Raw genomic sequence first — 286,181 nt, 5'->3', positions numbered from 1 at the left:
GAACAGAAAAGTGACTCCCTCCTTCCGGGGCGTGGGGAGGCCCTGCCCCGCCTTCAGACCTCGGAGCAGGGCCGGCTCTGCGCCTGTCCTAGCCTCCAAGAGGGTGCGCTGGTCCAGGCGGCCGCGGTCAGCACCCTGCTCAGGCCCGGGCGTCTGGGAGCCCCGCTCATCCACGTGCACGGGGGGTCGGCCAGGAGGCCAGACGCTGGGCCGGGGCTGGGGTAGCGGGACGCGGTGCATGACGCAGGGCCCGTCCTCAAGGAGAGAGCAGGCCCGTCTGAATGCAGAGCCGCGGGAAGCCAGCGCTGTGATGGGCGCATTGGGGGCACACCTGCGGGCCCCAGAGGCTGAATGGAGAGAGCAGCGTGAGCTGGGCTGGCGCTCTGACCAGTAGAACTGGCAGGACGCTCTGGGGCGGGGCGGGGCGGAAGCGACCAAAAAACAAGGCGGGCGGTAGCTGGTGGTGCCCCGCGGGGCCGCAGGTGCGTGCAGCCTTGTGGGCGGGACCCAGGCCTGGTGGGCCGGCCGCCCTCACTCAGGGCCCAGCTGGCCCGCGGACCCTTAAAGGGCTCAGGCCACGTCCCCAAACAGCAGGTAAAGGTGGGGCTGGGTTCTGGAGGTGGCCACCAAGCCAGCAGAGCACAGTGGAGCCAAGAAGTCTTCATTCAGAGACGGCACCGACGGGACGCTGTCAGTGTCTCATGTGCAGGGCTTCCGCAGCCGGTCAGCGCCGGGTACAGGCAGAAATGCCCTTTCCATGCTGTGTGGCTCCCATTTAAATTCGTAGTTTAATTTTCTCCCGCGAAGGGGGCCGTCTCTCGGCAGAACTGCACTTCAGAACGCTTCATTATTTACAAAGCATTTTCTCATACGTGCTTGTAGTTGATTCCGTGGTGCACAGCTGGGAGGGTGGGTATTTTAGCTGTTCTCTGACCAGGAGAGAATGGAATCAGGAATCAGCAGACCAGGAATCAGCAAGTGGGGCGGCTGTGGGCGAGCCCGGAGCTGGTGGAGGAAGAGAATGTCCGCACTTCAGGGCTGAGTAAGCTGAGGCAGGTCAAGGTTAAGGTGCCCCGGGCCACCCCGCCCCTCACCCTGCAGGCTCCGCTCTGAGGTCCGCTTCAGGACCCTTGGGACTGTGTGACTGTCCCACCTCTCTCTTTACTCCTTCCGGCCTCCCTGAGGAATTTAGCCAAAATCTTTACCAGCTTGTGGAGGAAGGTGTGATGGGCCGTAAGATCGTTTATACTTTATTGAAACTTTAAAATAGGAGGATTTATTGAGTGAAAGAACCCGGCATCTAGAAATCACATTTCCTCCAAATTTCAGGGGGCTGAGGCCGTTCCTTTTGTTTTCTAAATGCTGTCACATGGCGGCCGATTGCTTCTCCTGTCTGGATGGTAATTTCGGGTTCGGAATCTATGGGAAGCCATACCTCTTGGTGAAAATGTCCTAAGAAGGCGTTTCGTTGATTCTGGTTATAATAACCATCTGCGTAGACTTTTAGGGTGAAACTTGACTGGCCGAGCCAACCATATGAAGCTTAATTGACCATTAGGGGTTGAATTGTGTCCCCCGATGGCGTTGAAGTTCTAACCTCCCAGTGCCTGTGAGTGCGAGCTTACCTGGAAACGGGGTCTGGGAGGATGAGCCAGTGAATATGCAGTATTAGGGTGGCCCTGGTCCCCTAGGACTGGCGTCCGCATCAAGAAGGAAATCTGAACAGAGACAGACACTCACAGAAGGCAGACGATGTGAAGACACAGGCAGAAAGATGGCCGCCTAAGAGCCAAGGCGTGTCCGGGGCCACCAGGAGCTGGGGAGGGGCCCGGAGCAGTCTCCGTCACAGCCTCCGGGGAGCCCACCCTGCTGACACGCCGGTCCTGGCCTCCTGGCCTCCAGACCGTGAGAAAATGCACTTCTGTGGTTTAAAGCTAACAGTTTTAGTACAGCCCTAGGGAACTAATTCACTGACCACTAGACTCAGTGACACAAACCAGGTTGGCCCCGAGCCAGCTGACTCCTGGGCCACTGGGAATGCTTCACAGACCCTTTGTCGAGAGGGCTCAGGAACGCTTACTTTTAAGAAGTCTCTGATGGAAAGAAACGTGCTGTGTTAGGAAAGTGCGGCCTGTCTCTGGGAGAAACGGCCGTGTTTAACTGTGAAGGCTTCGTGGTCCCGCGAGTGTCTCTGGGAAATTCAGGCGTTTTGTCATCAGCGGGAGCACGAGGCAGGTCCCGGGAGCTTCCTGTTAGCGATGACGGAGCTGGTTGCCTTCCCTCGTCTCTAAATTTCTGGTCTTCCACCGGTTTAGATGCATCCTGTGGAAGCTTTTCATCAAACCCGGCTATTTTTCTGCCCTTTCTTCTGGCTCTGTTACGGTGCTCGCCTAGGATCACTTTCAGTTTCATCGCTTGGAAAACCCTGATAATTAGATTTAAATCATAAAATATGCTAACGCATGCAGATAGGAGCAGGATAGAGATTTCAAAGGCAACTTAATGGATTCTTCCCCCTTGGCAGAAACAATGCTGAGCCGTGTGGATAATAGCTTATCTGTTCTTAGAGATCCAGGGAGGTTACGTAAGAGCAGCCCCAGACCACCTGGGGCCGAGCTGAAGAGCCTGAGGGCTGGATCACGGCTGCAGTTAACAAGTAATTATCCTGCATTCCAGAAAATGCTCTCTGGACATGCCCCACGCCATGTGCAGGAGCCAAGTCTCATTCCTGCACACGTGAGTGTCTGCTCCCTGGAGGGCACAAGCCCCGTGCTATGGGGGTCTTGGGGTCTCAGCAGGGTCCTGCCCTCGGGGGGCTACTCCCAGGGAACAAAGACAATGGATGTAGAAATGCCAGCCGTTGGGTTACATACGCGCGACCCCTGCCCACCCTGAGCAAAGGGGCGTGTTGGTGGGGGGAGACACAGGACCCACAGAGCAGGCAGTCTTCACCCAGGCGAGCGGACACCAGCCCTGCTGGGGAGCCAGCGGCAAAGCACGGCCTCATGGGAGGCGCCTCTGCCCAAGTGTCCCGACCCTAGAAATACGACGGCCTTGGAGGGGAGAGGATGTGCTTCTGAAAAGGCACAGCTAGGAAGGGTCTCTGGAAGGTGCGGCTGGACGGCAGGGCTGGGAAGGGCGCCGGGCGCGCTCTCTGCGTCTTGTGCAAGGCTGGGAAGGGCCTAGAACCTTTGTGGGGGGCAGCGGGGGTTTCAGGCCACCAGTACTTCACGTCTTCTGAAGGTGGGGCTTTATGGAAGCTCGTGCATGGGGCTGAAGCTGAGGAGACGCGGCCCCGTCAGGAGGGCAGCGGCCCCAGTGGACGCACGGCCGGCGCAGGATGGGCCAACACTTGGGGTCCTGGGAAGCTCGCTGGTCTAGATCGGCCTCCTGCCCAGAGGGGAGAGGGGGAGCCAGGTGGGCTTTCCAGCCCTGAGAATGGGCCAGTCTCTACACAAAGGGGCTCTGGGGTATAAACAAGTCTAACACCTGTTAGACAAGGAAGGGTATTTGTGAAATTGAAGTTTAAGCTCAAACACCTAACAAAAGTGTGAAGCCTTCCCTGACCCCCATATAAGATCTCATCCCCCTGCAGCCAACCACCCACAGGCCCCTCCGCCGGTGACGCTCTCTAGCAGACGCTTGGTCTACATCCAACATAGAATATAAAATATTAGAGAATATAGAGTACAGAGAAGGACGCTTTGCTCAGGGCTGGCTCTCTAGTCCTTCCAGTTAGAGCATAGCATCCATGAAGGACGGAGGCTTTGCTTTGCACTCGCGGGGCCCAAGTGCTCAGAACAGAGCCTGCCACGCAGTTCAGGCCCAGTGTATTTGTGGAAGGAAGGGAGGGAGGGAGGGAGGGAGGGAGGGAGGAAGGAAGGAAGGAAAGAAGGAAGGAAGGAAAGAAGGAAGGAAGGAAGGAAGGAAGGAAGGAAGGAAGGAAGGAAGGAGTGGATGGAGAGAGATTTGGGTTCTGTTGCAGGCAGAGTGCGCATTAGGTAGGGGCCCGCCCAGAGAGAACCACACGGTGGCCGGCCTCTGCTCACATCAAATGGGGTTTCAAGGTCACAGGAACCAGTGCGGGTTGTCTTGTTTCCTGTTTCTTTCTTGCGTGGCTCTGTTTGTGGAGCAGCTCAGCACGTGTATGAGAACCATCAGCTGGCTACGAGAGTCCTTTAACGCATCCACATTTAAATCAGCAAATAGAGCCTTAGGGCAGCGAACCTGAGCCCCAGCCTTCGGGGGTTCTGTCCAGACCCCTTTGCTGACCTGTGTTCAGAGTGTCTGACTCCCTACTGTTCAAGACAGAAAAACTTCAGAAAGTCGCTTGCGCTAATGCAGGGACAGGGGCCTTGTCATTGTTTTTCTTGCTTTAAATCGAGAACTGCTAACAGCATTTTGATGCTCACGTTCTTATTTCTTCTAACTAGACTTTTCTTCTCCTTTCGTGAAGATGATCTGACTTTACCACGTCCTGCGCTCAGCAGGCAGGCGGTGACCGCGAGCTGAACGCGCGCCGACCGAGCGCAAGCCTCCGCCCACCCGCTCCTCGGACACTTGGACGGGGGGAGGGGCGAGTGGAAGGACGTGCGCACATAACCGCGTCCTGGAGCTTAAACCGTTGCCCATGGCGTCTGTGAAACGCAGCCCCTCATCCTTCTGTTCTGCCCCTTGATCAGTTCACAGTCCCCCAGATCACTTTGCATCCTGCGATAAAACAGAAAAAGGTTTCATGTTCAAGCATCCCTGTGATTGTTTTGAAAGGGCCATTCTGTCTCTCTGTTAAGATTTAATTATCTGTTGCAAATAGCATCTGTGAATGAATGTTGCCCAACTCATTTTGGAATAGAAATGATCAAATATTTGGTAGCCAGAAGCCAAGTGGGGATGGCGACACCAAACACACAGCTTTCTGCTCTGGCTCGTGGCAAACAAAACAAGATGGTAAATCAGAGGAAGGAAGGGGACGTGCCAGCTGAGACACACCGCGGCAACCGCTCGGGTGCCCTCACGCACTTTCTGTACGCTTCAGCAGCTCTGTCTCGTGGGACACGTGTACACACGCACACGCAGGCTGGCCCCTGCAGTCCGACTTCAGTGTCACTTGCTGCTGGAGCTGCGTCTCTCGAGGTTTGCTGCCGCCTCGTCAGGCTTCCCAAACCCAAGTGCACTTGTCTCCATTCTGAGGAAATATTTAAATGTCTCCCCAGCCCTTTGGCACATCTCCTTTGAAAGGATGTCTTTGAACCGCGAGGCTCTGCATCATCTGGAAGTTCCGTGCAAAGTTTGGTGCCTCTTCCCAGCGGTCCTGCGCGTTTGGAGCTCTCTGGCGTTGTTCTCTGGGTGCCGTCTCAGTAAGAGCAGCGACCCTCCTGGCAGGGGCATTCCACCCCCGTGGTTCCGCCTCCAAGTATGTTTTCTTCCCACATCCACGTCCACATCTGCATGAGCAGCTTGTCTGAAGCTAGAAAATGACGGTCAAGAGAATTGAGTTGCTCACCGTTTCAACACCCACATTTAACTATTCACGGTTCGGAGTGACTGCAGCGTGAATAGTGGTACTCAAACGGGGCCACGTCGCAAAGGCGAGTCTCCACATTGTTCCAGCGTCTTCTCCTTCAAAGTTCAGGAAACGTTTAGATGAAGTCAGTTTTTCTCGAGTGAGTTGAAACCCAAGGTTTTCTGCCAAAGGCCTTGCTGGCCCAGCAAGCAAACGTCATCCTTAGTTTTACTTTCTTAAGCTCCCGTTCACTGTGGTGTTGAACAGTCGGGCTTTCCCTGGCCTGTGGCCCCAGAGCAGACCGTCAGCGGTTTGCACGTGTAGGGTCGAGGTGGAGGGAGGGCTGGGGAGCAGAGGGTCACCAGCTGCCCACGCGGTGGGCATCCCTCAGCTGCTTCCTTTTGTCTTGCATGGCTCCGAGCGGCAGAGACCGGCGTGTTATCCTGGTCCCAGGAGGCTCCTGGAAGGCGGGGCTCCGGCACTGGCTGGGCACCTTGGAGCGTCCGGGGCTGATTGCAGTTGGAGGAACAGGCTTGAGGGTCTGGGGGCGAGCGGCCCTTCATGGAGCGACGGGCGGCAAGTCCGGCGGCAGACGGTGCCCCCACTCAGTGTCTGCACGGCGCGTCGTGACGGTCCAGGTGGGACATGGGGGCGGAGAGGCCGTTGTCCCTCGGTGAGCAGGGCCCCTCTGGGGTCCTGGGCAGGGACAAGCAAGGCCGTGTGGTGATGGGACGAGGCCACAGCGCCGGGTGGGCGGGGCTCCGGGCTCTGCATGTGGGAGGTGGGAGCCGATGGATCCCACAGGACCCCTGAGCGTCGAGACTCCGGAGTCATGGGTCTCGGGATGAAACACGGGAAGGTCCTGGGGGGCCTCCCCCATGGTCCGGCCTCCCAGACCCCTCAGCCTGTGAGGCAGGCAAGGGCCAGCACACAGACGCCAGGATAGCACCAGGCTCAGAGGCTGGGCTTCAAGAGGGAGGGTGGACGACCTGCCCCGGGAAGGATGCTGGTCTCCCGACTCGCGGGTCACCGTGGAGGGCGGGGGCCGTCAGGGGGCGGGGAGATGAGACGGAGGCCTTTGGCCCAGCCCGTGGTCCTGCGGCCACGCCAGTTACCTGAGGCCGGTCCAGCTCGCGCTTTCCCCTCCCAGCAGGAGATGAAAGCACCTGGTCCCCCAGCCCTGCTCCCCTGAGTGTAGGAAAGCTTCCCCCAGAGACGGGAACCAGGGCCCGGCTGCCCGGGGAGGAGGGCCTGGGCTCTGTAGGCACCGATTCCCCAAGCTCGTGAACCCCTCCAGTACTTGGTGTCTGACCTCCACCGCCGCCCCCCCCCCGGTCCTGGACCACCTGTTGCAAGCCTGAATCGGGACCTCATTCTGTGTCCTACCCCCGTGGGGTGTGACTGAGCTGTACCCTGGCTCTGGGGAGTTCTCGTCGGGGCCGCGCAGGCCCCGAGTCCTCCGGGGGGGGCCTGACAACCTCCCCTCCCCCCTCTCTGTGACGGGGCTCGGCCACCACCCGGCTGGGGGTGTCTCCTCACAGGTCTCCCGACCATGGGCTGGGCCCCTCTGGGACTACACCAGGTGAGGGTGACCTGCATATGTAGGACGAGGCGTAGCCAGAAGTTTCCAGCAGCAGATTAGCTCTTACACTTACCCTTGCCCGTTTCAGGTTTTTTTCCCAGGTCAGGACAGAGCGGGGCTGTGCCGGGGAAGGCACCATAGGTCTCACCCCTGAAACACCCCGTAAACATCATTCGAAGCAGAGGACTGGACCTTTGGGTGAATTACTTGGCAAAATCTATTTCACAGTGATTAGTTGCACTGGGGAGCATGAATATGGTGGGTTTTCACTTCGGATATGTACAGATCTTAAAAGAAGGAACTAGCAGTAGATAAGTAAGTGGGAAGGAAAGGAAGGGAGGGAGGGAGGAAGGGAGGGAGGGGCGCCCAGGAGGATGGAAACAGTGACAACTGAGAAATGACAAAGCTGACAGAAAGAAAACGATAAACTGGCAAAAACAAAACGACAGAGCGTCAGAAGCAGATCCAGTTTGGCAACGGTTATGCCGACAGGATGGGCTCCCAGACCGGTGTAAACGCGGTGGATCCTTTCTGAGGAAGGAGCCAGTTCCCAGGAGCCGTGTGGCTGTGACCGGGCTTCTGGGTTATAGGTTCCTTCGTGGGCCTGCAGGAGACTTAGTTGTCCTGCTCTCAGGTTTCTGCTGCAGCGGAGTCGCGGATCCCAGGCGGCCGGCCAGCCCCGCCCTTCTCTGAAGGAGCCACGCACAGGAGGCTCGCTTCCCACTCCCCTTGGGCGTCCGTGGGTGTCCGTGCCCCTGCCCGCTCCCCTCTGGGGGAGCCCGGGCCCCTCCAGTGGGGGGGCCGGGACACGGACGCAAATGCCACACCACCAGAGACAAATGGGACGAAGATGGCCGCCCCGTCTCTCTGGCACGGGCAGCAGGACCCTCTGCTGCTAAGGATGAGTACCCCGAAAAGGGCAGGATTTGTGTACAAACTAAATACAGATCAAAGTGCCTCAGTTTCCCAGTGGGGATCTCTCTCAACCTTCTCCTTTCCTCAGCGCTCGGGCTCCTGGCCCCGACCCTCTGCCTGCCGACCTGCTCACCCTCTGTTTCCCTTCCTTCATTTCCATGATATGCCGTTGAGAACAGAGGGGTGTGAGCTGAGTGCACGGTGTCCACTGTGGTACCGGCTGGAGTCACGTGTCCTCCAGTATTTTTAGTTACTGATCCCCCTGCTGCTGGATCTGGTGTCTTTAAACCACTGATAACAGTTCTGATCATTATCTCCCACCTCCGGTCCCATTCAAGGCCACCGCATGCCTGTCATTATTTTGGCCACATGCCCTTTCACAACTTATACCCTCATCTCATTCCCTTTCATTTTTCTCTCCTTAATTGCGTTCCCCGCTTCCCCGACTCGGAACCATCCCCTCGAGTGACGCTGACTTTTCACCTCCGTCTTTGTCCGCCGGCCCCATCCAGTGAGTTTCATTACGCGTGTTCTCACCATCCTGCACATCTTTCTCCCTTTGGACTAGACCAGTCCCGCCCGCCCTTCGGTCACCGTGGCCCTGGGGCGTCCAGTGAGTCTGTTTGTCCTTCCGCTTGGACCCTGCGTCTGCCCCGCATCATCTGCCTCGAGCGCACAGAGCGACTCTACGTGAACGTTTTATAATGCGAAGGGCGGGCATCCCAAGTCTAGTCTCTTCTGTTTTCCTCTCTTGCGTGTCTTCAAAACAAACCAACAAAAAAGTTTATTAAGCCCTATTCTGTGTGATAAAGCACTAAACAAGGTGTCCTAGGAACATCCCAATTGCCCTTTGTTTCCTGCTAGCAGGTGAAGATGGTCAGTTTCCCTAAGACAGCTCTTAGCTTCAGCAAGAATATCATTGAGCAGATGCCCCAGAGCTTGGCTCCAGTGTGTTGCTGTGTGTGTGCCTGTGCCTGTGTGTGTGTGTTTCTGTTTCTCGGAGTGCACCATCTTTACGGGATAGAATACCCCAAGCATTTCTATCTACTAGGAAATAAAAAGGGTCCATGTTCCTTATCTTTCTCATGAAGCCCTAAGTATAAAGTAGATTTTCTGATGATTTCTGAGAGCATCACGTTTCAATCCCCCTGGTCTTTCCCTGCAGGATCTGGGGATGGGCGTTGCTTTGGCCCCTCGCAGGCACTCGTTTCCCCATCTTCCGTGTTGACGCGATTCTGATTTTCACACTCTCCTTGCTCCTCCTTGGGGAAATGTGTGCATTACCCTCCTCTGCTCCAGCCCCCTTTGTGGATGATGAGAGAAAATATTAATTGTTTTCTTTAGGAATTAATTATCATTGCCATGTTTCAGAGGCCCTATTGTCTCTTGGTGACCTCTGGCTCTATCAGGTTTCATTAAATTGCATAATTTATCTTAATACTTCCTGGAGCCTTCCTCTCATTTCTGAGCCTGGCTTTCTCACCTAATTTTTTTCTTTTTCTGACTTTTTAAACTTCAGTATGAGATACTGTTCTCATTCTGCTCTGCCCTGGTACTTTATATCTTGCAGGGATTTCTCTCCAAGCGTTCATCATTTTTATCCTTCCCTCTTCTATGTAATAATAATACTTAGCATCTATATAGTGCTTTTCTTCCTCAAAGTGCTCCCTAAACTTATGGAGGTTTAACTGTCCTGCCCTTTCAGGCAGTGCTGGCTCGGCTGTCAGAGGCCTGGATGCCACATCCGAGGCTCAGGCAGGGCACCCGAGGGCCCCGCAGGCTTCCCCCCGACCTCACCGTTAGTTCCGCATGCAGGGCCCTTCTCCGTGAAGGAATGAGGAGAGCCGTGTCCTTCAGAGGCAGCCCTGGAACTTGCTTACACGGTTCACCCCATTAAAGCTGTAATGGATTTCTAAAACCCTCACCCCAGGGCCACCCCTGGGAAACATGACACATCTGATTACATAGAGGAGGATGGGAAACGGGGCCAAACACTTAAACATCCAGCTTGGTTACTGCAGCAGTCAGGCCCACGGGGAAACGAGCTTCCTGGGGGCCCTGCCATGAAGTTCGGGGGGCAAGATGCTGGGCGCAGTGATGGCCAACCAACAGTCAGTGGAAAGCAGCCTTTTCGGGCCCAGCACTACAGATTGATCACCTACGAGCATCTCCTGAGACTTTTTAGAGTCATGATTGCAGATAAAGATGCACTAATAACTTGTCTTAGAAGAAGCAGCAAGGCGACGTCATAGTGAGAAAGGAGGCACGAACCTCATTATCTGGGGCTCCTTCCGCTTTCTCTAGAGAAACTTCAGTTAAAGAAACGGCGCGACGTCTTAGTGGAATCTTACGACATTTTCCACCTAAAGACTGTCTCACCCAGCCCCCAAAGACCATATTCTCTTCACATTCTGTCTTCAACTCTGTTTCTGTCATTTTTAAGCCTTGAAAATAAGTGTAAGTATGTCACCAAGCTGTGGAGTAAACAACTTCTAGTGGCTGCTCTCACTAACACTTCTTGAGCTACGTTAGGAAAACAAAACCAACGGCGGATTGAGTAATCCGTTAGCTGAAACTCCGATTCGCTGGGAGTTTTATTCCTACGTCGAGTATAATTATATTGATGAGCACATTGATGACTCTAGGGGTGGCAGGTTCTGAAGAGCCTCTGAATCATTAAAGAAATATTAAATTATATTGAGATTAATTTTATTGGTGAACTGTACCTTCATTCTAACAACTTGGAAAGTAACACTCCAGTTACGGTGCACAAATAACAAGTTTATGAACCGGACTTCTTGTACGCCTGGGGCATACTACATATGTTTCCGTGTATATTAGAACAAATAAACGACAGGGTAACGCTTTTCTAAGTTAAATATCTAGTTTTTAAAGGCATGTGGCTCTTCCAGGGAAACAGTGATAAAATGGTAACATACGGTGCTCTGGAGTGACTCTTTGTCAGGATAATCATGTCTGGGTGTCGTAATGGTTTTGCAGCCTGGACAGTCACAGAGTTTGTAGGACCCAAGAACCAGATGAATCAATGCATGTGACCCGCGATTAAATTGCTTATAAAGGTTGTAAATGCACAGCGAAGTTTATTGATTTCCCAGAAAATAATCATGTCTTGACCTTGCCACTGTTCAAATGGGATAAAATCATTATCCCCAGCCGAGGCCATGAGAAAAGCAAGCAGGCTTCCCTCCCTGTCGTGAATTTGCCGAGACTTTACCCCAAGATGCTGAGTGACCCTATGACTTGTTGGACACACGAGGATGATGTTGAGATGTTCTTTTCCACCCGAGTCCCGCCCGGTGGTGACCCCGAGTCCCTCCCGGTGGTGACCCTGATCCCGCCCGGTGGTGGCCCCGAGTCCCGCCCGGTGGTGACCCCGAGTTCCGCCCAGTGGTGGCCCAAGTTCCTTGGCTCCTGGAGCCTCACCCTGTCTGTCTCCACACGGGACATCTCCTCCCAGCATCTGCGTCCCTGTGTCTCTTCTTTGAGGACACCAGTCACATCAGATGAGGGCCCGCCCAGCTCCAGAGTGACCCCATCTTAACTTGTGACATCTGCAAAGACCCTCTTTCCAAACAGGCTGTGTTCTGAGGTCCGGGCTCAGGACTCCACCTGTCTTTTGGGGACACAGTTCAGCCTGCAGTAGCTGTCGCTCCAGTTTCCAGTTGCTAGAATTCGAGGACCCAGATCCAGAATGAGGACGCTTTCTTGTATGACCTTCCTGAGACTCTCTGGCCAACAAGAGAGAGACAAGCTCACTTGCCCTTGACTTGCTTAGAGTTAAAGTTCAGACTCGCTTTTCTTCCCTCCACTGGGAGACCCTGATTCCAGGTGACTGGACACCTGCATCTGAACACAGCTTTACTGCTGCAGCCCTTAGACGGCTTAATAGAACAATACGACCATGGAGACCCTCACGTGGGACCCAGCTAACGCGAGGGTTCCTCCTACAGAGCCGGCGTCCTCAGGGGCGACTCCCTGATACCCCGAGGTCGAGTTGCATCCGCTTAACTGACGTGTGCCTGACTGTCGGGATTTTAAAAATAAGCGCTTGACACTCCTCGCTGAGCCTGTTGTGGTCCCGGCTACACCGCTCACATGACAGATCCAGGGGGTCTAAATTCTCCGTTTTTGGTCTGCGACCAGCTCCGGCCAAGACTTCATGGCTTGACTTTCCGTGTTTCCCCTCTGTGAACTTGCACCTTGCCACCATGTGCCAGGGTCTCCGTAACACTTCCACCATCAGCACAGTGGTCAAGGGAGCTCGCTGTGAGGGCCATGAAGCGAACCAGGCTCCTCGGAACAGGGTCTGAGTCACCGTGTCTGTGGTCCCTTAGCCCAGGGGCTTCTCAGAGTGCCATCAGTTACTCCTTGTCACCCTGACTCTCCCGTGTCACATTTATCGAGCAGAATATACATCAGTTCGTACGAGGCTCGTCACTGTCTGCCTGGGGAAGCGACCCCACTCTCTGTGCCTCAGCTCTACAGCCCCTGAGTGGAAGGAACTGGAACACCACCGAGCTTTCCAGCCCAGGTGACGGGGCCACAGAAGGTTGCAGGTGCACAGAAGGAGTCCCCAGCCCCTGCAGCGGCCAGGCGGGCCTCAAGCAGCTGCAGTGGTGGCTGGGAATCTCAGCTCTTCACCCCAGCCTGCCATCCAAATATTGTCATTTTTATGTGCCAGGGACATGCCAGGGGAGCTCTGGGGCGGAGGCTGTCGGGGTCCCTTTGAGAGGAATGCTTTTCATTTAATTCCAAGCCCGGTTCTTCGAGGCCTGTTCCAGGTTCTGTGCAGTATTGGGTCGCCTTCGTACTTGATCTCTGGGCATCCAGTAAGCATCTGTCTGCAGACCCAGTCCGTGCCAGGTCCTGCTCTAGACAAGGCGACACTGGGGTGTCCAGGACGCTGCCGAGCCCTGCCCTCAGGACAGACAAGGGCCCAGAGAGAGGGGGTTGGAGATGGGGCAGCTCGGGGCCGCTGAGAAGGCTGGGGACGCGGCCCAGAGTCGCCCAGCAGGAGCGGGACGTAGTGCTCTCAGTGGGACAGGCAGGAAGGGCTGCAAGGGCAGCCTTTGACGTGGGACTTGGGGGGTGGAAGAAGCCAGCACGGAAGACAGCAGGGCAGCGGAGGGCCTCCTCCCGGGCTTTGTAAGCCTCTCAACACCCTCCTGGTTGGAGAAGGACTTGGGGAAACGTATTGAACAGGTTTTCCCTGCGTCGGAGCAAGAAGAGCTGGGGCAGCGAGACCTCTGACACGCACGAAACGCACTGCTCACGCACCTTGGGAAATCCAGGAGCCGCCACGATGCCCCACGCGGTGTATAATCTGCCCGTTTCCTTGGGTCAGGTGCTCATTTCCAACGTTCCGTCCAAAAGGAAAGCCTTGCTACGTGACTGAGTAAAGGATGTACTCAGAAGTAGGATTTTGAAATACGGAATTGAGATCGACAGTGATAATTCGTATTTGTGGACTGCTTTTCCTCTTTGCCCTTGGAATATTTCTCAGCAGGGTACGAAAACACGTGTGTGTTTCACATATCCTCACGGGAACCCTGTACAGGAGGCAAAGTGGCTAATGATAGTAATAGTAAGAACAGCAGCTAAGACTTACTGCATGCTGACAGCGCCAGCCTCGCACATGCGTGAGACCGCGCACACCTATATGCTTATTAGTATATTCCAGGTACGATAACCATAATGTATATACCGTACTGATTAATATGCTATTTATTGACCTCCTACTATGTGCCAGGCCCTGCCTGAGTGCCTGGGGATACAGTACTGAACAAAATAGACAAAACCTCTGCCCTCAGCGTTTACTTAATGGCCTTGAACCCTTACAAGACCCTGGCAAATACTTGCTGTTATTATTGCCGTCACAAGATGAGAATTCAGAGGTGTGGACACATTAGGCAGCTCGTCAAAGCCACACAGGCAGTTAAATGGCAAGGCCAGCGCTGCCCACAGGGGTAACACGGAGTGAGCACCTCCACACGGCAAGGTGAGGAGACGGCTGAACTTCAGTTTCTTCATGATGGCAACACAGGGACAGCTCCTGAGGACACCGGGCCCTGCTTGACCACACATAGCAGACTAAGATGCTTCCCAGGGGCACAGGGAGTGCAGGTGAAACACCCAGGGGTCCTGTTGCAGGGACACGGGAGATGCAGGTGAAACACCCAGGGGTCCTGCTGCAGGGACACGGGAGGTGCAGGTGAAACACCCAGGGGTCCTGCTGCAGGGACACGGGAGGTGCAGGTGAAACACCCAGGGGTCCTGCTGCAGGGACACGGGAAGTGGAGGTGACCTCCCCCCAGCCTTAGCCTGGACCTTTGTCTTAGCAGTAGCGCTAGGTGGCCCAGGTGTCCAGAACAAGCCTCTGGAGGGACACAGCCTTGTTCTCCCTAATGCGCTGTCTTGTGTGAAACTGCACCCCAGGCTGCAATGCGAGGCGAAGGGAAGGTTTCCTGGGGACCAACCATTTCAGGCCCCAGACAGAAGAGTCAGAGAGGAAACAAAGCCGTGTGTGTCTGTCCAAGCGACGGGCTATCTACCTCCCCTGGGACCGGCGGCCCCTGGCCTGGGAATGTCTTCTTGTGCGACAGTTTACAGCCGTTCAGTTTTTCTGTCCTGATTAAACCTGGTAATCAGATACACAGAGAAAACCCCAGCCTCATGTCTCTCAGAGGAACCTCAAGGAATTCTACTCCAGTGAACGGACAGCCGTTCCAGCCACAGACGAGGAGGTGACGTCCTGGGATCCTGACAAGCATGGCGCGCTCTGCCGTCAGAAGTGGGTGGGACCCGGGAGGCCAGCGCAGGTGTTTTCGTCCCTTAGGTGGAAGGTGTCCTTGCTGGGGTGGCGCTGATGGCGCCCTGGCAGAGTCTTCTCTTTGGCTGCCCCTTGCCTATCCCCCGTACCGTTAGCACCTACTGGGCACCCGCAAGCTTAGTAGCTGCGCCCAGCGTATTTATGTCGCTTGCAGTCCCGCAGTCTGGAGGGTTTGGTGGGGTGGGGGAAGGTCCCTGGTTGTGACTCCCTCTCTCGTGGGCTGTGGTCAGCTGTGGCCTGACCTGCTCTCTCCCACGCCTGGAACCTTGGCTGGGACACACGGGCTGACACGGCCTCTCAGCCACCAGCCAGCTGGTCTGGCAGTTCACAGGGATTTGGGCGGAAGGTCAAGGGTGAGGGGAGAAGCACACCAGGGCCTGGGGTCGTTGCCCGGGGGACTGGCTCAGGGTCACTTCTGCCCGGGTCAGAGCTGAGGCCAGTCCACACTCCAGGAGGGGGCCGTGGTTTCAGCCTCTCACTGGGAAGAGCTGCCCCGTCACCCAGCCAAGAGGGGAGCTTTCAGGGAGGAGCCGGACTGCGGTGGCTTCTGCAAAGCTTCCAGCAGCCTTGCCCCTCCCACCCAGCCATAGTGTGTGCAAATGCAGTCCCTCAGGTGACACCCCTCTCAGACAAGCGCACTCCTGTTACCCTCTTCCTGTTACCTTGACTCTCCTGGGGATGTCTCACCCCTGTCACACTCTGGTGTCCCTCATAGATGTCCCCCAAACAGGACTCAACTCCAGGTCTACCAGCCTTTTTGCTAAAACCCCTGGAGGCAGCTGTGTTTTAGAGTTCAGAATTTTTAGATTTCAGAATAATACATCCGTATACTATACACATACATGTACACATACATAGCACAGCACCTGGGCAGCATTTTGTAATCAAACACATTAGTCTTTCTACATTAAAATGTATCACTGTTGGGGACTTCCCTGGTGGTCCAGTGGTTAGGACTCCCAGCTTCCACTGCAGGGAGCACGGGTTCGATCCTTGGTCAGGGAAGGAACTGAGATCCCGCATGCCCTGTGGTGTAGCCAAAAATTTTTAAAAAAGGATCACTATTCACACTCAGTGGGTAAAGACCGTAAATAGCCCCATGAGCTCGGAGCCCGTCACCTGCCACCCAACGAGCCACAAACAACTGTGACAAAACTTCAGTTTTCAGAATGTCTTGGACCCAGAAGTGCAGACGAGGGATTAGGGAACTATGTACATTTTTCAATGTACATAGTTTAAATTGGAATTAATTACATTTCAACTAGGTTAAGAATCCATCCCTCATTTTCCCTCATAGTGGTTTCTGTAAGGCAGGAGCCGGGCCGCCTCCTGGCTCCGTCGTCTCCCCTGGACTAAGCAAAGGGCCTGAAACCTAGATACTCAGTAAAGGCTTGAAGAGAAATAAGTCCGCAAACAGCCCGTGTGCAAACTTGTCCCTCGAGGCAGGTTCCCTCCGCATGTGGTTAATTCTTCCTGTTTGATGCCAGTTCTTATTAATTTCATTGTCAGCAGTTGACAAATTCTGACCTGGTCCCACGTTCTGTTCCCTGCGGGGGGCTTGAAGACCTCTCTGCATGTCCCTGGAAGCGTACAGGTATCTAGGTAATGACCGTGTTTTATGGGATGTCGCATCTGGAAAGCTAGGCAGGCAGCACAGGGCGCTGTGAGATGCTGGAGACAGGAGCTGGACAGGTCGTTTAATATTCAGATTGCTTACAAAATCAGAAGGTGTGTCAGGGAGAGGCTGGAAGGCTTTGGGCCTTTCCTAGGCTGACTGACTTCCTCACAGTATCAGCAACGGGCTACTCTGCCGTGCTTGCTCTGAGCTTTGCTTTTCCAGATCAGTCGTGCAGAACATTTCCTAGGTGTCCGCTGTGGCATCCACACTGTTCTTGCTTCAGGGGTTCCCAGTCGAGACGAATAAATGCATGTAAATTGGTATGATCTGCACGTGATCTGCACGTGGTTTGTGGTGAAAAAGCAGCTTGCACGCATTCTGGAACATTTCAGAAGGAGCTCTCCCATCTGCATGAGCTCCTCAGAGATCATTTCACCAAGGAAGTCCCCTCAGAACTGGGTTTTAAGGCAGGGAAGGCTTGGGAAGTCTTCCCAGGCCGAGAGAAAAGCCTGTGTCGGTGTTTGAACCTGCAGTTTGGCATGTCTGAAACATGGCGTGGTAGTACGTGGAGACAGGAGCTGGACAGGTCGTTTAATATTCAGATTGCATACGAAATCCGAAAAACTAGGTAACGTGCTGAAAGCTGGATAAAAATAATTGGAAAGCAAAATGATATAAATTCAGTGCAACTGCTAAGCAACCTTAATGCTATAAAAAATGTAAGGTCGAGCCTCCATCCTAACTCATAGTAACAGGCATCCTTGTTGCACCATTAGTGGGCCAAGAACCCATCTCTAGCTTCACATCTGTTAGTTCACGTCATCCTCGCCACAAGTCTGGGAAACCTGCATCACCATCATCGCTGTTCAACAGGCAAGGAAGCTGAGGTCCCAAGGGGCTAAGTCGTTTTCCGAAGGTCACACAGAGAGGAACGACAAGGTCAGGATCTGAACCAGCGTCCTCTGGCTCCAGGACAGACACAGTTCCCCAGCGTGGTGTTAGTGTCTGCACCACATGTGGCCCCCGTAGGAGGACGAGACGTGTGCGCAGTCTTAGGTGCAAACGTGATTTAACACCGAAGCAAGAGGGACCAGCGACATATGCTGAGGGCGAAGAGGGAGAAGAAAACTGCAGGAAGCATTCGGGAGTGTGTGTGCCGTCTTTTCCCAGGATTGCTATTTTAGAATCATTATCTGTTCTGTTAATGCAGATAAGTTTTCCCAGGGCCACATCTGAGGCATAAAAGCAATGAATAGATGACATTATGTGAATGAAACTGTACTTTTTCCCATGGCAACATGTGTGTCTGGGTGCATGTGCCCATGTGTGGATTTTGGGGGTGGGGGCGGGTGCTTGTATGTGTGTGTTTCGTTGGAACTTAACAAGAAAATGATCACAGAAAATGGCTCGCCTGGGGGCCGGGGGTGAAAACCATTTGCAGAGCGTGGCGATTTCTCTGATTGTTCTCCGCGTTGCCGAAAGTTGAGCTGTCGTCGGTGAACTGCCACCTGGCAGGTAGGACAGACAGCTGTGTCCCAGCCTCCTGGTTCAGTGGCTTGTGCGGCGTCTGTAGTAGATTAATTAGTGAGAATCTGATAAAACAAGAGGCAGCGTGTTTCTTGTTTTGGAGGTGTCACAATTATGTTGTTACTTTAGATCCCAGAATAAGCAGTAAGACGCAGAACTGCACCAGCGTTGCTTAACCCTGCAAGACAAGGAAGCGGCTGTGAACCCAGGGAGCTTGTCCGAGCCCCTGGCCGAGGCCGGGCTGGGTTCACTCAGGGTCACGATGACAGGCGATGTTGGAGGGCGTTACCTAGGAGAAGGGTCCTTCACCTGGCACGTGCGAACCCAAATCTGAGAGTCCGGCGCCCGGCCGAGGGGCTTTTTCCCTATGCATCCCAGTGTCTGCAGTGACATTGGCGCCTAGAAGTCATCCAGGCATGATATGACTGTCTGGGAAATACAGTGAGCCCGGCTGCACCTTCTAAATCCTCACTTCCTGGCGCTCACATGATGAGGGCAGTGATGGGGGCAGGGGGCAGACCCCTGCCTTTGTAGCTAAATTACATTCCTGCTTTCCATCCCTCGAAAGACGGCATGTTTTTCTTTCTTCTCGCTGCTCAGCCCAGGTCACAGATAAGCTTGTCAACCACTTTTCTGCTTTTCCTCAGACACTCATCAACACACATACACGCGCACAGACATGCACAGTACACAACACACATCACACCTACACCTGCACACACGCATACACTCAGCGCCGTCTGGGAGGACTTCCTGTGATTACAGAAGTGCTTTCTCTCGTGTGCCGTTCGCTGTGTTACCCACTGGCAAGTGAGCACTTAGAGTGAGCTAGTGAAGCTGAGGGATGGGTTCGTAACCTAGTTGAATGTAATTAATTCCAATTTAAGCTGCTGGCTTACGGCTGCCAAGTCGACTGGCCCGGCTCTGGGACAGAAGCCCCGTGAGGATGGACTTTGTTTCCCTCACCTCCTGCCGTCCAGCTTGGGAGCTTGGAGACGTGTTTGTCCACTGAGTGACGGAGGCAGTCAGAGGACATGGGCTGGGCGACTTTGAAGGTGCCACTGGAACTGCTACCCTAGCTCCCACCATCCGTGCATAGACGTCCCAGGGAGACTCTTCCCAAGTGCTGAGCACTGACCGCCTAGAAGAGGGGCCGCCTCCACGGAAGGAATGTTTTAGTTGTTGCTCCAGTTGTGTGGGTAGCGGGTTATAACTCCATCACTCATGAACTTCCCAAAGCCTTTCAGAATCCATAAGTATTTCTCACCCTTTCAAGCCTTGGGGGAGATGATTTCCTTCATGTGTTCACCCAGAGAAAACGGAGAACGTGGTGTGTCTCGTCTTGCTTGTCATAGGTCCTCCTCCCATTGTCAGTGTCCGGGAGCCGGGCCGGGCTCCGCGGTGACCTCCGTGCCTCCCCCATGCTTCCTCCATCCCATCAGGTCGCAGCTTCCGCTTGTCCTGAACACCCTCCCACAGCCGTTCTGCTCGGAGCTGGGGGGTGCCCACACCATTCACCCTCTCCAGCCTCCCCAGATTCTTCTTCTGGTTTCAGGGTACCTACTCGGGGTGGCAGCTCAGATGACAGATGTCATTTCCGGTAGAGAGTGACCGCCAGCGTTGCCAGTGTTGTCACAGGGAAGGAAGGAATTCTGATCTCCTTTGGGGTCAGACGCCATGTGTGTTTGCGGTGGATGCCGTCCCCCAAACGGCCCAGTGGGGACAGCGGGACACGGTGTGCACCTCACAGCCGTGTGCTGCGGTTACTAAATTTGTGTGAATTTAGTGACTGATCTGGAAAAGCAAAGCTCAGATGCCCCGCACACAGGGGCCGGCACGTTGTTGTCACTGACCGGCTGCCCCTGCCTCACAGCCCTGCCAGTTCCTTTGAAGTGAAGTTGGGCAGCCCCAGGTTCCGAACGAAAACTGCCAGGGGAGCTGGACCGACAGTGCCTCTGTGGATGCAACAGAGAACAAACGGCCGGCCTCCCTGCACCAGCCTCGGCCCGCGCACTGCTGGCCGCTCAGACAAGAGCACTGAACCCACGTGGCCCGCACACAAGCAGGCCTGTCCCTGGGCCGACCCCCCAGGGCGCACCTGCCAGCCTTGGGCTGCCCTGTTTGCCAGGGCCCCAGGGAGCCTCGTCCCCGGCAGACGCCCGGGAGGTGATACAAGGGAACAGCACCTGCTGCGGGGGCTGCAGGCCTCCAGAGGCCTCCCCGCGGCCTGGGCCTCCAGCGCCACCTCTGCTCCGTGTTTGCGTTCCAGCCCCCCCACCCCCACCCACACTTGCTCCAAGCCCAGCCGAACAAGGAGAGCGATGGGGACCCCGTCCGGGTGTTGTTAGCACTGTCTGGGCTCACAATGGCCCGGGCCCGGTGATTGGCAGCCACTTACACGCAGCCTCCCACTGAGCTATTGGTGAGCGTGCTCGCTCTGTGCGATTTTCAACCGTTGCTGGCCTGAATAGCAATACGGAAGGTCCGGTACATGGAAGAAATAACGGTATTTAAAGCCCTTTGCCATCGAAGCTGCACATGGCAGAAGGATTCTGAAGTCGCCTGGAAAGGTCTTCGTTTAAGGTTAGCGAGGCAGGGAGGTGAGGACGGGCTGCCGGTCGTCTCCTCAGTGCACGTTCGGATTTCTTTATGGGCTTGTGTTGGGCCCCTTTTGAATGAAGAAGCTGGAGAGGACCCCGCCCCCGGTCAGACAACACGTGATCATTGGTTAGTCTTTTCCTTCCTACCCTGAGCACATTCAGGCAGTTTCTAAAAACTTGTCACGGGAGGGATGATTTGGGGGCAGCTGTGTGACGGCTCGTTCTGCACGTCTTCATCGGAGTGTAAGGCAACCCTGGCTTTTAACATCATCTCAGTGTATAGTTTTTTGAAGGTGAATTATCCAGAATGTAAGAAAACATTTTTTTTTCTCATTTAAATAGATTAGGTCTCATCTTTCCGCCTTCAAAATCAACAGGCTTAAACTTCCGAGGGATAGGCATGAGCGGTCAGGGTTGGAATGCTGAGCCGGACTCTACGAAGGCCACCCAAGGCCCCAGAGCTGGGCGGGGGGCCTGGGGACACACAGGGCCTGTCTTCCTACCCTGACCCTCCCCAGCACTACCTTTGGTTTATCCTTTAAAAGGTGAATCCTCCAGTCCGTTTACCACGTGCCTCTGATTCTCAACCATCACATGGGGTGGAGTCTGGCAACCTGACCTGGTTCTGTGGGTGTTGGCCTTGCTCACCTGGCTGAGGTGTGTGGGCCAGGTTTTCCTACTCAAGTGACTTCTTCCGTGTTGCCATCTGTCCTCTTGGGAAGGAAGCCGTCTGCCTGGCCCAGGCTAAGGGAGGGGAGTGACGCTCTGGTCCGTGAGGGTGAAGCAGCTGCATGAATTACACAAATTGTTCCACATTCCTCTGCATGGGAGATCTGTCTCTTCTCCCTAATTTAATAATGTATTTAATTATTTATTCATCCTTTTAAAGAACTACCTCTCATGAATAGTGCTTATGAGGTACACACCACACGCTCTGAAATGATCTTTCGTTCGCTAAAAACAGGCCGGAGTCTAGGGAATGGTCCTTAACTATAAATAAATACACATTGATTTCACTGAGTACCTCCTAGAAGGAAGTGATGGGCATTTAATACCACATGCTCCTGTCCGTAATCTCGTTGTACGGGGCTCATCATTTCTTCACACACACCATAGAGCTAGTCTTCAGAATATTTTCCTGATATTCACTTTTTACTCTGACGTGTAGTTCACTCACTCATGTTGGGGCTTTACAGTTATGCCAATTAAACATAAATCTGCAGAACGTTGTGCCATTCCACTTGGCAACCCATTTATCCCACCTATTTTAACGAGTTTTCAGTGCTGGGAATGAGGAATGAACGCAACCAACAAGGTGTGTCTCCCCGGGGAGCTCCCACCACAGTCCAGGTGGACCGGCAACCCAGGTACCTGCGGGCAAAGAAAGAGACGAGGTCATTTCCACAGGAACAGTGAAAAGACAGCGCTGTGGGTGGGACTTGCGTGCTGATGAGTGTGGGGGCGGGGGGGGGGGGGGGCGGTTTCCAAGACGTGTGTGCCGTCGTGTTCGGTTCAAAGTCATCTCACTCTTGAATCACAGTGGCAGGTATCAATATACAATTTCTTCCTAACGGCAGTTGTATTGTTGCACATAATTTGTGGGTGGAAACAGAGTACAAGTGCTGTAGATATCTCCTGCTTATATATAATTAGCAGCTTTCTGGAGTTTACAGACCTACTCCCGACCTTGTAACATGTTATCACATCTCCTCCGCCAACAATCCTGGGGAGGAGAGACGGGACGATTAAGGAGCACAGGGACCATGGTCAGCTTCACTCCAGAGAGGAGATATTTCCAGACGACAGGCATCGAGTAGCCTGTTCGATGCTCTGAACTCGTAAGCGGTACAAAGCGAAGGAGTCTGAATCTAGATTCCACTGTTGCAAACCCCCTCAGTGGCCAGTACATATTACGATTAGAGAGAGCTGACCTGGTGTTAATGTGGGAAGAGGGCGCCTTTCCCTGTATGAGGCGCCTCTCGATCCCTCACAGGGAAGCAGATCTAAAAACCCAAATGCAGGGACTTCCCTGGAGGTCCAGTGGTTAAGAATCCGCCTTCCAATGCAGGGGACACGGGTTCGATCCCTGGTTGGGGAACTAAGGTCCCACATGCCGCAGGGCAACTAAGCCCGTGCGCCACAACTGCTGAGCCCAAGCACCACAACTACCGAGGCCGAGCACCACAACTACTGAGCCAGAGCGCCACAGAGAGAAGCCCATGCGCCACAACAAAAAGATCCCACGTGCCACCACTAAGACCCGATGCAGCCAAAAAATAAATAAACAAATAAATAAAATATTTTAAAAACGCCAAATGCACCCACCCACTCTTTTCCAATCCAGATGACCAGTACCCTACGCGAGGCTCTTCAGGTGTTGAGTCCACCGTCAACCAACATGGGTTGATCAGTCAACACATGTCAGCACCACCTGATTTCCATCCTGAACCCCCTGAACCCCCAGTTCTGGAGGGACAGAGGTGGATGGGGCAGACCCTCCCTCTGTAGAGCTTAAGGTCTAGCGAGGAAGACGGACGTTACACAAAGTATCACATTCATGCACTAGTCCAGCCATTCATCCAGCAAGTGCGGATGGACCAGGGCCTGAGAAGGAGGTGCACGGGGCCCAACCTCAGTGAGGTGAGTGTAGGAAAGGCCGTCCTGAGGAAGTGACACTGAGCGTGAGCCACAGGAGGGCTAGAAAGTTCCAGAAAGAGAGAACCATTTGTGGAAGGCTGCTGAGGACTGCAAGTCCAGGCTGGTGGAAGGAGGGAGAAGGACAGTGGCAGGAGACGAGGGGACTGTCCCCCACCCTGATGTGAAGCCAAAGCGCTCTGCTCCTCTGGGCCCTGTGGACTGCAACTCCCGTCACCGCTGCGCCCCCCGCTCCATTCCCGCTCCTCCAGGGTTGAGTGGGCTCCACCTTTGCTTTGCACCTGCCGTCCCAGTGCCCCGAGCATCCCTGCAGACCCCCCCGCTCACTCCTCTGCCCTTGCTCAAAGGCATCGCTCAGTGAGAGCCCGCCACCCCGCTTGTCAGGCAACTTGCCCAGGACTCCTGCAGCCTGAGCCGCCTTTCCCCGAATATTTCTCCTCTATCTGATTTCCTTAGTTTTTATTCAGTGTTCGACTTCCCTCTGAATGTTGTCTCTATTAGGCAGGAGTTTCTCTGTTTTGTTCACAGATGCCACCCTAGTGGCTGGAACAGTGCATGTTTCTCCATAAATGCTTATGGAAAGTGCAGTGGAGACCCGGTGAGGGGCCTCAGTCAGGAGAGCGACCTGGCAGCGTGCGCCTTATCAAAAGGTCACCGTCTGCAACGTGGTGGATGCCTTGGAGGGGAGCGAGGACTGGGGGCGACCGGGGAGGATGTGACCGGAATCCTGCTGGCTGCTGTCCCTGGAGCCGGCAGAGGGATATGCGGCCATAGTGGGGATACTGGCCGTAGAATGATTTTTCAGGCTTCCGGTGAAAATAGCCCTTGTTTAAAAATTAGGCGAGCTCCGGAGAAGCCCCAGAATCACATTTGAAGGTTCAGCCCCATTACCTACATCAGTACCTAAACCACACTTACGTGAGTAGAAGCAGGGGGCACTCGAGTGCTGGCTGTGCCCCCTGCCAGCTTCGAGTGAGCCAGAGAAAGGTTAGAAACTCAGCAAGTTGAGTCCACGCTGTATCGCTGAATGTGGCCTTCAAGGACAAAGCCTGAGAACTCCGCGTGCACCAGAGTCACCCAAAGGATCCAAGCGTCGCTCCAGAAATCAAGCTCCCTCCACTGGAAGATGAGAAGGCCCTCGGCATAAAGGAGAGGGGGGCTCGGGCTTCCAGGAAGGGACTGACCCCGCTACTCAGAGGTCTGGGGTTCTGGGGGGCAGAGTCGACTTCTGGTTCTGAAGGCTTTCTCAGAAGATGGAATGACTTCCTTCACAGGAGTCATGTGGATTTCCTAAGTCCGTTTCACATAAAAATCCCCCCCAGCCCAGCAGTTATGGTCACGCTCTGTCCCTGGGGTCACGGGGAACTGCAGGCCCAGTGAGTTAGTTGTCCTAGAAGGGCAGGTGCTGGCACAGTGGCAGGTTTCTGGAATCTGTGGGTGGGAGACATAAGCCTGGACGGCCTGTGTGATGGAATCACTGGAGTGTGCGCGCGCGCGCGTGTGTGTGTATGTGTGTGTGTGTGTGTGTGTGTCGTCTCTAGGGAAACTTCTGAGCTGTACAAAAAATAAGAAGGGGCTTGTGGAAACACTTCTGCTGGAAAATTCTTAGATTGTCTGCATGACTAGGGGCAGACAAATTTCCCCATAGGCAGTGGTTGAGAGGCTCGTACTCAGTGGGACTCCAGTACGGTCTGCGGATGCCTGGGGGGCTCCCAGAGCTAGCAGAGTGTCCACAGATCAGAACCATTTGCACAACAGATCAGGGCCAGCTTCCCGGGGCTGTGCTGAGAAGGGCTCCACCCTGGTCCAATGACTTGCCCTTGGAGTCTTCAAACTCGTAATGATTTGTAAACAAGGGGCCGCACATTTTCATTTCACAGTTGTGCAGCTGGCCCTGACATTAGCACTGAGACAAGGGCGGTAGGTAGAGTTCTAGGATGGGGGTCGCTCCCCCTCTCTGATGTACGCACCTTGTGCTCGAGGGTGGGGAAGGAGGAACCAAGGAATGTGATGAGATTATGTCACAGTATAAGGCAAAAGGGATGTGACAGACATGATCAAGGCCCCAAGTGAGTTGACACTGAGTTAATTAAAGAGATTATCTTGCGTGGGCCTGGCCTAATCTTGTGAGCCCTTTTTGAAAGCAGATTTTCTCAGCTGCTCTCAGAGAGAGAAAGCGAACAGCCGTGACGGGAATGGTCTACAGAGGCGCGGCCTCTGGGAGCTGGGAGTGGTCCCTGGCTGGGAGCAGGCAAGAAGACCAGGACCGTCGCCTTACATCCACGAGAAGCTGAGCTCACCTACAACCTGAGTGACTTGGAAGAGCCCCAACTGACACCTGGACCGCAGCTGCGCAGAGGGTGCTCTCAGCCCTGCCGACTCCCGGCCGTGGGCTCCCTGAGATGGCACACGTGCTCTGATGAGGATGCTCAGCCTGGTAACTTGCTGTGAGCGACAGAAAAGGCGGATGACGTCAGGTCATCCTTGCTCACGTCCGCAGTTTCGCCAACAGCGGGTGAAACCACTGGGCTGCGGCTGGGAGCAAAGGCAGCGGCGCCCAGCGGTAACCTTGGCTCCTTGAGCACCGTGCACGTGCAGGGAAGGAAGCCAGTTCCACTCAAGAACGTTCTGGATAAAGCAGTAAAGAGCTTGCCTCCTATTAGATCTTGACCCTTCGTCCAGGTCTTTTCGGTACCCTGCGACGAAGCGCGGGGCGGGCGCGAAGCCTGTCTGAAGGGCCACGTCGTCTCCAGGAAGAGCTCAGCTTGCACCCCGAGGCAACCCCTTCTGTTGTGGAGCCTCATCTTTGCCTCAAGGAATGTTTAGTGGAAAAACAATACTTACTCAGACGTGGGCATTAGGCGGACACTTTCTCAAAACATCACTTCAAAGAAAAGAACTGGCAGTATTTATTGTCAATAAGAAAAATTGAATGTTCAAGTGAAATCAGAATTTTGAAAAACTAATACCCACCACTGTGAGCTTGAAGTGTTCCCGTACTTAAAGACTTTTCTGCTGAGAACCGTGGTGGTATTAACAAACGTGAGTTTTTAAAATATTGTCTAATAAAATTTGCCAGCACTTGGAAGATCTGCAGAACTCCAGTGCACCAGTAATATCCAAAAGGCAGTGCTCGAGGCAGAAAATCACGCGTTCACAGGACAAAAGAGGCCCACAGATGTTAAAGGAATAGAGCGGAAAGTTTACTGATGCGGCTTCAGATTCCATAACTAACCGTTAAGACACGACCGTGGTGGAATCTGGGTGGAGTAGCGAAGGAGCACATCCACAACTCTCTTAAAAGGCTATTCAGACACTTCTCACTTCTCCAGCAACGCATCTGCTCGAGGCTGAATTTTCTCCACATATTTCAACAAAACAACACACAGCGACAGACCGAATACAGAGATATGAGAGCCCAGCTGTCCTCTTCAGCCAGGACATCAAAGAATTTGCAAGAATGTAGAGCAGTGCTACTCTTCTCACGGACTTTTTGGGGAAAATACACTATTTTCATAAAAATGTGTTATATGTATGAATGTGTATTGGGTTTATTATAGTTATTTTTAAATGGGTTAAAGTAATTAATTAAAGTAAACACTTTCCTGTTTTTAATCTCTAGCGTGGTAAATATCAATACATATATCCCACAGAAACAAGAGGTCTTTTTGTTTTTCAGTAATTTTTAATAGCGTAAAGGGGTACGAGGCCCAAAAGTTTGAGAACAGCTGATGTAATCTGACGTCAGTGGGGCTGGGGAGGGAGAATGTCATCAATGTGGGTCAGGAAGCCAACTGCCACGGACTGAACTGTGTCCCCGAAAGGTACGCCCCAGTTCTAACTCCAGTACCTGTGAATGTGACCTTGTTTGGCAGTAGGGTCGTTACAGAGGTGGTCATGACCAGTGTCTTTATAGAAAGGGGAAATTTGGACACAGAGACAGACACACGGAGAAGGAAGATGACGTGAAGACACGGAGAAGATGACCCCTGGCTGCTGAGGAGGCGCCCTCACCTGCGGGCGGAAGAGGCAGGAAACCATCTCCTCCGGAGCCTCGGGGGGCGGGGGGGGAAGGTGACACCTTGACTGGACTCTGGCCTCCAGGCTGTGAGACAATAAATTTCCATGGTGTGGAGCCACCCAGTTTGTGGTGCTGTGTCACGGCCGCCCCAGGACACTCGGGACACTGCGTGTCCGCTCCCCGCGCGGGACCCACGCGCGTGACCTCACCCTGGCCTCCCGGGAGCCGTGGAATAGGTGGCCTCCGGCATTTTACACATGAGGAAACGGGAGATGAACGGAGTCAATGTTGCGAAGTCCGCGCTTTTCCTCTTCCCCTGCTCTGCCTCCCAGGCTGGACGGCTCTGTTACTCTGCCCCAAACCCACTCCTGCGACACCGCAGTGAGTCCACTCAGGGTTGTCATAGCCCTAAAACCGACTGGGGCTGAAAACATTCCATGTGCTGATGCGGAGTTTATCCTTTCATGGTGGTAATCGTACAAACGCGGTAATTATTATTTAATTCTGGTGGCCGAGCACCTCACGGTAAAGTTGCTAATTACTATTTTGACTGCCGCACGTTGTAAGCGTTTCCAGCCGTTGGTTTTATCAACCAGCTAAGGATGTGAGTCGACAAACACCCGAGGCTGTGCTCCACAGCAGTGGGTGCTGGACGGGGCGCAAGGTGAGCGGAACTGATCTCGTCCAGACTCGAATAAACGCAGGAGAGGCACAGGCACGGTGCCCTGCGGGACTCGGCGGACGTGGGGTCCCGTTGGAGAGAACAGGAACAGCGGAGCAGAGGAGGTGACTTCAGCTGTGCCCAAGGCAGCATCTGAAGGTTGCCCAGGACGTTGGCAGAAGCATGGAGGGCGTTCCCCCTGCAGATGCTTGTTCAGGAAAGGGGTGCATCCTGGCTGAGGCCTGCGTACCCGGGGTGAGGGCGATTCTCTTAGTTACCACGGCCCCTCCTCCTAACCTCCACTCCCCAGTCTTAGGAACCTAGACTTCTTGTTTTTTCTTTCTTTCCCCCCCCCGCCCCGAGATAGTCTATCTTCCAGGAAGATTCTGGAAATCTTTCACATTCATGTGTCAATGATTCTTCTCAGGAGAAAGGAAGCTTCATTTTTAACAGGGATGAAGATCTCACGTAAGTCAAAGTGTGGCTCTTTGATGACAGGATCTCAATAATCCGGAAGGAGGTGGGACGGGTCCCTTTTCGTGAAAAGGACCTTCCCGTTGCCCCTGAAATCACACAGTCTGCCCACGGCGGACACGGCTGGACAGAGTCAAGCTCTCCGAGCAGGGCAGCGTCCTCTGCCCCAGTCCGCCTCAGACATGCTTCCTGGGAAACTCGGCCTTTTCAACTTTTATTCTCTACAGTGTAGCCTCAAATAGGCAACTCCCCAAACTCAGGTCTTTGGCACAGGGTGGTAGAAAGCTTAGCCCGGGAGCAGACCCCAGGGGTGTGTGTGCCCTGCCAGGCGGCAGCCACGGCCCTCCAGCTGGTCGCCCAAGTGTCGGGCTCACGTGAGGCTGGGAAGCAGGAGGAGCGGCGGCCTGGTCAGGGAGGTGTGTCACCTTCCACTTCCATTTCAAAACACGTGACCAGATGAAGCCTCCAGAAGTCAAACCTTTGTCCACCCGGCTGACAATTTTCAGGTGACTTGATCGGGATGCTGCTTTTAATTGAGCTCCAACAGTCACCTGCACCTCGGGTACTGTTGGGCCCGGGTCCAGGCTCTGGGGACCCCGATACCGCAGAGGCTACCACCAGCCTGTCTACACAGGCTCAGGGGTGAGCCTCCATTTCCCACCAGGCCACACTTCAGTGAGTGTGTCGTGATTATTTCACACGGCAGAAATCGTGGAAATAGGTTGGGGTGGGGGGAATCGTAAGCGGTTGGTGGGAATTGGCGAAGCCAGTGGATGAGGTGCATTTTCCCTGGTGATCTGTGTTACGTGCACAAAGTCAAGCCGTCCTTTTGTGTGGTAACTGAGCTACGCTCCTCGCAGACCAAATATTTCCTCCCGAACAAGTAACTTGCCAGAGATTCGTCTACCTCGGTCACCTGGAGAGCAGGGTGGCCAGCCGGGGGGTTTTCCCAGCCCCTCAGCCCTCTTCATCACCTCACCTTCGGTAACGGGAACCAGTCTCCACGGTCTGAGCTGAAAAGGCACTTTTGTAGCACGTTGTTCAGCTTCAGACCTAAAAATTCCTTCCCTGCTCGCCGGCGCCGGGTGGTCCCTTATCTGAAGTCTAGAGGAGTTAAATCCTCTAAGTTTACACCCCTGGTGCAGGGCTGTCCCCGCAGATGACAACAGCCTCCTCATCTGGGAGGTGACGCTGGACTTTTTCTCTTGGGCATCTTCTTTGTCCTAAAGACAAGAAAGTGAAACTCAGTCTTCTCCGTCTGGACACTCGGGACGTTTTCCTTGGAAGGCACTGATAGTTTCTTAAAGTTCGGATTCTTAGATGACCTGTCACTTTCAGTGATTTGTTCCAGTTTTGCTGGACACATAATCAGGAATTGGCTCCACGTTTGGCGATTATGTTGTCATCTTCAATTGAGGAGAACATTTGTGACAGGTGTGAAAAGGACGCTGATGGTGCTGTGTTGATCTGTTTGGTCATCTGAGTGAATGGTTTCTTCCCAGATGAGCCCGTCACCATAGACTTGATTCAAGCCTATTCCTCCCATGCTCTGGTCATCTTTAAAGCTGCCCTTCCACCAGCCGATGCGTGGCGTGAGCATTGGAAGGTAAGGCGGGGCCTCTCCAGCCCTTGGAATGCCTCTTATTACCAAGGTCAACGTTCAAACTGAGAAATGAAAATAAACAGGACTTAGAACTTGTCCCACTGCTTTATTTTCTCAACAACCTGGAAGAAGAATGATGACGTCACCATTTGGAATCCAAGTTAAAATCTAAATTCAAGTTTATCACCAGCCTGCGCGTGTGGTTGCCTTTTCCCCTAGGTCTGTGGATCTCAGTTAAAGCTATCACACTGTTGATGGTTGACTTTATCAACGAGTGGCTTGGATTCAGTTCGTCTGGTGTAAGTTGAAAAGCTTGCATTCCTTCACATTTGGCCCAAATAGGCCGTGATGCTGGGTACACCTTGTCTCATAGAATGAGACAAAATTTTCCTATGTGCTTTCAGTATAATCTGATAATCCGGTAAATTCTCCCTCCAATGAGGAATCTGATTTCAGTTGGTATAAAAGAAAACGAAGTGATAAGTGGGTATTCCGAGGCTGTTCTAGGACAGAACAGTGTTTCTTCTCAGACTGACACCGTGGTCCTGCCTAATTTTATCTCCTGAGTCAGGGGTGTCGTTAGAGATTTCAGCCTAGACGCCTTCTCCTTCTAGAGACTCAGAATAAACAAAGATCACCTCATCCTAACGAAGGCTTTTACCGGATGGAAGAACGTAACATCCAGAAAGAATTGGAAAGCTACTCCTTGGACTTTCCAGATGCATATTTCATGGAGGAGGATGTTTAATTTGCATCAGTTATGCAAAGGGCATAATTCCATTCTCTCTGAAATGGGAGGCTTTCAGACTGTTGGGAACAGCACGAGAAAATGCTGGAATAGGGCAGAGTGCTGTGGGCAGGAATGGGGGAAGGAAAAATGTAGGCAAAGGAGCTTGGGCTTTGCATCAGAGGAGCCGCCAATGAGAAAGTGAGGAGAGAGAGTTATTTACAGGAAAAACCAGATGCGGAACTAGTGTGTAGGGCTGTACCGTGTTAGGGGAAGCTTTATAGGATGGACGTGCATGGCCAGAGGGCTGAGCGGCACCAGGAACACGGCGGGGATCGTGCCCCCAGCCTGTTGAGCTGTGAAGTGAGAGGTTTCTTGATGGAAGAAGAAGGATCAGTGGGTAACTGTAAGAAATAAAGTGGGGAACCCTCTAGGGTACAAGGGGAAAATGATGCTCTGTCGGGGCCTAGGGCCGAAAAGGAAAGGTGAAGCCACTGGAAAACACGGAGAGATGTGTGTTTACAGGTAAACCGGAGGACATCGGGAGGCAAGCAGTGGCCGAAGGTGAATGCATGGGCTAGGAGAGAAGGCGTTTCCGTTTGCTGGTTCTGATGCTAACGAACTACTCCCCCTCTTCAGGACACCGAGGGGAACACCAGCTGTCGCATCCAGAGGCCTGGAATGTCGGTTCATTTCTGGTGGGGGTCGGCCCACCCCTTTGCTGCTGAGATCCAGCCCGTCCTCAGAGCCTGACACCGGCCCCTCTTCCCGCTGCGCCTTGGAGCGGGGACCCGGCCCCACCCCTCTGGTTCTGGGCACAGGAGGGGCTGCAGAGACCAGCTGGGGGCTCACGAGCCCTGCCTCTCCCCCAGGGACGCTTGAGACCCTCATGCCCGGACAACGAACGGGCACACGGCGGAAGGGAGGCGCCTACCCTGGCTGCCCGCGTGACCTCTGCTCCGCGAGCTCCCGGGAAACGTCTGATTTAAATGCGGGGTCGGCGTCCGTGCTGCTTGCGCTCACGCTGGCCCTTCCCTCCTGGACACACAGGACAACCGCGTCTCTCTGCCAGGTGAGGCTTGTTTCAGTAGGAACTCCCAGCAAACATCTCGACCGAAGGATGATGAGAACCAGTCATTTGTCTTAGGAAAGGTTCGGTGCTGTGCTGTGACATCCAGCATCGAAAGCCGCAGTGAGTTGAGACCGTTCACCTCACTTTGCAGCATCTCTCGGCCCGGCCGAGGGTAGGGATCGTCTGCAGGGCTGCCCTCCCTGTGCTGGCTCAGCATTCTGGAAGCGTCTACCCTGTGCTACCTGTCTGTCAGCTGATATGTACGTCCTCAGTTACAGGGGAAAGGGAGCTGGAGACCCTCCCTGCTCCTCCGTGGGCTTTGGGGAGCGAGGGTCACCAGGGCTGGCTCCGGGGCTGCCCTCTCTGCGGAATGACCATGTCAGGGCGTCCCTCCCCAGCTATCGCCTCGGCCACGAAACAGACGGAGGTGCTCTCGTAGCTCCCAAGATCCGTGCATGGAAGGATGAGTGTCCACGAGCTGGAAGGAACCAGAATCTATGATCTTAGTGCTCTGAGCTCTGCAGGCGGGCTGGGGGCTTCTTCAGGGCGCTGATGGGGGCTCTGCAGGCCCTGCGTGGGGTCAGTGGCCTGGGCTGGGCAGCCGTGTCCCTCGCTCTGTCCTCCCGCCAGGTCCGGGCGCTCTGCTCGGGGCCTTCTCGCCCCGTGGCTTTTCAGACAGCCTCACTCTGCCAAGCATCCTCTGGGGTCTCTGCATCTTCCATCCAGAAGATGGACAGAGAGGACAGCGGTGCCGTAACCAGAGCAGGGAAAGGGCTGGGTGCCCGGAGAGGGGATTTACCCCAGGAAACCCCAGGGCCAGCCCGCCCCTGTCTGGTCCTTTCCTCTCCACCCTCCCCCTCGGCCGGAGACCCCGCAGGGATGGGCACCCGGGCCCAGCCGCTGCCCCCAGGCGCCCCTGTGATTCCTTTGTTCCAGGTGCCTCACCGCTGACTCCCGAAAGGGCTGTTTTTCCTCTCCTCTCATTTCTGTTGAAACGTGACACTCAAATTTGAGACGGGAGCAGAGATCAACAAACCCTGTCAGCCCTTGTCAACCCAGGTGTGACAGTACCATCTCGCTAAATTGCCGCTAATCTACCAGGGGCCTCTCCATCCACAGCCTCCATCGCGCTGTTTGCTCACACTTGGTTAATGCCTTAAATTTCCCTTTCCGAGGCGTCACTGTTTGCCACTTAGTAAGTAAGGAGAGCCGTGAGCACAGCTTCGAGCACACGGTTTTGGGAAGCTGGGAAAAGCTGATTAGCTATTCAGGGAGAATAATCTTATTGAGAGTAGTAAGAGCTGTATAAAGAATGCTCTTCCCTTCCCGGGAACAATCTTCTAATTATGTTGTCAAGCTTGCTGTTGAGTTCTTTTCCCTGTGCCATTAAGAAACCGTTTTCTATGTTAAGAAAGAGATTTCCAGATTGTGATGCTGTTTGCTGATTTATTTTTATTGTTTAAAGAATCTGTATGTATTAAACCAAACATTAAAAAATGATTCATGTGCAGCATAATTACTGGAGATGAGGTTCGGGGCCACGGGCGGGAGGTGAGAGAGGAGGGGTGAGGGGGGCCGGTATGGCTGGCGGGGCGGGGGTCAGGGTCCCACGTCGGTGTGACAAGCACAGTTACGGATCGCCGGCAGCTAGAAGGGTCAGGAGCCGGCGGCAGGAGGTGCAGCTGTAGATTTCCGAGCGAAACAAACATTTCCAGGCAATAGATGTTGCTTATTAAGAAGGAGACACGAAACGAGATATCTGAATTGTGCCAAACACCCTCCTGGATGCCAGCTGTCCCTCCTTGAAGGCGGTGAGGAGAGGGTGCCCGTCCTGAGCCGCTCCCTCTGATGTGGCCTGCAGACCACCCCCCCTTGAGGTCCCCCTCTGATCTCAGACCCCCTTTTGGCAGGAGATTTGGGGACCCGGGGAGCCAGCTGCAAACTCTCTGCTTGTCCTTCGCTTGCGGGCGACAGTCTGCACACTGTCTACTACCTGCTAATGTAAATAATAAACAGCGAGGAGCTTTGTTCCAGTCTCCACGTGAACGGGGGCACAAAGAGTAGGTACCAGAAGATTTGCTTGTAACAAGCCCTGTCAAAGGAACAAACTCTGGAGCCGAGGCTGTGTGCGCCCCGGGGGCCGCATGTCTGGGGCGTCCTCGCCTCTGGGCCCACACTCACTCCTCAGCGCCTGAGCTCCGTCCGCGTCACCACAGCAGGAGTTTGGATTAATTCTGGCAAATCAGGCAGTTAGATAACTTGGGATTAATACGTTTGGGAGCTTTGTTATAACCCCTCCTGGTGTGTTTACAAGAGCAGGAGGTGACTGAAGGGACCTCTCTTAGAGTTGGCAAACTACACGACGAGAGGGCTCCGTCAACCTGATGATCACTGCGCAGCCATTAGGGCCAGAGTCTGCCGTAGGCATTAGGGAACACATGCAAATAACACTTGCTCTGTATTTTCAAGATGTTTGAAGCTGAACTTCCTAGTCAGCCTCTCCTGCCCAGGCCACCTTGGACAAACGTGCTACCTTTCTGAACCTGGGCCCCACAACCATAAACGAGCAACATTTATTTCAGGGTTGTTGGAAGGCTTAAAAGAAATTGCCTGGCATACGTATGTGCTCAATAAATCGTACATTTTCTTTCATTTACTAGCTCACAACGAATGAACTATTTCCATGCTAGTTTCCATTGTGTTTCTTTCTTTCTCTCCTTTTTTTCTTTCTTCTTCTTTTTTTTTTTCTGAATGCACAAAATTTAAAAGACACACAAAAAATACCTCCTGAAAAGTAAGTTCTCTGGTTTGTCAGTCTGTGAAGCCCAGCCCCTTCCTCTTTTATGGTTTCAGGGTGGAGCTCAGGAATGGAGCTCACCCCACAATGAACGATGAACCCAGGAAAAAGGGAGGACTCTCCAACAATATGCCATCGTTTGATTGTATAGATTACTTAATCAATTTGCTGTTGATTGGTTATTTTCAATATTTTACATCGTATCTGATGCTGCAATAGATGTCTTTGAGCATACGTATTTTACACGTGACTCAATACATATAAAAGATAAATTTCTTGTAGTGCAATTTGTGGGTCAAAAACCATATGTATTTTTGATAGGAAGTTAACAAATTGCTCTCCGTAGGGTTTGTCCCACTTTTTGATCTTTGCCAACCCGAGAGGGAAACAGTGGTATCTCACTCTAGTTTTAATTTGCATTTCTCTTTTTACGAGCAGTTGGGAGTTTTATGTGCAAGAGGCGTTTGTATTTCATTCTCTATGTCTGTCTGCCTGTATCTGTGCCATTTATTCTACTAGATTGCTGGTCTTCTGCTTATTGATTTGTAGAAGTTCTTTATCTACTAGACAAATTAGCGCCTTATGAGTTCAAATATTTTGATCCACTCAGTCATTTGTCTTTTCTCTTTGTTCTTATTCCTTTTTGTGATTCAAAATTTTTTTCAAATTTTTTGTGTAAGGTGAGGCAAAGATTTCTTAAGCATGACACCAAAAGCATGATCGATAAAAGAAAAAAGTGATAAATTGAACGTAATCAAAATTAAGAACTTCTGCTCCGGGCACTGTTAAGATGATGGAAAGTCAAGTCCCAGACTGGGAGGACATATTTGCAAATCATATAAAGGATAAAGGATTTGCATCCAGAATATATAAGAAACTTTTAGAACTCAATTATAAAAAGACAATAACTCAGTTTTAAAAAATGGGCAAAAGATGTGAATAGACATTTCACCAAAGAAGAGATATAAATGGCCAATGAGCTTGTGAAAAGACATACAACACCATTAATCACAGGGAGGTGCAACTCAAAGCCACAGTGAGATACCACTGCACACCCCTGAGGATGCTGTTGTCAGTGACAGGTGTTGGTAAGGTTGTGGAGAAATTGAAATCCCCCCCCCCCAGTTGCTGGTGGGAATGTGAAATGGGGCAGCCACTGTGGAAGACACTTGGGCAGTTGCCTTCAAACGTCAAACAACTTACGTCAAACCCAGCCATCCCAGTCCTAGGCGTCCTCTAGGAGGAATGGAAACACCTGTCCTCACAACAACTTGCGCACCATGTGCACAGCAGCTCTGTTTTCTAGCCCAAGTGGAGAAGGACCCAAACGCCCGTCAACAGATAAATGGATAAGCGTATTCTGGTGCAGCCGTACGGGAGGGTACTCTTCAGGAATACAAAGGAACAAACCAACAATACGCACAACGATATGGATACGTCTCAGAATAATTCTAGGAGTGAGAGAAACCAGACGAGTATTTACACTGTATGGTTCTGATTACACAGCATTCTGGAAAATGCAGACCACCCTTCGGTGACAGACAGCAGGTCAGCGGTTGCCGGGAGAGGTTGGAGGGGTGGGTGATGAGGGCAGGTGGAGACTCTGGGCGTGACTGGGATCGGTGGACGTGAATTGTCTTCACCGTGGCGATGGTTTCACAGGTGCACACGCATGTTAAGCTGTCAGATCGTACACTTGTTGTATGTGGGTTTATTGCACATAAAATACACTCAACAAACTGTTCAAAAAGTGTTCGTATGTAGCAGCAATCTTGTCCTTTATGGATTCTGGGTCTCATGACATTTTTTTTCTCGCTCTGATTTTGAAAAAAGTTCTATGACATTTTCCTCCTAGTCTTTTTTGTAAGACTGGGCAAAGGGATCTTAGGAACGGAATCTCTTATAGTGTCATTTTTCACGTATATAGAATTCCATCTGGCATTTGTTTGGAATAGTGTGAAGTAGAAATCCAGCTTTTTTTTTTTTTTCCCAATTAGGCCAACATTATTCATTGTCAAAATTCATCTTTCTACACTTACTTGAAATGCTGTCTTTATCACATAATAAATCCCGTATACATTTGGTTCTGTTTCTGGACTTTTCTTTTTTGATCCTTTTGTCTATTTTCATACCAATGCCACACTGTTTGATTACTGTAGCTTTCAAAATATGTTTTAATGTTTAACATGGAGAACCTTATGATTTCTTTATTACTTTTAATTTTTAAAAACTCTGACTATTCTTGATAGTTTACTTTTCCATGTGAAATTCAGAATCAATATATTTAGTTCAGAAAATCCTGCATGGGCTTTGTTGAAAGGTGGTATTGCATTAAGTGCATTAAATGGTACAGATTATCTCATGGAGAACTGACCACCTTATGCGCTCAGTTTTCCTGTCATCGAATCTACTTACCCTAGAATGCTTTCTGTTTGTCTTATTTTAGGTCCTTCAGTAGTATTTTAATTTTCTTCATATAAATCTTGTACAGTTTTCTTTTTCAACTATATATATATATATATATATATATATATATATATATATATATATATAATTTGAAGACCTAAGCTGCCTTGTGGAAATTTAAAGATACGATGGTTCTATTGGAGAAGTGGCAAAATATTCGCATCAGTTTTTTCTTTTTTATTATTGAAGTATAGGTGATTTACAATATTATATTAGTTTCAGGTTTACAGCATAGTGATTCAGTTTACAGATTATAGTCCATTAAAAGTTATTATGATAAAATAGAGTTATTACAAGATAATGGCTATAATTCCCTGTGCTGTACAATATATCCTTGTTTCTTATCTATTTTATACATAGTAGTTTGTATCTCTTAATCCCATACCCCTAATTTGGCCCTCCCCCTTCCTTCTTCCACTTGGTAACCATTGGTTTGTTTTCTGTATCTGTATTTTGTTTTGCATATACAGTTGCTTGTATTATTTTTTAGATTCCACATATAAGTGATATCATACTGTATTTGTCTGACTTACTTCACTAAGTATAATATCCTCTAGGTCCATGCATATTGCTGCAGATGACAATATTTCATTCTTTCTTATGGCTGAGTAATATTCCATTGTATATATGTACCACATCTCCTTTATCCATTAATCTGTTGATGGGCACTTAGGTTGCTTCCATATCTTGGCTATTGTGAATAGAGCTGCTGTGAACATTAGGGTGCATGTATCTTTTAAAATTAGTGTTTTTGTTTTTTCCAGATGTATGCCCAGTAGTGGGATTGCTGGGTCGTACGGTATTTCTATTTTTAGTTTTTTAAGGAGCCTCCATACTGTTCTCCACAGTGGCTGTAGCAATTTACATTCCCACCAACAGTGCAAGAAGGTTCCCTTTTCTCCACACCCTCTCCAGCATTTATTGTTTGTAGATGTTTTGATGTTGGCCATACTGACTGGTGTGAGGTGGTACCTCATTGTAGTTTAGATTTGCGTTTCTCTAATGATTAGTGACGTTGAGCAGCTTTTCATGTGCTCTTGGCCGTCTGTCTGTCTTCTTTGGAGAAGCGTCTATCCAGGTCTTCTGTCCACTTTTTGGTTGGTTGTTGGTTTAACACGAATCAGTCTTGGTCTGGATATCCAGCCCGTGCTAACTAGCCGTGTCACTGAGCCTGTTACTGACCCTCCCTGAGACTCGGCTGCTGTGTGGCCCCAGACCTCACACAGCTCTCTCCAGGCAGAGCCGGCGGGAGGCCTGGGCAGCAGGGGTGCACAGACCCCCGCCAGGGACCAGGAAAGATGGGCTTGGGCACCAGGACCCAGGAGCTCCAGGAAGCCGGCAGGCCTCCTCCACGACAGGGCCCCGCCTCCTGCCCCTCCCAGAGTCCTGCTGTGCTCCGATTCTTGATTCTGAGTCCCTGGGTGGCTGTCTGTCCCCAGTGTCCGTCTGAAACCTCAGAGCAGGGCTGTTGGGTGATAAAACTCACACCGGGCCCAAAGGACAGACCCCAGGCCCTTCCCCTGGGCCCCGTTCGCCCCGTTTATTTACGTGCAGGTGAGGACGCTGGGGGGAGCGCGGGTGCCTGAAGGCTTCGTGGCGCGTGGCGGGGTCGGGATGCAGCCCAGGCGCTCTCCCCGCAGGGTCCACACCCTCAGGCGCTCCTCATCCGTCGCTGCTACGCGTTTAGAGCAGCGAGTGCAAGCCTGAGGCTGCAGGGGCGCCTTGGGGGTCTGACCTCGGAGACGGGGCTTCTAGGGGGGCGTGGCAGAGGGGCAGGCAGCGAGGAGGAAAGGTCGGGGGTATGCTCCCCGCGTCCGCACAGCAAATGCAAAGCTCCCTCGCAACCTTGATGTCACGGCCTGACCAAGGAGGTTTCTCCTGCCGCACTTGTGGTCACGCTGGTTTGGAAGCTATAGGCCGCCCAGTGAAGCGGGCCTTCGCGGTGCTCCAGCCGTCCCCATCCTCCGTGCCTCCCTCTCTGCCCGCCGCCCAGAAAACACACAGAATCCACGTGACTGTCCTCCCCAGCCTGGAGGGACCACGGGCGTGCGTGTCTGTCTCTGGTGAGCTGCTCTCCTTCCTGCACCAGAACCACAGGACTCGGGTTTCAACACTGAGAGACCCTGAGAAATCGTGAGCCCCACCTCGTACCTCACAGAGCAGGGGACGCAGCGAAGAGTGAGGGCCACTGCCATGGCGATGTCCCTTCTTCCTGACAAGGTTTGGGAGGCTTTTGTGATGTCCTTCCAGCCGCTCGACGGTTACGCATCACTCCTTCTATGGGGGAGGAGAAGCCAGTGCGAGTGGAGCGGTGATGGGGTGACAGGTGCTGCCGGGCGGCCTATCCCTGCACCCCCGCCTGTCTGGATTAAGGCCCACTGAGAGGAGGGAAGCCCTTGCTCGGGGTGGCCCCTCCGGGAAGAGCAGCAGGCTTTGGTGGCTGCATTTGCAGCGATGTCGGAGGACACACCGCCCTTGAGTCCCCCCAGGGCCCTGCGTGGCCATGAAGACCGCCTGTGGGGCGGGATCCACCCCAGGAGACGCAGGTAACTGGCCGGGGTGACGGCTGAATGATACGGGCTGTTGCCTCCCGTCTCTTTGAAGAGCCACCGACCGCTTTGTGTGCAGACGCGTGGCCTGAGGTGCCTTGGGGTTCACCCACCGATGGGGGGACGGGGGGGACCTGCAGGAGAGCGTTGCGCTCCCACCCCAAGCGTCCCAGGACCCACACGAGCGCGTTTTGGTGGAGCAGTTCTGGAGACCTTGGTGCGTGGGGCGGGGCGGGGACGTGGGCGTCCTGATGCCCGGAAGAGCGAAGCCCTGCCCCGGGGTCCCCTCCAGCCGGGCCAGCCCCGCTGGGGCCCACACCGCACCTGTGGCCGTCTGCCAGCTGTGCAGGTGCTTCCCTGTGGGTGAGAGCACGCTTCTTGCGCTAGAACACATGCTTCATGAGGGTGGGGAGTCTCGTGGGCATCCCTGGAGTCGAGAAGCCTCGCTGGTGTGTGCTGGGAGCTTAATACAGAGCGTGGGATGAAAACGAGGGAGGGAGGGAGGGAAGCTGCTGGGAGGAAACCAGGCCTGTCTCACGAGGTTGGTGTCCTGGGTGGGGTGGCTGGCGGTCACCGGGCTGTCAGCCCACTTCAGAGCCCACGTTCACGGCCCGTGTCATGGGGCTGCAGCGTGCAATTAGAGTCAGAAGTGCTTTTGCACTAAGGTACGTAATGATTCATGCTGAGAACGTAATTAAAATATTGTGGTAGTTTAAAAATAATACTCTATTAGGATAATACACCAAAATGGCTACTTCAGACTGAGTGCTTCCTGCTTCGGTGACATTGCGGTGAGCATGGTATATGAAATGCTTTAATCGAAACCGTGACGGTCCACATAAATACATCCCCGTGATGTGCACTGGATTCTGGGTGGATGACATTTCAAAATCTGTGCTCTCCAGAAGTGTCCGAGGGCAGCGTCCTGAGTTCATTCTGGTTTTTGAAGTGCTGGCACCTGGACGAGGCCAGGCTGCTCTAAATATCGTCTCTGGTCAGTCCACGCGAGGATGGGCTGGACACCCGCCTGGCCACCTGGCCTGTGTCCTTTTGCAGATAACACCGGTTGCAAGTCTGAGACCTGAACGAGGCTCAGAGCCCTGTGCTGCAGGCTGGAGAGGGGTCTCAGGGACCCTCCAGGGCAGGAACCTCACAGCCTCGGAGGAAAGGGGCCCGGGAGTGGGGTGTTGGCACCCAGGCCTCGCCCTCCCTGGGCTCCAGCAGGGAGACATGGTAACCCTGGGAATCAAGGCTCTGACCCCTTCTCTACTTCTTTGGAGTCTTTTTTAAAATACGTTCTTTAATTGAAGTATAGTTGATTTACAATGTGTTCATTTCTGCTGTACAGCAAAGTGACTCAGTTATACACATACATATTCTTTTCTATATTCTTCTCCATGGTGGTTTATCCCAGGGTATTGAATAGAGTTCCCTGTGCTCTACAGCAGTGTGCAGCTAGCACCAGCTAGAGTCCCGACCCTCGCTGAGAACTTACTCTAAGCAGCCCACAAACTCGGGCCGCCTCAGAATTGCCCAGGGGCCGTGTTAAGACACGGGATGCTGAGCCCCAGCCCTGCCGGGGTTTCTGACTCAGGGGGTCCGCAGCCCTCACCAGCTCCCCGGTGACGCCCAGGCTGCTGATCTGGCCACCGTGGAAACCAGAGCTTCTGCAGGGCCACCAGCAAGCACGTCACACCAACGAGGCACCGGGGCTCAGGCAGCCCTGTCTCGGAGTTGTCACTGCTGTCCCACGTGTTAACAAAAAGTAAAACAAAATTAAAAACGAAACCAAACAAGCAGGAAGGCGCAGAGCAGGTTAGGGATCTGTTCGGGTGCACACGCTGAGTGTGACCCGTGGGCCTGAGCGCGGGCAGAGGGGTTGACACGGGTCAAAAGTGTTAACACTTCCTGGGCCCGAACCACCACCGAGGTGCCTCCTGGGGCTGCCGCAGCCGCCGGCTCAAAGTGGCACAGACCGGGCCGCTTAGACATCACAGACCGATGGCTTCGTCTGTTTCTGGAGCTGGAGTCCAGGCCAGGTGTCTGCAGGGAGCCTGTGCCGGGCCCCTGCCCAGCCCACCTGGAGAGGAATAGGCATTTCCACAAGGAAGCCAGATTCCCCTGCCCAGCACCTGGGCCCTTCCCTTCACGGAGGAATCGTCATTTGATGGTGGGACTGGGATGCAACTGACACCGTCGTACTGTCCCACGGGAGCGGAGGCAGGGGTCTTCTGGGCCCAAGGCCCTCTGCAGGGACGTCACAGGGACAGAGACGGTTGTTTCCGTGCTTCTGCAGGAACCTTCCTCATGATAAGTTGCAAACTCCTTTCTCCCCCGTGGAAGGCCAGCGTTAGCCCCCGTCTGCTCAGCGCTTGATAGAAAAGTGCCTGAACATTGTTCACCTTTATCTGAAGTCACTCATTTATTCCTACTTGTCAGAAAATAATTGCCCGGTGCTTTCTGGAAAGCCAGTGAGACAGAGAGACGGAGGCGCAGGTCTGTGCCGGGCCTGCCCCCTCCCCCTCTGCGTGTACTCGGGCGCGAGCCCAGGGGTCGTGTACGTGCTTTTATACCCGCTTTGTAGGCACCGTCCGTTCTTTTCCAGCTTAACGCTGTTCTCCGCCTTCGGCTTGTCCTTACCGACACGGGCACCGCCGTTGCGCTCCCCTTTCTTGGTTTTGGTTTGGTTTGGTTTTTGCCTTGCATTTACCTGGTATCTCCACTCATTCCTTTACTTTCAACCTTCCTTTATTGAGCTGTTTGAGGCCGGTTTCCTGTGCACAGAGTAGCCTGGGCGTTGTCCACTGATGCAGCCTGACAGTCCCTGCTCGTGTGAACGTTATCGTCCCTCTTTGGTGACACGCACACCTCTCTCATCTCAGGGCCGTGGGACCCAGAGGACTTCCTGTCTGCTCTCTGCCCCCTCCCCGTCCATACGCAGCCCTTCGATGGCAGGACTTCACCTACCCCACCCTGGCCCACGGCGCAAACTCCTGGATTTGTGGATCCGACACTTTTAGCTCAGGGTACAGAAGGCTGTGCCTGCGGTAGGTCTCTTCAATTTCAAAAATATGTATTTAGCACCTGTGTTTCTCATTCCTGGATGAACCGTCGCCCTCACTCACACGCACCTGTGTGTGTGTCTCTGCTTGTTTGCCGGCTCATCCCGAGGCCCCTTGCTCGGGGATGTCCCCAGGAAGGCTCCCTGAATACCTGCAACCGTCCTTCCTTCCCCTCGACACCCAGCACCGTGGGATTCTTGGACAGCACGCGTCCTGCACCGTCTGTGATTCTCTCCAGCATCTCCTGGCCTGCCGTGCTCCGGAGGAGGACTTGCTGCCGGTTTGCCGCTTCCTCCTTTGTGATTTATTCTTCACTTCTGAAGGCTTCGGGGTTTGTCTCTTTGTTCTCGTCCCGCAGGCTTTCCCCTGACTCTCCTGGCTGGCTCTTCTCTCTGGAGCTCCCTAGCTCTGCAGACCCTGGTCTCTCCGTGGCTCCCTGCTGATTTATGGGCTGACTCCGCAGCCCCCGCCCCGCCCCGGTTCTTCCATTTTCCTCCTGGAACTATCCCTCTTCGGCATCCGTCTACCCCTTGCTCCCTCTGTCCCCCCGTCCCCTGAGCTCTGGGGCATCATGTATTCTCTGTCCACTGGGGCGCGAGTCTGCCTCTCCGCAGGGACCGTGCTCTGGTCCAGTTCAGCCGGGTTTTTTCAGGATGAAATCGGGTGTTTGCTACAAGAGAGATGGACCTGGGGTCATCTAGAGGTTAAACTGCCCTGGACACCGTCCCTCCCTCCATGCGTCTGTGCCCGTCTCCCCGGACCGAGCACCATGGGGGCGGCCTGGGGTCTTCTCTCCATCGTGGGGAGCCTGCACAGCGGGCTCTGGGGGCACCGACTGGAGGGCTGAAGATCTGCTCTTCAGTCCATCACCGGGAAGCTTTCCTTTCGTGGATGGCTGCTCAGTTACTGGCCTTGCCCAGGAGCACAAGACAAGCTGAAAGGAGGCTTCCGGATAGTTCCAGATCCAGCAGAGGAAACGGGGAGGGAGCTGAGCCTGAGAGGCTGGGGGCTGGGAGAGCCGGCCCCATGGCCAAGGCTGGTCCTCAAAGGACAGAGGCCCGAACACAGCCCTGGGGCCCCAGAGGGCAGGAAGAGAGGGGAGAGGGGGCCAGCAGGGGGGCGCAGGGGCACAGGGCACAAACCGGGGTCTGGGCCCGAGGCCATGGGCCCAGGGTATCGGGAGGATGAGGGGACCCAGACCCCGGGGAGCCGGCGGTGCAGGGGCCTCTGTGAAGAGGGGCTGGGCTGAGTGCCGGTGAACCTGAGAGCGGGGCATCCGCCCGTGCCCCATGAGGACACCCCACGGGGGTCCATCGGCGTGCGTTGTGCTCCGGCCGGGCCCCTCCGGGCGAGGGCCGTGAAGGCGCAGGGCGTCGAGTGGCCGGGATGAAGAGCCGCGAGTTTTCCAATTCGGCTTTTCCTCCCCGAGGCAGACGGTTTTAGAAGGATTAATGAGCGTAATGACAAATACGTTTGGAAATTAGGGGTGGCATGTCTTTTCTCATCAATTTCTATGCCTTGGGTCATTAAACTTTGAAGTTTTCAATGGAAAGGCACTCGCTCCATTGGAGACGGGGCCTCGGGGACGTGGCGTCAGGGAAGCAGCCCAGGTCCTTCTTCCAGAGACACCAGGACAGCTGTGTTCTGTCCAGTCTTTGCACATCAGCTTCAAAGTGTCCTTTCTCGAGGAGTGTGTTGCTTCGTCACTTCTCCTTCCGCCCTGTCTCCGGCCGAGGCCTGTGCCGTGTCCCCAGCCCCGTGGCCCTGGTGTGCCCTGTGCATCAGGAAGGAACGTCTCGATGGACCACGGGGCGGGGAGAGTGTCAGGTTCCCTCTGTGGATGCCCAGAGGACCCACATGGTCAGTCTAGAGCCTGGAAGGCATCACCCCAGTGCTCCGTGGGTGTAACCTCGGGTCCCTGGAATCAGGGCTGCCTGGGCGGGGCCTCCAACCAGCGCTTTCTGAGGTGCATGGCCAGCCCAGAACACGAGGACCTTCCTCTTTCATATCAGGGAGGGAGAGGGGTGTGGCATAGCTCCTCTGGTTTACCCAAGTCATAGGCACACCTGACAAGTCCTAAATTAAACAGGGGGCTTAACTCATATATTCATATTTACCCACCTCCACTCTCTCCTTAAGCCTCTGCAAAATGACACAAGCCCACAGGGCAGAAAAATGGGGAAAAGACAATAGGGACAAAATTTTAGAAACTGGAAAACAGATGTATGAGGATTAACTGACTTAGCAAACGTGAGGCAGCTGGAAGCCAGGCTGGCAGATGGGGTCCAGGGGCCGAACCAACGCTCGATGTCGAAGCGGGTCGGACGGGAGACACCGGTGTGCAAGTGGAGCGCGGGACCAGGTAGGCCAGCGGGGAAGCAGGGGGGAACCCCGTGTCCCCCAGCCCCCTGGAGAAGGCTGAGGCCAGGAAGACACAGGAGGGACAGGTTTCTTATGGCCCGAGATCATTCACACACAAAGAGTGGTCAGCGTCTCCTGTGACGCAGCGACCCAGAGCTGGGCCTGAAATGCAAACCAGGAAGCCACCCAGAGCTTTCCATGCCGGGGTGTGGGGGGGGGGGGATCCCAATTAGCCTGACTGAGGCTTGAGTTGGTCTCTTGTGTCAGACAAGGACTCCCCTTCTCTCCTCTCCTGGCTACGTGGGCCCGACCTTGAGCAAACGCAGACAGGCCTGCAGTGGGTGGAGCAGAAGGTGCTGGGACCCAGCAGACCCCCACGTGAGGAGGCGTGCCTCCCGGGGGACCTGGGGTCCATGGGTCCCCTGGGCCTTCGTCCCTGGCAGCCCGACCTGCCTTGTCCTGGGCCATCCTGCCGGCTCACTGGTGTGTGGCCATTCTCGGGGGTCATGGATGTTACAGGGGCAAAAGGAACCCTAGAAATCATGTGACCTCTTCACGGGGTGGCATCTTTCTTCAAACCAAGCCTAGTGTCCGAAGCCCCTGCCTGAGTTCGCCAATGAGGGGACAAGCCCCGAGGGGAAGGGCCCGTCCCAGGCATGTCCCAGCCGCCGGACGTCTCTGGAGAGGACCGTGGGCTCCGGGCGCGGGCCCCGCTTCCTGTCTGCAGTGGGTTTCGGTTTCTTGAGCATCTGTGCCGGTTTGGTTCCGGACACAAAAGAAAAGCTAGGCCCTTGTCAAAAACAGCACGACAGGAAATGCATATGAAACAGGCGTGGGCGGACTCCCTCCGCCAGGTGGAATACCTCCCCTCCCCCTCCGAGGCCACGTCCTCACGCTGAGCCCCCCCAGCCCTGATCCTGCGGGTCTCAGGTGGGACCCAGAGAAGCTGCTTTGCTTCTCTTGTGCGCGGGGACAGCGGGCAGGAGTCACAGGTGTCCACACGTTCCTCAGATGCCGGCAGGGCCTGAGCCTGGCTTTTGTCTGCTCACAGTAAACAGAGTTGGAACCTGGGCCTCCCCGCCCCTCGCCATCCACAGGGTCAGAAGGCGGAATCCGTACCCCGGCTTGACCCTCCCGTCCATGGTTCCCTCTGCATGTGCAGCCTCGGTGCCGTGGCACCTGCGGGCCTCTGGACCTTGGTAAAGCATGTGGTTTTCGATCAGAGCTGGCTGTCCGCACCCAGGGCGCTCACGCGGGCGTCCGCACAAGAGGCCCAGCTCGGGGCTGCCGGGACGCAGCCTCGTCCAGACGTCTACTAGGGTCTGCGGCGGCCATGCCTGGGGGTCAGGATGTGTCACCGTGGAGATGACTCTGAACCTCTCTGCCAGCCAGAGCTTAAAAGAGATGCTCGGTGAAGCCAGTGACCACTCACTCCGGAAACTGACCACACGTGGTCACCGCCGTGCCCGGAAGTTCACGGCCAAGGTTAACACCAAAGCCTCAGCTTTCTGGTCCTGAGAGAGCGGTCACCCATCTTCGGGAGCATTGCAGGGGTGACTCTGGAGCCCGTGAGTGTACAGCGTCCTGCGAGCCAGGTCATCTGGACGCAGCACCCCCCAGGCTCACTCCTGCACTTTTTCTCGGTCCTGGAGCCAAGGTCCCAAGCCCACCTTGGGTCCGAGAGTTAAGGGGCAGAGTTCAAGGCCAGCGCTGGGGACCCGGGAGAAAGTGCGGTGTTGAGAGGTGCAGTTGCCTCACCCACGCAACGTCCTGGCTTTATTCTCTAAGCTGCAGGCTCTTTGTTGCACTCAGAGCAGTGCGGTTTCCTGCAAGGATGAGGGTGGGTCCCACTGCATCGCCTCAGAAGGGGGCCGCCCAGGAGACACCTTCGCTGTCTGGGGTCACAGGACGCTTCTGGGAGCCCAAGTTTACAAAAGGAAAGACAAACTGGAGCATCTTCTTTCCTTAAAATACGTGTGAAAACGAAGTTCCCATCCGTCAGCGGTGACGGGAATTTCTTGGATTGAATGGTTCCATTTTCTCTGAGCGAACCTGACATCACACAGCTTATGGCAGCAGAACTAAGGGAAAGCCCAGGTCCTTTTTCACCCCACCACATCCACTGCTTTTTGTATTGCTCTATTTGGGCATTACCGTGACGGTGCGTAAGGTACGGGGTTTTCATACGGGGTCACTTTACATTTAGAATTTGAGATCTTGGAGTTAACGTACTTCAGTGAAGTTATGCGTTACATGGTGTCACAAAAGAGCACATTTACAAAAATTACTAGAGCGCGTTCTGTTCATAGGCTGTGGCGCTCAGCAGTGGTAGTTATCTTTTATTACTAATGAAAACATATTCTCCTAATTGTTCGAAACCATCTAAGGACTGATAAGCATACAATGTAAGTATTTTATAGGTGTAATTCAATTAATCTCCCAAGAAAACTATCTGTGGGTTGCACGTAAACATACTGGTTAAATTGTACGTCTTCATTTCTTCCACTCCAATGACTGAGACTGTGGAGAACAGACTGTAAAAACTGCACCAAAGAGCTTGATTCTCTTTTTATCGCCTGTCAGGTTATTGCTGTGGCGCCCATAGTTGGTGGTGAATTGCAACCCGATGCTGCTAGCAGTGAAGCGCTGAGTGTGGCTCGCACATTGAGTTTAGGTAATGTACCAGAAAACGCTGCATGAAAACACTAATTTTCTCCATATATATTAGTAGACACATTGGTGTTTACCAATGAGAAGTGAAGATGTTTTTAAACAGTTTGTTAACTTGAAGTCTTGGCCGCGATGCACGTAAATGCTGTCTAGCTGGTGTTAGATCTGGGGGCAGCGGCATCCTTGGGGCTGCGAGGTCTGGCTGCACGGTTCCCGCCCAGCTGGCCCGGCAGCATCCTTGGTCACGTGCGCCCTGGCTCCAGGCTCACTCCCTGTTCACAGTTTCAGAATCGCCGGTGTTCCTGACATCACTCCAGACAGGCACAGCTCCCCTCTTTCCTCTGCTCCATGGAGACTGGGCTTTCCATCAGCTCCTGGAGGAGGACCCAGGGGGTGAATGACCGCCCGTTCACCCTCGAGCCAGTCATTGCATTGAAGGAGCAGGCGCTTTTATAACAATGTGTGTCATACTGTTGAGCAAAGAGCCGGTTTAATGTAATTTGTCTGGTCTGCAAAAAATAAAATAAGAAAAGTATGAGATATGTTATTATCAGCCTTAGGTGACACTGGCACTCAAACATTTGATTATCTTATTATTGAGCACTGTTTCCAAGAAGGACCTCTGTCTCTTAGCCTTTCTTAAGAAACCTATTCTTAAGGAGTCATTGTTGTCTAAGAGCACGAGGGAAAAAGTAGCATCTCGTGGTTGTTAAAGTGGTTGATCTGAGCACCGTCTGAGAAAAGCTTCTCCTGGCTTTGCCCCGTGGGCTCTGTCCTTAGTACCGTGACGAACTTGGACCCCAGTATTTGGTGGGCTTCATCCTTGTGCCATTTTAAACAAGCCTCATCCACCACACAAAAAGTATGGAAGAAGGGTCAGAGTCTGAGCGTGTCCTGTGGCTCGCAGGCACGGCTGAGAGCTCAGGCGGAGCATGGGCTTGTTTGCAGGAAGTCTGGCAGCTGGCGATGCTGTGCTCGTCTTCCCGCTAAAGGCACGGGGATGCGCCAGGCCGTTGTCTCACCTTGCAAAGAGCTACCAAGGTCCAAACGAGCGCAGAGCAACCCAACACGGAAGCGGGGCCCTTTTTGCACTCTAGCACCAGACTAAATCATGCATCAGTTCCACAGCCACATTGAAACGCAGTGGTGCAAGACAGCTGTGGATGGTGGAACGAGATGGCTGCCACGGACGCACGCTGCAGCCAACCAGAGGCAGCGTCTAGTGGGAGGGCGCCTCTAGTGGGAGGGCCGTCTGCTCTAGACCCAGAGTCCAGGGAATGATGTGGGCCTTCAGGCGGGAGGTTGGAGTTTGCGTCCGTTTCTGCATTTATGTTTATAGCATAATTATTATCACCTCATAGTGACGTTCTTATGACCTCAAGACTAGGACTGGCTGGACTGTATTTAAAGGATTTAGACAAAAAGAGAAGAGAAGTATCTTTCAATGTAATTTGATAAATACGTGTTTATACAGCTTTATTTTAGTATAAGAAAGCTTTGTGTATGGGACGCATTTGGAACACACGTAAAATCCCAAAGAAGTAAATAAAGTCACCCCAATCTCACTCCCAGAGAGAACTCTTGTTAACGGGTGGGCGTGAGCCGTCAAAGTAGGCACTGCCATCATAAACATCACATAGATCCTAAAAAGCCTCAGTTCTGCAAAATTTTAAAAACACAAACAGGGTTGGGGCAGACTCCCCAAATCCCTGGCAGCTGGTAACTAGAGCCCTGACGGAAATGGACGGTGTAATCCGAATGCCCCTCCAGGGAGCCCTTGGCAAGATCTGGAGAAATCTGTGGGTGTCGTGACTGGGGATGCCCTTCATCGAGCGGTGGAGCCCCCCCCCCCACCACGGGGTGGCCCCATCACCAAGCGTCAGCCGTGCCGGCGTCGGGAAAGCCGGCCCTACCCACTTACTCCCGGAGGGCCAGCCGGGCCTTCCCATAATGGCCACTCACTACCCCTCTCCTCATCTGCCCCTTCCTGACTCGGTTATTTCTGCATTTGTTTAGTCACTTCCAAACACACGCTGCACGAGAGCACAGAGATGAGTAGGACGCGCCCCGGCCTTGGAGACCGCACGGTCCGGGCGGGGAGGTGATCTCGGCTATACCAACGACATCAGTTCGCCTTCTGTCTGTTCATTCATCTGATCTTACAACCGCCCCGAGAGAAAGTCCTATGATAACTTTCACTTCACAGATGCAGAAATCGGTACCTAAACGATCACAGTAGATGAAAGCGGCAACATCAGCCGCAAGTAGCTGCAGCGTCACAGCAAGTATCCACTGGGCTCTTTCCACGCCGAGGGCCATGGATAAAGTGGGGAGCAAAACACTAATTGTTTTTTAATAAACACAGTTTACTTCGACAATTGGTTATTTTAATCATATATGCAAACTTACAAATAAATTTTATTACTTTTTTAAATTTTATTTTTATTTTTATTTTTTTTGCGGTACGCGGGCCTCTCACTGCTGTGGCCTCTTCTGTTGTGGAGCACAGGCTCCGGACGCGCAGGCTCAGCGGCCATGGCTCACGGGCCCAGCCGCTCCGTGGCATGTGGGATCCTCCTGGACCGGGGCACGAACCCGCGTCCCCTGAATCGGCAGGCGGACTCTCAACCACTGCGCCACCAGGGAAGCCCCAAAATTTTATTTTTTAAATATGCATCTCAAAATTTTTTTTCAAAAACCTGACTTGTTCTTTCATTTTTTAAAGGATAAAAATATTGCTGATTGCCTCAATGTTGGTCTGTGGCTTCTGAAAAAATATGCATGTGTCATTGTTCCATAGGATAGCCTTTTAAAAGAAACAACATCTAAATTATCAATAAAGAACAGCTAAATTAAAAACTCTCCCCTAAGGACATCAGCAAATGTAATGAGTTGATTGAGGGGGATTTTGTTTCTCTCATCCCAGTTTTCTAGGCACAGTTTTCATGCTATACCAATGAAAAAGAAAAAAAAAATGTACAGAATAAGAATTAAATTTTCGACTTATAAAAAGTATTTTCCTGAGTGTAGATGCTACAATTGTGTGGCTATTTGTTTTTTTCTACATAAGTTTTCTTACTTCTGTGGCGGGTTGCTGTGTATGTAGCAATGAAGACACAGAAGAGACCCTAATCAGTGTTGTCCAATATGGTCGCCACTAGCCACGTGTGGCTTTTAAAATTTTAAAGTTGGATTGATATGATTCAAACCCAAAGAAAATGAAAACGTGGGTCTTCATTCACACCAGCCACACTTCACGTGCTCGCCAGCCACCAGGACAGCGGCCACGTCGCAGCCGGGCTGACGCACGTTCCGGCACCGCACGCAGTTCTGCTGACGGCGCGTGAGACCCCATGTATCTGATCGTCACCTCGCCACGCAGGTGGGGTCTGCTGCAGTCCCCCACCTCCGTTCAGCCCGCCTTGTGAGTGTAGGAGCACATGGCCGTGTCAAACAAGGTGACATAATTTCTGTGACTGTAAAAATGTTTTTCTTTGATGCCTTGAGAGAGAAGAACCAGATTTCATATGAATATGCTTTCAAATCTGGCTTGAAAAAGTGCTCTGACTCTGAGACCCCATGAACTGTTCAGAGTCCCCAAGACCCCACAGCCCTGTCCCGGGACGAGAGGGAGTTCCCCAGCGGTGTCTGTGGGACCAGGACCGGTACGCAGAGCAGACCCCAGCCCGTGACGGGACGGTGTCTGTGCAGGATCCGCCTACATCTGAGCACGGGTGTGACAGCTGCTTAGACCCCAAACCCTCTTCATTCCAGTGAGTCCCAGCCCTGAGGGCCGTCAGAGGCTCCCGCAGGTCTAGGCTGTGGTGTGATTGTGCTAGGATGGTACAGAGAATGGAAAGCAAGACATTGAACGTTCCCTTCAATTACCAGGTTTTCCATCATCAGTTCCCTGCTTTTAGGAAACACCAAGATCAGAGCAAACAATTGACTTGAAATAGTGTGTGTGTGTGTGTGTGTGTGTGTGTGTGTGTGTGTGTTCCTGAGATGTGATTGACATAGAACATTGTGTAAGTTTAAGGTGTACAATGTGTCGATTTGATACATTTATGTATGGCAATGATACCACCACAGTGTTAACTAACTGGTCTCTCAAGCCACGTGATTGTCCTTTCTTCTTTGTGGTGAGAACATTTACGATCTAGTCTGTTGGCAACTTTGAAGTTCATAGTACGGTACCGCTGATGTAGCCACCCTGCTGTGCGCTAGGTCCCCAGGACTCACTTACCTTCTAGCTGTGACTTTGAACCCTTCGAGCAGCATCTCTCCAGTTCCTCCACCTCCAGCCCCTGGTAACCACCATTGTGTTCTCTGCTGTTATGAATTCAGTTTTTTAAAATTCCACCTGTAAGTGAGATCATACAGAGTTTGTCTGTCTCTGTCTGGCTTTTCTCAGTTGGCACAAGGCCCTCGAGGTCCGTCCGTGCTGTTGCAAAGGGCAGCATCGCCTTCTTTCTCGTGGCTGCGTAATACTCCCTTCTGGGTATGAATCCAGAGGAAATGCAAACAAGGTGTCGAAACGATATCTGCTCTCCCATGTCCGCTGCAGCGTTATCCACAGTGGCCAAGATACGGAAACACCCCAAGTGCCTGTCAACGGCCATGTGTGCTGTGAGGACCGTGTGTGAGAAGTGAGGAATCCCTTCATGCCGCAGCGGGCCAGCTCCCTCAGGGACCTCCCTGTCTCTTGTTTAGCCCACGGGCCTCGGGACCATTGGTTGGCAGCCCCAGAGGGCGGTTACCTGCCGGCCAGCGGGGTCATTCGTCAGCACCGGGGAGAAGTGTCCCCGTCCCCATGGGCCCCGAGCCACGGGGGGCGGAGGGTTCCCTTTACTCCCATGACTTCCTAGATTCTCGCCCGGCAAGTCCCAGGTGGGGGCAGTTCGCGGCCAGCGCACACCTGGCACCACGCTGCCCAGTGCGCAGAGCGAGCCGGCACACGCCCTTGGCGGCAGGGCCTCTGAGAGCGGGCGCGCCGCGCGTGGCTGCGCCGGGCTGCGCCTCCCTGCAGCTGCTGGCTGACGCCATTTTGCTCTCGCTTTGTTCCCGCAACCTCTTTGCACTGAACCCCAGGTGCAAGTGAAATGGTCACAAAAGAAGTATCTGGGTTAAATGCGTGCTAAACAGGTTGAAAATTGTTGCTCATTGTCTGCAAGCAGATGCAAGCCTCAAACGAATGCAAAACATCAAGGCAGATGCAGAGGGAGGGCGAGTGGAGGTGGGTCCCAAGTGCTTGCTTCTGAGCGGGCGATTCGGGCCTCCTCCCGGCTGCCAGTCCGAGGGGCTCGGGGACCAGCTGCCCGACGGACACGGAGAGCCGTGGCCTGAGTGCCGGGGAGCCAGGAAGGACCCACGGCCTCGGGGCATTGGCTCCGTGACAATCTCTAGCTCTCGAATCAGGGGTCTTTGTATTTCCAGCATCTTGGGAAGGCCTGTTAAAGTGAGCCCCAGTTTGTGTCCTGCAGTTTGTGTCCTGGACAACCTCACGTGGTGACCCGGGAGCCTCTCCTGTCCACGCACCGAAGCCCCCGCGCCCGTGCACAGCAGGGTCCCATCCAGGTGGCTCAGCCCATACCTGCGTTCTTTGCTTTTCCCCTGGGTGCACCCTGTGTGTTCTGCAAGTTGCTAACAGCTCACATGTACGTGATGTAGCCCTCAGCCTGGCCTCAGGTACAAACCTGTTGAATATGGTGCTTGGATTCCTCGACGGTAACTTGGTAACAGAACCTGGACCTGTTGTCACCAAGCGATCATGGGAAGCTCTCCTCATCATTATGGCCCCATTAGAGACGGTCCTAACACGTCTCGTCTGTGCTGGGCATTTCAAAGAGCGCTGGACTCTGACCTCCGCGGGTAGACTCACTCTTGGTGCAGACCGGGGACCGAGGCAGGATGCAGTCGGCCGAGGGCAGCCAAGGGCTCAGAGTCCGGCCCGGACCCCCTCTGAAGTCGGCACAGACAGCTCCACTGACTAAAAGGAGAGGAGAGGCCAGAAGCCCAGTCCTTCCGTTCTCAGTATTTTAGTGTGACGAAAGCAATGTTTGGGGGAATAAAAGGTAATATTTTACCTTTTAAAATCTGACTTTTGATCAATTGAAATTATTTTAACTCTGCTCCATAAATGTTTTGCCAAAGGGGCTGAAAATGAGCTCTTAGACCAGCAAACTGCTTTAAACTCTGCTCGCCCTTTGCCACTTACTGCGGGAAATTTAAAATACCTACATGCTGCTTAAAGATGTAAACCTTTCTACCGCTTCTCTACTGTTCACATGTCACCTGATCATGGGGGGAGGGGCTCCAGTTATCTCACACGAATATCAGACTTCTGTTGAGTTAGGTGTAACTGGATGGTCTGACAGCTCGGTCAGGACCCGGCGTCTGAGAGAAGACGGTTGGCGGGCGGGCGCTGGCCCCACTTCCCTGGGCCTCAGTTTCCTCTCTGGGTCTTGAGCAGAGATGCCTCCCGTGTCTGCTTCACGTCCGAGAACTGAGCGGTTCTCCACACAGCTTTTCCTCACTGCGTGTGCTTCATCACTATCTAAACACTGGAAGGAAAACCACTGGAAACGTATTTTCTATATTAATAACATTATCTTTTTCACAAACGTGCACTGATCCCTACGGGCCATGAGCACAGTGAGAAAAGGCAGCATTTTAAACCCATTAAAGCCGGAAGGCGTCTTCTGAGCCTCCCCGTGTCCTCACGAGGGGAAGCCAGTAGCGTTAAATTCACGAGGCTGTTTTCTGTGTCCGCGATACGAAGCAGAAAATGGAAACAGGATTAGTGGGGGAGACACAGCATAGAAGGCTGCAGAGCCTGCATTATTTCTCCTTCATTAAGTCCAGACAAGATAAGGAGCCCCGCTGCTCCTGGGATGTGGACAGTGGCCGTCTAGAGCCCTTGCAGGCAACAGTTATCTTGATAAGTAGCCCGGCGGTGCTCGGCCTCCCGTGTCCTCCGCGGCGGGGCCGGCGCAGGGTCCGCTCCCCCAGCCGCTCTCAGCCTTCACAGAGCGCACGCCCACACCCGGAGCCGCCAGGTACGACTCGCTCCTACGCTCCCAGGGCGGCGGGAGCGGAGACATCAGCGAGGTTGATCGATGGCACCCCCAGCCCCCCGCCAAAGCATCTCCAGTTTCCATTAGCAGGGAGCGGACGGAGCCCAGACGCGGGCAGTGTGTTGAACTTGGCCGGGAGGCAGTGGCGGGGGTGGGGGGTGGGGGGAGTGTTTCTGGGAGTTCGCAACGTGCTGGCCCTTCTGTTTACATTTGGGAGGCGCTCCGTGCAGAGTGCCCAGACCCTCTCTCACTCGAGGGATGAGAGGGTCCCCGTGTCTCCTCCTGATTAAGTTCTAAGAGCTTCTGCACAGTAACGATCTGGTCCTTGAGATGGGCTCCCTCTTCCCTGTGGACCAGCCTCGGAAATAGCACAGCCTCTCGGTGGAGAAGGAATCTCAAGGGGGTCGGGGGCTGATATTAGGGGAAGAGTGTCGCCTCTACCCAGGGATGTGATAGATGAGAGGGACAGATTGGCTTCTGCAAACAAACATGTGTGGGAAGGCCGGCCTCAGCCCCGCGGTACCTGCCTGTGCACCTGGGTGGGTCACCCCAAAGCCTGAGAAAAAGAATACTTACATTTCATTGGTTACTTACATCTGACGTCAATTCGGTTTTAAAATAAAAGTGATTCAAGTACCTAGATGCTACAACATGGGTCTCCCACCACCAACCCTGAAAAGGAATTTTGTTATAAATTTAACTGTTCTTATACGTGACACAGATATATACACATTTCTACTTATGTGCATAAGAAAGTGGGTAGAAAACCAGGTTTCATGGGGACATCAGGAGTGTCTCTGGGATCCGGAGTTCTGCTTCGGCTGTGTTAAATGGAAGATGCCTACCAGAAGCTCAAGGGGCTACAGCAAGCGATCAGTTAGGGACGGTCTAGAGCCCAGAGGCAGCAGGCAGGGCTCGAGGTGTCCGCTCGGGAGGCGCTGACACAGGTTAGGTCACAGGGCAGTGAGACCCCCTCTTGCCCTCACTCCCGGGCTCCCCCTGGGCTGCTCTGCAGAGAGGCCGTGTGCAGAAGAGCAGCCCCCGGGACCGAGGCTGTCGGTGCAGCAGCCCGTGTGAGCCGAGTCCTGCCAGCAGCCATGCAGCTGAGCGGGGAAGCCTGTCCTTCTTCCATCCTGCCGTGAGATGCCCACAGCCCGGGCCAGTCCTCCATGGCAGCCTTTGGGGGATCCTGAGCCAGACCACCCAGTGAGGCGGCATCTGAGCAGCCGAACCACAGAAACTGATCCATAACACACGTCATCGTTCGGGGTAATTTGTTACACGGCAACAGATAGCTGATACGACCCCTCGCGGGAAGCCCTGCTCAAGAAGAACCTGAGGATTTTGAGCACGTGCTACGCGTAAGCCCCTTTCACCGGCAGCAAATGCTGGTGTAGTCAGTGGGCTCCGGCTTCTTCTCAGCCACTGGAGGAAGAACATCCTTCTCTGAAGAGACCCTTGCCTGGGCTGACACTGTGAAATGCACCCAACAAGCTTGAACCACGGGGCTCAGGAGGGCACGTCCTGTTCTTTCCTTTGAAGAGCAAAAGGCCATGTGGAAACAGGCCCGTCTGAGTCATCATCTCGTCCTCACGTGAGCACCTGCCCCCTAACCCTCCCAGCCCTCAGACCCCCACCCCAGCTCAGTCCTTCGCTGGAGTTTGTACAGATACGGAATGAATATGAGCCGAATTGACCTCAAAAGCCAGAAAAGCTCTATTTTGGAGAAGAAAAAAAAACGGGCAATCACTACTCCTCGTTTCAGTCCATGAAAACCCAAGTGAAATGACTGAGCATTATTTGAGAAAAAGGTTATTACTAAAAGCGTGATGCACGTGGGGCTAATTAATTAAATGAACAGGACCAGGAGAAATCAAAGGCACACCTGTGAAACAGGACGACTCGGTAGCAGACTTAACAACGGCAGACACCCTGACACGTGGCCGAAGAACCCAGACGGTTAGCATCTTTCCGCCCTGGGTGAAGACAGGAGGGCACGGCCACGGCACTGGCCGCGGTCCTGATGCTGGGCTCCGTCTAGGCTCCTTGGTCGCTCGCCAGCTGTGCAGTCCTGAGCAGCATCACGTACCTCCCTCGCGTTCCCCCAGTGTTGACTGAGATTTGCCCAGAAGTCTCCACTTCAGCTCTAAGGATGCCAGTGTGAAGTTTCAGTGATTTACGGGCCTTTTTGCATGTGTCATGAGAGTGATGCCCAAGCAAGGGAAGCAGGTACAGAAGCTGGACCCCTCAAGGAGCAGGACGGGCCCCGCCCATCAGGACTCCCTTAGGAGATGCTCTGTACGCCTGAGGTTCAGAGAAGCCCAGTCCACCAACGCAGCACTCAGCCGGCAAGAAACGGAAACTGGTATTAAGTTAGTAAACGGCCTGAGGTGAACAATTAGCCTTTGGGGAGGGAACTGGTAACACACTCGTCAGAAAAAGTACTTATCCGTCGTGATGAGGTTGAGTGCCAAGCAATAGAGACCCAAAAGTTAAAATTAAAATAATCAAAAAGAAAGAAAGAAAAGAAAAGAAGTGCAGCGCTGACTAACCCAGACTGGCACGTATGGTGGATATAGGTAGGAATCCAACCCTTGCCAGATTCTGCTTTACCGTCGCTAGGGGGTGGCCCCTGCTCTCCTGGTTCAAAATGGCTGCAGGCGCTCCGACCCTCGGATCCGTGCTCCACGCAGCAGGCTGGGGGAGGGAAGGGAAAAAGCCACACTCCTCCCCTTTCAAAGAGGCTGAGGAGAAGTCTCGTGCAACATGTAACTTCTGCTTGCATTTCATGAGGAAAACTTGGTCCCAGGCCCACACACTTGTGAGGACTGGGAAATATTGCAGCCCTGTTCCCAGCCCCAAATCATGATTCTGTTAATTTTTTTAAAAAAGAGAAGTGGGTGTTTAAAGAGTTAATTTCAGCCTCCTTCTCAGAACAAACCCCTGAACAGGTGACCGTTGTCTTTCACAGCCTTCTTAGGGGGATATGACAATGGCTTTATCATCATCTGAAGGAGAGCCTTTAAGGGACTTAGGAGGACGCATAGAAGTGTGCCTGTTAGGAAGATCTCTGTGGCAAAGACGTTTGGTAAATCAGAGACCGCATGGCACGGTGTGACAGTGCGGTGATTGGCCACGCTAACGAGACTTTACATTCATAAAATTCCAGCTAATAAGAAGACTCAGGGAGGAGACTGGACTGTTATCAAATTGGCTGCAGGAAAATCGCTCACCAGGAGTCATCAGCGTGCCGCCCGTTAGAGGGCCATTTGCAGAAGCAGGGCCGTCCTCCGTGCGCTCCAAGCGTGGGCCTCCTGAGCCGAGCACAGCCTGCCCTGCAGAGGCTCCGGCCCGCGGGGCGACTGACAGTCACACGGCGCAGCGGCCTGGGCGGGGAGGCAGTGTGCAGACTCAGTGGGGAGGCGCGTGGGGATGGGGGCGCAGGGGTGCCGTGCGGAGGAGGGAGGGCACAAAGCCAGTGAGGGGTGGCGGAAGGCAGACCTCCAGCCCCAGCCCTCCCCGTCTGCTCCCGCTGTGGCCTCACCCTCTGGCCTCACCGCCTGCTGGCCGGGCTTGGACCGGAGCTGCACCGGGACCCGTGGAACGTCTAGCCGGGACTGGGTCGCTGCTCCACAGCGTTTGCCAGCTTCCGGGGTGTAAACACTCCCAGCGGGGCGGGCTATGTGCTGCCAGCCTGCGTCCCTGAGCGTGGGGCTGGGCGGAGGCGCCTGGTGCGGGGTGCCCCCTTCTCTCGCGATTTCCATCAGCCGGGCCTGGTGGGCCGGGTGCCGAGAGCAGTCAGTTCTCCAGAGCCTTCTTTCTGGCCCTGCCTCCCAGAGCTGCGGGTCGAGTCAGTGCGCAGCCTGTCTTCCAGGCTGTCACCAGACACCCACAGGGGCGTCACATGGGGTGCCCCCCGAGGGCCCGACCGCCCTGAGACCACACCTGCGCAGTGAGTCTCGGCATCCTTCACTTTGGGGTGGGACGCAGGACTCCGTGAGCACAGCCCCACGCGCCAGGGCCCCTGGCAACACAAGCGTGGGTTTTGTTCGTGCTACGTGTCCATCCTGGGTTGGGGGACTCTGCTCCACACCACTGTTTTCTGGGGAGCTGGTCAGCAGGGCTCCCCTGAAATGTCTCGGACACCATGGCTCACGTGAGGAGAAGGGGGTTCACAGCAGCCCCACAGGCCAGAAGGGGCACCTGCCACGTCATCACATGTCACTGGCCAAGCCTGGTTGCATGACCACACCTGACTTCAAGGAGACAGAGCAGAGCCGAGGGAGTGACCAAGGGCGGGACTGGCCACTGCACACACCAAGCTGCTAGACCGGCCCAATTCGGCCAGGGAGTAACGGAGGACGGAGGAGAAACATCTTCCACTGCAGCCACCGCCCCTGCCCCGAGCCACACGGTTATCCCAGCGCTGCATCAGATACTCCAGGAGACCCTGACCAGAGACACAAAGATGGTGAAAACAAGCAGGACTTCTCAGCTGTTGCTGTCGGGCCAGGCTCTCAGGCGGGCTGAGCAGACATCGCCAGATCATTAGAAGGTTTTCCATCCAGGCAAAGTCACCACTAAGGTTGTAGGAGATTAATTCAGATGAAGAAATATCCACTGATCCCCCCCCGCCCCCAGTGCCTGGCGAGTCCCTGCATCCCACGGGGAGCACGTCAGCTCGGGGTAAATCGCCGACTGCCGGCCTTGATGTGCCATCTCCCTAGTGGGCGGCTCATCTGCGTTAACCAGCCGCTTAACACAAGAAGACAGAAAAAGAGTTAAACCCTTCCTTCAGTAACATTTCACCAGGTACCAGGGGCTGGCCAGCCAGTGCCAGCATTGCAGGCGCTGTGAAATAGACATGCTGCAAGGACCAGCAAGGCTGAATTCCATTCCTCAAAAGCATATGGTTTGGGGCTTCCCTGGTGGCACAGTGGTTGAGAGTCCGCCTGCCGATGCAGGGGACGCGGGTTCGTGCCCCGGTCCGGGAAGATCCCACATGCCGCGGAGCGGCTGGGCCCGTGAGCCATGGCCGCTGACCCGGCGCGTCCGGAGCCTGTGCCCCGCAACGGGAGAGGCCAAAGCAGTGAGAGGCCTGCGTACCGAAGAAAAAAAAAAAAAAAAAAAGCATATGGTTTGTGGAACAAGACGTAACTACTCAAGCAACATGAGGAAAGTGTAAGAGAGGAGAAAGAGGGATCTTGAGGGTGGCGGCTGAGTATGGAAGTACGTAGTTCAAAATTCAAAGTAAAAATCCATTCTGTATGAAGTACTGCCCTTATTCACTGTAAATCTTACTTATTCTTTTAATGGTGGACAGTAAGACGATCCTCTCAGCCTCAGCTCTGTTCCAGCCACTCTTCCTCTCCCTGCATGTTTCCAGTGTTCTAACTCTCTTACGTCTCCTTTCAGAGGTATTTCGTGGATGTGTAACACGTGCAAGCAAATGAACATAGTTTTATTCTTTTCTTCATTTTTATACACAAGTGATGGCATATTATGATGCAGTATGTCTGGCCTGAGTTTTCATTTCAAAGCCGAGCCGTGCCAGGATCCATAAAGAGACCCTTCGTTTTCCTTCCTGATGACATGGATTAATTCTCTGTTGACTCAGCTTCCCAATATTGTGAAATAACAAAAAACGAACAGGCTACACAGCATGCCTGGAGGACACATTTCTAAGAGTGAAGCCACTGTTGGAAGTTTACAGGCATTTTTCATTTTAAAGTCCGTCGCCCAGTTGCCCTCCATAGAGGTTGTACTGATTTACGCGCCCACCAGATTGTAGGAGCGTTCTGGTTCCTCTGCACCCTTCTCGGCCCCTTTCCAGTTCGAGGGGTGAAATGATTCTAGCCTGTAGTCAGTATTTCTCCGAGTGAGGCTTAGCATGTCTTCAAATGTGGAAGAAATATTTATGTTTCCTTGTCTGTGACTTAACCACTTGTGGACTCTGAACATTTCCCATTGAGCTGGAAATCTTTTTATTGATTTGTAAGAGCTCTTTATATCTTAAGGAAATTAACTTTTTTCTGATAAAAGTTGCAAGTGTTGCGCCCAGTTGGGCCTCTGTCTTTTCATTTTCTTTGTGGGCGGGGAGCTTTGTTCACAGATGTTATATATTTGTAAAGTCAGGGTGATCAGTCCTTTACCAATGTTTGTCAGTTACAAAGCCCTTCTTAACTTGATATTATCCTTAAAAAATTCCTGTGGTTTATTCTGTTAGTTCTATGATTTTATTTATTATGTCTAAAATTTTTATCTACTTAGAATTTAACCGGGTTAAGGGTGGGACCATTGGCTACCCAGTTATTTCAGTACTAGTTATTTAACACTAGTTAAATGATCCATCTTTCACTTATTTAAAATGTCATCTTTATCACATACTAAATTCCTATATGTATTTTGGGTCTATGTCTAGACTCTCAAAGCTGCCAGGGATCTGCCAATTTAGGTACTAAGGCTGCAGTGTTCAGTTACTGGGTCTTTGTGGTATGTTTCGCTATCTACTAGGACTTACCACCCTTCTTGGTTTTTTTGAATAATATTCGTAGCTAGTCTTAGGTGTTTATTTTTTCATATGAATCAGTGTATCTTATTTCTCCCCCCCCCACCAAAAGAATCCTTTAGTGTTTTTATTGCAATCACGTTAAACGTATAGATTAACTTAGAAAGTGTATCTCTGTGATTTACACATCGTCTTATTTAAAGCAACGCACTTCACTTTTCACTTGTTCAAGCTCACTTCATGGCCTCAGGAGCAGTTAAAGTTTTCTTGTAGATTATTTTCCCGTGTTTTATCGTTCTTGTTGCTCTACCGAGTGGGGCAGTTCTTCAGCGTTTCTTTTAACAGCTGTGTGTTCTGCTTCTAGGTGGTGAAGTTGGTGGAGAGTCATGCCAGATCTTCTTCAAAACAATGATACTTGTGCCGTATTTTTTTCTTGCGTTTCCTGAGCTCTTCTTAGTTTTAGAGACGTTCCACAGAGTTGCCCAAACAACAGCCTTCCCTCTCCAGCTGCGGATTTCTGCAGCCCTGCCCAGATCGTGTTAATCTCTGTTGTGGATCTGACCAGAAGCTGTGGCTGCCCTGAAAGCTTCAGTGACATCAGTTCCTTTGTGCCTCTGAGGCCCGGACAGTGTGGCTCAGGTGTTACTCTCACTCTGGAAGGCCTCTGCCCTGGGGAGGGGTGGGGGGAGGGTCGGTGCCGCTGTCCGCTTAACCGCCTTTAAAGAAGGGACTGGACGTGCCGCCCAGAATGCTTCCTGACACTGACCGCAGCTTGCTGTTCACTCCGCAGGCGCCTGCGCTCCCCGATCGCAGCGCCCGGCCCGGCGGACCCCCGCTGGCCACTGCCCGACTCCCACCCGAGCACCCTCTCGGCGGCTCCCGCGAAGCTGTGCGGTCCTCCGAGGCACGACGCACAGGCGCCCCCCGTCAGGTCTACGTCTTCAAGAAACAGGAGCATCTCCTCCGCACCTCCTTTTGGTCCTCCCGGGCGCACCCGCAGGGCAGGTGCTGCCGTGCGCCAGCGTCCCCGAGCTTCCCGATTTCAGCCTGAGAGCTCGCACGGCTTCGACTTCTTCACGCCCAGTGTGCCCTGGTTCCAGCCCGTTTTGGGGTGAGGATGATTATCTCTGAGCGCACTCCACGCTCTCAAAAACCCAGCCTTCGTTCACTCTCCACCCCGCGTTCGTCAAACTGCGTCACGCGCCCCAGAAGGGCTTTCCGTGCCCCGGGCTCCGCACGGGCAGCGCCCCTGAGGCTCCCAAGGGCACGGCTGGCTGGTGGCTGGGCATCCCTCCCCTTCACTGCGGTGCTTTGCTCTTTGCCCTGTACTTGTTTATTTAAGGAAGGCAGCGACAAAGGCTGATCAGATACAGCCTGAAAGGGCAAAGCCACCTCAAAGGGCTCATTCAGTCCGTGTTTTTAAGCACTGCCTGACCTGGTAGAGGGGACTCCCTTCTGCCCTCCCTGGAGAACGCAGGGCATCTGTAGCCCCGTGTGTCTGAGATCCCAGGACCCATGGAAGGCACTTTAGGACCAGGGTCACGGTTTACCTGGTGGCAAATACGAGGGAGAAGAAACGAGCTCGCGAAGTCTGTTTAGTTGCAGAAGCAGGTCTGGCCTCCTTTGGGATGAAACGCCAGATCTAAAATCATCTCTGAAAAAACCTGTTTTTTTCCTTTAAAACAAAAACGATGTGTTTGTCAATAGCTAGGTTATTAGAGGCATCTTTGTAAAGAAGTTGTTCTCACCAAAATGATCTGCAGTCTTCTGAAGACCCCGAAAGGGACATGAGGACAGATGTTGGGGAAGGTCTTTCCCTGAAATGCTGCGAGAGCCAGGGTCTGGGGAGGGCAGGCACATGCGTGGCTCTGGAGGTTTCCGGCTCTGGGCAGAGACAGAGCCCCCGGGGACGAGAGCCCTGAGGTCGATCCGAGCACCTCCACCCGAGGAAGCCGCCAGCGACGCCCTGACCCCCAGCGGCCTTGGAAGGCAAGACCCTGCCTGGGACATTCTGACGTTTCTGCGTCTGTCCGTGGAGCGTGACCGGGAGGGAATTAAATATACACCAGGTTGGAACTAACTGCATGACAGGGATCGAGAGCCTGTTTGCACAAAATGGACAGACAGTTGTTCGAAGGAACAGATGTCATCAAAACATGTGGACCGTTACTCAATGTGCAATTCCTCCTCAGGTGGCCGTCCGGTACAGGAAGAGATGGGAACTTAGAGGATGAGATGAAGGGACGACGCCAGGTGCCCTCAGAGGACCGTTCTGGGAGGGGCAGCACGGCCAGCTGCTCTCGAGCTCTTCAGTCACGTCTTTCCCTCCCCCCCGCCCTGACTCTGCGTGGAGCCCCTGTTTTCTTCTCCCGTTATCTGGGCTAACGCCTTCAGGTTTGGGGTTTGGGGCCCACCCTGAGCTACACTCCCTGAAGAAGGCCAGTCCTACCACTGGCTCTTAGACTGTTGGATTCTTGAGGACTCCTGTCTTCAAACAGAAGACATGTCCTTAGATCCCAGTGGCTACACACAGCTGAATCCCGCTGGCTTCCTATCAGCCTCTCCACCCAGGAACAACTAACCCAGATCAACCCATCAACCAAGGCAACCAAGGCCAACCAAGGTCAACCAAGGTCAACCAAGGTCAACCAAGGTCGATTTGGATTTGGAGTACAAACGGCAGTCGTCTAAGAGAGGAGGTGACGGCCCCCGAAGACGTACATGCTCCTCCCGTGAGGATGAGCGAGCAACGCAGGCCCGCCCGAGCGGTCGGTCCTCCGTCAGGTAAGCAGGAACGCGTGCTTCCTAGCTCTGCTGGGCGCTGGGCACTCGGTCAGGAAGGGTCGGGAAGGTCCCATGAAACTCTTGCTTCCGTAAGGCGGTGGTGTGTTCGTGGCGGACGGGGATCTCACCTCCGGAATTCGCGGATCGGTACTGCCGTTTTCTACGCCTTGAAATCTCATAATTTTTCCGACGAGGAGACCTACATTCAGAAGGGACTAGGTCAGATTTGTTGCCTTTTTGTGTCATGATTAAAAATTGGTGGGGAGGTGCTGAAAAACAAACGGTAAAAGAATTGTTAAAATCAGGAAAATTGGGGTCTTGAGAAAAGGTGTAAGTTGAATCCAGCTAGTTTTAGAAAGTATCTCAATGTAGAGTGAAAAGCCTGAATTAACCTGGGTTTGGGGATCTGGGAAAGAGTAAGGAGATGGATGAGAGGAACTGTGCCTCGGGGCTGGGCGTCTGTGGGTGGCCGACACCGCCTTGGGCAACACGCAAAGCAGACCTGGAAGGACAGGGGACAGGGTTGCAGATCCAACCCAACTGGTGGCTTTTTCCTGAAAAAGTGAATGCTGCGGGCGCGGGGAGGGGGTGGTCTCCAAGGTGTGCCTCAGGGCTCCTCTGGTGCTATCCGGGAAGGGTGTGGAGACGAGGTTCCCCCGCGCGCGTGCGCACGCGCGCGCACACACACACACACACACACACACACACACACACACGCCGTGCCCAGGCTCTGGCAGGAGGTGAGGAGTCTCACAGCTCCCCCAGTGCAGCCCCCAGCCCGGTGTCCCCATGTCAGGAGCACAGGGGCAGAGCAGGTACATCTCTGGGAGCTCAGACCATGGCTGACTTTTCCAAAAGGGGAGAGTAAAACCTCCTATGTCTTGAGAACCGTTTATCATTTTTCTAGTTCTGTGAATTCCTGTTCAGTTGATAAAATATTATTTTAAAGTATGAAGCAATTGTTTTCTGATGAAAGTGATCATTGCCAGGACACTCAGGGTTGCAGCAAAACTGGTACTTTCTTCACACATCGTTGCAGGCGTGAACATTTTCAATAGGGAACTTTGCCTATATGTTTTAAGAGTCACCAAAATGACTATCACCAGAATAACCTTTGATCCACTAATTCCACTCTCAGGAATTTTTCCTAAGGAGGAAAAGCTAAATAACATGAAAATATACATGATAATCCATTTGTAATAGACAAAAATTGGTAAAAAGGCAACAGGAAAATGATTTGATAAATTGTGATGCGTAAGTCTGTTGGAATTTCTTGCAACTATTTGACAGTGTGGAAATGGTCAGATTCCATATTTGTAAAGTGACCAATACAAGATACGGGTATGGACTCTTCACTGGGTCACATGTGTAAGAAAAGGAGTTGATGCAAAAAGAAAAACTGAAGGGAACAGACCTCTTTCCTCATCTTATACTTAGATGTAATGATATTTTATTGTAATTTCTGAGGGACATAAGTTCGTATTTGGCCCCTTATTTTATACTTTGTGTTTATCCCACCTTGTGGTAGGCATTATTCTAAATGTCCCCCCCAGATCCCTCCCTGTGTCGAACACAGCCTGTATAGCTGTGAGTGGAGTAGGTTACGTATACAAGACCCTCATCAGACCCTGAGAAGTGAGGCTCATGGGCCCAGGAAGGGAATCACAGCCAACACACAGAAAGCAACAGGGCTGCAGTCCTGGAACCTCAGGGCACTCAGTTCTCCCAACAAGCAGGGAGCTTGGAAAAGGACCCCAGCCTCACATGCAGTGGCAGCCCCAGCCAGCAGCATGCTTTCAGCCTGCTGAGACCTCAAGCAGAGGACCCCGCTAGCCCACATCCAGACTCCTGGCCCAGAGAACCTGGGAGACGGTGTGTGTTTTAAGGGGCTAAGTTTGGGGTAATTTGTTGTGCAGCATTACAGTAATAATGCACACCTGTTTTATGTTTCTTTTTATTTTCGTACTTGGATTGTTTTAGATTTATTGTCTATTTTTTCTGATTTTATTTTCTCCCTCTACTAATGTGGTAGTTACCAATCCTATTCTTTTCGTAGTTATCATAGTTATGAACACAAGAATAATTAATGCATCACTGTCTGAATTAGTCAATAGCTTTACCCTCTGCTGGTGCCTCTAGAGCTTAGAACACGTTAACTGCCTCCCTTTCATCCTGACTTGTACACTATTGCTGCCAATGGTTTGAATCCTGCCTCTATTATTTTCTTTTTAAAGTCAGCCATAATTACTAATGCCTTAATATCATCAGTGTTTATTTGGGTTTCTCCACTTATTTACCACACTTTGTGTTCTCTAGCCCATCTTTTATTTCAGACTGGTTCCTTCTGTGTGACATCAAACACTTATTTAATGTTTTTCTAAAAGTGCCTTTATTTTCCCTCTGCACTCAAAAGATAGTTTTGCTGGGTATAGTATCTGAGGTTGTTGGTTGTCAGCACATGGAACATAGAACTCCAGTTTCCCAGTATCTGTTGTTGCCAGTGAGTTAGCTGGCAGTCACTCCTTTGAACATAGTCTGTCGTGTGTCAGTGAGTGCTTTTAAGACATTTTCTTGTTTTTCCTGCCCCCTTGTTTTGTTATGCTGTATCTAGGTATGGATTTCTCTGTACTTGTTATGCTTTGCATCATGGGATTCTTTCATCTGCAGGGTGGTATCTTCTGTCAGTTCTGGAAAATCTCAGCTATTATATCTTCAGATTCATCCTGACCCAGTCTTATTCTCTGTTTTCCCTCTGAGATTGTAGATTTTATATATATATATATATATATATATATATATATATATATCATCCTAAATGAGAGCCTCTTTGGCTTTTAATTTTTCTTTAAAATTTTCTATCTCTTTGTTTCTCTGTGCTGCAGTCTGAATAATGTCTTCAGATCCATGTTGCAGTTCACTAACTCTTTCTTACCCAAGCCTAGTTGGCTTCTAAACCTGTCAATTAAGTTTTTAATTTCAATTGTTATATTTTCTTGTAGAAGTTCTGTTTGGTTGTTTTCCAATCTTCATGGCACCTGCCTTTTTACTCATATTTTTATATCTTTTATTTATTCAAGCATTAAAAATATATATCTTTCTCTACTTAATGATAAGGTCTTGATGAACCCATCATAAGTTGAAAATGCATTTAATACACCTAACCTACCGAACATCATATCTTAGCATAGCCCACCTTAAACATGCTTGGAACACTTAACATTAGCCTACAACTGGGCAAATCATCTAACACAAAGTGTCTTTTATAGTCAGCTGTTGAATATCTCATGTAATTTATTGAGTCCTGTGCTGAAAGCCAAAAAGAGACTGGTTGTGCGGGTGCAGATGGCTGTAATTGTGCTGGGTTTTACACTTATGACTGCGGGGCTGACTGGGAGCTGTGGCTTCTCCTGCTGCAGCTCTGGGAGAGAGGCCCACACGGCACATCACTACTCCAGGAAAAGAGCAAAATCCAAAATTTGAAGTACAGTTTCTACTGAATGTATCGCTTTCACAGCATAGTAAAGTCACAAAATCAAAAGTCAAACCGTCATAAATTGTTGACTGTCTGTACTTTATTTTCTGAGTTTAATAATTTCAACATCCTCTTCAACTCTGGTACCATAATTTTTCCATTTGATTCTCTTTCAAAATTTTCCTTTCTCTGCTGAAATTCCTCATCTGTTCATGCATGTTGTTTACCTTTTCTACTAGTGTCTTTAAAGTTTCATCGTAGTTATTTAAATTCTCAGTGTCTGATAGTCCTGACATTTGGGTCATATTTGCAATCTGGTTCTGTTGATTTGTTTCCTAACAGTAAGTATGTATTCTTCCTTCCTTCCTTCCTTCCTTTCCTTCCTTCTTTCCTTTCCTCCCTCCCTCCCTCCCTCCCTCCCACCCTCTCGCCCTCCCTCCCTTCCTTCCTTCCTTCTCTTTTTCTTTCCTTTGTATTGTCTTAATGTTTTAGTTGAAAATGAGACAGTGTGTGTGGAACAGTACTGAGTTAATACTATTTACTCCTGGAAAAGAACACACCCCTTCTTTTGCTCAACCATTAATGTGAGGGTTGAGTCAATGTAGTCAAGAGTTGAGTTTGAGGTTTGTTGTTGCTCTGGTTACCTTCACTGCACCCTCAGCTTCACCTTCTTCTAGTTTTGCTAGAGGTTCGTGGCCAGAGAATTTTTCTCAGTGCCCTCTCTCTTCTTAGTCACGCCTCTCATGTTCACTCATGCCTCTGCGTGGATCTCTTTCACACACTTGCGCCTCCCCATGACAGACTGCCATGCTTGTTGCATGGTGCCTGCTAGCCCGAGTGGGGAATCAAGGGCCTTCTCTGTTGTCCTGGTGCAGACTCAGTCTTGAGTGGGCGCTGCATCTCCAGGTCTTGGGAGGGGAGCTTTCTCAGTAATCCCTTCTCTCTGGGAAGTAGACAGTCTCTAATGGTTCAGACCCAGGATGGCTTCCTGCCCCTCACCCAGGGGTAGAGAGTCTTCCTTTTCCCTCCCTCCGCCCCTGTGGCTTTTTGTCTCCCAGTGGGAGTGGCAGGGTTTGCTCTGCTTCCCCCCCACCTGCTGAGAATTGCAGCTCTTGTCTGTAGTGGGGGCAGAGCTGTAGGTGGGGCTGCCCTTCTCCAGCCCACCCCACAGGGGGGTTCTGTCTGGCTCCCTCCCCTCCCCTCAGTCTTCCTCACGAGAACCCAGTGAAGGTATATGGAGAAGAGGCCTGGGCAGGGGCATGTCCCCTGTGTCCATGACTCCCGTGGGGTTTACACTCCTGCATTAACCCACACTCAGCCTCGGGCACTTGGTTAAAACTTCAGCTGAATTCTTCTCACCTGTCTCACCCCTGGGGAGCCCCGTCTTCTTTCTGTGCTCCGACCCACGTGAGTTGAAGCTCACATCTCATCTCTCCTAGGAGACGCCTGACCTTCCTTACATTTCAGGCCAGTTAGCTGACCTGCAAGCCTAGCACTCTGATGGGCTGAACAAAAGTCACATTTGTAATTTGGGCTTTTTCTTGCTGTTAGGGTAGGAGCAGCCCCCTTTCCAGCCCTCTTTTCTGCATCTGCTACTCAACTTCAGCAAGTGTTTTTGCCGCAGTGTGTTTAGCCAGTCCATTCTCTTCCCAGTCTTTTTTCATTTCAAACGCCTTTGTGGGAAATAACATCATTTTTCACGCTTCTGAGCATCTCTGAGGAAGTTCCTGGCAGTGGAATTTCTAGGTCAAAGGGAAGACACACCTGTATTGTTCCTAATTATTGCCGTGTTGCCTTCTGTGAAGTGGAGGGAGTTTTCACTCACACCACTTCTCATCAATGCCCGATGTCACGCTTTTTAATCTCTGCCTGCCTCAGAAGTGAAAAATGGTTTCTGTGTAGTTTCAACTTGTTTTTCTCTTATGATAGTAAAGTTGAACTTCTTTTCATGTATTAAAGCTATTCGCATACTGAACTGTATCCTTAAAACTGGTTAACATAGTAAATTACATGTTTCTTACCACAATAAAAAGCTATTTCCGTTCTTTTCTATAAATGAAATATTCGTATTTTACCTTTGAAGTCAATGTGTTTGTCTTTATTCTAATAGGTTTTACTTGATTCTTCTAGGTTTCTAAGTAGACAGTCACATTTTCTGCAAATAAGGGTAACATTGCATCTCCTTAAATCACACTGAGGAGAGGAGACGTCCTGTCTTCTCTTTGATTCCACTTTTATTCTTCTCACCATTGACTTCATGGTCTGATGCAGTCAGTCATTATTAGAAGAAATCTACTTCTGTTCCTAGTTTCCTAAAACCGTCTTTTAATCGAGAAACATTTTGTTTTCCTCAAAAAAATGCGGCCGGAGTTAAGATCAGTATTGCATTTAATTTACGAATCAGTTTCAGGAGAGCCGCAGTTACCTAAGTTGCTGGCATTTAATCCTAGGCGTAAATGGATTCAGTATTTCCCACCACTCCTTGTGTATTAGAACATCTCTGTCCTTGAGTTATTAGCTAGAGTCTTGTTTTCGTGAGCTAATCTATGTATTTGGGGAATTTTTTAGGAACAATATGTGGTGGTGTACTTCTGGAATTCTTGAGTATGACCATCTTTCTGTTACCGTCACAAAAGAACAGTAACTCAGCTAGACCAGGAATTCTCGATTCCCAACCATTACACATCAGAAGGCTGTAGTAACTGCTTTCTTGCATCTACGGTGAAACCAGCCCGATGGCTTTTTTCTTTGAATATTTTATAAATACCTACTTGACTGAATATAGTGACTTTTGTGCTTGGGAATTAAATATTTGACTCGGGTGTATCCCGTTGTGAGTACTCCTTTTATTTGTTGACTTGGAGTAGGATACATCATTCAAAACTACAGATTCAGGTCTTCAGCTCGGAAACGTTTTCCTAAATTGGCTTTGACTCACGTCTCTTTCACTTACTCTGTTCTCTTCTTCAGAAACGCCAGTTCTTCGTGTGTTTAACCTCTGTGCTGCGCATTCTGAACCCATTTCCCTTTTACCGATTTCACTTCTTTATCCGTTCCCTTTCCTTTCATCCCCGCATTGCTGATCCAGCGTGCTGCAGCTTCATCTCTGCATTCTGTATTCCAACACTGTTGGAAATTTTGCCATGACAATGTTCCTTTCACGGCATTCTTTCCATGACTGTGTCAGCTGCTATCTGATCTAGCTGGCTATCTCATCGTCTCATCTTTAGCTCAAGTTCACAGACTTCCCGTTGTCGTCATATGTCGTGGAGAGTGCAAGGCGAGTGTATGAGATTTCCTTCTTCTTCCTGAAGTTAATCTCGTCCAGAACTATGCTAGTCTTCTCCCTCAACTATTAGGCTTATCCCTTTCGTGCAGGTACACATTCCACAGATGTCACAGGGAGCCTTTGCTCGACCTTGTTTTCTGCACACGTGCACGCGCCTTGGGAGAGGTTCGCATCAGCCTGGTACCTGCCCTGCAGGTTATCCTCAAATGCCCTCCTCACTCACCTGCATGCTTGTCATAAAGCCCGGTTCTCTGCTCTCAAGCTGGTAAACCGTTTGATTAAAAGTTGTATCACTTGCTTGGTGACCCAGCGCTTGTGGGGAGAGGGAGATGCTGGGGGGCGGAAGCCGTGCCCAGAAGCCACTCGTTTTCAGAGCAGCTTTGCGGCTGTCCGGCCGCCGCTCGGCGCAGAAGGGAGCCAGGTTTAGCTTCTCTACTCGGCGCAGAAGGGAGCCGGGTTTAGCTTCTCTACTCGGTGCAGAAGGGAGCCGGGTTTAGCTTCTCTACTCGGTGCAGAAGGGAGCCGGGTTTAGGTTCTCTACTCGTGTTCCCACGTCTTGCTTGCAGCAGGATTATCGTATTTTCTAGGAAGACGCTTCTGTGTCGGAAAGAATAGAAACTGGAAAAGGTGCCCCACCCGTGCTTCCTCTTCAGTGGGGCCGCTTTGCTCCTGGGCCTTCTGGCTGGGGTGTTTCAGACGCTCCCGATTCGTAGTAGAGAACAGTTCCAGGTGGGAGTTCAGCATCTGTGCCTCAAACTGTGAGGTTTTTAGTGTAATTTAGCCCAAATTCTTCCTGCTTACATTCCATGGTCTTACATCTTTTCCCTTTTCTAAGAAAATTGTTTGCTGTTCATTGTACCCATAGCTCTGTGAGAGGTAGAAGGTTTGGTTCCGGGGCTGCTGCTTCCTCTTACGACAGGACAGGCCAGCGTGAAGCAGACCGCCTTCACACTGTGTTCTGCTAGATGCTCTTTCCGTCAAGAGCATCGAGGAGACCATAATAAAATTGTTTTAAAGTACGCTTGAAGGCATGGAGAGCTGTCAGGCAGCCTAGACACGAGGGCCAGGGTCCTGAGAGACAGGAGGCTCCAGAGGGGAGCTCCCCGTTCTGCACGGCCTCAGCTCCAAGGCCTTTCCCCATCAACAAGCACCACCAGCCAAGAAATGGGAAATCTTTGCAGATATTAGTGGCCAAGGGGCTGGGGATCTGGGGGGGGCTTCTGGAAGTTTCCTGGCTTTAGAGAGACTCCCCGTGGGGCTCAGAGTGACGAAGGCAGTTGTGGCTGGAGGAACCCCAGAGCCCAGGGGGAGGGAAGTATAAGAAGTGGGGGCTCTTTTTATCCTGCAGTGTTTGCTGACGCTTAGCCACCAAGGGTGAGAGACCCACAAGTTGTGTGGCTGGAGGCCCCTGAGCGGTGCTGTCCCAGAGTGTTTGGGAGACACGCTGGAGCTCGGAGCCCCCTGAGGGAGAGAAGTGTAAACACTCCAGGTCAGCTTCCTCTGGGAGAGCTCAGGGGACCCCAAACAGGATTCCACTCTGCGTGGGGACTCTGAGGTGGGCAGCCTGAAGAATAAACCTGAGGGTGAGGGCTCCCCTTCCGTCATCCAGCCGCACACAAGCTCAGACAGACAGGAAGGCAGTTCTGCCCACTGGCCATCCCGGTGGCAGGCCACTTCTGGGCTGCCGCCTGCGTTCCTGCCGCCCACCCAGAGAGCCTCACTTCGTGGATTTGCTTTGACCATTGTAGATCGTTTGTTGAAAGTTCAGCACATTCTCAGGATGATTAGGGTTTTCTAAGAGCATCCCAGAGTCAGCAGCGTGGAGCTGAGCTAGAATGCCCACGAGGTGGGCAGCCCCACGGCGCTGCCGGAAGCAAGACACTGTGGGGTCCTTCCGACGGCCTGGCGGACGTCAGAGTGAACGAGGAATCGGGAAGCCTTCAGCTACAGCAGTACACCCCACGCAAGCTTCGAGAAGGTATCCACGAAGAGATTAAGAATGCTTGGCAGTCATTGGAAAGCCAGGTGATGCCTCGCTGCTCCGTCCAGGACAGAGATGTGGATGGCGTGGAGGCTGGAGATAAGCAAGGCCCTCCAGCAGGACCAGGACAGACGCGGCGCCTGGTTAAGAGCTGCGCCCGTTTTCCAGTCACGACACATAGCAGTTAAGAGCACGTGAACTGGCTCTTAACCACGGGGCTCGACCCTTGATATACGTCATCCCCTGCAGGGCCCTCGGTACCCGCACTGTGGGTGCCAGCGGTGCAGACGAGGAGACAGAAGCTCATAAAGACGCAGACACTGGCGTGAAGTCGAGAAGCTGGTGGGAAGCAGAGCGGGCTCTGGCGGCGCTCACGCTCCTTCCCCGTCACTGCGCCACTGGCCCCGCTCCGCCGGGCGGGTTCGCGGCCCTGGGAGCGGCTGCCGGCGTGCGGAGAAGCAGAGGAATCCACACATCTGTTGGTTGTTACAAAGTCCTGCGCTGAAAGAACCCTTCCCAGGTATTATAGGTACGTGTTTGAATTGGGAAGAACTCAACTGAAAAGTGCAGTTAAGATTCACATGCTAAGGTGTATTTTTAAGTTAAAAAGGAAAGCCTCAAGAAAGTAAGCCGTGATAGGATTTATACAAAATACCCAACTAGTGACATGCACGTCTGTGCCTGCAGCGGCCTCGGACTGGAGAGACATATCACTGCTCGCCTCCCACCAGGTGAAAAGCGAGGCACTAAAAATGTCAACAGGTAGTGTAGGCAATTGATACAGTTTTCTATAGCCAGACGTGGGCACAGAGCAAAAGACCCAAAGATCGTTAGGTAGCTAGCTGGTAGAGGGATATGAAGAGACGTATCTCTGAGGACTTGGCTCTCGTGATTATGGAGGCTGCGAGGTCCCACAGTCTGCGAGCCATTCCCTGTCCATGGGCAGAAGACTGACGTCTCAGCTCCAGTCGTCGGGCAGAAGAGGGGTGCATTCTTCCTTCCTCTGCCTTTTGTTGTGGCCAAGCCCTCAGAGGGTTGGATGACGCCCACCCACACTGGGAAGGGCGTGCGCTTCCCCGAGTCCCCAGTCAAACGCTAACCTCACCCGGAAACGCAGCCACAGATGCCCCCGGTGCAGCCCGTGTGCCGTCATGTTGACACATTGGCCACACCAGGCTCTTGTTCAGGGCTTCTAGCAAGACGGGTGTGTCTGAAGACTGTTCCCGAAACACCACACGATGAATCCTTGTTGTGTCGGCGGCCAGGAATGTGATCGAGACGGGCAAGGGCTAAAGGGCTTTCAGTCTTGCTTCACGTTTCTGTATTTTTCCAGTTCTTCACAATGCTAATGCCTCGGAACGTTCCAAAGAGAGAGAAGAGGGCACCGGTGTGCTGACGAAACTGACCGGGTGAGATGCGCCCCATGGAGTGGGTGCACTTGGCCACACCTGGTCCCTGGGTGGGGATGCCTGCTGCGTGGGTACCTCCCAATCACCATCTGCTACGAAGACTACTCTGACTTTCTGGGTGCTTAGGGGTTAGAAAGACCAGGTAAAATTTCTAAAATCTGCTAGAAAATGAAGAAAAGAATGGTCTAGATCGGCGCTCCTCCAACTGTAGGACACCCACACGATTCCTGGGCACCTCGTGGCTCTGCAGATTCTGGGCCAGTGGATCTGGGATGACTCCCAAGAGTCTGCCTTTTCAACAAGCTTCCAGGCGACGCCAAGGCCGCTGGCCCACGGACCTCACTTTGAGTATCGAGGCACCGAAGAGAACACCAGTGTGTGACGTGTGAGGTCAAGAGAGCTACAGCCGCAAAGTTCCTTCCAGATGCCTGATTGCCAATAATAGTGCAGTAAGAATTAGAGGAAACAGACACGGTGGGAAATGCCAAGTAAGTACTTTGAATGAACTCATGGGCAGCTGTCGTGCTGTGGAAAGGGCCACGGGTGGGGTTCTGATCACAGACCCGCCACCAAGCAGCTGTGTTTGCTCGGGTTGTCCATCAGCTTTCTCGTCGTGAAGCGAGTGGGTTGGATTCCACAGTCTCTAGAGCTTCGTGCAGCCCTGAAATTGCGACCCTTCTGACTGCAGTGGAAGGTTCCACGGCCGAGCTATCACCATACATGTAGAGTAAGAACGGCCAGTCGACATGAGGGCTGCGTGCCGGGGGTTCTGCTCGTGCGAAAGACGGCCAGACGCTGCAGGTTTGGATCTGCGTGTCTAACTGCTGTTTCCCCAGGAAATCTGAAGTGTCAGTTGTCTGCGCCCTGGTTGTGAGCCTAAAGTGTCGCGGTCCGGAGTGTCCTTGTCATGCAGGGTGAGGAGTCACATTGGTCAAAATCACGGGCTTGGGGGCTTCCCTGGTGGTGCAGTGGTTGAGAGTCCGCCTGCCGATGCAGGGGACACGGGTTCGTGCCCCGGTCCGGGAAGATCCCACATGCCGCGGAGCGGCTGGGCCCGTGAGCCATGGCCGCTGAGCCTGTGCGTGCTGAGCCTGTGCGTCCGGAGCCTGTGCTCCGCGACGAGAGAGGCCACAACAGTGAGAGGCCCGCGTACCGCAAAAAAAAAAAAAAATCACGGGCTTGGGGTTGTCGTTCGGCCTCCACATCCCTAAAAAGTTTCATCAGCTGCAAAGAAGTTGGGGGGAGGTCTGTGTACTTTGTGGAATGACTGCAGTCGTTCGGTTCAAGTGAAATGGTTCTCGCCTGGGCCCTGGTAGCTCTGTCTTCTGTGCGCTTAAGTGGGCATAAATCCCTTTCTGTCCAGGAACGTGACTGAGGCGGGGCAGGTATGAGCCGTGTAACCCCTTCTGTCCGGAGCTGCTCACCTAGAGTTACAGGGACTCCGACATCCAGCACCCACCCTGCCGCCTCGCAAGCGGTGGCCTGTAGGAGCGGCCCAAGCGGAAAGGTGGCTTCATGGGAATAAACGGAGACACCACCCAAATGAAAGCAAGTCAGGTGTTTAATCGGAGCTCACTGGGGCAGGGAGCGGGCCGCCATCACCTGTGTGTGGCGGAGACTGAGGGCAGGCAGAGAGGGAGAAATCACGGTGGAAAAGGGAGGGCTCCGGGTGCCCTGAGGGAGGCTGTTGTCCCGGGTGACCGGGGGCGGTTAGAGCCGGCGTCCCGTGTGATGGGTGAGGGGAGCACACCTGACTTTCTCTGGTGGGTCTGGAGTTGGAAGCAGGACCAGAAGCTAGGGAAGCTGCCAGTTACTGATGAAGCCCTGGCCACTTGGCGCTGTTGCCATGCGGGGCGTTGTCTGGCTCCCTGGATGGTTACCAGAGATAGTGGTCAAGGCTGGCTTACAGCGGCTGCCTCCTGGGCCGGCTGCTGTCCACGAGAGGGTCGTTTCCCGGGCAGCTTGCCGCAGGCTGTGGGTCAGAGTTCTACCTTTGTTTATGGTCTGGCCGTGACTGTATGTTCAGTCTCTCCATTTTTCAGTGTAGCTAACGAGGTGATGTCTTCCCAAAGCTTGAGGGGAGTCCAGACGGTTCCCAATTCAGTGAAAGCGTTAAAATATCCTGAAAAACTTTTTAGACTGAGAGTACCCCTCAAATCCAGTCAAGCAGAGTGGGGCTATATTCCATTCTAATGGAAAAGAAGCTTCTCTGATGGGTTGTACGTCATCCCCATAACAAAAAGATAGAAGTCTGCGGAGGATCCAGACGCAGGAGAACAAAAGATGGGTGCAATGGCTCCACGAGGGTCCAAAGGTAACGGAGCCAGAGAAGAGACATAACTGGGAGCCCGGAGAGAGGGGAGGGCGCTCAAGGCCACCCAACTCCCATCATGCAGATCCCACAATCTCCAAGCGAAGTTTGAGTCACGATGTGACCTTTAAATGTAATTTAATTTTGGAGAGAGTGGACAGGAGTATCTGCATTACTGAAAACAAACACGCACTCACACAAATGGCTGAAGCGGCTCCAGGCTGTCGCTGGGAGGTTGGGCCGCCTTAGGATGAAGGGATAGAGCCAGGTTTCCCATCACGGCCCCTTGGAAGCCCAGCCTTGGAGGCTTCGGGTCCAGGTCTTCGTAAATTTCTGAGGAAAGTGTTAGAGTCAGAAAGATGCCGGGGAATGTGGGAGGAGCTGTAAGAGAAAGGGAAAGCAGTGATTAAGGGGGGGGGGGGACAGTTTGATTTATGGTTTATGAGTAGAGATTTAAAGAGCTAGATAGGATTTCCCTGAATTGTACAAAGACTAATTATCAAGGCTAACGACAGAGATGAATGCCTGTAAATATCTTTCTGGGCAAACGCATCAAAGGTGATTAAACTCTGCTGGAATTAGGGACAATGGGACAGTGTTAAGAAAAGAAGAAGAAGTTCTTAAGATAGATGGGTTTTCTCTAAAGCCACCATGTTCCCTTCATAATGCATCCTGCCCGCTGCAGTGATGCTTGCCCATTTTGCCTCCTTTTGTTCTTGCGATGTTTTTCCTCATCGGTGAAAACGTATGTGCCCGTTTGGGATTCACGGGGGACCAGGAGCTGATGCAGGAAGGAAGGCTCCTAAGGGTGCTTCTGTTTCTGAGACACTGAGTAACTCAGTGTCTTAGACAACGTGTCAAATAAGAGGAGAGAACAAAAGACACTGTCTAGAGGAAGGGCGGGCAGGCTCGATACCCCGAGTAGTAGAGATTCGCTCAGGGCTCACTTAATCCTGGGGACTCCAGGGACGAACTGAGCAAACTCCACGTGGGCAAGTTTGTGCTTTGAGGGTCCTTCTTAGAGGCGAGCACAACAGTTCTGTATAACGGGCAAAGCTGCAGAGATCCGGTTTTGCTATTATTCAGGCACTAGTTTGAATCTCAAGCATTATAAGGCCCAAAAGAAAGCATGGGGGCGAGGCCCCTCCACCCCCATCTCCGGGAGCATCGCTGACTAACGCCGTGTTCCTTCACGAACGGCATTCCAGGAAGGATGCCACCTGCTAGCGCTGGCAATGAAGGTGAAGAGGCGGCTCCAGGAAAGTGGGGGCTTTCAACCAGACAGCACTTTCGTAAGCGACTTTGGTCCCGTGCCCACACAGCGGGAGCTCGAATGAGTGATCTCAGTTTGGGCCATACACAATTTACTGCTTGCTGTTGGGAATGCAGAGGTGTGTGAGCATCAGGAAATGGAAAATCGGGGGATATGCCCATCACAAATGTCCAGACCTGCTGTCACGCTTTTCCTTGAGGAAAAACATTGGAAAGATAAAGAATCCAGTCACCCGAGCTGTGGTAACACACTTCGTTGGATTTAATATGGTCTACGGTCAAGCTAGTGTAACTCTGCCTACCTCTCGGTTTGAGGATGAAGGTTTGCTTCCGCCATGTCCATATGCCTTAAATCCACCGTGTCCGCTGAGCCGTCCTTGAGACACGGAGAAGAGCTTCTGCAGCTCGTTTCCCAGCGTCGCCCACGAGGTCATCATGTCCACCAGTCCTCAGATATGAACTCATTTGAAAGGTGCCCTGGGGATTCGACAACAACACGTGTTACTAGACGACATTTTCAAGACACAGAATCAGAATGTTTCACAGAAAGTGCAGTTAATAGTCCTCTGGGTATAAATTAGTTTGGGCGCATGTTGTAATACATAATATGGGCGCCCCAATAATTCTTCTCAGGACAGCTATGAATTTGTCAGCTTTTTATTTACTGGGTTGTTTTTATGATTTGGCACTTATTTAGTTCAGCAACTAGAATGAAACCTTCAAGGCAAGAATACATATTAATAATCACAATTAGGTCTAGAAAAAATTGAAGCCAAGTGAAAACAAATGGTTCCATCCCTAGAAGAAAATTTACTTCTTTGTTGTCAAGTTCGTGCAGAGTCATTAAGGGTTATAGATTGTATGCAGCCTTCCCCGCACTCTGTTTCTGTAGAAAACACAAGCGGGAAAGAAAGAGTCGGGGCCCCGCCGCACAACCTACGAGGTGACACGACACAACCTACGATTGTTTCTTTGATATAAAAATTGACCGTCAGCTCAATACTGTTCTGACAAAGAGTTTGGGCTGGTTTTGCCTGACCACTCGCCAGAACCAGAATCTGAACATTGGTTTTTTCCTTAGTGCCTAACATCTGAAAGCATTTTAATTTTTTAAATTGAAGAACAGTTGATTTGCAGTGCTGTGTTAATCTCTGCTGTACAGCAAAGTGGCCCAGTTACATATACATTCTTTTTTTATATTCTTTTCCATTATGGTTTATCCCAGGAGATTGGATATAGTTCCCTGTGCTCTACCTTAGGACCTTGTTGTTTATCCATTCTAAATGTAGTAGGTTGCATCTACCAACCCCAGACTCCATGATATCGTAAAGCCAATCTGTAAGGAACCCAAGTCTGTGCTTCGTAATTTTATGACTACCTTCGGAACTGTCCCGCTGACGACAGCAGTCTTGCAGATTTCCTCGGATGCCATGAGGCGCAGACAAAATGGCAATCTTACACGTTGTAAGAGGGTCTGGAAGCGACTTGTCTGGATGCCCTGAAGAAGGCGGCTCTCTGGAACCCTGGCAGTCTCCTGCCTCCTGGAGAGGACTCAAGTCAGCCTGGAGAGGCCTCCTCCAGTGTGGCAGATGTGCAGGTGAACATCGTGTGTGCTCAGTGGGGAGTCTTTCCGCCACTTCTGCGCCCGGTAAACTGTTTCAGTCACTTGCCAGTAAGAAGGCTTTAAAAAAAAAAAAAAATTAAGTAGCTATAAAGCAGTACTCAGCGCCGTAAGTACGTGGTACCCAAAGGCCCTGAGGAGAGGGACTGCGATCGGTGTGGCCAGCGTTTCCTCTTTGAGGAATATCTGAAAGCTCTCTTAGCACTGTCTGGAGGAGCCCGGAGGTGTGGCCTCGCTGGGCGCTCAGGTCAACTCCGCCGAAGCAAAAGGAGCAGCTCCTTCACGTGGGAACCAGGAAACGGTGCTTCTAATGGAAACCCTGGACAAGGACTTACCAGACCTGGATTTTCATTCTGCTTCTGCCATCGAAGGCTGTGAGACCCTGGGCCACTCACTTCCCTTATCTGAGACTCAGTTTCTTTATGAATCAAGAGGTTTGGACTTGATCTTTTCTAACTCTTAAGCTTTACGATTCTGTGTCTTTGATATAAAAATCGACTCTCAGCTCAGTACTATTCTGAGAAAGAGTTTGGGCTGGTTTTGCCTGACCACTCGCCAGAAGCAGAATCTGAACACGGGCACGGGCGATCTGTGGGGTTCGTGTCCCTCTGGCCAGGCCCAAGGGCTGCGCATGAGCAGGAAGCGGGCACGTGCCATCTGCCCCAGGCTGGGAAATTTGCAGACGTGCATATGGTCTCCTAGAAAACAAGGGGCTCATCACTATTAAGCCGGTCTCATTACAGAGTCATAAATTGGAAATTGCGGTGAAATTAGGTTGATTTCTGACTGACAAATTTTGGTTGCAGGGCGGAAAAGAAATAATCATTTTTAAAGCTGCAACAGCTGTTACATCATATTATATTTTAAAACCCTTTAGAGGAATTAATTAATTTTATCATTGTTACACTCTCCTTAATAGTGTTCCAAAATACCTGGCGGTGATTAATCATGATCAGAATTTTTATCAGTCATGATCTAATACATTTTTCCAAAAAGATTTTATTGCACATTAAAATTACTTCGTTTGAATTTTTTAATTGTAGATCTTAATCTTGTTTGAAAATATAATCTTGATCCATTCAGTGTCATGCAAAGTGAGTGCTTCTTCTCAAAAAAACATTTTCAAACTTTGCTTGGGTTCTTTTCTTTCTTTTTTGCTAAGCCGTATCATTTAATTTCATGTGGCTTTAATGAGTAATTGTTTTCAGCAGTTTCTAAGGTTTCCGTCAGCAGTATTTCATTCCAGGATAAAAGGTAATGATCCATAAATTCTTAATGCCATATTTTTATAGCCAGTAAATTAGTCTTTAATGGGTTCAATAAGTTCTGTGATGTATGTCATTAATTGTTAATGGTGTTTTAACTAGATAATTGTAATGAAGGGCTGTTTGTCATCACTGCTGTGAGTGACTGATCCCTGCTATCTGTTCCGCTTCATAGTGTGGCACTTATTTTATCTGGCTCTGCGTGCTGAGAGCAGATCAGGTACCCAAAATGCACCAGCCAAACATCACATCCTAACACTCGTGTGTCGTGTGGCAGTGACACGGGCCTTCAGTCCCAATTTGCTTTTATCTTATGTATCCATCAGCTGTTGGTCCTACAGTGCTGAGTAACAAACCACCCCAACCTCAGTGGCTTAAAGCAACAATCCTTTACACTCACCATGATGATTAGGCAGGCCCTGGTACCCAGTTGTTCAATCAAACAGAAATCTGGGTGCTACTGTGAAGGCCTTTTGTAGACACAGCTAACATCTACAATCGGCCAACTTTAAATAAAGGAGATTACCCTCGATAACTTGGTGGTCCTCGTCCCATCAGCTGAAGGCTATCAGAGCAAAGACTGAGTTTTCCTAGAGAAGAGGAATTCCACCTCCAGACGGCAGTATCGAGTCCTGTCTGAGTTTGCAGCCTCGCCAGCCCCACTCATGCGTATGCAGGCTGGGCGGGGACTGGCTGACCCTGTCTGGGTTCCACGGGGCCAGGCTTATCACCGCAGGTTGGGCCCTGTCTGTCCTCGTGGCCCTCAGGCTGCTCAGGGCGTGCTCTCCTTGGCAACGGTAGAGAAGCAGCAGATTTATCACCCAGGCTCACTTCAAGTCCCGCTTGCCTCTCATCTGCCCTCAGCCTCTGGCCAAAGCAAGTAAGTGATGGAGCCCTCAATACAGGGCAGGGAAGTTCACCCCACTTCCGGGGGGAAGACAAAGTCCCGTGCCGAGGGTGAGGACAAAGGGGAGGCGAAGAGTCACCACCAGCAGCCGTGCCTCCCACCTTCTCCTGAGCCCGACGAGGCTGGAGCCCCAGGGCCCTGGGAGACACATCTTCCGATGACTTCTGATGCGTGTACCCTGTCACTCACTCCGGGCCAGACAGAATCGGAGCCCACGGGTCAAAGACCAGCCAAAGCTCCCACAAAGGCAGAGTCTCCTCTGAGAGCCTCAGCGGACGCCACCGGCAAGTGGCACAGAATCGTCACCTTCAAACCTCAGTTTTCATCACGTTCCTGCTCTTTTCTCTTTGGCGCAATTTGCTTTTCTCTTTTTTTGGCAACTTTACACGGATTAGGCATTTATTTTCCAGCCTCATCAGCAGGCTTACTTTTGGGTTTTTTTGCAGCTGTAGAAATGCTACAGCTTCCCTCCTCTACCTGCATGTATGACCTTTCCAGATGGACAGTGTCTGGTGTTCCTACCCTGAGAAGGCGACAGCTATGTCTGCGAGGGGTCAGGGGGAGGCGCCCAATGGACACATGACGACAGCCATTGAGGGAAGGCCCAGAAAAGATGGGTGAGCATCGAAGAAGGATTTCCAGCCAAGAGAAGAGTGTCCGCGAAAATCAGAGAAAATGATCACTGGTCGTAATGATAACTCCTTCTGTATAAGCAAGGCTGGCTCAATGATACGTGGTCCAAATGCTTAAGCATGGTTATAGATCCTTTGGTAGTCTGTCTAATCTACCAAAAACTACACTAAAACATCCTCTCACCAGAAAAAAAAAAAATTGTGTGTGCGTGCACACACACACACACAACCACATACTTCCTAAAACCTGCAACATCGTAGCATACAATGAGAGGACCTACAGTTTCAGGGAGTTCGTGGGCCCATCTCTGGATTAGAAAGCTCTTTGGGGTTCACATTCGCAGCATAGTTGGTCATAGTTGAACATGTGGGATTAAGGACAGGGAAGAATCAAGGATGGCTCAGTTCTCTAATTTGGTTGATTGCATGAGGGACAAGGGCATCACCTGTCCTGGGAGCAGAAGAGCAGCCCCTGGGGGACAAGACGGCAGCTGGGCAGGTAGCGCTCACCGTACCCAGAGGCAGCAGCCCATCCAGGCTGGCTTACGGAAGAGAGTCAAGGTTTCACAGTAAAACGTAGGAACCGCAACCGTAGACATGGTTGGAAGTGTTAGGGCCATAGCTCTGGGGCCTGGAAATGGAGAGGGAAGGGACGGCCGGGGCCACGTGCCAGCCCGGTGGGAAGATCACGGAACAAGCGGCCGTGGATTTAGCAGGGAGATGATCATTTTTAAAATGAAACAACTAAAGCCCTGCGGGGGTGCTTGGTCCGCTTGCCTGCCGTGTCTGATCTCTTGGGACATGTCAGAACTGACCTGAGGGCAGCAGCTTTGGGTCCAGTTGAGGACGCACATCGGTGTCGCTTGCAGCGGGTGACTCTGTCATTTGCAAAGGGCCCCAGGTGCTTCTGGTCAGTCCCCCACACACGCCTCTGCCCTGTTGAGCATCCCTGGTCTTTCAGAGGGTGAAATTCCCACGACTTAAGATTCAAGACACACTAGCAGTTCCATGAAGTATTCTTTCCTTGAAATTCAGGAGAATCGGACATGGATTCCACTTCCTGAAAGATGTCTCTTCTTTGCCACCCATGAACACGGTACTGTGCGGGCCAGGTGATGCCGTCTGGGGAACTGCAGGCAGTCTGTGCCTGGAGCCAGGGTCCAAACATCTGCAGGCCCTGAGCGGGGATCACAAACCAAAAGGATGACCAGGGCTCAGCCAGCCAAGCCTGCATCTCATTACTTCTAAGACGCTTTTTCTTTTTACTTTTACATCTGAGTCCATATGAAAACCAGACACACTCTATGATCCATAGTGTGTCGTAATCTATTTTTTTATTCATAAGGGTACATAATTTATTGTGTCCTACAGTCTAAAGGTGTCTTAGCCTGAAATGCAGTCAGGGTGAAGCAGGGCCAACTCAAGGTCCTAGGGAGTGACGGGGCTTGTGATGGATTCAAATTCAGAAAAATATGTTTTCTAACATTTCAAAAGCTAAACAAGACTGCCCTGGATCATGATTTGGTCTCTATCATTGGCCCATCACCCTGGCCTGGGCCACATCATTCTGTGACTGATGTATGTAGGGGGTGGAGCCCCCACCAGAGCAGGGCGGGGACCTGAGGCCCAGGCCCAAGCCCCGAGCTCCCAGGGATGCGGCCCCTTGTGCAGCAGGACAAAGGGAACTGCAGAGCGACCTGGGGGAGGATGTCGGCGTTTACCTAGGACGTTTGCGGATTACTCTGGAGCTCAGAGCTGAGCATCTGGGCAGCTCCCTGCCGCTGAAGCCACCCAGCCATCAGCCCTCCCGGGACGGCAGCCTCAGGGTCACATTTGTGCTCAGCTCTGCCCCGTCACAGGCATCTTAGCCTCACAACGACTGCAGACGCCCCTCTGCCTTCCGCCTGCCTGCGTCCACGGGGGCGCTCCACGCCCCCCACCCCCTGCAAGAGCCCAGGTGGGCTCACCTGCGAAAACACGGGTTTCTGGCAGCAGAGCAAACACAGACTCCCACCTCACCCCCACGTACTCTATACTATTCACTTGGTCTGTTCGGGCTGATGTAACAAAACACCGTAGACCACGTGGCTTAAACAACCTTTGCTGCTCACAGTTCTGGAGGCTGGGAGTCCAAGATCAAGGGGCCAGTACATTCAGTTCCTTGTGAGAACCTCTTCCGGGCTTGCAGACACCACCTTCTCGCTGTGTCCCTCACAGCCTTCTCTCCAGTGTGTGCAGAGAGAGATCTTCTTTCTCTTCTAAGGGCACAAATCTCGTCATGGGGGCATCACTCTCATGACCTCATCTAAACCTGATCACCTCTCACAGCCTCCAGATACCGTCTGGCGTTTAGAGCTGCACTCTACAGATTTTAGGGGAACACGGATGTTCAGCCGTCACAGAGATGATCCAGCAGCACCGGTTCCCCATCGTGAGACTCTCACTGACGCCCGGAGACAGGTGATGCTGCCCTGCTACCACCTGGCACTCAGAGGCAGCCCTACATAAGTTCTTCTGTCCAGAGAGTTGGAGATTGGGGAACAAAATGCTTCAGCCAATGAGAGACAGCCAGTGTGCTATGATCACTGACGTTGGTGAAGAGACATGCTGTTACATGTTCATGCTAATATCTATAAAGTGTCTCCTATGATCACTGATGTTGGCGAAGATACATGCTGTTACATGTTCAGGCTAATATCTATAAAGTGTCTCCTATGATCACTGACGTTGGCGAAGATACATGCTGTTACATGTTCATGCTAATATCTATAAAGTGTCTCCAAGCACAGCAGTTCCTACGTCTGTGAAAGGCAGCTTATTGCAATGGCAACATGAAAGTGGTTCTTACGCAGGATCTACTTAGTGCTGGCAAAACAAAGGGACCATGAGAGCTTACAGACACCGTATAACTCAGACAGCAATGAAAAGTAGTATAGTCCAAATCATAGCAGATTCCATAAAGATAGTATCACATCTAGAAAAGTAACCTCATGATATTGTATGTAATAATAACAACAACAACATGAATCAATGGAAAGAGACTCTGACTATACAATAGGATAAGTACAAACCACATCGACACTATTATCTCCAGTTAAAAATGCACACCAACTTCCTTACATGTATAGGTTCATCACGAGATCAAATATAATCACTGCAGCCATTAAGAAACCGTGGGGGTCAAAACTAATCAAGAAGAAGAATAAAGTTCATTCAGCACACTGGTACCTGCTAGGGGCAGCCAATACATTAGATTCAGGCCCTCGCAGATTAATAACAGCTGATTACTGCCATCGAAGAGATAACATCTTAATGAGTGAGATAGCCTAAGAAAAATAATTAAGTGTTTGAACAATTTGTTGATCGCTAGGTCACTGTTCATCTCCGAATATTTTCTCTTCCTTAGTTTTTTAAAAAATTTATTTTTAACATACATTTGGTAAAACTCACTCTTCTGGGCATAAAGATATGTGCGTCTTGACCAATGTCTGGAGCCCTTGGAGTCACAGCCACAATCAAGATACAGAAAGGCTTCATCACCCTCAGAATTGTCTTGAGCTACAGCTTTGAGGTCACAACCTCACCTCACCCTTCCTTCCTGGCAGGTATTGATCTACCCTCCATCCCCATCGCTTTCCCTTTTTCTGAGTAAAGGGAATAGTATAACATGCAACCTTTTGAGACTGACTGCTTTCATCCCCTCGAAGCTCTTGAGATCCATTCACGTTGTCTGGTCCATTTGTGCTCTTTAGGGTTCCCTTGTATGTGAAATCACACTTTGTTACCCGTTCCCCAGGTGGAGAACATCTGGGTGGTTTCTACTATTTGGCAATTATGAGTAGAGCTACTGTAAACATTAGTGTATAGGTCCTTATGTAAAATGTATGTTTTCATTTCACTTGGATAAATACCCAGGAGTGGGCCTGCTGGGTCACATGGTGAGTGGGCGTTTAAGGTAATTAGAAACTGCTGAGCCATTTTCCAACTGGGCTGAACCATCTTACATTCCCACCAGCAACGTATGAGAGTTCCAATTGCTCTGCATCCCCACCAACCTTGATATCGTCGGAGAGATTCTAATAAAGAAACTTTTGTGGTTCAAAGGACAATGCCAAGAAAGTGAAAAGATAACCTACAGAATGGAAGAAAAGATTTTCAAATTATATATCTGATAAGGGTCTAGTGACCAAATATGTAAAGTGCTCTTGTAACTCAACAATAAAAAGACAAATAACCTAATTAAAGAATGAGCAAAGGATCTGAATAGAATTTCTCCAAAGAAGACATACAAATGACCAATAAGCTCCTGGAGACATACTCAACATCATTAGTCATCAGAGAAATGCAAATCAAATCCACAATGAAATACCACTCCCATCCTCTAGGTGGGTATAAAAAAAAAGCCAGGTAATAGCAAGTGTTGACGAAGATGTGGGGAAACTGGAAACTTAATATTTCACTGGTGAGAATGGAAAGTATTGCAGCCACTCTGGAAAATGGTTCCTCAGGAATATCCCATAAGTTTTAGTATGTTGTGTTTTTGTTTTCATTCTTCTCAAAGTATTTCCTAATTTCCCTTATGATTTCTTCTTTGGTTGATTATTTAGGTGAGTGTCAATTAGTTTCCACATGTTTGTGAATCCCCAAATTTCCTTCTGATACTGATGTCTAGTTTCATTCCGTTGTGATCAGAAAACATACTCTTTATGATTTTAATCCTTTTAAATGTATTGAGACTTTATTGAAATCTATGGCCAAACATGTTGTATATACTGGAGAATGTTCCATGTTCACTTGAGAAGAATGTCTGTCTGGCCATTGTTGGGTGCAGTGTTCCATAGATGTTGGGTAAGTCTGGTTGGCTTATAGTATTGTTCAGGTCTATTATTTCTTTATCAATCATTTGTCCAGTTGTTCTATCCATTATTGAAAGTGGGGAGTTGTAATCTCTGACAATTATTGTTAACTTTTTTCTCTTCAGTTCTATCAGCTACTGCTTCCTTTAATTTATTCTCTGTTTTTGGTGCATATTATTTATATCTTCTTGATAGATTGACACTTCTATCATTATAAAGTATCCTACTTTGTGTCTAGTAACAACTTTATCTTACACCCTATTTTGTCTGATAGTAGTGTAACCACTCCACTGCTCTTTTGGTTACTGTTTCCATGGTATACCTTTTCTGTCCTTTTAGTTTCAGCTTACTTGTGTCTTTGGATATAAAGTATATCTCTTGCAAACAGCACAGAGTTGGATCATGTTATTTTTGTCTATTCTGCTGATCTCTGCCTCTTGACTAGAGTGTTTAATCCATTCATATTTTATGTAATTCCTGATGAGGTAGGATTTCCATCTTCCATCACCACAGATTTATAATTGTTTATGCTATTTTCTTTTAAACCAGATAGGAAAAAAAGAGTTAAAAACATGCTCTTATAGTCTTTTATATTTACCTATGTAGCTGCCTTTACTGGTGTTTTTATGCCGTTGTGTGGATTTAAGTTGCATCTAATATCCTTGCATTTTAGTCCAAAGGACTCTAGTATTTCTTGTAGGGCCGGTCTGCTAGCAACAAACTGTCTTGGTGTTTGTTTATCTCTCCTTCATTTTAAAGGATAGTTTTGCGGCATATAGAATTCTTGGTTGACCAGGGTTTTTCTGTCAGCAGTTTGGAAATGTCCTCCCACTGCCTTCTGTCTCCACAGTTTCTGATGAGAAACCAGCTGTTACCTTAGGAAGAGTCCTTCTGTGTGATGAGTCACTGCTGCCTTCCTGCTGTCATGGTTCTCTGTCTTTCTGCAGGGTGTGTATCGGTGTGTGAATCTCTTTGAGTTTATCTTACTTGGAATTTGATTAGCTCCTTGGATGTATAGATTAATGTTTTCATTCTGTTTGGGAAGGTTTCTGCCATTATTTCTTCACATATTCTCTCTGCCCCTTTCCATTTCTTCCCTCGTTCTGAGACTTGCATCATGTATATGTTAGTGGCCTCTGTGAGGTTTTTGAGGCTCTCTTTATTTTCCTTCATTCTCTCTGCTCTGTTTCTCGGAATGCATAATCTCAATTGATACATCTTTGAGTTCATTGGCTGTTTTCCCTGCTCAAATCTGTTAAGCATTTCTAATGAATTTTTAAATTTTAATTATTGTAGTTTTCAACTCCAGAATTTCTATTTGGTTCTTTTTTTTTTTTAGTAATTTCTCCCTCTATGGTATTTTCTATTGGGTGAGACACTGTCCTCATACTTCTCTTTAGTCCACTGAACATTTTTTTTTTTTTTTTTTTTTTTGCGGTACGCGGGCCTCTCACTGTTGTGGCCTCTCCCATTGCGGAGCACAGGCTCCAGACGCGCAGGCTCAGCGGCCATGGCTCACGGGCCTAGCTGCTCCACGTTATGTGGGATCTTCCCGGACCGGGGCACGAACCCGTGTCCCCTGCATCGGCAGGCGGACTCTCAACCACTGCGCCACCAGGGAAGCCCTGAACATATTTTAAATAGCTGGTCTAAAGCCTTGGAAAGTCCAGTGTCTGGGCTTCCTCAGGGACAGCTTCTATTGATTACTTTTCCCCTGTTTATTAACCATACTTTCTAGTTTCTCTGCACGTCTCATAATTTTTTGCTGAAAACTGGACATTTTATGTAATACAACACATCAACTCTGGGAATCAGATTCTCTCCCCTCAGCGTTTGTTGATGTTGCCGTTTGTTTAGTAAATTCCCTGAACTAATTCTGTCAAGTCCATGTTTTATGTCACGTGTGACCACTGAGGTCTTTGCTCAGTTCGCTCAGTGGTCAGCTCACCATTAGACAAAAGTTTCCTTAGATGCCTGGAATCAGTGTGTCTCCATGTCTTTGCTGAGGGGCCAGGCTGAGTGTTCTCACTGTTCTAGTCAGGGTTCAGTCTCTCACCTGTGTTTAGCTAGGTGCAGTTCTTACTTTCAGGTTAATTTTTCCAACTGTAGGTTTGTTCATTCCTTCAGTCCAGAAGCATTTTTGGAAGCTTTTGTTTCTTTTAAAAGGTTTGCCCAAAGAACCTTAAATAGCTTAGACCTTACAGAAAATGGACATAATGTCATAATCTTCAATATGAGTTATTATTTTCTCCGTGGAATAAGGACTTTAAGACAGGGGACAAGACCCCTTAGTCATCCCTTGAGTCCAGGTTGTACGTGGCTCACAGTGGTTGACACAGGCATCCCAGTATTCAAGGGACATGTGTGGGCACATGTGCCACCACTGGGGGGCCGAGGCCTCTGTCATTTCTGTCACCAAGGTGCCCACACAGCACTGAGCTGGTGGGATGCTGTCAGTGGAAGCTTCAACGGTGACGGCAGGACATTGGATTTCTGTGCCCAGAGCTTTCCACAGTTTGTTCGCGGCCTGAAATACCCATGTAGACTCGGCCCTGGATGCGGACTAATTCATTCTGTGACACATGCAATGTTTGAGAGGGTTTCCTCTGGCGTGTAGTCAGAGCTACGGTTCATCTTGTGGAAATCACTTTGTAAGTCAGCCGGACCACATGGCTCATTTTATTTCTGAAAGTTTTGATAGGAAAGAATTTGTTGCCAAATCTGAGACTCACCCGTATCCAGATGCACACAGGGAAGCGGAGCCCTCAAGAGGCAAACCCACCCATGCACCCCGCTCGGTGTCTTTGCCTCGTTCATTCCTCGGGGCCAGGCGTCAGGGGGCTAGAGCAGCGTCAGAGCTCGTGGGCCGCCAGCTCCGTCCCTGAGGGAGAGGAGCTCTCCGCCCCAGGCTCAGGGTACACGGAGCGGAGCAGCGATCGGACACCAGGAGTTTATGGCAAAGCGGGACAAAACAAACAAACCAATCAATACATAGGTTTTAAAGAACCTTCACAGGAGCGACAGGCAGGCTCCAGCCAGCAGCAGAGCTTCAGGCCCAGCCTCGCATCATTTGACTCCCTGCAGAGGGCTGTCTCCTTGGTGGAGGTTCAAAGTCCTGAGCTCTAATTACCAGCGCAATTAGAATAGCAACATGTTCCCACCGCGGAGGGCAGCCGGTGCCCCTGGGAGAAAGCAGGTCCTGAGCTCCCGGGAGCGGTGGGGAGGAAGGCGCCCCAGGCCCCGCCGCCAGCCCAGCCTTCAGCTGGTCGTGGGTGATCGAGCCCCTGCTTTGAATGTGCTAACGAGGGTCGTTATTTTTAGCCGCGGCGGTCAGACTGGTGCCGGGCTTGGGGAAGGGACTTGTTTACACAGGGTCCTCAGAACAGCCAGAGAGCAGCCCCTTCAAGGGGGCCAGGACCCTCCCTGCTTCATTTCTGTTTCTCCCACATACCCGCCCCTTTCGGCATTTGGAATCTGGAGGAGGAAAGGGGAGCGTGATTAGTGAACAGTCAACTTGGGCGGAAGCAGGCCCCCGTCTGGCGCCGGGGGCCCAGGTGGCCTTAGTCGGCTAAAGTCGGATGCCCAGAGCCCACGAGGATGCTGAGACCAGCGCGTGGCGACACCTGCACCCTGCGTCCCGGGCGTCCTGACGTCCAGAGCGGTGTGGAGCCTGGGTTCTGGGGTCTGATGGGCACTCCCTAGCACTCAGGGCAGACCCTTGCCCCTCTCTGTGCCTGTTTCCTCAACGGGAACTGCCAGTGATGACCGTGCCCACCTGGCAGTGGTGCTGCCCCTGGGTGCCCGCAGCCCCGCCCCCAGCTGCAGGCAGAGAGCTGGTTGTTGTCTGAGCCGCCTCTGTGTGCACTGTGGTGCCCGTGCTGAGCATCTCCTGCGACTCCCGTAACCAAGTCTACGGCATGGGGGCTGGTCCCTGCCCTGGCGGGGGGCGGCGGGCGGGCAGTGATCCCTGCGTCCTGATGAGGGAGGAGACGCATAGAAGGAGCTGCCTGCAAGAGGAATTCGGCGATCCCTGAAAGTGGGAGGTTAGAGGCAGGCGAGCAGGAAAGCTCTGGGGGGTCCAGCTGGTCAGAGCCGCTCTTGGGACCTGCCGGCATGGCTCCATGGCATCTACGTGGGGTGTCCAGAGGGCAGGTGGACGTCCCAGGGGCCCGGAGCACAGGGCGTCGCTCTCAGGGGGTAGCGGCATCCACGTGGGTAATTGCACCAGGAGCACAGCGGGCGGCCTCGGGGTCTGTGGAGGGGGGAGATCCGGGGTGGGCACTCAGCCCTGAGGGCGAAGGGGCTGTGACAGCCAGGGCGTGGGGGGAGAAGTGACCACCCAGGAGGCACCCCCCCGGGGGAGCCAGGAGGCCAGCGCCCCAGAGCCCTGGGGAGAAGGAGAGGGTCGGCAGTGGACCGGCGAGGCCCGGTGGGGATGGAGGAAGCAGCGTGTGTGGCTGGCAGGGGAGAGTAGACGGTGAGCACGGGGAAGGAAGAGGAGGGACGGGGGCCGGGGCTGAGGGCTTTACAGAGCAGCCCGGGAGAGCTAGGAGGACCAAGGGGAAGGGGGCCTGGGCCCAGTGGCTGTTCCCGTGGGGTGCGCCTTCTCTTCAAGGGCTCCTAGGCTTCATGAAAGAAGAAATCGTTTCATGTGGGGTAGAAACAGCCTAACATGGCTTCTCCCACACGTTCTGGCAGAGAAGGCAATGCTCCAACTTGAAAGCCATAAACCACAGTGACTCAGAGTCCCGGCTCCAGAGCCAACCTCCAGGAAGGTGCGGTCAGAGGCACTGAAACTTGCCAGCTGGGTGACACCAGCCAAAGCCCTCACTTCTCGGAACCTCTCAGAACCTCAGCAGGCACACCCAGGTGGGCGCAGGAGTCCTGGGGACGCCAGTGCCTTGAAGGCAGAAACTAATTCTACGATGTCGGGATTCGTCTTCCTAAGCCTACATTTTAAATAATATAAAAATTACATCCCCAAAGCCAAACAGGCATATAAAAAGGTAATTCCCATAGATGCATTTGCTGGATTTAAAACTGAAAGCTGGACAGTTTCAGACAGGAAAGAGCTGGCTTTCACTTGGGAATCTTTGGACAAATCCCCACTGATCACGAGGTACAGGGCTGGCACGAGGTTGCTGACTGCCCTGGGGCTGACCAGGGCCCCTCATCCCATCCGCTGGGTCATTCAAGAGCTCTAGACCCTCAAGCGCACAGGAGGATCACTGAAAGCTCTGGGAGAACCTCGGGACGCAGGCTGAGCCACACCGACCAACCGGCTTCATGCTGCCGCCCCGCCGGAAACCCCGCCACACACCCTGTGGTTAACATCCAAGTGCAGGTGTCCGCTTTGACGGCCTTTGACAGAGGCAGACAAAAGCATTCAAAAGCTCATGTCCCGTTCTGCAAGGAAAAGAATGAAAAAGGAGAGAAGATGGCATATGTGAGATGCAGTTTGGGGCCAAGGTGAGCAAATACTGCAAACATAATAAAATCCATTAACATCCCTCCCCCGTGCCCCCTCCACCCCGCTAATCACCTGTGAGGGGCTGCGCCACGGCCAGGCTGCTCTTGCTACGCTAACTGATCTGTCCAAGTGGCCACCATCGTTATTATAGGGTTTTCCTTCTCAACTGGTTAAATCCAGAGCTGCCATTAGGGCTTGTTTTTTATTTCCACCGCTCACGGATGCCTTATTTAAAAACGCACCCGTTCTGACCCCACGTCAGCCCGGCGCTCAGAAATCTTCAGCTTCTCTGGACAGCGGCCTGTGGGACACTGTCTGGCAAACAGCTGTCTAGAGAGATGTCCTCCTTCAAGCAGGAGGGGATAAGTCACCTCCGTCTAGGGCATCGCTCTGAAAGGGTCAAGTCACTCTCGCAGGGCTGCACCCCGTGCCTCTGGGGTGAGTGTGAAGTCCAGCCCGCACAGTGTCTGATCCAGGCCACGTCCCATCCACAGACTCAGGAGTCACTGGGCCTGGGTTTTCCCATAAAGACAGGGGAGCCAAAGCTGCCTGGTCCACCTCTGTTACCTGAAGGGCACCTCTTCTCTCCAGGCGTGAACGTCCTGGGGCCTTTTCGGTGAGTTCCGGACAGCAGGGCTGGGGCTGCAGCCCCACGGGAAGGACCAGGCGGTGACTGGAGGCCCTGGGGCCCCAGACTCGGGGGTCACGCTCCAGAGGGAGGGCTGGGGGCCACGTCCCCTTCCTGCAGGGGCTCGCCCGGGAGGGGCTAGTGAGTGGCGACAGCTTTCCGACACCGCATCCTCGGCATCCCCTGAAACGCCGACCTTTTCGGACCAACGCTGAGCGGCCCCGTCCCCCTGCGGGAGCGGCTAGCTCTCGGGTCCCTCTGCCGTTGGATGCGCTCCGAGGGCCAGGCCTGGTGTCTGATCGGTCCTTTCAGCGAGCTGCTTGCAGCTGACGGCGGAAAGTGCAGGTTTGGCTGCCCTGACGGCTCCGGTAATGGCTGTGATTACACCCTGTGTGCATCTTCTTCCCGTGCCAGCCTTTCAGCCGAGGCGCGCATTATGCCTGGATGCGACTCAAAGAGCGGCTTAATACCAGGTTCTCTGGGGCTGTAATAAGCGGTTCAGGAGCGGGCAGATCAGCCGTGGCAATATTTCTGTTCAGTCCCCGGGTTAAAGCGTGTCAGTCGCATCCGTGGGCACCTGCCTGCGTCAATGGGGTGAGAATAAAAATAAACAAATCCCTTCACTCAGCCCAGCACGAGCAAACCCATGTGGGGCCACCAGGCAGCTCAGGAAACACACTTGTAGGAGCAGAAGGGGGAAAAGATCAAAAACCTGCATGTGCGGTCGCCCCCGAAGCTCTCCTGCCACCAAATGGGACATCTGCGCCAGCTCGTTGTATATATATTTTTTCTTGAACGTTCCTGTGTCCACTGAGACCGTCTGTTTTTATTATTTGGAGATGAGGTGGGAAACCTCAGCTAATTTGGCCTGTGCGCCCCTGCACCTTCAGCTAAAGAGGCGCTTGGTCGCCAAGCAAGTGTGAACCTTCTCCCACCACTGGGCTGTGTCCTCGTGCGGAGAGCTCCCGTCTCAGCCTTTTCCTGGTCTGCACGCCCAGCATGGTCTGGAGGCGATGCCACTTTCCCAGAACACACGCGTCCCCGCAGTGTGGACTCGGGTCAGCCGTGTCACACACTCAAAGGGGGTCTGGTGCTCACTGTCTGGCCTCCCCGGTCTCTGCTTTCTCATCCGCTTGGGGCTCCAGCTGGTGGGCGGCAGTGCGCTCCAGACGCAAGCCCCGAGCCCGGGGTCCTCAGGCCACCGCACTTCTGACCACTCGCTGTAAATCGCGGCGTCCCGTGACCTCTTCAGTGCAGTGACTCACAGAACTCAGGAGTGCTGTTTCTACCATTATCATTTCATTATCAAGGACATGAATCAGGACCGGCCAAAGGAAGAGGAGCCCTGGCGAGGTGTGGGTGGCTCCAGGGCCGTCTCCCATGGAATTGGGGCATCACCCTCCTGGCACGTGGATGTGGTCTTGTCCAGAGTTTTGTGGGTTTTTTTGCGGTATGCGGGCCTCTCACTGTTGTGGCCTCTCCCGTTGCAGAGCACAGGCTCAGCGGCCATGGCGCACAGGCCCAGCCGCTCTGCGGCATATGGGAACCTCCTGGACGGGGCACAAACCCGTGTCCCCTGCATCGGCAGGCGGACTCCCAACCACTGCGCCACCAGGGAAGCCCTTGTCCAGAGTTTTTACTGGGTCTCTACATAGGCACGATTGAACTCAACCCTCTGGAGGGTCTCAGCCACCCTCCTCTCGGAGAGGTCAGAGTTCGGGCTGACATCACGCGGTCAGCTTTGTGGGCGTAGCCCCCACCGCCCCGAGTCACATCATCCTCATCCAGGGGCCAATGTGCGTAACAGAGACACTCGTGTCACCTCGCAGGCACCCGGGACAAAACCAGGCTAGTTCCTTACTGCACAACAGTTACAGTAAGTTATGACGATTAAACGAGAAAACGTGTATCAAGTAGGAGTGTCTACTACCTATGGTTCACATAGTAGACGCTTAATAAACGTCAGCTGGCGTCGTCACCACCATCATTACATCATCACAGGCCCCGAGAGCCAAGGCCAGTCCAAACCCTACCATACCTGCGCTTAAGGTGCTAGCAAACTTTATAACAGGCTCCACCAGGTAAACTCTCTCTACAGCTCTCTATAAATCATCATTTCTGCATGCGCTAAGACACTTATCAACCCATTTGGTCTAAGTTTTTAATGGCTTTTCAGATAAACTTCATTTGTCAGAATCTTGAACTGTATTTTATTTACGCTGTCTCTCACCTTTGAATTTTACGTGATACTCTAATGGATTTTAGGGGAAATTGATTAGTTATCTCTAAAAACCACAGGTAACTACTAAACACAAATCATTTTTATATTTGTGTGTCATTTTACCCTCCCAACCATAATTTGAAATTATATTATTATTCACGTTTATAAGTAATGATTCTGATGAGGTTTGGGAAGGTTATGTGACTCCCTGAGACCATAAAGCTGATAAGGGATGGAACATTCTAGAGAACCAGCAGAAAGTCATTGAGAGGAATAGGGACAAGGTGCAGCTTTGGGTTCAAAGTGTCAAGTGCTGGCTTGGGGAGGGGAGAAGCAGGATGGGTGGCATTGCTCCAGAGCTGCCGGACATGTTGTCACTTCAGCAGACCTACAGGGACAAGGCGAGGCGCCCAGACACATCAGATCCCAAAGTCAGTTATGGGACAGGCCGTCCTATAGGAATTTCAAATGAGAACCAGAACCGGTAAAACAGCTCACTTGCATTAAGGATATAGAAGGTTTTAGTCGGCGGCGTGATTGGTGAATGCCTTGCAACCGGCTCTTGGTGGGGTGGGGGGAGCCCTGCTCTATAGTGTACCCGTTTCCATGGTTTCCGTGCATCCATGTCTGTGCATTCACGTTCATGCACCCATGTCCATGCCTCCACGTTCAGGCACCCATGTCCGTGTATCCACATGCGTGCATCCGTATCGATGCACCCGGGTCCATGCACTGCCGAGTTCCAGCCACTGACGTGCCGTCGCTGGGTGCAGAGTGAGGAAGGAGGATTGCACGTCAGCTCTCGCGAGGTGCTCAGCTCTCCAAGGTCCAGGCCAGGCTCCCACCCGTCGTGAGGATTTTGAGTCTTGATTTCGTCATCAGTCACGCCTGTGTTAGTGATCCTGTCTCGGTCACCTTGAGATTTGTTCAGGCAGGCCCTGCGTTGAAAGAGGGTGAATAGAGTCATGGAGCCCCGGCTGGAGGCTTCCAAGTGGACCTCAACTCATACACGTGCCAGCTACCCACACTCTTAGCAAATCATGTCTCTTTACTCTCGGTGGTATGATGTTTACGATGAGCATACTCGCGGTGTTTTTCAGTGGGTAGCCCCCGCGTCTGACCCTGGGCTCAGCACATGTCTCTCCTAGCGGTGTTTTTCAGTGGGTAGCCCTCACGTCTGACCCTGGGCTCAGGACATGTCCCTCCTAGCGGTGTGTCTCCTGCATATTTGTGAGCCCTGGCGGACTTTGTATGAGCCACTGACCAAATGCCGGGTCCCCGAGTTCGGGAAGGGCTGTGCTAGCTTTATAACAATTCATGGAAAACAGAAATTCCTGCTGGTTGGGTTACAAAATCCAGGTTAATAGGACGGCAGAGAAACCATGAATGTGACGGGTCGTGTTCGGTGTGCGAATGCGATGAAGTATCTTGAGACCCTCCGCGTGTTGCTGGGGAAACGGCAGGACTGATGGCACCTGAGTGGGGAGGGCATGGGGGGGGCAGGAGTGGAAAGGACCCGCCTGGACCCTGGGAGCAGGAGAGCGGAAGGTGCCGGCGAGACCGCGGCCCGGGACAGGACGGAGAAGGCGGGGCCTAGAACGGGCGCCCGTCCGGCCAACGACCGTTTCGGCGCCGTTCTTCTCGCCCCCCGGGAGAAAGTTTGGGAGTAAAGCAGCTGATCTGAAACAATGCGATTAAAGGCACGACAGAGACTCCAAGTCAAATAACCTGCGTGGGAGCAGGGTTGGTCCTGAAAAAGTCTACCGATGGCTGCTGTTGAAAGAGGAGAGGATCTTTTCCGCAGCAGTCAGGGGACCGCAGGCTTTACAGCCCGTCTCTGTGTGTGTCTGTGGGAACTTAGCCCTGTTTCCTACAGTGTTTGGAAATGATGCCCCAACGCGCACCTGGGGGCAGCGTGATCAGGCCACGCCCCCAGCCCTCTTCCCGCCGGGAGCGCGCGGAGCCCGCCATCTCCGGCCGCGGCCCTGCCTGCACCGCCGTCCTCGCCGCCCCGCATGGGCCACCGCCGCTGTGAAATCCCCTCTGCACTGACGCGGGCCCGCGGGGAGCTGGGCCCTGCTGCCGACACAGTGGACGGGCCGCGGAAGTGGAATGTGTTAGGGGTCAGCATTTTCCACTGTTGGAATGTGGAGGCGTCCACTCTTCTGTGGGTTCCACTGGAAGCCTCATCCCATCTGGATAACACGACGCTGCCGCTCTCGGAAGCGTGCTCATTAAGGCTTATCCTCCATCAGCTCCACCCTTCAGCCAGCAAACAGCCAGCCCCCCACCTCCGTGAGTCCAGAGAGGGGTGTCCTTCCTGCGGCCCAGGTGGGAGCCACACGTCCGTCTCCCGCAGTCTGCTCTCTGGTCCACAGCAGGTTCCCAGGTGCAGACACTGCAGGGCAGGAAAGAGGCAGGGCTGTGGTTCGGGGTCTGCCTTCTCCCCGCTCCTTACCGCCGTCTTTCTGACTGCCGGCCGGCGCACAGGCATGTGAGTGGAGAGCTTAGCAGCAGCCCCAGTGTTCCAGTGGCTTGACGTCGCAACAGCTCGGATTTGCCCTCCTCCCGCAGTCCAGTATGTGGCTCTCCCGGGTGAGGCGGGTCCTGCCCTGTGCAGCCGTCCAGGGCCCACCGTCTGCAGGGTGCCTGGGCCACGGGGCGGCTGGGAGACAAAGGCCGTCCGAGGCCCAGGGTGGAGACGGGAAGTGTTTGGTGAGCACCGAGGCCGTCTCTGGCTCTCCTGGGATTTATGCAGGAAAATGGAAATGCTTTGGAGTCCACATTCCAACTCGAGATGGGAAGCGTTGCTTCAAATCTTAGATATTCCAGCACCGGGCCCCTCCTGCTCAATCGATCAGAAGGCGTCCGTTGCCCAGCTGGTGTACAAACCGCTACTGGACTCTCGAGGCCAACCTCCTACGTTACCTCCTTCCCCTCCTCTCCCACCCCGCCCCGCTTCCCGAAGCGCTGGCTAGTCCCCCCAGGAGCCCTGGTCCGCATGGTGCTAGCCTTAGGGCACTAGATCTACCTCCTCTGCTAGGTTGTAAGCCCTCAGGACAGGCAGCCACCTTCTTAGCTCTTAGAGCTGCCGTGGTGCATACAGTTGGTGCCCCATAAGTGTTCTTTAAACTGATCCCAGTTACAGGCGCAGGTGCAGCCACGTGCAAATGGAGCTGGAGGCATAAGACGTCACCCTTGCTTCGTGGCTTTGAGAAGAAGTTATCGAGAAGGCATGGGTGGGTGCCTGGTTCTTCACCCCGTTTCTCACTAGAAATTCTAAGGGAAGAGCCCCTCTGGTTTGGATGCGTCCCTGCACCAGAGCAAGAGAACAGGAGACTCCCCCGAAGGGAGAGGACTTTCCTGACGTCAGTCACTGGGGAGTTGACAAGTGGCCCCTGGCACAGAAAGTGCAGACTGGGTGGTGGCCTCACCCAGGGACACAGGGAGCCCCTTGCTCTGTGTGCACCGTGCCCCCGGAGCCGGGACCCCGGGGTGCCCCACAGGAGACAGTGGTGAGGGGAAGGCGGCTCCGGGGTCTCCAGGGAGGGGCAGCACGTGGTGGGTCAGGCTGAGCGCGTCTCCTCTGCAGATCCCATCCTTGGGCTTGCGGTGGGTCCAGACCCTACGTCGTCACCTTCTCCTCTGGCCGGGGGGCGGGGGATGCAGGGAGTGCCTGAGCCAGTGCCTGAGAGGGACAGGCTCCCGGGGCCCAGATGGGCCGGGAGCTCCGGGACGGGGGTGGGACCCCTGGGGGAGCCGGGGCCTGAGCTCCAGCTCCACCCACTGCCCACACGCATTCTGTCCGCGGGGCTCCTGCCGGGGGCCTCAGCCCTGCCTTATCAAGGGACAAGTAGTGTCTTGAAGGCAGCCCTCGCCCGCTTCGTGAGGCCACCCTTGACCCCAGGAAGCTACCCTCCTTAGCGCCGGAATGACTGTCGCGGGCCTTTCTCTGTGCTGAGCGGCTGAGGGGCCTGTAGGGCCCGACGAGGCATCCCACCAGGCTGGGGTTAATGACTTCACGGTCTCCTGAGCTCCACACAGACACCGCCCCCGACAGCGTCCTCAGGAGCTACTCCAGGCTCCTTCCTTGTGGGGACCGCGTCGGGGAGAGTGCTGGTGCGGTCGGAGGCCGTCCTTCTCCTTAGCACCCGGCCTGACTGGCCCGCGAGGCAGAGGGAGGGCGCTCCACCTCCAAGCGTCGAATGCCAGTTTAAAAAACGGAAGTCTTTTTTTATCAGCAAAGTCCCCTCCATTTTCTACCCCAGATGAAATTGGGTAGTAAAGACCTTTGTCCTGGTTCTGAGCCCCGCTCGTAGGGGTCCTTTCAGAAGTTGGAAGGGTGAAGTCGCGCCGCCGTGTCTCAGGGCCGGAGGACGAACTCAGCAGAGCCGTCCAGCGCTGCCTCCTGGGCAGAGGACTGGCCCCTCGTCGCGGCCCAGAGATGTCAGGGAGGACCTCCCAGCCTGCTCTGGGATGGAGACACCTTCAGTCTCACGAAGTGGCAAGGGTCCATCCCGTCTCACAGGAGGGCATAAACCATTTTACAGACATTTCTCGTGCTTTGTATTACATGTGAATAATATACAAAATATATATTGTATATAAAATATGCTTTCTATATATGTAGAGAGAGCGCATTCTCTCCATATATATCTACAGAGAATGTTCTCACTATACACATAACTATTATATAATACACAGTATGAGAAACACACATATGAAATACAAGATGTACACACTGTATTTATTTGACGCATAGATGGACATGCACATACACACACACATTCTTTTTGAGGAGTAAACCAACCAGGTCTTCTGATTTCTCAGCAGGTAATAGAGTTTTTTCAATGGTGTCTTGACCCAACGGTGAGGTGCTGGCTGGGGGCTGGTCAGTTCCCCGTCTTGAGGGGCTGATTAAACCCCCGCCTCCAGCTCCTCTCTCAGCTCTCACTCCTGGGGGAGCCACTGTCCGCCTGCCCTAGTCCGCTGGGGCAGGTCTGACAGGCAGACAGCTGGGAGCAGCCCTGCACCCCGGACCCCTCTGGAGTTACTCACACCAGCCGGTCCTAGGCCTGCCCGCCCTGCCTCGCGGGTCGCTCCCTGGAGACCGCAGGAAACGCTTCTGCCCACGCCTCCCCTCCCTCTGCCCTCTGAGCGCCCTGGCGCCCCCACGCGGCCCTGCATGCTTTTCGGTGGCAGTTGGCTCCTGACCCGCTGGCCTTACAGCACCTAAACAATAGTAAAACCCAGTGAAACACGGCAGCCAACCACGCCTGGCTTTCCCCGGATCACGGTGGATGACCAGGAAACCCCCCAGCCTGCCATACGCGACTGCGCTGGCGTCTGCCACAGCCCCATCCAGTGGGGGCCTGAGGACGCTTGTATGTGGGCACAGGTAGTGACCCTTGAACTTGTCCGTTCCTATCGGGAGAAGGGCCTCGGTGAGCGCGGGCTGGACTGTGGCTGGACCCCCAGCCTGAGGAGGGGAGAACCAGGCGTGGGCACCTTCCTTTGTACGTCTGCCTTGTCATTTGGTTCCGAACGTTTCTAACTCGGCAACCTCTCCGTTCGGCGTTGGGTTTTTACCTAGTGCCTGCACACCGTTCCCTTCTAATCTGACTCAGAGTAAGATGCTCTACGTCAGCTTAGAGATGATCTTATTCTGAATCGCGGTCTGAGAACGGCGCCGTCAGTTTTGGTGTCCCCTCGGCCAGTACGGTGGTACCATTCATAGGGTCTCTGTGGCATCGGGGCCCAGCTGAGAGGGTGCCAGGAGAGGCTGCACATCCTGGGATCACACACCGGAAGGGCAGCGTTGGTAATGCTGTGTTGCAGCCTTGAACAGCGCCAGCAAGGCTCAGGGTGTGGGCTTAGGACCCACCCCACACGAGGGGAATCATTAGGGCCTCCGGGATCGAGCATGCCTGTGGAATCCTGCATGAATTCCTCCGTGTCCCCCTGAGCTTAGACTCTAACTTCCTGGACACTCAGCCCTGTCCTTCCTACACCCTGACCCCCAGATGTTTAGCCAACATCTTGCCTTCCATCTTCTTCCTCCTCCAGTCTTTCTGGCGAAGGGTAAACTGGTTGTTTCGCAGACTTCGTACTCCTGGCCTCTTGGTTCTTAGGAGGCTGTCACACACAGGTGTGTGTTAAGACAGGGCCCCGCCCTCCGTGGCACCCAGCTCCTGCCCCCTCATCGCTGCCTCTCGGGTGTCTGACCAGATCCGATGGCCCCTCACTGAAGGTTCAGGGGGACTACACTGCCATGAGCATTGAAAGTGGGTTGGAAATTGCAGCAAACTGATTCCCCAGGAACTTGCTCTGCAAACCTCTATACTCAGTAACCCCTTGATCAGACCCAGGCGCCCCACTGCAGGGATCTGCATACGCAGGGCTGTACTCTGTAATACCCTTGGGGGCAGAGGAGCTGCCAGTGAGGCTCCTTCAGCTCTGCAGGGAGAGCCGGCCCCTTCAGCCACCCCACCCACCCCGCATAGAATGTGGTGGTCACAGCTTCCCCCATCTGTGTCTCCTCTTCGCTTCCGTGTCTCCCCCCTCCCGCTCCCCCTCCTCCCCCCCATCTCCCCTCCCCACAGCCCCACCCAGGCTCCCAGCCAAGTTCATTCTTCACAGCCAGGTCCCTGACTGGGTGACCTGCCCATCTCAGCGCAGCAATTATGCACTAAACACACAGTGCAGTGGTGGGAACACCGCCTGGGAAGTTGAACTGTAATTTATACGAAGCTTCTTGCTGCCAGCAGCAGTAATTTGAGAATAAAATGCTCCTTTTCTCTATGAAGGTTTTAGGGCATTTTCCTCCCTCTTCTGTGGTCCTTCTGTAGAAGCTCTGCATTCTGTTATGACAGCTGCCGCCTCAGCAATAGTGATGATTCCTGATGGTCAGGGCACGTCCCTGTAACCAGACACAGGCTTTTACACAAAATCACCGCCCAGCTGCTCAGCGTAACCTGTGGGGAACTGGGCAGGTTACTGTCTCAACTTTACAGGTGAAGACACATTTCGACTCCAGGGAGCTCCTGTGGACTTCACCAAAAACAGAGTATTGCCTGTTGGGCATCTGATATGAACTTGTTGGTTTGATTTGAGCTAAAAGTGAACACCTGCTTAGTACAGCTTACCAGTTCTTCAGTTATTTAGGTCACAAGGGTTGGAATATGGAATCTGTAAGATTGGGAAATTAGACTGGATGCACTTAGAAAAAGCTAGAAAATATGTCACCTATATTTGCTCTATCTGATCAGGGAGAAGGTGGGGTGAGAACACTGGCCTGGTGTGTGCCTCCAGGACAGCCTGGAATCTGCGCACGGACACCCCCCAGCACGACTGAGTCCTGAGTGGGCGCCGATGGGTGCCGTCCCCTCCCAACAGAGACCCGAGAGGGGAGCATCCTCTGGGAAGGAGGCAGAGGGACCGAGCAGGCCTGTGCCCTTCTGCTTCCCCAGCTTCTGTCCCCAGAGCCATCTCTGCATCAGAGGGAGCACACGCCCCCCCAAGGGCTGCCAGACCCCCATATTGGTAAAGACCCTGGGCCCCGCCGCCTGGTCTCCTGTTCCTTGTCCATCCTGATCTTTCTCCTGTTCATCTCCAAATTAATTGCCTTCTTTTCTTTTAAAAGTGTTTTCTTCTAAATATTCTATAAATATTACCCACGTCTCACTCCAGCCCCTCAGCCGCCTGCGGGTTCACAGTCTCCTCTCCTGGCCTCTCTCCGCCACCTTTTCATTGTTTTAGCTCTTACGTTCTAAACTCTTCAGCTCACTGGCTCTGGCCTTTTATCACTGATTTTTACATTTATCTGTTTGACCTTTTAACTTCACTGAGATGTTTACCTCTCGTTGCGACGTTTGCTTTATTCCTTGCAATTCTTTCTCTTGATTCAACTCTTTTTATGATTAAAAAAATGCATCTTTTTCTTCCCCACCGCTTCTCTTTCCCTCTCCTTTCTGTTTGTTTGTTTTTTTGTTTTCTTTTTAACATCTTTATTGGCGTATAATTGCTTTACAATGTTGTGTTAGTTTCTGCTGTATAACAGTGAATCAGCTCTATGTGTACATACATCCCCATACGCCCTGCCTCCTGGTTGTTTTTATTACGGCAGCAGGAAGCCCAGCAGTGTACCCCAGGACGGGGATGGGGGGCGATATAAGGGATGGGAGCACCCTCCATGGAAAAAGGGGTCTAGAGGCCCAATCCCACGGGGGCCCCTGTGGGATTGAAAGAGGATTTCTCAGCCCCTTTTCAGGATCCACTTTCTATGACTCACTCTGGGGAAGTGGAGAGAGGCCCGGGGTTAGCTGCCCTCATGCAGACATACCCCGTCCTCCTGCTGCCCCGACTCTGATAGACAAGCCTGCCGTCAGGACAGAACCGTGGGTTAGGAAGGGCTCAGGCCTGTTTCCAGGGGGCCCCCCTCTCTGCAGGGCCACCTCTCCACCTGCTCCCCACGCTCTGTGCAGCCACCCTTCGGAGCACAGGCAGGAAGGAGGACGCGGCTAGATCACGGCCACTCTAAGTAGGAAAACAAACAGAAACAGCTGTCCCGGTTTACACCCTCCTGACTTTGTAGGGCTAGTTTGGGGCCACCAGGGCCACCGAGCACATAGACCGGGGAAATGGGTTTCTCCAGCTGCTGGCCGAGTCTTCCCCTGCAGGACGGGGGCACACGGGCTGTGGGGCCTCGTATGGGCCTGCCTGTGACCGCGACTCTGGAGCTGGGGTCAGAGGGCAGCCGTTCTGTAGATGATAGTTTCCAAGGGAAATGTTTAAAAGGGCAAAGTTTTTCAGTTCCCCTCCAATGACTGGGTACATTGCTGGGGTTGAGATGGGCCCCTGCGATAGAAAGGCGAACGTGTGGGTGAGAGCATGTGGCCCTGCCCAGGTGTCCAGGGCTCGGGTCCACCTGACAGCAGCCCCGCGGCCTCACCGCTGCCAGAAGGGGCACCACCCTCCGCCCCCAAAGCCGAGTCTGAGCTTGTGGCTGTCGCACGCCCCCCTCCCCAGCAGTTCGTTGGCGTTCACAGTTCCCTGGGCTTCTGTTGTGTCATGCGCTCGACTTGGAGAACATAGATCCCCCGGCCCCGCTGTGCCTCACTGTGTGTCTCATGGCCAAGGTGAAGGTCGAATCACTCTTGCTGGGAGATGTTCCCGGGCCAAGCTCGTCTTCAGGAAACAAGCGGCCCTCCACTGAGTTCTGGGGCAGGACGCAGCCACGTAAGAGGGTCCTACCTGTGGACCACGTGGGTGGAGGTAAATCTGAGCTCGTGTTCCGATCGACTCCTCAACCTTCAGAACGGGCTTAGCACCCTCGCCCCTACCACGGCCCACAGACCCATGACAGCCACGTCCAGCTGCAGCAGAGCCCCTCCCGGCCCACCGCCCTTACTGTCCATGGGGGAGAGCTCTTCGCTGTGGCCTTGGACTGACCTCCTACCTGAGCCACGTCACGTCGGCGCTTCGGGACGGGTGATTTTCCTGAATGTCCCTGTGGGTGTCCGTGTCTTTCTCATGACACAGCCATGAGCTGTGTATTTACAGTAACGATGTGGAGGACGTCGCTCATGACCGCCTTTATAAGAACCTTCAGGAGCCATAGTTCTGGATTTAGGACTAAAATATGAGTATTTCTCCCAGGCAAGTGGCCTGTTTTTATTTTACTGATGGATTTGATCTGGCCTCCCTCTGTAGGAGTTGCTAGAAAGCTTGGAAGTAGGCCTGTGACCCGCTTCCAGCAAGGGCCTTGGTCCTCCCCGTGCAGCTTGGTATATTTACTGGAGTTCTGCCTTTGTCGGGTTTTTAATTTTTTTCTCTTTTCCCCTTTGGCTCGTTTTCCTTGCACTGACCTTTCCCTTTGTATCTACGCAAAAGCCATCGTAAACTTACCTCTTGCTGGACTAAGACGGAGGTACAGACGTACACCAAGTAGACGGGAAATCGATTCGGCCTGGTTTCAGGAGTCCCAGCCCTGCCAGCAGCGAAGCTGGTTCGGATGGTACCTTCCTGTCCTCTTGTGGGGAACCAGGAGGGAGCCCCGCGCTCCCGCCGCACTCCCAGCCCGGCTGACGCGCGTGGCGGTAGGAGCAGCAGGGACGTGCAAGCAGAGACAGCCTGGACCCGACACGTAACCACCGGCGCCCCCGGCCCGAGCATCCCTGCCCGTCGTCACCAAGCGCGAGGGTCTCTCTGGCTCCGTCCCCTCCCAGCGGTCCTGGGCCTGGCTGGGCTGGAGGAGGCCTCCCCAGTGGATCTGACCCCACGTCAGACCCCTCGTGTCAGGGAACTGGGCTCCTGCGCTGCCCACGCAGCACCTCTGAGGACCCTGTGCCCACCCAACACTCTCATGTAGCGACCTGGCTGCATCGTAGAATCGTGTTCTACCATCACATTTCCCATTTGTGAATTTATAGAACACTGAGGACGTCATTTGTCCAGTTTGATAAGAAGGTAAGCCTTACACATAAATTAGCACCTGGGAATAAAACCAGACACCTACGGGCGACATTTTTCAAAACCCACAGGGAGCTTGATGGCAAACCAGCAAAGACGTTTAGACTCCGTTTGAGAGTGAAATTATCTAAGTCCCGTGCAAGCTGACTCTACGCTCTGTTTCTTTCATGTTCAGGGTGGTCTGTGCTTGGGGCGACTCCCAAGAGACGCTTAAGAACTCTTAGCTTCTCCGTGTTGGAAAATCCACAAACAGATTCACCAGGGTTGCTGCACATTTGGGGCCACTTAGAACGTCTGCAGGCCTGATGGCTTTTGAGGACCAGCTGTCAGGCCCCCACTCACTGCGCTGACGGAGCCCTGAGGCCGTTTGCAGGGACAGGGGACGGGGTTCTCCTGGACGGAACACACATGAACGACTCAGCCAGGCCTCCACCTGGCGCCCTGCCCTCGTGACAATGACAGCGCCACTGCTGGGGCACCACGCGCACCTGGCCCCGCCCTGGGGGTCTTTACCATCACAGCAGCCCTCAGGGCGGGGTCACGGTTCCCACAGTGTGAGTGAAGCAGACAAGGGGGGAGGGGACAGAACCGCGCCCCTGCCAAGGGGGCCTGTCCCCGCCCTGCGCGGCTGCCGGGCTCACCGGTTTCCGAGCAGAAATCTCTTCGTGCCGCCCCACAGCACGGGAGTGTTATCCTGCCGCCCCCCCCCCCCGCCCCCGCCTCCTTGGCTGACTCATTCTGTTCACCAAGTGTCCTTGGGCACATTGGAGAATCTTGTTTTGATAAATGCTTCCTGTCCTGTTTGTTAACTGTTTAAAAGCTCCGGAGGCGCGGTTTCCCGGTCCCTTTCCCCGCTGAGCGCATCGTGAGCTCCACGACCCCAAGCACCTGACTCGGGCCTTTCCCCCGCCGGCACCTCACACTGCCCGTCCTGAGGGTCCCCTTCCCTCCTCGGGACCAGCTCCTGTGCAGACCCTCCTGGGCCACAGCCGTGCCACCTCAGAGCAGTGGCCCTGCCTCTCCCCCTGCCCCCGGCGCCCTCCCCACTGTCCATCAGCGGAGACGCAGGCCTGGCCGAGCCGAGAGCAGGGCCTCCAGAGAAGCGGGAGATGCCTTCTGTCGCTGGAGTCCCACGAGACCGGGTCTCCCTGCAGCCGGACGCTCAGAGCCAGGCCCGGGCCTCGCCGGTGCACCTCCCAGCCGCCCAGGCGGGCGCCCCGGGGACAGGGTTCCCACGAAGCCTCGGTGTTAGGTGTCTGTTCCCAGGGCCCGAGCCTCCGGCGAGTCCCACGCGGCAGCGCGATCATTCAGAGGAGCTGAAATCCATCATATAATGAGCCCACATGATACTCATCTTCGTGGAGACATGAATAAATCATTGTGCCCGGCAGGACCGCACCCAAGCGGACGGGGAGGCCTGGCTGCACTTGCATGGGCGGCGCTGGGCGGCCGCGCGTTACGATGAATGCGCCTCTGTTTCCGTGCCCGCAGCCCCGGCACCTGCTGAAACCAGACCTGGGCCGAGGGCACCACCCGCAGCTGAGGATGGACGGTGGGAACAAAGCTGGCTGCTGTCGGAGGCCCCTCGGCCCGGCCGGGACGTGCAGGCTCAGCAGCGCCTCCTGCCTGGAACAGCTCCCCGGTTCCTTCCCCCGTGGGGCCCTGTCCCCCGAGGCGGGCGCAGGCTGCCCCTCTTCCGTTCTCCTGTTAACGGGTAGTCTCCACTGCTTCCGGGGAGGGAGACAGTGTGGCCTGGTGTTATCATGGGGACTCGGGGGTCAAGATGAGTCCCGACCCCGCTCACCAGGCTGTGATGTTAGGAACAGACTTTGCTTCTTGGGGCCCCGGGGTCCTGGGCATAAGAAGCATAAAGACTAAGGGAAGCACTTAAGGCATGACGGCAGCCTCACGGGTCCTGCCAAGGAGCCCCTGCCTCTGGCCCCCGGCTGCTATCTCCACCCACCAGGGCTTCAGGCCCCTCACGGGTCCTGCTGACTGCGCGTGGAGCCTGCGCATTTGTATTGTTGTTAATCCAACGCGAAGGCCGATCAGCCCCAGAGGCTCCCTGCCTAAACTCTAACGGACTTGTGTGGGGTTACCGTCCGTGGAGCCCAAGAACTCCCAAGGGAACCCAAGGCTCCCGCCTTGACTGAGCACGTACTGAGTCAACATGGGCAGGTCTTTTTGCCTTTTTATGGGAATGTGAGTTACACAGAAATGGTTGTCTAGTCATACGCGGGCCAGCTTCCCCAGGACACGTAAGGGACCTGACCAGGCAGAAGGGTCTTGGCCTCAGAACCAGACTCTGGGTGTCTAAGGGCACCTGTCACATTGGATCACAGGCCACCTACTCCAGCACGACCTCATCTTAACTATGTCTGCAATGACCCTGTTTCCAAATAAGGTCACCCTCTGAGGCACTGGGAGTGGGGACTTTGGGGGCACAGTTCCCCCCAAAACAGCTTTGGGCCTGTGCTCCTGGTTCTTGATTCTCCAGACCAGGACTGCCCAAGGGTCTTTCAACTTCCTTGTTCATATGCTACTAACACTTTTGAAAACCTCTGTGCCCACTCTTCCATTTTTAAGATGACGTTTAAATTTGTGTAGGATATGTTTACATAGTTGCACTGGATGTGTCTTCTAACACCTTGTGTATTGAAGCTACAGAATGTACCTTATGCAATTTATTGCAAACGTGCGTCACACACATTAGTTAGAAAATCCAGTTCTCCTTGTCGGGTCCATCAGAACCAGATGCACCATCTGCATTAGTCAGGGAGGCTGTTAAGCTGTCGTAACAAACAGCTCGAGTCTCAGCACCTACACAGGAGGACTTCACGTTCAGGCTGGACCGGGGGCAGGGCTGGGGGTCTCATCACAGGCACGCAGGGCACTTGGCTGGGGGGTCCTCAATGTGGGCTTACAACCACTACAACTGGGAAGGGAAAGTGGGTTCACACACAGGCGTTAAATACACACATCCCCCTCTACTCAACTACAGTGACCAAAACAAGTCACGTGGCCATCCCTAACTCCCAGGGGGTAGGAAAGTCAACTTCAAACACCCCAAAGGAGGAGAACCGAATCATTTGGAGACTTACCTCATGATTATCAGAAAAACTATGACTTCGTTTATAGTCAGCTTGTGTTAATACCTCATCCTGTGTGGTTTTCTCTGAATTCAAGATACAGAGACACACAGAGGGTCGTAGCCTTGGACCTTCAGCGACTCTGCTCTGCCCTGCGGGCCTCCACTTCTCAGCCGGGCTGCAGCATCTGCTTCTTCCTGGCTGTGCCGACCAGCCTGTCTCCCTTCGGGGTGTGCTCAGCCCCTGTCCTCTCCGAGGACCCCCAGTCCTACCTTCATCAGCCCAGCGTTGGCCCCGATCCTGCGCTAACCTGGTGCTGCTTCCGCCAAATACCAGCGAATTCCCAGAGGTTGCATCAGCACTCTCTCCCCAGATGAGCAGATGGGGGCACAGGTGCTCTGACTGAGGGACTCAGGGCTGCTGCAGACGAGAGGCCCCAGGGCAGCCCCGAGCTCCTGGAAGCACCTTGAAAGCCACCGCACAACATCAGGATGTTTATACACAGACACACTTGGAAAAGCGGGTGCGGCCCCTGTTGGGTCACTTCACTTGGAAGCAACCAGATCGCGCCGCACAGACGGCCCTCGCCGAGCAGAGCTGTCTGCGTCACTTCTGCCCGAGCAGGCACGTCAGATCTTGTCATTCGGTCACATCAGGAATCCGGTGGTACTTCAGGCCCTCATTTGGAAGAAAGGATTGTGTCAGCATTTCTGTTGTGAATTCCTATTTTCAATGATTTATAATGAAGCATCTTCTTAAAATGGTTTCAGCTGTTCGAGCTGTATGCAGCCAGGAGAACGGATCCCAGGGCTTTTTAGCACTCCACTAACTATGAAATTGTTTGATTTTTACAAAATATACTTAGCAAATTGTTAAAAGTATTGGCTAAACACAGCATTTCATAAATGAAATGTTGAAGCGATCAAGATGTTGAACTTTAAAATCATCTGCTTTCTCTGAACACTGCCTTTTTATAACAAAGTTCAATAAGGATTTTTAACATAATTTTACACAACATTATAAGCGCACTGCTCCGTGTTGCAAATATCACGCCACTTACACATTCTAATTACCTGATTACATTCATTTACATTATATTTGTGATTAAACGTAATTTCATGCTTATTGAGTGACAGTCCTTGGAAACACTGCGATCCTACTATCCTCTGTGACGCATGAGGCCCAGAGCAGCCCAGACCTTGGGCGTCTGCAACAGCAGTCAGCAAATCGCATCCGTTAAATCAGTTTCTCAAATACATGTGCAGACAGTGAAATTGTGTCAGGAGTTAGCTCACAGTGAGGGATGTGCTAGGAGAAAGATCTTTGTTTCTGTGGTTTTGATCTTTTGGGGTCCTGAGTTACGTTGTAAAATAAGATACTGCTTTGTCTTAAAAATTAGGAAATTTTGATTTGTGTCACGAGGACAGCGACGTTATGGGAAACAGGCAGCGAAAGACACCTGCCTATTCTCAGACCGAGTGTTTTTAAATAGTAAGAAGCCTTTCTTCTCTTGGAACATTTTATAATCCTTTTCCAAATTCTGTCTCAGCTCCTACATCACCATAGCAACCCACCTTCTCTGGCAAGCCTGGGGACACTTTCAGATGAGCTAGAAGGGGGAGCCTTAGCCGCACATTTGGCCTTGAATGACTAATCGTATCTTCCTCTCGTGAACATGTAGCCTTGTGTGACACTTCGGCAGCCGAACATATGCCATAAAAGCCTTCTGGGCGGATCTTGGCTTCCCTTGACATCTTGATGCTAAAGATTTGAGTCCTCCCCTGTGGGTTGCATAGAAAGATCAGGAAAAACCAGAACCACCTGTGTCTTGCATGTGCCCCCCCCCCCCCCCACAGAGGAAGGCAGGTAGAGGCACGGCTGAGAGAAGACAGGCAGACCCAGCCGGCAGCCCAGAGCAGGCTTCACCGGAGTGAGGGTCGGGGGGACCTTCCCCCGGCGACCCCAGCCCCTCCCCTCCACATATATTTAAATGAAACAAAACGAAAGCTTTCCTCACTGAAAGGAGATGAATGAAAGTGCGCACACCTGAGCGTGCATGCGATTTCCCTGCAGGGCTCGTTGAAACACGGCAGCCGGGCTGGACCACCATAGTCTCTGATTCAGTGGGTCGGGGGTATGGCCCAAGAATGTGCGTTTCTAACACGCGCCTGGCGAAGCTGCTCTGTGGACCTGGATGGCGCCTGCTCTCCCGGAATCTTACGGACACACTGTAGCGGCCCCCAGACAGCGCCCCGCTGGCCTCGGAGCAGCACGACGATCTGGGTCTGAACTCCCCATGTAGCGGCCATGCTACTGCTGCCAGGGTTGGGGTGCCCCCTTTCCATTTTCACTGCCCCCCAGTGGCAGCTTCTAATCTAGAAAGAGCAGCGTGGCCACCACTCATGGGGAAGGGAAGGAGAAGGCATCTCTGTAAGCCCGCCTTCCTCCCCAGAAGCTGATTTACAAAACAGCTGACAGGGATCCCTGGACATGGGATCAATTCAGTTGATCCCACCCACCGCATATTGACTCAGGGCCTGTGACACAGGAAAGACTTTTAAAGTCAGATACGACCTTTCCTCACGAACGCACACATTGAAGATTTCCACGACCCACTCCAGGCACGGAAACTCTCCCCCGTGGCAAAGATTTACCCTTGGGGGATAATATTTTTAAACATAAATCCTTGTATGTAACTATCACAGCTACAGGAGAGGAAATAGTTATACCTTGCTCACACTTCATTCCGGAATAGAAGTCATCGAATAGCTCTGTACTTTAGCTCAGGCAGGCAAGGTTCTCTGGAACTCAAAGGCACTCTGCCGGAATTCAAATAAGCAAAAAGGTGTAACCATAAAAATAAGCAGTATTTCTGGAAGTGGGGGCAGCAGGAGACAGATGTGACCCCCTACTAGGGTATCATAAGTACTGCCTTATATTTTCTACATTTTTGGAAAGGGGCAGAGAAAGCATTCAAAAATGTTATTTTGGAAGCAAGTGATTTGTGATACTGCTACTAAAATCACAAATCACTGCTCCCTTACTAACATTGAAATGTCAGTGTCCCATTTCCACGATTACCCCTGCAGACGTGCTCACACCTCTGGCGTGAGGTGGACCCGGGGTCTGCGGTGTCACCAGGCCTCCATGGCTCCAGTCCATCCCCTGCAGTTCACTCGGCAGGGCTGTTCCCGCCCCGGAGAACGGTGGGGAGACCCGAGAGCTATCACTTCCCATCAAAACAGCTGTCGCTTAGGCCTCCCTAGGTCGCTGAAGTGCACAACCTTGTCCTTCGAGAATGTAATCTTTATTTTTACTGTCTTTTCAGGCACTCATGCTTGCGCGTTCATTCAGCATTTAACAAATATTTCTGAGCACCCAGCATGTACTAGACACTGCAGATTAAAATATTTAGTAAATCAATTTTCACGGAGACAGGAGATAAAGAAGGATTTGGACTAAGGCTGAGGTCTCTAAAACATATAATCTCTTAAGGAAAGGTGCCTGTGATGATAACGGGGGACAGTGGTCCTAGCGGCAGCAGCTCACCTTTGTGCCGGGCACTGTTCCGAGTACTCTGGTTCTGGCGGTGGAGTGGCTGGAAGAAGGACCCCGGTCCTTGTCTTCTTTGGAGAAGGAATTCAGTAGAAAGACCGAGACTGTGAAATAGAGACAGCGTTTATTAGACGTGAAGCACGTGTGGGAGAACACGTACGCGGCGTGAGCTGCACGCACTAGGGGCGGCTTAGGTTGCTTACATGGGGCCAGCTTTCCAGGTTGTCTCTGGCCACTCATCTCGCTTGTGCCCATATCTGGTCTGACTCAGGGTCCTTCCAGTGCGAAGGTGTCTGGGAGGCCGGCAGGACATATTATGGGCTGACGTCTCCTCCCTCCTTTGGTCCCTCCCCTAGACTAAGGGCCTCTTCCACGCATGCGTCAGGCGGGGAATCCCCGAGACCACAGGAATGAGGAAGTCGCGGTCACTTTGTCTTTCACCTAATCAGAGCCCAGTGCTCCTGCTGGTACCTTATCTCAAAGTGTCAGCAGGAGACCCGTTGCAGCTGCTCGGCCTGGGGCCTATCTATCTCCTGCCTCAACTGGACATGTATTTCATGGTACAGTCTTCACAACCCTAGGAAGGAAGTGCTGTGAACAACCCATGTTGGGGGAATGGAGGGTCAGAGAACTCAAGCAACTTTCCTGAGGTCACACAGACTGGTGATCTGACTGGTACTTCACGATACGGTCTGATCACGTGAGTAATCTACTCCCCACTCTGTGATGCTGACTTCAAATGCGAATTCCTCCTGAGGAATCTTTGCACAAACAGGAGGAACGCTAGGTCCTGGGAGGGATCCAGGCCCTCCTGTCAGTCAGGAATAGCTGCTCTACCTGCAGCTTCTGCTCTCAACATCCCTGGCCTTGGGCTCCCAGGTGGGTCAGGGGAGCGTGGCGGTGCCGAGGCCCCGGGGCCATTGGGCCCCATGACCTCTGGCGCTGCAGGGCCCGTGGGCACCTCGCTTCCCCTGCTGCTGTCAGGTGATCGCAGCTCCCGCATCACACAGAACCGTCTGAGAGGAGATGCTGACACTTTTGCAGCTAAGCAGGTGCAGGAGGGAAAAAAGGCACTGAGCTTTTTAAGAAGTCAGATGGCATTGTACGGCAAACAGAAGGCAGGCGGCTGATTTCAAAGCCCAAAATCAGATCCTTTTATTTGTGTAGAATATATCAATTTGGAATGCACAATTTGAAATTGCTGGTTATAGAATTTGCTACATTTGATTGTAGTATAATGTTCCGAGGCGGCACCATCCAGATCCCTACCCAGGGGTGACAAGCTCACACTCAGGTTTATTTCTTCCGGAATCATCACCTGGTGTCCCAAGAAGCGTGCTTTGTAGGAAATGCTGCTTCTGCTCCTGTCCCTTGCACAGGAATAACACCCTTGGGGTGCTTTGAAGCATCTACCTGCTTGCCGCACGCTGCTTCTTAAGGCTCAGGACGGGTTTATTTGTGTTTTTCACTTTCTTTCTTGTGGATTTCTCTTAAACTTCCATGTAAACAAAATATAGGGAAAATATTCCTAGATTACAGCATCTGGTTCCAGTTTTAAACCAGTGCCTTAGGCTGTGGCCTATCCCCTGGGAAGCAGCGCGGAGCTCAGAGGAGAGAAATGTCTTGCGGTCAGAGCCTCTGGTCGAGGTGCCCCCGTCGTGGACCAGCTGCTGGGCTGGTCCCTTCCAGCCTCCACATCCACGGAGGGTGGACTTTCCTCCCCACAGCCAAGGAAAGCGCTCGCCCAGAGACCCCTCACTGGCGGGGCAGTGAAGAGCTGGGCCGTCACCCTCGGAGCAGAGGAGGGGCCGTCTCAGGAAAGGCTTGCGGTGGGTGGTCACAGCACCCAGCGGGAGACCCAGCCCCTGCCAGCAGCCCCAGGTCAGTGTCAGCCCCCAAGCCGAGGCCTCCTGCCGTCTGTCTCCGCCGTGGCAGCCTCTGCGTTGGGACCGGCGCGAGCAGGTGGCTGCGCCCGGCGAGCCGCTGCGGCCAAGGCCGGGGCTCACTCTGGTTAATCTCAAATGCAATGTCTACACCACCCCATGGGCCACACGTGATCCCAGAGTCCATCACAGGGAGGGCGTCCTTCAGCGCAGAGTTTATTTCCATTTCCTTGTTTGCTGTCATTTTCGAATTGACAGGGGCCACCAGGCATAGGAGGCTCTATCTTAGAAAGAAACACAGAAGCGAAGGAGGAGAGAAGAAGGAAGGAAAGAGGAAGGAAGGGAGGGAGGGAGGAGCAGGGGCTGCGGGGAAGAAGATTCTTCTTCATTAATTATTTCTGTCATTGAAATAAATTGAGGAGAGTAAAGAAAGGTCACGTCGAGTAAGACGCGCAAGTTAAGACACCAGCAGGCTGTTTCCCGTTGTTTGTAACTTGTGTCATGAGCTACGGTCCTACGTGGTGAACAGAGCTCTAAACTCCAAGTCTTTTCCCCCCTTCACCCCTGATTTTCCCTTCGGGCACTTGTCTCTCCTACACATCGAGTTTGCTCTCTGAAGCGAACACCCCGTCACGTCTTTTACAAACAGAGGAAGATGTGGATAAGATCCCTCGGGTAGGTCGTCGAATTAAGTGCTCCAGAAGCAGTGTTCCCCCTGCATGCGGTTGCTCACTGCCCGCTCGTATCCTAGGATCGTGGCTGTTGACAGCCTCACGCAAATGCCTTTGGCCTTTTTTTCCTATTTGCTTATTACCCTGTCTTATCCTTTTTTTAACAAAAATGGCATCACATTCTTTATCCAGTTTCCCAACTTGATTTTTCGCTTAACAAATCATGGCTTTCTCCGTCAGCACAAGTGGATCCACTTTGCTCTTTTCAGAAGATGCACGTGTTTCCTCTTACCCATGGGTTTGTCGTTTATTTTTTAACCGGTGTGTCGCTGAGGGACATTTGAGTTACTTCCAGCTTTTTTTTGCAATGAGTCATTTCCAGTTTTTACAGACAACGCCGCAGCGAACATCCTCCGAGGGCGGTTCGCACGTAGAGTGTCTGTAGCGTGAGCGCCTAGGAGTGACAATGAGAAGGAGTGTTAACGGTGAAAATAATGTGACTGCCCATGTGCTGGGCGTGTCCCAACCTGCCCCTCGCCGTCTTGGGACCCGTCCTTTAAGGAGGCGTTTCCATGTCTTCAGTCCTGGAAGTGTGGCCGGGACCTCATCAGACCCACTAAGGTCCCCTTGGCTCCCGAGCTGAGCTCAGTGTCTGCGTGTCGTGGAAATGGGCGCTCGTTCAGCCCTGAGTCTTACAGACAAGCGAGGCAGGATGGGCTCCCCAGTCGCCAGCTCTGGCGACAACAGGGAGGAGAAGGAGTGGTGAGAAGTACTTTCTAAACTTTCCTTGATTCCACCAGTTGCAGCTCACTTTCCCTGAGCTGCGTGTTTGGCAGATTTAACCGGACGCCCCGAGTCAGCACGTTGGCCGGTGACCAGGGCTGGCCCGGCTCGGTCTGCGGAGCCATCACCCCCGCATCTCTGACATTAGCTCCCGACCCGCTCTGGGGGGGCAAGGGAGGCCCCTCTCTGGCCGCGTGGCACCTCCTGGGCTGCGGGCTCCCAGGCCCAGGGCCCTGTGCAAGGTCAGGCGAGCGCCCCTGGAAGCAGGCCCAGGAATCCCGCACGTTTGTAAGGTGCCTCCCTCACAGGGTCCTTGTGGAGCCCAAATGAATTAGATGGATTCATATCTACAGATTCCTTAGGAAGCGCCTTGCACACAGGGAGTGCTATAGAGGTATTTGCCAGATCAAACAATTAGAGCTGTTTATTGCTCAGAGAATCCTGGCTGCAGACTAAGGAAGATGCATGAAAGGAAAACTGGGCACAGGGTGGAGGTGCCCGTCAGCAAGCCTCACTCCCCACGGCCAGCCCCTCCGGGGCCTCAGTTGAGAAGGAGTCCAGTTACCACCAGGAAACCTACAACTAAGGCCCCTACAAAACATGGGACACGTTCACCTTTTTAGAAGAGAGTTTCCCATCTCTTCTTTCTTTCCTTTGTATATTCCCAGCGTCATCTTCTTCCCTCACGAGGGCCCCAAGCCTCACAGTAACGACTGCAGGGTCTGTTTCTAACCCAGCTCACTTCAGACGAGATTTTACCCTTTGTTAATGGTCTGATGCGAGGGGAAATGTGATAAAATTGCCGGGATTTCAAAAGGCGGAGCCTGGAGAAGGCGACCCCATGAATGAGTCGGATCCTGAGCCAGCTTCACTCCCGAGCAGATTCAACGAGTGCCCCATGCGCCGCGGGTGTCCCGTATCATCATCGCTCAGTTTAGATAAGCGTCAGAGCGTCGGGCAGTTTTTCAGAACAACCTGTGAGTCTCAGAGAAGACGAAGCGAGAGAGGATGGAAGTGACCTCAGTACAGCAAACGCGGGAGGTCTGCCCGCGCCACGGCTGCCAACGCCGAGATCTCCCCTGCCCTCAGCCATCACCTCCCGGGCACAGCTGGGGCCAAATCCTGGCACTGATTTTTGCCATTGTCCCAGACCTTCCACCTACATGTCACCGGGAGCTTCCTCCAGGGTCCCCTCCACGGCTGGCCTCGCGACCATCTCTGGTGACGCTGCAGAGAGCGTGAGTGCCACCACACCGCTCACTCCTCCGGGCTGTGGGGTGCCCCCCCACACCCGGCTCCTCATCAGCCCCAGGGATCTGCGGGGCTCTGGGCATCTCGGCGTTTCAAGAGGAGAGAATCTGGAGAAACCGAAGAGTATCGAAAGTGAAACTGCAGTCATCGTCAGTTCTTATCGTGAAATAACTTGCAAACCTGTAGCCTCTTGGAAGCTGTCCTCTGGGGAATGGAAACAGATCCCCTGGGAGACGGGAGACCTGTGTTCCAGCCTGCGGTTGTGGGCAGCTGAATTGTGTCCCCGTGTAGGTGTGGAAGTGCTCACCCCCAGGACTTGGGAAGGTGACCTTATTTGGAATCGGGTGTCAGCAGATGGTCAAGTTGAGGTCATCCATCAGTCCATTGTGATGGGGTGTCCTTATAAACCCTAATCCGTTACCCGTGGGGTCCTCACAGAAAGAGGAAGTTTGGACACAGTTGCACACAGGGAGAACGCCAGCTGTAGATAGAGGCAGAGACAGCTGATGCTTCCACAAGGATCTGCAGGATCTTCGGGAAGCACCAGGAGCCGGCGGAGAGGCCTGGAGCAGACCCTCCTCGGAGAGAAGCAGTCTGCGGACACCATGACCTCGGACTTCCGCCTCCAGGCTGAGCGCTAATACATTCCTTTTGTTTTAATTGGCCCTGTTTGCGGTGCTGTGTTGCGGCAGCCCAAGCCAAGTAACACACCTGTGCTGCCCACCGTCTGGAGGACAGAGGCGACCCTCATCAGGCCACACGAGTCTTTTGTCTTGCTTTTATTTTCTTTAAAAATAAGAGGAGTTTGGGGCCTCCCTGGTGGTGCAGTGGTTGAGACTCCGCCTGCTGATGCAGGGGACACGGGTTCATGCCCCGGTCCAGGAGGATCCCACATGCCGTGGAGCGGCTGGGCCCGTGAGCCATGGCCACTGAGCCTGCGCGTCCGGAGCCTGTGCTCCGCAACGGGAGAGGCCACAGCAGTGAGAGGCCCGCGTACCGCCAAAAAATAAAAATAAAAAAAAATAAGAGGAGTTTTTACACACTACTATATATAAAATAGGTAAACTACTGTATATAGCACAGGGAACTATAGTCAATATCTTGTAATAACCTATAATGGAAAAGAATCTGAAAAAGAATAGATAAGTATATATATATATATATCTGCATCACTTTGCTGTACACTTGAAAGTAACACAACATTGTAAATTAACTATACTTCACTAAAATTTATTTTAAGTAAGAGGAGTTGGATAGATCAGGGATTTCAAGGGAGATCACACTTTGAAACCCAACAGGTAAAACAGATAAGCGTGCAGGGGGCGGGGAAACAGCTGTCCGCCTGCACAACCCCAGTCCCTGGAGCATCTCTGAGAACCCAGGTTGGAAACCACCTGGCCTCCTCACCTTGGGTCCCTGGGCAGCTCTAGACCATCTAGCGATGAGTAACCATCCAAGGGCATCGCAGCGCAGAGCGCTGACAGGGTGACATACGTGTTTGAGGACTAGGTGGCGTTTAAAAGGTTTTCCGTGTTCCAGGTTTGCCGTTTTGCGGTCGAGTGAGTATGTGTAAGAGGGATGAAACTGTTCACATCTTTCTGGTTTACTTGAGTCAATTCGCAGACCCTCCAAGCCCTGGCAGACTTGACTCTGTCTGTAGCCACTCTCTTCACCTGACCCCAAGTAAGGTAGACAGGGCCAGCCGGGGCGGCTGTCTGGGGGGGCGGGCGTGGGGTCCTGACTGGCCCTTGGCTCCTTGGCCATCAACAGCCTTGACAAGAGCAGGCTTTATTGGAAACAGTCTTCTGGAAATCACTTTGTAGCCGCTTTCCGTGGCTCCGGTTTTCCACTTCAGTCGGTCCTCCGCGTTCTTGTTGAGAAGAGGTGTGAATGGGGGCAGTTAGCACAGCCACGGTCAGCGTTCCACCGTGAGAACACTGCTGCTTCTCCTTGGACACGAGCACTTATAATGTTGCCTGAGCTTTTTCAAACTGCACGGCTGAGTGTTTCTAACGTACTGGGGTTGAGAACAAGGCAGTGTTACATCACAGACCACTGTCGCTAAAGATTCTTTCCGACGCTGCGAAAGGAACAGCGGCCCCTCGAGCCTGCATTATTCCAATGTTTGCTGCGTGGCAGTCATAATAATTGCATTTTATTGGAAAACATTGCACCATGTCCCACTGGCCAGCCCTTCTCGGGTGACATGCAAGTGTATCTGCTTCAAAGCCTGGAATTCAGAAATCCAAATTTGCAAAAATGTTCAGTGGGGGAGAGGAGTGGTTATACCTTTCAATACATAAATGTTTCTCACCACTTTTCTTTAAACTCCTTATGCATTTAAAATGGGATTTTAAAAAATCTGAAAGGAACACGTGTGTATAAATTGTCATCTGCCCACATCCGCATGTCATAGATTCCGCAGTAGGAGCTGAGTTATCGGTCCCTGTGGTGCAAGGCAGTTACATTCCGGCGCTGAGAGCCTGGTGAGGCTTCTCTGTAACTGGAGCAGTTCAGGCGCTGGGGGACCAGGCGCGGCAGGAACGAGGGGCGCGGTGGCGGAGCCAGGAGGCAGCCCGTAAGGTGGTGTGAGCCATGAGGTCACCAGGGAGGCTGATGAGTCAGCCTGAGGGATGACACCCAGGTTTACGGGGAAAGGCACACGGGAGCCGCATCTTACAGGGCTGAGTCAGTCACCAGGCGTGAAGAGCCTTTCCTAGAAAGGGGAGCGTCCTGATCAAAGCTTGGCGACCTTCAAAGGGGGTCAGGAAGACTCGGAATGAGAGTGTTCCGGAGGGCAGAGGGGTGGAGGGTCTCCAACGCCGAGGCAGAGAGACGAGGTTCTCCGGTCTCCTGACGGCCGAGCCTTTCCTCTACAAGGCCCCGGAATTCTGCCCAGGGCTTTCTCTGGCAGCGAGACGGTGTCCACTACTCAGAGCATCCCGACACCCCAGACGATCCCCCGTACACAGGGGACGAGCACCGCTACCCGCTCAGCCTTCAGGTGGGACGGCTCTGAGGGGACCCAGCCACCTCCCGAGGGCCCTCGAGGACCAAGCCCCCGAGCTCACGGACACAGAGCCGGCTCCCTTCTCTTCCCCCACGGTGCCTCCGCTGCCTGCTCTGCGTCTCCTGCGTCACCTCCCCGGTGGTGCCTGTGCTCAGCCTGTCCCCGGATCAGGCTCGGGGGGCGCCCAGCCTGGAGCGGCGCAGACTTGGTCCTGGATCCAGGGCAGCCGCTGAGGACCACAGAGCAAGGAAGCGATGCGCCGGGATCGCTGTTTCAGGAAGATCCATCTTTCCAGCCACGATGTGGAAGGAGGGGGAGCCGGGAGCGGGGAGGGCGAGTGGAAGCGAGGGAACAGAGGAGGGAACCGAGAAGGAGCAGAGGGTGAGGCGCCGCCCAAAGGCCCCTCCCCACCTCCAGGGGCCAGTGAGCTCTGCCCTCGGGAGGGGCAGGGGGTGGAGCCTGAGTCCCTGGGGAGGGCGGTGGCGTGGGCGTGGGCTAGTGGGGGGCTCCTGGTTGCCCCCCAGGCTGGCTCCCAGCCCAGTGGAGTCCGGCCAGCTGTGCGGGCAGAGAGGGGCCCAGCAGGCGGCGGCGTGGCGGCAGCCAGCTTGGCAGGTGGCCTGGAAGAGCTTCAGAAGCTCGGAGGGATTCTGGAGGGGAACAGGGTGACATGAACGGAGATAAACAGCCCCTGCCCTGTGGTGTGGTTTATGCCCTAAGAGGAAGGTGAGGCTGGTGCCGGGGCCGGAGGGGCCTGGACCAACAGCAACGTGACCCGTGCATTTGAACTACAGACGCCCTCAAGGGAAACTGCATTTTCGCCGGGAATCAGCCACATTTCTCTGCGTAGTTTTCTTGGGGGTTCTTCCTCTTTCAGTGCCTCTTTCACCAAGGAGAAGGCAGGACAGGATTCTGTGGCCCCCAACGCCCCCTCATGAGGAGGAGGCTGCAAAGCCGGGGTACCTGCCCCGCTGGTCCCCACGAGCCTCCCGTCCCGCCCGCCCATGCAAAGGCAAGCCCTTCTCCTGGGAAAGCGAGGGGGAGCAAAAGGACCTGGGGCGGGGGCTTCAGGACTGACGCAGACCAGGGTCCAGACAGACATGGGCGCTGGAGGCCGCCTGATCTGTTCCACCCTTCGTGGCTCCCCTTTTACAAGAGCTTGTGACCGTACGATGGAATTAGGACACTCAGTGTGCGGTCAATTCATCAATTAAACTGAGTATTTCCAATACTCGGGCTCATTCCTCCCAGCATCAGTTCCCACTGGAACATTCTCGGGACACACCGAGGATGTTCCTAGTTTTGATTTGTTCCTGTTTTCAAACCCCTGATGTCATTGTGGGGAGTTATTCATTCTTTACTCAGTTAATAGCTATTGATCGCATGTCTGGAAGAGCAGGTGAAACAGGAAGCAAAGCAGACCCCCTTGCCCTCCCGCGGGGACCGCGGGCGAGAGCCAGATACACAGTAAACCCGTAATAGAGACCAGGACGGGAGCTCCAAGAAGAAAAGCAAGGCAGCGGAGGGGACAGGCCATGAGTGAGGCGACATTAGGGAGGGGACGGGAAGAAATGGGAGCCCCGGGCAGGAGGAGAAGCCAGGATGGCAGTGAGGGCCCGAAACTGCTCAGAGGCTTTTTTTTCGTGCTTTAGTTTGTTTTTCTGTGGTTTGACTCTTTCTCCAAGAAGCACGTGGTCATAATTTTCAAGTGTATGAGCCCTGGTTCTTAAGGTTTGACTATGGGTGTCGCTTTGCAGCTTGGGGAGGGACGGCTGAGGTGGCAGCCACGGGGGCTGGTTACACAGGAGCAGAAGGCGGCTCCACTGCCCAGGTGAGTGCGCCCACGCGCTGACACCTGCACCGGCCCTGAAGGAGCTCACAATTTAACTGTTTCGGTTTCCGGGTCAGTTTAAAAAATGAATAATGCTCTTAGAGAAACAGTTAAGAAGTAACGTGTTAGTGGAAACGCACGTGATTACGGCTCAGGCAATTCGAGAACATCTCACCCTGCTTCCTGAGGGTCAATGCGTGCGTCACTGTCCTGCACTTGCGGAAAAGGTCTGTGATGCTCTCTGTCTTTCTCACTACAGTGAAACTGGCTGAGAGACCGAATGCATCCTCAGGGAGCTCTGCGTGTGATTCAGGATCAAAATCTTGCCCTAAAGAAGAAAGCGCTGCTGATAGAAAGCTCCCCGCTGCCTCCCAGGGAGATTAAGGAGGGGTGGAAGGGAGGCTGACAGTTGCCCCTGTGCTCGGGTGTGTGTGGCTCGGTGTCACGGGGCTCCGGGTGCCGTGAGGGCAGTAGCAGAGGTACCTGCGGCCGAGTTCTGATCCCGCTTCGTTAGCTTTGGGCAACTCCCCCGACTTCAGGGCCTTTGCACCTGCCTCTCCTTCTGCCCGCAGCACCGTTTCCCAGACGCCCACCAGGCCCGACAGCATCATCTCAGGGGGGCCTTTCTGATGACCTCCAGTTAGATTGGAACACGCCCCCCCCCCCCAGGCTTCCCTGCCTGGTTTCCCGGTGTAGCCGTTCTCACCATCTGTCATTCTGTATCATGCCCATCGAGCTCTCCCTGAGGTAGAACGGAAGCCCGCCTGTCTGCTCACTAGAGCGTCCAGGGCTGTGCTGACGGTACGCAGCCCCGGCACAGCAGGGACGCCAACCGGTGAGTGCAGCCCTGCCTGTGTGCCTTTGGCTTGGTCGGCTCAGAATAAGCACCTGGGGGTGACCGGGGCTGGGTGCACGGGTGGGCAGAACCGAGGTGCCGCTTCCTTCTCCAAGGCCCTCGCGGACTCTGGATGACACAACATGTGTGTCTCGTCTTAAGGGGCCAGTGGCCCAGACACCCGCCCAAGATTTCAAGACAGATCCCTCGTCCCATGATAACCTGTAACAATCAACATATCGAGTACTGAAAGGTAGGGCTTCAGATCCAAGCCTTTCTACGACTCAGACAGGAAGGTCTGGCCTTGGTCTGGAGGACATCTGAGCCTTTTCTGGAAGAAAGTAACAGAAAACCCTCAGGCCACTGGGCCCAGACCGCAAACAATTGAGAACCAATTCCCTTTTTATGTTGCAGTAAAACATGCGTAACATAACACGTGTAGGGAACCATTTCTAAGTGTATGATTCAGTGACATTAAGTACATTAACGTTAGAGTTGACCCTTGAACAACGTGGCTTTAAGCTGCATGTGTCCACTTATCCACAGATTGTTTTCAAAAGTAGACGCTACAGCCCCACGTGCTCGGGGCTGGGTTGAATCTGCAGACGTGGAACCACATATATGGAGGAACCGTGTACACGGAGTTATACTAGGATTATACTGGGATTTTCTACCGTGCAGAAGGTTGGCGCCCCAGTCCCCCGTGTGGGTCAAGGGTGAGCTGTACTGTGCAGCCATCAACACCGTCTCCAGAACTCTTCCTTCCTCCCAGACTGAAACTCTGCATCCACTCAACGCTAACTCCCAGCGCCTGGGACCCACCATCCACTTTTTGTCTCTGAATTTGACGATTCTCGGTCCCTCATATAAGTGGACTCAGGTAGTATTTGTCCTTCTGCAACTGGCTTATTCCATTGAGCATACTGTCGTCAAGGTTCACGCGTGTTGTAGCAGGTGTCAGGATCTCCTTCCTTTCTAAGGCTGAGTAATACCCCATTGCATGGATGGACCACATTGTGCTTACCCATCATCTATTGATGGACACGGGCTGCTTCCACCTTTTGGCTGGAGTGAGTTTGCTGCTGGGCACATGGGTGTGCAGACATGAGACGATTCCCTTGTGCAGCCCATGTGCTTTTGAAGCTGGACATGGGTATTAAGCCTTTCATGTAATTACCGGGGGGCGTGTTCAACCCCTCCAGCCCCCAGGCTTGGTGGTTGCATTGCCGTAGGGAGCCCGTTATTTTTAACGGAGATCTCAGAGGACTACCGAGCAAGTCCATGGCCGGGAGTTTGGAAATGCAGGTCTCCGAGAACGGGAGGAGGGGCCAGGGTGGCCGGCGTCTGGGCAAAGCCCTCTGGTTCTTTCATCACCACGACAGGCGGGCATCGGGCCAGAGCCTCTATGGGACATCCATTTGGGATGACAAGGTGGTACCCAAGCTCTGAACCTCCCCGGAGGGTGGGTGGGGCAGGGACGGAGCGGGGCTGGCGTTGTTTCTGAAACGGTTCCCTCCCCTTCTGAAAGGCACCTCCGTCTGCCTGTGGGCTCCTTGGCCTCCTGTGGCTCCCAGGACCCGGACTGACGGTTGCTGTTCATGAGGCTTTTATCTTCATCGCTGGGCTGGGCTGTTTTTAGACTCAGCCCTGGTCTTCGGCTTCCTGACGTCCCTATCCATTACACTGTCAGCCGGCGGGGCGCCTCAGGGCAGGACAAGTGTCAACAGAAGGTGAGGAAGGAAATCAGCCTCCATCGAGAGCTAATTACCCTGCCTCAAAGTTAATTAAACGCTTGTTAGGAGCAGCAGGGTAGATCCTAATTAAACTTGTCTAATCACAGCCCCCTGACATTCCCGGACCCCGGGATCCCTACCGGGCTCAAATCATTGTCCCGAGGGCAATAATACCTGTCAGGCCTCGGCGGGGCGGGCACAGTGATATGCTCCGGCCTCCGTGCTTTCTGCGCTCATTTCCCACGGAGCGAGCACTTCGCGTGTGTTTAATTTACACACGTTTCAACTGGGGGGACCCCAGATTGCCCTGATGATTGTGTCGTTTTCCTCTCTTTCCAAGAGGGAAAGAAAGGGAACAGAAAGTAACGGACGTGCTGCGGAAGCGGTCAGCAGCGCCATTTTGTATGATTTGGGTAATGATCATGATTAACGCTTGTTGATCGTTTTATCTCTTGTGTTATGTAAATAAAGCTGTGGCCTTCTCCTTCCAATTCCAATTCCATTTGGAAGCGTGGAGGGAGGGCAGCGCGGCCCTGCCAGCCTGCAGGCGCTGTGCAGCCACCCCGCGGCTCCGGCCCCGCCTCCTGGCCCTGGCACTGCCGCGCTGCCAGACCCCTGGGAAGCAGGACCCCCCCGCCTCGCCCTGCAGTGAGCCGCCATGGGGCGAGCGGAGGACGGAGAGGAGGCTGCAGGCCCCAAACCATGAGCAGGAAAGGCTGGACTTAGGAATTCCCTGGCGGTCCAGCGGCTAAGCCTCGGCGCTTCCACTGCAGGGGGCGCGAGTTCGATCCCTGGTCGGGGAACCAAGATCCTGCGAGCCGTGTGGCGCGGCCAGAAAAAGAAAAGGGGAAAAAAAAAGGTGGTTTTGCCGGTTCTCTTCAAGCCTGAGTGGGAAAAGAGGACGCGGTGGAGTGAAGTCCGTGGCCGTGTACCTGGCGGAGGTCTGGGAAAGGCCAGAGAAGGAGCCCCGGATCTCCAGGCCCTCTGGGCACTGGGGATGCGAACTGGTCGTGTTCAGAAACAGAACTGCAGGGCCAGGGCGGCGGTTCAGATGGACGCACATTCTTTCTCACCAAAGCAGGTTTGGGGCTGCTTTTTCTCTTGCTAAGAAGCATGAATGCCTGCACAATTTTAATGCCCCCCATGAAAAAGAAACCCTGACGTCCGGCCAGGTTCTGCGGCTCAGCCGATGGGTCGTGGCACCATCTGTGTGACGGGGTGATCCGCTGTCCTGGCTGGGCCTCTGGAAAGAAGGATGTCGGTGACGAATCCCTGATTACTGCTAGAGCGAGTCCTCGCCAGGAGCCCCGGGCGGCGTGGCCAGCGCCAGCGGTCGCTGCTGCAGGCAGAGCCCAGGCGAAACCAGCCACTTGGGTTACGAGCGAGCACACACACCCGTCCTCCAGAAAGCCAGGCTCGGGGAGGGAGGAAGCGGTGCTGATTTGTTTTGGTTCTGTAAATAGAGCCGCAGTTTGCCCCAGACCTGCTCCTCCTTTGGAGACCCAGTAATGAAAGCGTTAAGCCGCCCCTTCTAATTTTTCACCTTCTCACCAAACAGCATGAATTAATGAAAAGATGTAAGCACTCAGATCTTTTCTGGCAAGAATTCTTGTTGAAATAATCAGTTAACCTTGGAAGATCAAATTGACGGGCCGTAAGTGCAAAGTTATTTAAGATGCCAGATTAGCTAGCCAGATGACTCCATCTGTTGCAAGAAAGCATCAAGAATGTTTTTGAGAAATTTCAAGGCTTTAGAAAGATTTAATGTTATTTCCCCGCAGAATTAATCTGCCCATTAGAACATACTTTAACCTCTTCCCAGTAATATCCTGGGATAACTTTAATTTACCTCTTTGCTTTATTCATACAGTAGAAATGATCTAAAGACAGCAAACAGATAAATTAGTTTCAAGCTTTTGCTTTCAGTTATTTTCAAATGGGTTTTTTTGTAAAAAAAAAAAAAAAATTACATGAAATCTCAATTTGTATCAGATATTCTACATTCGTCAAAGCACCACTTGGATGTCCTTTACTTTGCAGTAGTGCTTACACTTGCTGTTGTACACGCAGATGAGAACATTTCATTCAGGAATGCTTATGCGATGAAAACCACCTTTTTTTTTTTGCGGTATGCGGGCCTCTCACTGCTGTGGCCTCTCCCGTTGTGGAGCACAGGCTCCGGATGCGCAGGCTCAGCGGCCATGGCTCACGGGCCCAGCCGCTCCGCGGCATGTGGGATCTTCCCGGACCGGGGCACGAACCCGCGTCCCCTGCATCGGCAGGTGGACTCTCAACCACTGCGCCGCCAGGGAAGCCCGAAAACTACCTTTTTAACAACTGGCCAGTCTGATCGTTTTTGAAGAAAATAAGTGTACACCGCCTGGGGGAAAATACTCCCTGAGAAGTGCTGTCAGTGGGTACAGGTGGCACGTGGCCGCGCTGGGCCATGTCATGCCGCATCTGCGGAGGAGGTGCCGCCACCAGACACGAGGCAGAGATGGTTTCCTTTTGGTGCTACACTTGTAAAGTGATGTTAGGAGCAGCCGGCTTTTCCATGGTGTTTATCTTACCCCACTTTCAAAGTCATTCACAAGATGTGAGTATTGCTATAATTTGGAACAGTAACTGTGCAGAAGAGAGCATCATTCAGACTCGGCGTTCCCCGACCCTGGCTAGCTCCATGACAGTTTTTGTTTCCTATGAAAGCTGCCTGCTTATTGGTAATTCCTTTAAATAAAGGAATTATTTTCCTAAGCAATTTGTTTTGATTGTGTTACGTTCTAGCTCGTCCTCCTCGGCTGTGATGAAAGAAAAGCTAATCTGCTGGTTTACCATCTTGCCACACATAAAAGACAAGTGGAGGATGGAATTTTTGAAAAGCGAAACTCCTAATTTTTGTGACAAAATGTGAATGAAAATGATGAACTTATTCATAAAAGATGAGGATTTTGAAGTGAATGATTTATGGGTATAAGCATTAAAATATATTAATTTAGTGTGGAGGCAGCAGATGTAAATGTTACTTGGTAGCTGAGCGCAAAGGACGCACACGACTGTACCGAGGTGCAGACAATGCCCTGAGCCAGTCATACTATCGAGCCAGCGTGGGTCTAAGAGCTCCGGGAGGCAGCGATCCAGTGGGGCTTGCGATCCGGTTGGGGGCGGTACCGACCAGCACAGCCCAGCGTTTTCATCCATCTGATGGTGCAGCCCATCAGCGAAGCTGTGAGCCCCAGAGGGTGAGCCGATAGACCAGCGGCTCGGTGTTCTGTACAAGCAAACCTCTAGCTAGACTCGGGCCTTCTCAGTCTCGCCACTATTGACATCTGGGTTCAGATAACCCCTTGTTCTGGGGGCTGTCGTGTGCATTATGGTACGTTCGGCAGCATCCCTGGCCTCTACCCACTGGATGCCCGTAGCACCCCTTTGGCCCCCCAGTTGGGACAAACAAAACAACCTCCAGGGGATGGCAAACATCCCCTGGGGAAAATAGACCCCAATCGAGGGGCCCTTCTGTCACCTACAACAACCCGCGATGTCTGCGCGTCGGGCTCAGGCCCTGGCCGAGGCTGACACACACGAAGCTACGGAAACATGAGGTTCGGGCCCCTCACTTCCACAGGCCCTTCTGAGGCTCCGGACCAACTTTCAGTTTATAATTTTATGTCTGTGATTGTTTACGTCTCTATGAGAGAGGACCCCCAAACGGCAGAAGTTGAGGCCCCATAAAATCTAGACCTGCACCTGGGTCTCAACCCAGTTGATACTCGTCCACTTACTTTGCAGAACCGAAACCTGTTCAAACGGCCTCCTACCCTTCCTCCTATTGGCCAGTTTGTGTCTACGCTCAGGCGTGTGTGCCGTGACTCCCCCACGGAACGCAACCCCCCTGACTTGTGGAGCCCCACAAGGTTTGGATCTAAAAAGTCAGGACTCACCCTGACGTTACCACCTGTGCTCAGGTGAAACTCTCAGGTCCTGTTTTCATGCATTTGAGGATTCCACACAAATATACGTTGCCAACTAAAAATTCTCCTCATGATTTTTCCTAAAGCTACCTTCAGATCAAAAATTCCTTGAGCAATAATCCCAGTCCCAGCCAACATAGTCTTAACTCTTAAAACATAGCGAGGGGGGAGAGGTGAGAAGATGATCCGTGTGTATTTGCTACTGAGACTTTGTCTTGTTGGAGAAGGCGGAGCTCAGAATAAATTATGTGGAGGACAGGCCTGTGAAGGAGCGACCAACTCTCTGACTGTGACCCTTCCTTGAAACCTTAAAAACTCCTTGATCATTTATTAAAATTAAACCTGGCATTGATGGATGGATGGGTGGGTGGAAGGATGGTGGGGTGGGTGTACATAGGTGTATTGATGAATTGAGAGGTGAGAAGAGACAGAGTGGTGCTGTAGATGAACGGATAGATGGATGGATGATGGATGGATGGGTGGATGGATGGATAAAAGAATAGAGAGACTGCCTTTACCCTTTATTTTCTTCTGAAAGAGAACACAAGAAACTATCAATAATTAGTTGTTGGGAGAACTAGGAATTTGTGGGGAATTAGGTGGCTGAGAGCGATTTTTCCTGTTTACTCTGTACTTTTCTGTAGTGTTTGCCTTTCCGTGTCACGGGTATGAATTCTTTTTATATGGTTGGGATGATAGGCTATTTTTCTTTTTTATATGTTTCCAGTTTTTAATGACTAACCTTTAAGAAACGAACCCCTCTGGGAGCCTCCTGTTGGGGAAAATGGTTTACACATCCTGTCTGATTCTTGCTAAGCTCAGTGGGCACGTGTCTGCCCTCACCTTACAGGTTATCCCCCGACCCAAGCCTACCGTTGCCGATCTCTCTGGTACGTTAGGTTTTTCTCCTGCGTCCCCTGCCGTGCTTTACCACCGTGCCTTGCGGGCTGTCATCCTGGGTCCACGCCCGGGCTTCTCCGCACCTGTCTCGCTCCGCTCGCTCTTTCCCACTCTCTCGCTCCACGTCCTGGCTTTCACTCCTTTCTCTGTGCCGGTGACCCTCACGCCCGTCTCTGGAGCCTCGTCTTCCTCCCGAGCCTCTCATCCGTGGATGCAGCCCCAGGGCCCCTGCTAGGACGTAAGGCGCTTTCGTGCAAAGAGCCAAAGGGCGCCCTGCCCAGCTGCCTCCGCACCTGCACGTGTGCCCCCATGTTCTCCTCCGTCTCACGTGCCCAAATTGAACCCGCCACTGCCCACAGCCATCCCCCGTGTCCCTCGAGCCAAAACACCATCACTCACAGGCGGAAACTTGCTTCAGCCCTGCAGGGTAGGTCATCGTGAATGGAACCTAAGAGTTTATCCTCGTGCCCCTGGAGTTCGACTCAGACTCGGACTTCGCTGGGCATTGAGGGTTCCAGTGGGCGCCGGGCCACGCTAAGTGCTGCGCCACGGAAGTGTCACCATCCCTCTTAGATTGAGTCAGCACAAGGAAGGACCCTGGGTTTTCCCTCCCCCGTGTCACAGAGGTCTTCCTCAGAGGGTCCACGAGCCCTTCTCAGGCCTGAGAATTCAGCTGGTAGGCATTTCTGGGCGCTAATCCGCTCAGGCTTACGGCTTTCCCCTCCCCCGACTCCTTCACTCCTTCTTTAATCTCAGATTTGTGGTTCCTTCAAGCCGCCTCAAGTCCCTTGCCGAATGAGGCAATAAAGAAGTAAATGTCCCTGTAATATCGAATGCCTCTGGGGGCCTCCGGAGGTTACGGAATAAAGCAAGCTGGGCGTCGTTCCTCCCTCCTCCCCCAGACGACGCCTCTGCCGGTACAGCGGTACAGCGCGCTCATGCAGTCCTGACTGCCCCGCACCTCCTGGCCCTCCCGGGAAGGACTGCATCCCTCCTGGCCGGTCGCGTCCCCTGGGGCATCTCCAGCCGGGGGTGGGAGGGCGGCTGTGCGTCAGCCCCTCCCTCCAGCAACGTCTCCGCACAGCCGCAGGCGCCCACCCCCCAACCCGCCTGACCTGCGTGTCCTGCCACGTTCACCTGTGTGCCCCCTGCCCAGCACCTGGCCCCACACGCATGCACCGGGCCCAGTACCCAGGCCTGTGCGGTTGACCCCAAACTGCCCAGGGCCTGGGGCAGAGCCTGCCCCGGAGGGGCCCAGCCAGTGCCCGGTGAAGGGCGGGAGGGTGAGATTCAACAGGTAATGCTTATCCCACCTGCAAGCTGGACCATGGGGCACTTTTCAGCCCGAGAAACCCCTGTAAAAGGCAAGGTTATGACCCTCCCTTTGTACCTCGGTGTGCGTGGCCCGGTGGCCCCTGTATAAAGCTGTGGGCGCACATTCCTGGGCCCTTCTGCTGGCGGTGGCTTGTGGTTGTTCTCGAGGACGCCACAGCTGCGCTGCCCATGGTGACCCTCTGCCTCCTGAGTCCCCATAGCTGCTGGGCTCACGCACGCTCACGGGTGGTCTGCATCCTGCCCTGCTTGCCCCGCCAGGAACACACGCTCTCAGCTCAGGGTGTCCCCAGACCTTAGTGGCCTTCCAGTGCCAAAGGGCCGGCCGACTCGCCTCGTGTCCCTCAGGCCTCAGTGAAGACTACCACACCCTCTGTTCCCACTTGTCACTTTGCTGCAGGGTAGCTGCCTTCCTTGTGTCTGTTCACACTTCTGCACATGGGTTCCTGCGACTTCAGGCAACGATCCGCATTGGACCCCCCGCAGGATCCAGACGGGCCCCATCTGCTGCAGCAGAGCCAGGGCAGGCCTGGGACTGCAACTTCCCGGGGCCCCGGGCTCTCCTCTCGCTGGTCCAGCTTGGATCAAGGTCCTGGGCTGTGTCCGTCTGGGTTTTGTTCGTTGTTCGTGGCTCAGCACTTCCTCATTGGGAGTGTTGACCACGGTGTGATCCCCTGGGTCGAGTTCTCACCAGGAATCGCTCTCCTAAGGCTTTTACAAGTTTAACCTCACTCTTTCAAGTGAGGCGTCCGAATATGCCCGTTGCCCCAGCAAAGTGAGGTTCCCAGGCGCCGGCGTCCAGCAAGCCAGCTGGGGAGCCCGGCGTGGCCGCGACGAGGAGAGACTCCCGCTGAGTTTCGGGTCCATGGGTCCTGGGTGCCTTCGGAACAGCGGTGAACTCGGAGCTCAGCCTGCTGCGCTGGGAACCGCACCCCAGCCAGCACCGTGTGCTAAATTCCCCTCTAAGTGCCGGCTCTCCATTGCCAAAGAATTGTATGTTCCGCTCCCGGTAATTGTATCACAGGCACGGCTTTTCCAGCTGAGATGTGTCCCCAAGCCTGAAGCCACCAAAGGGGGTGGACAGAAGAGCAGAGCAGGTCAGGGCTGGGGTTCACACGTGAGCTTGGACCCTCAGGCACAAGTCAAGGATGCGATGGCCAGCGCTGCTGACGAGCCTCCTGCAGGGACCGCGTGTGCAAAGCCGAGCACGGCTCCTCCCCCGCCGCCTTCGCTCCGACCGCATGACGGACCCCAAGACACCTCCCCAAAGCCAGAAACTCAGTCAGTATCCACAGGCTTGAGGCGCATCCTGGAAGCAAGCCTTTCCCACGTACAACCCCCGGGGTCTCCAGGCCGTCGGTCACTAGAAATGTAACGTGAGCCACACGTGTGAGTCTAAATGTTTCTAGAAACCACGTTTTTTAAAAGTAAGAAGAAATAAGGAAAAGTAATTTTCATAATATACTTTATTGAATCCAGTATATTAAAAATACACTTTTTTCTATCCCGCAATCATGCTCTTTGGTATTTACTCAGATGAGTTGAAGATTTACGGCCACAGAGACACCAAGACACAGATGTCTCTGGCAGACTTACTGATAGTCACCGAATCTTGGAAGCAACCGAGATGCCCTTCGGTAGACGACACGTAAATAAGCTGGTGCGTCCAGACAGTGGAAGCTCACTCAGCACAAAAAGAAATGAGCTTTCAAGCCACAGAAAGGCATGGAGGGAACCTAAACGCATATGACTACGTGAAAAAAGCTGGTCTTCAAAAGGCTACACACTGTGTGATTCCAACATGACATCCTGGAAAAGGCAAAACTCCGGGACAGTAGAAAGATGGGTGGCCGCCAGGAGTTAGGTAGCAGGCGGGGTGACCGGGCAGAGCACAGAGGGTTTAGGGCAGTGAGACTCTTCTGTGCGAGACACCGACGGTGGCCACGCGACGTTACACGTTTGTCCCAAACTGTAGAATGTTCACACCAAGAGCGAACCCTGATGTAAACCGTGGAGTCTGGGTGGTGATGACGTGTCGTCGGGGTTCATCAGTGGTAACAGGTGCCCCGCCGCAGTGGGGTTTGTTGGTTCTGCAGGAGGCCCCGCGGGGAGGGGCAAGGGGTGTATGCAGAGTCTCTGGACCTTTCTTCAGTTTTGCCGTGAGCCTAAAACTGCTCCAGAAAATAAAGTTTATTCATTAAAGTCTTTAAAACCACATTCTTTTTTCATAGTGAATCTTCAAAATGTGATGTGCGCTTTGCACTCACCGCACACTCAGCTGGATTTCACGTCTCAGTGGCCACGTGGTGCCCGGGGCTCTGCCCTGGGGGTTTCAGCTGCCACCTGCCCAGCTCTGCCAGGCACGCAGGGCCGGTTACCTGAGGGATGGAGCCAGGCGGGGGTGCCCACGAGGGGAAGGGAGCGTATTAGGGCCGCCTCCTCCCGGCACAGCGCTTTACCTCCGTGTGCCAGCGTCACCTTGCTGGAAATAATAGCACGTGGCGGTGAGCCCTGAAAGGCGTCAACGCCCAGTTGGGCCCAAGGAAGGGGGGAAGTGTCTTTTCCTGACTGCCTTTGCTTCCTCGAGCACTCCAGTGGGCAAACGCCTTGTGTTTCTGTGTTTACGGCTTACCATCAACGATACACAGGGCTTTTCCTCAGTTTGTTTCAGGACCGAGTCCCCCGTGGAGGAGCCGATGTTCAGTACTTATTTGCTCAACTCAGAGGATACCTGTACCTGTTATTTTAGAAAACGCCTGTGTTTTAGGGCAATTAAATAAATAGGTATCAGAAATTTTCTTACTTGGCTATATAATAAGGTGGGAAGTTAGTTTTAAAATAGACCTTTAGGAAAAACACATTATCATAAAACATCAATTATTTCGTGTTCAAATAGATGGCTTTACATCTAAAAACCTTCATTAGCGTTTTACCTACCAGTTGTTCTGTTGAAACTAAGCTTGTTACTTCTGAGTAGATCTGGCCCTGTTTTGGGGATGACGTGGGTGACAGCAGCGATGACTGGAGAGCTGGCATCCGGGACGTCCCCCTCCCGGGGCCGCTCGGGACCCTGGTGACATCGTGAAGAGATCGGAGCTGCCCGTGTCACAGAGGAGAAGCAGACCCCATGGGCCGGGCCGGGCCTGCCGGCACCTCGGAGCCGTGGTTCTTCCCACCTGTCGCAGGCAGGGCACGGTCAAGTTCGCAGGCTTGGTCAGCAGATGGAGAACACTCCAAGGGCCAGTGCGGGCCATGACCACCTCGGGCTCAGCGGGGCTCAGCCGCCTCCCCTCCGGCATCAGATGGGCGAGTAGCCACTTTCCGTGGAGTTCCAGAGGCTTCCGTGAAGAGGCCCACGGAGCCGAACCCAGCACCCTGCCTGGCACAGTGAGGGCTCTGGAAGCGCCCGCAGCACAGCCCCTGCTCTGCACGCAGAAGACCCCGTCCCCGCGGGGCAGGCAAGGCCCGAGCAACCGTGCGACAGGATTTGCCGAGTCAGTGAAAGAGCCAGTGGGCTTGAAGGAGGCTGAGAGAATAAATGAACGTGCAACAGAGAACTGCACGACGGTGAAGAAGGAACCGGAGAGCTGCCAGGGGAAAGACTAGATGGCTAAGGGGAGCAAGGAGCAAAGCAGGGGAAATGCTTGTGGGCCGTGAGGGGGCAAGTCGCCAAGTTCTGTAATAAAGTGATTAATTGAGGAGGCCGGGAGCGGACTAGAACAGAGAGCTTTGGACATCGTGCAGTTAGGGAGGAAGACTGCAAGGAATTTTAAAGCATATGAAAAAAAAAGAAAAGAAAAGAGAAAGAAGAGCTGAAAAAAATTCAAGACTGGAGAACTGATTTTTTTTTTTTTTGCGGTACGCGGGCCTCTCACTGCCGTGGCCTCTCCCGTTGCGGAGCACAGGCTCCGGACGCGCAGGCTCAGCGGCCATGGCTCACGGGCCCAGCCGCTCCGCGGCATGTGGGATCCTCCCGGACCGGGGCACGAACCCGTGTCCCCTGCATCGGCAGGCGGACTCTCAACCACTGCGCCACCAGGGAAGCCCCTGATTTTTTTTTTTAATGGGCTTGCTGTCAATTCAATCCAGGAAAGCAGGCACTCCTCTGCTCATAATATGAATTTCGTTCCTTTTCCTTGGGAAGCAGAACCAATTGTTTGAGAATCTGGACGTACCAGCACCCAAGAATGGAAAATGGAATTCAAGAACTACATCATGATGCCATCAGCTCTTGAAGGGACTTTCAAAATTGGAAGGATTATAGCTAAATTCTGCCTCTGGTGCATGTGTTGTAAAAATTCAGATTCTTACATATCACATGTGAAAAATCGGAGTGAAATGGTCAGACTCCTGACATTCTGTTTAGATGGGACTATAATGTAAAGTAGTCGAATAAGAGACTGAGAAACACCCAAGATTAAACGGATTAACCGGGAGAAGAGGGTCGTGTGCAATGACCTCGTGCCAGCCTCAGGGGATGCCCCTTCCAACGTAGACTGGAATTACCTGGAATTTATACAGCACTTTTCTTCCTAAGAGCCTAAAATGAGTATGTAGTTCTAATTTACCCTCCCCAAGGTCACGACTGATTAAATGTATTATGGGGACTTTCATGTCTTTAGGAAACACGTGAAGTTGAGGGTGTAGAAGTAGATATACATGAATTGTCAAGACCATTTTATTTTCTCTACAGTTCTTTTTTACTGAAGCATAGTTGATATACAACGTTGTGTTAATTTCTGCTGTACAGCAGAGTGATTCAGTTATACCTACATATACATTTTTTCACTTTCTTTTCCCTTACGGTTTATCCCAGGATATTGAATAGAGTTCCCTGTGCTCTACAGCAAGACCTTGTTGTTTATCCATCCTATATGTAATAATTTGCATCTGCTCACCCCAGCCTCCAGCTCCATCCCTCCCCCAACCCCTCCCCCTTGACAACCACCAGTCTATTCTCTATGTCCATGATTCCGTTTCTGTTTCATAAATAGGTTCATTGGCGTCGTATTTTAGATGCCACATATAAGTGATATCAAGACCATTTTAAAGTTGGAGAATTGGGAGACCAGATTGGGTCCCCAAAGCCTGAAGTGTGATCTAAACACACTTCCTCACCCCCAGCTGATGCGCCCTCCGCTAAATCTTGGACCGAACCACTTACCATTTGCCAGCTGCGCAGAACACTTGAAATTACGCATGTTTGTGGCCCACAGCAGTCTGTTACGTTCCAACGGCTTAGGAAATAAATGGATGAGTCTCTTCCTAAGGGTGAGGAGCCGTCCAGAAGCTGAGCCTGTTTTCTTGCCGCGGATCAGGGCTCCCGTTTGTGCTGCCGTCAGTGGTCCTGCGAGACCTGACGTTACCGGGAGCACGAGCACCTACCCAGTGGTACCCGTGACTTTATTATCGCGCAGCAAGGAATTCACAGAGACGAAGCATTCCCCAAACCATGGAGTGTCTGAGCCCCTGCTCACTGCATCCTTTATTACTGAGTCATTGAAGGACTGAGAATCTTGTATACACAATGGAAAGCTCCTGGAGACAACAGGAGATGTTTACTGGAGTGTCTGTACACTAAAAGTAATGATATTAATATTGTTACCTACTGCTTTTCATGGACCACAGTTTTTAAAAATTTTTTTTAAAGTATTGATACATGAGTGGCTTAACAGATCTGAGACCTTACCCCAATCTGTCAACTAACTAATCTTGAAAAAGCCAAATTTCTTTGAATCTCAATTTTTGCTGTGTAAAACGGGAACGTTAGACCAGTTGATTTCTCAGATTCCTACCAGGTTCTGTTGTTCTATGAGCTTCCAAGACCCACACGCTCTGGGCTCGGCTTGCTCTACTGAGAAATGAAAACGTTAAATGCCAGGACGACCCCAGTGCCCCCTGGCTCCCGATAAAACCAGCAGGGATTTCATCAACAAGTCTTTCTGGCCACATAGACACCACTGCAGTCATTTTTATAAAAACGGAAAGCGTTTCAACTTCAGAGAAGTACTAGCAACGTATGTCCTGCCATGACATCACAAGCAGGGGTCATGTGAGAACCGTTTGCAGTCTCTGGCCCAGCAGTCGGAAATTTTTTCCCATCGACCACTCTGTTCATTATTTCAACTCTCACTGTCTCCGTTTCCCAAGTTAAAGAAACGGAGGCTCAGAGACGCTGGACGGGGTCCCGTCACAGCTGGGCTGGAATCTAGGTCTCACCACTTCAACTGTGTTTTACTGTCTACTTGCAGTTGTCAACACATTTTGTGACTTTCTCACTTTTTCTTGAATAGAAGCTTAGACTACTTCACCAAGATCTCAGTTTTGTGATCTTTGTAAGTGTAGAACTCTCCAGAATCTGTCAAAATGTTAACTTCAAAGTCATTCAAAGAATCCTGATTTTAGAATCGATGCACTGATAAAACTATTTCTATGAAATATCATGGGAAATAAATATTTTCAGAAGAGGTCTTTACAAACGCCCCACTACAAAATTCAGATCACAAAAACACAGCAGCAGGTCACTGTGTTCTGGGCATTATTGAAACTCACACGGTTTCCTGGCTCTGCCGAGGGAGATGCTTCTGGAATGTGATGCAAAGGCTCATGAATGTGATGCAAAGGCTCATCCAGCTGAGGACACGCTGGACGGGCAAAGGGCCAGTGGACCCTTAAAACACGGAAAGAGAGGCTAGTAATAGAAAGACAAGAGACAACCAGGTGTTGGTGAGGACATGGTGAAAAAGGAGCCCTTGTGCCCTGTAGGTGGGAGTGCAAATTGGTGCAGCCACTGTGGAGCACAATTAAAAATAGGATTACCGGGGCTTCCCTGGTGGCGCAGTGGTTGAGAGTCCGCCTGCCGATGCAGGGGACACGGGTTCGGGCCCCGGTCCGGGAAGATCCCACATGCCGCAGAGCGGCTGGGCCCGTGAGCCATGGCCGCTGAGCCTGCGCGTCCGGAGCCTGTGCTCCGCAACGGGAGAGGCCACAACAGTGAGAGGCCCGCGTACCGCAAAAAAAAAAAAAAAAAAAATAGGATTATCATGTGATCTGGCAACTCCATTTCTGAGCGTTTAGCCAAAAGAAATGAAAACAGGACACTGGAAAAATACCTGTATCACCATGTTCACTGCAGCATTATTCACAATAGCCAAGCTACAGAAACAACCTAAATGTCAATGATGAATGGATAAAAAATATGTGAAATGTGTATATTCTACTATATATATTCTACTAAATATTATATATTATATATGTTCACTCTATATAATAATATATATTATATATATCTCACTGTATATATTCCACTATATATAATAGCATGTATTATATATAATATATATCCACTTTATATATTCCACTATGCGTAATGTTCTATATATTGTATATATTTCACTGTATATATTATTATATATAATATATATTCCACTAGCTATGTTCTACTATATATAGCATATATTATTTAGTACATATATTTACTGTATATATTACATATTATATAATTTTTATGTATAGTAGTATATATCTATAATATATATTCCACTATAAATAGTATGTATTATATATATTCCACTCTATAATAATATTCCACTCTAGATATAGATATAGGTACAAATACAGGTACACAGAGAGAGAGAGAGAGGGATATTTCCAGGGATAAAAAGGAAGGACATCCTACCCTTTGCAGCAACATGAATGGGCCTTGAGGACACTCTGCTGAGTAAAGTAAGTCAGACAAAGACGAATTCTGTATGATTGACCTCATACGTGGAATCTGAGAAAACTGAACTCAGAGAGACAGAGAGCAGATCGGTGGTTTCCAGAGGTGGTGAGGGCAGTGGGGTGACATGGGTGAAGGTGGTCAGAGGTACAAACCTCCAGCCTTAAATTTAAAGAAAAAGAATGTCTATTTCAAAAAAGATTGAAAACTAGCTAGAGGTGTGATCTGTTGTGTTCCGCCTGAGGTAAGAGGCAGTAAGTGGCTAATCGGGATGGAAAGTCAAGTGTGGAGCCGGGCACCGAGTAAACTGAGGGGGGATGGCCCGGGGCGGTGGGGCCCACACGGCTTCCACGCCCCCACTCGGCACCGCCCACGTGGCCTTGGGGGGCCCCAGCCCCCGAGAGCGGGCCTCCTCCATTTGTGCGCCGCGAGGTTGGGGGCCCCTCCAGGACCCCACGGGCGTGGCGCGCATCCCAGCTCGTCATGACCGCCGTCCGCTCCTGTGCCCGCGGCGCACGCGAGGCCGTGTCGGCTGTGCTTCTCCACCCGGGGCCACGGCAGCCATTCTGTGCAGAAAAGCAGCAACTGACAGCGCCAGGAAGCATCCTTCTTTGCCGACGCAGCCCGGTTCTGAGCAGGTGCGTGGCCGCCTCCTGAAAGGGGACATCTGGAGAGGGGTGACAGCCAGAGGCATAGCCCAGGGTCGGGCATAGGGGGCCTGGCTGCGGGGTTCCAGGGCAGCGTACCCCTACACCCGCCCCTGCGCCCGGATAGGAACCGCAGCTAAAGCCCTGAATCGTCTTTCCCCGTTGGCGTGAGTGGGTGAAAATGTCTTACCGGAAGAACACTTAGCATTCAAAGGTGCTTTTTCCTCCAGTTGGCAGGGGACGTAGACGTTTCCAGTTTATAACCAGCAGCCCCTTTTTTCACAGAGGTAGTGGAGTCACTTTACTAAAGCAGTACTTAGCCGCCAAGCATGAAGATGAAACAGAACAGCGCTGCCCGCCAGCACGCAGAACGTAGAGCAGGCCGCCCGCCGCAGCAGCCCCGCCAGACCCCCGCGCGGGGCACGTGGAGGCCGTCGTTGACTTTGCTGGAACTTATGGAAACTGTTCTCAATGGGGGAGACCATTCTGGAAATGGTCAGAAAGGTCACCTGGGAGTGTAGGTGGCGGGGCACATCCCCGGTCAGTGCTGCCCGAGCGAACCTTCTGGAGGTCCCTCCGCGCCCGAATCGGGGTGGTGGATGAGGGGGAGAAGGTGGGGTGCTCCTGGGCTGAGCCTTCGTCACATGGGCTCCAGTGGGTTTTGCTGATTTCGGTTTTCCCTCTCAGAACGGGGGGATGGTAGCATCCAGCGTGGCCTGGCTGCCCAGATGCCATTCAGCTCCCGTCTGCCTTTTTGTTTACACTGGGGACACAATAGGAGCTCTAGTCCTTCCAATACATCATTTATAAGTGTATTCTACCTCTGAATGTACAGACAGAACTGGCTGTGCGTGAATAAGCCCTGTGAATATTGCCAAGACACTGTGCTTTGTTCAGCATTATTCTTCACAATAGATACCACACTTTGGAAGTAATTTTAAAAAGGGAATCAAAATAGTGGTACTTTTAGCCTTTGTTTCTTTTATACCACACTGCATTCTCTGTCTCTCGTTCAGCCGCTCCCATTATACTGACAAATTAAATAAACCACTCCATTGCAGAAAGGCTCGGGCAGGCAGGACTTCGCTCCAGTGCAGCCCCGGGAAGTGGAAATAAACATTGAGGTTGCTTCTGCGAGCCACTTCAGCTAACTTTAGTGGGAAAGCAGCTGGGGGGCTGGAGGGTTTGGGCTGGCCGGCAGCACCCCGGAGCCCGCCCCTGCGGCAGGTAACGGGCCGGCAGAGAAGCTGCAGTTCCAGAGCTGCTGAGAGCTCCTTCCTGCTGGGTGGCCCCTGGGAGCGGGAACAGGTGAGTCACAGGAGAGAGGGGCAGGCCGGGGGCTCCGCCAACTGGAGCAGCTGGCCCGCTGACCTCTCTGGGAGGTCCAGAAGCTTCCCTCTTGCAAGCATCTTGGCTTTCCTCTTTCTGGAAGGCTTGATTCATTCATACATTTGCTGAACTGCTTCCTAAAGAGGGGCAGTGAGGGACAGGTGTGGCAGAAGCTTCCTCTCTCTCGCTCTCTCTCTCTCTCTCTCTCTCTCTCTCTCTCTCTGTTTCTCTCTCTCTCTGCCTTGACTTTTAGCAGTTTTCCGTCTGTACAGTCCCCATCTATTTTTGAAATGTAAGCATGGGAAGAATAGAGGATAGGACTTTTGAGTGTGGGATTGGTTTGGGTCTTTTCAAGGTACCATTATGCACTGGAGACATGAATGCCAGCTTTGGAAGACGTCCCCCTGACTTTTGGCCTGGAAACACTTTTATTTTTGCAGGAAGAGAAAAAAAATTTTTTACTTTATACTTGGGAAGGAAGCTCTTTTAAATTAACAACTGATTGTTTTTTAAAGACACAAATTTACTTTGAAATAGAGCGTGCCTCGGGGGCGTTTGGTTAAAAATCTGGGTTTGTGATTGTGAGGCAGAAACTGTGGTGTAGGTGTTTAAAAGCAGCTCTGGCTTGACTTGGGGAAATTGCCGTGAGTGGTGTAAAAGTCACCTTCCAGTGTCTGTGCTGGGACCCTACAGACACCACGCCCCCTTTTGCCCCTCCCCCCCCCCCCCACTCAACAAAATAACGGGAATTGGTGGAAAAGACAGAGTCCAGAGAGCTTGTTGTCAGGGGCCTCAGAGGCGGCCAGATTCCTTATGAAAACAGAGCCAGTAAATGCCAGTCGCGGGGGACGCTTTGAAGCCTCCAGCCACCAGCTAAGATGACCTCATTGAAAATGCACGGTGTCTCGGGCCTGGGGTGGGAACTCTGTGTTCCAACAGAGGCGTCCCCTGGCTGCGAAGTCAGAGGCCACTGCAGGCAAAGGGAAGTATTGAGCCAGAGGCGTTTGACCAGAACCATCGGGGTTCATCTTTTATTACCAAAGAAAGACTTGAAAAAGCCCAGGTGAAATTGCCTTCCATTGTCTCGGAAAATTCTCTGTAATTTGCCCCCAGGGAAATCCAAGTGCCTTGTGGCCGGGGGCCCCCGCTCCACCCGCTCCGTCCTCCTCTCCCCTCCTCACTCAGCGTAAATGTCTCCGGGGTCCCTGGAGAACCGTGTGGGTGAGAGGGGACGCTGAAGGTCAGGGTTGCCCACTGTGGCCTGACTTTTGAGCTAAAGAGGTTTTTCTTTCTCTTGTTGCTGTGTCAGGTCTAATTTGGCGGCATTATGCTAAAGGGGTGGGCCTGCTCCTGACAGGAGGGGGTTAAATGAGATTACAAGGTTTAGAGGCTGTCAGCAGCTCCTGCTGCCTGGATGTTAAATTGCGATTTAATGGTCAGCTTTATCCGTAGAGTATCAGTGGAGATCTGCTGTTTTCAGCAACTTAATTGGCTCTGTGTGTGCAGGAGGTTTTCGGGGAGGTGGGAGAGCTGACCAGATTTTAGTGCTGAATTATTTAGAGATCACATGTCAGTGGAAATCTGTGGTGCGGTTTTGTTTTTCTGGAGCACAGAGAGCTTCTGAATGGGCGAGATGCCGCATTCTGCTGCCGTACCCGAAACTTTCTAAAAATATTCCTAGGCTCTGATGTCGTTTATTTATAGATGGAATAAACAAAAAGTAACAGTTGCTATCACAACATATGTGCGGTGCCCGATTGCAAGAGCGGGGTGGTGAGGATGTGCACGTCGAGAGGCAGGGAACCCCAGACAAAACGAATGTGCGCTGGTCCTTCCGAAATTTTAACAGATGGCATCAGGGTGGAGCTGAGTATTCCTGGGTGGATTTCAGGTGAATTACAGGTGACTCGGGCAGTGCAGACTGATATTGGGACGAGGGAGCGTGTGTGCGCATGTGTGTGCACACGTGTGCGTGCACGCCTTCACGTGTGAGCGTGCCTCCATGCAGGATGGAGTGTAATCCGCGTCCAGCACACTGGTTGGTCCATGTGTGTCAAAGTCACCTGCGTGACGTGCAACGGTATGAAATCGTGGACACCCCATCACATCCTCCTACAATCGCATCTGTTACCTAGGGTTCCAGGCAATCTGTTCAGGCCCCAGGGGCCCTGTGTAGTTGGTATTTCCAGACGCAAGCCGTGGAGGGAGGCCGTGGTGCCCTCCTCGGATCACCTGCAGGGGAGAGTGTGCACCTCACAAGGGACGAGCAGCCTGCGTCCTGGTGGCACTTGAGGGAGACTAGGTATTGTGGTGGGTATCGGGGGTGGCAGAGGACACGTGAGGGACCCTAGGAGGAAAGGCAGAAGGAAGAAAGGAAACAGAGAGAGTGTTTTCCCAGCAGACATCGGCATTGTCTGTTCCCAGTTAGGGTCAGTCCGGAAAGTTCAGGATTAGTAAATTTAATATCCTGTCGAAATTCTCATGATAATGAGTCCTGGCCGGCCAGCTGGCACGGCAGCCTCGGCACCGCAGCCGGCGAGATAGTGCAGCTCATTTATGAGCAGGAGATTGTGCTGCGCTGGCACCGGCGGCCCCGGCTCAGCCGAGGGGCGGCCCCCGATCGCGCGCAGCCCCAGCCCCGAGCTCCCGTAGCCCAGCCACGAGACCGGGTGACCCATTCGTGCCTCGCTCGCTGGGAGCCCCGGGTTTTCCTAGGAGAACCGGGGAGATGCCTCGTAGGAAAACCTCATCCTAAAACCATCCCTTGCCCACCCGTTGTGTCGCGGAAACACCAGTATTGTGATCCAAAGCGGGTGTAGACGGAGGGACAGGGGAGTCGCAGGGCCGGGGAGAGAGGGAGAGCTGGGCCAGGAGAGGGAGGCTGGCTGTGGCCACCCCCCCGCAGGACCGCCTGGGCGGGCGGTTTGCAGGCTGCAGGGGTGATGCGAGACGTTGTGTGCCCAGCGAGGAACCTAAAAACGAGAAAGTTCCTGTGCAATTTGTTCAAGGCCTGCACCTCTCTAAGCAGCTGTCAGATCCGTGCATTATGGTGCATTGAATCTGAATGAGGCTCTCAACATCAAAACCTCGTCTCCATTATGATATCATCTCCCGCTCTAAGCCGTAATGCTTATTAATTCTGCACCCATACTCTCCCGGCTTCGGCAAATGTATTCCATCAGCCTAGCATTTAATTTAATTAGTACAGCTGGGCTCTCATTCTCCTTTCTGTGTCAGAGGTATTGTCAGCACGGTCTGCTGTAACACAATTACTGATTGCTTTTAGATAGGCAGAAATATGATTAGGGTATTGGGTGACTGTATCATAAGCCTTATTAGATTCATTTGAAATCTGGAGATAAATAGGAAACTTTTATTTGCAGTGTAATGAGATTATGCTTATTAGGTCAAGACCTCACAGCCTTTTGCAAAGAACACTGTATCAGCCGGATTATACTCTGGAAACACACTCTCTGCTCCTGGCATCCCAGCCATTTCTGGGCCTCGGAGACTCCACTGTTGTCACCTTGGAGTCGTTTCGGGATTATGGCCACCCTGGTATCTTCCCGGTGATAGAGAGCACGGGTATCCCTTTTCCTTCTGAAGTCTGATGGAATACGTACATGTTGATATGGAATTGTATTTTGCCAGAAATATTTCGAAAAATCAGTACACAGGCTAAGAGAAATTATACTTTTAAACGTATTTATTTGCTTTTAAGGATGTCTGCATTTATTCCACGTCGCTTACAGAGATTGGCATGTAATGAATGTCTTAAAAATCCCTGGTGCTCAATCTCTGAAACATTTATCGCTGCTGTTATTGTTTTGATAACAGCTAGTGCAATTCCAGAAACAGTTATTTTTTTTCATTGGCGTTTATTTGATCATCTCAAATTTCTAATATTTGTGGAGGGTTCAGGCAGGAATTTTCTCCCACCCAGAATAAATCAGTCTGAATAGTGCGGAGCTATCATGAAAGTACCGGCATAACTTGAGGAAATCTACTGAAGTAGAAAGAATTTAAGGCGGCAGTATATTTAACTGAGCTGAAATTTGTCAAATATACTTATTGGTTTTAAAATAAAGTGTTTCTCTACCCAAGGAAAATGATGATGATTTTTCCTAGATATAAAAGTTGGGGGATGATATATATGAATTTTGCTTTAGGAAAATCCAAGATGTAAAATCTAAATTCGCAAATTACGTACAGTATCTTTATTTATTTTTTATTTTATTTTTTTTGCGATACGCGGGCCTCTCACTGCTGTGGCCTCTCCCGCCGCGGAGCACAGGCTCCGGACGCGCAGGCTCAGCGGCCATGGCTCACGGGCCCAGCCGCTCCGCGGCATGTGGGATCCTCCCGGACCGGGGCACGAACCCGTGTCCCCTGCATCGGCAGGCGGACTCTCAACCACTGCACCACCAGGGAAACCCTACATACAGTATCTTTAAACTATGAATTATCTCCTATATCATGCCCATCTCTCACCCCACTCCATTTTTACCAGATAATTTATAACATTATTTGATTTAAATGACTCTAGATAGATAATTTTCATGAATTCATTTACTGTGTAAGACCTACACGTACAATGAATGTGCTTTGGTGTCCAAAAAACAAGGAGCATATATTTCTTGGTTAAATACGTGGTCACATCAAGATATACCAAAAAGGAAAACCTGTGCTGGTTGCCCAAAGCGAAAGCTAAGAAGGATGTGGGGGTATGGGGCAGGGAGAATGGGGGTTATTACTTACTGGGCACCAAGCTTCTTTTTGGGGTGATGGAAAAGTTTGGGAAATAGATATGGTGATACTCTCACAACAGTGGGAAAGTCATTAATTGTACAAAGCCACTGGACTGTACACTTACAAATGGTTAAAATGGCAAATCTTATATATATTTTACAACAACAGAAGAAAAAGAAAAAAGACAGAGACGGGGCCGTGGGGCTCCATCAGTGTGAGTGGTAGATTATGGAACGCACTGGTCAGTGACCTCATGGCTTCAGCCCTTGGATTTACGAGTGACCGTGGATTTTAAGTTCTAATTTAGTGAGCTTTATGCTCATTCCTCAAGTTCAAATTGAGCATTTCCTGTCAAATAAAGTGTCAGAAACTCTAGTGAAGAGATTTGTTGTTTCCCCAAAATGATCCATGACAAAAGTCTTGCTTGGCCTTGACAAGAATTCTTGGTGGCGTAATTCATATCCAGAATTAAGATTGTCTGACTCTGTTCAAGGATTAATATTCAGGGAAGAACATGAATAAGAAGTGAATAAGGAGTGAAGAAACATCAAAATGTGTTAGTGACTTTTTATTTTTCCACTGCATTCCTGCTGTCCACTGCCATCTTTTTGTCAATTTTATGGGGGAATAATTGACATATAAAATTATAATATATTTTAAGTGTTCATCGTGGTGACTTGATATACCTATAAACTGTGGAAGGATTCCCCCACCTAGTTTATAATCATGCACCACCTCACATATTTATCCTTTTTTTTTTTTTTTTGGTGAGAACATTTAAGTTCAACTCCCTTAGCAAATTTCATTATAACACAGTATTATCAACTGTGTTACATTAGACGCTCAGACCTTATTCATCTTATACCAAAAGTCTGTGCCCTTTGACCTGCCTCTCCCCATCCTCCCACTGCCATCCTTGCATGGGATGAAGTGAAGGAGAGGCAGTATCTAAAAGCTGAGGGGGGAATGGGGTTGGCCTCCAGGGGCATCAGCAGCCAGAGTGAGCCCTGTGCACCCACCTCATCTTAACCAACTTCCCCCCAAACCCTCTTCCTTCCCACGGTACAGCACACACTCAGCTCCTGCTCCTACAGATGTGCCTGATGTGCTCCGACATCTTTTTATGCCTCTTGCAATTGCTGTTGTCATTTTTTAATGTAACTAAATATGTGAGCCACTGAAATATGAGTGCAAAAAAGCCATAAAGAATTGGGGGGTTTTTTTCTATGGAAATTGAGGATTTAGGAAAGACTAGATAGAAACAGTTGTTTTTAAAAATATAGAATTACCTGTGGGTGAGATCAGTGTCAGTTATCAGGGGAAAATCATTGAAACCTAAGAATCGGCATTCAGGTTGCTTCACAAGTGGTTTTAATTAATTGTTTCACTTTAAAGAAACACAAGAGATGCATTACGGATAGATGTTTTCTATGTGAGAGAAAAAGACTATGAAAACCCCTCAGCAGCAGCTTTGGCCCTACATCGAATATGAACATGAGTCACGTTAAAAGGCTCGGGTATAGATCTGAATTTTTTTTTTTATTCCCTACTGGAACCTTCTTATCTGATTACCCACCAGTCACCAGTCCGAGAACGTAAGCCCAGAGGAGCTCTGAGCTGGGGGGGTCTGGAGGAGACGGGAAGGGCTGCCTGTGCTGTGCCCTCCTGACTGAAGCTCTGAGACCAAGGAATTTGCGGGGGTTCTGAGGTGGTTCAAGGTGATTGCCATTGGGGTAGAGTGAACAGGTGCTCATAGATAAATGCCTGACAGCATATAGTCAGAAGGGGCTGACCCTTTCACGGTGGTCACAGAATGGGACAAAGGGATTGGAGTGGAACGGAGTGGAAGGGAAGAGAAGTCTTAGCCGCTTTCTCAGGCATGCTCAGCTGTTCATCTGGAAAATTCGCATCTAACTGTCACATGCATCTGGCTCCTCCCTCTGTTTTCCTCACCAGTCTCAGAAGTGAGGTTTCCCCAGGTACTCACCCAGAGGAGCCCACACAGCAGGCAGAGCCTGGGCAGAGCTGACCTGGGTCTTGGGCCCTGCTGGCCACCGGGCCCTTAGCTGCAAACCACCAGGGCTGAGTCTGGTCCCTGCACAGCCCGTCCTGCTCTGGTGTCGTGTGCTCTTGGCATCACAGAGCTCAGGGCCAGAGAAGAAGATCCAGTCTCTCACGGGGATTGTTGCCACCACTTAGAGAGCTTCTGCCTGGAGTGCCCAGACCAGTTGACTCAATTTCTCTTTTTTTCTCTGTGTTTCACTCATTGGTAAAATGAGGACCTAATGATAGCTTTGTTACAAGGGTCATGTTAGCGTTTAATAGTTGCGCTGGGTGACACGTATGAAACATATAGACTTATACGATACACATTATATGTGACGTGGGATGTGTGCCTGCGTGCGTACGCACATAGATTCACACACACACAAACACAACCTCTAACGCCACACCCCCCCAGCACCATCAGCTGTCGTCCACTGGCCGCAGCTGCTGTTGCTTGGCTCTCCCTATGGTCACTGGAAAGAAAGCACCTTCATACTCATTATTCATATTCAGATCCACAGAAAAGCATTTCACGGAACCGTTTTACCTTCAGCCCAAAGTGGCCAAGCGAGCCCACTATTCAGCCACAGTGTCAGTCTTCTTACTTTTCTGGGTTGACCCAAGAGGAAAGATTTGAAGAGAAGAAAACTATAAATAAGGATAGGCGGTGGGTGAGAGCACGAGTTCCTTTACCGGGGCACCACAGATGGGGGGCTTACGCAACGGGAATGTGCGGGCTCCCTGTCCTGGAGGCCGGAGGTCCGAGATGAGGGTGCAGGCGCAGGGCTGCTTCCTCCTGAGGCCGCGAGGGCGGATGTGCCCGGCGCTCCCCCCGGCGATCCTTGGTCTCATCACCCCGTCTCTGTCTCTGTCCTCGCATGCCGGCAGTCTTCTCCCTGCGCCTGCGTCTCTGTGTCTCTTCTTGAAAGAACACCAGTTTCATCCCATGAAGGGCCGCCCAACTCCAGTAGGACCTCATCTTAACTCATGACATCAGCAAAGACCCATTTTCCAAATAAGGTCACATTCTGAGGTCCCGGGGCTCAGGACATCAATGGATGAATTTTGGAGAGGTACCACTCAACCCGTGAAAGAACAGAGAGCATTCCGCTCAGAAATGGTGAATTTCACAGAGAACGTGCAGTTATTTGGTGCCAAAGCTGAAGGAGGCTGAGGCTCGACCTATAAACTTGACGGCGGTGGCTGCTGCTCCAGCCTCTGCTTTATCGCGAGGATACATGGTGGTTTGCTGTTACTTTCTCCCTGGAATGAACTGGCCACCTCGCCGTATTTCTGACTCAGGGACTCCACCTTGCTGGCGGTCTCACTAGAGGCAGAGACTGGACATCCGTAGCATGTAGCCCCCAGCTCACCCGGAGAGCGGGGGATGGCACTGGGGAACGAGGTCGGCGGCGGAAGTTTGCACCTGAGCTGCTCCCCTCTGCGGAAGCCCAGGGCAGCTTTTTTAAGCAGTGGCGGACCCCGGCCCTGGCCCGGGCCGTTAAGCCACACCCTTTGGGGTGGAGGTCCCCCATGCGGTGAAGGGCCCCAGCGGTGCCGATGGGCCGCCAGGGTGAGAACCGCGGCTCCGGGTGCGAAGGGCAGTGACTGTCCCGGTCTGGCGTGGGTGGTAGGATTTGGGGGCGGCAAGCAAACTTGGCCCCAGGACTTCCTGGCTGTCACTGAGCGGTCTGTCCGCCCTGGCAGCACCTACAGATCAGGCTCCCCACCTGGCACTCCGAGGTCTCCCCAGCCCACCCCGGTCTTACCTTCCTTCCCTGGGAGCCCCGTCGTGTGAATTTTTCCCACCAACGTTCCCTCGTCTGAACCTCGCCTTGCCGAGGCCCATCCCCTGGGGGCGAGCTCCCTACCCAGAGAGGACCACTTGACCTCCCGCTGTGTGTCCAGTGAGGACCACGCCAAGTGTGTGTCCATTTTAGCAGACGCCTGAAGACTTTCTGTGCCGAGAGCTCTATTTCTCTATGATGTCCTCGATCCTAGAACTGTCCTGCGGTGCCGATTGAACATACAGACCCTCACCTTCCCTACACTGTCCCAGACCTTTTAAATTAACATCCCTACAGGAAGGGCTGCAAGATACGTAGTTTCCAAAAGCATCTTTGTTATTTCTAACAATTTAGCAAACTTAGGAAATCCCACATTCTCTCCTTTAATTCTCGCCGTGGCTCTCTGAAGCAGGTACTGCATTGCTTGCGGTTACCGACGAGGAAGCTGGGCTTCCAGGGGTAACTCACCCGCAGGCGAGCCACGGAGGCCCCTTCAGACCCTGTGGCAGGTGAAGGGAGGAGACGTTTGGGGCCAATAGGGAGTTCAGGGTCTCTGGGTACCCTTTGCTTCCCACTCACACCCACCAACATCCCTCATTTTTTAGCCTCGGTGAAAAATTATCACCACAATGAGCTGTTTTCCAGAAGACGGCTCTGCACGTGTGCCAGACCACAAGGGGCATGTCGCCTTTAACGACCTGGTGGGTGGGGACAAAGGCCCTGCTGCCCGACAGAGACTCCCCATCCTGTTACCTGCAGGGTCAGTGGATTCTGTCATTAACTCAGAGGCAGCTTCACAATGGCTTTCAGAGAAATCAGTGCACTAAAACTGTATGTAAAAGGAAATTGTGTCATTAGGTGCTAAATACATGTTTACCACAAAGGAAGAGCAATGTTTATCTCCGGCCCTGTTTTACAGGCAGAAGTGTGTAAGGAAGAAGTGCTGATCTTCGGTTTTCCAAGAACTCATGGATTAAATGAAAGCATAATCATTGCTCTGTGTTTGTTTGATGAGGGTCCAAAGGTAGAATCATAGCAGAAGTAATTAATTATTAAAGTCTGCATTTAGTCCGAAAGCCCCAGGGAATAGTACACATTCATTCATCTGAGACTGATACGTTTCCTATTAAAAGTACGCCTCCCGAATCTCCTGGCTGTCCGTTCTTTAAGGAGCAGCAGTTTGGGGCAACATCGCCACCTCAGGGGCAAGGCTCGCTGTGATGTCCTCTGTAGACTACTTGAGGGCACCATCCGGAGAGGCTAAAAATAATAAGAGGAAGCATTCATCCTTCCAGGATTATCTTTCTTGGCTCTCATGATAACCGCGGGTTTTCCAGAATTATGTCCCAAGGTGAGAAGGCTGTGGGCAAAGCATTCTCAGTCAGAGAGACCAGACTCCAGGTGTGGCAGGACCAGATATCCTACAGGCAGAGTAATGGAGTTGAAACCACTGAGATGGAATTTTATCATCTTCTCGAACCTAAGCTCACTCTGCGTGATCCTGTCCTGAAAATAACTGATGGGAAAAAAATACCCCAAACCACCACGGGCTTCAAGTTACTATTAACTTGTTGAATTTTCATCATTTTATATAAACCTACGTACTTCAATGAAGAAGGCAATTGCATTCTTCATCTTGGACCAGAAGTGACAATGGACTTGCCTCTCACTGGTCTGTGTACGTTACAGTGTCCCCACCTCAAGTCTTAGGTTCTCGCTTTCCTACATACTCTCACGCTACTCTGTGATGAAACTAGATTTATAAATCTTTAACTATATCCTTATTTACAGAGGAATAAACTGATTCAAGGGCAGATCAAACTGGGTCATTTGAGGGCCCAACCAATGTATTCATTAATTAAACCTCCTATCTCTCTCAAATGTGCGTGAAGACTAGAGATGTAGGATTTCTAATGTAGCTGAAGAGGGAAGACGTAGGTTTGCATCCGCCAGGGCAAAGGAGCTGGTGCGCAGGAGCAAGTCGGCTTTCCCTTCCCCTGAGCTCCCTGGAGCTCCTGCTCTGCCGCCTCCTGGCCCTATGACCTTGGGCACGTTATTAATCTCTCTGCGCCTCATCTTCCTCATCTGTAAAATGGGGATGAGTAGTACCTGTGTCAAGGGTGCCCCGAGGAGCACACATATAACGAAGGCAGTGCAGGGCCCAACACACGGCAGGTACTCGATCCGTGTCAGTCTAGGCTGTTAGCAGAGCTCCTTGTGTCAGTGGTCAGCCAGTCCCTCCTCCGGACAAAAGCCGGACACACCCATTGCCAGAGCCATGCTCTTGTTCTCTAAGAGAAGAGCAGTCCCCGGGATTGCACAAGAAGAAGGTTTCAAAGGAATTTGATCATGTGTCCACCTGTGGACTGCAGCGTCGCTGTTCCCGTGGTGGCAGTTCAGCCCCACCTCTGGGGCGACAGCCTCGCCGGACACCCCCGCTGCTGGGACCCAGTCTCTGCACAGGTCTCTGTGGACCAGCCGGCTGGTGGCCCCCGAAAGAAAACTGCCTTGTCCAGCCTGCACTCCAGGCGTCCACATGCTGTTTCTCCCAACCATCTTTTGGTCCCAACAGGAGTCACAAGGCTGGGAACACTCAGCTGGGACAAAATCTTTGGTCACAGAAAGAGGCTGGCACAGGGATGGTCCCTGAGACTTGGAGTAAAGAGTTTTAAAACAACTAGTAATTGTCATCAAAGCAACTTTCAAAGAGCATGACTGAGATTTTCCTGCTGCTGCCTATTCAAATGTTCAAAAATGACCACAGCTCATACACCGTCCGAGGTATTCTCCGTGTGAAGCTTTCAAATAAAAGGCAAGCTCGGGTCGTCTAATGAGGTGAGCACCGAACTCGCCTCCCAGGCACCCAAGCTTGACAATCAGGCTTTCCCAGCGGCCACCAGTCCAGCCGCTTTCCTTCCTTCACATCCAGACCACATCTTTATCCAGCGCCCTGAATTCACCGAGCCTACAAGAGCACATGAAATCACATGGACTCCGGCAGGTGCTAAAGCAGCTGACTGCTGCCCCCGGATGAGCTCTGAGTGGACGGCTCGTTGCACATGAGTTCTTGAGTCCCTGGATGACCCATTCCCGGGTTGGGTTTCTGGCACCCGTGGACCCACAGGGCAGCCACCGCTACAGCCCAGATGCCGTCTGCAGGCACCACGCCCATCCCTGAAGCACTGTTTATCTTCATGGCATATCAGAACCCCTGACCGATTAATAAATGGCAAAAGGAAAAAATCACCACCCAGAAGTAATACCTGGGGAATGACACCTGCATTGAAGTCACATCCATGGCCTTCACTGCCACCAACACGGGCAGAGAGATGGGCGGCAGCAGAGAGCCCCGGGTGCTTCAGCATGGCTGCGGGCCCTCTGCAGGGTTCTTAACGTGGCAAATGTGGAGATTCCCGAGAAGCAGATCAGGCAGGGCTCCAGCCCGGAGCGCAGGCTGGGAGGAGGGAGACCGGGTTCTTTGGAGGAGAAATCTGGGGCCAGCTGTATGTCCCAGTGGCAGAATCACCTAAAAGACAGACTGTCCCAGTGTGGCTTTAGATGCTGGGGATCTGAGGTTCAAGTGGACACAGGTGGGAAGACGACGTCTGGGATGTCCACGGACCCATCCCTCCAGCGCTGTCCTTCAGTACAAAGGGGTGAGTCAATCAGCAAGTCAATCAGCAAACGTTTACTGGGCACCTGTGAGCCAGAGGATGCAATGCAGTGAAAAAAAGCATGAAAACAGTTGCTGCCCTACAGAAAAAAATCGTGTGGCGAGTTGGGGCATACATGTATTTTTTAAAAACCAAGTATGTGAGGCAGGGACACACGAGGACCACGTGGCTAAGAACCAACACCAAAGCCTGGAGAAAGCGCGCTCACTTTGTCCCTCCTTCCCACACTCGGCCACGTGAGCTTCCCCAAGTTTGCAAAGAGGGGTGTTTTTGTTTGTGTGAGAAGCTCAGTAGTCACGCAGGCATGGGACCTCAGGGAAGATCTGTGCCCGTGGGTCCAGGACACTTTCACCCCAGATTTTTCCAAGCAGGTCACCCATTCCATAGTCTCCATTTAGGTGAACTCAGAGGGGGCCCCAGTCCTGGCCTGACATGAGAATTACGAGCCATGCGTGACACAGTGTTGGGAAGAGCGTGGAAGAGGCTGTGGAAATAGAATCATGGCCAGTGAACCCCATGCCCTTTGTGAATATGACGTTGCTGTAACAAATTCAAACACCGCTGCGTCGCACTGGAGGCAGGTGACGACTGGCCCAGCTCCATTTCCTCCTTCACCGCTACCCCTTTCCCCACCTGTGAAATGCGGGTCTCCTAAGAGTCCATCTTGGGCTTCTGGTATTTGTCCCAGACTCAGAAACCCCCATTCCTGATGGGTAGTTTGTCATTTCCACGTTCATATTTCACCATCCCCTAAATGTGCAGTCTCGACCCAAGGAACCACCTTGGCCTTGACTCCAGGAGCTGATTCAAGTCTTCCCTCCCCTCCCTGCTGCCCCAGGGCAGATGCTCTCCAGTCCTGAGCCCAGGGGCCCCGAGGTGGAGCAAGGCTACGGTGTCCCACGGCCGCAGCAGGGTAGCGGGGGTCTGCCCCAAGTGTGCCAGCAGAGGAGTGGCTTCTCCTCTGTACACTCCTCACTCCTCTCAGGAGTGTGAGCAAAGGCAGGAAGTCAGGTGAACACACACACACCCGCCTTGCGCAAAGCTCACTGTGCTGCTCAGTAAACTCCGTGCACGACTTTCTTTTCTCCATGGACTCCTCTTCTCAAAGTGTTGCTCTTCCGTTGTCTACAAATAATCAGGTCAGGTTTTCTGCCGGCTGTTTTTTCTCAAGCACTGTGGGGATGATAGGAAGATTCCGAAGGCTGTGGCGGGAGAGACGGTTCCAGTCCTGAGTCTGCCGCTTGCCAGCTGAGAAGCCTGCGGCATTGGTCGCGAACGGCTCTGCTCCGGAATGTTCCCTGAGGGTGTCTACACTCGGCCTCCCAGAGCTCCCGCAGCATCCCAGGAGGTGCGTGTGGATGCGGCTGCGTGCGATAGAGCACCGCTCATACACGAGGACGTGGGCGGGGAAATCCGGAGCGTCTGGGGCAGTCCTCCTGCAAGGCTGGCTTTGACCCTGAGCGCTGGTTGTAGCACAATTGATGCATTGAACATAATGTCAGTTTGGTGTCTGCTGCTGCTGCGTGATTGCCTCTGCAGTAAACAGGGGAACACAAAACCCCCGTCCAGCAGAAGGGAGTCTCGTAGGAACACACAAAATGCACACGTACACCCCCTCCCAGAACCCACCAACTCCTCACCCATACTGATTGTAGTATTTGTGTATTTCATAACTATTTAACAAGCAAAAACACGTGTTACCGTTTTGTCGAGCTCCCATCTTCTTTTTTAATGTGTCACTGATGACGTGTCTTGAGTGTGTATCCCTAGACCCTTTTTTCCCATAAAGCTCTGTGTTTTGCACTGCGCAATTCTACACAGCACCATGATTTTTAAGACCCCCCGTGTCACACTGTAGCATGTGGTATAAACTAGAGCAGGGCTCAGGTCACCACTTTGTGCAGTGGGAAAGCGAGAATGGGAAGGCCCGTCTCGGAGGGATGTAGGGAAGATTAAATGAGATGGCATGAAAAGCTGGACAGGCTGTAGCATTTTCTGGGTTTTCCAGATTCATAGGCTGGAATTCCAGACAACCTGGGCTGGAAGGACCAGCCTGCCTTCCCAGGGCACCGTGTTTGAACCAAGCTTGGGAACATCTGGGCTCTAGGCTGTCTCGAGTGGGAAGGATGCAGGAAGGCTACCCCATCATCATTATAGGGGTGACAGTCGCAAAAGGGCAACAGCTTCTTCTGTGTCTGTATCTTTAGAGTCTGGCCACATCCCTTTGAGGTCTCCACAGAAGCCCAGCTGTACAATATACGTGTGGTTCTAGGATGAAGTTAGTTAATTTCTGCCGGTCACCTTTTAAGTGAAAGAAAATAGTCAAAGTGAGGGAATAAATCATAAACCTACTTCTCAGTGAACGTGTTGGTGTTACGTCCTCAACAAGCTTGTCACAGGTTTTTTTGTTTGTTTATTTTTTGCTGATCTATCCAACTGTTGGTCACTTTATTCATTCAACATTCACTTTGTTGCCTGTTTCTGTGAAAGGCACCAGCTAAACACTAGAGACCCACAGATGCCTAAGGTTTGCAACTATCTTCAGAGGACTTACAGTCGGGAGGCCAGATGTGAGCATGTAAATGACAGCCATGTGAGATCGCAGAGCCTAAGTGCCTCTACCAGAGACAGAGACTCGGCCCTGGGCAAGGGAGCCCACCCATGGCTGGGACGGCACTGAAGGCGGCCTTGACCCCTTTACGTGGACCAGGCACCATTGCCAAAGGAATATCTTCTCAGATCACTGCTGTGAGAACCAGACTTTTTTTTAAAGTCAGTGTTACGAATACAATTTTTATCTCCCAAATGTTCTTACCCGCCTTTCTTTTGGTCCTGTTCCAATAGATTTATGTAAAATTACTGAGCACACCACGCCTATCCGCACACTCCCACGCAGCTGTCAACAGAGCAGCAAGGTCCTTCTCATTTTCCCCCATTTACTTTCAAATCTCTCACCTTTGTCAATTAGCAGCAGATCCTAACCGTACATAAAAGAAATTTTGGTGCCTTTTAATTTCAATCCCGGTTGATTTGACATCCAAGTTTATACTGTTATTTTGCAGTTCTAGCAACGGGGGCAATTGAAATTCAGAAAATTTCGTCCATAGGTGCCACATTTGCATTTCATGAGTGGTCTTTAGTGAATAGAGTTTCTACATTCGCTCTTGAATGAAAACAGCAGTGGCAGAGGCAGCATTAAAGCAGCTGGTAAGCAGATGCCCAGGCCACCTCATAGCAACCGCCAGGTTTCCAAGGGCAAAGAGCTCCTTCCGACCCTAAGCAACTAGATGAGAACATCAAAACATGCCTCGCACCAGAGCTCCAATGCCCATTAGTGTTAGGAGCTGTTACCTCCATCATGAGTGACACAGCCCTAATTATTAAGGTAATTAGAAGTTATAACACTGGCAATATTAAAGGGAGAACTTCTAGAGCCCATTAACAGTGTTACTTTAAGTGATCTGGCTGTGAACTGTTCAAGTCTCTAATTACATTATACGTCTGTCTTAGAGGGTGATGTAATTAAGTGACGGGCGAGGGGATTAATGTATACTGACTGCTGCTAACCCTTGTAAGTACTATTTTCACAGCGCCTGGCTGCAGCGATGTCATTTAGTTTTCTTCCACTTAACTGTATATAGTATGTAGCTGAAAAAATCCTGCCCTTGCTGTATTTACGCGTATCTTACACACAGATATTTTTGTTCCTTCCTTTCCCTATTTAATGTGTTTATATTTATGGTGTATTTGCCTAAACCCAGTTACAGATAAACCGAGGTGGCTTTAGTTTATACGTTAAGTACATTTCCTATATTTTGATACGTATAGACGTTTAAACGTTATGCCTGTCTCTCCACTACGGAATCAATTTCTTCTGGTGACATAAAGTTATAAAGAAAATCTTCTATAATTAATATACTATTGCATTTCTTTTCTTTTGTGACCCAAGTAATAAATTTTATACTGGACACATCATTATATCTTGGTTTTCTACAGTTTCTTAGGAAATCCAAATTGCTTTTTATTTAAGACTTAGTAAGATGTGCTTATTTAACGTAAGTCATATTTGATCAAAAGGAGTTGGTTTTAAAGAATTAGACTTCCTTATAGCCACTATGGAGAACAGTATGGAGGTTCCTTAAAAAACTAAAAATAGAAAAAAAAAAAAAAAACTAAAAATAGAACTACATACGACCCAGCAATCCCACTACTGGGCATACAGCCTGAGAAAACCATAATTCAAAAAGAGTCATGTACCAAAATTCACACCTGGTGATAACATACAGTATTTGTCTTTCTCCGTCTTATCTCACTAAGCATCATACCCTCCAAATCCATCCGTGTCGCTGCAAATGGCAAAATTTCGTTCTTTTTTATGGCTGAGTAATATTCCATTGTATATACGTACCACATCTTCTTCATTCATCTGCTGATGGACACTTCGGTTGCTTCCATATCTTGGCAATTGGAAATAATGCTGCTCTGAACCTTGGAGTGCATGTATCTTTTTGAATTTGTGGTTTTGTTTCCTTCAGAAGAATACCCAGGAGTGGAGCTGCTGGGTCACATATGGTAGTTCTACTTTTAGTATTTTGAGGAACCTCCATACTGTTTTCCACAGTGGCTGCACCCACTTAACATTCCCACCAACAGTGCACGAGGATTCTCTTTCCGCCACAAGAGATTAAGTTAATTTTGCATGTTATCCTCCACTCTGCATTTGTCCGATTTTCTTCTTAAGACACAGATTGCAGTTTTGTAGAATATGAACCCCAGCTCAGTTGGATTTTGAAACGAGCTGTCACCAAACTGTACAGAACTGAATAAATGAAAATTTCTCTGTTTCTTGCCCCAAGTGGTACATAAACTATGTGCCTTTACTCTCAGATACTCTATCAGGAGTGGCATTCGTCTACATGAGAAAGCACTCAGAATTACTCACACACACCTGTGCTCGGTGGCATATCATAGGGCTTTCCCACGGGGAGCAGAAGCCCGCAGCCCAGATTAACGCCACACCTTCACACCTTTGCCTTCAGCCCGTGGCAACATCTTCAAGCCTTTGTTTGGAGTTTATACCTGAAGGAAGGGTAGTAACTGTTAGCAGTTCTTTATTTTCAAGGACACCCCTTTACAAACACATCCAAACAGGCCTGTGTTTGTGGGCACAGCTCCCCACGTGCTGTCCACCCTCTGAGTCTCCAGCCTCACCTGGCCTGTCCTGCCTGTGTTTGGAAGAACAAGACCGTTTTCTCCACGTTTTTTACTTAATCTAGGCCGAGCTACCCAGACCTAAAGACTTTTCACATTTCACCTGCCCCAGGGTTAGAGGTCTGTTGACAACATGCTTCTGAAAAATGTTAACCTCTGATTGCTTTCTCTCTGTCAGGATGAAATTATTGAGTCATTTTTTAATCACTATAAAACATCAGAGAATTAACTTAGAACACGTGGGAAGACCTTGGTGAAAAGGGAAATCCTATGAAGTATAAAGAATTTGTGAGCTAAAATTAGCAAGATTATTATTTGAAAATTGTGAACTCTGCAGGAGCGCTAAAACATTTTCATTTTTAAGAGCATTCTATCAGAAACACACTCTGAAAACACGTACAGAACTTGAGGCCTGAACAGTGAATAGAATTCAAATGGAATGAAGGTATTTATGCCCTGGAGAGATTTCCTCGCCTTTTTGATTGTTTTTTTCTTTCTTGCTAATCTGTGCTGAGTTCAAGTTTTACTACAGCAAAAGTAAAGTCTTGCAAAATCATACACTTCTATAATACCCTTAAATTGCCTATGTGATTTCAAGTGCGTCTGTTTATGGATATGCGTGTCAACATATGCCTTCAAGTGTAACAAAATAGTTTTCAGTTGTTATGCATTGTTTTGTTTTGCGAAGGAGTGAGAGTTTCAAGGATCTCAGTGTTTCAATGATCCAGTGTTCACTGAGGCAACTTTGACCTTTTTCTGTAAATGAAGCCAAGACCAGGGTGTGATACATCAACCCCAGGGCTAGTCTGCTTAGCTGGCTTCGGGAAATGGCCCCAGGACCGTGGGCCAATTCTAGAAACCCAACACCTGTGCAGGTAAAGAGTAGGAAAGAGTTGCCTTTTCCATAGGGTCTCCTCTTCTTCACTTGCTTACAGCTCCCACCCTCTCAACTAATTTTGATGAAACATTATTGTAATCATTCACTAAAATTAGTTTTAATTTTATCCAATGTGGACACTCTAGCTGATGTTCTCGGTGGCCAACACAAGACTGAAATTGAGTGGCCATCACTCTGATGGTTATGACATAACAAAATGCAGTGTATTTTAAACATTCTGTTCTGCACTGGAAATACGAGAAATTGAAGTTGGTTCCCAATTAATTTAATTCTTCACCAGACTCAATATCAAGAAAGGAAAGTACACTTGCAGCAACATTAGGTTTGGGGGACCATCACACAATAGTTTCTGAGCAGCAGTTCTTAAATAGTTTGGTCCCCAGGGCACAGTGCCCTCTTAGAAAATGTAGAAGACCTGTCTGTGTGAGTTACACCTATAAATACTCATCACATTACAAATTAACACTGAGAATGTTTAGAAAGTATTAATTTATTTAAAAATAACTATGATATACAATATAACAATGATAATAAATAAACATTACTTTTTAACCTATTCTTGTGAAAAATACCTACATTTTCAGGAGAAGAAAGGCAGTTTGGTGGAAAGGGTACATTATTTTAAATCCAGGTTAGGACTCCCCTGGAGGTCCAGTGGTTAGGACTCTGCGCTTCCACTGCAGAGGGCCCGGGTTCGATTCTTGGTCGGGGAAACTAAGATCCCGCAAGCCGCAGCGAAAAAATAAATAAATAAAAAGTTTTAAAAATAAACCAAAAAAATCTGGCTTAAGAGAAGACAGGTGAGTTTTCATACTTGCTTCAGTATTCAGTCTGCTTCTGTGTGTTTTGGCCGAAGCGGGTAAAGCAGATGGGACCTCACGCAGATGTGTCCTTGGCAAAGGGAAGAGCGTTTTAATTTTAACTAGTTTTGGAGATTCTTCCTCGGCACTACACCAAAATGTGACAAGCATTCGTATCCTGTAGGTTAATTGCACTGAATCTGAAAACCGGTCAGTGAACATTTGGTCGTATTTTATATTTAAATCCACTGGTTTATCCCGTGTTTGAATGAGTCATACCCATTTGTGGTTTTGTGACATCATGCACTGGTTATCTGGAAAATATTGGCTCATGGAGTCATGCAGTTGACAAGTTTCATTATACCATTAATATATCCGAAAATCACATTCGTTAATATCACCACCAACTTCAACAACAAAAAACCTTTAAGAATTAGGCTTTAAGTTGAAAATTAAACTCATAGAGGCAAGTTTTCAGAAATTTGAGTTTTCATTTCAAAAATCGAATGTTATCATTGACAACAAATGCTGCCAATCATTTCCCCTGAATTGACGGACTGCTGCTTTCACTTTCCCCAGATACTCAAGTCTCGATGTCATAGCTTGTTTGTCGGGGGTTCTTTCGAGTAAAGACGCGCTCAGTGAGGGAGAAGAGCGGCTGGTCTAGCGCATCTCGGCCAAGGTCACGGTGTCCTTGCAAGACCAGCACCGCGCTTCCCATCCCATCACACAGAGAGCGGAAGAGACATATGCTCAAGGGCTGAGCGTTAAAATAGTCACTTATACAGCACCGTCAAGGCATTTCTTACGAACGGCTGGCATTATTAATTATTACCATTATTATTTCCTGTGCACACATGGCCTTGAAGTTCCCCGTGACCACGGGCACAGCTGGGAGCCACTGCTCTGATTTGGGCTCAGACCCCAGCAGTTCGGCCAGCGCAGACTCCGCACCATTGGTGCAGATATCCACGCGGGGAGAAGGTCAAGAACACACTGGCATTTTCACGAAAACACTCTGGACCTTGCGACCCTTTATAAAGGTTTTAGGGTTCCCCAGGAGACTGTGTACCACATTTTAAAAATTGCTAAATTGGATGCTACGTAAGGGCCAAAACAGAAAGCAATTGTTTTACTAGAAATGTATGGGGACTCCAGGAACACATAAAAACAACCCAAGCCCAGGCCCTAGCGGTGGGAGCGATATCTTTAGCCATGGAAGTGGCCCAAATCTGTGATGTACTTGGAGAGCTTTACCTACAAAGAGCCAGCATGTTAAGTTATAAGGAGCAGCTAGCATCTTCAGTTTGAGAGACTGTATCCAGCGGATCGCGCGTGAAGAACGAACAGAGATGAGGGTCTAGACCAGCACCGGCGCGCTGCTGGCTTGAGGAAGCAGTGGGCTTCTCTGCTGAACATCTTTCTCCTACTTCCATACCCTTGATCCCACTGGGGATGGCGCAAGGAAGAGTACGTGAATCGCAGTATAATTGGAATTGCAGGTAATTTTCATAAAAATATTCAGTTTTTAAAAAGATAGGAATGTGACATGCATCCTACAGAAAACAAAATAGCTTAACAAAAATCTTCGAAAGTAAGAAAAATGTCATATTGGTAAAACGGGTAAAGTCTGTAAAACGTTAGTATGCAGGCAATCCTCATTTCAGACAAGAAATCCATTTTTTTAAGCAAACCAAGACAATACCAGCTAACAATGGCTAGAGCTGCACTTAATCTGTAGAATTCAGTTTACGCCTTGGCACTTTACTCTGTTTTTGGTGAACGCAGGTTTTTTTTGAAAGCTTTTTGGCTTCAATTCAGGCAAAAGCAAAAGAAGACTGAAAATGTACAGTATTATGAGCTTCAGATTGATGCCAAAGACAGCAGCTCTCAGCTCATTTGTTTTAAAGGTTGTGCATCTGATTACAAGTGTCTTTAATACGCTTTTTTGGGAACAAAATGGGATAGATCTAAAAATGGAAAATGAATGCTTTGCTAATGTGTATTGATATTTTAAGAATATTGACATTTCATAACTAGTTTATACAGAAAATACATTTGCAAGGTGTTCTTAAGTCTTGTTTACACCAGTTGCTGATCACTTTATTACTATCGAATAAGCCATTAAGGGGACTACATAACTGCAATATGATTATTTATTAAACCTTTTACAATGAAATGAACACTTAGGAAGAGAGAACTGTCTCTGCTTTATCTTAAGCAATAATTATAATGTATTCACCATGTGTTTTTTATGTCATTGATGCATGGCAAATGGTATGTGTGGTGGCATCACATTCTACCCATGAGGGTGGTTATTTTATAATTGTGCTAAATCTAATTAGAATATATATAGCGAGGAAAACCAGCCACCAACACAACGTCCCCCCCACCTGGCCATTTATTACCTGATTTCATTACCTTTGCTGCAGAATAGACACTGGGCTGTGTCCGATTAGCAGGATGGGGTGGCAGCTTCGGGATAAAAAGGAGTTTTTCCTTCGGGAAAGTTACTGACGAGAGAAATCTTCACACCTGCTGCCTTAGGAGCTGACACCCCGTCGGGTTTGCACACCCCCGTGCACCAGGCCTGCACATGTGGTCCGGCGGAACTACCGGGACCCAGGAGCTTCTTGAAGTGGTCTTTTTCAGTGTCATACATGTAGGAGGACATCTAGGGAGCCATGTGTGTATTTCATGATGTGTGTGGTGTGAAAGGAACAATATAATGTGGGAAATGAGAGGAAAAATGAAAATTATAGGCAAGAAAACTAGGAAAACCTCCAAAAGCCTATACAGAGTGTATATTTTTATATCTAAAGAGTTAAGGTCCAAATAACCCAAAAAACTAACTAAATGCAAGAGGATGATTCATTACACAGATTTGTATTGTTAGGAAGAGACAGACAACCTGCATTTGAATCTCAGCTCTACTTAGCTACCCTTAGCTGTGTGATTTGGGTGAAATTACTTAACTTCTCTGAGCCTTTGTTTCCCCTTCTGTAAAATGGGCATAATGATAATAGCTACCTCGTTGGACTCTTGTGAGGATGAATTGAATGAAGTGGTCCATGAATGGGGCCTGGTATATAGTAACTGCTCAATAAACGGTAGTAATTTTTCTTCTTGCCGCCTTTGGAAAGCGTCAGGTGTGAATCCTCCTTCTCCTTTTGTAATCTCTGTGCCACAGAATATCACTGAGCAAGTGGATGGGCTGACACCTGGGTTCCCCCTGGGGGAGAGGGAGGGGGGCCAGGCGAGGACACAGGTTCTCCCCCCAGGCTGGTGCTACTGCAGCCGATCCGTCCACTGTTCACCCTGCAGACAAACAGCATCAGAAAATGGAGTTCCAAAATCCCTCCATCAGGACGACGGGGCCAGAGCAGAGAACAGGAATGTGATCCAGCACATCACTTCTCAAAGTGACCGTATTTGCTCCCCACCCTGGGGCTTTGAAAGAGCTGGTAAATAAGATATTTTCCTCAGAAGCCATTACTACGGGCTGCTGAGGAAAGGGTGAGATCGGTCCTTTTGCTCTATAACCATGTCCTTGGGGGCTGGCATCCCACGAAAGCCCCCATGGATCACCTGGGGAGACAGCCTGGTGCCGTGATTGTGGGCGCCTTTGTGACCTGTGGGCAGGAACCGGGTCTGCTACAGAGAGCACATGCACTTCCGATCCTTTTTTAAACTTTTTTTTTTATTGTCAAAAATTTCAAACCTATCCTAAAGTAGAGAGACTAGTATAATGAACCCCCGAGCCTCTCACCCAGGGTAATTATTGACATTTGGTCAGTCACCTGACCCCCTCCCACTTCTTACTCCATGCGTTATAAAGCCCATCCTGGACATCCTATCACTTCATTGGTAGTAATTTGGGTAACAACCCATTAGTATGGCTATTATAAAAGTTTAAAAAAAAACAGAAAATAACAAGTACTGGCAAGGATATGGAGAAATTGGAGCCCTCATGCATTGTTGGTGGGAATGTAAACTGGTGGAGACGCTCTAGGAAACAATATGGTAGCTCCTCAGAAAACTAAAACTAGCACTACCGTAAGATCCAGCAATTCCGCTCCCGGGTACAGAACCGAAAGAATTGAAAGCACCATGTTGAAGATATACTTGTACACCCATGTTCATAGCAGCATTGTTCACAGTAGCTAAAAGGTGGAAACAACTCAAGTTAAATGTGGTCCATCCACACGATGGAATATTATTCAGCCTTAAAAAGAAGAGAATTCTGACGCACCCTGCAGCACGGATGAACCTTAAGACATTACGCTAAGGGAGATGAGCCAGTCACAGAAGGACAAATACTACGTGATTCCACTTACGTGAAGAACCTGGAGTAGTCAGACTCTTGGAGTCAGGAAGTAGATGGTGGGGGCCAAGAACTGGGGGGACAGGGGACCGGAGGGTTACTGTGTAGTGGGGACAGAGTTTCAGCTTTGCAAGATGAAAAAGTTCTGGAGGTAGATAGCAGTGGTGGTTGTACCATCACGTGAATGTATTCACTGCCACTGAACTATGTACTTAAAAATCGTTAAAAGGAAAAGTTTACAGTATGCATATTTTATCGATACTAGTTTTTTTTGTGTTTTTTAAATTGACAAAATTCAATACTATCACATATTCAGTCAATGTTCACTTATTGTCTCATCCGTGTCTTTTTTTTCAATTGGTTTGTTCAAAATCAAAACCCAGGGCCTCTACACTGTGTGTGGCCCATGTGCTTCTCACATCTTTTCTGGTCTGTAACTGTTCTTCTTGTCTCCTTTACACTCTTGCCACTTATTTACTGAAGAAACTAAGTCCTTTGTCCTGTAAAAGTTCCCATAGTCTGCATTTTGCTGGTGGCCTTGGCATGATTCTCCGTCCCCTGGCTTTTCTGTAAACTGATCGTCTTTTCCAGAACAAGCCTGTCCAGTGGAACTTCCTGCAAAGACGGGATTGTTCTGCATCAGAGCTGCCTCCTGAAGCAGCCACCAGCCACCAGCCACGTGTGGCTCCTGAGCCCTGGAAGCGTGGCTGGTGCCGCTGAGGAACTGAATATTTAGTCTGCTTTCGTTCTGAGTAATTTAATTTTACATACTTTTTAAAAGCCGGCTCTCAGACAGCACAGGCCTAGAGACTTAATCAGATTAAGGCTCTTTGTTTGGTCCAGGAAGCATTTTCATGGGCTGTGTCCTCAGGTGAACCCGGATCTGTCACGGACACACAGCACCAGTGCCCTGGGCTTGCAGCTGGCCGGTAGGAGTGACCTCTGTGGCGCCCCTACAATGCCAGAGGCCCGTACGTGTCCTGGTGGGGACCGTGATGCTCACAGCCCCACTGGCATCTGTCAGGACCACCGGCACCTCACAGGGAAAGAGGCAGAGATACGGGAGGTGAATAACTCTCCTGGGCCACGCAGCCAACAAGCGCCGTAGGCAGCATCAGACCAGGCGGCCTTTCTCAGAACCCACACCCTTAGCCACAGCCATCCTGTCTGGTTTGATCTGGTTTCTTCCCGAAATGTTTACCTTCCGTGGCGTGTGGACAAAACCATTATCTTCTTGTCTCAGCTCATTTCAGATCAGGCTCCTGTTGGACCTAAACTTCAGGAATATATGGATTCCTTAAAATACCCTTTCTGTGTTTCTCCGCACAGCTACCCATTTCTCCCTGCCTGGAGTGGGCTGAAATTCTGAAATGTGTTAATACTGACTCCATGGTCACCAGCCATATGTTCTGTTAAAAAGAAAATCAGGTCCTCAAGGTTTTTTTACAGGCATACATGGATTGATTTATTCTCTTTTCTAGTCATTTTTCTTTATTTATTTTATTTTATTTTTTTATACAGCAGGTTCTTATTAGTTATCTAGTTTATACATATTAGTGTATATATGTCAGTCCCAATCCCGCAATTCATCCCTCCACCATCCCCACCCCGCTTGCCCCACTTGGTGTCCATACGTTTGTTCTCTACCTCTGTGTCTCTATTTCTGCCTTGCAAACCAGTTCATCTGTACCATATATATGCGTTAATATACCATATTTGTTTCCACATGTGTTAATATACAATATTTGTTTTTCTCTTTCTGACTTACTTTACTCTGCATGACGGTCTCTAATTCCATCCACGTCTCTACAAATGACCCAGTTTCGTTCCTTTTTATGGCTAATATACCATTGTATATATGTACCACATTGTCTTTATCCATTCGTCTGGCAATGGGCATTTAGGTTGCTTCCATGACCTGGCTATTGTAAATAGTGCTGCAGTGAACATTGGGATGCATGACTCTTTTTGAATTATGGTTTTCTCTGGGTATATGCCCAGTAGTGGGATTGCTGGGTCATATGGTAGTTCTATTTTTAGTTTTTTAAGGAACCTCCATACTGTCCTCCATAGTGACTGTATCGATTCACATTCCCACCAACAGTGCAAGAGGGTTCCCTTTTCTCCACACCCTCTCCAGCATTTGTTGTTTGTAGATTTCGGATGATGCCCATTCTGACTGGTGTGAGGTGGTACCTCATTGTAGTTTTGATTTGCATTTCTCTAATGATTAGTGATGCTGAGCAGCTTTTCATGTGCCTCTTGGCCATCTGTATGTCTTCTTTGGAGGAATGTCTGTTTAGCTCTTCTGCCCATTTTTTCGTTGGGCTGTTTGTTTCTTTAATATTGAGCTTCAGGAACTGTTTATACATTTTGGAGATTAATCCTTTGTCCGTTGATTCGTTTGCAAATATTTTCTCCCATTCTGAGGGCTGTCTTTTCGTCTTGTTTGTAGTTTCCTCTGCTGTGCAAAAGCTTTTAAGTTTTATTAGGTCCCATTTGTTTATTTTTGTTTTTATTCCCATTTCTCTAGGAGGTGGATCAAAAAAGATCTTGCTGTGATTTATGTCAAAGAGTGTTCTTCCTATGTTTTCTTCTAAGAGTTCTCTAGTGTCCGGTCTTACATTTAGGTCTCTAATCCATTTTGAGTTTACTTTTGTGTATGGTGTTAGGGAGTGTTCTAATTTCATTCTTTCACATGTACCTGTCCAGTTTTCCCAGCACCACTTACTGAAGAGGCTGTCTTTTCTCCATTGTATATCCTTGCCTCCTTTGTCATAGATTAGTTGACCAGAGGTGCGTGGGTTTATCTCTGGGCTTTCTATCCTGTTCCATTGATCTATATTTCTGTTTTTGTGCCAGTACCATAGTGTCTTGATTACTGTAGATTTGTAGTATAGTCTGAAGTCAGGGAGTCTGATTGCTCCAGCTCCGTTTTTTTCCCTCAAAATTGCTTTGGCTATGCGGGGTCTTTTGTGTCTCCATATAAATTTTAAGATTTTTTATTCTAGTTCTGTAAAAAATGCCATAGATAATTTGATAGGGATTGCACTGAATCTGTAGATTGCCTTGGGTAGTACAGTCATTTTCACAATATTGATTCTTCCAATCCAAGAACATGGTATATCCCTCCATCTGTTTGTGTCATCTTTGATTCCTTTCATCAGTGTCTTATAGTTTTCTGAGTACAGGTCTTTTACCTCCTTAGGTGGGTTTATTCCTAGGTATTTTATTATTTTTGTTGCAATGGTGAATGGAATTGTTTCCTTAATTTCTCTTTCTGATCTTTCGTTGTTAGTGTATAGGAATGCAAGAGATTTCTGTGCATTAATTTTGTATCCTGCAACTTTATGAAAATCATTGATTAGTTCTAGTAGTTTTCTGGTGGCATCTTTAGGATTCTCTATGTATAGTATCATGCCATCTGCAAACAGTGACAGTTTTACTTCTTCTTTAACAATTTGTATTCCTTTTGTTTCTTTTTCTTCTCTGATTGCCATAGCTAGGACTTCCAAAACTATGTTGAATAATAGTGACGAGAGTGGACATCCTTGTCTTGTTAGTGATCTTAGAGGAAATGCTTTCAGTTTTTCACCATTGAGAATGATGTTTGCTGCAGGTTTGTCATATATGGCCTTTATTATGTTGAGGTGGGCTCCCTCTATGCGCACTTTCTCAAGAGTTTTTATCATAAATCAATGTTGAATTTTGTCAAAAGCTTTTTCTGCACCTATTGAGATGATCATATGATTTTTATTCTTCAGTTTGTTAATATGGTGCAACACGTTGATGGATTTGCATATATTGAAGAATCCTTGCATCCCTGGGATAAATCCCCCTTGATCGTGGTGTATGATCCTTTTAACATGTTGTTGGATTCTGTTTGCTGGTATTTTGTTGAGGATTTTTGCATCTATATTCATCAGTGATATTGGTCTGTAATTTTCTTTTTTTGTAGTATCTTTGTCTGGTTTTGGTATCAGGGTGATTGTGGCTGCATAGAATGAGTTTGGGAGTGTTCCTTCCTCTGCAGTTTTTTGGAAGAGTTTGAGAAGGATGGGTGTTAGCTCTTCTCTAAATGTTTGATAGAATTCACCTGTGAAGCCATCTGGTCCTGGACTTTCGTTTGTTGGAAGATTTTTAATCACAGTTTCAATTTCATTACTTGTGATTGGTCTGTTCATATTTTCTATTTCTTCCTGGTTCAGTCTTGGAAGGTTATGCCTTTCTAAGAATTTGTCCATTTCTTCCAGGTTGTCCATTTTATTGGCATAGAGTTGCTTGCAGTAGTCTCTTACGACGCTTTGTATTTCTGTGGTGTCTGTTGTAACTTCTCCTTTTTCATTTCTAATTATATTGATTTGAGTCCTCTCCCTCTTTTTCTTGATGAGTCTGGCAAATGGTTTATAAATTTTGTTTATCTTCTCAAAGAACCAGCTTTTAGTTTTATTGATCTTTGCTATTGTTTTCTTTGTTTCTATTTTATTTATTTCTGCTCTGATCTTTATGATTTCTTTCCTTCTACTAACTTTGGGTTTTGTTTGTTCTTCTTTCTCTAGTTCCTATAGGTGTAAGGTTAGATTGTTTATTTGAGATTTTTCTTCTTTCTTGAGGTAGGATTGTATTGCTATAAACTTCGCTCTTAGAACTGCTTTTGCTGCATCCCATAGGTTTTGGATTGTTGTGTTTTCATTGTCATTTGTCTCTAGGTGTTTTTTGATTTCCTCTTTGGTTTCTTCAGTGATCTCTTGGTTATTTAGTAACGTATTGTTTAGCCTCCATGTGTTTGTGTTTTTTACGTATTTTTCCCTGTAATTGATTTCTAATTTCATAGCACTGTGGTCAGAAAAGATGCTTGATACAATTTCAATGTTCTTAAAATTACAGAGGCTTGATTTGTGACCCAAGATGTGATCTATCCTGGAGAATATCCCATGTGCACTTGAGAAGATGGTGTAATCTGCTGTTTTTGGATGGAATGTCCTATAAATATCGATTAAATCTATCTGGTCTATTGTGTCATTTAAAGCTTGTGTTTCCTTATTAATTTTCTGTCTGGATGCTTGGTCCATTGGTATAAGTGAGGTGTTAAAGTCCCCCACTAGTATTGTGCTACTGTCAATTTCCTCTTTTATAGCTGTTAGCATTTGCCTTATGTGTTGAGGTGCTCCTATGTTGGGTGCATATATATTTATAATTGTTATATCTTCTTCTTGGATTGATCCCTTGATCATTCTGTAGTGTCCTTCCTTGTCTCTTGTAACATTCTTTATTTTAAAGTCTATTTTATCTGATATGAGTATTGCTACTCCAGCTTTCTTTTGATTTCCATTTGCATGGAATATCTTTTTCCATCCCCTCACTTTCAGTCTGTATGTGTCCCTAGGTCTGAAGTGGGTCTCTTGTAGACAGCATATAGATGGGTCTTGTTTTTGTATCCATTCAGGGAGCCTGTGTCTTTTGGCTGGAGCATTTAATCCATTCACGGTCAAGGTAATTATCGATATGTATGTTCCTGTGATCATTTTCTTAATTGTTATGGGTTTGTTTTTGTAGGTCCTTTTCTTCTCTTGTGTTTCCCACTTAGAGAAGTTCTTTTAGCATTTGTTGTAAAGCTGGTTTGGTGGTGTTGAATTCTCTTAGCTTTTGCTTGTCTGTGAAGCTTCTGATTTCTCCATTGAATCTGAATAAGATCCTTGCTGGGTAGAGTAATCTTGGTTGTAGGTTCTTCCCTTTCATTGCTTTAAATATGTCATGCCACTCCCTTCTGGCTTGTATAGTTTCTGCTGAGAAATCAGCTGTTAACCTTATGGGAGTTCCCTCGTATGTTATTTGTCGTTTTTCCCTTGTTGCTTTCAATAATTTTTCTTTGTCTTTAATTTTTGTCAATTTGATTACTATGTGTCTCGACGTGTTTCTCCTTGGGTTTATCCTGCCTGGGACTCTCTGTGCTTCCTGAACTTGGGTGGCTATTTCCTTTCCCATGTTAAGGAAGTTTTCGACTATGATCTCTTCAAATATTTTCTTGGGTCTTTTCTCTCTCTCTTCTCCTTCTGGGACCCCTATAATGTGAATGTTGGTGTGTTTAATGTTGTCCCAGAGCTCTCTTAGGCTGTCTTAATTTCTTTTCATTCTTTTTTCTTTATTCTGTTCCATGACAGTGAATTCCACCATTCTGTCTTCCAGGTCACTTAGCCGTTCTTCTGCCTCAGTTTTTCTGCTATTGATTCCTTCTAGTTTATTTTTCATTTCAGTTATTGTATTGTTCATCTCTGTTTGTTTGTTCTTTAATTCTTCTAGGTCTGTGTTAAACATTTCTTGCATCTTCTCAATCTTTGCCTGCATTCTTTTTCCGAGGTCCTGGATCATCTTCACTATCATTATTCTGAATTCTGTTTCTGGAGGTTTCCTATCTCCACTTCATTTTAGTTGTTTTTCTGGGGGTTTATCTTGTTCCTTCATCTGGTACATAGCCCTCTGCCTTTTCATCTTGTCTGTCTTTCTGTGAATGTGGTTTTTGTTCCACAGGCTGCAGGATTGTAGTCCTTCTTGCTTCTGCTGTCTGCCCTCTGGTGGGTGAGGCTATCTAAGAGGCTTGTGCAAGCTTCCTGATGGGAGGGACTGGTGGTGGGTACAGCTGGGTGTTGCTCTGGTGGGAAGAGGTCAGTAAAACTTTAATCCACTTGTCTGCTGATGGCTGGGGCAGAGTTCCCTCCCTGTTGGTTTTTTGGCCTGAGGCGACCCAGCACTGGAGCCTACCTGGGCTCTTTGGTGGGGCTAATGGTGGACTCCGGGAGGGCTCATGCCAAGGAGTACTTCCCAGAACTTCTGCTGCCAGTGTCCTTGTCCCCGCAGTGAGCCACAGCCACCCCCCGCCTCTGCAAGAGACCCTTCAACACTAGCAGGTAGGTCTGGTTCAGGCTCCTGTGGGGTCACTGCTCCTTCCCCGGGTCCTGATGCACAGACTACTTTGTGTGTGCACTCTAGGAGCGAAGTCTCTGTTTCCCCCAGTCCTGTCAAAGCCCTGCATCAAATCCCCATTTTGCTTTGTTTTAAATGAGCGAACTTACCATAATGGAAAGAGCCAGGTTGGCTGCGCAGCATCGGGTGGGTCCGCGGTGCTGGAGCATCCCTTGCCCGGCACCCGCGCGGAGTGTGTGTGTGCATGTGCGCAGAGCGTCAGCATGCAGACAGGGCTGCGTGTGAAGGTCCAGACCTCCTCCCTGGCGACCCAGCGTTTGGCACGAAATGCAAAATGGTTTAGCATCGCTCTCCTCTCTCACTGTGTGTTCAGAGAGGCAAGCAGGGCCCCGCTTATCTCGGGCAGCAGTGGCATGGACCACAGGAGGGGACTTGGCTTTGCAGTGTCTCGGGTGGGCGTTCAGACGCCAGCACGAGCTGCCCTAACTGTGTGGCCTCAGCAGGTCCTTGACGCCTCCTGAGCCTCGGCGTTCTCACCTGTAAAGCGGAGGTAATGCACCACCTGCAGAGCTTATCATGACGGGGTCCCACGTGGGCACCTCTGCTGGTGGGGAGATGATGGGAATCTCAGTGCAAGGAAATGTTACTGAAGCCAATCAGAAGTAAAAAGTAAACTTTGGTGAATATCTTCTGTAAGATGTGAACATTGTTAAACACGACCTTTGGGCATGCGGAGGATGTTAATTTGCACAGTTGAGAAAGGAAATCTGAGAACAGGTGATCACAAGAGGGGAGCAAATGTGGAGGCTGAGTCGGTGTCGTTGGTGAAAATAAAAACCTAGTTTCTAAGGTATTTTGCACATAAGTAGATGGAAACTGTGTAGTTTCTATTCATTGGGCACTTGATGTGATCCAGGTCTTTCTATAGGCCTAAAAAGTGGGGTTAATTCACAACTAATTCTGCTGATATGAATTCTATAGTTTTAAAAAATATATAACTCAAAGTATGATTATAACTGTAGAAAGAAAATTCAATCCAGTGTACATAATGGAAGAAAATAATTTATGTGTTTGCAGTAATTATCTTTAAGTAGTAGGATGAAAGAGGTTTTGTCCTTTCCTACTTTTCTGTATCATGTAGCTTCTCAACAGTGATCCTATTCACTTAAAAGTATTTAAGAAATGCTTATTGATTTGGAAAAGAAAGGCCCTGTCCAGAGGTAACTAGCTCACTGGCCTCATTAAAGAAAAATGCTCCCCTGTATGGTGGGTGCACGCAGGGTCTGTGGCGAAGCAGGGATGCAGCCCAGAGACACTACCACCTTCATGTCAGGCATGAGGGGCCGGCACAGGAGAGCCTGGCTTGACAACCAGCAGACATCCTTCCTGTGCTGGGAAGAGGAGGCCAAGGCAGTATGGGTTGAATCGTGGCCCCCAGATTCCTGTGTTGAAGCCCTAACTCCCAGGACCTCAGGATGTAACTATATTTGGAAATAGGGTCTTTACAGAGGTCGTCACGCGACAAGCTGCTTGCAAGCGACGTAGTCAAGAGACCCACTTCGCTTGGTCGCCGACAACCTGGGAGAGGCAGCCCTGTGACACCTGCTTGGTACCGGCAGTCCTGAGTGTCCCACGCCTAGGCACACCTAGGTCAGTACGCGAACGAGTCCTCTCTCTGGACTCGGCACCCGTGGGGCTCGCTCACAGCCAGCTCGCCGTCGAGCCTGGAAAGAGCAGTGCTCGCAAAGCACCATGGCTGCCTGCGCACATCCTCAGATTCCGCGAACGCCCGTGCCGGGTAAATGGGAGCAAAGAGTCTGCAGCACTTACACCAAACAGACCCCAGTGTGTACAGTGGCTCGAACACAATAGAAACGGACTCGCCGCACCACCCAGCCAGCGCACCCACCCTCGAGCGTTCATCCCTACGTCACGCAGAGTCTGTGCACACGCGTTGGTGGCCGCTGATTCACCATCACTGAAGCCGGAGGCTGTCCGAAGGTGCCCCCGTGGGCGACGGTGAAACAAGCCGGTCCCCGAGCCCTGGAGCTCTGCCCCCGGCCGAAAGGAGTCAACTGGATGCTCCTCCAGGGAATTAGGCTGAAGAAGAAGGTCAGGTGCAGGGTGTTCCACTTACAGAACATTCCTGAGGTGACCAAATCGTAGCACTGGAGAGAAGATGCCTGTTTCCGGGATCAGGGAAGGGGGGAGGGGTCGGCGTGGGAGGGGGAGTCCTGAGAGACCACGTCACGGATCTGGGCTCTCGATGTGGTGGCACTTACAGGAAGCTGCGCACGGGATGATGCTGCATAGAGCTGCGTGCACGCGTGCACACACACACACACACACGTGTGTGCACACGGATGTGTAGCACAGGAGAAAACGAGAACTCTATGGACCTGATCACTGCCAACCTCCTGGAATTGATACTGTGTGGCAGTTACGCAAGGGACGGACCTGTACACGTCTTTGCAGCTTTCTGTGAATCGGTCATTATTTCAAAGCAAAATGTTAAGATAATAAACGAGAAGGGGAGAGGGCTCTGCCAGGATGGAGAGCAGGAGTGGGAAGATGATTTCCTGGCTTTTTATTGAGGCGAACCACACATAGGCCTCAGGTCACCTGATTGTAGGGGCACAGCTCTGAATCTCTGCACAGGACGCACCCACGTGACCCCTCGCCCTGAGGCGTCCTTCTTGCCCTTTTGCCTTCACTGTCGTGCCCCTCAGAGGCACCCGGCACCCCGGCTGGAGTAGGACCGCAGACACCTGCCTGGTCCTAGCAGAGAGGGTCCTCGTTCACGATTACAGCTCTGATTTTATTTATAATCTTCAATCCATCTCTTACTGATGAACACTTAGTTTCCAATCATTGGCTAACCTGCACGGTGCTGCAATGCATAACCCTTTGCCTACATTTTACACTCGGGGAAGTATATCTTTAGGGTAAATTCCCAGAGGCAGGACGACATCTGAAACGTTCACAGCTGCTGCTGACTCGCCCTCACCTGCCCTCCCCAACAGTGTGTGTGCGGGTCTCCCAGCCCACAGCGCCTGCCGACCAAATTCTGGATGTCTGTCGCGCTCGTTAGTGAAATACGGCATCTCAGTAGCTGAGCATCTTCTCATCACTTAGGGGCCATTTGTTTCCCTTTTCTGTGGCCCAGCTTGTTCGTTTCCTTTGCCCATTTTTCTTCCAGGTCTGTGGTCTTTTTCTTAACGATTTGTAATACTTTACATAGTAGGGAAAGTGGTCCTTTGTGATATAAGTTGCATTTCTCTTAACCCCTGTTGTATTTATGAGCCTTAATTCATTCTTCCCAGCCCAGGCTATAAAGAAATTTGCCCATGATTTATTCTAGTATTCGCATGGTTTCTTTTGTTTACGTTTAATTTTTTAGTCCATTTGGAGTCTCTTCCAGTGAATGGTATGATATGTGAACCCAAATGCGTTTTTACAGTTGGTTCTGCAGTTCCCCCAACACTGTTTACTGGAAGACACACCTTCTCCTGGATGTGGACTCTTCACATCTGAGTTGCCGTCTCTGCACCCTGGTCTCTGTGCCACCTGCATGTCTGGCTCTCCCAGCCTCGTCTTCATGCTGCTTAACTCCGAGGCCTCACGTTCCTGTCCTGCTGGGCTGGGGCCCCTTCCTCGCTCTTCTTTTCATTATTTCCCAACAGTTACTTATTTTTTCTTATGAACTTAGAAATTAACTTGTTTGGCTTAACAAGCATTGAGGTGTTGAGACTTTTCATTCAAGCAGCTGCGTCTTTCTGTTCTTCAACTGTGTCTTACAGCTTCCCGCACGCCAGTACTCCTGCTTCTTGAGTTTGTTTCTACTTTTTGTTGTTGTCGTGGCTGCTGCTGCCGCTGTTCTTTTGTGATGACAAACGAGGATCTTTCTTCCGTTTATTCTCTAATTTGTTTGTATCTATGATGGATATTGATTTTCCGGTGTATAAACAAGACAACTGATCTGAACTCTTCAAAAATGACAGTATCATGAAAGCCAAAAGAAAAAAAAAAAAAGCAAATCAAACAGATGGGGGAACAGCTCAGACTAAAAGGAAACAGAGGTACCAGGGCAAGTTCACGCGAAGTGCGATCTTGTTTGGGGACGGTTGGGGACATTGTGTGTGAGCTGTGTGACGAGTTGTGGGCACCGAGTCAAGGGTGCATTGCCTGGGTTGGTCACAGTGTTGGCGTTTTGCAGGAGGACGTCCTCGTTCCTGATCAATGTGGAGAGCTGGGTGGGGGGCCGCGAGTCTGCAGTTCGCTGCCCAGGGATTTAGTGACAAATGAGAACAAGACAGAACTGCGCACACACGAGGCAGACGTGGAAACGTGAAACGTCGGTGAATATAAAGTGCTTATGCTGTTACTCTTTCAGCTTCTCTGCAAGTCTGACCATTTCCCAAAGTTGGGGCACAAAGAAAATCCATGTAAGACGCTTGGCATGTAGATAATGGTCTGCGGGGACCATCACCATGTTGGTTCACCCCCCCAGGAGGACCGGAATTCTGGGTAGAATAAGAGGGTTTTAATCTACCCTCTTTCCTCCCATCCCTGCGTCCCTAAAGTCTCCGGTGAGTGTAGCCTCGGGACGCCTCTCAGCTCACAGATGACGCAGTCTCTCCAGCCACAAGAATCACTTCATTTCTGTGCCAAAAAGGCCCTGGTCAACCACCTTTCAAACTTTGCTGCGAAGGGTGCCCAGCATGGGGCAGACCTCCCCTGCTGCAAAGGCAGCGGGGCCCAGGCAGCTGTCACGGAAGCAGGAGAACGTCCAGCTGAATTCCCTCAAAACCCACGAAGAAACATGCTCTTCTGATGCGACTTTGCCAGATAAATGAGAAGAGTCTCGTTGCTTTTTTGAAGAGAGAAAGCGGTTTAGGGGGAAAGTATGAGCTAGCAAAGTACAGAAGCTACTGCAGATAAAGATGGCTTCTGCCCCAAACTGCATCGTTGTGTAATCCGAGGGAGGGGCAGACTGAAAAATACCGTCCCTCATATTCAAAGGCTTCATTCCACAGCGGTTCTCCCAACAAACCCGAGTGCGTCTTTCCTCTGCCTCCCGGGCTGCCCCTCGTCCCCTTCCAGGAGCTCAGCTCCCCCTCTCCCCCGCCGGGTCCCTCCAGCGCGGGCCAGTAACGGGGCCAGGAGCCACAGATGCTGTCGCCGTGGGAGCCTGCGAGGAGAGACAGGGGTGTGGGTGTGCGGCTGCAGCGCCCCACGCGTCCTGCACAGCCACCAGGGCTCTGCTCAAACGTCCTTGAAAAGGCGCCGACAGGCTCCCGGACTCCGACACCTGCTGGTTCACACCTGAGAGGCAGGTGCCTAGGCCCTCACCTGGGCAGAGGGGACAGGAGCGGGGGAGGGGCGACGGCGGCCTCCACGCCCCCCTCTGTGTGCGCAGGACACTGCCCCCTCCCCCAGGCCAGGGCAGGTGGCAGAGGGATGGAGCTGAGCTTTCTACTGAGCTGCGTTCTCACAGTCAGGATGTGGAATTTTCCAGAGTTCCTAAGGACCCAAACTTGGCCCCCGACGCCCCCATCTAGCAGGGAGTGTTTTATTCTCCCACGCAGGTTAGCTTTCTACACCTGTCAGCAAAGGCCTTGTTCTCGATCGGATTGACGTGCTTTCGCAGCCGCCGAGTTTCAGACGAAGTCAGAGTCCAAGCGAAGGGTCGTGCTGCGGCGCACGCGGCGCATCGATGGGCCTCCAGCGCAGCTCCGTGAGGGGGTCCGGCCGCTCAGCCCGCAGGCTCTGTTCCACGGGACCCGGGAGGGACGTGCAGGGCTCCGTCAGCTGTCACGCTGGGCTGTCAGCTCCACGCCGTCCGTCCCTCCTCCGCCTTCCGGTCCCCTCCCGAGCCCAGGATCAGCACAAGAGATGGAGGTGCCCCGTGCACGAAGAAAGGCGGCCAGCGCTCGCGGGGGGCCTCCTGGAGGAAGCACCCCATGCGTGTGCCTTTGGGCAGCAGCCTTGGGCGTGCTCCAGGACTGGGACCATTTCTCCATCTTCCGTCCCCTTCCAGCCCGGCCCAGGAGCAGGTGGGAAGTCCTGCAGGCTCACGTTAAGTAAAGGTGTACGGGGCTTGGGCAGCAGGAACCTCTCGTGTCCCCACCCGAGGACGGAGAGCCAGGGGAGGAAGAGGAGACGGGGTGGTGGGGCAATTTTGTCCTTAACGTGTTGCATCACTAAAGACCCTGCGAGATGCCACCAATTCTAACCTCAGGGGTGTGTGACAAAGAGTATCATCCCGTCTGAGAGAGACTCAGACGGCAGGTCCCAGGTGAACCCGCTATGCGAGCGCCCTCCACCGAAAGCAGCCCCTCCCCGACCCCAGGGCAGCTTACCCTCCCCCCAGCAGGCCGGCCTGCTGCCGTCCTCCCCCTCGTCCACAGGCCCGGCTCCCGGCTCCGGGCAGGGCTGTTCTGGGTGGGTGCACGCCACCCCCCTCCCCGGGAGGCAGGGGCAGGAAATGAGCACGTCCCCGCAGGAGGACCCCGGTCCCGGAGACCGAAGGAGGGAGGCCGCCGGGCCTCCGCTCTTCCCTGGCCTCCCTGCCTCTCCTCCTGCTTCCCCGCTGCCCACCCGTGGAGGGGGGCCCTTCCTGCTGCAAGACTAGGTTCCCAACATGGGTCACTCGCCTGCTTCTGAACGTGCAGAGCTGGTGACCTAACCCCGCGCCTGTTCCCTGCAGTGGTCACCCCCCGCTGTGAGCATCTCTGGGATGAAGGTCCCATGGTCACCTGCACCAGCTTCCCTCACCTTAGCTCCTGCCCCCCCCCTCCACGCTAGATGCTCCGTCCGTGTCTCCTGGCACCCGGTGCCACCCTGCACCCCGGCCCCCTGGAATTTCCTCGTTTACTCTCTGCTGACTGCGCCAGACCGCCCCTTCTCGCGGGGAGGGAATTCCTCATTCAGCTTCATGCAGCTATTTCCTGGGTGGCTCTCACCCTGCTCACTTTGCCCGTGGTGGTGGGTCCGCGGTAAATGTCCGTGGAGTGACTGGTGGCCGAGTGGCTGAGTCATTGCTGCACCTGGTCAGCCCCACCTGTGTGGGCATCACAGGCCAGGCAGGATTCTGATGAAAGCATGGTGGAGGAAGCCCTGTCCTTGCAGGGTCAGAGCACACGGGACAGTGAAAACACGCAGCAGTCAGTCCGGAGCCGAGTGTTCTGTGCTGGGGCTACCGCGGAGATACAGGGACGGAGGGGTGGACGCATGGGGCTGGTCCAGGAAGGTACGTGGGCTCATTCTGAGGGTCAAGGGACGGTGTGAATTTGGGTCAGAGGAAACCAGAGATGAGGGGCCACGTCTGGGAAGAACCTCAGAGGCTGCTCAGCTGCCTCTCCTGGGATCCGAATCTGGACACTCGCACCGTCATCGAATTAAGCAGAAGGAGAGACCCTCGTGGGCGCAGGATCCCGGCAGCCGGGCAGAGTGGGGCTCTGGCGGTGCAGCCGTGACCCCATGACAAGGGGCTGATAAAAAAGCGCCCTGACTGCCCGGGATGACGTAACAGCCACCGCAGCTTCCTTCTCCTCACCACCATCCCCAGCTTCTTCCCCTGGACGCTGCAGCAAACGTTACCTTCTCCACGGAGCCTTCGGAAACCTCCTCGTCCTCCTGCGGTTCCCCCATCGTTACTGCTCTCACTTACCTTTGTGCCGCTTTGTAAGTGTCCTTGTGTCTGCGATGGGCTGTACTTTGATTCTTTTCAGCTTATAAGCTCGTTGAGGTCAGGAGCTCGTTTTGTTTTTCTCCTGTGATGGTTCCCGGCACCGCCCTGCAGCCCACCTTCCACCCACACTCTCCGTAGGAGCTCTGCTTCCCTCTTGCCCACGATCGGTTTTATTATCGTGCTCTGTCCGTCTGTCTGTCCCTCGATGGTCATCTCCTTGAAGGTCGAGTCTTATTTATCTTTACGTCCTCAGAGCTTAGGAAAGTCACGGATGTTCCGTGTTCGTACCTGTCAAACGAGAGCAAATGAATCGGTGAACGAACAACAAACCTGACCTTCCCAGGGCGCGGTGACATTTATCGGTGACGGTTCAGCGAAAGAAACAGAAACCGTTCTGGGCCCCATAAGAGAGCTGAGCGGCTTCAGTCACGGGGCTGGTAGAAGGGCCCCAGGCTGGACCTCCAGGCAGGACCCGTGGACCCTGGAGAGGTGGCCTCCCGGCAGCCTTCATCACAGGCATGAAAATGGGGGATCAGGTGCCCCCAGAACCCCAGGGTCAAGGACTCTGCCAGGATGGGGAAGCCGCCTGGCCTCAGGGCCGCACCGAGGCCTCTCAGCCCGCAAAGCCGGTGACAACCTAAGGCTGGATGTTCCCGCCGTGGCCTCCATCACAAACCCCACTCCACACGCTCCACGACGAGCGCGTGGACACAGCAGCCCGGCTGGGGGCATCCCGCCCATGCAGCTTTCTAGGAAGCAGGAAGTGGTCCAGCAGCAAGAAGATGGGTTCCTTCCGCCATCCCCCAGTCAGAGCCCCTCGGTGGGAAATGCGATCGACATTCGGGGTCCCAGCTGCAGAGAGGTCAGGAGGGGTGAGCTGCCCGCCTCCCCAGGAGAGGAGGAGATGAGGCTGCGTGGGGAGCGCCGTGTCCCACCGTGTCCGACCCTCTGCCTGGTGAGCAGAGTCTCCGTGTAGCTCGACCTGGAACATCCCGAAGAACAAGGGGCCTGGTTCTTCCCGACGCTGCATCTGGATTCTTCAGCAGCATTCGTGAGTAAACAGGCCGTAAGTCCCAGGGATGCAGGTTCCAGTTGTGGCAACACCAGGACCCTCACAGAGGGTGCAGCCTCCGCCCCTCCCGACAGCGCTGGACCACAAGCGGCCTCCCTCCCACTGCACGGGTTTTTGAGTTTTTAGGTTTTCGGGCGGTGGGGGCCTCCCGCACGCAGGATCCAGTTCCCCAGCCGCGGATCGAACCCATGCCGTCTGCACTGGGAATGCGGAGTCGTAACCACTGGACCGTCAGGGAGGCCCCCTCACTCCACGGTTGTTCAGTGTGTCAGCCAGACCCTGCCCTCTCCCTTCCACCAGCCCTGTTGCATTCTCCTCTCTGGAGTGGTCCCCGTGACCCATCAAAACAAACAGCGAAACCAGGAGTCGTTTCTGAGGTTCTGACCCAGGTGGAGAGGGGCCAGCTTGTGCTGCCTGCCCAGAGGGTTTTCTGCTGCCCTGTCCGACGCCTGCTCTCGCTGGAGTCCGTGGGAACCTCACACTCCTACCAGCGACAGGATTTGGTGTCACGGGTTAGTATTCTGGTCGGACACAGCCTCCGGCACACAACCTGGTCCCTCACTGCAGTCGGGGTTTCGTTGTTCCCCAGAAATCCAAACCCAAACTCATTCATTCCTCCAGTTGACTTCAAGGTGCTCCCTGGGACCATCTCCTCATGGGGCCTGAGGCTCTGAGCAAACACTCACTTTTCTTTGTTCACTTTTTGGTCTCTACCTGCCATGTAAAGACGTCTGTTGCCTTGGGTAGAAATCTGAGCACACCTGGAAGGAGCTGTCTTAGCCCAGGCCTATGAGAGTCCTTGAAATCTAAGCAGTGCCTTTCAGCCGTGTGTATTTTCAGGGCTTGGTGAGTTATTTGGAGGCTGGTCTCTGGCGGTCTGGTCACTGGTGATAAAGCAGGACCACGTGTGGCCGGGTGTCCAGGACAGGCCACGACCACAGGACAGGCCACAGGTCTGCGAGGCCACTGTGGCCCCCCGGCCCCACCGTGGAACTGTCCTTCTGTGGAAGGAGACCCAGTTTCCTGGGAACCACAGGCCCTCGGGGAAACTGCCTGGAAGGGCAGGAGGCAGTGACCGATCCCGCTTTGATTAGCATCCAGCACTCTTCTCCCCATCAGGTCCTGGGGAGCAGAGCAGCGTTGAAGCAGCCTATGTGTGTCCTTATGTTCGGCACGTGCATCTTGGTGGAAAGCCCTGTTCACACGGAGGGAAAGATCCCTCCACCAGCCGCCCACCCAGAGCCAGGAGCCAGTCCTTCTCAGCCTGGTGGACGCCCCAGTTCCCCTCCCAACACCCTAGTCCTTGGGCTTCGCATGCGGGTCCCATCTGTCCCCCCTGCCCCTGTCTCCCTCGCCTCTAGAGGGTCCTTCTTGTCTTCAGGGCCCCGAGGCGGCTTCCCCGCTGCTCTGAGCCCACTGCCCCGGGCCCCTCGCTCTGGGGCACAGCGTGTCTCACAGCTCTTCAGGTCTTGCCCAAATATTTATTCCACTGATGAAAACCTGAGAACCAGGGACTTCTCTGGTGGCGCAGTGGTTGGGAGTCCGCCTGCCAATGCAGAGGACATGGGTTTGAGCCCTGGCCCGGGAAGATCCCACATGCCGCAGAGCAGCTGAGCCCGTGCGCCACAACTACTGAGCCTGCGCTCTAGAGCCCGCGAGCCACAACTTCTGATCCCATGCGCCACAACTACTGAAGCCTGCGCACCCTAGAACCCGTGCTCCACAACAAGAGAAGCCACCGCAGTGAGAAGCCCGGGCACCACAACGAAGAGTGGCCCCCTCTCGCCACAACTAGAGAAAGTCTGCACACAGCAACGAAGACGCAACACAGCCAAGAATAAATAAATTTTAAAAAAAACCCAAAAAAACCTGAGAACCAGACAGAGAGCTTCCCAAGGCCCAAGATCTAGTGACTGTCAGATCATCGTCACCAAACATCACCTAATCTTTGCATTTATTCTTGGAGAACAGGCTTGTTCTGTTAAAACAACAACAAAAGGGTGCTATTTATTGATGCACATCAGAGCCCATGTGACACTCCCAACAAGGAGATCGTCCATTTATTCAGATGAGAAAACCAAAGCCAAGAAGTTAAGGAACTCGCCTGGTCACCCAGGCTCCACGGGCACAGTCCTCTGGCCAACACGCTAGGGTCTGAGGGTCCTTGCTGAGAGCCCGCCGCGCACACTCTCGTGGGTGTTCCCCCGGTGCTGCCCTGGCGGTCACTCCGTGTCCCCGGCCTCGGGAGGACAGAGTCCACACTCTCCTACTCAGGATCCTACAGTCGCCTCCCAACTCGCTCGAGATTCAAGCAGAAGCTCCCGCGGACCTGACCACTCTCCCCACTCCTTCTGCTCCAGCAAACTGGCTCCCGTGATCCCTAGACTACCCCAAGCTCTCTCCCATCGCGGCTTCTGTTCACGATGCTCTTCGCTCTTCCAGAAAGTTCTGCTTGAGTGTCATCTTATCCCCGAGACCTGCCCTGACCAACCTAGAATCCTTCTCACCTTAACTCTGCTTTATCTTCCCCAAAGCGTGGGCCACCATTTAGCATCGGCAGGTAATCCTCTCATCTGGTAGTTTCTTGTCTGTTTCCCCGGCTCCACCTCCAGAACCCAGATTACTGACTGGTAAGCAGCTCTCCATAAATACGTGTTGAATCGATGAAAACCCGAGCTGCTGTCACTCCAGTAACCCTCAGCTGAGAAAAATAAATCCATTAGTTCTCCCAGATCTTAAGCCCATCTCTCGTTTCTACGGTAAAATAGGAACAATGCTACAAACGCAAGCATCTTCTTCATGAGAAGAATGATCACTACAGGTGTCTCAAGCATGGCTTTGGAGGAAATATAAAATACACCTTTTCCCTGCTAGGGAGCTCCGCCACAAAGATGGGAACGCACGCCGGCCTTGGTGTATCTGCACCTGCAGAGGTCACCGCGGCGGCTCTACGTGGGTCTTTAAATGTAAGTTGAAGGAAGTGAAAGCTTCAGGAGCTCAGTTGCTTCCCCACAGGTCGAGGGCTAAGTAGCCACAGGGGCTGGTGGTCACAGCGGTGGACAGTCAGACACAGGACGTTGCCATCAGCACAGAAAGAAAACAGAGAAATAAAGCTACGTAGGATGGATCTGAGCATCAACGTCTGGAAAGTACCTTCAGTCGTCCCAAGGCCGCCCCACGGGTGCCCAGACGTAATAAGCAGGATTTATTTCCGTGCCCGGTAATCACGAGTGCCGGCGGGGGGAGCGGAGCTGCCAGAGGGATTTGGGGGGTGGGGGATGTCTCCCTTCTGTATTTCGTTACCTCGGAACGTGTGGGAATGAACCTGCTGTTCCCTGGCTCTCTCATCTTGGAAAGGGATTTGCAGACGTGAAGTCACGCAGGCCGCTGGGCCTCCTCTTGTCCCACGGTCGCCGCTGGACCGCGAGTTGTGAACGTGAGCCTGTGTCCCGGCACCGGCCGCCGCGCGGCCCCCCGTCTCCGGCACCACGATGCAGAGCTGATGTGCCCTCGGTGGGCTTGATGCCCACGCTGAGATACGCGACCCAGTGTGGATTGAGGACATGCTGGGGGGAAATGCCACATAAAGTCACCAGCTGCTCCCCTGAATCTCCTGGCCTTGGTCTCCACGATGATGGGTGTGGTGTTATTTGGGTTGAGTTGTCTACAGGACTCTGGGTGTAAAACGATGGAGAAATAAATGAATTCCGCCTGCAGTTCTCCTCCTGGCAGGGACGTCACTCCCTTCCCGCCCACACGTGGTCCCTCAGCAGGTCATGGCGTCTCTCCTCCCAAGGGCACTGTGACCTATGTGTCCTCTCCCTCCCAACTGTCACCTCCCCAGACCCCGTCACTGGCTCAAGGGCAGGAGCCCCTCACTGTTCCTGCCATCGAATCCGTCCTGTGCGGCATGAGAAGCCCTTATATCTGCGCTGGGTCACGTCACTGCTTCAACACCCTCCACCATTTTCTAAGCAGCTTTGATTGCCGTCTAAGGCGCGTATGGAGACGTGCCCAGCTCTCAGGATGAAGCCCGATGAACTGCCCCAAGGTGAATCGCCCACAGCCTGTAGGCAGCCCCCAGACTTGGAACCAGAGACATCCAGGCACCACCCCTGCCCGCATCCTAACTCCAGGCATCATGGGCTGGGCCGCCTGCTTTTCAGCTTTCTGCAGGTGGATGCACAGCAGGAATTCTTTTGATCTTGGCTTGTTTGGGTCAAGATGATGTTTGAGGTTCATTCATGTTGGCCTGTGCAGTAGCAGTTCATTCCATTCCATCTTTTTGCCATTGGCCGTGGTCTGCATGTACTCAGCACTGAGCTCATCGAAGGCCTTTAGTGATATCTACTGAATGATTATTGAGTAATAATATCTATTAAAAGCTTTGCTGGAGACAGTAGGGCTCTAAAACTCCGAAGTGATACGCTTCTGGCCATCACAGCTCTCTTTCCAGAATGACTTCAAACTAGCAAGGACTTTAATTCAGATTTCATTTTAGGAAAAGGATGTACCACACCTACAAGATCACTCTTTGGCCCATGCGGCACTGGGACAGTGAGAAATGAAGACCCCGGGGCCCCAGAGCTGCTCCAGGAACCCGGCACAGGGCACTTCCTAGCCTTGGATCCCCCATCCCCAGGTGGTCTCCCAGGAAGTTGGTTTATTTCATTTATTTCAATGGCTTTATGCTCCCAGGAAAGAGACTTCATCTACGGCACCTAAATAACTTTGATATGGACTGAAATTCTCCAAACGCAAACCTGATCCCATCGGGCAGAGACGCTGACCCCGGTGCTCCTTTCCAGGCGTGCTGCCCGCTTTGTACACATGCATCAGAAATGGCATTTTGCATAAGTGGTTTTATTCGGGCGATTACTGAGAAAATAAACCTCTCTATCGCAGCACCGCCTCAGTGGGTAATTGACAAGTGCTCACTTCTGCGAAAGAAAATGCAAATCTCAAACAAACTGCAGAGGAAACAAACTGCAGAGGAAACATAGAGCATACTTTGACTAAAATGCACAACTATTCCTTGGAAAGACGTTCAGTCTTTTGCTATGTTAATACCTTTAACCTTTTAAGAAGGACCAAATCGTTGTCTTTCTACGACCACTGCAACTACTGATTTGCCCAGGAGCATCCTCAGAAAGATGTATGAGATTCAACTGAGTATGTGTCAAACCCCCACCAAAGCCCGCTGGGTCCTTAGAACTATCAACACTACATGCGGGGTTAATTTAGGCTGATGCCGGGGGCGGGGATATACTTTCTGTCTGAAAAACAATAGGATTGGACAAAAAATAAATGAAGTCAGCACACTTTTTTATTTCCTGACAAGCTGAGCCACTAGAGTCCAGCTTAACAGTGAAAACTTCTCCAGCCCAACAAGGAGCTTTGCTAGGTGAATAGAGAAGGGCTTCCTAAGAGGTCACAGGTGACATTTGTAAAGGAAAGCTGGAGAGGAAGGCCCTGTCCCCGTGGCCTGTCGCACCAGTGTCGCCACCTCCCTGACTCGGTCTCGCTGCCTTTGCTGGTTGAGCCTCTGTTATGGACTCAATCATGTCCCACAAGGGACGTGTCGAAGCCTAACCCCCAGGACCTGAGCGCATGACCTTATTTGGAAACAGCCTTTGGAGGTATAATTAGATGAGGTCATACTGGAGCAGGAAGGACCCTAAGCCAACATGACTGGTGTCCTTCTACCAGGAGGACAAGAGGCGAAGACAGACACAGAGGGGAGAAGACCATGTAACAGAGGCGGCAGAGACTGGGCTGATGCAGCGGCATGCCCAGAAACGCCCAGAACTGGCAGCTGCCCAGAAGCAGGAAGGAGGCCACCCAGAGCCTCCGAGGGGCAAGGCCCTTTTGGCACCTTGGCTTCAGACATCTGGCCTCCAGGACAGCGAGAGAGTACATTTCTGTTGTTCTAAGCCACCCAGTGTGTGGTACTTTGTCCCAACAGCCCCTGGACATGGATATACTGTCCCACGTCAGCCATCCCAGGGGAGAAGAGGGAGCTGTCCCAGCCCCCCACGTGGGAGTGAGCACGTAGGTTCATGGCTGCAGGTCCCACTCTTACAACCACGTAAAGTCACGTGTGTGTGAACAAAGGTTCGAAAGGAACACGTAAAGGGATCGGTATTCAGAGTGGTGGAATTAAGTGTTTCTTTTCTTTTCTCTAATCCTCTGAATTTTTTAATGCTGTTGTATCACTTAAATTTTCGTCAAGGTTAATTTTTAAAAATTCCCCAGCTAAGTGGGTTTTCAGGTTTGATGAACCGTATTATTGCCTGAACACTCTGGAAATGCCTGCTTCCACTGGCATTGCCGGGGAAAGCCAAATCTGTAGGCTCTCTCAGCCCAGTCAGGAGCTATTATTTGTCCTGGTAACTACGAGTTTTGGCACCTTCTTAAATTTTGTGCCAGGGGTAAGGGTCTCATTCCCCTGACCCAAGGCCCAGTCTGACCGAAAGCAAACTACAGATGAAAAACACAGAAGTAAAGGTAAGAGACATAGAACTTTTGCTTCTGTGTTTTTCATCGGTAGTTTGTTCGTGATGGTTTTTTGGTTACTTCTAAAGTACCTGCCCGTTCACCGATTCTCTCTTTACCTCTCACTTGTCTTAAATCTATCCAGTGGGTTCTTAATTGAGTTCGTGTATTTTTTTCTTCTGAATTCCTAAAAATTTCTTTTTCACTTTTTGTAGTTTCCAATTCCCTGCCCATTTTTTGAGCTTGGCTTTATCTCTTAAAACAGTAACTATAATTATCATCTAGACCACACCTAATGATTTTAGTATCTGGAGTCACTGTGGTTCTGTTTTTGGTCCCTTGTCTCTGCTCCTTCTCAGTCATGGTGTCGTTGCCTCTTGTGTCTGGTTATCTTTGACTGTGTGCTGGACACAGTGTTGTTGTTGCTGTTTTAAGCATCTGAGGAAATTGTCTGAGGCCTAGGGCGATGCTGTCTTCCGTTAGGGAAGATCTTTATTTGCTTCTGTAGCTCACTGGGGAGGGTAGCAGTCTGGGACCACCTTAAACCAAGTGCAAACCTTGAGGTTTTCTTGGCCACCTTGCTGGTATGAAACGGGGCTGCAGAACTGTGGGAAGACTGTCTACATTGTCCTTTCTCCTGTGGTGAAGTCCCCCAGGGATGCCAGCCCGAAGTGGGGGTTCCTTTGTCACAGTCTCCAGTCTGGTAAGCCCCAAAGTCCAGCTTTTTCCCTCGGCTCTGTGAGGCCACCAGAAGCATAGTTCAAGTGTCAGCCGTGGCTTTCTGATCAGTCGTTTCCCATGAGATCCAAAGAGGCCCTTCCTGCCCGGTCTGTCTCTGGGTTCCAGCCCCCTCTCAGATTTTGGTCCAGTAATCTCTCACTATCTTGTTAATTCTTTGATGCTTTAAAAAATTGACTTTGGGGCTTCCCTGGTGGCGCAGTGGTTGAGAGTCCGCCTGCCGATGCAGGGGACACGGGTTCGTGCCCCGGTCCGGGAAGATCCCACATGCCGCGGAGCGGCTGGGCCCGTGAGCCATGGCCGCTGAGCCTGGGCGTCCGGAGCCTGTGCTCCGCAACGGGAGAGGCCACAGCAGTGAGACGCCCGCGTACCGCAAAAAGAAAAAAAAAAATTGACTTTGTTTGTTTTACATTTTTCCCACCTTGTTGGGTTATCCTCTGTAGGACATAGCAAATGATATAGTTACTATAGTTGATTATATTAGTTATTATATTTGCTTTTAGAATCTTATCAAATTATATTTGCTTTTACAATATCATAATATTATAGCAAATTATCTAGTCTGCCATTTACTGGAAGTGGCAGTTCTTTCAATAAGAAACTCAAGTATGGATAAAGTTGTACTTATAAAATTTTCCATCAAAAAAAAACCAAAAACACTTTCTCTCAAAGCCCATCAAAAATTTGCCAAGTGATAGAGCTTCGCATGTGTTAAGTCATTTATTGTCACTACTACTATCTCTGATGCTATGTTATTATTATCTTCATTTTTAAATGAAGAAGTTGTGGCCCAGAGACGTGGGATGACTTGACTAAGAACACACAATTAGTCGAGGGCAGAGCGTGATTTAGACCCAGGCCCTCCTAACTTCGTGGCCCATTTTCTTTGTCTCCACACTTGAGTCAGGCTTGAAAATTGATATTTTAATCTGTGCTTTGTGCAGCAAAAAAGAGAGTTCTTCAGGAGATGAGTGGCAACCATGAACAGCCAGGAAATCAGTGGATAAAGTATGCTTTCACTGCATATTTTATACAAATTACTTCAACCATAAAATTTGACAGCTTGTAAATAATGGCTTAAGAAATCCAGAGAGAAGAGGAGTAAAATTAATTTAGAGGCTGATTGTCCCTGGTCTTTAACTGTAACCCCCAGTTCTCTGCTTCCCAACTCATAATGGCATTTCGTGGATATTCACTTCATTTCAATGCTCCTTTTCCTTCTCTCAGTGTCTAGACGATGGAGGAGTTATATCACAAATGTACATTTATTTTAGGAAGTATATAAGATGGAAAACAAGTTTACATTTTTTAAATCATGAAAAATAGTTTATATTTTAGCAAGTACAAAGCAGCATGGGGTGATAAGTAACTAGATATTAAATAATTAAGTACTTAGATGCTAAACTAAGATTTGAAATAATCTAACCCCCAAATAGCTCCTGAGTTATCTTAGAGGAACATTATAATGCACTTTTTAATCATTATTTTAAAATATAAAACAATCTTTTGTTCAACACACTGAATTTAAAACAAATTCCAGAAAAGTATCAGAAACAATAATTAAAAATTCTTATTAACTTCTGTTTGGGGGTTGATTGCATGAGGTTGCCTCAAAAAAAGTACATGACAGTATTTTATTCTATGAAACTCTTCCAGTAAACATCAATCTAATAGGCAAATCTGAAATGTTGTGGAGTGGCCCTTCCTTTTAAAGGGGTCCTTTGAAAATGCAGATCCTGCTTCAGTAGGTCTGGGATGGGACCTGAGATGCTGCACTTCTAACAGGCTCCCAGGTGATGTCCATGCTGTGGTCAGGGGGTATTTCATTTTCAAGATACAAAGTTAAGAAAGGTAGTTTTTGAATCACATAGAGGAGATGTGAGAAAAATCCAGTAATTGTACCAAAAAACAAAGTTCAGTAATAGTCTAATTATTTTAAGACGTAAGTAAATTTGTCTACAAAATTAGATAAGGCTTTTTGCTTAGCACTGCTCTTTTAATACTATATTTTAACACTACAAACGACTATCAAACTGGCATATGAAACACACTTTTTCAGATTTTTTATTGATATGCAGAGCTTCAACAGTTTTTGAGAGAGCGTCCCATGGAGCCTCAAAGACAAGACCTTGGTAAGTGTACACATCATCAGAAGGGAGTGAGATAGCCGTGTGTGCGTGCGTGTGTGTGTGTGTGTGGTGTACCTTCACATTTATAAAGACAGTAAAACAAATCTGTGTTTTTATGTCAAGTGGCAAAGAAAATAAATAGGGAAAGATGAAAACTAGATGTCCTCACAGGCAATACTATATTTATCCTAATCGATGAAAACTTTTCTGTTTTCAAAATCCTGAGTTCAGTGTGATACAGCGTGCTTTCTTTATTCCAGAGTGTAATTCACTTAAAATAGAGGACTCATAACTAAACATAGAAAATCATCTTCTATTACAGAAAAAAAAATGCGTGGCCAGTGTCCAATGAGAGAGAGAGAGACAGAGGAGAGATAAAGACAGATGGACAGAAGGAGGAAGTGGGGAGGGGGAGAGAAAGAAGAAGAGGAAGGAGAAGAAGAAGGAGGAAGAGGAGAGAGAGAGGAAGGAGGGAGTGAAGACAAGAAGAGAAGGGAAGAGAGGGAAGGGGGTAAAGAGTCTTTCCGTGGGTGTTTTTTTTTTATTCTCGAAAGGAGAGCATCCTTATTTATCATTATGCATAGAGATCCAGCTCTAATGTCTCCCCATGTACCTCTTATGAGGAGAAATTATCCCAAATGCCCTTGGACAGCAGTATGAAAGATTACTCAATTTATGTTGCAATCAAAGCTCAGTTTGTAAAAATGGGCCAGATTCTTCACTCAGCATCCTATCCCTTGTCTTTAATGAAGCAAGCACTCTTGAAGAGATCAAGAGACAGGTAGAGAAACAAGCTAACAACACAACGCAGGCAGAATACTTACTGTATCTTAAAAGAACACAGTAATTCCTCAACACAGCACAGTTTCTGACTAGAAGGTAAGAGGTGTTTCATCTTCAAGAAATCTGGTAGGATTGGATTAAAAACTCACTGTTGGCAAAATATTCTGAAAATGCACAAATTCCCAATACTTCAGTTCACTTTGTAATCAAACATCATTACTCACAACATTGTGTTGTGTTGTTTTGTTTTCTTTTTCTTTTTTGCTTTATCTGGAAGTAAGCATTCAGGTTGTTGGAATTAGTAAAGCCAAAGATATGGATTCACTCTCCATATGGAGCTCTTAATGCTACACTAATGCTAAAGTTGCAGACTTACTTTTTAAACACTGAGTTATCTTCTAAGTAAATGATGAGAAAAAAGCAAACATTTCACACGTCTGTGGCTCTTCACTTCTTCCTGTAGATGCTGGTTTCTACCAGGTTTCATGTCCTTTCACTCCAAAGAGTGTCCTTTAGCATTTTTTATAGTGCAGGTCTGTTGGTTGTAAATACTGTCAGCATTCAATGGTGTGAAAGCGTCTCCTTTCAACCTTCTTTTGAAGGATATTTGTGCTTCGTGTGGAATAACTGTGGGTTGGTAGTGTTGTTGTTGGTTTTTCTTTCATCATTTTAAAGGTACCCTTCCTTCATTTTCTGGTCCCCATTGTATTTCCTGAGGAGTCCATTTATAATCCGATACATGTGTCCTTTTTCTCCAGCTAATTTCATGATTTTCCCTTTATCTTTGTTTTCAGCAGTTTAACTACAATGTGCCTAGACATGGTTGTTTTTATGTTTATCTTTCTGGGAGTCTGATGGGCTTCCTGGATCTATACGTCATGTTTTTCATCAAATTAAGCAGGTATCTGGCCATTATTTCCTCAAAAAAATGTTTATGCCTCAGTATCGCTTGCTTCCCCTTCTGACCTCCAATTATATGTATATTAGACCACTTGATAATGTCCACATGTCCCTGAAGCTCTGTTGATTTTTCTTTAATTTTTCTCTGTCTGTTCTTCAGGTTGGATCATTTTTGTTGATGTCTTCAAATTAATTACTCTTCCTTCTAATATTCCCTACCTGCTGTAAGCCTATCTTATGAATTTTTCTTTGCAGTTACTTTTGCAGTATAAGTTCCTTATACTTTTAAGTTCATAATTTCCATTTGATTCTTCTTTAGAATTTCCAAATCTTTGCTGAGATTCCCAATCTGTTCACTTATTAATACCATATTTTCCTTCGGTTCTTTGAACAGGTTTATGAAATCTTTGCAAAGTGCTGGGTCATCTTGGGATGGTTTCTGGGTCATCTTGGGATGGTTTCATCTTGGGATGGTTTCTGGGTCATCTTGGGATGGTTTCTATTGACTGCTTTTTCTCTTGACTATAGATCTCATTTTCCTATTTCCCAATATGTCTAGTGCTTGTCTGTCTGTCTGCTTGTCTGTCTCTTTCCTCCAACCATATACAGCTGTTCAGTTGAAGGTATGCAGTGTGAAGAGTTCACTTTAACTAAGATTGTGGTTTGGCCATAGTGGAGTTAGTGAAAAAAGAATGGAGCCAGGAGGCTGAGAGTATTTCAAGGGAATGATTATAATAATTGATTGGAATATAAAGTGGTTCAAAGAAGACAACCCCAAGAGCTGAAGGATTGTTGGAGCTAAAGATTAGACATCTGCACATAGCCACCTTGCAGTCCCTGCCCATCCACATGAGAAGAACTCCAGGGGCAGTTGTTCGTGGCAAAATAATCGCAGACATAGACTGTGGACCTACATATAGACTGTAGGTAATACCGTGTGGAGACTGGGCTCTGTTACCTTCCTCTTCCCCATACTGACTCACGACAGTGAGCAGGTCAGTCACTGGATGACCGCCGTGAGCCTGGGTCCATGGTGTGTTGGTGCGTATGTAGAAGTCCGAAGTTTTTCTGAAGTCCCTCTAACTTGGCCAGACTTAACCTTCAACGTATATTGGCTTCCCCTGTGGGCTTGGCATTAGGCTTGTTAGGGCTGGACTAGGGCAAATCGTACCCAAGCATGTGATCCTCACCCTAAGGCCATACCTCTCTGGATGCCGCAGGTGTTGGTCTGGTATTCATGAGGCCCCTCCCCCTGGCAGTGTCCGCACTGCTCAGCTTCTGGTTACTGTTTCACTCTCAGTCCCCTACCAGCTTCTATCTGATAAGCCTTGGTTAATCCTACCTTGTGTGTGGACAGCCTGGCCTCAGCCACATTTTCCCGGGGCCCCCACAGGACTTCTGGGGCCCTCTTGTTGCATGGCTGTCTCTTCTCTGACGTTCTACCCTGCAGATTCCAGCTGCTTCAGGTACCCAAAACTCTGATTTCTGCTTTCTCGACTCAGAGAGACCATCCTGCTGTCCTTGGGTTGCCACGCTCTGCAGCATGGCCAGGAAAGTGTTCCCAGGAAGAGAGCCAGGCCATGGGGCTTACTTACCTCATGAGCTTCCTGCCGTTAGAGATCGTGACCTTGCGATGCCTGTTACCTGCTGCTGCAAGACGATTGCCTCATATTTTGCCCGATTTTACAGTTGTTTGTGGCTGAAGAACAATTCACTATGGTTTCTCCATCATAGGCAGCCGGCCGTTATTGTTTATTTTTACCTATTCAGCAAATATTTCTTGAGTGTCTACAATGCAGGAGGCATTAGAAATACAGGGTTGAACAAATGACATGATCCTTGCCCTCAAGAAGTTTACAGTCTATGGGGGAGAATGGATCTTAAACAAATAATCACGGAAATAAAATTGTGGTTCAAGTTGTGATAGGTGTTGTGTGTTTGAGATAGAACAGACTACCCGAATTTAGATCAGGAAGCAGAGCATCTTCAAGCAAGTGACTTGAGTGCTGGGCAGGCCAGACAAAAGTTTGAGGGAAGAAATATGAGATAAAGGAACATATGAGAACCAAGGAAAGATTGTGAGAGGAGGTCCCCAGGGCAGGAATGGAAGCTCCTGGGGCTGGGCCTGGGTGTCTGGGGACAGCAACCCAAGGTGATGTGGAAAAGCAGGCAGGGGCTCTGTTAACAATATGAGATCGTATCTTCAGAGAAATGGAGCACCACGGAAAGGTTTTGAGTAAGATCAGATTCAGAATTGTGTTGTTAAGTGTAGCTAACTGGTCCTGACACATCTGTCGTGGCTGAGTCTTCCAAGAGACCAAGAACGAAGGTACCTTTTAGAGGATGTAAAGCCCAGCTGAGGATGTTCGCCTTAGAAGAACCGATGTGCTGTAGGTCGGTATTTATTGAGATGATAAAGTTTCTGTAGTTAATGCTTCCCTTTCAAACATTCAGACAATGAAATCCTACCTAAAAAGCCCCTTTGAATTTTGCGAGTCGGTTCTTTGTACTCTTACAGGTGTAGTTAGCTGTAGCGAGAACCAAACTAGGGAAAACACTGGAATTAAATGCAACAGGCTAGTTTTCTGGAGGTTAAGTGTTAAGACAAAGATGAAGTAGATGTTAGGCGTTAAGAATATGAAAGGAGATAAGGATGGCCTACAGGAAAATCACTTTTACAGTTATTGGAAATATTTCCAGAATTGTCTTTGGGTCCCTGACAGAAGACACCACTTAACAAATGTCTATTGCTGTCAAGGTTACCCTTCCGCTTCACGCTTTGACTGAAGCTGAAACATTTTTAAATCATTGAAGAGAAACTTCCAAACACAGAATCTGCAAACTCACATTGCAGGGCAGCCATCCACACGGTCACCAAATTTGCGTGGTGACTATCCACTCACATTAGGCAAGTTTTGCCCAATATAGACAAATATTGGTCAAACTGGTCAGTTTGGGCTTCAATCATCCAGTTATTAAAATAGTTTCTTTTGGCAGCAATAAATTAATACTCATATTTTTTCAACTATTGCAAAAGGAGCTGTGTTAATGAAAATCGTAAAGATTTTTCAAACTATTGCAAAAGGAGCTGTGTTAATGAAAATCGTAAAGATACTCCGATACGGTAAAAGCAGGCATCCTCTCTGTGTACGATACTCGCCAAAAAGATGCGTAACTGTCTCAGTGTGTGTGTGTGTGTGTGTGTGAGACGTAGGCAGCTATACACCCATAGTCATGTGCATATATAACCTAGTTCCCCAATGTCACCTCACATATATTTTCCTCAGCTAAATTACTGAAAATAAAATGTATAGCATGATATATTGCAACCATATATTGTGTACAGTTTGTATATAAAAAAGAAAGAATGATTAGAAGTCGATGAGAGGCTGTTTATAAATCTTGATTGCTTCATAATTTTAACTTTGAGCAACATTTTTATCATAATTATAGGCTTTCTTAAAGCATTTATGCAGATTGTTGTTACTCAAAAGGGGGTTTATTCCATTTGGGTATAAACTACACTCTTTTTTCTTTATGAAATCACTCTTTGAGTTCCTAATACTCAGTCCTCTGCCGGAGCTGAAAAATCCAAACAACAGGAAGCGCTCATCTCGGAAGGGCCGTCACTGCGCCCCTTCACCTGCCCGCATGCTGCCCCCTAACAAGGGGCAAGTGTGGAAACGCACGGGCATGACACGCAGTGGGCATCGTTAGAAGCTTTGGGATTCCTCTTTGAACACTAACGGGCCTGTGAGGCCAGTACATTTTTGTACCCACTTCGCAGACCAAAAACTTAATCCCTGGAGGTTTAAACTGTGACAAAATATTCAATGCTAGAATCATAAAGCCTTAGTTCTGCCTTACTTTTAAGCTTGAAAGATCGAGGTCCCAGAGAAGTGAAGTGATGGCCCCGCGGCAGAGTCGGGCATTTGCCTGCGTTGAACGTACAGCAACAGTTTAACTGAAATTTAGACGGCATCGTTCAGAGGCTTTGGCATCACGTAGATTCAAAACCAGAGGAAAATCCTATGGACGTTTTCTTCCACAGAATCCTCACTTTCACCGCGTGACCACAGACCTAAAAGGAAAGGAGAAAAAGAAATACATCACCAGAAACAAACATGAAAACAGAGCTTTAAGAAGTGTACACCAGGTGAAAGGAAGAAACGTCAAGAAAGACCGATGGGGCTGTCCCAGAAGAATGGCCCAGGTCTCCCCAAACCTGCAGACGTGCTCCCGGCAGGAGGACTCACACTCTTGCCTGATTTCGTGCATGGCCACGCCCGCGGGATTAGCATGGTGCCCCGTGCATCGTAGGAGATCAGTACAGATATTTTTAATGACCGGATGAAGTTCTGAAACAGAAAATCTCCCCAAACAGAGAAGGAGTAAGATCTCCAAAACCTACAGTTTACGAAGCAGGGGTCGCCCTGAGTATCCCAACGGAGTCAAGTCAACAAATAAGCCATAATCAGTGGAGGAAATATGAAGTTAAGATTTGGTCACTGTTTCCCAAAGAAGACGATTTGATCACAAGACGGCAAGTGACAGCTTCACGTTTTCATCACAGGCTGCAGGGGGAGGAGCGTTCGTCTCAGGCTTTCAGATGAAAACACTGAAATGTCCAGGTTGTCAGAGCCCCGGCTTCCTGAACACAAACGCTGTGTCTGGGAGACGGTGGACAGCACTTCAGGTGCTGCACTGGTCAGACTGGTGGCGTTTTCCTTGGAGAAGTAGATGTTGTTTGGCCGGACCTCACTCTGTCCAGCACTCCCCGACCAGGGCAGTCAGCGGCAGCCACTGCAGTTGTCACAATAATCCTGGAAGTGGGAGTTAACGTCTCCGCTCTACAGACTAGGAGCCAGGATTGGAGAAGTTCAGAGACCAGCTCAAGGTCACACGACAGGGAGCAGCAGAGCGAAGCCAGGCTCCCTGGCAGGCAGTCCTGCCCTGATGTCCACGTCACAGTGCTTCATCGTAAACACACTTCTCTGCACCGGCTGTGTGGCCACCCCCTCCCAGGCTGTGGCCTTTTCTCTGGACCCCACTACACCAAGGCTCCTGTGTGCTCATCACCTAGGAAGCCAGCAGACCACAAACATTAGGAACTTTATGGAGTTATTTTACCTTTTCAAAGGAGATTTGTTTAAACTGTGAATTAGTTAGTTACTGAGAAGGTCTTTATTTCTATCTCTCTGAATATATATTCACAGAGAGGAAGCTCTGTATTCATAGGTGTGGTTGTGTGTGTACGTACGTATGAAAGCACCAGCAAACTGCCCCTCTTTTTTTTTAATTTATTTTTTCATTGAAGTGTAGCTGATTTACAATGTTGTGTTAACTTCTGCTCTATAGCAAAGTGACTCGGTTATACGATATATACATTCTTTTTCATATTCTTTTCCATTGTGGTTTATCCCAGGATATTGAATATAGTTCCCTGTGCTCTACAGTAGGACCTTGTTGTTTATCCATCCTATATATATGATTGTATCTGCTCATCCCAAACTCCCACTCCATCGCTCCCCCACCCCCCTCCTCCTCCTTTTAAGGACAATTATTCATGTTCTTCTCCACCAACAGGTGAAGTCTTCCAATCCTTACAGCTGTGCTATATTAAAGGACAGGAATAGAATGAAAGACTGGCCCTCATCAGCTCTGCTACAGTCTGATATTCCAACTGTCTTCCTGTCCAACAACCTGGGGTTCAGTTAACGCACCTGGTTTACTACGAAGGTTGACAATCGGAGAGAGCAGGGCATGCTTATGCCTCGTTCAACATGAATAGGGATGTTCAACAAATCAGCAAAACTGCATTATTTTATGACTCAACAGTTGGTTCAGTTTAAATCCCTAGGAAAAAAAGGCATAGAAAAATAGTACCATGAGTGTGAAATAGTTACCTTCAGTAACGAATGGGTAGCTGGAACTTAAAGGATGCTTTTGAGCAGCTGACTAACAATGCGGAAACCACCGCTAACTGGGATTTTTGCAAGTTGCCTCGTCACCTGGAGCGCCCCCTGCGGTGACGGCAGGTCCTTCTGGATGAAACCCTGTTTCTCCCTCCTTCCACCGGAATCATCTCCGCCTGTCCCTTCTCCACCTCCCCCCCATCCCGCCTTTCCCGAAGACCAGCCAGGACCCTGTGGAGTAGATGTGAGCTGCTCCATCATGGTGCATTATATATAAATGGGACACACCCGTATGCAGGCGTGTTCCACGTCAGCGTGTGGGAATCTACACGGCCGTGTCCACGTGGGTTGCTGTAAAAGCTTTGACATTGTAATTCTTCCATAAAATTGGAAAATAATTCATTATAATTGCAAGACAATATGGTTTCTAGGTGAGTTTCCAAGTAATCTCTTAGCAATACTAGGTTAAGCCAGGGATTCTCTGAATGCCAATCGGAAACACTTTGAGGCCTTTTAGAAAATGCGGATAAGTTCTTCAAGAGATTGGGTCAGCTGGTCTGGGAGGGGGCCTGCACGCTGGAATGTTCTAAAGGCTTCGGGTGATTCTCTTGTGAACTATTCTTACCTAAACTATTTTTGCAGGTAGGTTGTGAAAATAGCAAACTCTCTAGTCAGAAAGTTCATTTTTGTCCATTTAGAATGAATCAATCCTATAGACCTGGGAAAACAGCTTTTAAAAAGTTAACACCTCTGGTTTTCCATTAAAATATAATTAAAATTACTGGATACAGGAAGCTTTAGTTATCCTAAAAGTTCCATCCCGGTAAAATATTTGTTCTGTATATTTTAAAGAGGACTGGGGTGGAGGGCGTTAAATTATGTTTTAATTCCATCCCATCGATGAGAATATGAGAAAAAAGGAAGGCCTTATTTCAAGCACGTATTAGCCGCGTGTGCATTCATGGAAACTGAGAATGTGTCTCAGGCGCTGCTTTTATAGTAAGGCAAATTGGTGTTTTGATCTCTGTTTATTATAAAGCAGATAGTAGCCTAAATAGTCTAGCCATTTTCCCCCCGTTTTGTTGAGATATGATTGGCATACGGCACTATGTAAGATTAGTGATTTGACTTACCTACATCATGGAATGATCATCATCTCGTAGAGATACAACATTAAAGAAATAGAAAAAAGTATTTTTTCCTTGTGATGAGAACTCAGGATTTACTCTCAACAACCTTTGTATACAACAAACAGCAGTGCTAATTATATATATATATATCAATTATTAATAATGTGATTATAATTAGTCAGAAATTATTGTACTTATTTCTCTTATAACTGGAAGTTTGTACCTTTTGACAGCCTTCCTCCAATTCCCCCCTCCCCCTCCTCTGTAAGCACAGATCTGATCTCTTTTTCTCTGAGTTTCCTGGTTTGTTTCTGAAGTGTAATTGACTGACTACGCTATGTTAGTTTCTGTTTCACAACACAGTGATTGGATATTTTCATACATTTCAAAGTGATGACCATGAGAAGCCTAGTTGCCATCTGTCAGCATACAGAGATACAGTTTTGAAATGCCTATCTTGAGGGAATCTGTGAGGCTGAGGAGTCGCTTTCTTTCCTGGGAATCCCTGAGGACTTTCTTAATCTTCATACTGACATTCGCCTTTCGTCACGCTTTGTAGTATAATCAAAAATTTCTATTTTGACCTTCCAGGTTCAAGAATAAGTTCTAAAAATGAAGAGTTGGCAGGATGGTTATACAAAAGGAAGGAGCGACGTGGGTGAAGCAGTGAGTCAACTGCTCCATATTATAAAAATCTAACAACAAGTAGTCGTCTGTTGTGACACAGGCGTTACCTTGCAGCATTAGGGAATGGATGTGACCTTGCCAACGTTTGCATTTTGTGTACAAGTTAGGCATCACCAAGGGGTGAAACATTTCAGGGATGACTGAGGCTCTGAGCGAGCACGTGGAAATACACTTCCTGCAGAATTATCCTTCCCATTACCCTGATTTACCAGAGGGCAGTGTGCAGGACGCGGCGCCCAAGCATTACTGGCGCTCAGGACTAGAAGGACCCGGGTTCTCGGGTGCTGTCAGAGAAAAGGGGGCCGTTTCTTTAGGAGCTTGCGTCCCATCAGATTGAAGGGGCGCTCTAGGCTTTGGGGGCGGGGAGTACTTGGGAGAGAAAGGGGTCTGCCCAGGCCCGCCTCGGGGACCCCAGAACAAAGAAGATGCTCTGTTGCCCCTCCGTCCTCCCTCCTCGCTGTGGGAGGACCCCGAGCGTCTTTTGGGCCCATCCCTGGGCCCCAGCTATGAGGAACAGACAATTCCGGCCCAGGCACCCAGACTTGGGGCCGTCGGAATGGAGCGGCTGGACCCGCTGCCCCCTGCTCTCGCTCTGGGCCTCACTGTGGACTGGCGTGGCCGCGGACAGATGGGCGGACCTCAGCGGTGCCAGCCGGTTCCGCTGCGATAGCGGGTCTTTCTTTTCCTGGGGAGCTACCCCCAGTCTCACTACTGAGGCCACGGGAAAGGCGTGCTGCCAGAGGCCAAGTTCTCTGGGTAGAGGCCTGGGCACCTGGGGAGGCCGGAGGAGGAGCGGAGCTGCGCTCTCTGCCCCCTCCTGGTGCCCTGGGATCTGCAAAGCTGCCACCAGCAGTGGGGGGGCGGGGGGGTCGCTCGGGTGGAGGAGGACAGACCGAGGTGGGGTGTGGAGCTGGCTCGGTCCTTCCCCAGGCAGGCACCTCGCATCTCCCCCACCGCTGCTCCTCCCCTGCCTGCGCGAGAGAGGCGGTCTCCGTGTTTACTGAATTCCTAGGTCGCCTGTGCCCAGGGCTCGGCCACGACTTTCCGAGCGCTCGCGTTCCTGGCGCTGTGCCCCTCGCGTCCACACGGGCTCTCGCGCTCCAGGCCTAGATGTGGGTTAAAACTCCACTTCACAAGCCCCTTGATATGAGATATGGATTTGACATCTGTTTGCCAGCGTGTTTTGCACTTAGCCTAACACCCACTATTAAGTGACAAAATTGTGGCAGCCTGTCAAAGCCAGAAGACTGGCAGCTGCTCGCTTACAAAACCATTCAAATATTTGCAGGTTTTGAAGCTTTATGCAGTGTTGTACCCAATCTTTCAGTGATTTAACATGTAAAATATAAGTCAAAGTTTTAAATCTGGATTCCAAAATGTTTCCATTTTCCCTCCAAAAAGAAAAAGCTTTCAGGGTGTGTCTGCTGGAATCGGTCCAGTTCCAACCTGCTTCTCCTTCCCCAGCATGAGATTCCTGCACAAACCCGGTTTTTAAAAATGTCAAGGACCAAACTCTGTCTTCCTGCTGTTACCGACATCTCCGATGACAGAACTAAATTACCTTAAACTCCAAGGGAATACAGTTCCTCAAAAGTAGATTGCAAATAATAATAATAATAATAATAACAATAATCCCCGAGTAAAGCGATGCTTTATTTCGCGTTTGACAGTGGCACCAATGTGCCTTTGGGGGAAGAGCGTCCTAGTTAACGCTGAGCTCTTGGGTGATTTCTGAAACACTACCTTCTCTCACTGCACCTCTAAATAGCTTAGTCCGATTAAGAAATAATTTGCAAATGACACAGTGTTTCTCTAGATTGAGGTCCATTGAGTAAAGTCATGTGGGGTTTTATCTCCACAATTTGCGCCCGGCAGACAAGGACCTCCTGAAAACTGCAGCTGTGAGCAATGAAAAAAAAAATTATCATACATTTGTCCAAGATATATAGATAAGTACACACGCCTTACCCCCTGGAAGACTCAGGGCTGTCAAGCACTTAAGATGTTCAAATGTGCTGTACGTGTACGCCTTTTTTTTTTTTTAATGTTGGTAAATATCGTTCCTTCTGGTGGGAGGGGGGTCATAAGTCCATTGGGGAAAGGTGGGGTCATCATTTTCAGAAAGGCAGTTACTTTACTTTTGATACATTTCCAGAGGCTCTCAGAGTGCTAGAAGCGCAACGCTAGAGATGGGAGAGAGACGTGTGGCTCCAGCCCAGGCGCCTCCTCGGAAGGTTTTCTCGTCGGGCTCTGCCGGGCGGACGGCTCGGTCCTCTGGGGGAGGCCGGGGCCTCCGCCTGCAGAGGGAGTCTGGGCGCAGCGAGGGCCGGCGCCCTGGGGTGGCCGCGCAGCCCCGCCGGGTTCCCCACCGGCCGTGCGCCCCGGGAACGCCAGCCTCCCGGCCGCCGCCACTTTTTACCTGGAGAGTTTTGTGTCCACAACACTAAACCTTCGACACAGTCTCTGGTTCTGCAGCTGCCGAGTTGTTCGGCGGGGGGTAGGGGGTGGAGGTTAAAAGCCTGTAGCAGAGCAAAACAAAACAAACAATAAGTAAAAAAAAAAAAAAATAAAAGCAAGGCCAAGGTGTCCCCTGGGCGGGAGAACAAAGCTGAAGCTCGGGCCCGGGGGGAGAGAGCCCGGAGCGAGGACGCGGCGGGGAGCGAGGGGGCGGCGCTGAGACCCTTGTAAGCGGTCCAGGTGACTCGCGACTGCGGGTGTGGGGCTGCCATCCTCCCCTCGAGGTCGGGAAGGGACCCGGAGAGCAGTTTGAGGCGGAACTCGGTAGCCTGCGTGATGACAGGAGTGACAGCTATTTTACGCGGGGGGGGGGGGGGGGGGGGGGGGGGGGGGGGGGGGGGGGGGGGGGGGGGGGGGGCCGGCCGGGGGAGCTTTTTTGGGCCCGATCCCGGAGGCCGGGCCGGGCCGGGGCTGGGGGCGACGGTGGATCCGCGGAGCGCAGGGGGGCGCGGAGAGCGCGGGCGGCGCGGCTACACCTCCCGCTCCGAACGGCGTCGCAGCTGCTGGCGAACCAACTGCTCGATTCTATTCACTGTCGAGTAGGAACAAAAAAGTGGCTATTTATTAGAATACTTGTTTGGTATTGTTCGGCGCCACACAAAAGACGTTTCATTATGTGGAGGGATCCCCCTTTTTCCAGGGAGAAACAATAACTTGAAATTGTCTTTAAAGTCTTTTCCATCAGTAATAAATTTCATTTTCTGGTCTCTCCCGCCGGCAGCGTGCGTGTCCGGGAGGGCGCGCGAGGCGAGGAGCGGCGTCTGCGTGTGCAGCGAGTGTGCGAGCGGGGCGCGCGTGAGTGTGCGCGTGTGAGTGTGCGTGCGCGTGGCGCCCGCGTCCGCCGTGCGGCGCCGCCGGAGCCGGCCGGGCTGGGGTCCCTGGGCAGCGGCGCGCGGCGTGAGGAGTGGGCGGACCCCGCGACGCCGGGTTGGGGAGGTGCCCGGGGCCGAGGACCCGCTGCAGCCGGCGAAGGAACTAACTGTAAGTGTGTCTCCAACTTGCGCGCGGGCTGCCGCCCGCCCCCAGCCGGGAAAGGGTGCGGGAGGGGCTTCGGGGGGGGGGGCGCGGGGGCCCTAGGCGACCTTCCGGGGGCGGGGGCATAGAGCGTCCCCCAGCTTCCGTCCCCGGTCGAGCACAGGTGGGGAGCTGCGCTGACCGCCGCGGGCGGACTCGGGCCCGCGCGCCGGCCACGTTGGTCATTTTCTTATCTGTGCGTTCACTCCTCCCTCCTCCTCAGCTTTTTGGATTGGCCGCTCCCCAAAGGGCCGAGACTCTGTTTCACCCCGGGTCGCCTTTTGCGGGGAGGGGGGAGGAAGGTCGAGCCAGTCGGTTTTGGGGAGAAGGTTCGCGTCCGCAGGCTCCCCGTTTCCTTCTGCCCGCGCGCCCCCGCCCCGCCGAGGCCCGGGCTCCCGGCGCAGCGCCCTTGCCCTTGGCCGAGCCGACTCCGGCTCTCGGCAGCGCGCCCGGCAGCGCTGAGAACTAAAGCCGCGGGTCGAAATTACGTTTTAAAAATGAACATGTCGAGCGTGTGCCATTTAGTGAGAGGTGTTTTGGGCAAAGAATCAATTTAACTTTGACTGACCGACGGTCTTGACTGTTAATACTGCCACACACACACACACTCAAAATCAGTGAACCGGGATTCCTGGACACGCGGCGAGCGCCCCTGGACTCGGCGCCTGGCCGGGAGCCCCGCGGGCGCGGCCGCCGCCTCCGTCCTGCTGGCTAGGGCAGCGCGCCCCAAGGTGGGGTCCAGGGTGCCCTAAAGCCCCGCCTGCCCGGTGGGCCGCTTTAGGTAGGGGTGACCCCCCCCCCCACCGCGCGCCGTCGCCCATCCCCTCGGCGCGTCCTCCCTCCTCCAGCGAAATAGCACCCGCTCGGCTTCACGGTTCCACACGACGCGCGCCTCGGTCCTCCCTGCGCGCAGCTGGGCGTCTCCCCACCCGCGTGCGCGGGCCGCCCGCCTCCGCCCTCTATTTCCCCGGTTTGAGCCGCCCGCTGAGAGGAGCGGTGGGGAAGTTTCAAAGGTGAAATGGATTTTCGGCGGTGGCTGGCGCTGGAAACCAGCGGCCGGGAGGGGCCGGTCAGGCAGCCATCGACCGGGCACAGGACGGGGCTGGCTGCCTCTCCATGCAAGAAACGGGTGTTTGAACACGATAGCGGCCGCCAGTCAATTAACCCATTAAAAACCCGCTTTTCCGCATCGATTTCCCGGAGCGCTCCGGGGCCGGCGTTCTGGAAGCTCCTTTGTGAAGGCGGGGGGGGGGGGGGGGGGGGGGGGGGGTCTGCACCGAGGGTGTCCAGTTGGTTCAGAGACCCTCAGCCCCGCGGCAGGGCTACCCAGGCGGCCGGGTCGGGGGCTTCTCCCTCCGCTAGGGTCGAGGAGGGGGGCGTTCTGTCCTCAGCTCCGGCCTGGCGGGTCGGTGATGCCCGCTGCAGAGGGGGGAACGCCCCGCGCCGGCCAGTGTCCCCCGACGCGCCCAACTGTGGCTGCGAACCAGAGGTTAAGGCCAGCGCCCACGCGGAAAGGAACTGCGCCCCACCCCACCTCCGTGCGGTGCTCCCAGCTTTCCTGTCCCAGCAGCGTCTTTCATGGACGGGGCGACACAGGCCGGGTGAGTGGCCTGAGCACCGGCAGGCCGGAGAACGCCACACTTGCTCCTTGAGGGCGACAGAGAACCTCCGGGTGGCCTTGTGTTCCAGCCCTCGTTATCACCAGAGAGGAGAGAGCAAAAGGCCGAGCCTGGCGTGTGATGACAGCAGCTGGAGGGACGGGCAGGATTGGCATCAGAAGGAGGGGGCGTCTCTCACGGAACCTGCGGGAACTGCGGCCAGTTAGACTTGCTGGACCCGATCTCCCCGCACGCGAGGAGAAGGAGGCCGCCGGGACCCTGCCGCGGGGCTGTGCCCCAAGCGCCGCCTCCCTGGGCGAAAGCAGAGGGTCAGCCACCTGGAGAGGCCGGTGGTAACGAGGGGGTCCTGCAGGAGCAAATGCGCCTGCTGTCGTGAGGGCTCAACACAATTTTAGATGAAACCTAAGCGCGGAGTTCCTACCCTGAAACCCTAACGCCCCTCCTCTGCTGCTTGATGGGGTCCTTTGTCCTTTTGGGACCACTTGCCGGTGCCCCAGGGTGCCAGTCCAGGAACGGTCGGTCGGTCCATAAAGGGAGAGGTGGTCCCCAGCAGCCAGATGGAGAGGTGGAAATCTCCCATTAGCCGGTTTTGTAGAAACCCCACTGTGTTCACCCACTTTTTCCTCACTCAGATTTAGGGGTCAAGTATTTACCTCGGAAGTAGGGTGCACTCTCTCTTTCTCCCTTTCTCTGTCTCTCTCTTCCTCTGTCTCTCTGTCTCTCTCTCTCTCTCTCATGCCAAACCTCCCTCCATCTTATTTTGATGGTGCCCAATCCCCAAGATGGTTACTGTTCTGAGTGGGGGGAGGTCCCTGGAGGCCCTTGGGGGTGGGCTGCAGGTCCTTCCCCATCCCTCCTGCCACCCCAAATATCTAAGAAAGAATAATACAAGTGTGTTCTCCACAAAGACCCATGCACCCAGATAGTCACCAGGCCTCCACCCAACGAGAGGGAAACCTAGTTTCCCCTTGCAGGATGGCTGGCTCTGTCTCTATGGGGTAAGAAAATGGCACTGAAATGTAGCCAGGGGGCCTCTCTTAGCTCAGAGCGCGGGGCCCTGGTGCTGCCTTTGGAGCCCAACCCCACTGCCTGAAGATTTTGACTGACCTGCTTCTCTGTTTGCTGTTTTCTGAAGTAAGCAACTGAAAGGGCTTGAAATTGTGTCACAAGTGATGTTTTAATCTCATTGAAAAGTGTATTAAAGGACAAGATGTAATTTATGTGAGATGCTTCGATGAAAGGAGAGATTGGAGTGGATGGTCTTTTCACTCATGTGAACCTCGTGTCATGTTTATATTGAAGCCTGTGTAGCTAATCTAATTTACAATAACAGGGATGGCCTGTATGAAAAAGCGTCTCTGATTTCACTTTATTTCTTTTCATATAGAAATTCCTTATGACTTGTCTCCTCTTGTGAGTGACGCCTTTTCTATTTGGGGGCTAATGAGAGAGAATATGAGAAAGGGCCACGTTTACTCATAACCACGGCTCTTTTCTGCATACACCTCAAGGTCCTCGGCTGGCCTGGACTTGACCGGGGCACTGCATGGCCCTGAGGCACTATTTTTGATCTTTTCAGAATGAACCTTATGGCAGCCTCCAGGGTCAAACCCTCCCCCACCACCACTCGGATGGGGCCTGCCAGGCTTGTCTGTTTACCTGCAGAGGCTGGATGGGTTTCTGCCAAGGATGTTGGCTTTGGAAGTGAGCTTAATCAGATGTACTGTACTCACAGGGCTTTAGTTCTGCAGATTTTAATGTGAACAGTTAGGAAGGTCCTCCCATTCGGCAAAGTTAGATCTTTGCCGAGTCTTCCCGGGAGCTTTGGAAGAAACCAAGCGCACCTCCCGCTCAGACGAGGAGCTTTGTATTCTTATTATCACGTTGAACACAAGCGTTCTTTACCAATAAAAAACGACACGCGTTAGAAAATTACAACTTTTGTACAACGTAAAAAGGTGTATTCAAACTGTTAATTACCGGAGGTTGTGTAAATGAAACTTTAGCAGTGACCCAATTTAATTCTGTGGTGATTACTGACAAAATGAGACAAGGCGGTGTATTTATCTTGAAGGAGAATATTGCACTGGTGTAGTTAAGAGAAGGAGTAAGAACAAATGAGAGTGGGGTGTTGCAGAAATATAAAAAGTCCATAAAAATCGCACTCTGAAACCATTTGGGCTCAGAGCACAGAAGGCGCGGCTCAGGTGGCTTTCTGCAAAGCCCGTGCAAATGTTAGAGGTTCCGGCATTTCCTCCCTAAAATCCAAGGCTCCCAACCGACTGCTCTGGCGTCGTCGTCTCAGCGCCGCGGATTCCTCGCCTTGAGCTCAACTTTTGCGAGTCCTGGAAATCCGGGAGGCAGAAGGAGGGCTCTGCCTCGGCCCCCGCCCGACTCGCGCCCCGGGGAGGAGAGGCTGGACAGCCGGGCCGCCGAGCGGGGTTCCCGGGTGACCCTGAAACCGCGTTGAGTCCAGGCTCGGGCCGGCCAGGCGGGGTGGGGAGGGGGTCGGCCACGTCCCCTCGCCCAGTTCGCTTCCTGCAGGCGAGTCTAACGGCTTTTTCCCTGCCTGTCCTTCCTGGGGCTTTCAGCGATGGTCCAGGAAGGGAAGCGGCCCGGCTTGCGCCCATCTTCCTCTGCCCAGGGTCGGGCAGCGGCTTCAACAGGGCCAACCGGGCTAGGCCACTGAGCACGAGCCGCGGTTCCCACTCGAACCACTTTCCCGCCCAGCCCTGCGTAATCGGCTGGGACACAGAATGCGAGCAGCCGGCGGCGCCCAGAGGCGCCTGGCTCTCCACGCGCTCACCCCACCTCCAGCTCCAGGGACCGGCGAGGGCTGCCCTGGGCCGGTGGCCCTGAGCCCTCCCGCAGCGGGGCGGGGTGGCAGCCGGGGCAGACTCCTGCCTTTAGCGGCCGCCCAATTGCAGTGCGCGCTGAAGCCGCGCTCGGCCCAGCCCTCCGCCCCAGTTGGTTTGGGCAGGGTGGGCACCCTCGAGGAGACCCCAGCGCCCAAGCGGACGGGACAGTAGACAGGCCTGGCTGAGATTCTTCTCGGAAAGTTTCCCGCAGAAGAACCGCTGGGCAGGCGAGCGGCAGAGCGGAGCTGGCGGGGAGGCCTGGGCGCCCCGCACCCCGTGGCCGCCCTCCCTCCAGAGCGCCCGCAGCTCGCCCGGGCGGAGGGCGCGAGGCTCCCCTCGGGCCCCAGTGTTTTCCTCCCCTTGTCTTCTCTCGTTCATTCATAAACCTGGTGGCTACAGACGCGGCTTGAATATTGACGGCTCTCCCCCAACTGCTCCGCCGTTAACCCAATTACAGAATTCATCAAGAACTGTGTTGAATTATCTCTTTCCATACAGTATCAGCATTAGCCTAATTAAAAGCTATAATGTCTGATATAATGATTAAATCGTTAGCTCTGCTGTAGGGAAGCAATATTTTGTTTTCCCTTCAATTAGAAGCTGATTGAGGTTTTCAGAGCAGGTCAGCTGTGAAATTTGAATTATATGTGTGAGTACTGCTCACAGGGTGAGCCCCTACTCGAAAGCTCCCAGAGATTCTCCAAACGCTTTCACCCAGAGCGCTAGAGGCACAGACAACGCGCGCGCGCTCACATGCAGGCTTGTTTGATCTTCTCTGTGTATTTACGGATCTCCACGCCGATCGCTGGAGACAGAGTCTTGCTTGGCTTCGAGGGGATGGGCTTTACTTCCTTTTTCCTGCAGACGGTCCTGGAACAGCCCTCCAAACCCCACGCTTCTAGTTGAAGGAGAGGAAGGGGCCTTGCACGCTCCGAGCAGCTACAAAGACCTCCTGCTCTGTGATGACTGAAGTCGCTCGAAGCTCCATGTCGGCAGCGATTCTCTTTCCCTTCTCCTTCTTCTCTTTCCCCCTTTCCCACGACTGTTTTTTCCCCTTTAACACAAAAGCGAACCAACAAAAAAAACTTTTCGGTTACTTTGGCTCCTTGGCCTTGGCAACAGTGGGGTCAAGGTCGCCGTGTCAGGGGGCAGAGGGGTACCGAGAGCGTCCGGGGACCGGGAGAGACGAGCGCCCTCACGACCCCCAGCCCGTCGCCCGCGCGCAAACCCCCGAACGCGCGCTCGCCGAGCCCCGGAACCCGGCGTGTGGCTGGAGAGCGCCGGCCCGAGGCCCCGGAGCTCCGCCCGGACGGCGAGGGCGGCGGCGGCCAGCAGACGGCGATCGCGGCCCGCGCGGCGGCCAGGTCCAGGCAAACGCGCGCGGGGCCGGGGCCGGGGCCGGGGTCGGGGCGCGCGCCTGGGCCGGTTCCCCGCCCCCCATCGCATCCCCGCGAGGTCCCCTCCGGCCAGCACGCCGCCCGGCGCCGCGGTCCCCTCCCACACGCGCGCGTCTCCGCCTCTTCTCCGTCTGCGCCTCCTGTTGGCCGAGATGACCTCGGACGCCTCTTCCAATTGAACTGTCTTTCTCTCCTTTCCTTTTCTTTCCCGCGCTTTCTTTCCGCCTTCTCTTCCTCGCTCTCCTCAGGTCGCTCCTTTCTTTCCCCAAAGTCCTGCCTAGGAACTGGCGGCTCCGTCGTGGTTTGCCTCTTGGAACTCTGGTTTCAGTCCTTTGGGCTACGCCCTGGGCGGTCTACGGAAGCGCCTACACGTGGCCTCCGTCCTAAGGGGCCTCGGGAAGCCGCTGGAGCTGAACTATGGGAGGGCCGCAGGCGGAGGTCTGGGCACATCCCCCGGAGGGTGTCATCAAGACAGGCCGTCTGCGCCAGGGCCTCGGAAGACAGGAGAGTATTGGTCTTCTTCGCTTCCCCAGAATGACCTTTGATTGTCCTCTGGAACCCCTAATCTGTCCATCTCTCTACTTCTTGGAGCTTGAGGCGGGCACTGGTACAGAAGGTCACCTCTGTGTGCCTGAGAGCTAGCTTTCATTTACAGATTGCTAGGGCCGGGGATGCTGTCCACAGTAACCCTCTGTGCTTCCCAGAATTCTCCTGAGCGCAGCCAAGGGGAGGGGGGAAAGCAAACGCCAAAAAAGTTTCAGTCACTCTGTACAGGCAGTATAAGCTACTGGGGTTAGATCTAAAGTCCAGGACTCAAGTTATTTGAAAGTCAAGGGTTCTTGTATAGTTGCCTAAATACTGCACATAAATATATATGCATACATTCTTTGTGTACACACCTGTATGTAACTGTATGCCTATATTCTGTGGTATACATGGTATATACAGGTGTGCATATATCGTGTGCACCAGTATGTATATGTACGCATATGCGTATGTCCTGTGTGTATACAACTATTTATATGTATGCATATGTACATATATTGTGTGTACACACGTATGTAAACGTGCATATATTCTGTGTGTGTGCATATGTGTGTTTATACAATGCATATATTCTGTGTGTATACACATGGATATAAACCTGTGTATATATTCTGTGTATGCATATGTATACACACATGCATCTATTCTGTGGGTACACATGTATGCATACATATGCAAGGTGTGTGTATATAATTTCCTCTAATGACGGCTTGGATCTGAATTTTCTTTGAGGGTCATGCCTACAAGTTAAATAAAAGAACAGAAAGCATCTTTACTTATGCACATTTCTAAGTTGATCTTCTCTTTGGCGCTTTGAACAAAGAAGCACAATGAAGTTTCTGAGCTGCCAAGAGAGCAAATGTGGTCACTCAACAGTGAACGAATCCTTTGCTGGGGGTCTGGGCTTTGATGTTACTTGGACCTAGTGTAGTCTGTCTTCAGATTCTCCAGTGCCTGGCCTTGGAGAAAGTCCTCAGCGTAAAGAAGGTCCCTGCCAACCTGGTGGGGGGCAGGAGGGAGAAACATAGAATCGGGGAGAGGAGGTGTTTTCAAACCGTTTTGAACCGTTTTCTCTTTTTAAAGTGTGGCTGGGGAGGGTGGGGGGGAGTCACAAGGAGCAAGACATTGAGGCTCCTGGAAGCCGTCGCCCGCAGGAGTTCGTATGATGCTCCACAACCTCCATGCCAGGATGGAAGGCACTGAGAGGTCTGGCAAGCAGCGCCCTGCCACTGCCTGACTGGCACAGGCGGCGGCTGCCAATCATCTATCGCTTGGCAACAAGTTACACCTGCAGCTCGGGTTTAATACTGATGCACTTGGACACCCATAGTGTGTGCACCCGCTAGGGCCCAGGGAACACCTCGTCACTAAAAAGGGCTTATGGAGAGCACCCGGAACGCTGAACATTAGCACGATCTCACACAAGGCTAAACCATTTACCCCCTATTTAGATGCTCTGCAAAACAAGGGTAACTTTGTATTTGGAAACAATTTTCAGGACTATGGTAGAAAGAAACCAGACCATTTCAAAGTCAGCTATCCAAGCTCCCCAAAGCATAAAGCCTTCCTGCAGTGTGCACTGGAGAGCAGGGTGTTTATAAAATAAATTGCTCCATTGATACGGAAAAGAATGTACCAAGCCTGATTCACACAAAGTATTTTCAGGGGGGCTTCGGCTATGTATTTTAAAATCTAAATGGGAAAGCAGAGGAAAGAAATCTTTCCATTGCTAAGTGTATAATATAGTTTATAATTTGTAAACCATTTCCTTTATGTCGGTCTTGCTGACTTTCCATAACACACTGGATCACACGGCACACCCATTGCCTCCTAAATTATCAAAGGAGAAACAGATCTGTAGCACCCGTAAACAGTATTCTTGTTCTTTTTTTGTTCATTCACAATGTAACTGATATTTGGAGGTGGTGCGTGAAACCAGTCCAAAGGTTTAACAAACTCGACTGGTGACATAAGAAGGCAGTTGAAAACCAAGTTCATAACCTAGATATTTAGTGAAAAATAAATATGAAATGACGTTTCCTTTCTAATATAATTATATATTATTTGATGAGTTCACTATTAAATGCTGAATGGCCTGAAATGAAAGCAGTTTAATCTGCAGAGACCAATTTGCTCTTGCACTGCATACTGTAGCAACCCTGCAATTAAAAAAAAAAAAAGCCTACAGTAATAATCATAGTAATCGAGAGGAAAGAAAGCATTATTCCTGTACCTTGGACAAGCAATAGGGTCAGGAAATTCACAACGGCAGCATTTTTTTTAATGGGGGGGGGAAGGGAAGAGGCGTCATGTATTCACTGCCCAACATACTTAAACATCATTATTACTCCTCTTGTAATCATCATCATCATCATCATATGTTTATTTCTATTACAGTATGGTCAGTCGGGCCGCTTTGGTTAGGCTCCACTTTACCCACCAGGAATCTCCTAAACACCTCCCTCTGTGGCGCACAGAGACGCCCCCGTTCCTCCATGAGGACTCTGGAGGGATGCTTGGACTGTCATGGATTTTCTGCAAGTCTCTGGGCCACTTTCATACCATTGGGGTTGTACGGGCAGCGTGAGCGCAATGGTGTTTGAGAATGGGCTTGGAAATTTCTTGTACTTCCCGGTATTGAGAACCCTTCAAGGTTTAAGAATTACAACCGCAGGTCTATGCCTTAATCGTTCCAGGAAACAGGCCTCTCGTTTGCATAATGCAGGGAAACGGCATCTGTCGCTCGGTCCCGAGGCCTCACTTTTCCGATTCGGGTTCAGGTGGGCCCCACTCCGTTCACGGAGTTTTCGCAGTTCTTAGGCAAACGGCTTGTGGAAGATTCGCTCCAAGAGAGCGTGGGCTAGATCATTCTTTTGCGATTTCAACAAACTTTTTCAACTGTCATTGAGTAGATTCCAGATGGATCTTGTTGTTTTCAACCTTCCCAGAAATTCCTTTTTAGGAGGAAGAAGCCAAATTGAGAAGAGCACGTGATTACAACCCCTAGGCTCATTAAAAGCAGTAAGAGTTCAGGGCTAAGGCTAAAAGCAGCTGTGGAGCCAAGCCCGACACAAATGCTTCCCCGTTACGGGATTATCGTGGCCTGGACCGCGGAGGCCTGGCCTACGAGAGGGGGCACTGGAGAACTTCAGCACAGCGGCGGTGAAGCGTGCATCCGTGGGAGGGCGGGGGGCTGAGCTGCCCAGGCCTCGCCGGAGAGCCCGCGGGGTGCGGGGAGAGGGGAGATTTCCAGTTGTGTACCTAGGACGGTCTCCCCTGCTCCCAAGGGCGCGCCCTTGCTTTCCGGCCCTCGGGCCGAGATGAGGGCGAGGATGCCGCCTCGGCCTCCAACTTTCCCCTTCCCAGCAGGCGCAGAGTTGGCTGGCAGGGGAGCAGAGGAGGAGCCGGGTCTCCTTTGCGCTCTTTTAAACAAGGCTCCGGGCTGCATTCCCCCGCCACCCCCCCCCCCTCCGCCCCGCAGGATTCTTTCTTCGTCTTCGCTTTTAAACCCAATCGTTAATCGTTCGGAGCGCGCGGGCGGGGAGAGGCAAGGAGGGTGAGCTCGGGGTTCGCCGCCGCCGCGCGCGCTCAGGAAGCAGCGTGGCTGTGACCCCCCTCCCGGGCCTCCTCCCCCCCTCCTTCCTGCCCCCGCTCCCCCTCCTTCCTCCCCCTCCTCCCCGCTCCGCCGCCCGCGCCCGGCGCCTCTACTCCCTCCCCACGTCACTCGCCAGCGCGCCATGCAAATCACCGCCGCCGCCGGCTCCCATTGGCCGCGGCGCGCTCATTTAATGGCAGCCCGGGCCGGGCGTATGGCTGCTGGGCCCCGCGCGCCGCCGGCCCCGCGTGCGCCTCCGCTCCGAGAGTACGGCCCCGGGCAGGCAGCGGGCAGCCCATCCCGGGCTCGGCCGCCCTGCTTTCTGGCCCTCTGTGCGCGCCTGCCCTCCCTCCGCTGCCCCCGGCCCCCCTCCCTGGCGGCCCCCCGTGCGCCCCCCCCCCCCCCCCCCCGCTCCCCCCTCGGTGCTTCGCTCCCCACGGGCACCTGGGACCGGCACATGCCTAGCGCACGCGGCGCGCCGCGCTGCTAGAAGTTGCAGCCCCGGAGTTGGAGGACCGAGCGCAGGAGGAAGGAGGCTCCGGCGGCGGGCGGGCGAGGCGGCGGCGGCGGCGAGCCCCGGGCCGGGCCCCGCGCACCGCTCGCGTCCCGGAAAGTGGAGCTGCAACTTGGCCGCGACTGAACCTGTTTGCACCGCTCCGCCGAGGGCGACCCGGCTGCGGCGGCGACGGCGATCCCGGCCCTCGGCCTCTTTGGCAAGTGGTTTGTGCTGCAGAGAAACTTTCCACCTGTGAGCCGGACCGGCGCTAAGTGCGTGTGTTTTTGCCTCTTTTTTGTTGCTGTCGCCTCCACCTCTCCCCATTCTTCTCTCTGCCAGGACCTCTCCCCGCGACCCACGGCTCGTTCCGTCTGAGCCCCTCTCCGTCCCCCCCGCCCCCCGGCCGTCTATGCTCCAGGCCCCCTCCTCGCGGTGCCGGTGAACCCGCGAGCCGCCCCGATGTACAGCATGATGATGGAGACCGACCTGCACTCGCCCGGCGGCGCCCAGGCCCCCACGAACCTGTCGGGCCCGGCCGGGGCGGGCGGGGGCGGCGGTGGCGGCGGCGGCGGCGGCGCGGGAGCCAAGGCCAACCAGGACCGGGTGAAGCGGCCCATGAACGCCTTCATGGTGTGGTCCCGCGGACAGCGGCGCAAGATGGCCCAGGAGAACCCCAAGATGCACAACTCGGAGATCAGCAAGCGCCTGGGCGCCGAGTGGAAGGTCATGTCCGAAGCCGAGAAGCGGCCTTTCATCGACGAGGCCAAGCGGCTGCGCGCGCTGCACATGAAGGAGCACCCGGACTACAAGTACCGGCCGCGCCGCAAGACCAAGACGCTGCTCAAGAAGGACAAGTACTCGCTGGCCGGCGGGCTGCTGGCGGCAGGCGCGGGCGGCGGCGGCACGGCCGTGGCCATGGGCGTGGGCGTGGGTGTGGGCGCGGCGGCAGTGGGCCAGCGCCTCGAGAGCCCGGGCGGCGCGGCGGCCGGCGGCTACGCGCACGTCAACGGCTGGGCCAACGGCGCCTACCCCGGCTCGGTGGCGGCGGCGGCGGCCGCCGCGGCCATGATGCAGGAGGCGCAGCTGGCCTACGGGCAACATCCGGGCGCGGGCGGCGCGCACCCGCACGCGCACCCGGCGCACCCCCACCCGCACCACCCGCACGCGCACCCGCACAACCCGCAGCCCATGCACCGCTACGACATGGGCGCGCTGCAGTACAGCCCCATCTCCAACTCGCAGGGCTACATGAGCGCCTCGCCCTCGGGCTACGGCGGCCTCCCCTACGGCGCCGCGGCCGCCGCAGCCGCCGCCGCGGGCGGCGCGCACCAGAACTCGGCCGTGGCGGCGGCGGCGGCGGCGGCGGCCGCGTCGTCGGGCGCCCTGGGCGCGCTCGGCTCGCTCGTCAAGTCGGAGCCGAGCGGCAGCCCGCCGGCCCCGGCGCACTCGCGGGCGCCGTGCCCCGGGGACCTGCGTGAGATGATCAGCATGTACTTGCCGGCCGGCGAGGGCGGCGACCCGGCGGCGGCTGCCGCAGCCGCGGCGCAGAGCCGGCTGCACTCGCTGCCGCAGCACTACCAGGGCGCGGGCGCGGGCGTCAACGGCACGGTGCCCCTGACGCACATCTAGGGACGCGGGGGGCCCTGCGGCCGGCGACGGGCCGCCTGGCTTTTGTACAGACGTTTCCACGTTCTCGTAAACAGGCAAACACTGGCGCCGAGCACCAGGTGACACCCGGCCCCCCTAACCGGGAGCTCCTGGGGACCGCTAGGCGGGACCGTTGTGCGTTTGAGACTGAACTTCGGTGTTTTCTTGAGACTTTTTGTACAGTATTTATCACCCGCGGAGGCAGAAAGCGTTTTCTTTGCTCGAGGGGACACAGAGACCAAACCATGCGAGAGGCGACGCCAGCTTTTTTCTATCCCGGCCGCGCGCCCGCCATCCGGCCGCATCGCCTCCTGACGGCGTCGGGTGCCGGCGACGCGGGGAGCTGTTCTCATTTGTTATCGGTGTAGTGAGCCGGAGCCAAGCACACGCTTTTGGTGGTCGTTACCGCCTTGGGGGATTGGTTGGTTAATTTATACCAAGAGATCCCCACTCGCACCCCTCTCAGACGGCAGCGTTATTCTGGGTTTTGTAAAACTTTCTGTATCTGAGCATTTCCGGGTTTTTGTTTTGTATTATTTCATGTAAACGCGTTGTGCAGTTTTTATTGGAGGCGTTGCGGTGTGGGGAGGAGGATTCAGATTATGTACATAGTTTCCCGAAAAGCCTTTCTGCTCAAAACGGTAAAGGAACCTCCACCCTAAAAGTGCATCGAGCTTTGAGTCAATAAATTTGAGAGAGAAAAGTCCGGTTTTTCCCCCTAAACTTGAAACGTGCTAAATTTAGATCCATGTTTTATGAGCTCAAAACACAATCAGTAAATCCGACTAAGGAGAAAGAAAAATTATCAGCATGAACTAAAACGGAGGGAACACCAGGGGAGAGGGTACGGTTTTCATGGAGCTGCATTCAGAGGAACGGAGGGAAGTTAAAATCGGTAGGTTATTTTGTAGCGTTTACAGTGTTATTACGGAACGAGAAATAATTGCTCCCCCCCCAAAAAAAAATTTATAGTTTTGTAGTCCGGCCGTTGGGTGTGTAGTTTTCAGCTGCCGGCCGCTGCCGGCGGGCTTTTCGATCCCTGGTTTCGGGCTTTGCCTCTTGCAGCTGGCCCGGGACCTGAGTGCAGTTTGGGGCGGAGGAGGGAGGAGAGAAGACCCCAGTGGCGGGACCAGGCCAAGGATGGATGACAGAGACCACGGCGGGGGCGCGGGGGCCCCCGACTCCCGGGCAGTTAACAAGATTGCGAGTGAAATTTTCTGAATTTGGCTCAAGGAGAAACGCACTCTCTGAACCAAAATGTACTGCAACCGAGGCCCCTCCGTCTGTCCTCAGCCCCTCCCTCTGGTATATGTCTCCTTGGAAAGGGACAAAATAATTTCGTTGGATTTTCACACACACAGAACCGACCGCCCCACATGCCCCGCCGTGACACTGGGATGCAAGCTGTTAACCGATGTGAACGCAAAATGCGGTGTTTATTATTCTAATGAGATCTGAGGTTGTTTGATGCTTTAAATTTTTTAATTATATTTTTTCTAGGTGTTTATTGGTACCTTGCAGTTTTTTTCCTGGATTTTAAAGTTTTCTGTAAAACTTTGTCTTCAAGTAATCTGACAGCATTAAATATTGCATTTAAAATTATACTGTAGCAAATACATTTTGACATTAGTCACAGCATAAAGATGAAATATTTTTGAAAAGAACAAACTTTTAGGCCAGATGGAAATATGTTGATTTCATCAACCCCTCATTTTCTTAACATCTTTTTTTTTTTTTTTTTTGTCCTGGAATGAGTATAGACTATACTTCCAAACGTGGGCCTATGCTGGCAGGTTAATGAGAAGTACTTTCAGCCTATGCTGGGGAATAGTTTTAAGTAAAATGCTCACCTGACAATTGACGTGTGTAATTTTTTGGAGTCACTGATAATTTTGCTTCAACCACTCATTCCTTAAGGTGATTGCAGAAATTTCAAGAACGACGTCAATTGCTTCTTTCTAACAAGATAATAAAGTCTCCCTCTTTTTTCTTTTCCCTCTTTTTTTTTTGCTTTAGTAATCTGATGTGTTTGGATACATAGGGACTGCTGAGTAGAACAGCATCTTCAGATAGTGAGATAGTCTGGGAATAAATGCCACACACAATCCCCTCTGGGAGAGGAAATTCTGTGATGCTCTGTGAACTCCACATGCAGCCTAAGGTGCAGGCCTCATTTACTCTGAAATATACAGAGTTCAGTGGACTCCGGCTGGCTCTTTCGCAGCATCTCCCTGCACTTACTAAGGTGGCAGACAGATGTGGGGTTGTGCTCGAATATATGTGTGACCAAACTTGTACCTATGCTCGACTATTGGCATAAGAATATTAGTAATGTGGGTAACACCTGAAACGTTTCTGACTATAGAAAGCTTAGCAGGATGCAGGGGACTCTGGGAAGAGCTGTCTTGTCGATTTCCTGAAAGGTGGACTTACAGTGTGGCATTTCCCCCTGTCTGTCTCATACAGAGTCAGCAGAAATAGTCAATGCCAGGTGGCCCAAGCCACTTTGTTAAAAAACCCAGGAAGATCTTCAAAGAGGGAACTCCTGATATCCAGCAGTTTTGTTGACTAGAACAATGTGAAGGAAAGCAAATATAAATTTTTTAATGATTCAATTTTAAAACAACCTGGGATGGGGGAGTAGAAATTAGCTAGGATTCATCCTTCAGGATTGAGATCTTATCATTCCAGCACTGTCTCTTCGATTTAAATTCGCGGTGAGAATATTCCACAAGGCTCCCGAGACGCCTCACTCAACTGTGAATTCCGTTCTTGCCAAGGTACCCCTCACCCTATTCACGAACTGAAAATGTTATGTGACCATCATTATACTGTGATGGCCTCATCCACTTCCAGATCCCAGGGCGGTACTTCTATCGCTTATTCCAATTTTGTAGGAAAACCGTGTGGCGAGCGCGGACGGTCTTTGGAGGCCTTGTGCAAAGTTCGCACAACTTCGTGCCGGGACGACCGCGGGAGTTCAGGAACCGGCCTCGGTGCGCCGCCCGGCTCTCCAGGCTGAGGGTAGCACGGTTTGTTTGCTGGAGGAATTTTTTGCTCGTTTCTGTCCTCCGCCCCCCGCCCCTGTTTTATTTTAAACTCACGGGCCCCTTTTGGTGTTGTTAAGACTTTGACCCTACCCTCTCCTCCCCGCCAAAGAAACCCACCGGTAGCTGGAGAAGTGAATTAATTTCAACACGGGTAGCGCGTAGAGCGCGCCTGATGTGCAGATGCGCGTCGGGCGGCGGTGACTGAGAGGTCTATTAAAATCCTGCATGTGGGAGAAGAACAACACGCGTATTCGCGCGTTTCATTTTCCCGACAAAGAGCGGCCAACGCAGATTTCTGTCTCCGAAAAGTTCCAGCTAATTCGAGAAGCCCCTCCCGGGCTGCGGGCCCCGGGAAGGCGCGCTCCGGGGCGGCCCCGACCCCGCTCGCCCGCGCCCCCTCCCCCGCTTCCGCAGCCCGGCCCGCGGGGCAGAGGCTCCAGAAACGTCGGCGACAGAACGTAATAATAGGTTTGATTCCTTGGAAACTTCAAGTGAAAAGCAGACTTGGCCTTGACGCAGCCCTTTTCCCAGCATGACTAGTTGGCGGGATTGAAAGGCCGGAACGGGAGGGGAGGGGTTGAGGGGGCGCGGGCCCCCCGGAGCGAGGAGCCGAGGGAGGTGGGCCCGGGTCCCCGCCCCCCCAGCCCCGCAGGGTCGGGGCGGCGCGGGGACGGCGCGCGCGCGGAGGCCGAGCCCTGGAGGAGGGTACCTGCGACCCCTCACCCTCGCCCCCCACTCCCGGCCCCCGGCCCGCCTCCCCCAGCCCGACGGCGAGGCCCCGCGGGGGGTGCGGAGCTCTTCCTCCCTCCCCTATCTCCCTCCCCTCCCCTCCCTCCCTCCCTCCTCTCCCTCCCCGCCGCCCCCCTCCTTCCCGGCCCTTCCTCCCCAGCTGCGTGCCCGCCAGGACCCCGCTCCGCCCGCCCGCGGGAGCCCGGCAGCGTCGGCGGCGGGCGGCGCCCGGCGTGCGGATCCCGGTCCCCTCCGGGCCGGGGCCCGGCTGCCCGCCGTCGCCCTCCTCCTGCCGGGTTCGCGGTTCGGCCCCCGCCTCTCCTCCCGTTCACTCCTCTCTCGGCAGCTCTCCAGCCGTCCCTTCCCGTCCCGTGAGCCTCGCTCTCCCCTCCCCTCTACCGCCCCTCCCGCTCCGTATCCTCCGCTTTCCTGCCCTGCGCTCCCGGCCTTTCCTTTGTCTTTTCTCGCCGCGGCCCGCCTCCCCACCGCGGCCCGGCCCGGGACGCTCCCCCGGAGTCCGGGTCGGGATCGGCAGGTGCCGGGGGCGGCCCGTCCCCCCTCCGCTCCACCGCGTCCCCGCGGGCTCGGCGCGGGAGGGGCGTGGGGTCCCGGGCGTCCACCCCCAGCCCACTCGGGTGCAGCCGGGGGCCGCGCGGGGTGTCAGCCGCCGGGGGGATTAAGACGACTGATGCGAGGGAAGAGGGCAGCGTGTTTTGTGTCTAGAGAGAGCGGGATTAGTGCAGAGAAAGTCCCGACCCGGGGTCAGCCGCAAGTCAAACCCTTTTACAATCAGCGAGCGGAACAGGCCGTCTCCCGGCTCGGCCGCAACAAGTTGGGGGCGGGGAGACGGGAGGCCCGCGCCGAGGCGGCTGCAACCGCAGGGCGGACTGCGGGTCGGGCCGAATCCTTCTCCGTCACCAGAGCGCCCGGCTCCACTTCCTGGGCCGCCTCCGGCGGCTCCCTCGCACGCGAGCCCGGGCGGAGAAGGCCGGAGAGGCCCGTCCTGCCGAGGCAGTTGTGTGTGCGTGAGAAACCAAACCTGAAAGACCAGGTCCTTGGGCGCCCTGCCTTTCCGATTTCACCTAGGCTCTGCAGGAATCGCTGCCTGGCTTGGGCTCCTGCAAACCTCGTGGGGGGGGGGGGGGGGGGGGGGGGGGGTCCGGGGGGGGGGGGGGGGGGGGGGGGGGGGGGGGGGGGGCAGTACTGGGAGGTGGGCGATGGAATACATTCAGGCTGTTTGTCGTCAGACCCCATTCTCCAGCAGGGCGGAGGAATGAGGCGCTAATCTGGGTGATAAACCCGCGTAGCTCATCAGGGAGCGAAATCCCCATGGCTCATCTGGCAAGTCAGGAAAACTGGAGTTTGCGGTGAAGGATCGGGTCGGGGGTCGGGGGAGAAGGAAGGAGGAGGATAAATTTGTCTTCCTCACCAGTCAAGCTGGGAATTTGCGCTGCAGTAACAGCACGAGGAGCTTTAACAAATACGAAAAGTGGATAAAGCACCCAAACGAGTGGTGTATCCAAACATAGAAAAAGATCATCTATTTTGATAGTGAAAACAAAACAGAATTGCCATATTTTCCTCTAAATTGGCTTTTCATCTTTAAATGTGAAAACACCAACACCAGAGAGAGAGGGAGAGAAGGCAGTGTTTAAAACACCACGAACAGATACCTCCAAGTGCGCTGCTGTGTTTGCACAGCCACCCTGGGTGACACTGGACTCTCCTGGTGAATGGGTTCCGGGTTCAGAGCACGTAACCGATTGCTACTCCTGAACTGCTAAATGTAACCTATGGGGAAATTTTGTCTGCGGCAGAAAGGCCGGACATCGTGAGTGAGTCTGAACGCCCCGCAGGTCCCTCGCGAGGACTTCATTGCCCACAGCCACTTCAGAACGACCGCGTGGGGACATTAAAGATGCAGTTTGTGAAGAACAGCAGGGCATCACATGCAAAGCCTCGAAATAGTCAGCCAGTCAAATCAGTGGAAAAAATCAGCTTTTGTTAGATTTTGCAGTTTCAGGAATTAGGCATTCACTGCAGAGCTGCAGTTTTGAGAAATTGCAGTGTCAGGCGTGTTCCCAATGGGGAAATATTGTGAGAGTGTGGAGGAATGTAAGATTGGGTTTGACAATGGGGGGACTGACAAGAGTTATCACCCAGACATTGTTCTCTCTCTGCGCACCCCGGAAACGCTAAGTAGAGACGGTATCTAGTGGCAGCAATAGTCCTCCACGCTCACAGACGTGGGGATGAGAGTCTTAGCCTCGAAAAGACTGGCCTCGGGTTTCACAGGAGGAAAACGAACGCGTAGGGCACAGAACCTCATAGGTACAGAACACCTATAAACAGTATAGTAGCAGGGTAGGGTCGGCCTGAAGACATTCCAAGCAGAAGCCAACTTCTCCTTTTTCTTTCTAAGCAACAGAACAGGAGGAAATCCAGGTGAGCATGTTGTAACCTGGGCAAGGGTTTAGAAACCTCGTGCTTTTAATTCATCCATGCTATAGGGGGAAATGTAGGTATGTGGGAAAGGCCAGACCTCGGCAGGCGATTTAGCCTGAGTGTCCACACAGATGGAAAAGTAGGGGCTTTGTTCTCTGTGTTAGCAATTGAACTGAAGGGGGACGTTTATCCTTCTAAAAACTGGCCGTTTGCATTTTCACCTCAGGGAGAAACGACACCTGTGCTCAAAGAAAAGGAAGAATCATGGTGAGGTGAGATGATATTTATATTGTTTCTAATCTCTGTCGAGCCTTGTCCAGCAAGATGGGAAAGGATATAAGATTTGGAGTCAGAACTGAAGTTGAATCATGGCTGGTCACATGGCAGCCCTATGTCCTGGGTAACTGTCTTTGCCTCTGAGTCCATTTTCTCACATGTGAACCAGAAATCATCAAGCCAACCTCAGAAGGATGTAGTTGGGATTAAGGATCTAAGAGTATGCTGTGTGCCCAGCAAATAGTAACCACCCGATAAATGGTGATTTGACACGTAAGCCTGTGTCCGTTCAGGCAGGGATAACGTGGGGAATTGTGACGTCAGTTGCCAAGTGTGGCCTGGCTGGGAAACAGTGATAATTATACAAACCCGTCTCCCCTCCATCCTATTAATAACGGTTTCTCTTGAGAGTTACCTGACGGTCGTCACATCATTGGTTCATCTGCCCAGCAGACATTTATTACAAGTCCATGGCGGGCCCGTGTTACTGCTTGAGCACCTGTTGTATGTGTGGCCTGTGCGCAGGTGCTGAGAATGCAGTGGTGGACATGACGGGCCTCACTGCCCAGTGGGTGGACCTGGTCATCACATGAAGAAGTGTGACACTGAGGGCCACAGTTGTGGGACAGACTGTGCACGCCCATCTTGGGGGGTCAGGGAAGACGCCTCGGAGTAAGTGAAAGCTCGGCTGGAAGCTGAGTCCGGCGGGGTCCTCCCACGGGGCGTGCACACACACTGTATTTTCTTTTCTTTTCTTTCTTTCTTTTTTTTTTTTGCGTGGAGGAAGGTTGGAATAACTTCGAGCAGAGTAGGTCTGATCACGGCTTTGAGTTGGCAAAGGTTTAGACTTAGAGGTTCACGAGGGCGGCGGCCTCTCATCCGGGTGCACAGGACACCAGGAGAGCTTGTTACCCACGCAGGTTCTCAGACCGAGCGCCCCGGGCAGGCTGCTCCTGAGATTCCAAGGGACCTGGCCCTCTCCTAGGCACCCTCCAGTAGATGCTGAGGCAGGTCCAGCAGGGCTCTCGGGAGACCCGTGATAGGACACGGGCCCCAACAATTTTACGGTAAGTAGCTATTAAGACCGTGTCTAGATCACTTAAATTTGAGTAGCAGTTTATTATTTATAAAGTGCTCTCACTTAATTGTTCAGTTTAGATTATTTTTGAAAAACTTAAATTAGTGGGAGAAGAAAAAACTTAAGCTCTATCAGTAGAATCTTGTAAGTAGAGAGGACTGACCGATTTACTGATTTTATTTTCCATTTTTGGACCGGCCGTCCTGGCTGCCCGTGGACGCACTGGGCCTCTCCTGGAGGGCAGTCAGGAAGACACGGGAGGCGGACTCCACACCCGCATCTTTGTTTTAAAGATGGGCGATTCAAAGGACGAAGCAGTGTCACCTTGTGCCTTATCAATCTCTAATTTTACCAAACTAATTTGTATTTATGTAGACTAGGTCTGCACAGCCCTCGTGAATGCAGTGTGGGCCGAAACAGTCACATAAATTGTTGAGCGTTATTTTAATGGTATTTGAAAATAGGAGAAGGGCATTTAATAGTACATGTGAGATGGAATAAATGGGTTCTGTTGAATATATCATAATTGTAATCATAATAATATAATATCTAACTATCGAGTTTCTCAGTATTGTCATCTGTAGAACGGGAGTATCTTGTTTAAAAAAACAAAAACCTTAAGTACAAAATACATTAAGTACTTTAAGTGTCTTTGAGAGGAAGAGGTTGGACAAATAGAGAGGCTGCCGTTGTAAGGAGAATAAGCTATTACGTATCAGCAATGTTTTATCTAGAAAGCACAGGGTTCCCCATGACGCGTGTGACTGTTACTTCAGATCATAATAAAGATAGCATTCATTGTATTTATAGATACAGATCTAGATAAAAGTGTGGTCATGGAAGAGATCTGTATCTATTTGAGTAGCATGCGAGAAAATAACTTTTAAGCAGGGTAAAGTGAGAGAAAATATTCTATAGAAAGAATCAAAGCTATCTTGATAATACAGGAATTCCAATAGGGTTTTTAGCTAATTTCAGGACACTGGGCATCATTCAGGAGATCTGATAACCTATGCATTTTAACTATAGCTTTTGGAGAAGATGACACTGTTTTTGTTGTCTAAATCGTTCATCATTCTAATGGATAAGATGTCAATCCAGATAATCAGGCCCCTGTGAACAGTGGGCAGGGAAGAGTTTCTTAAACTCTCTTCTTTTGATCATTATTGCACATTATAAATATAATTGCTCTGGTTACTATGATTACATGCGTGTTCCTCGTACACTGCCCCCAACACCCAGAACTATAGACGTAATGTCACCGCGTGATTACATACACAGAGAAAAGAAAATCCTGTACTAGGAAGGAAGGGAGGGAGGGAAGGAAGGAACGGAAGGAAGGAAGGAGGGAAGTTACAGTGGATGAAATGAAATAGAGAAATAAAATCCAGGGCGACTCTTAAAGCAGTCTTGTCCTTGGTCAAAACTAGTAGACTAAGCATCTTTTTAAAAAGTTGATAGAAATCCTGGTGCTGGGAGCATTTACAACGAAAATAGACAAAAAGCTGATGAACGTGTTTTAGCGAATCCTTGCATATGAGTTTACGTGTTCGTAGTTTACCATCTCTAATTCTCTCTGAGTTGCATGGATTTAAAGTTGGTTATACTAATCTGAGGAAGACATTAATGTAAAACCTTTCTTCTCTTTTAAAAAATAATAAATCATTTATTTTAGTCTTTCAATCCGAGATTACTACAAGAAATATACTCTTAATTTTAAAACATTGACCACGAAGTTTTGAAAACGAACTAATTTCCACACTTACTACAGGAAATTATATAAAAGCCTTAAAATAATTAAACCATACTTTATCGTCTAAAATAAATACATCACCTGTAGCGACTATTTGCAGAAAACTAAAATTGCCTTTAAAGCCACAGCTCAAATGTCATCATGCATTTGCATTAAAAACAGATAATTTAAATCAATCTATAAGCTTCAAGTTCAATATAAATTTAAACAGCTTAAGTTTTATATGAATTTGAAACAGTTATGATTATATTAAATCAGGTTTGAGGAAAGTAGCACATTTACAACATTTTAAGGCGAAGTCTTCACTTTAGGATTTTTTAAAAACGTAACCAGAACGGGGTCGGCCCTTCCCGCTTCCCTGTGCAGTCTCTGCGAAGCCTGGGCCACCTGCAGACTTGTGCAGGTGAAGGCCTGCCTTTGCTAGAACGCCTTCCGGGGAGCAGACGTGCCCCCGGGCAGAGACCGCATGTCAACTAGCGTGCCCAGTAGCCCCCAGCCTCCTGGAGAACAGGCTCGGTGTCTGGCTTGATCCGTTTGTTTGTCCCAAAGTTTGATTTCAAGCATCAGCACAGTTCCAGGCAACTTGTGGGGACCAACAGCCGTTTACTGAACTGAATCCATACAGCGGAGCAGATGCATGGGCTTCGGGGGGCTGCTGAGATGCTGCTGTCAAGGACCAGCCCAGAGGAGCCAGCCTGCTTCCGCCTGGAGGCCCCCCGCGCACCCCCGGGGAGTGGTGCGGGGAGCAGGCACCTTAGGGCTTAGCACAGTGCCTGGTGCATATCCCAGAGCCCTGGCCGCTGCGTGCTTCCCTGGCTACAGTCCTGGTGGTGATTAAGGAGACAGGAAAGCAAAGTCCGGCGCTGAGAGTGGCACGCAGGCCTCCTCCTATGGCTGGGCGAGTGGACCCCAGAGCTCGTGTACATAAGCCCCAATCCAAGGGACTGTTGGGCTGGGGGAACTTGTTTTCCAACTCTCAATTCCCCAAGACCTGCTCTGTAATCTGACACGTGGGGGTGCAAGGAACTTTGGTTTGCCAGTGAAGTGTTACAGTTGTGCTCTGTTGCGTTATATTGTATCATATGGTGCGGTGTGGTACCAAGCCCAGCTGTTTCATATGATATTAAGGTAAGTTTCCTCCCAGGACCATAAGGATAAAGCCAGCTCTGGTGCACAGAGATGATTCAGCCACCTGCACAGGAGGAGGTGGGCAGGGGAAAGGGGCCACCCTCTTAGACTGGGAGGGGGACCTGTGAAGAGGCACAGGGTGGGAATTCACCTCTTCCACTTTAATCGTAGAACTATCAAGAAATCTAGCAGGGAGCGCAAGGGGGATAAGTCTGAAGGTGGTGACCTTGATGTGGAAATGGGTTGACAGTTAGTCCCAGCCAGGTCTGTCTCCGGATGCTGCCTTATCATCCTCTGTAATGCTCCTCGTTCTAGTGTGAATTGGACTGTGTAACTTGCTTGTATGGTTGAAATGTATAAAACTGGACGTTGATTTCTTACGGTTAGAATAATGGTGGCAGCAGTGGAAAGCACATGGCAGCTCCACTGGGTGGTAGGGCAGTGCCAGATAACCTGTCCCAACCTTGTCCCCGTCCTGTGCTTCCCCAGGGGCCCCACAGAACTCAGAGAGACAGCTCAGGATACTTGTGAATTTGGGGGGAAACACAGCAATGCTGGACTTTGGTCAGATGCCCTGGGAGCCGTGCCTTACGGTAGCTCCCAGTCTCAACATTTGCTTGTAGCTGAATCCCTCCTGATGACATCATATCTTCACGAAATTGGGTTTTTGTCAGTCGCTGAGTCAAAAGCAATTCCCGTGGGAGACACAGGGTGGGCCGGGAGTGAGGTGTCGGGGACCACGCGATTCCAAGGTCAGAGGAGCTGTGCAGAGGGGACCTCGTACAGCTGAGCCTTACTCAGCAATGGGGGTTAGTCAGGGAATGAAGTGAAAGTATTATTTTTTTCATTCAATTCATGTAATTTTTTTTAAATGGCTGCTAAGTTGTTAGGATATAAACATATATTAAGTTACGTAGCTACTTAACAAATGGAACTGTTAGATATTTCTTTTGGCGTGGGGCACAGTAAAAAATTACCAGAATACTAAGGGTATGGTAAAAACGTGCACGATTCAGGTTGGCACTGAATTTGCAGCTTGTAGATTGATTTTAAATGATCTATTTTTGCTTATATTATGTCTCTACAATGGCATCATTTAATTTGAGCTGCGACTTTAAATACAATCTTCTTTTTCTGCAAATAGTTACTACAGGTGACGTATTCATTTAGATAATAAAGTATTGGTTTAATTATTTTAAGAATTTTGTATCATTTCCCTTAGTAAGTGGGTAATTTAGCTTGTTATCCAAATTTCACATTTTTTAAAACTGAGAATACATTTCTGCTAGTAATCTCAGTTCGAAAGAGTAATATAAACGATTTATCCTTTTTTTAAATGAGAAGAAAGGTTTTACATTAATATCTTCCTCAGATTAACATAACCAAATTTAAATTCATGCAACTCAGAGAGAATTAAAGATGGTAAACTACCAACATGTAAACATATGCAAAAACTTGCTAAAACGTGTTCATCAGCTTTTTGTCTATTTTCGTTGTAAATGCGCCCAGCACCAGGATTTCTATCAACTTTTTAAAAAGATGCTTAGTCCCACATGCCGCATATTTTGCAACATGTACTATTTATTTCAAGCACAAATTAAACAACCCCCTCCAAAAACAGGTAAAAGAAGAAATGGTTACTCAATACAGTATTACACTTTATGGCTTCTTCAAAAGTTATCTGATGTGCTCTGGCATTTCAATGAGGTTGTGAAATTAACCTAATAAATTGAAAAGGGGAGATGGTAAAAAAAAATTAATTACATGGGACTGAGTGAACTGATGAGGATGATTATAATTTTTGTCACTTCCTGTTTGAATAAAAAATAAATCCCACAAGTAAAAAAAATAAATAAATAAAAAGATGCTTAGTCTACTAGTTTTGACCAAGGACAAGACCGCTTTAAGAGTCGCCCTGGATTTTACTTCTCTATTTAAGTCACTTTAATGTCAACTATTCTGTCCCGGGACGTTTTTTCTGTCTTAGAACAGGATTTCCTTTTCTCTTTGTAAACCACATGGTGACAAAATGTCTATAGTCCTGGGTGTTGGGGGACAACGTACAAGGAACATGTCTGCATGTAATCATCATCCTAGCCGCCATGGCCTCAGCAGTACGTGATAATGTTGGAAGGGGCGGGTCAATTCAGTGTCTGAAGGTGGCAGTTCAGAAAGTAGAGGGCGTCAGTATGAGTTATTACTGTTACTCTGAAATCCAAACATTTGATAACCATTTTTATTTTTTCAAATAATTATTTGTATCTTATAGGCTGATTCAATATCTATGAATAGGAGAAAACGCTCCCTTTGAAAGAGGGAACTCTCAAGTATGCATGTTAAACTACTTTCTTCTAAAGTTTTTTATTATTTTAAAATTCATTTTTCTTATTTTTGTTTTGTTGAGGAAGTTGAGAACGACCAAGGAAAGTTCTGGACAGCAATAAGGAAAGGAAGCCGGCAGTGCAGGAAGGCAGGTTGCCTGTGACCAGCCGTGGGCTGAGCCACGGAGGAAGGACTTCAGGCTTCGATGCAGTTCTCACCCAGCTCAGGGGAGATACGCGAGGGGCGTTTCAAGTTCGCTATAAAAATACTCCTACACAGCCTCTCGCCCGCGGAAGCCAGGGCTCTGTTATAAACATACGATTGCAGTTGAACTGGATGTGATTGAAATGTTTCGGTTGGATGTGTTCATGACAGTGACTAGAACATGGGAACAAGTGGAGAACATAATTCAGCCCGAGAAATACATGGAGCATTAAGAAAATGATTAGGAACGAGGGGTTACCCGGAAGCTGCAGGTGGACCCAAAGCAGAGGGGGTCAGAGAGGGGTCACATTGGAAAGACCGAAGCATGAAAAAGACAAGAGTTTGCAAGGAGCCCTCCAACCCCTGCCTCAGAGAAGTGCTGTGTGCTGTGCGCGGTGCCAGGATCAGAGATGGGGCGCCACTGTTAGATCACATCCTTTACTCGGGCCGGATTCTTTTAAGCAAGGAATCCTTTTTAACCTTCCTGTGAACTACGTAGTCCCTATTGTAGCACATCTTCTCCCGGGGCTGCCGTACAAAGTGCCTCAGACCGCGTGGCTTCAAACAACAGAAATGTATCGCCTCGTGGTCTGGAGGCCGGAAGTCAGACATCAAGGTGCCTGCAAGCTGGTTCCCTCTGAGGCCGCGAGGGAGGGTCTGTCCCAGGTACCCCCCCCCCCCGCTTTCTGTGGTTTGCTGGCATCCTTGCCGTCCCTTGGCTTGAAGAAGCATCACCCGATCTCTGTCTTCACCTTCACCTGGAGTTCTCCCCGTGTGTCTTTGTATCCAAATTTGCCCTTTACAAGGACACCACACACACCGACACCCTCATCTTAACTTGTTTGTCTGCAAAGACCCTATTTCCAAATAAGGTCACGTTAGGATGCCAGCCTCTTCTTGGGGACACCATTCAAGCCATGACGTTCACTCTTTTGATCATGACACCAATAAATTTTCTTGCCTAGTGAATATTGCACATTCTGAAGGCCCTAGTTTACTAGAAAATTGAATAGTTTAGTCTTGCGGGCTTTCAAATATTCTATGTGCAATTATTCCCAAAAGCTATTTCTAAACAGGACCTTTTAATACAACCAAGCAGGAGTCCATCTTGACCTAATCATTTACCTCAAAACACAGTAGTAGAGGGAATTTACTGACGCCACTTTAAGGCAGCACGTAGCAGGCACAGGAACTCATGAAGTTTACCCAAAACGTGTTGCTTCAATTACAGGAGAAAGAAAAGTGAACAGTTCCTGGGTGCCAGACTTATTTTTCTTATTTGTTTTTAATTCACTTTATCTTGCTATATTAAAATGCATCTTTGTAAACCATCTATCTCTTTGCGAAGAACGCAATGTATAAAGAGATTAATCACTGTTAAAGTTCACATATATAATCTCATTTAATCCTCACTACATCTCCAATTTATAATTATTATATTTCCCCCTTTTATAGATTAAGAACCTGAGAGGTTAAGTTATCTACAAAAGGGCGTATCATTAATGAGCATAAAATTCAGGATTAAAATCTAGTGCTGACAGATTCTAATATTTATAATTAATATAGTACATAGGAACAGTTTTAATAGACTTCATTTTTAGAGCAGTTTTAGGTTCACAGTAATACTGAGTGGAAAGTACAGGGAGTTCTCATGTACCCCCTCCTCCCAGCATGCACAGCTTTCCACACCATCAACATCCCCACCAGATGGTACGTTTGTTGCCATTGGTGATCCTACACTGACACGTCATTATCACCCAGAGCCCACAGTTTTACGTTTGCACACACGCTAGGTGTTGCACATCTGTGGGTTTGGGCAAAGGCGTAATGTTATGTATCCACCGTTATAGCATCATACAGCCCCCCAAATCCCCTGTGCTCCCCTATTCATCCTCCCCTGGAAACCACTCATCTTTTCACTGTCTCCATAGTTTTGCTGAATACTGTACTTTTTAAAGGCAAACAGTATTATAAGGCTTATAAGGAAAATAGCCCCCCTCCCTAGTGTCAGGCATCCCTAGCTCTCAGTCCCATTCCCCAGCAGCAACCTGTCATAAGCCTTCTGGCTGTTTTCCCACTGTTTATCTCCGTATTTCTGAATTATAGTTTTATATTGCTTATTCTTGATTTATTAATTTTAGACATTATCTATTTGGACCTTATTCATTAGCAACTATAAAGCTTCCACATTCTTCCCCACTTCCCTCTTTCCCAAAGTACGTATGTCATTGTTTCTGTTAAATATTCAGTGTATACCTTAGTCTGAACGTGGAAGTACTGGTCATGGCTGAGAAGAGTGGTAAACTACGATTACATTTCCTTTCGTTCCAAACTTTTGTTCCCCCTGAAGTTATTAATGGTCTTGTTTCGCAAGAATTCTTGTTATTCATACGCTTCGTTTTCTCTGTTCTTACCACACATTCCTTCCATGCTCTACGTCACTATCATAAACACCTTTGACACTATGATTTGCAAGATTAAACATATCAGGAATTTACGAGCGAGTATGAGAGTTCCAGTTGCTCCACATCCACATCAACACTTGCTTTCATTGTTAGCCGTGCTACTGGGTGTGTGGTAGGATCCCATGTGGCTTTAATTAGCCTTTCCCTCATGACGAATCAAGTCGAGCATCCTTCCAGGTACTTATTAGCCATCCAAATATGTATCTTCCTTGGAGAAATGTCTATTAAAACATTTTGCCCATTTTTATTATTTTTTTGTATTAACTGAATTTTGGTAATTCTGTATATTCCAGACACAAGTCAGATCACTGTCTTGCAAATATTTTCTCAATCTGTGGCTTGCCTCTTCATCTTCTCAGCGATGTCTTTTGAAGAAGAAAAGTTTTAAATTTTGATGAGGTTCAGTTTATTGATTTTGTTTTTCTTTCATACAGTTCATGCACTTTGTGTTGCATTGAAGGAATCTTTGCCAAACTCAAGGTCATTAAGATTTTCCCTCATGGTTTCTTCTGGTAACGCATTGCCCAATGAAGTAGCCACTGCCTCCAAATGGCTAATTGAATTTAACATCAAATAAAATGAATTTTTTTAAACTTTGTTCCTCAATCACAGTAGCCACATTTCAAATGCTCGACAGTCATATGTGGTTATTATTTTGGGAAATACAAAGTATATTTCCATCATCAAGAAAGTTCTATTGAATAATGCTCTAACATTCTATAGTGTTACCTCTCACATTTAGGTCTGTGATGCATTTGAGCATAACTTTTGTATGTGGTGTGAGGTTAAGGTTAATATTTCTTGCATGTGGTTACTCAATTGTTCTAGTATCATTTTTTGAAAAGATTATTCTTTCCCCATTAGATCGCTTTTGTACCTTGGTTGAAAATCAATTAACTGTGTATGTTTGGGCCTAGCTTTGGACTGCTTGTTCAGTTACACTGATCTCTTGGCTCCCAATCAGTGGCAGTACTCCCTTATTGGAATCCTAAAGAATACCTCTGCGGTTTTCCTTCCTTGGCTTGCGGTTTCACATTGCTAAAGATATTGGAATTTTCTCTTTTTTCAGGTGTTGGACACGCTGTCTTGTCTCACAGAATTCTCTCTTTTTCTGCTTTGCCTCCCTATGTTGGCTTCTTATAGGAAAGCAGAGCTAGATTTCGCTCCTCACACCTCTTTCTTGTTCCAGCATCAAGTGACACTTGATTGTACTGAACACTGAGTTTTGAGCACAGTCAAATGGATGCATGTAAGGAGAGTTAAGAGGTAAGAGTGGAATTCTGCAAAGTCAAAATACATTCGGTGAAATCCATTTTTCCTGAACTTTTTAGGAGACAATTATGGTGTACATTAGAGGTATGGGCATCTAGACGTGAAAAAAGGTTTTGAATATACTGATTTCCTGCATTTTCTCGTCTCTGCCCCTAGAGTCACAGTTTTAGATAGCTGTGAATGCTCACTGAGAAGTTCCTGGTCAGTGGGGTTCTTATTTCAAACGATGAAATGCTCCAGTACCAGTTGTGATTGTTTTTAGTTTGCTGTTACGGTTTAAAGTTACCTATGACCCCATCATTTCCCTTTTCAATCTGAAGACTTTATCCATTTGACATGGGCAAAGGAAAGGGAATGTAATTCCTTTTGAGATGATGGGAGCCCTTGCACCCCTGAGCAGACTGAGGAGGAGAAAACTGCAACTAAGTCAGAATCTGGAAGCATTTCTGCAAAGAGTCCTTCTTCGAATCCTTAGAAAAGTGAAACTACAATGACAGCCACCACCCCACCACCACCACGAACAGTAATGACCAGTAATGACGAGGTCAGCCGCCCATTGAGACTAAGGTGAGAAGGAGACCATGCCCGCCCTCCCCCGCCCGGTGTGATTCCCCAGTGAGCTGCATGATCTGAGAGCTATTATGTAACAGATATTTAGGGCAATTATTCCATTGATTCCACAAACATGGACTTTGATCCACTGGCTCGTTAGAGATAGCCAGAGAGTTGCCATGGAAAGACCATTTCACAGAATTATTAAGTGATTCCTGGGCCCTATTCAGAAACGCTGAGGAAAGGGAAAATACACACAGGTTTTATTAAGATATTAATTCATTCATCCCCTCTCTATCACAGAGAAAGTAGGCTGTAGCTAGGACACATGTCCCCCAGATCAAGTCTCATGGAGCTGTCGTGGTCAACAACAAAGTATATAGAATTCTCGAACATAAAACAGGGAATGGACTCAGGAGCCTACAAATCAAACCCTCAAAAACGCACTTTATGACAGGCTATTTTATAAGGTTCAGACTTTGGATAAAGAATAAATAAGGGAAATATTTTGTCTTCTCAAAATACACATTTACAGCTACACTTAAGTCTAACTGTGTCCTCACCAGTACGTGATGTACACACACACACGCAAAGACGCAATGGCATGATTGATACTGGGACTAGCTGGGTGGTCCTTATATAATCTGGACATGTCTATATTATAGCATATATAGGGCACAGATATACCACGATAAAATGAGAAAACAATTCCACTTGAATTTCCCCAGGGCATAAACTACTACAGGGCCTAAATGGATTCACTGAATTATTCTAAGCCTAGGAAGTTGAATTAATTCCTTTAACATACAAAAAATTAGATTTTAACAGAATTGAGTGTGAGGCCATAAATACCCTCCTTAAGAGCTTAGAGCTGTGCTGAGTCCCTGAAAATTTGACCACTGAGGAGCACAGTTTTTAATTAAAATGAATTTAAGTAGTTGCCTGTGGCTAGTGGCTACCGTACTAAACAGTGCAGATATTGATTGCTTCCATTATCACAGAAGTGATTAAACAGTGCTCTCTCAGAGTGAAAACGGTGTCCAGTGGTGCCCCGTTGATTAAAGTTCCTTGACTTCCTTGCAGAAAATGTGCTGGAGTAAAACCTAGTGTTACTGGTCTAATATTGTACTTTGTTTATAGAGACAATACATTTTGTATACTTTATTATGTTTAGGAACAAGACAGATACTTTGATTGGAGAATTTACAGATGAATGTAAATATTTCATTTTAGATTGTGCTTTTCTGTACTAGAATTTCCATGTGTTCTTTTTCAGTCATTTTTACTTCTCTATTGATATTCCCCATCTGTTTCCACACTGTGTTCATATTTTTATTTATATCCTTCAAACTGCTTGTTTTTATCATATTAAAGTCTGTCACGTCTGCCATTTCAGGTCTTTTTTATTTTTAACTGATTTTTCTCCTACTCATATTTTTCTCACTTTTTCTTCTTTATGTGTCTGGTGATTTTTTATTGTCTGCTGGGCTAGTAGATGCCCCTTTGTTGAATGTCCAAACATGACTGCCTTCATTTAAGGAGAATTAAGTGTAATTCTGAGGCAGTTCAGCTTGATCTTTTAAGTCTTGTTTTTAAGCTTTGTTAGGGCACGCCTGCAGTAGTCTTTACTCTTGGGCTAGAGTAGCCCTGTTCTTAAGGCATATCTCCTTTGGGACGTCGCTTGAGTGCTTGGTGTGTTCAACGAGGTCTCTCCATACTACTGCACTGTTTCCCAGCCCCACGTGAGTTCTGGGATTTCCACTCAGCTCGCTTCTCCTTGGTAGTTTGCCTGCTGTGTCAGCACCTTGCCTTTTGCAGGCAGAGTCAAGTGTCCGGTCAAGGACTCAGGGGACATCTGGGTAGATTTCCAGGCACTCCTTATATCCTACCCTCCGGCTCTCTCTTTGGTCCTACTCTCCAGTCTCCGTCCCTGCAGCTCAGCAGGACTGCCTTGTTCTATGTGGGCCCCCCTTGTATTGCACTATACCATCAAACGGATACATCGTGGTAAAAATAAATAGATAAATAAAATGCAAACTAGCTTTTTTTTTTTTTTTTTTTTTTTGCGGTACGCGGGCCTCTCACCGTCGCAGCCTCCCCCGCTGCAGAGCACAGGCTCCGGACGCGCAGGCCCAGCGGCCACGGCTCACGGGCCCAGCCGCTCCGCGGCACGCGGGATCCTCCCGGACCGGGGCACGAACCCGCGTCCCCCGCACCGGCAGGCGGACCCCCAACCACCGCGCCACCAGGGAAGCCCGCAAACTAGCTTTTTAAAAAAGCAAAGTCCCACAGAAAAATCAGTGTAGAACATGAAATGAAGGTGATGGCAACTAAATCTGATTCCAGTAACAGACACGCATGCCTTTAGTAATACAGTATAGTTATTTAAGAATGTAATTAAAATATCATTTTTTTTTCTTCAGCCGACAGGTATTACTTTTTTCAATTGGCTACAGAGCTGTTAGTACCTAAAAATTTTTAAGTTGAACCTAACTTCTTAATAAACAAACACTTAAGAGTTTCTTTTGGACGAAGCTGCTGTGGGAACTTTCCCGAGACACGAAGGGCACCATGACCTGGGCGAGTTGGGGCCCTCTGGACCAGAGAGCTCATCTGTCTGGGCATCACTGTTCCTACCTGCAGATGCAAGGGTTGTGGTAAATTGTCCTCAAGTTCTCTTTTTATTCTAACATTTTAGGAATCTGTTTCTGTATTATGACAGCTGATTCCTAAGTGGTCCCTTGAATGTGGAATGTTAATTTGGCCGTTTTTCCATCGGGGGAGGAAAGAAGAAATGCTGAGATTCCCAACTTGTCTGAAGCAAGGGTCCCCATGGCTCCTAGAAAAAAAGGGAGACAAGACAGATCCATGAGTGTCTCAAGCAGCTAAGAACCAGGATTTTAAAATCAGTTCCAATCCCCACGTCAGACATGGCTTGGCTCTAATCCAGAAAAAAGCATGGTATCCACCCCAGAACCCTCCCACACCTTGAGAACACGGCCGTTAACCTGGGTCCACCACGCTAACCTGGGGCCAAAGGACTCCATGGGGAAAGCTCAGAATGTCCATTGAACTTGGACAGAAAAATAGTCACCTTTATTTTTATTAACCTTTAACTGAAATTGAGCATTTCCTTTGGTTATGAACGTAAGTCCACAAACCACAGGAGTATCGGCATTCCCTATGACCTTGTCACCAACTGAAATAATCAGCATTTTCATGTCACGGTACACTTGTTACAAATATTTCAAAATATCATTTACACTCCCAACCACTCTGAAATTGCAGTCATTTTTGGACCTGCTACAGAACTTGTTACTTAGTGCATTATGGAGGAAAATTATTACTATATCACAAAATATTTTAAAAATATATTCTGATATTTGCATTTCAATATGAGTTGTTTCCTTGGTAATCTTAAATCTTAGTTTTAACCTTTTATTGCGGAGGACTTGGAACATACATAAAAGTAGATTAAATGATATCTAGAAGCGCACATACCCATCTCCCAACTATACCCCCAAATCCTTTCCAATGCTACATTATCTTGTAGTAAACCCTAGATGTCATATAATTTCATCTGTAACTATTTCAGTATGTACTTCTAAAATATAAGGTCTTTTTCTTGAAGTGTAATCATAATACCATTCTCACACTTTAAAAAATCAACACGACCTTAAATAGCATCAAATATCCCATCAGTGTTCAAGTTTCTAGGCATCCATAAGTGTTAGCTTTTAAAAAATTTTTTAAAATTAGAATTCAAATAGGGTCACACTTTTAATTAGTTGATATGTCTTTTAAGTCCCTTAATTTCTAGATTCTGCCTCATCTCTTCTCTCTTCTTGCAATTTATTTCTTGAAGTTAAAAAAGGGGGGCAGGGCTTCCCTGGTGGCGCAGTGGTTGAGAGTCCGCCTGCCGATGCAGGGGACGCGGGTTCGTGCCCCGGTCCGGGAAGATCCCACATGCCGCGGAGCGGCTGGGCCCGTGAGCCATGGCCGCTGAGCCTGCGCATCCGGACCTGTGCTCCGCAGCGGGAGAGGCCACAGCAGTGAGAGGCCACAGCCCTGAGAGGCCCGCGTACTGCAAAAAAAAAAAAAAGAAAAAAAAAATGGGGAGAGGTTGTTTATCCTGCAGAGTTTCCCCATCTGGGTTGTGGGTTGCATCCCCGGGTCATAGTTTATCACGTCCCTCTTTCCTCTGTTTCCTGTCAACTGAGAGTTCATCTAGAGGCCTGATGCCATCAGGTTTGGGGGCAGAAGGAAGCCATTGGTTTTCAATGTTTAGATCCATTAGTTAAGTGGGGGTTGCACAATGCTTTATTTTAACTCTATCATTCTTATAATTTATTATCTGTAATATTTCTTCAAGAAAAAAATATGCCTCATCAACTGTTTGGTTACCCAGTGATACAGTTAGTATAGAAAGATGGAATACACACTCTAGATTCTTTCCCCTTGTTTACCAGTTTTCCAAATGATGAGTCAGTTCCTTTTTATATGTGTAAAAACACTATCCTGAGAAGGGGTTGTGGGCTTCACCCAAAGGTCAACCGGGCTGATGTCACAGAACAGTTAAGGCCTCCTATCGTGGACCATCCCGGGAGATGCAGAGGGTGATCTGGGCTCCTGTCCAGTCCTCCCAGCCACAGTGATGGCCGTTTCTCCTCCAGCACACCCTTACTCTCCATCTCACGCATGCTGGTGTTGTGCTGTGATATACACACGGAAACCAATCCTGCAGCCGCAGCTGTGGTATCGGAGGGGCCACCAAGTTTAAATTCGATGGTCTGGTTCAGACACTGGCTGCGCCGCTTACTAGCTGGGCCCGTTCTCCACTCCTCTGAGCTTCCGTTTCTTCATAAGGCAGATGGCAAAAAAAAAAAAAAGGCAAAAAATTATACCTCACTGGAAGAAATTGTTGTGAGAACTAAAGAGGGAAACATTCCTGAAAGATGGAGACATTGTTGGCCCTCAGCAGGTATTTGTTAAACCTGACTCTTAGTTCCCCCAGAGCAGGGGCTTGTTAATTAGATCTTCGGTAGCAGCCAGAGGAGTAAAAAGAAAATGTTTACCGTGAGATACCCCTGACTCAGACCCCTAAGTCACAGCGCACCCCTACCCGCCCAGCTCTCTCCCGTCTCCCTGGCTGACTTACCCCTGTTTCCTCCCCTCCCTCCCTCCGTCTTCCCTTCCCTCCTCCACCCGCCTCCTCTGTCTTGGTCTTTCTCTGTCCCTGGACTCTCTCTGTCTTGGTCTGTCTCTCTGTCTTGGTCTTTCTCTCTCTCTGACCCTCTCTCTCACACGCTCCCATATTCACTTCTCTCCTGTTCAAGGCACAGGGTGCTCTGCGGGGTGGGAGCCTCCCGTCTCTGAAATGCTCTTTGCAGTGAACCACGTCCCACCCACGACAGGACACGTCCCCTCTCTTCCCTTGGTCCCATAAGCTCCCTTCTTCATGACCTTGCAACACAGCTGGCATCCCCCCCATCCTGGGCTTGAAATGCCTGTATCCTGCTCGAACCCCCGGTCCAACGGGAGTATCTGTGCTGTGTTTCGGTCCGTCCATATACGCTCAGGGGGCTCATCCGAAAGATCAGCTGGGCCCTCCAAGCCCCTCAGGCTTCCCTTTGTGCACCAGCCTGGCCAGGTTCCTCTTCCATTCGAAGAGCTGAGACCCTGGCCCTTCAATTGCCCCCCTAAGCAGTTCAACCCCCATACACACTTCCCTTCCCTTTCGATGACGTAGCAGCTTCTCTAAAGCAGAGCTGCCCCTCGGGATATAGTTCCCGTGCTCACAGCCTGCATGCCCTTCAGCAATATCTCACGCACATCTCTCACCAGTGTCTCATCCACCGTCTCTCATCAATGTCGGTTCTCGGGCCTCGTGTCTCTCCTCAGCCCTCAGAGGTCTCACCGAGGGGGGCGTGGTGGGCAGCCTGGCGCATCTCGGTTGTGCGGATGTAAGTTAAGATGTGAGCGTCCCCGTGTATCAGCCGTGTCCCCTGAGCCTTAGTTTCCCTGTTTGAAATGGACATGAGAGCACCTGCCTCTCTCTGTTCTGAGGCTCGTTAGTGGCGGTCAGTGCTGGGCGCGCGGGTGGCTGACACACCTCGGAGGGTACACCCCGCTGGGTCCCTGGGCCCCCTCCCTCTCTCCCTGTCCAAGGTTGCGGCTCTCCCTCCGCGTGGTTCTAAGGTCATTTCCTCCCGGTGCCAGCTGCTCCCAGGCAGCGGCTAATGCCACGCTTTGGAGTCAGAGCAGCCTGGGTCCAGATCCCAAGGCTGACGCCTCCTGTGTGGTTTTCAACTCTGGAAAGGGGAGAGGATTCTTAGGAAGACGCAAGAAGCCAGTGAGGGTAGAAACACAGCACAGCGCCCGGTAGCTTGTGATTTGGGAAGAACAGTTTTTAAGAAACGGATTTGTATGCATAACATCCATTTGCAGCTGGTGATGGTGGAGTCAGTGACTAATAAAAATGTCATTTCCTGCGATTTTTATAAATTACAGTAAATATGCAGTAATCACCCCCATTAGCTGCTGAAATGCAGGCAGCCATCTGGAGGGGAGGCCCGGGACCTCACTGAAGCCTCAAGAGGTAGACCCCACAGGTGCAAATTGACACCTAGGAAAACAGTAGTTAGTACACGCTAGAATTTGGAGAAGGGGAAGGTGTTAAAATAAATGTATGTCAAGCACATTTGGACTTCTCCACGAGGATCTGTCATGTCAAGCAGGAAATAGCTATAAATTACTTGTAATAGTAAAAATCTTGTCATTTAGAACCTTTAAAGCAACGGGCTCATTTAACACATCAGCTCAGAGATCATAATCTAGGACAGTCAGCCTGGGTATTTATTTCACTTTTAATGTGTAGGAACCAGAGCAAACTATGCGTGATCCACAGAAGACCCCTAGCCTCCCGTCAGCTCTGGGAGCCACAGAACGGGGCAGAGAGACTGCCTGGGGCCCGGGGTGAGGTGTATGTCAAGACAGGAAAACCCTTCCTGCTCCTAAAAAGACAATTAAGACGCGATTGGAAGTGTCACGGCTCGGGTCGCCTCATAATGAATAATTCCAAATAAATCCCACCATTATTCTGTTTATTTGTTTTACTTAGAAGCTATTTGAAGTCGTTGGAGCTGAAAGTATGTTTCAACATGCCAAGCGTATTGACGCTATCTTGTAATCATCTTGCTAACGAGTCCGCAGGCAAACGATAATTGGAATTCTGTGTTTATTTCAGATACCTCAATATATACTACCCGCAGATAGGAATCCAGCTCAGAGACGTTGGTAAAGGGGCTGCAACGCCCCCGAGAAGGTGGTCCAGGAGTGCGACTCCAGAAGACGAGCACGCAAAGCCATCCTTCTTCTGCCTTATTGAGAGGCTCGGTGGCAGCAAGGTACTTCGGACAGAGCTGCCTAATGAAGTTTGCATGCACTGAGTATATATTTGATGTCGGTTGATGCAGGGTGGGGGGAAGGCTCTGGGGAGAAGGAGTGAGAGAACGTAGCCATGCACCAAACTAATCACTCGCCTTTTCCACCAATAGTGGGAGTTGGGCACGGAGCTCACATTCACACCTGTGTTGTCATCCTGAGCTCTGAGGAAGGACCGAGCTGGTCTCCAGAAGGACACTAACCCAGGGCTGCAATACCTCCCGCTTCCCCTGTCTTCTTCCTGGTGTCCCCACCTTCCACGTTTGCTCCCTCACCTGCCAAGCACACACACGTGGGACGCACGCACGCACGCGCGCACACACACACACACACCCCACAGCCCAGAAGGGCGCAGCAAGGACAGCAGCCACATTCAGAAACCCTAGGTCTGTTGTTTGGGTAACTTTGCCCCTTTTTTACTCTTCCACGTTCTGCCAAGTCCCACTGCTAGTGGGGTGAAAGTCTGCCACTGTCCAAGTGTATGAACGCAGGCTAATTTTAAAAAACACTGAATTTAATCTTAACGAGAAATTAAATTTTAAAATTACCTTCAAACTGATACGCAGTTTAACTAGTTCCTTGCACTTAACTGGTTACCTTAAAAATAGTTGTTGGTTTGTCTCTGAATTTAATCCTGTTTTCATCATAACCGCTAATTTTCGTAGATGGGTTACTGGTTGTTAGGGAAGAAGGGCGCTTTGAGGACAGGAGAGCGTATATAGGGAGAGAGTTTAGACACTATTCAGATCACTTCGGTAAAAATTTTGTAATTCGGGAAGAAAACCTGATCCTGGGAAACAAATTATCCAGATTAACAGCCTCTAGAACCAACACCCAACCCAACCAGACGAAACCAGCCTCAGTTCGTCACTTTACTTTAGCAGGACATGTATGTATGTGAAGCAACACATTGATTTTTTGGAATCAAATAAATTGAAGAACTGGGTTCTTTCTCTAGCATAGGTAATTTCTAGAAGTGCCAGCAACCTACATAGTTAGCCTCAATGACTGGAGTATTACTGATGAAAGAACATTTGTCTTTTTTCTCTTTTTTTGTTCTTCTTTGGTGAATTGAATGGATAACCGTCCTGATTCTACATTTTTAAACTATATAGAACCGTAGAGTAATTGTTGCCTGTGTTGACTGCATATTATTTTAACACATCCATTCATTTTAAGAAAGTTAATTTCTGTAGAATGATGGATAATTGTGAAAATATTTGGGGCAAAATGGTGCAAATTCATTATTTGACTTACAACCGTGCACACTGCATTTTCTTGGTTCTAAGACACACATGTTTAGTTTTATCATCTCTGGAATCTAAGTGCTCCATTACCCTCAGTGACAGCTCACGATTATAAGTGGCAGAGTTTTTTCCTTCACAGTGGCATGTAAAATAAAGATGCATCTTACGGTAACTGGCATCTTAGGCTTGTTGAAAAGAAAAAGTGCATGTGAGTGGTCGTAACCTACAGATAATTTCTTATCCGTGTGGTCAAGGATCAGCTCTTCTTTTTTGTGTGTGTGTGTGGTACGTGGGCCTCTTACTGTTGTGGCCTCTCCTGTTGCAGAGCACAGGCTCCGGACGCGCAGGCTCAGCGGCCATGGCTCACGGGCCCAGCCGCTCCGCGGCATGTGGGATCTTCCCGGACCGGGGCACGAACCCGCGTCCCCTGCATCGGCAGGCGGACTCTCAACCACTGCGCCACCAGGGAAGCCCCAAGATCAGCTATTCTTCCTGGACACTTCCTTACAGAGAGATTATAAATTACATGCCCAAATGTCAGCATGGCTCTTTTTATTCTAAAAAGTCTTGTATTTATCGTAAGTGGTTCGCACTAGATCGCCCTGTGCATTTGACAGAGGGGCCTTAGAGCCTTGGACCAGAGGTGGTCCAACACCAGCTGAAAGATTCCCCAATGAAAACTCTAGAAGACTCTCAAAGGGTGAAGGAAGGAGGCCAGTTTCCCAATTGGTACCCAAGCTGATGCTGAGTCAGAAAAGAAACATCAAAGTTAGTGCCACTGAATGGGATTTAGTTAGTATTTTAAATTTCAAGATGAGCCCACAAATTGTGCATCAAAATACTAAGCTGCACTTGTGCTTGCTTTCTGGAACCTTTACAAGGCAATTATTGTAATGCAGGAAAATCTCTACCACTGAGCCCACAGCCATGTCACGCGATCGTTCCAGCCCGAAGTCTTTCTGCGTCTTTTCTTGGAGCCAGACGTCTTGGGGAGGATTGGGAGCCAATCCTTTTTTTTCTTCTTTTTTTTAATAAATTTATTTATTTTATTTATTTATTTTTGGCCGCGTTGGGTCTTCGCTGCTGCGCGCGGGCTTTCTCTAGTTGCGGCGAGCGGGGGCTACTCTTGGTTGCCGTGCGCAGGCTTCTCATTGCGGTGGCTTCTCTTGTTGTGGAGCACGGGCTCTAGGTGCGTGGGCTTCGGTAGTTGTGGCACACAGGCTTCAGTAGTTGTGGCTCTCGGGCTCTAGAGCATAGGCTCAGTAGTTGTGGCGCACGGGCTTAGTTGCTCCGCGGCATGTGGGATATTCCCGGACCAGGGCTCGAACCCGTGTCCCCTGCATTGGCAGGCCGATTCTTTTTGTGTGTGTGTGTGTGTGTGGTACGCGGGCCTCTCACTGCTGTGGCCTCTCCCGTTGCGGAGCACGGGCTCCGGACGCGCAGGCTCAGCGGCCATGGCTCACGGGCCCAGCTGCTCCGCGGCATGTGGGATCTTCCCGGACCGGGGCACGAACCCATGTCCCCTGCATCGGCAGGCAGACTCTCAACCACTGCGCCACCAGGGAAGCCCTGGGAGCCAATCTGAAATACTAGGTCAGTCTGAGGTGATGTGGGGACAGTAAGAGAGAAGAGAAAGAATTTGTTTCGACTTCTAAATTTTTAAATGCTAAGGATTCCAGACAGGAAAAATGGACCTATCGCCTCTGTGCTCCAGCAGCAGCCTCTATGCACAAGCTTGCTGGCCTGTGGGACACAGAGATGTGGACACACGGGCATATAGTGAGCGTCCGTGTTCATTTTTTTCTGGCAGAGATGCTACTGCTCTACTCGCGGCCCCCTGTGCTTTCCCTCGTCTCGCTCTTCCTGGGAGCATTACCTCACCGTCCTATACATCCGATTTAAAGGGAATTACCTATTCCTTCAATTATTTGTCCCTTATCAACTGATGTTACACTACAAGGATTCGTATTCAAAGGCCAGAAAGAAAGAGCACGTCGTGGCATGTGGCCAAATAAAAGAGTAATGTTCTGGTGAATTTAGCCTAAATAATTTACTGCTATATAAAGGTGGAAAAGTGGAAGGTGAACCCTTTGACCAATAAATCTCTCCTGCCCGTGAAAGCCTTATCTGGGCCCCTCCGACATATTCCGCGCGCAGAAGCCATCATCACCGGCTCTGGTTCGTTATTTGTAAGCCTTGATCCTTCTGCACTCGGTGTCCTAAATACGGATAATTAGCATCAGTTTATCACACTTCTGCATATTTTCTCTTCTCTCCAAACATGCACGCTTCTATCGGCTGCTGTTGGGCCGCAGAAGATTATGGAGACGGATTGCAGAGAATGAACGTGCTCCGCGAGATTAGGAAGGAATAGAAACAGGAACTTGGCCAATGAATTCCTCGCGAGAGCCTTATCATGCAATTACACGTTGCCTCGCATCACACTCTCCCAGCCTCTTAATCCAGCGCCCCACCAACAATAAGATTTCACTAATTTCTGAATTACTGCATCGCCTCCCAACTCGCTCCCGAGAACGGTTCGAAGGAGAAATGCTGCCGAAAACTACACACCCAACTTTATACTAAAGCATGAAACTTGAAATGTCGGAAAGGGCGGCGTGGCTCGGGATGGCTCCGCGTTTTAGCTGCTACTAAGCCTTGTGGCCTAGAGAGACACTCACTGCCCTCTGAGCCCCAGATTCCCTCACGGGCCACTTTGGGGGTTCAGAACTGGATGAATGGGAGGATTATCTTCTCTTAAACAAACGATCTGATGCGTTTTAAAACAGGACAAAGCATTCACTGATTTTCTTATCATCGCTGCTGATGACAGCCGTGGTGCCCTGAGTACCCTGGGCGGTCACCTGACCCCTTTGAGAACAGGCTCCCCCCTCAAACTGCCTTTTTCCCAATCAGCGCCACCACCCCCTTTACCGGGGCTGACACGTTATAGTTTCTTAGGCACGTCAACCTGTATAAACGGGAGAAGTCTTGCCCCCCCCTGCCCCGCCCTCCGCCGTGTCTCACAAGAGTGTAACCACGACCTGTCCCTGGGCATCCACACTGGGGCTTTCTCTCGCTCCTCTGCCTGTTAAGGTCATTCTCCCCGCGCTTTGTAATACTTAGGTATTTTTTTGTTTGTTTTGTTTGTTTGTTTAACATCTTTATTGGAGTATAATTGCTTTGCAGTGGTGTGCTAGTTTCTGCTTATAACAAAGTGAATCAGTTATACACATACATATGTCCCCATGTCTCTTCCCTCTTGCGTCTCCTTCCCTCCCACCCTCTAGGTGATCACACACCACCGAGCTGATCTCCCTGTGCTATGCGGCCGCTTCCCACTAGCTATCTACCTTACGTTTGGTAGTGTATACATGACCATGCCACTCTCTCACTTTGTCACAGCTTACCCTTCCCCCTCCCCATGTCCTCAAGTCCATTCTCTAGTAGGTCTGTGTCTTTATTCCCGTCTTGCCCCTAGGTTCTTCATGACCTTTTTTTTTTTCTTAGATTCCATATATATGTGTTAGCATACTATATTTGTTTTTCTCTTTCTGACTTGTTTAAGGAGACTCATTAAGCCCTTCCATCCACCAGGGGACTATTTCTCGTCCAGAGCCGCAGTCAGGCCCTCAGATGCACCCACAAAATCAAGGTGCTGCGGCGGGAGAGAACCCTACAGGCCTGCGGTGATGGTTCCCGGAAGGAAAGGAAATCCAGATCAAATCTTCAAAACGTTTGCACTTGCAGACAAGAAAGGCTAAGTCCTTGTGCGAAGAATTCATCAGCTAAAGAGACTCGCAGCAGTTGTGAAGAGTGTTTACTGTGATGTGCCTGTACTTCGCTTTCTCCAAGTGTTGTCTGTTAGGGCCTCAGGCAGGACGGGGAGAAAGAAAGGATCCCACATTTCAGAAGACCCGCTTCCAGGCTTGGAGTCCAGAGTCAAAACTGGACAACGTTCGTACAAGGAATGTGTCCGAGTGTTTCCCGTGTGCCAGGCCCTGTTCTAACACGGAGGCCCCGAGTAACAACACAAAGAAAGAGGCCCGCCCCGACCAGCTGACAGTTACAGATGCTGGGAAGTCCAACGCTGAGGAGGACGGGTTTGCCTTCTGCAACCCGGCCCATCTATTGGCTGACAAGGATTTCCTTTTTTGGAGGGAGCCAGACTGGAACCTCGTTCCCTCACTTGAGAGGGAGAGAGGGACCAAGGCCTGCGAGCAGGCTCGGGGAGGCCCTAGTCTGAGGAGCTACACTCTCTGTAGGACCAGTGGCTCGGACTACGCCTGTCATGCTAGAACGGCAGCCTCGAACACAGCAGCTCCAGGCTGCCCGCGCCTCGCGTCCTAGTATCTGTCCAGAAACGAGCAAATACATCTTCCCCACACTGATGTCGGGGCAGTCCTGCTTTGCTTTCCCTGAATCGTCCTCCCTTCCAAAGCCACTGCAATCCACCCAAGGGGGCCGGGGGTCCTGATGAATGGGGCAAGCGGGCCTAGAGAAGAAACAGGACCGCGTTGTTTTCCTGTCCCGAGACGGGGGCTCTTCGGCGTGCCTCCATCTAAGTCCCCGCTCTAGGACGGTTCAAGCCGAGAGGCAGCAAACGGCCAGGCCGAGGCTCAGGCGCACTTGGGACGTGGGTACCGGAGCTGGGGAAGCCCCAGCCCAAAGTGTGAAATCAGATGAGGTGTTATTAGTAACTCCCTGGGTCATATTTCCTGAAGCTAAACTGGGGGGACGGGGCGGTGAGAGGGAGCCGTTTGCCATTAATCTGGGAACAAACGGTCAAGCTCGGTGACTGGGCTTTTCGCTTTTCTTTTCTCACTCTTCTCAGTGCGGGGAAGCGGCGCGCCCGCGCGGAGCGATTGTGAGGCTCTGCTGGAATTTGGCAGCCCGTGGGCTTGGAGAGCAGCCCCATGCTGGCCGCTATTCAGCGCCCCGCTCTCCTCGAGCTTTGCAAGTTTCACTCAGCCGTGCACTCAATGGCTTCACAAAGCTGATTACAAGCTTCAGCGCATTCCTGAAGGAGCCAAAAGCGACGCAGGTGCAAACGAGCCGAGGGAGCCCCTTATCCCGGTGACAGAATGGGACAAGCTGGGAAAGGCTTGGACCACACAAATCCAAGCGCACCAGGCGGCAGAAAGCCTGCCTTGGGAACCGGGGGTCATTATCCGCCCTATTCAGCGGGGCCCGGGGACCCTGGGGGCCCGGAAGGCCAGCTCGCGAGGGAGAGCCGGCGGCCGTGGGGACCCCGACGGGCCTGCGGCTGGGTTGGGACGCTGGCCGCCCGCGACTTGTGCATTTGCACCGATGGCGCCAGTGAAATCCGTGCTCGGACAGGCCCGGGTCAACACCAGTAGGGACAGAGGACGCAGCCCGGTGTGTGGACTGCGCGCAACCTTTGTTCAACCAGCGTCCAGACCGCACCGCCCTGTCCCTGTCCCAGCCTGGCGCTCCGGGGCCCGGCCACTCCCCCAGGCTACCGACCGTCAGCTCCGAGGGTCACTCTGCGCCCTTTCTCCCCCAGCCCGCCTTCCCCATCTGTCCTCGTGGCAGCCGGGTCCTGCGTAGGGCGACCCCGACGCCGTAAGGTGGCAGGGACAGTGTCCGCGCGGGGAGTCAGGATGGCGGGTCACCGGGCCGCCCCGTCGGAGCGCGCTCCCCGTGGCCTAGGATGCCTGCACCGCGAGTCGGACTCCACGGCGGGGAGGAGGGCCGGCCCCCCTCGGGGGATGAATGACGTCCCCGGCTGCGCTGGAGGACAGAAAACCAGGGCCGCGGGCGGCGGAGAGAGAAGGGCAGCGCCGCGGGGAACGCGCGTGAGAGGAGGGCCCGGGAGGGGGGCGCGGGGGGTGGGGGAACGCGGGCGGAGCTGTGGGGTGGAGCTGGCGCGCCGGCGGCTCTCGGGCAGCCCGGCGCTGTGTCCCGGCGAGCGCAGCGTTACAGCCTTTGCGTGGGGCGGGGGTCCCCCTCGTGCGCACCCCCTCGCCCCGCGTCCCCTCGGCCTCGGCCCGGTCGGCCGCGTGCTGGACCCGGCTGCGCCCGGGGGTCCCCGCGGGCAGGGCGCGCGCGCCGACGCTCTTTTGTCTGATAACTAATTTGAGTTAATGCGATCTTTATGTAAAGCTAACAGCGGATAATTGTCTATTTTCTCGCCAACAATCTCCATCACAATCACTTATCTGGAAACCTGCGGCTGGATTAATCGTTATATTCCCGAGATGAGCGTCGCTGTAATGCGCAGCGAACGCGGGTGGGGACAGGAAAACGCCTCCCCGCGTCTGCGGGCCCTCGTGCCGGCCATTCCGGCTACTGCCCGGGACCCGGTGGCCCGGGGGGTGGTGCCCACGTGCGCGGCTAGGGCGCCTGCCCCAGCACTTGCTGTGCGCGCGTGGGTGGCGCGGGGAAGCAGAGGCAGAGGAAGGGCGGGGCAGGGGTGAGGGCGACCTGCAGGGCTGCGGGGCAGGGCGGCCGGGGGCCCCACTGGACCTCGTCAGGCCCTCGCGAATCCCGACGCGGCCTCCGGCTCCACGCAGCCCAGGAGCTGTCAGCGCCAGAATCAGGTCTTCTGACCTGGGTAAAAGGATGCCCTCCGCTCCTTCTCCAGAAAAGTTTCTCCCTCTCTTGGCCTGGGTTCCTCCAGCTTCATCCCCTGCCCCACCCACCCGTTCTGCTTTAAGTCCCTCCCCCACGATACCCCTCCTCTGGGATCCCCATCTCTGCAAATTACAGGCAATATTTACACGCCCTGAGGTTGAAATCCCCGGGAGAGAAGATCTTGGGTGTGGAAACACGCCCCACTGCCTCAGTCCCCCTGGCGCTCCCGTGTTAGGGGGAAAACACGGTGGCAGATGGATCTGAGGCCTCGCGGGGAGAGGCACTTGCGTGGCAAAGATTTTGCCTTTGACCTGAAGTCAGAACATCAGTTCAGATGAAATCCGGGCGGCGGTGGTGGCGGTGATCAGCGCGTGACCGCCATGTGCAGGATGAAGTGAAAACGGTTGACTTCTGAACCCAAGCACTTGGTGTGGCTGGTCGCTTGGAAGCAAACCGTTTGATTCCAGTCACTGCTGCAACTCAGGTGGGCTGGCCAAGGGACCAGCATCGCAACTTTTCAAAATGGCGTTTCCGGAAAAGAGCAAAAAGTCAGTCTCAATTGGTGACAGTTTTCGGCCACGCGGAATGGAACTATTTGTTTCCCTTTTGGCAGCAAAACTCTTAAAATTCTAGAGTGAAAGAATACACGGAAACAAAGTGCCGTAAAATCAATGGACTTTTAGATAAAGGGGGACCCCAAATTACCCCCTCCCCAAATAAGGCGTTGTAAATTACTCCCCAAATAAGGCGTTGTAAATTCAAATCCTTACGCCTTCCCTTTCCTCTCCAGCAACTTGATGAGGTCTTTAAAAGCAAACAAGTAAATCCACTCTGAGGTCGGCGGCGGGCCCAGCCGGGTTTCCCAGGCTGTTTTTTGTGCGGCGGTCGGGAACGTCCCACTTAGCCTCTCACCTGAGCCTTGTCATCCGGGGCATCTCGAAGTGATCTGGGAACAAAGCTGATCCCCGCGACAGCCCCGATGGTCAATCAGGCAGAACAGACTATGCAAATGCAGCGCAGAGACGCAGGGCCGGGAACAGTGGCCCCATTGTCTTGAGCATTTCAAAGCGCTGAGCAGCTGCGCAGACGTGTCGTCTCGGACCCTCGGTTGCCACACTAATGTCATCATTGCAAAACATCAGATTTTGAAAACTATACAATCCGAATTCATTAGCAGCCTCCGCAGCAAAGGTTTCTCTTCTCCGTGACAAGTTGCAAACTCCAGATCCCCTTCTGTTGGGGGGAGCAAAGGGAGGGGGAGAGTTTTGCAAGTGACAACCGCTGATGATCCGTCATTTCCTCTTTCTGGTGGATTTCAGGGCTATAAACCCCCCGTCCTTGGAGCTCTGAGCTTGGACGTGTGACTCAAGCACCTCTGAGATGTCGACCTTTCCGCGTTTTCTCCTAAATGTTGCTTGCAAGTTTTAAATTCCTGAGAGCAACCAAAGTAACAAATGGAGTGAATTTAACAGAACCTCATCTTCTCTCATGATAACACCAGTGAGAGGTTTTGAAGTTCTTTTCTTCAGATTGAACTCAAAACGATGCCTATTAGGGCCACTGTGTGCCCTAACGCGACAAGGTGGTTACACGAGGGCACGCCCCTTGGCGCCGCTACAAACGGCTCGTGACTCTGGGCGCCCACGCCACACGCATCTTAGGGACCGGTGTACCTGTCCCGCCCCGACTGCTGAAACTCCTCCCTGCCCATCGCCGCGCGCCCCCGCCCCCCATCTTCCAGGGTGACCTTGCTTTTCTGAAACTGGACGACGGAGGGATGCCCTGGGCTCACCTGCGGCGCGGGCGGGCCGGGTGCAGGCACGTGGGGACGCGGGGACCACGCGGGGCTGTGCTCCCGGAGGCCCCAGGGCGCAGGTTGAGGCAACTTTCCGCTTCTCACGCGCAGCCCAGCCATCGGTGTCAACCCGTCCTGCTGTTCTCAACAGGATTCCCTGCCCGCTCTCCTCTCTCTCATCCGTGGGCTGGAAATTGTCCCCAGGAAAAGGCAGTCAACGCAGAGAAAGCCACCAGGTCAATTCGTAGCCCGGAGCTGAGGATGATGGCGGAGGCTGAGCGGCGGGGGGGGCCGAGGTCTCCCCCGAGCCCTAGGCCGGCGGCGCCTTCCAGTCTCCTGACCAACTGGGTGGGGAGGATTTGACGGAGAGTCAACCAAATAAAGGTTTTGTAAACACGAGGAGGACAGGGGAGTAGATGGAGAAAAGCCCCCAAAGGCTGTGTCTTGTTTGGTGGGGGGCGGGTGCGGGTGGAGGCCGCGATCGGCCCCCAGGGAAACGCTGTAGGGGGCTTTGCCCGAGTGCGGACACCTTGGAGGGAATTGGACTAGAACACTCTTTTTTTCTCCCCCGGAAAATTGTATGCATTTGGCCTGGACCCTACAGTTGCTCTTCCAAGCCTCTTCGTGCCTAGGACACCCCTCCCCTCCCACTAACCCCCAAGCCCGCCGGGCCTCTCCCGCGCCCGCCCCGGCGCCCAGGGCAGCGGGACCAGCCCGGCTGGGGCGCGGCCGAGGCCAGAGGGGGCTCCCCGGACCGGGCCACTGGCGGAGGATGCTGCCAGCTCCAGGGAAGCAGAGTTTTTGCCGGGTTGGATCACCAGTGTCTCTCCAGGGTGTGGACAGCACCTGGTTCATGGTGGGCGTCCAAAGCACGTTTGCTGAAGCCCTGAAGGGGCCCTCGTGTGGCTGGAGGTGGTGGCCCTGGTCAGGTTTCAGGGGAGGTGGGGGGCCTCCCAGCAGAGGCGGCTCCAGGGCCCGCTGGGCCAGGTCCACAGAGCTGGGGAGCCTGGTCCTGCCCTTGACTCCGTCTTCAGCTCTCACTCACACGCGCCATGTGCATTCTTACACACTCATGCACCCACACGCACTGTGCACTCACCACCCTCACAAGCACCCAGAGTCTCCTTCATACACACACATGCTACCCAGGACCACACGCATGCTCACTCTCACACCTGAGTTGCGGACACACACACACACACACACACACACACACACACCCTGGGGTCCCACAGTCACAGACTGGCTGATTCTGGGGGTGGCTGGTGGCTGGGGGGAGAAGTCACACAGCTCTGCCTGGTACACACGGCACGAGTGAGCTAATCCTTGTAGGAACTCAACAAACACAGCAGTGAGGGACCGGGCAGTTTATTTCCGACCCTTTTCCTCTGAGCTCTCCGAGCCGGATTCCTGTCCCCAGCTAGAGTGGGTTGAGCCATCACTTTGTTTGTGTCCAAGTTCACTTTACCCCAAGATGTTTCCCTGGGCTGCTGCTTAGACTGCTCTGATCCAACAGGGTAGCCACGGGCCATGTGTGGCTTCTGGGCACCTCGTATGTGGCCAGCCTAGGTGGGGACATGCTGAGCGCACACCACACACCAGGCTTTAAAGACGTGGTGTGAAAGAAAGCACGCAGAACACCTCACTAATCGTTTTAAAATATTGTTTTCATGCTGAAATGTTTATATTTTTGATATAGTGGGTAAAATAAAATGCATTCTTGACATTAATTTCACTTGCTTCTTTTCACTTGTAAAAATGTAGCTGTTGGGAAGTTCAGCCTGAGTTACAAGGCCCCTGTTTGTGGCTCGCGTTGCATTGCTGCAGAGCAGCCTCTGACTTCCCCAGGCATCCTTCAGGAAGTGGAAGAGGAAAAGCAAAACTGGTGGAAGGAGCTGGGCCTGTGGTTCAGCAGGAGGCGGCCCAGGACCGCCTATGCTAGAGTTGCAGTTGTAACTCTAGAACACATAACGTATTCTCCAAGCTTCTTCTCTTTCATGAGAACTCGTGGTGGGGGTGGGGTGGCATCACGCATTGTATTTCATCGCTTGATTCATTTTCTTTCCATTTTAACTTTAATCCCGTCTAATTACTGTATTGTGATCTCAGTCAGCAATCTGAAATGAACTCTCAAGTAACTTTGGAAGAATCGTGCTACGAATGTTGGGTGGTGATGAGATGTAAATTACAGCATGTTATCCGCTGAGGTCTACACAGGTTGAAGCAAACCCTTTCCTGCTATTTTCAAATTTCAGGTCAGCATTTTGGTACTTATCTGCTTTATTTTTTCCCCCTGCCAGGTATTACCGCCACCACCCACCACCACTGCAACCCCAGACAAAACAAACAACACAGAAAGCTTGAGCCAGAGTTTACACCCAGTGAAAATGCTTTCTACTGAGCAGGAAGGAAATTCCTTCCAGGTTTTTTTTATGATTGACCCATAGGTTTAAAAATCTGTGAAGTCACACCTCGGTTGAGGAGACTACAATACACTGCTTGCAAGCTTTTTAAATTTTAAATAAGATTTTTCAAAATAGTCTAACACTTTAGAGACAGGAGTTCTAAAACTAAAGTTATAAAACTTAGAAATTGTATTTCATTTTTGATGACAGCAAGAGATAAGAGAATACTCCAAGACTATTGTTTATAATACATTCAGTATAACTGTAATATGAAAGATCTGCATGCCTATATATTTGCTATACACACATTGTATTTTTTACATATTTATCTTGAGAGTTATATATGTAGTGAAAAACCAATTCAGCAAAAATGTGAGATGGGTCTATGTCGCCAGTAACTGGAAGTATCTCATGATAATTTTGGATAAAATTTGTTTTTATCATAAAAAGAACCTTTCTGTGACTCAATATTAGTACGTTCATTTACTGTTCTATTTTTGGCTAAATTAAATTTAACTTAGGGAAAAAGAAGATGTTGTAGAATACCCAAAATGCTCAAGGTTTTGTGGGTAAGCTCACTGAAATGGTTTACTCTTTGTATTAATTCCTTGGAAGATGTCATTCTTGTTATCCAAGGCTTGTGCCCAATTAATAAGAAAATAATAGACATTTAAATTCTTTAATTGGACTGCCTGGTTTTTTTTTTCAGAGTTTCCAAGGAAATAACTGAAAATTTAGCATGTAGCGTGCTGAAGAGCCAGCAGCATCCCATTAGAGACTCAAGTCCTCTCACTTAGGATGCGTAGGATGGTGTCGTTGTTGGTAGGTGAGGTGGTTTATTTCTGAGATGACCCGTGTTTGCTCTCATTAAATTGACTGACATAACTGTAAGGACTGAAGAGCCAGAATTCAGCATTTAGCCACTGACTGTCAGCTCCACTCTTCTTGTACTTTCTCAGAACCACCTGAAAGGAAAAGAACAAAATACGATAAACAAGCGTAGAGGCTCAGGCTCATGGCGCCCAGACCGGCACTGTGGGAATTCCATGTGCCCGCAAAGGTCCCAGGGATCCATTCTTTGGCTTATTTCATCTATGTGCTGTGTGGCCTCGTGTGCTTCATCGTGGTATAAAACTGGAGACAACACTTTCATTGGTTCCTCCAGTTTTCTTTTTTCCCCTAAAGACTATAATGGTTATACATTTTCAAATATTCACGAGCAAGATATTCTGGATAAATAATCTAAGTTAACAAAATTAGGTCAACGTTCGTACAGGGCTAGTGCGATACGTCCCTCATGTTGAAATGATCTGGTGTCAGCTACAGTGATTGAAAAAGCACCACAGACCAAAAAAAAAAAAAAAAAAAAAAATACAAGACTTATTACAACATGTCTCAAAAGCAGATAAGAAAGCGATGGCGCCTGCTCGTAAATGAGGGGTCTTATCTAGATTTTAATATGGCCGTAAGCAAATTGTGAAGGGTTTTGCAAGTTAGGCAACTTGTATGGGAAAGCAGGCATTTCTAAAGTTTCTAGAATTCTAAGCCAGGCACGATGGTTTGCACACCCATCCGTTGCTGGTGGGGTCATTGTTCTTTTCCTCAAGATAGAAAGCCCGAAGTTTATCAAATTCAGGGGCACATCGTCTGGACAGTCTACTGCGTTCTGGGATGGAGAGGGTCCCGGAGAGTGACACCCAAGAATCATTGCGAGAGGGCCCCTTCCTGCCTCTTCACTGTTTAACTTCACACATTCTTTCTCTCTGATAACTGCTATTGATACTGATAAAATTTCTTAGGACGAGACCAAAACACCAAGGGTTGGAAAAGAAGGTTCTTGAGACCTTCACACAGAAACCACATGTGCTAAAGTCCGTAGCGTAACTCAGTTTACTTTCCCCAGTCAGCCTCTGCAGCCGCTTTCTGGGGGGTGGCGGTGCTACATTTATCCGATCCTTGGTCATGGTTCTTTTATCAAAGGTCACTGACTTGTCCTTTCTGTTACCATTACAACCTATTTATTAACACAAAAGATACTTAATACGTTGATAATTTGGTATGATTAACAGAATGGCTGTTAGAAAATATATTTCAAAAATAGACACGGACTAGTCTAACACCTAGACGATGCCACCCTTTTCAAATTGACTGTATTTAGAACGTATTTCTGGGTGGCGATATCTGTGGTAGCCTTTATCTTCGGGTTTAACTTTCATTTCTAATGCAAACGCACTGGCTCAGGCGTGCAATAAACTGTAATGAGATACAACCAAGGAGAAAATCCGGCGGCCTAAACCCGAAAATTCCTGATTGCGTCCTAATAGGAAAGTGAGTGCTTTGCCGAAGAACATCGTGGTCGTTCAAATACCGCAGCAAAGCAGCAGCTGCGGGCAGAGAGGAACTCTGGAGAAGCAGCTGCCGGAACAGAAATAGAAAAAAGCAAAACAAGTTGGAGTCTGAGGTCCGGAATAAAGGATTCTTCACAATTTAAGATAGTAAATTTCACAGGAAAATGAGAGCTGAAGACCACCCCGGTCTGCTCGCGGGTCTGAGGTGAATGTCGGGGTGAACTGCCAGGACCCCCATCCCAACAGTGCTCTTGGTGCGGGGTCTGTTTAGAAAGCCCAGCATCTGTGCTTTGACCACCAGAGCGCTCCAGATGCCAGGGCCACTCGTGTCCGTGGGAAGATGGGGTCGCAGGGACAGATGTGGCCCTTAGTATTTCACCCTCCTCACCTGAGTCTCAGAAGCTCCCGCTGGGATGATCTGACCTTAGCGTTTGGGGGATTGGTTCACCTAACAGGCTCACACTACCTTGGGCATTGTGTCTGGATGGCCTTTCACACGCTTGCTGGCTGTCATCCAGCCAGACCCCCACGTGCCCAGCGCCAGGGTCATGTCTGGGGAGTAGGAACAGCCCTTCCAGTGGCACCCTGTCCCCTCTGAAGAATAGTACGTCTGTGGCCCCTTTGGAACTGCTCCAGAGAAGCCACATTTTGTGACACCGGACGATGGGGGAGCATCCTTCCCGATCACGACCCAGACCCCCCCCCCATACCTCTTTCCGTCTGGATCTGAGCATGCCCCGGGTTTGTGGCTTTTGGAAGCTTCTGTTTCATGTCCTTCTCTCTTGAGGAGAAAAGATGGAACAAAGGGAGGGAAGGACTCTCCAAGCTCAGCCCATGAGCGCATCTTTCTGAAGATCTGATGCGTTTCTAGTCTCTGCAAAAACTAACCAACCCTCACAAGCAGCAACAGTAACAGAGTCCTTCTCAGAAGAAAGGTGACGGCAGTGGGGTAGGAGTTCACCTCAATAGGTATTTGTTAGCTATCTATTATCTGTCTGGTACTTCACAAGGTGCAGGAGACGAAACTACAAGAGGTAATGGTTATGATTTACGCTCTTAAGAAATTCTCAACCTTGCGGGAAGAGCACGTGAACGCTTGAGTAGCGCACAGTGTGGCCGTTCCGTGGGCATCTGTGCCTGCTGAGATCACGGTGTCCAGGGACCTCAGTCCTGGAGAAAGACGAGGGGAGGGGAAAGGCGTTCCAGGTGGGGAAGAGCACTGACAAAGAGGAAGTGGTGTCAGGAGGTGCCAGCGCCTGTGCCTAGGAGCATCAGGGAGGAGCAGCTGGGGTGGTAGTCAGGTGAGCTCCCAGAGGGAGGCGGGAGCTGCTCAGGATCTTGGAACAAGACGACACCTGGGGGGCCGAGTGGGAGGTAGCATCCCGGGGCAGAAGCTGCTGGATGAGGTGGGTGTTCAAGCGTCCTGGGCCGGGGCATCCCTGGCTTTGGTCAGAGCAGAACAGCACCTGAAGAGGAGGTGACGATGCTGGGCAGGGGTCCGGGTGATCACGGCGGCCTGGACAGCCGGTAGCGAACGGAGACCTGATTCTCTGCGTGAGGAGGACCCAGCGAATGTTTTGAGCTGGAGGAGACATGAGGGGTTTGTGGTGAGGTCTGGGTGTGTGGCTGTGGACAGTTAGGGTTCTAAACGGCTTTGCTTCATTGCTCCTGGGTCCATGAGAATCCAACTGTCCTTGCCAAGAATCTGAGACACAGACAGAAAGAGACAGAGAAAGAGAGCCGGAGAGCCACACACGGAGAGACAGAGAGGCAATCGGAGACAGAGACAGAGGGACCAGAGCGGGTGGTGAGCAGGTGGGCTGCCCCTTTCTGGCTGTGCGTGGACCACCATCTGGCCCCCTGCTACCCCTCTGGTCACATCTTGGATTCACACTCCGCTCTGGTTAGTCCCTTTTGGCCAGAGTGACCTCCACACTGGTCCCCCTCAGGGCCCTGGTTTAGCCGCTTCCTCTCCCTTAGGCAGCCTCACTTCCTATGAACAAGGCCAGGTACGTAGTAGGTGCTCACGGGTATCTGCTGAAGGAAGGGGGGAAGAGTAGGTGCCCGAGGGCAGGATGGAGATAAAGGCCACAGAGAATCAGGAGCTGCTGGGGGGTGAGCAGACCAGGCCAACGCGAGTCCAGGCAGCGCTGGAAGCGGGTGGGCAGCACTCAGAGGCCACACGAGGAGGCCAGCTCACGTGTGTTCCTCGCAGTGTTGGGCGCAGAGGAAGGCGGGACGGAGGCCAGGCCTTGGGATGCCAGGGTCCAGGGCATCTTAGGGGAGTCGGCGTGATGGCCAGGATCCACAGAAGATGCCCGTGGAGGACGGGGCAGCGAAGAGGCAGCTGAGCAAAGGCAAGGGGCAGCCTGGGCGCTAAAGGCAAGCAGGCTACACGCACAGGCTTGTTGGGTGAAGATAGTTTCCCAGGCACTTTTCCTTAAAAATAAAAATTGGTTTGCCAACATTGATAAAACATAAAGTGCTTCTCCCGCTATAATGAGCCTTTAATTAAAAGTTGATAATAAAGATACAAACACATAACTGATGCTTACATATGTATAGATGTCGTTTCCTGTCAATTTTTCAAAGAATTAAAGAAACGAAAATGAAACTATAGAGAATCTCTCTGTATGTTCCTTATTCTGGTCTGATTATTTCCACTTTAAATCTTGTTAAAGTGGCCCTTGAAATAGCCAAGACTTAAAGGTTAACGCACACTTTGAGAAAATTATGTCGCATCCTTAATTTGTACAGAGGTCGTGTGTCGATACAGGATATTTCCTTCCCTTCAGATTGAGCTGGTGGGAGGACAGAACCCAAAAAGGGCTAACGGGTCACACACACAGCCTGCCAGGGCCCCGGGTGGCGCCGGCACACCCCGCCTCCGCCGGGATCGCCTCGCACGATCTCCAAAGCAGCCCCAGGAGGCTGTTCGGGTCCCGGGTGTGACCTGATGCACCATCTGTGTGAGTGGCGGGTGCGGCGGCGCGGCCCCAGTCCCGCTCTCAACCGCCCTGCCCTGCCCTGCCCCACCCCACTGGCCCTTTGCGGAAAAACGTGAAGAAGAGAAAGAGATGTTGTCATCCATCAACTCTGATTAGTGAGAAAAAACGGTGACGACCTTCACATTTTGGGGGTTGAGAAATCACGTGACCTTTTCCCCAAATTAGTACAGATGCTCTGAAAAAAATATGCAGCCAGCTGTCCATGCCTATGAATTAAAACACCAGTAAATGCTACAGTCCTGATAAAGTGGGTCCCTGAGAGAAAGGGCCCGGGCGGGCGAGTCTGCCAGCGTCCAGCCTGCTGCCCAGCCCTTCCTGCTTCCAGCGCCAAGAGGCCCCTGGTTTGGATGATTGATTACAGAGGTGACCTAGTAGAAGGGAAAGAAAATGAAGGGCGATGGGATAGGGGGTCAGGAACACCCCTGAAACAGGGAGGACACCGCACTCTGGCCACACCGCATTGGGCATTGGGTGACCGAGGCCTGATGTGTGCAGAGAGCAGAAGAATGGGAGACCGGGCTTTGGGAAGGGCCGACTGGCCGGACAGCCCCACCAGAGGTTGCATTGTGTCCCTAAAAGACATGCTGCAGCCCTCACCCCCAGAACCTCTAACGCGATCTGATTTGGACATGGGGTCGTAGCAGAGGCACTTAGCTGAGATGAGGTCACACCGGAGTAGGGCGTCCTTATAAGAAGGGCAGAGAGGGAGGAGGCCTCGGGAAGTTGAGGCAGGGATGGGAGGGACAGGCCTAGGAGCTAAGGGAGGCCGAAAACGGACAGCAGGAGCCAGAGTCTAGGAGGAGGCAGAAGGACCCCCTACGGGGACCTCAGGGCGGCCTGGCCCTGCCGACCTTTGATTTCCGGCTTCTGGGTCCAGAGCTCCCAGGGAGCCGTCTGCTGTGCAGGCCCCATGTGCGCTCCTTTGGTGCGGAGTCTCCCCCGTGAACAAGCCCTGCAGGGAAACCGACCCTCCACCCTCCCCACACGCGCCTGGGGGGCAGGCACGTCCTCAACCAGAGAACAGCCCGTGGGCTGGGGGCACTGGGGGCCAGCACGGCCTGGGGCTTGTGGCGTGGGTCTCGGGGATCATGACCCCGGAGCCCTTCTCACCCCTAGGCCCAAAGGCACAAAGGAGGCCGTGTCATCAAACGAACCCGGGGCAGGCGGTGGTATAAAGAGGTGCGAGCCGGGGCCACAGCCAGGGGAGTGGACACCCCTCCACCTCTCCGGCCCCCAGTCATGCAGCCTCCCAGGGGAGTGGGGGCTGGGGGCCCTGGCTGGTGTCCCAGGAGCTGCCCCTGTGCATCCCTCACTTCCGTTCACACGGCGCAAGCTCCGAGGAGAAGAGACAGAGCCAGGCCTCGGGCGGGGGGGGGGCGTCAGCAGGCACCGCCGGGAGCAGGTGGGAGGGGCCCCGGCCACCCCTTATCCACGGGCCGTACAGAAGGGTGACAAGGAGACTCTGTATACAAAAGCAACACCCAGGGCTTCCCTGGTGGCGCAGTGGCTGAGAGTCCGCCTGCTGATGCAGGGGACACGGGTTCGTGCCCCGGTCCGGGAAGATCCCACATGCCGCGGAGCGGCTGGGCCCGTGAGCCATGGTCGCTGCGCCTGCGCGTCCGGAGCCTGTACTCCACAGCGGGAGAGGCCACAACAGTGGGAGGCCCGCGTACCAGGAAAAAAAAAAAAAAAAGCAACACCCAGTGGGCCCAGCTCGCCACTTGGTTTGAATTTTCAAGTTTCCTTCTCAGTTTTGTTTTGTTTTTTTCATTTTCCCATGGACCCAGCCAGTTACAGCTGGGGTCCCGACCCTCCCACGTTGTCATCTCTCAGCTGCACTCGGTCCAGGGCCTGAGTTTGCAGCCTGCCTCCCCGTCCCCGCTTCTCGGGCTAGCAGGCCGCTGCATTGGCCGCAGGAAGAGAGGCCTAGGCGCCGGCAGCGTTCGGGATGGAGATGATTTCAGATCTGATTGCACCGACCAACGCACGGCAGCGTGATTGCCAATCAGTCCGGGAGGAGATTAGATTCAAAGCCGCATCGGCGTAGCTGGATCCCACCTTGCAATTATTCTAAACTAAGGCAGCACTGGCGCTGCCACTCAGGTCCAGGACCCTGCGATGCCCCTGGGGTGACACAGAGGCTCAGGCGTGTTTTACTCTCAGCTCCTGGAGCCCTGCTGGGCCGACGAGCCCCAATCAGGGGGCTGTCAGTGGGCTGTCAGGGGGCAATCCGACGCTGCCCGGTGCCCAGATTGCTCTCGACGCCGGGACGACCTCAGGGGCCTTAATGGGCTCGGCAGCTGGGGGCGTCCCCCGCAGACCCCCGGAGCTCTCTGGCTCGCAGCTGCGAGACCAGCAGCCGCCGGCCACGTGGCCCGGCCCCAGAGGGGTTGGGAAGTGAGGCCGCTGGGCTGGTTCAGATAACGGCACCCGCTGGGGATGACAGACTGTCCCCCTTTCACTCCTGCCCCCCTCAGCACTCTCAGGGTGAAATCGTATGCTTGGAACTTGAATATGAACAATAATAAACGAGGAGCAAAATAAACACTCCTCACGTAGCGAACGCACCACCGGGCAGGAGACAGGGTGCTACGCAGATTCACGCACACGTTTCAACACGAGTGAATTGGATGCGAAGACTCAGCGCCATTGGGGCCTTTGGGGAGCAGAGCCAGCCCGCACAGCCACCGGGAGTGGGCTCCCGCACCCCTGCCTGATCTCCCCACCACGGCGCTCGGGGCCTGGAGCCCGTGTCCTTCTGCAGGACCGTTCGGTCCCCTCCAGCCCCAGGGCCCGAGAGGCTCCTCCAAGCTCCCTGAGGGTATTTCGCAGCTCGAGTTTGTAACGGAACACTGCAATCATGGGTCCATTTCTCTGTCCCTCTCACCCCTTTGGGACAGGAGCCCTGCCTCTGACTTGTGTCTTCAGCACTGAGGACGGTGCCGGCCTGAGCTGGACTTGGCTGTGGGAGTGGGGAGGGAAGAGCTGGGGGGCAGGCAAGGAGGAAGCCAATAGCTGCAGGAATGGGGTTCGCTCCCCTCGGTGTCCACAGAGCACTGCTGGGAACGAGCAGAGGCGGTCAGGGGCTGAGCCCAGGGCAGGAGTGCCAAGGGCTGCCCCCTTCCTCACCGCGGTCCCAGTGTCCCTGCCTCCAACTGGACACGGTGAAGACCAGCTTCTCCCTTTCAAAGTCAGGGACTGGGACTTCCCTGGTGGTGCAGTTGTTGAGAGTCCACCTGCCGGTGCAGGGGACACGGGTTCGTGCCCCGGTCCGGGAAGATCCCACGTGCCGCGGAGCAGCTGGGCCCGTGAGCCATGGCCGCTGAGCCTGCGCGTCCGGAGCCTGTGCTCCGCAACGGGAGAGGCCACAGCAGTGAGAGGCCCGCGTACCCCAAAAAAACAAAAAAAAAAAAAAAAAAAAAAAAAAAAGTCAGGGGCTGATCCAGGGATTGGCTGGCACGACTTGTGAACATTTTTATTTTTACCAACCCTGAATTTCATTCTTTAGAAAAAAGACCATCTTTCAGGACTGGTTGAATAAATAAATGGCCGTGAACAGTATAAATGGTTCTCCCCACCCCATGGGATGGCAGGATCCTCTGGGAGCCCCGGTCGTGCTTTAAGCACAGTTGCTCTAGACCCAGACGGACACGGGCTGCACGACGCCAGCATGAGGAGCCCTCCTGGGAGGTGCAGGGCAGAGGCAGGTGTCTGTGCTGTAGACAGTATGGCTGGTTCACACCCCTAGAAAGGTGAGGCCTTCCTGTGACCTTCATGCAAGGCCCAAGGCCCTTGGCCTTGCCATGCGTATGGACTGGTCAGCACCCGGTCTGTAGCTGGACGATCTGATGACAAGAGCTGTAACATCCCCTATTTAAAGTCTTGAACCAAAAAGCTCCGAGTCTGGGTGCAAAGAGCTTTCCTGACCAAGGGAGACGTGATATTTTGTGTTCAGCGGAAGCTCACCGATGCAGCTCTGGACGGTTCCAACGTCGCCGCCTTTGTGCGGTAGGCGGGCGAGCGGGGTGTTCACGGGATCAGCGTGTGTGACGTGAACGGAGCCCGTGACGCGGAGACGGTCGCCGGCTTGTTGCTCTTCTGGGGCATCAGCAGCATTTGCTTCTTCTCCAGCTCGGCTCGCGTTAACAAACTGAGCCATCACTGTGTTCTCGGAGAAATGGTGTTGGAGATAATTACTCAGGGATGTTCCAGAAATTCCCAAATAGAAAGATTAATTATAGTCATTTTCAGATTTCATGAAAACAGTTGTTTAAGGGAAAACGGCCATAAAACTGCTTTGTGATCACGCTCAATTTATCAAGGTACGTGGAAATACAGTATAATTACTGCTGGGTTCGGTTATTTGAATTAAGAAGTACCATTGTGAGCCGTGGCCGCTGAGCCTGCGCGTCCGGAGCCTGTGCTCCGCAACGGGAGAGGCCACAACAGCGAGAGGCCCGCGGACTGCAAAAAAGGAAGTACCAGACTCATTCTGCAGGTATTTTGGGAAATAGCTGGAAGAAATGACTAATATAATGAACGACGGCTTTTTGGGTGCAGATTTCAAAACGCAAGCTCCGTTCTACGGGGCATGAGTGTGCGTGCAGTGAAATCAGGAGTCTTTTTCTCCTTAAACACTTTTGATCCCAGAAGAGAGCATCACATGGGAGAAGGAGGGAGACAGGTAATCCTGTTTGGAGACTGTATGTCCCATGAGTGACACGGAGCCAGGTCTTCAGAATCCTGTCGTTTCTGGGAACAGGGGCACAGCTTGGGCCGCTGGAGACCCCAGGGGACCGAGACAGGTCCCGCCATGACGCACAAAACGGAGTGTGCACTGTGCTGAAACCTGGGACACAAAGACAGAATTTTAAGAGCGTGCAGAGGACGGAGCTCTTCCCTTCTGGAATCACCTTTTCCATCCCAGCCACAGCCCATCCTTCTCTCCTCTCCACAGGGTTCTGTGTGCCCACAGGACAGCTGCCAAGGTAGTAGCTCTAGTTAATCTGCAACACCATTATTTGAGAACTTCACATTAAGGTTCATGATGTATGGAATAATTTCTTTCTTTCAATCCAGTCAGAGACTTCAAAAAAAAAATCATCTTTTTCAACCCTTAGGTTATTATTCACTGTTTATATACATATCAGTGAACATGACGATTAAAACCAAAATGGAGTGTTCACAATAATCCTTAGCTACTCCTTAGAATAAAGGCTTTTCTGTAAACCCAAGAGCGTACTTTGGTACTGAACACTTTCATCCGTTTCCTAGGAGTTAGCAGGTGTTGAAATGGAGGGCTTCCGTTCTCCTGGAGATGACGTGAGTCACCTGATTAGTTACCACATCAAATTTTCTTCATTGTCTTAGTTTCCCATGTATTTCAGTACTGGCCATAGCAGAAGGGTCTTTTTCTCCCAAGCTTGCGTTTCATATCTCACATTGTCCAAAGTGAGAGTATCTCGCTCGCAGGAGATCAGCCGATGGCTGGCTGCCCTGCTTTGCTGAGCGCTGCACTAGCTGTCGATCGCTGTGTAACAAGCCACCCCACACTGAGCAGCAAACACCCATCCCCTCGGGCTCTGTGAATCAACCACTGGGGAAGCCCTCCACGCCGTGGCTCCGGGCAGGGTCTCTCCTGAGTCATCGTCAAGACGACAGTGGGGCTGCTGCCATCTGAAGACTTGGCTGGGAGGTTCCTCGTGGGAAAAATGGCCAGTGATGCTTGAGGAGGTGACACTCAATGTTCAGTTTCAAATCCTTCCCTACGCTGTGCACAGTCCACTCTAAAGGGAAACTTTTAGATACAGATTCAGAGCCGCAGGTATTTACAGAGGTGTTATTATAAACCAGAAAACGTTGGAAATACCCAAAAAAGACGGCTCTGGGACTCCAAACCTTCAGAAGGTCATGCGCACAGCGCCCGTGTGCCTGGCTTCGGGGAGGAAGAGGGAGAAAGGGAACGTCACTGTGGGAAACGCAGTTCAAGTTGAGGCTGGCCCTTGACAGCAAGCTGCTGGGAGAGGATGAAGAGTTATTGTCAAGAAGGACCCTGGGGCAAATGTGACCGGGAGAAACACCCGCTGTGTAAAGAAGCCCGGAAAGTGAAGGAAGGGTGTGATGGGCCAAGGTGGATGGGGACACGAGACACCTCAATCTTATCCTAGAAAGAGAGAGAACTTAGGGCCTCCAGGAGGCTGACTCTGGATGACATCCATGACAACCTAAAGACAAAAATCGAAAACTAAGACTACGCAGCCATAGAAAAATACGAAGAAATCCACCAAAATGTCCATTGTAGTTATCTCTGGATAAGGCGTGGGGCATTTTCCCTTCTTCTAAGTTTTAGTTCTGTTTTGTTTTTTAAATCATGTTTAAATTTTTCATGGGAAGAACAAATCCATTTTTAATATACACTCTTTTATTAAAACATTTAAAAGCTTCATCCACACTAAAAGTCACTGGTTTTAATGCACGCCCTGTAAGTTTTGACAAATGCAAAGTACTGTATAACCACGACCACAATTAAAAGACGAAACAGTCCCATCATTACCACTCCGCCCCCCGTCAAATTCTCTCAGACTCCCTTTGCTGTCACCCCCGACCCTGCATTCAGCACAGGCAACCACTGCTCTGTCCTCTGACCCCATAGTTCTGCCTTCTCCAGAACTGATGTCACACAAATGGAATCACACCGAATGGAGGCTTTGGCCTGGCTTCCTTCACCTGGCACGCACAGTGGAGGTCACCCGTGTAGCTGCGAGCCCAGGGAGCTTGTCCCGTTGGTTCGCTGACTAGGTTTCCATTGTCTGGAGGAAGCAGTTGGAGCCCCCATCCCCACTCTAGGGTCACGTGGGTTCTTTGCAGTGTGGGGCAATTACCAGAAAAGCTACTAAAAGCATTTGCAGAAGTGTTTTCGTTGTTTGTTTGTTTGTTCTTGTGAACACTGGTTTTCATTTCATTTGGGCAAATACAAATACAAGGGAGTAGTTGCCAGTTCTTATGATAAGACTCTTTATAAGAAATTTCTAAACTGTCTTTCAGAATGCCTGAACCAGTTTACACGAGAATTCCGGAGGTTCCGTATCCTCATGGACACTTGGTAACTGAATTTTTTAATCTGTTTACTATGAATACTAAGTCTGTTAAAGACAGTGGAATCTCGCTGTGGCTTTAATTTGCGTTTCCCTAATGACGAATGGTGTGGAGAGTGGAATCTCGCTGTGGCTTTAATTTGCGTTTCCCTAATGACGAATGCTGTGGAACACTTATTTCACGTGCTTATTTGCCGTCCACATATTTTCTTTGGTAAGAATGTGTTCAAATGTTTTGGCAGCTTTATTATCGGGCTGCTGGATTTCTTATTGTTGAGTTTTGAGAGTAATTTGCGTGTTCTGTATATAAGTCCTTTGCCAGACATGTGATTTACAAAAATGTTTCCTAATCTGTACCTTGTATTTTGATTCTCTCAAGCATGACCTGGGCAGAACAACATTTTTAATTTTGATAAAGACCAACTTATTAATTTTCCTTTGTGGATTATACTTTTGATATTGTATCTAATAACTCTTTGCTAAACCCAGTTTAGTTTGTTCTTATTTTTCTAGCTAGAGTCTTCTTGATTTGAGACATTATTTATTTTCAAATGTAAACATTTAAATCTACTTTTTCCTAAGCACTGCTCTAGCTACATCCCTCTAATTCTGATATTTTGTGTTTTAATTTTTATGAGGCAAATAAATATTTTCTAAGTTTCCTTGATACTTTCTCATTGACCTATAGGTTATTTAGAAATGTGTTGTTTAATATCCAAAACATTGGGGATTTTCCAGGTATCTTTTTGTTATTGACTTCCTTCTTCATTCCGTTATTTCAAACAATATAATATCTATGACTTCAATTCTTTAAAATGGTTAAGGTTTGTTTAACAACACGCAGTGTGGTCTATCTTGGTGAATGTCCTGTGTGGAACGCTCTACGAATGTCAAGGTCAAGTTGGTTCGTAGTGTTGGTCAGATTCCCCTCTCCCCTTGGTAATCAAGCCCTTGGGTGTGTTAGCTGCTGATTGGCATCTAAGGGATCATCAAAGGGTCGGAGGCCCTTCTGACCACAGGGCTCCCTTGGTCTCCATGCCCCAAATGGGGTCCTGATGAAGAGACCTCTTGGGCTCCAGGTGGCCAGGTGACAGGACAGAGCTCCGAGCTCTTCAAGCAGCTGGGGTCTTCCCATCCGTTTCACTCTCCTTTCTTTCCAGCTGCCTGAAGAGTCAATGCCATGACTTCTTCTGGGGCAGGGGCTTTCATAGTTGTTTCCCTGAGCCGGACCTCAGGTTATTCCTGAAGCTGGATGGAGAGGCTCTTCCCTGCGGCACTCGGCTGCCCCAGCCCTGGAGGGCCCCTTCTCAGCCCCTCCGCACCCCGCTGCTCCGCTGTGCTCCCTTCCTTCCTTCCTCTTTTCCTTGTCTCCAAATAGATTCCTTTTCCCCATTTCTCGACAGCAAACCTGCCTGAAACATGTGCTTTTATTCTCTGAAGTTTTCTTTTAAATAGAAGAACATGCTATACAAAAACACACTTAGCAAATAGAAGTAAATAAGGCCCCGAATAGATATAAAGGTTGCAATGCCCTCTTTTATCTGGGAAGGGAAAGGGGTGTGAAGCCATAGGTGTGAGACTGGGGAGGAATATTGTGTTAGTGGCAGCCACTAGTTAACAGCAGACAACCTGCAAGGAAGTGGGTGAGGCGTCTGCAGGGGGCATAGCACAAAATAAGAGACTGAGAAAAGGTGAGTAATGGTTAAAACCAAACAGAAAGTACCAGCGTGATCCCGATGACACACAGGCGATACAGAAAGACTCACCAGAAACTCCTGCCTCCTTCAGTTAAATTGTTCAATTAATTAAAAAGCTCACCTACAATTTGGGCTGAGAGAAAGGCTCCTTTAAAGGCGTTCCTTTTACTTGCTCCACTCTTGGTTAGAGGGAACAAAGTTAATTAAGTTCTTGGAAACTGGGCCACAGAAATTTACCAGGACACCTTGGAAGGAGGGCTGGTAAGTGGACGGCGGGGCTTTTATCTGCAGACAACCCCCCAGAGCAGAAAGGAGGTGGGGCCCTGCATGTGATTCTTTTCGATCAAGCGAGAGCGACCCACATCTAATCATTATTTCCTCCACATGCATTTTCAAAGTATATCATGGCAGTTAGGGGAATATTGGGGTAAAAACTAGTGCACGAGTCACTCTAGAACTGCAAGTAACTGCCCCCTCTGTTGTCTGTAGGAGAGTGGTAGCTGCTGTTCAAAACATTGCAAGGTCACCAGGGGTCTTTTTACCATCAGATTAAATCACGTTCAGCGCTCCGCTATTGGTGAGCACAGTGCAGCTGCTCCTTCCAGGGCTGGTGATGCCCACAGGCCCAGATACTCAGCGTGGTGCCCAGCCAGCATGAGTCCAGTCAGTGCTTCTCCACCCGCCCCACTCAGGGCTCCCAACTTACCTCCATCCCTCCATCCCCCATCCCCCATCCTACCCCATCCCCCTCCATCCCCCTCCATCCTCCATCTCCCTCCATCATCCTCCCCCTCCCCCTCCATCCTCCATCCCCCTCCATCCCCTACCCCTCCATCCTCCATCCCCCTCCCCTCCCCCTCCATCCCCACCCCTCCCCCTCCCCTCCACCCCTCCTCCTCCCCCTCTCTCCCCCCCCCCCCCCCCCCTCCTCCCTCCCCCTCCATCCCTCCATCCCGCCATCCCGCCATCCCCCCCCACTTGCCCACACCACCATCTCCCCAATCATCTCCCCACTTGTCTCCCCTCCCTCCTTGCCTGCGTCCCCTCTGGTCCCCATAGAGCATCAGAGAACCTTTAGAATGACCGGTGACATCAAGACACTTCCTTTGTGAGACCCTCCCCTGACTGCGGTCTCCAGGGTCCTGCCCACACCACCCCTAATCCTGGTCAGTCCAGGCTCACTCTCGCTTAGCCTCTGGGCCTCTGCATTTGCTGGTCCCTCAGCCCAGGGTGCTCTGTCCACGACTGGGACTTGCCTTCAGTGTCACCTCTGCAGAAGCCACCTAGCAGGGGACACGGCCTTGGTGTCACTTGCCGTGGACGCCCCTGGAGTCTGACTGCCGTGTGCAGGGGACAACACAGGCTCACACCCCGGGACCAGGCGCGGCATGTGGCAGGTGCTTGACGATGCTCGTGGGTCAAAGAAGCAAAACCCTGCTTCCTACGTGGCAGAGGGACCCGTTCTCCGGCCAAGAGCACGTGAGGGTGGTTCGAGCTGCTTCTAGAGTTCAGCGCTTGAGGGTGTCATGTATGTAGAGAGCTGGGAGGACAGACATCCGAGCAGCTGCGGCCCTGCAGTGACTGCGGCTCCTCACTGCAGGGTGGGGACAGAAGACACAGAGTGACTGACCCTGACGGGCAAGCAGAGGGCGGGACAGACGGCTGGGCCGGCGAGGCAGCCGGATGCTGGGCAGCTGCACAGGGAGTGGGCGCCCGGCGTCAGTGAATCGGAGACCCTTCCTTTCCCATCGTGGCTTTCTGAGCCATGAGCCTTGGTGAATGGTGAAGGGAAGGGGCAAAGCCATCAGCATGCAGTACAGCAAGTCCAGCTCAGACAGGTGGACCCGGGCCTTCCCGTCCCGTCAGCCACACGGCCACACAGAGGTCATGGCTGAGTCACGGCCCCACCTTCCAGCACGAGGGCATCAGACACACTGGCGGCCAGCCGGCCACACGTGCTGGACACAGACAGCGACCACTTGTACAATTGCCGTTTGAAGACCTTACACACGGCACACGACACACACTGAAGGAGTTAAAAGTAAAAGCGGCAGATGTAATCACTCGCACGTCACTCTGCTGGGATCTCAGGACTGTCACAACCAAAGAGAGGGCTTCACTGAGTAAATTAACCCCTGAGCACCCACTGCAGCGGGAGCGTGTCATCCAGGGTCCTCCGGGACTAAGCGCCGGCGACATGAACCCACCCAAAACCGGGTCACCAGACGTGTCCAGACCCGGGGCCTGGGTCCTCAGGGGCCCTCACATCTCCAAGTCACAGCAGATGTCCTTTTGGGGTTACAAATTTCTCCCCCTCCACAAACCACCAGCTACAGCAAAGCCTGTGCTCACACACAGCAGAGAACTGTGTGCTTCCTACCTCTGTTCAGCGTCTTGATCTCCGTATCAAGTGCTGCCTATTTAAACACCGTGAAGTTTGCCCTGAGCGCAGGCAAATGCCTCCTCATTTCGATGTTTAAGGAGCACCTGTGCAGTCAGACATTCAGTACACGGTGCTGTCCTCTTGCTGCCTGTGCCGTGGCTGCAGATGACAAAGGTGCTGGCATATCTAGATACCCTCAAGGTGCCTCACCGATGCCTCATTAGAGTGCTTCGTGGCATGAGTTACGTCTACACCTGTCTCTTTCAGCGGACTATATAAGCACATCCTGTGCACAGCCCAAAGCGAAGAAGTCGGTATATAGCAAAGGCGCGATGCATTTCCGATTAAGGACAAAAAGGAACTCTGTAATCGCGCATCACCTAGCGCACGTATCCCGGCTGGTGATGGATAAATGTTTCTTGTGTTATAAATAAAGCTTAAGCCCCTGCATGGACAGTGAGTGAGCGGAGGGAGGTATTGCTGTTTTCATTTGTAAAACACAGAGAACTGTACTCAGTGATGGAGCCTGAGTGCCGTGGCATTAAACAGAACGGGTCCTTAAAGCACATACCCGTTGTGCCACCAACATCCTTACACACCGCTCCTCAAACGCCCAAATCCATCTGCATAAACACACACAGGATGAGAGTGAAACAGCGCCTCTACCCGACCAGCTGGGGCCACACAGCAAGAGATGCTGGTCCATTTGCCTTTGTTTTAAAACCAAGCCTGGGATGGCCTTCGTGACCCATGCGGAGGACATCTTCTGGCAGTTAGCAAGTGACCAGAGGAGTTCAAAACCCGGAAGGGAAATCAAAGCCCCTTAAGGAAAAAAGTAAATGCAAACGGCCAGGTGCTCATTAATCCCCGGAGTTGTCCAGCCTGGGGGTGGGGGCAGCGTTACTGCGATTATAAACTATACAAATGTGAAGAAGAAAGTAATTACCTCCTTCAGACACTGAAAACTTAAACGTTGACTGCTTGTTGCCATGGAGACACTGGGCTTTTCCTGGCCCTGAGGGCCGGCTCGGTGGCCACAGAGAGCACAGCACTTCTGCCTTAATGACACTCATTAGGGTCACTTTTGTCAGTAGGTCCTTCCTTTGAAAAGAAAATCCAATTGATTCCGCACATCCCTTCACAAGTAACCATGTAGGAAGGAGCAGGTGAGGCTGCCAGGCTGGAGCCAGGGTCACCCCAGGACATGGGCTCAGCCCCAGTGGAGGAAGCCTCTGCCCGCTGCCCGCGAAATGCTGCAGGAATTCCAGATCTCTGCTTGGTTCTAGAAACCTGGTCAGTGTTCACGATGTTGCCAGGGAGCCTGTTCTCGGGGCTCTGTTGAGATGCAGAGCCGCACGGTAGGTGTTTGGACAAACAGAAAACCAAACGGAGCCCCACTGAAGAGGGAAAACAGAACCTCCCCAGGCCTGTTTCAACCGCACTGGTGGACGTGAGGCCGACTAAGACATCTCCGTGGCTGATGAAATCGTGACCTCATCCCCAGGAGTTCACGCCCACCGGCGGGCATGGGGAGATCTGCACTGTCACCGGTACTGTGTGTACCTCCTGATTCGTCCCTCAGAAGACCACTCGGTGACTGAAGAAACAACCGTTTTCTCCCTTTTCCCTGAATGTCCCAGGAACCGCTTGTTTTCAGGAATAACAATGTTCCCCCCAAAGAAGAAGGACACTGAAGCCTTGGTTTTTGGATCTAAAATGACCACAACTTCACGTCCATTTCTGGGAAACACAGCAAAAGGAAAACAAACCAACTACTACTGCGCCACACGGCGTCCAGTGCGCGTCAGGCTGTTGGACCAGTTTTACAGGCAGGTTGGAATCCACACCGTCTCCAGCCCCAATGTGGTCGAGCAGCCGACCCACAGATGGGCGACCGTGTGTGGGAGGAGAGGGCTGGATCGCAGAGTGAGAAGTTAGGAACTTCTGTAGCAATTTCACAAGTAACGCTATGTCTGTTGAGTCTCATAATTTTAAAAAATCAGAGTGTATCTTGATGGTTATTTTTATTTCACTTTTGTAGTAATGTTATCACACCAAACTTGGGTCCGCAGCAAAGCCAATCTACTGACACCGGCTTGTGGTGAAGGGAAGTGCAGTGTTTGCCGCAGGCTCCCCACATGGGACCAAGCAAGGAGAACGGGCAGCTCATGCTCAGAAGATGCGTGCTCCCAGCAGCTTTCAGGGAAGGGATTTTAAAGGCAAATGAAGGGAGAGGGTCACGTGGTGCTTGCTCAGCTCCTGCAGTTCTCTGACTGATGGTGAGGTAATGGGGAAGTTTTGGGCATCTCAGTCATCAACCCCTGGTTCTAACCGGTCTGGGGTCTATGTGGTGGTGGTCAGCATGCAGCTAACTTCTTCCCCTTGGGGGGGGTGCGCAGGGGAGTTAGTATCTGCAAAACGGCTCAAGGCTATGGCTCAGGATACTATCTACAGCCCTTGAGGAGGAACGAAAGGTCCTTGACTTTGTTTTATCGCTAAACTATGATTATTTTGTTTTGCTTGACTGTTTTCCTTTGGTTCTGAATTTTCTCACTTCTCTAGTTGAATTTGCTCTTTGGAACCTGGAAAAGGTCTAGGAGGCTAAAGCTTTCCTACAAACAAGGGGCAGGTGACGGCGGAGAGAGGTGTCTCCTGGGAAAGCCCCACAGCGTCCTGCTCAGTTACGGTAATTCGTTTTTATTATGTTTTACAGAAGTGTCATTCCATGACAGATTGGAAATTAAAAATAAAATACTGGTCCCTCACTGCGGGCTACGTGATCTCAGTCACACAGGCTGGACCCTTGAGTTCTTCCTTAAGACTGGACGACACCCATGATGAGACAAGACCTACCTTCCTAGTTGGACTACCATCAGGGCTTTTAAAAAAATTTGGAGGGGTGACCATCTCCAGGCATTAGCTTTTCTGTCCCTTTTTCTTGGTTAACTATGAGAGTCATGGGAACCAGCTCAGGTCTTACCACGACTGGCCCCCGTGCAGCGTTCACAGACTCTGTCCCGAAGCTCCAGGCTGGGAACCTGTCTTAGAGGTTTTCAGTCAGCTGAGGAAAGGATCCGCCCTTGACCCGGGTCCAAGAGAGAGCTGGCTTGTACCAAGGAGAAGAGCCCTCCCGCTCTGAGCACTCCCAGCGTGGGCGTATATGCAGTGCTCAGCTTCCAAGCGGGTTGGACCCCACGTACGGGTCTACGTTAGCTGTCAGCACCTTAGAATACTTTGCATGGAAATAACGTTAAACGGTGAAACTAGGGTCCCAGGTAAGCCTATCAAAGCCCATTTAACCCATAACGTGGCTAAAGTTTTACAGAAGTATTTTAGGAAAACGATTTCGAATGCCTCTTAAGTTTGACGGTACCTCTCCATCACTGCCTCAGCCTGATTGGCTCACTCGGATTATCCTTCATACTGCAGCCGGAGATGCTGCTTCTTTTTTTACTCAGGGTTGGGAACCATAATTTTCACTTCTTTGATGTTAAGCATACATTTCCCCTAAAATAAAAATTAAAAAAGAGAGGGCTGTAGAAAGTATATGTACCAAGGCAATTGGGATGTGTGGGTTCTTTTTTTTTTTTTTTTGGTTATGCTCTAAATTTATTTTATTTTATTTATTTTTGTGGCTGCGTTGTGTCTTAGTTGTGGCACGTGGGGTCTTCATTGAGGCATGTGGGATCTTTCACTGTGGCTCGTGGGCTCTTCGTTGCTGCGTGCAGGCTTCTCTCCAGTTGTGGCGCTCGGGCTCCAGGGTGTGAGCTCTGTAGTTGAGCCCGGCAGCATGGGGGATCTTAGTTCCTTGACCAGGGATAGAACCTGCGTCCCCTGCTTTGGAAGGCGGATTCTTAACCACTGTGCCACCAGGGAAGTCCCTCTAAATTTAATTTAAATTTGATGTTTCTGAGCTAATTCTGCCCAGCCTGCCTGCCTTGCACCTTCCTGGGCTCCCTTGGGCCAAACATCTGCCCAGCTGCTCACCTGCCCTGCGGGTTGGCAAATTCACCAGAGCTGGAGGGAACGTCCCAGGAGGGTGGACTCTCTGCCCTCTGTCCTCCCGCTGGATTAGCAGACTCCACTTCCCTTTGTCTGATCACCAGGTCCTGGCTTAAGGGAATTTTCCTCAGATAGATTTTCTTGATGCCTGGACCCTCCTCCAGGTAAGATCCTTCTCTACCCTGAACTTCCCTTGTCCTGGAACCCATCCTGTTGCCAGGAACTCTGCTTTTCTCCTCCCTCCTTTCCTTCCCCCCTTCCTCCCTCCTTTCCTTCCTTCCTTCCCCTTCCCCTTCTTCTCCTTCTCCCCCCTCCCCCATCTCAGTCAGTCCATCACTGTGCATTGTGCCTGGCACACAGCAGAGTCTCAGCTGAATGGGATCAAACTGAAAGGCACTGGGACGAGCTGAATCTTTGCAGAGCAGGGCAATGAATGTGGTGAGAACATCAGACCAGATCACATCAAAGACGGGAGCGGCAACTGGGGAGTTTAGCACAAGAAACAGAAAACCTTGAGCATCATAATAACCGTCTTCAGAGGTTTCGAGTCCCTCAGGTAGGAACAAAGGTGGAATTTTTATAGCTTGGAAGGGCTGAGCTACAATCCCTAGGTAAGAGTTAAGATGCAACTTCACTTAGTTTAGGGTAGAACGTTCTACCCCAACTGTCAGCAGGTCTGTTCTTGGAGGTGCACAGGCAGTGGCCAGAGGCGTCCTTTGGGGATGCCGGAGGGGGGCTGTCTGGGTGGCAGGTTGCCCTCCACGGTGTGGAATTACACCTGAAACCTCCCGTCCCACTGAAATGAGGGAAGCCCCTGGCCCACCTCCTGGGGCAGCTTGTGCCCCGAGGATGACCCTGGCATCCGTCTGGCAGCAGAGCTGGGGCTTCTTCCTTGGAGAGGGGAGTGGAGGTGTCACAGCCATTGGCCAAGGGGGCCTTCTGCTTAAGGATGGAGGTAATTCTGGGACGATCACGAGAGGCAGGCCAGGCCCGGATTGGCCTCGTGCTTTCGTTTTCCAAAATTTCTTTAGGTTTTCAATTTTGAGCTAAAGGTAAAAGCAAGCTTTTTCTTTTATTGTGGCTTCTTCCACTCATTTACATTTTCAAAAAAGCATTACTTCTTCCAGGTCAAAGAGCTATGTTATCATTAATTTGCTAAGTAGGGCTTACCATTTAAATGCTTTAAGTAGTCACAACCTTTAGTCGCAGCAGCACAAAGATATTCAGATATGCTCGCAAACAGGTATTAAAATAAGAGGGTTTACCACAGACATGGAAAACAAACTTATGGTTACCAAAGGGGAAAGGCGGGGAGGGATAAATTAGGAATTTGGGATTAGCAGATACACATCACTATATATAAAATAGATAAACCACAAGGTTCTACTGTACAGCACAGGGAACTCTGTTCAACATTTTATAATAACCTATAAGGGAAGAGAATCTGAAAAAAATAAATATATATGTATATATAACTAGATCACTTTGCTGTACACCTGCAACTAACACAACGTTGTAAGTCAACTATACTTCGATTTTAAAAAGAGGGTTTATTTGGTTTGTTTATTCAGTCACCTGTATCATTTTCAAAAAGGCCTTGCTCACGTCTTCGTAAGTCTAGTAAGAAGAGAAATTTAACTTCCACAATGCAGGCAGTCCTGCACATTTTCAGGGCTATCTATCACCTGTGTATGAGATTATTGGGTTGAATAGGTTAGGTTAGGAGGAAAACATCCTGCTTAAACAAAGACACTTGAGTTTGCTGAATCTTTTTTTTTTTTTTTTTTCGGAACTAGGAACAAAGTCCCAACAATAACTGCAGAGTTAATTTTGCTTCAAATCCTTTTTTTCTTAATAGAGCTCATTACACAAAGAGAAGTCTCGAGATGCTTTTTGTTTTGTTTTGTCTTTTTTGTTGCAGTAATATTTGCCAAAGATTCAGGCAACCATTGTTTGACGTTGAGCTAAACAGTCAGGAATCGAAGCGTCGTGGAGGTCCTGCTTCTAGGGTACCGCTTCCCTGAGATGGAAACGGAGGCCCAGAGGAGTGGAGTCGTTTCCCCGACATCCAGGCCAAAGTCGCGATGGATTCTCCAACTAGGAAAAGCAAGAGCTGCTTCTAAAGGTGGCTGTTCAGGAAGCACAGGTGGATTATCGTTAAGGAACGAAAGTAGAAATAATACGTGAACTCTCCAGAATAATATTCGGTCTTGGTTAATAAGCAAGACTGTTTCACGGAAAGATGCTCAATGTCATGACTTCCAAGAACAGCCCCATCTTCTCTCCAAGTCGGAGGCATCTGGGAGGCCTGCGTGTGGGATCCGTGGGCTCAGGGACCACGCGCCCTACACAGACATAAGTGAACATACAGTCCTGTTTGCCAAACTCGTGGTAATTTCTGTAATTATACACAATGTATTTTAACCAAATACACAAAGAAGATTTTCATAATGCCACTTAGGGTCTAGATTTAACTTAAACCACTACTTAGACTATCTCTCTTAATAGGATACTAAAAGGGAATTTTATGACAACATTATCAGTAGCATTTTGCTGATAATTAGAATAACAATAATAATACCGAGATATTTTTTCAGTAATAATGGTGTTATTAATGAGATTTTTATGAAAGACAGACTTCTTTGGTATAATTATGAAAATTGATCTTTTGCATTTTACTTATTCACTGAAATCAGATAAGTGGCTTAACTACATGTATTATTTCTAATAAATATTCAAAAGAATGCATTTAAACAAGGCTGCTCATTCTCTTCCTGCTCATATTCCTTGCATTTAAATAAAAGTGTAATTGCTCTGCTTTTTAAACTGCTAGTTTAGATTAGCTGTCTAACCTGTACAGTGTCGCTGTTTTCTGTTTGCATTTTTAATAGCTTTATTACCATTTGGTGAAGCCTTAATTTCTGACTCCCTTGAAGAGTCCTGCCTTTAAGTCAGCACTACAATTTAACCAGCAATAATCTGTCAAGATAAGATAAAGACCCACACCAGCTGAAGCGTGGTATTTCTGTGCGGCTTCCTGTCATTGTTAAAGGCAAGATCCCACTTTGTCAAATGTAACCTCTGAAAGTTTCCTAAACTTTACAGCATAATTTTCAGTTCACTGCATGTTTTTAATCAGTGGCCCCAGAACGCATTATCTTGTTCAGCAGGGAAAGCAATTAGAACAGCTGTCCTCGAGTACACATCCTCACGGACGTTGGCAGAGACATACAGTTACGCGTGTGTGTGTGGTGTGTGTACACGTGGAAACGCTGCAAGTAGAAAATCTTTAGTTTTTCAGCAATAGTAGTGATTTCATTTTCTAAGAATCTGAGATTGTACACATATGTGTACATGTTTTATTTTTAAAATTACGTCAACATGTAAATGTGGACAGAATAGTATAATGAACCCTCGTGTACCCACAACCCAACTTCAACAACTGGCAGTTCATGAGGGTCTTGCCTATCCCTCCCGTCCTCCCACCTCCTGTCCGCAAGCAAACCTCAAATGTCACATATTTTCATGTGTAAAGATTCCAGGTGTTGGTCTTTAACATTTAAGGAATCATTTTTCTTAAAATGACGATTCCATACCGTCACACCTAAAAATGTAACAATAATTCCTTAATATCATAAAGTACCTAGCCATGGTTGACAATTTCTAATTGTCTCATTTAATGTCATATATCTGACTTATGGAGGTCATAAATAAATATATTTTTTCAGTTTAAAAAATAAAATTTGCTCGAGCCAGGATCAGAATAAGGCTCCCCATGTTGTGATTGGTTGAGATGTGTCTTCAGTCTATTTCAATCAGTTTGTCTCACTGCATTTCTTCTTTCTTTTTTTCTTATTATTTGTTTAGGAAACAGTCATCGATCTGCAGGGTTTCCCACTTCGGAGGTTTTCCCAGTTGCATTCCAGTGGTTTAGTCCAACACACTCCTCTGTATTTCCTATAAATTGTAACCAGATCTGGGGCTGTGATCAGATTCCGGTCTACTGGGTGAAGGCAAGACCACTTCCTAGGTGCCTCTTCTACCTGTCAGGTCAGAAGACAGGGAATGTCTGACTGTCCATCTTTGTAATGGTAGTGGCTGCCACTGCTCCGTGTCAAGATACACTAATACACTTAGGGTTGGAACGTGGTCCTATTCTAATTCTATAAAGAGGGAATTTCCTCATATCGTATCTGGCTGCCCAGGGTATACTTTATATTGGAAAGGTGGGATAAATATTTGATATCCTCCCTTTGTTTACGAATTTTCAAAATAATGAATTATTCATTAGCATCCTCCAGTGGTACCATTTAATTCTTTTTAGTTTCATTGAAAGCTCATGGATTTAAACATATGTGTTGTGTTTCGATCCATTGCAGTTATGATATTTGGAGGATCAAATTGTCCCTTCTTTGGTCAGTGGACGCCTCCTTAACTTGGCTCCATCATTAGTGGTGTGATGAAATGTCCTCGGGTCATCTGGTAAACGTCCAGGTCCAGATCAGCTGTTTCTCTACGGAGCTCCGGTTCTTTTTAGTGAGAAGTAGTATTTCAGGACTACCGTGTTGGCCCTTGGATATATACATAGATACGTGTGAGTGTATCCAGTCACCCTGCTATGTCTGGACTTCCTTCAATACGTATCATGTCAATCTTTAATGAAAGAAAGTCATAAAGAAGTATCCAAAAATCATCACTAAATCTATCACATTAAGTTTTATCTCAGCTTTGGAATAGTTAATTTCTTCACAGTCCATGAAACACATGGTATGATCAATGGCATTAGATTAGTAAGCCATGAAAATACTCGAATCTGGTGTCTCACAGGCACGTCTGTTCTCAAGATATGGTCACAGGGTCAAAATAATCAAAGTGCCAAGTACAAGAACTGAGTCGGGGTTTCCAGTCTCCCAAAGCCCTTTCAAAGGTTAATTTCACAGGACCACATGAACCCCGCTTTCCCTTCTTTGCTAAATGCCTGCGATCCTGTCGCACCTCAACCCCATTTGATCAGGGAAGTGGAGGTTTTCCTCCGAGGTGAAGTACGCACAGCAGGTGAGCGAGGGCCCTGCAGGAAGGGCGGCCCTTGTGACTCCTGAGCGGGGGGCAGATGCTGCGTCCCCCACGGACAGCAGCCAACGTGAGTCCAGGTGGATGGAGAGGCAGGAGAGTGAGTAGCAGAGGTGGGGGCTCTGGTCCTTCCTCCTGAGGCTGCTCGGGTCCTGTGACCACAGCAGGATGCCCTACTCCACCCCCTTGCTGCCTGCAGCCCCATCTCGCCCTCCCAGCAACCTAACCAGCGCCTTCCATCTGCTCCCTCTTGGTCTGCTTGGGGCTCTTGGTCTGCTCTGCCCTCCATGCAGCAGGGCCACCTGCCACCTTGGGCTCTGCCCACACTGCCCCCTCCACCCAGAACGCTCTTTCCACGTCTACACCCGCCCGGCCGTCTCTCACGGTCTTTCTCAAACGATGCCATCTCCAGGAACCCAGAAGTTGTCGCTCCCCTCCCAGTCCCCATGGCCCACTTCTTGTACCACATTCTGCTTTTAGAATGGTCACACCTTGTTTTGTGTTTTTTTCTTTTTTTAAGAAATTTTTACTGAAATATAGTTGATTTACAATTTTTTAAACATCTTTATTGGAGTATAATTGCTTTACAATAGTGAGTTAGTTCCTGCTGTATAACAAAGTGAATCAGCTATACGTATACATTTTTCCCCATATCCCCTCCCTCTTGCATCTCCCTCCCACCCTCCCTATCCCACCCCTCTAGGTGGTCACAAAGCACTGAGCTGATCTCCCTGTGCTATGCGGCTGCTTCCCACTAGCTATCTATTTCACATTTCGTAGTGTATATATGTCCATACCACTCTCTTACTTTGTCTCAGTTTACCCTTCCCCCACTCCGTGTCCTCAAGTCCATTCTCTCCGTCTGCGTCTTTATTCCCGTCCTGTCCCTAGGTTCTTCAGAACCTTTGTTTTCTTTTTTAAGATTCCATATATATGTGTAAGCATATAGTATTTGTTTTTCTCTTTCTGACTTACTTCACTCTGTATGACAGACTCTGGGTCCATCCACCTCACTGCAAATAACTCAATTTCATTTCTTTTCATGGCTGAATAATATATATTCCATTGTATATATGTGCTACATCTTCTTTATCCATTCTTATGTTGATGGACACTTAGGTTGCTTCCATATCCTGGCTATTGTAAATAGTGCTGCAGTGAACATTGTGGTACATGATTCTTTTTGAATTATGGTTTTCTCAGGCTATATGCCCAGTAGTGGGATTTCTGGGTCATAGGTTAGTTCCATTTTTAGTTTTTTAAGGAACCTCCATACTGTTCTCCATAGTGGCTGTATCAATTTACATTCCCATCAACGGTGCAAAAGGGTTCCCTTGTCTCCACACCCTCTTCAGCATTTATTGTTTGTAGAATTTTTGATGATGACCATGCTGACCGGTGGTGTGAGGTGATACCTCATTGTAGTTTTGTATTTGCATTTCTCTAATGATTAGTGATGTTGAGCATCCTTTCATGTGTTTGTTGGCAATCTGTATATCTTCTTTGGAGAAATGTCTGTTTAGATCTTCTGCTCATTATTGGATTGGGTTTTTGGTTTTTTGTTATTGAGCTGCGTGAGCTGCTCGTATATTTTGGAGATTAATCCTTTGTCAGTTGCTTCGTTGGCAAATATTTTCTCCCATTCTGAGGGTTGTCTTTTCGTCTTGTTTATGGTTTCCTTTGCTATGCAAAAGCTTTGAAGTTTCATTAGGTCCCATTTGTTTATTTTTGTTTTTATTTCCATTACTCTAGGAGGTGGGTCAAAAAGGATCTTGCTGTGATTTACGTCAAAGAGTGTTCTTCCTATATTTTCCTCTAAGAGTTTGATAAGGTCTGGCCTTACATTTAGGTCTTTAATCCATTTTGAGTTTATTTTTGTGTATGGTGTTAGGAAGTGTTCTAATTTAATTCTTTTACATGTAGCTGTCCAGTTTTCCCAGCACCACTTATTGAAGAGGCTGTTTTTTCTCCATTTCTTGCCTCCTTTATCAAAGATAAGGTGACCATATGTGCGTGGGTTTATCTCTGGGCTTTCTATCCTGTTCCATTGATCTATATTTCTGGTTTTGTGCCAGTACCATACTGTCTTGATTACTGTAGCTTTGTAGTATAGTCTGAAGTCAGGGAGCCTGATTCCTTCAGCTCTGTTTTTCTTTCTCAAGATTGCTTTGGCTATTCAGGGTCTTTTGTGTCTCCATACAAATTGTGAAAGTTTTTGTTCTAGTTCTGTGAAAAATGCCATTGGTAGTTTGATAGGGATTGCTTTGGGTAGTATAGTCATTTTCACAATTTGATTCTTCCAATCCAAGAACATGGTGTATCTCTCCATCTATTTGTATCATCTTTCATTTCTTTCATCAGTGTCTTATAGTTTTCTGCATACAGGTCTTTTACCTCCTTAGGTAGGTTTATTCCTATGTATTTTATTCTTTTTGTTGCAATGGTAAATGGGAGTGTTTCCTTAATTTCTCTTTCAGACTTTTCATCATTAGTGTATACAAATGCAAGAGATTTCTGTGCATTAATTTTGTATCCTGCTACTTTACCAAATTCATTGATTAGCTCTAGTAGTTTTCTGGTAGCATCATTAGTATTCTCTATGTATAGTATCATGTCATCTGCAAACAGTGACAGCTTTACTTTTTCTTTTCTGTTTTGGATTCCTTTTATTTCTTTTTCTTCTCTGATTGCTGGGGCTAAAACTTCCAAAGCTATGTTGAATAATAGTGGTGAGAGTGGACATCCTTCTCTTGTTCCTGATTTTAGAGGAAATGGTTTCAGTTTTTCACTGTTAAGAATGATGTTGGCTGTGGGTTTGTCATATATGACCTTTATTAAGTTCCCTCTGTGCCTACTTTCTGGAGAGTTTTTATCATAAATGGGTGTTGAATTTTGTCAAAAGCTTTTTCTGCATCTATTGAGATTATCATCTGGTTTTTATCCTTCAGTTTGTTAATATGGTGTATCACATTGATTGATTTGCGTATATTGAAGAATCCTTGCATCCCTGAGATAAACCCCACTTGATCATGGCGTATGATTGTCTAAATGTGCTGTTGGATTCTGTTTGCTAGTATCTTGTTGAGGATTTTGCATCTATGTTTTCATCAGTGATATTGGCCTGTAGTTTTCTTTCTCTGTGACATCTTTGTCTTGTTTTGGTATCAGGGTGATGGCGGCCTCGTAGAATGAGTTTGGGAGTGTTCCTCCCTCTGCTATATTTTGGAAGAGTTTGAGAAGGATAGGTGTTAGCTCTTCTTTAAATGTTTGATAGAATTCACCTGTGAAGCCTTCTTGTCCTGGGCTTTTGTTTGTTGGAAGATTTTTCATCACAGTTTCAATTTCAGGGCTTGTGATTTGTCAGTTTATATTTTCTGTTTCTTCCTGGTACAGTCTCAGAAGGTTGTGCTTTCCTAAGAATTTGTCCATTTCTTCCAGGTTGTCCATTTTATTGGCATATAGTTGCTTGTAGTAATCTCTCATGATTCTTTGTATTTCTGCAGTGTCAGTTGTTACTTCTATTTTTTGATTTCTAATTGTGTTGATTTGAGTCTTCTCCCTTTTTTTCTTGATGAGTCTGGCTAGTGGTTTATCAATTTTGTTTATCTTCTGAAAGAAACAGCTTTTAGTTTTATTGATCTTTGCTATTGTTTCCTTCATTTCTTTTTCATTTATTTCTGATCTGCTGTTTATGATTTCTTTCCTTCTGCTAACTTTGGGAGATTTTTGTTCTTCTTTCTCTAATTACTTTCGGTGTAAGGTTAGGCTGTTTGAGATTTTTCTTGTTTCTTGAGGTAGGATTGTATTGCTATAAATTTCCCTCTTAAAACTGCTTTTGCTGCATGCCATACGTTTTGGGTCTTCGTGTTTTCATTGTCATTTGTTTCTAGGTATTTTTTGATTTCCTCTTTGATGTCTTCAGTGGTTTCTTGGTTATTTAGTAGTGTATTGTTTAGCCTCCATGTGTTTGTATTTCTCACAGTTTTTTTCCTGTAATTGATATCTAGTGTCATAGCATTGTGGTCGAAAAGATACTTGATACGATTTCAATTTTCTTAAATTTACTAAGGGTTGATTTGTGACCCAAGATGTGATCTATCCTGGAGAATGTTCCATGGGCACTTGAGAAGAAAGTGTATTCTGTTGTTTTTGGATAGAATGTCCTATAAATATCAAGTCCATTTTGTTTAATGTGTCATTTAAAGCTTGTGTTTCCTTATTTATTTTCATTTTGGATGATCTGTCCATTGGTGAAAGTGGGGTGTTAAAGTCCCCTACTATTCTTGTGTTACTGTCGATTTCCACTTTTATGGCTGTCAGTATTTGCCTTATGTATTGAGGTGTTCCTATGTTGGGTGCATAAATATTTACAATTGTTATATCTTCTTCTTGGATTGATCCCTTGATCATTATGTAGTGTCCTTCTTTGTCTCTTATAATAGTCTTTATTTTAAACTCCATTTTGTCTGATATGAGAATTGCTACTCCAGCTTTCTTTTGATTTCCATTTGCATGGAATATCTTTTTCCATCCCCTCACTTTCAGTCTGTATGTGTCCCTAGGTCTGAAGTGGATCTCTTGTAGACAGCATATATATGGGTCTTGTTTTTGTATCCATTCAGCCAGTCTATGTCTTTTGGTTGGAGCATTTAATCCATTTACATTTAAGGTAATTATCGATATGTTCCTATTACCATTTTCTTAATTGTTTTGGGTTTGTTATTGTAGGTCTTTTCCTTCTCTTGTGTTTCCTGCCTAGAGAAGTTCCTTTAGCATTTGTTGTAAAGCTGGTTTGGTGGTGCTGAATTCTCTTAACTTTTGCTTGTCTGTAAAGGTTTTAATTTCTCTGTCAAATCTGAATGAGATCCTTGCTAGGTCGAGTAATCTTGGTTGTAGGTTTTTCCCTTTCATCACTTTAAATATGTCCTGCCACTCCTTTCTGGCTTGCAGAGTTTCTGCTGAAAGATCAGCTGTTAATGTTATGGGGATTCCCTTGTATGTTATTTGTTGCTTTTCTCTTGCTGCTTTTAATATTTTTTCTTTGTATCTAATTATTGATACTTTGATTAATATTTGTCTTGGCATGTTTCTCCTTGGATTTACCCTGAATGGGACTCTCTACGCTTCTTGGACTTGATTATTTCCTTTCCCACGATAAGGAAGTTTTCAACTATAATCTCTTCAAATACTTTCTCAGACCCTTTCTTTTTCTCTTCTTCTTCTTCTGGAACCCGTATAATTCGAATGTTGGTGCTTTTAATGTTGTCCCAAAGGTCTCTGAGACTCTCTTCAATTCTTTTCATTCTTTTTTCTTTATTCTGCTCTGCAGTAGTTATTTCCACTATTTTATCTTCCAGGTCATTTATCTATTCTTCTGCCTCAGTTATTCTGCTATTGATTTCTTTTAGAGAATTTATATTTATATTTCATTTATTGTGTTGTTCATCAGTTTGTTTGCTCTTTAGTTCTTCTAGGTCCTTGTTAAACGTTTCTTGTATTTTCTCCAGTCTGTTTCCAAGATTTTGGATCATCTTTACTATCATTATTCTGAATTATTCTTTTTCAGGTAGACTGCCTATTTCCTCTTCATTTGTTTGCTCTGGTGGGTTTTTACCTTGCTCCTTCATCTGCTGCGTATTTCTCTGTCTTCTCATTTTGCTTAACTTACTGTGTTTGGAGTCTCCTTTTCATAGGCTGCAGGTTCGTAGTTCCTGTTGTTTTTGGTGTCTGCCCCCAGTGGGTGAGGTTGGTTCAGTGGCTTGTGTAGGCTTCCTGGTGGAGGGGACTGGTGCCTGTGTTCTGATGGGTGGGGCTGGATCTTGTTTTTCTTGTGGGCAGGACTGCATCCAGTGGTGTGTTTTGGGGTGTCTGTGAACTTAGTATGATTTTAGGCAGCCTCTCTGCTAATGGGTGGGGTTGTGTTCCTGTCTTACTAGTTGTTTGGCATGGGGCATCCAGCACTGGAGCTTGCTGGACATTGGGTGAAGCTGGGTCTTAGTTTTGAGATGGAGATCTCTGGGAGAGCTCTCGCCAATTGATATTACGTGGGGCCAGGAAGTCTCTGGTGGTCCAGTGTCCTGAACTCGGCTCTCCCAACTCAGATGCTCAGGCCTGACACCAGGCTGGAGCACCTAGACCCTGTCCACCACATGGCTCAGAAGAAAAGGGAGAGAAAAAGAAAGAAAAAATTAATTAAAAAATAAATAAATAAAAGAAATAAAATAAAATAATTAAAATAAAAAAGTAATTTAAAAAAAGAAGAGCATAACCAAACCAATAAACAAATCCACCAATGATAACAAGAGCTAAAAACTATACTAAGATAAACATAAAATCAGAAACAAGTCAGTCGCAGACAGCAAACCCCAAGTCTACAGTTGCTCCAAAAGTCCATTGCCTCAATTTTGGGATGATTCGGTGTCTATTCAGGTGTTCCACAGATGCAGGTGCATCAAGTTGATTGTGGAGCTTTAATCCACTGCTCCTGAGGCTGCTGGGAGAGATTTCCCTTTCTCTTCTTTGTTTGCACAGCTCCCGGGGCTCCGCTTTGGATTTGGCCCCGCCTCTGCGTGTAGGTCACCCTCTGGCATCTGTTCATCACCCAGACAGGACGGGGTTAAAGGAGCCGCTGATTCGGGGACTCTGGCTCACTCAGGCCGGGGGGAGGGAGGGGTACGGATGCGGGGCGGGCCTGCGGAGGCAGAGGCCAGCGTGACGTTGCACCAGCCTGAGGCGCGACGTGCGTTCTCCTGGGAAAGTTGTCCCTGGATCCCGGGACCCTGGCAGTGGCGGGCTGCACAGGCTCCCAGGAGGGGAGGTGTGGAGAGTGACCTGTGCTCGCACACAGGCTTCTGGTGGCGGCAGCAGCAGCCTTAGCGTCTCCTGCCCGTCTCTGGGCTCCGCGCTGTTAGCTGCGGCTCGCGCCCGTCTCTGGAGCTCCTTTAAGCAGCGCTCTCAATCCCCTCTCCTCACGCACCAGGAAACAAAGAGGTAAGAAAAAGTCTCTTGCCTCTTCGGCAGGTCCAGAGTTTTCCCCGGACTCCCTCCCGGCTAGCCGTGGCGCACTAAACCCCTGCAGGCTGTGTTCATGCCGCCAACCCCAGTCCTCTCCCTGCGCGCTCCGACCGAAGCCCGAGGCTCAGCTCCCAGCCCCGCCCGCCCCGGTGGGTGAGCAGACAAGCCTCTCGGGCGGTGAGTGCCGGTCGGCACCGATCCTCTGTGCGGGAATCTCTCCGCTTTGCCCTCTGCACCCCTGTGGCTGTGCTCCCCTCCGCGGCTCCGAAGCTCTCCCCTCCGCCACCCGCAGTCTCCGCCCGCGAAGGGGCTTCTAGTGTGTGGAAACCTCTCCTCCTTCACGGCTCCCTCCCAGTGGTGCAGGTCCCGTCCTTATCCTTTTGTCTCTGTTTATTCTTTTTCCCTACCCAGGTACGTGGGGGGGTTTCTTGCCTTTTGGGAGGTCTGAGGTCTTCTGCCAGCGTTCAGTAGGTGTTCTGTAGGAGTTGTTCCACGTGTAGATGTATTTCTGGTGTATCCGTGGGGAGGAAGGTGATCTCCACGTCTTACTCCTTCACCATCTTGAAGGTCCCTCCTACAATGTTGTTGTAATGGTCATTTATGGACACCAAATCCTGCTGTTGGCTTGTAAGTGCTCCCAGTTTGGGGATCGGCGTTTTATCCACCACAGGGGGCAGCCCTGAGCAGGTTATCGAAACCCCTGGGCTGGAGGAATGGAGGTCGTCTCTGTGACTGAGGCTCTGCACAGGGACCTGGGGTGGGGGACAGTCAGGAGGGGACAGTCTTGGAGGGATGACAAAGGGCCCTGCCTTTTAGCTCAGCGCCATCACTAGCAGGGTGCTGGGCGGGTCCGGTTCTGTAGGATGGGAGTGAGAAGCCCTGGCCAACTAGCCTCAGACACGCCCTCAGCATCAGAGCAGACGGAGACCCAGGCTCCCGCCATCACCGTGACGTCACCACTGACCACTGGGCTGTTGTGATGGTCATGGTGCTGTTTATGATGTGTCCTGTGCCCCCCACAGGAGGGGAGGGTGAGGAATCCCTCTGTTCTGAGTCCCACAAGAGGGTTGTCAGGAGGGCTGCCATGGTCAGCAGTGACGGGCCAGGGCAGGACGATACTAAGGGAAGGATGGTCTGCTGGGTCTGGGGCTGACAGTGCAGGGACCACTCCTCACATCTGTGCCCACGTGTGGGATGGGAGCCCAGCCCAGGCCCCACTGGTCCTGCAGAAGCGGAAGTTCTCAGGTGACAAAGAGGGGAGCCCCACTGCAGGCCTGCATGCCAGGACCGCACACCTGCTGGGGCAGCTGATGAGGGCCGGGGGGGGCGCCACAGCTCCAAACATGGACAGGAGAAAATCAGGTCGGGGGAAGACAGGGACGTTCCTTGAACCTGCCCTGGCTGATGGGCCCTCTGGGGTGAGGGCAGAGGTGGAATTAGAGCTTGCAGGGCCCTGCTTACGTGTGCGCACATCTGACTGCCTGTGGTCCACTCGGACGCCGCCAGATGCGAGGGATGGGTGAGGACGCTTCCACCGCCTCCCTGTGTGGCCTCAGGTCCAGAGTCCTGCTGCGTGACCCCCGTGTGTGGGTGCAGGCACACAGCCTCACGTGTCCTCGCGTGTCAGGCGCTAGACTTCCCAAGGCTCTTCCACCCAGTCCCCTTGTCTGAAGCACACAAGACCTCAGGGAGGTGGTCATTGTGGGGAGGATGTGACCTGAGGAGGTGAGAACTACTGTCCCCATTTTACAGACGGGAAAAACGAGGTGCAAAGTGGCAGAGGTAAACTCAGGGCAAATCCACGGCCAAGGGAACATTCTAGAGGAGAAGGGCCGGAGCCCTGAGCTGTCTCAGCCCCCTCATCGCGATGCTGCCGGCTCCCTTTTCTGCGCAGGAGACTTGAACGTGTGCACACTGCTGCTGCCCTTCTGGGGACTGAGGCTGAGTTTTACTTTATCCAGAGGAGTTTCTTTCCCTTTAATCTGTCTTGGAGCCGGCTGACATTCATCATGAATATTAATTAATAAATAGTCTGTTAAAGGATAAAATTACAGATACTGGGCATCCGTTTACAGAAGCTCCCTCCGTGTCTGTGCTTATAAAGCACGGTGGTTGCAGAACCAGCCATCTGTGAATCGTCCCTGTTTGCTCTTCTAAGTTATTATGTTGCTTAAAAGAACACGAGACATTTCAAAATTCCTCTCTTGAGAATCCGTCTTCAGGGTCCAGCTACCATGCCGCGAGGGGCTGTGGCCCGCGGAGCTGGCCTTCTGCTGGTGATGGGCCCTCGGGCACATCCTTACCCCGGAGCCTCGATCTAGCACGTGGCACAGGTGGCAGGGCCTCCAGCTGGTGAGGTTGGAGGGAGGCGGCCTGTGCCAAGCGCCCGAAGCTACCAGGATTATCCTGAGTGCTGAGAAACGTCACCACCACGATGGCGGGGACGGCTTGGGCATTTCAGCAGTGCGGCCGCAGGGTAACCCACTGGACAGGATGCTGGTCAGCGTCCCAAGAAGACAAACTATTTTCCTCCAGGATGAACGAGGTTACTGCCCCTTTATTTTCCTACTTCCTCTCTGCACAGATGGAGTTAACGTACGCACAGGGTTACTACCGGGCGTGTGACGGGGGTGGGTGTGAACCCAGCACGGGCAGGTGTGGCTGGATCCAGGGCCTCATGCCTCCACAGCACGCCTTCTCAGGACTCACAGAAAATCTGCCGCTGATATGGGGTGGAGAGTAAG

At 50.9% G+C, this 286,181-nt stretch overlaps 1 protein-coding gene and 3 long non-coding RNA genes across 6 annotated transcripts; 2 read left to right on the top strand and 2 right to left on the bottom strand.

Annotated features, from left to right (window-relative positions):
- Window positions 1–63,950: 63,950 nt before the first annotated feature.
- LOC113625342 (uncharacterized) lies at window positions 63,951–245,880 on the top strand. 2 transcript variants are annotated; one of them, XR_003434630.1, is made up of 4 exons: window positions 63,951–64,081; window positions 220,511–220,556; window positions 238,581–238,740; window positions 243,622–245,880. It is a non-coding gene; the product is annotated as an uncharacterized LOC113625342 (long non-coding RNA). The 2 variants fall into 2 exon arrangements; XR_003434629.1 differs by lacking the exon at window positions 63,951–64,081 and adding an exon at window positions 219,072–220,284.
- Window positions 75,322–85,547, bottom strand: LOC113625341 (uncharacterized). 2 transcript variants are annotated; one of them, XR_003434627.1, is made up of 5 exons: window positions 84,352–85,547; window positions 83,056–83,417; window positions 79,194–79,496; window positions 78,118–78,292; window positions 75,322–76,924 (listed from the first exon to the last, which is right to left on the bottom strand). It is a non-coding gene; the product is annotated as an uncharacterized LOC113625341 (long non-coding RNA). The 2 variants fall into 2 exon arrangements; XR_003434628.1 differs by lacking the exon at window positions 83,056–83,417 and having other exon boundaries at window positions 84,352–85,540.
- LOC113625340 (uncharacterized) lies at window positions 108,531–112,822 on the bottom strand. Its single transcript, XR_003434626.1, has 4 exons — window positions 112,733–112,822; window positions 112,524–112,633; window positions 111,704–111,793; window positions 108,531–110,755 (listed from the first exon to the last, which is right to left on the bottom strand). It is a non-coding gene; the product is annotated as an uncharacterized LOC113625340 (long non-coding RNA).
- Window positions 211,713–215,917, top strand: SOX1 (SRY-box transcription factor 1). The gene has a single exon (XM_027115809.1). The coding sequence runs from the start codon at window positions 212,873–212,875 to the stop codon at window positions 214,040–214,042; it is 1,170 nt and encodes a 389-aa protein (XP_026971610.1). The 5' UTR covers window positions 211,713–212,872; the 3' UTR covers window positions 214,043–215,917.
- Window positions 245,881–286,181: the final 40,301 nt, after the last annotated feature.

The sequence above is a fragment of the Aethalodelphis obliquidens genome, unplaced genomic scaffold, assembly GCF_003676395.1.
Source record: "Aethalodelphis obliquidens isolate GAN/ISIS:26980383/991018 unplaced genomic scaffold, ASM367639v1 scaffold15, whole genome shotgun sequence".
NCBI lineage: Eukaryota > Metazoa > Chordata > Mammalia > Artiodactyla > Delphinidae > Aethalodelphis > Aethalodelphis obliquidens.
Note: the sequence above shows the minus strand (reverse complement) of the source record. Positions and strands in the feature narration are given on the sequence as shown.

Coding starts and splice junctions, on each gene's coding strand:
- SOX1 (XM_027115809.1), top strand. CDS start 212,873: ATGTACAGCATGATGATGGAGACCGACCTGCACTCGCCCGGCGGCGCC.